The sequence below is a fragment of the Candoia aspera genome, chromosome 2 (genome assembly GCF_035149785.1).
Source record: "Candoia aspera isolate rCanAsp1 chromosome 2, rCanAsp1.hap2, whole genome shotgun sequence".
Lineage (NCBI taxonomy): Eukaryota > Metazoa > Chordata > Lepidosauria > Squamata > Boidae > Candoia > Candoia aspera.
Window position 1 is genome coordinate 127,405,230 of NC_086154.1, and position 288,358 is coordinate 127,693,587.

The 288,358-nt window shown below is 41.1% G+C and overlaps 1 protein-coding gene across 1 annotated transcript; it reads right to left on the reverse strand.

Moving 5' to 3' along the window:
* Window positions 1–30,303: 30,303 nt before the first annotated feature.
* On the reverse strand, window positions 30,304–152,058 carry ANKFN1 (ankyrin repeat and fibronectin type III domain containing 1). Its single transcript, XM_063296556.1, has 17 exons — window positions 151,873–152,058; window positions 142,029–142,239; window positions 131,071–131,265; window positions 129,770–129,883; window positions 116,411–116,508; window positions 113,089–113,179; window positions 96,306–96,413; window positions 77,157–77,256; window positions 73,010–73,142; window positions 70,014–70,130; window positions 65,043–65,258; window positions 62,320–62,486; window positions 60,080–60,227; window positions 51,328–51,496; window positions 46,001–46,167; window positions 37,873–38,092; window positions 30,304–31,118 (listed from the first exon to the last, which is right to left on the reverse strand). Exons 1-17 carry the CDS (start codon window positions 152,056–152,058, stop codon window positions 30,337–30,339), a joined length of 3,222 nt encoding a protein of 1,073 aa, XP_063152626.1. The 3' UTR covers window positions 30,304–30,336.
* Window positions 152,059–288,358: the final 136,300 nt, after the last annotated feature.

The window sequence follows — 288,358 nt, forward strand, 5'->3', positions numbered from 1 at the left end:
AATATCCCAGCAGCTGACTCAGGAAAAAAAACATACTTTTAAATTCCTTTTATATATGGTAATTGGTTTGGTTCTCCACCCCTATCCCACCTAAATCTCTTTGAAAAGATGGGTGTTTGCCCACTTCATTTCAGTAGAGAGGCTGATGTGAGGGATGGTGTCTCATATATAATTTATGTTGGAAGATCAGCAATTAAATAAATTGCTTCAAGATGGGTATCAGCCAGATTTGGCAATACGTTTATTTTCAGTTTGTCAATAAGGACTGGACTATTATCTCTCACCACCTTGATTCAGCAGAGGTCAGATGAATCTCTGCCCTACATCTTTGGCAGTGAAGATGCAGAGAATTTACTTAGCTTATCTGTAAACTCATTTATATTCTCTGGTTCTCCTCTACTTATCATCCACTCTCCTTCCAATCTAGTTAAAGAATTTTGCATTTCCTAGATACACATTTCTAAACAGGCTGCCCTTTTGATGTGACACAAGAAGTCATTTCATTGAGCTGCAGAAACTACAGCTTTTCTTTTTGTAGGCAAGTAGGAAACCTGGCTTGGTTGTTAGGGATGAAGAGAGGAGGTGCTTATGGTGTTGTGTGTGTGTCACAGTCTGCAAGATGGCAGGCACCATGTCGTGATCCAAGCTGACAAATAATGGAGAGGCATCCACCCTAATTAGACCCTCACACAGGGACAACATGTATCCACACTCCCTGACTGGTCCCCATGGAGACGGTATCTGCCTCTGTGCTAACATACATGCACACACGGGCAACAATTATCCGCTCTCCCTGCCTGGTACCTGAGTAGACAGGATACACGCACAAACATACACACGCGTGCATCACAGGTCCGCATTCCCTGATTAGTTCCTGAGGGCAAAGTATACAGACACACACATATACACATTAGCAACTTATATCCACATTCCCTGGCCCCTGAGGAGAAAATATGCACACACACATTGTTAATTTGTTACCCAGAAGAAAATGCAGATGCCTCCTGTGGCCACTAGCGGTTAAGGGGTTGAAAGAATTGGAGAAGCCAGGCTCTGCCTGCTTTTCTAAAAAAAAAAAAGAAAATAGAACGAAATTCACTAAGAGGATGCTGTAAGAGCTCCAGTGTTAGTAAGTAAATGGGTTGCTGGATTTACAGTAATGCAGCTTTCACATGGAAATTAATCAGGACTTCTATGGAATGAATTAATGAAGCAACATTTAATCAATGGAAATGACTTATCATGCCACGTTTCTAAGGTCCATCGAATTCAATAAGTATATTTTGACCTCTATATCTCATGTATAATTTTGTCTCTACTTTGAATACAGGTAGTAAAACGGAGTAGTATATGTTTAATGAATACAGTCCTCATTTAGCGACCACACTTGGGACCAGCAACTTAGTTGTTAAGCAAAATGGTAGTTAAGTGAAAAATCACATGACTGCAACTGTGTTTATGATTTTACTTCAGCTTTTCTTTGCTTTACAGCGTCAAAAGGATACGACCCCAAACATCTGGGTGAGCCCAAACGGAGGGGACGATTTCCAGAACTCAGCTCATGAGGAAGCCAGGTAAAAAGGCAAATCTTGCAGCCCTTTTCCCCCACTCCCCCGCCCTATGGAATGCTCACCCCAGTGCTGGGATGATTAGCAAGAAAAGAATTGATGTTTGTATTTACATTCATTGGAGGGGAAGGGATTACAAGAGAGTAAGCAGGCACACAATGGGGAACACACCTCAAAAGGAATGCACTCGCACTGGCTGTTTCCCTAGCAGCTCCTGGCTGGGAGCCACCCACAGCATAGGAGGCAAACAAAAGCCTTTAGTGTGAAACTGATTGGGGTCTTGTCAATTGCAGGCAGCAACTGGGGCTCAACTGATTAAGGCCACAGAGCTGAGCTTGTTAACTTGCCCTTAGCAGTTTTGAGGGACACAGGAGAAAAGCAGCTCAGGAAGAGATAGTGTCAGCCTTGCATGATAGTCCAGACAGGAAGCACCTCCCAGATGATCTAATTCTACTTTATTGTAAGGTTACATTAACAGAATCTTGCAAGTCAAAGTACATTTCTCCCCTGTTGCCTTTACAGCCCAAGAAACTAGGGAGGGATATAGATAGATAGACAGACAGACAGAAGAACGTATATAAAGGAAAGTTAAGAAAAAGATAAAAGAAAAAGTGTGAGAAATTATGATGGATTTCGAGGCTGCCGCTGGTTCTCAGGAAGGAGAGAGCACATTCCAGGAAGATAAGAGGACTCACGGTCCGGAGAGGATTGGTGGGAAAACAAAGAGGTTCAGGATAGCCCCATTTTGGAAAGTCTTGGCAGAGAGACAAAGAAAGGTAGAGTAGCCCCACCCTCGAGTCTCTTAGGTTATTTTCCCCGTAGGTCAGTTAGGATAGCTTTAGTCTGGCAAGATTCTGTCTATTCGGTGAGAACAATAAAGAACTAGAGCTGGAATACATTGACTCAGTGTTGTTTCTTGGTCCGGTCCTGACAGAAATAATACAAATAAAGAAGAAAAGAAAAAGATAATTAAAGAAGTGACTTCCGATCTTCTTTACAGCAGTTACAAACCAAGTTATTATCTGTTCTCCCTCTCTAGGTTTATATCACATAGGTCCCTCCCCTTCCATATTCAACCCTTTTAATCAACAAATCCAGAAATCACCATGTTATTTTTTTCCTTTTTGAGCAAAAAGTCCATAAAAGGTTTCCAGTCTTTTATAAAAGTACTTGTTTTATCCCTGATCAAACATGTCAGTTTTGCCATTTCTGCAAATTCTGCCATCTTCACAATCCATTCCTCTGTTGCGGGTATTTCAGTATTTCTCCAAGGTTGTGAATATAATAAAGTGCAGGAGAGTCCCTTCTGAGATGTTTACCATGTCCACATTCCTGCTGCGGTCTAAGCTGCCTCATATCCGACTGTTCCCCTGGCTGTGGCTCTTCCTCCTGTCTCCCAAAGTCATTCCCACATACCATTACAGGTAACTTGTTTAGGCAGTCTCTCTGCTCTGCGAGGAGGGGGAAAAAAAGGGTCAGGCACAGGACAATATGTACTAACTGACTGTAATGGCAAACACATGACTGAAAGGGAGACACTGCAAAGGTTGTAAATGTGAGCATTGGTTGCAAAGCTACTGTTTCATCACTCTCATAACTGTGAAGAGTCGCTGTCCGAGGCAGTTGCTAAATGAGGATTAGTAAAGGTAAAGGTTTCCCTTGACATAAAGTCCAGTCGAATCCGACTCTAGGGGGCGGTGCTCATCTCCGTTTCTAAGCCATGGAGCCGGCGTTGTCATAGACACTTCCGGGTCATGTGGCCAGCATGACGACTCGGAACGCCGTTACCTTCCCGCCGAAGCGGTACCTATTGATCTACTCACATTTGCATGTTTTCGAACTGCTAGGTGAGCAGGAGCTGGGACGAGCAACGGGAGCTCACCCCGCCGCGCGGTTTCGAACCGCCGACCTTCCGATCGACAGCTCAGCGGTTTAACCCGCAGCGCCACCTGTATTTTAATGGAATATATTAGCTCATCAGGTCCTCAGATTTGGGGGTGGGCCTGATATGCTGATGATACTTGCCATTAGTTCTTCCCATCTGTCATTTAGATTCAGGTGAGGCGACACAGATGTTGGGCTGATATCTGGATGTGGGATGGGCTGGATGCCAGCCAACATGCTGACACCGATACCCAACCAGATGGAGGTGGCAGTTCCTAGAGTGGCAGTTCCTGGGTCTGGGAACCCAGACAGTCTCTCCCTTGGGATGGGGGTGCCGTTCCCCTGAGGAGCAGGCCTGCAGGAATGTTGGTGTAATCCTGGGCTCTGCATCTCTGTCCCTGGAGGCCCAGGAGCTTTCAGTAGCTGGAGTGCATTGAGCCTCATACATCTTTTGCTCCTGGCTGAGACCTTTCCAGGACAGGTGGGCCTGGCCACGTAGCCCTTATTCTGGCCATCCCCCTGCAACCCGCTTGATGTGGGTCTGAAGCTACTTGGAAAGGGCAGCAAGTGGAGCTCCCATTGGAAGACCTGCCCTGGATGCCTAAGCCTGACTGGCTAGGTGCAGCAGGGCTGGCACTGAGCTGCCAGTCCCTTAACCATTTAGGGCAGGGTTTCCCAAACGGTGAGGGGTCCCTCCCTTGGGGAGGTGCAAACAGAGTCCAGGGGAGGTTTGAAGAACCTTTAAATTGTAAAGCAAATCCCCCTTTCCCAATGTTCCATTGTATTGTGTACATTGTTCATTTGTGTTCATGCTGGTGTTTGGATTTTTAGGGGAGATGTATACCCTAAGATTACACTAAAGGGAGGTGTGATGGCAAAAAGTTTGGGACCCCCTGGTTTAAGGCTCCCAGGCTTGATGGTGTGCCTCTCCCCGCATGTATCTGATTGATCCATACGATCCATGGCCAGGGGAGGGAGCAGGGGGCTCCCATAATTGGGAGAGGTGCATTATATCAGGATGTGAGATGGGGCCTTTGTGCTTGTGGTACTGTCATGTTCCCCGTTGCAATGTGCATGGTACATCGTAACGTTTCACATGTCAACTTGCTGATGCGTGTTTCGGTTGGAGGGGAGGAGGTTTCTTCTCCTGGGTTTGTTATCTGTATTCAGCTGTATGGAATGTGTTTGGGTTATTTTGTGTGTTCAAGGTTTTCTTCCCAGGACATCAGCAGAAATGGTCAACAGCACCTGAGATGGGGAATTTGAAATGGTTGGGAGAGGGGAGGGATTACGTTTGCACCGAGGGTTTTTAGTTTGTATTTGGCGTGCTTTTGCTGATTCTCAGCTTTCTCTGTATTTGCATACTATTCTTTAATAAATCAGATATCATGAAGTTCCTGCTTGTGAGTCTGAGTCTATTAGAGTAGGCAATCATTACATAAAGCTGAGAATCTAAAAGTTTACTGTTAGCCCCTTTCCAGATTTATCTTGTGAGGGAGTAGTGCTAGCGATGACTGAACCAAAACCCCAAACCGGTGGAAGCAAGGACACGAGCGATGGGGAACCCGATTCCATGGTGAGGAGAACGGAGAGGGTCCCTATGTGAGAACTATCTGAAGTACAGGAGATTTCGAGTTCCAGCCTGGAGGAAGAGGAGGTTGGAGAGCAAAGAGCACCTGAACCCACTGGAGAGTCGCCAGGTGAGCTGATCACTTGGGATGAAGCACAGGGACCCCTACCAGGGACGTCCAAGCACCCTGGATGTCCCCAATCGTGGTGAGGCAGGACAGGGGAAGGAAAGAGGATTCCCAAACCCCTGAAAGGATAAGACTATTGGAGGCCAAATTTGAGTCGATGGAATATATGCTAAAGAAACTGTCAATGGGCTGGGGGCCCCGGGAGAGGAGTAGAGGAGAATCAAGCACCAGGTATTTGTCCCCTTCTCCCCCCCCGCCTCCTCAGTGGAAAGAGGCAGGAGACGGCACAGGGCTGAGCCAAAATCTCACAGCGTGAGAATTTCAAGGTCCCCTCCTCGAGAGCGAAGATACCCAATAACCAAAAGGAAGACCGGCCGCCCAGATGTGGCGAGGGGCCCACCTGGAGCGGGGGTTAAAGACTTTGCAGTCAAATTTGACGGGGATCCAACTAAGCTGTCATTCTTCCTTACAAATGCAAGGAGTTATATGGACGAATTCGGACCGTATTTCTGTTCCGAAAGGGCCAAGATAAATGCCATTGCCAACAAACTCAAGGGGCGGGCTGCTGACTGGTATGTCCAGTTAAACGAGGCGGATGCTCCTGAGCTTGGGGATTTCAACGAATTCCTATGGGCATTGCACTTTGTAGACCCATTAGCCAAAGAAAGGGTGAAGAGGGCTCTAAAAGAACTCAGCCAGGGGCAACGGTCCATAGCAGACTATGCCCTGGAATTTAAGGCTTTGGCTGAGAAGGTTGATGACTGGTCCCAGTCTACCTTAATAGAGCAATTTAAGGAGGGTCTGAACATGGAGGTCCTGCGGTGGCCATTGGGCAGGGATGACCCAGATACCTTGTATGAATGGATACAGTTGGCAGGGAAGGCTGAACATGCCCATGAGACTTTCACACACAGTAAGAAGGCGTTGAGACACGCGGCGCTCAGCAAGGGATCCCGATCCACTGCCACGATTGGGAAACCTGGGCAATGTGCCTGGGAGGAGGAGAGGGAGCGCCGTTATGCCAAAGGGCAGTGCCTCCGCTGTGGGAAAGAGGGCCACATGGCGGCTGCTTGCCCAAAACCCAGGGCAGAAGATCGGTCGGGAAAAGCAGCGGGCAAATCGCCCTCACTGCCCAGGAAAATGAAGGCAGCCAAGGCGGAAACCGAAGTGGAGGTGGTTCCTTACTTCGGGGGAGAGGAGGAAAGCCATCTTAAAGAGCTGGCGGGAAACACCAGCCACCTGCTCTGAAAAGCGCCTGTGGGCAGGTGGTGGAAGACGGGCGCGAAGATGTTTTGGTGAGTGCAAATTGTCCCACGCTGAATGTGAAAGTGAAGTTAGGCTCCCGCACTAAGACTGTTGAGGTTTGGGCGTTAATCGACTCGGGGTGTTCGCGATGCTTAATGCACCCTGACGTGGTGGCTGCTTTGGACTTACCCAGCTTTCACCTGCAGAGGCCCATGATTTTCACCCAGCTGGATGGGTCAACTGCGGGAGGGAGACCGGTGACTCATTTCACGGGAACGGTGGCATTGCAATTGGGCAGCCACCGTGAGGGGTTACAGTTTGTGGTAGCACCTGTGGGTCATCCCCTAGTCATCTTGGGGATTCCCTGGCTGGTCCAACAAAACCCCTACATAACTTGGGAACACAGGACTTTGACCTTTTCTGATGGCTTTTACCAAGCCCCTGCAGTGGAACAAGTTCCTTGTGCGGCAACCCCGCATTTCAATGTGACACCACTGGAGTGCTTGCCGGAAAAATACCAGGAGTTTGTGGATGTGTTCGGGGAGATGGAAGCGGACCAACTTCCTCCTCATCGAAAAACTGACTGTGTGATAGAGTTGGTCCCCAACGCTCAACTGCCCAAGCCGAAGATTTATGCAATGACTCAAAAAGAGCTTGAGGCACTGAGGGATTTTGTTGATAAAAACTTGGCCAGGGGGTTTATCGAGCCAGTGAGCTCTCCAGTCGGAGCCCCCGTGCTGTTCTGTGACAAGAAGGATGGCACGTTAAGACTTTGTACAGACTACAGGGGATTAAATGCCATCTCGATATCAAACAAATATCCTTTGCCAATAATAAAAGACATGTTAGCACATCTGTCAAAGGGGAAAATCTTCTCAAAGCTGGATTTGTGGGAAGCCTATTTCCGCATCCGCATCCGAGAGGGGGATGAGTGGAAGACTGCTTTTAATTGTCCATTGGGTTCTTTCCAGTATAAGGTCTTACCTTTTGGGTTGGCGGGAGCACCCGGGGTGTTTATGCAACTGATAAATGAAGTGTTACATGACCATTTGTTTAAAGGTGTACTGGTGTATCTAGATGATGTTTTGATTTACACAGAGACTGAGGAGGAGCATGAACGCCTAATTAGGCAGGTGCTTAGCAAGCTTAGGAGTGCCAAACTGTATGCCAAACTGTCAAAATGTGAGTTTCACAAAACTTGACTTGACTATCTGGGGTATAGGATATCTGACCAGGGAATTGAGATGGACCCTGGAAAAATTCAAGCGATATTGGGGTGGGAACGCCCACGTACCAGGAGGCAACTCCAAAGTTTCCTCGGATTTAGCAACTATTATCGCCAGTTCATCCAGGGGTTTGCTGAAATTGCCTTGCCCCTTACTGATTTACTATGTACCAAGGGGTTGGGGGACACATGCAAGGTAAAAAACCCGGGGGCGGTACTCAATTGGACTCCAGAATGCCAAGCAGCTTTTGAAAAACTTAAAAGCCTTTTCACTGCTGAACCCATCTTGCAGCACCCTGATCCCATGCGACCCTTTGTGGTTCAGGTGGATGCTTCTGATTTTTCAATTGGGGTGCTCTTGCTGCAAAAAGATTCTGACAATCGTTTAAAGCCTTGTGCTTATCTGTCCAGGAAGTTTTCTGAAACTGAACGGAGGTGGCATGTTTGGGAAAAAGAGGCTTTTGCAGTCAAGGCAGCTTTGGAAGCATGTTGCCACCTCTTAGAGGGAGCTAAATGCCCTTTTGAAGTTTGGACTGACCATAAGAATTTAGAGGCGCTCCACACACCCCGAAAACTCAGTCCTAAACAGATTCGATGGGCTCAAATTTTTAGTCGTTTTGATTTTCAGTTGAAGTTTATTCCAGGCAAGAAAAACTTCCTGGCTGATGCTCTTTCTCGCTTACCCCAAGTTTCGGTCCAAGCGACTGAAATAGTGGGTACTGTGTGGACGGAGCCCCAGCTGGGTCTCCAAGCTGTCACTTGCAGCCAAACCCGTGCGCAGCTGCCTCCAGCCTCGCTCTCGCCAGCTGGAAGGAGGGCGTCAATTCCCTCTCAATTGCAACAGCAATTTCTCCAGGAACTGAAATCCGATACTTGGTTGCAGGCAAACAGAGACAATGTAACTTTTGACAGTGACAGTGGGTTAGCTTGGAAGCAAGACCGCCTCTATGTGCCTGAGAAGTTGCGAGGGGAAATTTTAAACTGTTCTCATGATGATAAAGTGGCTGGGCATTTTGGGTTTGTCAAGACGTTGCACTTGGTGTGGTGCCAGTTTTGGTGGCCCAGTCTCAGGCATGATGTAAAGGAATATGTTGCTTCCTGTCCTGTGTGTGCAATCTCAAAACGGAAAAGGGGTAAGCTGCAGGGGCTCCTGCAGCCAGTTGTGAGCCCATCCTGCCCTTGGGAGGAGATTTCTATGGATTTCATTGTGGACCTACCTCCTAGTCAGAAGAAGACTGTGATTTGGGTAGTCAAGGATTATTTTTCCAAGCAAGCCCATTTCATTCCATGTGCTTCTATTCCTTCCGCCCCACAATTGGCCCACCTTTTTCTAATCCACATCTACCGGATCCACGGTAGCTCCTCCCGTTTGGTCACAGACTGCGGGACACAGTTTACTTCCCAATTTTGGAAATCATTTTTGAAATTAATTGGCACCAAGCAGGCATTGTCCACTGCTTCGCATCCTGAGACTGACGGATCTACGGAGGTTTTAAATTCGACCCTTGAACAATTTTTAAGGGCATTTATAAACTACCAGCAGGACAATTGGGTTGACTTGCTCCCTTTTGCTGAAGTGGCTTACAAAAATGCTGTCCATCAGAGCACAGGGCACACCCCTTTTCGTGTTGTTTCTGGGAGGGATTTTGTGCCCATTCTGGAGTTGCCGCAACCTCCCACCCAACCTTGTTCTCCTTCTGATTGGGCTGCTCAACTGGCTGATTCATGGCCGGTGATTCAGCAAGCGTTAGCTGATGCCCAGTCAGCTTACAAATTGCATGCAGACAAACGAAGAGCCCTTCAACCTGATTTTAAAGTTGGGGATGAGGTGTATCTGTCCACCAAGTTTATAAAATCCCCACAGCCATCCTGGAAATTGGCCCCAAAGTTTGTGGGTCCTTTCCCCATTGTTGGGGTTGTCAATCCTGTCACCTTTAAATTGGATTTACCTCACAAACTGAAACGTTTGCATCCTGTTTTTCATTGCAGCCTGCTCAAGCCTGTCAGCCATTCTTCCCATTGGCAGCTGCAGCCTCCCCCTCCTGCTCCGATCATGATTGACAGGCAGCAATATTTTGAGGTGAAGGAGGTCCTTGATTCTCACAGGCTTTGTGGAGCCCTTCAGTACCTGGTTCGCTGGAAGCATTTCCCCCACCCTGAGTGGGTGTCTGCTCGTGATGTTACTGCTCCTGTTCTAGTTAGACGCTTTCATTTGGCTTACCCTTTGAAACCTGCTCCCTAATGTCTCAGGGTTTTTTGGGGGGGGGCGGTATGTCATGTTCCCCATTTCAATGTGCATGGTACATCGTAACGTTTCACATGTCAACTTGCTGATGCGTGTTTCGGTTGGGAGGGGAGGAGGATTCTTCTCCTGGGTTTGTTATCTGTATTCGGCTGAATGGAATGTTGACAGTTTGGGTTATTTCAGGTGTTCAAGGTTTTCTTCCCAGGACATCAGCAGAAATTGTTAACAGCACCTGCGGTGGGGAATTTGAAACAGTTGGGTGAGGGGAGGGATTACGTTTGCACCGAGGGTTTTTAGTTTGTATTTGGCGTGCTTTTGCTCATTCTCAGCTTTCTCTGTATTTGCATACTATTCTTTAATAAATCAGATATCATGAAGTTCCTGCTTGTGAGTCTGAGTCTATTAGAGTAGGCAATCATTACAGGTACCTTGGCTTTGGACAACTCTCCCCCTGGAAGCCAGCCTGCCCCCCTAACATACTCTGCCTTTCACGAATCCCTAGCTTCTCACTCTCACATTTCAAACTTGGCATCCATGCCCTCCCTGTGTTTTCTGTATCTCTTAAGAACCCCTATGTCAGGAACACCTTTTTCTGTGTATGTATTTTAAATCAGTTTATTGGTTCTTTACTTGGCCTGAATGTCTTACATTGTATCTCTGGATTGTAACACACCACACGATCCCTTGAATAGTGGGTAGGCTATAAATAAATAAATACATAATAAAATCTATAATGCCCATGGAAGCTGTGTTACCATTAATATAGATTGAATTCCATTTCTTTAGACCCAGATCCTCCCAATATGTGAAAGTAATGTTGACTCCATGTGCACCTAAGTGTCATGTTCATCGTTCCAATGTTCTGAATACATCGTAACGTTTCGCATGTCACTTTCTTGATACGTGTTTGCAGAGTGGAGATTTCCAGCCGTGCCAGGCTGTAATCTCATTACTGTAACTGTGGAATGTATGTTTGGGTTATGGAATGTCTTCAAGGTTACTTTCTCAGGGCGATGTGGGCAACCGTTGCTAACACCTGGGAGGGGGTGGCTGCTAAGCGGGAGCGAGGGCGGAACCAGGTTTGAAGCGAGGGTTTTTAGTTTGTATTTGGCATGCTTTTGCTCATTCTCAGCTTTCTTTGTATTTGCATACTATTCTTTCAATAAATCAGTTTTCATTAAGAACCTGCTTGTGAAGCTGAGTATGTCAGAATAGGCAATCATTACATAAAGCTGAGAATCTAAAACTCTTACCACTAACCTCCTTCCAGTGTTACTGTGAGGAAATAAAGTTAGTGATGACTGAACCTACTTCTCGCTCGGGAGAGAGTGAGGATTCCAGCGTGGGGGAATCGGATTCCATGAGGCAAAGAAGGGAAAGGACCCTCACGCCAGAGTTGGAGGAGCTGTCGGAGACCTCAGACGCCAGCTCAGCTACTGTGAAAGCGGTAAAGTCCAAGGTGGTCAGAAAGGATGAGGTAGCCCGGTCCGGAACGCCCCAGGCACCTGGGAAGCCAAAGTATCCGCTGTCCCCAGATGTGGCCATAAGGGTGAGGAGTGGGTCGGATGTCTCCGAGGCCAGTGAGAAATCACAGAGATTGGAAGCCAGGGTAAAGTCTCTAGAAGACAGGATGGCAAGGATGTCATTTGCGAGGGGCAGCCAGGATAGAGGAAGAAGGGAATATTGTTACAGACGGTCGTCTCCATCTGTTTCTCCCTCCCCCCCCCTGAGTGTGAGGAGGAAAGACCGGAGGAGGTACTGGGGGGGATCACCACTGCGCAGTCCCCGGCGGGCATCCCCGTCGCCCCCGCGGTGGGCCGAGGATGCAGGGAGGGGATGAAGCAGAGATTGGAAGAAAAGTCCCAAAGTCGGAGCTGCGAGTCCCCTCCCCCCTCGGGAGAAGAGGTCTCCAGAGCCCAGGAGGAGGGCTGGGAGGAAGGAGAGGAAGAGCAGCCCACAAAGAGCCAGGTATAGGGATTTCAATGTCAAGTTTGATGGGGATCCCACAAAACTGTCCTTCTTCCTGACTAATGCAAAAAGTTATATGGAGGAGTTTGGGAGGCTGTTCCCTTCGGAGAGGGCAAAGATAAATGCTGTAGCTACCCAACTGGAGGGGAGGGCAGCTGACTGGTTCGTCCAATTAACCGAGATGGACGCCATGGAGTTGGATGATTTCAGAGACTTTCTGTGGGCGCTAAAAATGCATTTTGCTGACCCGTTAGCAAAAGAAAAGGCTAAGGTGGCTTTGAGGGAACTGATCCAAGGATCAAAGTCCGTGGCAGATTATGCCCTAGAATTCCAAGCCCTAGCAGCCAAGGTGGATGATTGGTCGCCAACCACACTAATAGAAATGTTCAAAGACGGAATGAGACCCGACTTACTGAGATGGGCGTTAGGAAGGGCAGATCCACTCACCCTATATGACTGGATTCAACTAGCGGCAAATGTCGAGCAAGCCCAGGCTAGGTTTGCACAGACCAGGAGAGGTCCCAAGCAAACAGCCATGGCGAGGACAGCTAAACCACTGGCCACCACTGGCAGAGCGGGACGTACGGCCTGGCAGGAGGAGAGGGAGAGCCGTCTTGCGAAAGGGCAATGCCTGCGATGTGGGAAGGAGGGGCACCAAGCAGCAGCATGCCCACAAAGGAAGACCGAGGAGCGTCGGGAAAAGCAGTCAGGGAAATCCCCCTCCGTGCCCAGGAAGATGAAGGCAGCGATGGCTGAAACCGAGGCTGAGAACATTCCTTTCTATGGGGATGAAGGGGAGCTTGAGCCGTCTCAGCCAGCGGGAAACGCCAGCCACCTGCCCTAAGAGGCGCCACTGGGCAGGTGGTAGAGGAGGGGCGCGACCACGCTTCGGTGAGTGGAAACTTCCCTACCCTGACCATGAAGGTAAAATTGGGGTCACGGACACGGACTGTGGAAGTGTGGGCAATGGTTGATTCGGGGTGCTCACGGTGTTTAATGCACCCTGACGTGGTAGCTGCATTAGAGTTACCCACGTTCCCTTTGAAACGGCCCATGATCTTCACCCAATTAGATGGATCTATGGCGGGGGGGGGAAACCAGTGACTCACTCCACAGGGATGGTGGGATTGCAAATGGGTAGCCACTGGGAGAAGCTGCCTTTTGTGGTAGCACCTGTGGGGGGGCCATTTGTCATTTTGGGGATGCCTTGGTTTGTTCAGCAAAACCCACACATAAATTGAGTGCACAGGACTGTGACTTTTGCAGATGGATTTTACAAAGCCCCTGAGGGGGATGAATTGGACAACGGCGAGGTGGGGACGGCGGCAGCAACAACTCCACATCTCCTTACTGGTCCGCTGGACGGACTGCCGGAGCAATACCAAGACTTTGCAGATGTGTTTGGCGAAAAGGAGGCGGATCAGCTACCACCGCACCGCAAAACCGACTGTGCCATAGACTTTATCCCTAATGCAAAGTTGCCTAAGCCAAAAATTTATGCTATGACCCAGAAGGAACTGGCAATGCTAAGAGAGTTTATCAATAAAAACCTAGCCAGGGGTTTTATCGAACCAGCCAGTTCCCCAGTGGGTGCTCCTGTTCTATTCAGACCCAAGAAAGATGGGACTTTGAGATTATGTACGGATTTCCATGGATTGAATGCAGTGTCAATATTAAACAAATATCCCATCCTGTTAATCAAGGACATGTTATCACATCTGGCGAAGGGGAAAATATTCTCTAAGTTGGACCCGAGGGAGGCATATTTCCGCATTCGTATACGAGAGGGGGATGAATGGAAAACTGCTTTCAATTGTCCTCTGGGCTCTTTCCAGTATAAAGTGTTACCTTTTGGGCTGGCGGGAGCGCCGGGGTTTTTTATGCAACTGGTCAATGACGTCTTGCATGACCATTTATTCAAAGGAGTCTTGGTATATTTGGATGATGTGTTAATCTATACTGAAACAATGGAGGAACATATAGAACTGGTCAAACAGGTGCTCAGCAAGCTTAGGAAGGCTGAACTGTATGCTAAATTGTCCAAATGTGCTTTCCATAAATCTCAAATTGACTATTTGGGCTACAGAATTTCAGACAAGGGTATTGAAATGGATCCAGCCAAGACTGAAGCCATTCTGGCATGGGAGGCACCACGCACACGGAGGCAGCTCCAAAGTTTCCTCGGTTTTGGGAACTATTATCGGTCATTTATCGAGGGGTTCGCGGAGATAGCGCTGCCCCTCACTGATTTGCTTAAAACTAAGGGGCAAGGGGATACACGGAGATAAAAAAATCCGGGGGCATTACTGAAATGGACGCCTGCATGCCAGGTGGCTTTTGACAAGCTTAAGAAACTATTTACAGCAGGACCCATTTTGCAGCATCCAGATCCTAACAAACCATTTGTGGTGCAAGTGGATGCCTCTGATTTCTCCATTGGAGCACTCCTGCTACAGGCAGATGACTCGGGGTGTTTGAAGCCTTGTGCTTATCTCTCCCGTAAATTCTCTGAGACTGAAAGGCGGTGGCACGTTTGGGAGAAAGAGGCTTTTGCTGTTAAAGCTGCTTTAGACACTTGGCACCATTTGTTGGAGGGGGCTACCCACCCTTTCAAGGTTTGGACTGACCACAAAAACCTCGAAGCACTCAGTGCACCTCGTAAGCTCAACCCAAAGCAAATCAGATGGGCTCAATTCTTCAGCCGTTTTGATTTCAAGCTAAAATTTATCCTGGGGAAAAGAAACTTTCTGGTTGATGCACTTTCCCGCAGACCCCAAGATTCCAGCACTGTACCTGATATTGTAGGTACACTGTGGACAGACCCACAGTTGAGTCTGGCAGCGGTGACCTGCAGCCAGACTCGCGCGCAACAGCCAAACGCTTCAATTTCACCCCGGCTGGGACGTTTGCCAGTTCCCTCAGACTTGCAATAACAGTTTCTTTCCCAATTGAAATCTGACACTTGGTTGCAAGCAAATTTACACACTGTTACTTTTGACCGTGATTTTGCTTCAAAGAACGATCGTCTCTATGTGCCGGATGCTTTGCGCAAAGACATTTTACTCCGTTGCCATGATGACAAACTGGCTGGACATTTTGGGTTTGTAAAAACACTCCACTTGGTTAGACACCAATTCTGGTGGCCAACACTAAGGCGAGATGTTAAGGAGTATATCGCTTCCTGCCCTGTATGTGCTGGCTCCAAACGAAAGGTTGGCAAGCCCCAAGGGTTGCTCCAACCAGTAGCCAGTCCCTCTCACCCCTGGGAGGAGATCTCTATGGATTTTATCGTGGATTTACCTCCAAGCCAGAGGAAAACTGTGATTTGGGTTGTGAAGGACTTTTTCTCGAAACAAGCCCATTTCATCCCATGCGCTTCCATTCCCTCAGCCCAGCAACTTGCCCGCCTCTTCTTTGTACATGTGTACAGGATCCACGGGAGCCCCTCCCATTTGGTGACTGACAGAGGCACACAATTTACTTCCCAGTTTTGGCGGGCTTTTATGAAATTGGTGGGCACCAAGCAAGCGCGCTCCACTGCGTCGCATCCTGAGACTGACGGATCTACAGAGGCGCTTAATTCCACACTGGAGCAATATCTGCGTGCTTTTGTGAACTATCAACAAGATAATTGGGTCGATCTCCTGCCATTTGCTGAAGTCGCCTACAACAATGCAGTGCATCAGAGCACTGGTCAGGTGCCATTTCGCACTGTCTTTGGTTGGGATTTCTTGCCCATCCCTGAGCTGCCGCAACCAACATCACCTCCTTCTTCCCCTGCAGACTGGGCAGCACATCTGGGAGCTCCTGGCCTAAAATCAAACAAGCTCTCGCCGATGCCCAGGCTGCTTACAAACGCCATGCTGACACCAAACGGGCACCTCAGCCACCCTTCAAAGTTGGGGATAAAGTTTACCTCTCCACAAGGTTTATTAAATCACCCCAACCATCTAAGAAGTTGGCACCAAAATTCGTGGGCCCCTTCCCTATTGTGGCTCAAATTAATCCTGTTACTTTTAAATTAGATTTGCCTCATAATCTTAAACGTTTGCATCCCGTTTTTCATTGCAGCTTACTCGAACCCTTCCACCAGTCGGATTGCTGGCACCTGCAACCCTCGCCACCTCCCCCCATTATGATTGATGGCCAGCAACACTTCGAAGTCCAGGAGATTCTGGATTCTCGTCGCCTTCGTTCTACTTTGCAATACCTGATCCGGTGGAAACATTTCCCTCATCCTGAGTGGGTTGCTGCCCGCGATGTTCACTCCCCTCTTCTAGTTACCCATTTTCATACTGCCTATCCTGCTAAGCCTGCTCCTTAATTTCGCATTTTTTTTAAGGGGGGCGGTATGTCATGTTCATCGTTCCAATGTTCTGAATACATTGTAACGTTTCGCATGTCACTTTCCTGATACGTGTTTGCAGAGTGGAGATTTCCAGCCGTGCCAGGCTGTAATCTCATTACTGTAACTGTGGAATGTATGTTTGGGTTATGGAATGTCTTCAAGGTTACTTTCTCAGGGCGATGTGGGCAACCGTTGCTAACACCTGGGAGGGGGTAGTTGCTAAGCGGGAGCGAGGGCGGAACCGGGTTTGAAGCGAGGGTTTTTAGTTTGTATTTGGCGCGCTTTTGCTCATTCTCAGCTTTCTTTGTATTTGCACACTATTCTTTCAATAAATCAGTTTTCATTAAGAACCTGCTTGTGAGGCTGAGTATGTCAGAATAGGCAATCATTACACTAAGTTCTCTGAAAGGTAAGAACTCACCAAATATCCTTTCCTTGTAGGCCTGCATTTCAAGGTCCATCAGACATTTAGGCAGAAGAAGGAGGACTTTTCTGGGGATGGCATCATATATATGGAACACCCTCCCACAGCATATATTTGTTTACTTCAAAATAGAACTTAAAGGCACATGTTTGCTGTTGTCATCACCATCATGATTAAAGATGACAGATTAGATTTTAAGTTATTGCTATTTTCTGTTAAGTTATGGGAAATGCTTTAATTTCTGTTCTGCTGAGCTGAACAAGGGTGTTTTAAATGCTGCTTTAATTTAAAATGCAATTTCTTTTTATTCCTTTGAAGTATTGCTGTGATATTGATTATGCGCTGCCTTGAGAGGGCTGGGTTTTTGCTTTTGTTTTCCTTTGCAAGGTGGCATTAAAAAAACAACAGAGGAATTAAATGAATATCTGTAGTGACTATGCTCAGGAACATAATCCCATGTCACTGTAAAGTTGTTTAAAAAGTTTATTTAAGCTTCCAGGTGTTTGAGGGTTCTGGATTTCTTCCAAGCCCTCTCTTCTATCCATTCAAGAGCATAACAAGCTTGCCAGATGTTCTTTATCATTAATTGCTACCTTTTATTTCTTGCCTTCTTTCAGAATAGCAATTGTAAAACTGAATAGCTTTCATGAAAATCTATCAGATGTCCATCCAGGCTAATATTCCCAGGGCTTTCCTATTCCTTACTGTTTTTTTCCTGCCAATATGTAGTCAGAGGAAAAAGTGCTGAATATGCTTTAGGGCCCTGTTTCTCAACCTTAGCAATTTTAAGAGGTGTGGACTTCAACTCCCGGAATTCCCTAGCCAGCTTCTGGGAATTGAAGTCCACCCATCTTAACGTTGCCAAGCTTGAGAAACACTGCTTTAGGCATGTCTTAGGCTTGTAGATCAGTGTTTCTCAACCTTGGTAATGTTAAGATGGATGGACTTCAATTCCCAGAATTCCCCAGCCAGACAAAATTTGTCTCCTGGGCCTTCTACTATTCAATATTTTTATTAGCAACTTGGGTGAACAGCTGGAGGGAACACTTATCAGATCTGAAGGAACAGGAGAGGAGAGGAGATTGGGAATGGAGTATAGTAGTATTTTTCAAAAACCTAAAGGACATGACACAGAGGACAGGCAGCACCTCCTTTTAGATAGAGGTATTTGTTCTTACATTTGACAAATTATGCTATATCTGCATTAGCCTCATCTGTGATTGCACCAGTCCATAGAAATCAATGTATGTTGTTTAAAATGACATCACATATGTGAGCATGATTGTTTCAGGTAACTGAATTGCTTGAGTATATTAGTCACAAGAGCACTGCCCAGTAAGCAGAAGGTCTCCACTCTTGCACTAGACATGCATGTGACATGCTGTTGACAAACCAGTATATCTATCTATATGTACCTACCTACCTACCTACCTACCTATCATCCATCCATCCATCCATCCATCCATCATCTATCTATTTATCATCTATCTATCTACCTACCTATCTATCTATATCATCTATTTATCATCTAATCTACAATTTGGTCAATTTAAGGCAGTGAACATATCTAATACTCCTGTCTCCTGTTTTCCCCATGACAGCAACTCTGTGAGGTGGGTTGGGCTGAGAGTGAGTGACTGGCCCAAGGTCACCCAGCCTAGCTCTCATATGCATATATATAGATATAGATATCTGAGAATAATCCTGTATTCCCAAATATCAGATAATGATCACAATATGGTCAGTCCAGGAAGTGCTGTGATGGAGAAAAAGCTACTGAAAAGGCCTTTCCTCTGCTGGGCATTTTTATGTTACAAGAAAGAAAAATTCAGAATCCTGGGCATCTTGTATTTTTTTTGAGCAGTAAGTACCACCCATTACTGCTCCTAAAAGGTCCACTGATTTTATGTTTGGACATTTGAATACAAATCTAGGCATATGCATGGAAACTGCAAAATAAAACAGATCAGATTTAGACCGATCTGCATTCCCACACTGATAGTTGAATTCTTGAAGTTTGCACAGGCCTCAACTGGACCAAAAGTTCAGGCCCGATTCCTCTTTTCTGTTACAGAAAGGTAAATATGTGCAGAATGTGCAGAAGAATATGTGGTAATTAGGAGTGAACAGTGACAGACTTTATCTTCGTTTTCTTCATAGTCTTTACAGGATACAGACTTTTATGCGCACCCTCTATGAGTGATTGCGAAAACCTTCCTATGGATCATGCATGAAAAGTCTGAGAATATTCCAATCAGTTTTTCTCTTAGGTATTAGGCAAGCCAATTTTACAGATTAGGAGTTAAATGGAGAGATTAAATACATGCAGTAAAAGCTTCATCTTTTCCCTAAATTTCACTTTATTAGCAGGACAAGGGAGGGGGAGTGAGGGGGAAAGCACATTTCCATGACTTCGTTAAAATGTTCAGAAATTGACATGCCTAGCTATGGCAGGAGCCGAGCACCCATCAAAAGGAATGCCTGTTGTCTAATATATGAATGAGATTCACTTAGACATACTGCATTTCCTTCTCCCATTACAGTTATGGCCATGATAATTGATTTGTTTTGTGTGATTTCTTTCTGTAGCTAAGGAGAACAAGTTTCTCCAATAAAGGTTACAATCCCAAAATTATTGGAGGGGGTGGAGTTCAATGCGGACAGCATCGTTGATGTGAAGCTATAACCTCTTCCTTAATCACGGTGAACTGATACATCTCGCTTACTTTGGGGGGACACCAACATGCATGTTTGGCTCAGCTAGAGAAGCCTTCATTCAACTGATTAAACTAGATCCTAGGACTTGGTTTAAATGATAAATAACCACATAAATAAATAGTTTCAAGGTAAAATGATTTCCTAACAGAGGAATACAAAGTGGTCCAACTGCTGGAGCTCTGAATGCTGTAAGAATGAACGCAGACTGTTTTTATCCTCTTCCATGTTTCTTTTAAAATAACTTTTCCATTGCAAGCCATGGGAGTTTACGATACCTGCATTTCTTCAGTTTATGGCACGGTGGACAGAGGAAGGGGCACTTCTGATCATTTGGATCCTCAGCCCCTTTCTATCCTGCCCAGCACCCAGTATGACTTTGGGGGGGCTTTCCAAAATCAGTGACAGGATTTCCCTCCCTTAATAAGCCAGTATTGGAAGCTTCAATTTCAGTTTATACCCCACCCCTTTGAAGGTCAGAGCCCTGTCTGTGTGTGGGATGGAGGGGAGGGGGAAAGAACTGAATTGTCCCATGGTTCCTGGGATTAGGTTTTAAACTGCAAACTGCCTTGTCCTGGCAACCTTAAATAAAGTTGTTTTCCCTTGGAAAAAGGCTAGGGAAAATGACATTATCCTTTCATCCGTGCTCCACTTCGAAAGTGCAAGTGAATAGCCGCCCCATCATAAAAGTTTTGTGAACTTCCACTGATCCATTCTAAAAACCATAGCAGTGCACAGCAGATTCTCTCTTCACAACCAATACAGCATTCACAGCTTTGTACACTACATATCCCACGGAACTGCGGTTTTGTTGTGTTTCCCAGAAATACTGGGACCACTGTACCCTTTCCATCTTTTCATTTAGCCTAGGGCAGAAGGGAGTCTCTGGTTGCCAGCATGTGCCAATGGCTTTGAGCCAAAGGTGTCCAGAATGGGGTTAAGCTATCCGTGCAGCGAATCATAATACATTTCTGATTCATTGCAGTACACCCCCCACTCCCATTAAAATAGCTCAGTTGGTTGTAACATCCAATGAGGTATTCTTTTAAATAAGTGATACAGATCTGATTCTGGGGAAGGCAGCACCCAGCTGACCTTGGCTTACTTTTAAAAGCAAAGCAGGGCTGGGCCTGTTTACTGCTTGGATGGAAGACCACTAGGAAATATTAGGAAGCCTAAAAAATCTCCTGGAAGAAGCAGTGGCAAATCATTTTCATACTGCTCCCGAAAAGCGATAGGACTGTGGCCATGAAGTCACCAGGAATCAGGTTCTACTTGAAGGAGACCTTATATAGATGTCGCTTTCCCAAATGCTAAAATTCAGCATGGACTGGACAAGGGTCACCTATTCTATTAGCCAAACACTGAGTGTCCAGTAATGGAACCAACCATTGCTGGTTCAGTATTAAAATCTATATGGTAGACTCCAGCAATTGGTACCACACTTGAGTATGTTTTCTCAGTATTTCTAAATACCGTTCAGTTAAAACTCACATTATCTTTCAAATCATCTGCTGACAAGTAGTTTTTTCAGCCAAACATGTTTCGTCTGCCACTTATTCATCAGTGCCCCTTTGGACAAGCACTGTCAGGAAGGGTCTAATGGCCCTGCCAGCTCTCTTTGCAGGATCAGGACTGGCTAAAGACTTCTGGAGAGGGAGCCTGTCTGTCTGGAGATGGCATCATCTGTTCCCAGGCATCAAGGAATGGGTGACCTGTCAAAAGGATCAATGCATCTTGGTTATGTGCCAAGAGGGGAGAGCTAGGACTCGAATGGGGGAGGCGTTGCACATGTTCCTTGCCTTAATACATTGGGGCTTGGTGTCATTAGATGGGGACCATGGGGAATGGAGCATGGCCTGGGAGCAGGAAAGAGTACAGTGGAAAGCTGCCACGTGGCCCCTATTGGGAAAGGAGGACAGGCTGGTGGTAGGTCCCTTGCTTTCAGGCCAGTGACACCTGCAGGGGACTCAGAAAAGTCAAGATGGTGGTGGTAGCAGTGAATTACTGAATTACAAGATCCTCAGGAAGCAAGACAAAATACAAACCAAGTGTTATTTAAACAATTTGAAGCTCCTTTTGATGTTTTAATTGTATTCTTTTATTTGAAGACAAAATTAAAAGTAAAGTGAGGTTTATTAAGGAAAAGCGACATTTTACTTGGGAAAGGACAACACATCTGAATAAGAAAACAGAAAAAGTTCAAACTGTTGCTGCTGCTGCTGCTATCAGAAGAGCAAGTCACAAACATGCTGTTAGAAGCTGGTCCATTTCACAGCTGCTTTTTTCTCTAGTTGGTTTTAAAACATTTCAGTGTACAACACGAGAGGCAGTTAGAAAACGACACAGTCCTTCCTTTACAACAAGGCATGACTATCTGGAAAGCGTTTTACAGAAACTGTAAGTGCTCACCTGGATTCTCTCTTGTGCAAAGAAGAGCTCGTAAGCTCTGGTAAGCATAGACAACCAGCCAAGCAAATCCCAGGGAATGCATCATGGTCCATGCAGAAATGCACCAGTCCCAGTAAAGACACATGCACACATACCAGGTTTTGTTTTAGCGGCATGGCTTTGGGGTGACGATGCAAGGTAGGTCACCGTGATGTGACCATTGAGCATTTAATGATTTATTTACTTGTTTACTTAGGCTGGTACATGCAACAAAACTGTCATCTTTGGAAATTGAAAGCTCAAGGAAGGACACACGATGGTAGCACACTTTTGACGTTTGTCTGAGACTCCTCGGCTGCCTTTTTGTACAACCCTTTCTATTGTGTCAAAGCAGACTCACGAATTTAAAATGCTCCTGGTGATGGTTTGAAGCCTGCAGAGTACATTTCTTTTGTCTTGCAGTGCTGCACAGTGACTTCAGTAGGAAAACATGTTACCATATATACTGACATGCAAACCCCCAAATCTGAAAGGAGGAGGAAGCAGCATTATGTAGATGGGCCAATTTCATTTCATGGCTCATTATTCCTCCAGATCGTTCCTTGGAATCTCCAACTTTGTGATGGAGGACTGTTGATGGCGCCCAATCAGTACTCCACTGATCACGAGTAATATAACTACTGTAGCAGTTCTCTGTGGAGACTACATACACACACTTCCATCGTACTGCTTCCTTTCAGGGCTAGCAACATTGTGAAACTCACAGAAAAGGAGTAAAAACTAGTAACCAAACCAATTAAAGGCAGGTGATAAGAAATCCAGCTACACAACTTTATGCCAATGACATGCACCCTCTCTCTCCATATTTTTCTATCTTTGCTTTCACCACTGCATACCCTGCCTTTTGTTCTTTAAATTTTTCACCTCTCAATATGAGGATCTCATCACCTCTACCCAACTATGATTTGTTCAGTCTTTCCCATCCTCTCAACCCCATTGCTCTTTTTTCAAGCAACTCCACAGAGATTTCCTTTTTCCCTAAAGAACTTGGTGGGACACAAGGTGCTATATTCTTACATTAAATATTTGAACCAGATGAGGTTGAGATACAGAGATTGATCTAAAATCACCTATAGGCTTCATAACTGAGTGAGATTTTTGACCCTAGTATGTTCAACCCAACGGTCTATCAGCTGCACCACACTGCTGCTTGGATAAGCATCAAGACAGAGATTGAGGAAGGTGTCCAGAAATATATTGTCAGCAATGGGTGTGGTAAACAGCTAATTTATGCCAGTGTCTCATGTGGGATAATGCTGAGTGTGTTTTCTGAGCAGCTGCAATGACAGACATCCATGATGAAAGTAGGACACGTTGATACCAATCATCAAACAACTTGTAAAATGAGAATGCAGCCGAAAATTGGTGTAGCCCAGCTGAAATCCATAATCCACTGGAAAAACTAATGCTTTGCAAGTCCCAAATCCCAGGTTCAATCATTTGAACTACCAGATAAGAGAACCCGCAGAGCCAATGCAAGAAGAGGTTATTGAGAGATCCATTCACTGTTCTAGGGCAGCTTCCTACAATGATAGAATTGGGACCACAGAGGCCTTTATGGCATTTTGTAGAATGGCCCATAAAATTCTATGGCCTATAAAATTCTATGCCATCACCTGCTCCCTGAAACTTTTGATTCTCCTGCAAATGGGGAGACCCCATAACCCATTGGCAGAGCAAAAGCAACTAATAAATGCTCAGCTTCCTTCGAGACCACACCAATTACCTTTCCTTGGCTTTGTGTAAAAATGTTTTGGAATAGGTTGATTTGCAAAGAATTCTAGAGATGTTTGTAATGGAGAAGGGCAGCTGGTTTATAATCAGTACCTGTATATATGGTAACACTTAACATCAATTCCAAAAGCAGGAAACCAAAAGCAAATCATATGGAAATGAACAAGTGACCTGAATCTAATATTGGAGAGCAAAATAAACTAAAAATGCAATTCAAACAAACAAATAATACCTTTATGTTTTTTAAATTTCAAAAGGACACCTTGTCCATGATACCTTATTAGACACAAAATCATATTCCAATTAAAAATAAAATCTTACGGTTGTATGGTTGTGAATACCATTCACTCCAATAGATTTAGTATTTCTTATGCTGATCAAATTTTCCATTAAAAGAGTATTTCATACATTTGAAGTTATCAAAAATATATGTTGAAAATTAGATTCCTTTAATATTCTGTGTAAGAGCCAGGCCTCTTTCCAAAACACCCATGTGGAGAGGCACGCAAAATACAGCAGTATTTTAAAACATTTTTTAAAGAGACGTATACATGAAAATACTATTTGGGAGGCAAAATTCCCCGAGGACAATTAGCACACAGTACTTACAGTATTGTGCATCCGTGTATGTACAGAAATTTAAAGCACACAAAATTGTGCATTTAATGTACCCAACTTGAAACTTTTAACATACACTTAGTTGCATGGACAGCAACAAATTACAATAAGAATCAGAACAAGGACAACCAATCAACAGCCAAATTGCTTTATATAGACAAAGCTAGATGGTATTCCACAGGATTGGCTGAAAACATGTTGCCTCCCAAGCTGCTACACACACACACACACACACACAATCAAAAGTTGTGCCCCAGCATCCTCTGCTTGGGGCATTGCAAAGGATTGGGGGTGCCCTTTTGGATCCCATGCTGGTTTAGTGGCAATCTTCAAAATATTGCCATTGCATGTAGCCATTTTGGCTCTTTTTGTGATCAGGCTGATCCTGGTATTAAACACATCTCAAGAATCTCATTTACAACTCTTTTTCTAAGATGCTTTTTTTCCCTAAGGGAGAAGAGTAGGCATAATTCTGTCTAGTGGCTAAACTTTCAGACAAGAGAGTGAAGATTGGGAAATGCTACCTGGTCCCTTCCCTTAGATAGCACCTTTGCCACCCAAACACATTGTCTTTCATGACATTCATGTTCCAAGTTCCCCATGTACCATAAAGTTCTCAAAGGCATGGGAGAAGTTACTATAATACAACATGTCCTCTGCTTGCACACCGTGGTCTTTTAATGTCTGAAGCACGTGTCTCCAATCACCATCCACCCCACAAACTCTTTAACCCTTGAATAGGGCTGCTTTGTCTTTGGATCCATAAAAGAAGTTGCCAGTTTCCAGCTATCTAAATCACAGTTCTGGAAGATGGTCAGCACTGCACCATTCCCCGTTTTCACACTGACAAACTGTAGGGCCAAAAACTGTCATTGCAAGAAGAAAATGCAACCAATTTTTCCAAGGTGGGGAAAACAGAAAGGACCCAGATTACTTCCTTGTGGTGGCTTCAATTGTGTCACTGAGGGCTGTGTCACTGTGTCAGTTTTCTTACTTGCTTGGGCCTAAGGTGGCCTTCCCCTTCCTGAACCAATGGGGGGACATGGGTCAGAATACTAGGCAAGTGGTTTTCATCCAACCTGGAGCAGGCAGAACAAATGCAGTAGGCATCACATTCTTCTGAGGAGGGCTATTCCTCACTTTAACAAGTGTAGTATTTGGTGGTTAAAAAGGGCAAGCTGCAGTGGATGTTTGGGGCTCTGGTGCCAGGTCCAGGCAGGAGAGGACTAAAGGACACAGTCAAACAAATTATGTTTAGGTGTACTGGAGAGGTTCTGCGTAGCAATCTGCATTCTGGACTTTCCAAGTGAGAAAAGCAACAAGGAAATGGTTCAGCGGTCCAGCTCACCAAGCATTTGCCTTAGAAGATGTCCCTGGCTTCGGCAGAACTATTCTGGAATAGCTGGTTTAGCAATTCATCCCAGCTGTCTTCCAGATTTTAAAAAATAGGAAAAACATCCCCCCACCCCGAAATATGGCTTGGTAACCATGCCTGCTTACCCCTTAGTATGTGCAAGATAGATTTTCCTTTTTCAGCCTCAATTATCTCTTCCTCTTGGATTTGAGGAAATTCAAGCAAAAATTATTCCCATCATAATGGAGAGTAAAACTCCAAGGTGGGCCAGAACATAATATTTCCACTGTGTGCATGCTACAGAGCATTTTGCTTTTGTCATCAATGGCACTGAAGAAAACATGGTGATCATATTTCCAGAACTAAGTTTCTGTCTGTTTTACCAATTCAAGGGGTTTTTATCTTTGCAAGAAGGTAACACCAGGAGAGAAGCATCCATTTTCCTGCTACGTGGGGTGAGGATGCAATGGCTGAAGGAAGAAGAAACCAGATCATTTGCCACAGTAACCAGATACAAACACAAAAATGTGTTTGGTGTGTGTGTGTGTGTTGTTCTTGTTGATGGCAAAAGTTAACTCCTCCTGAAGAAGCTCTTGAAAAATTGTGCAACAACTTTTTTCAAATATACCAGAAACCTTTTCATAAGGCAGCATATATCTATATCTATATCTATCTATATCTGTATCTACTGTATACCTGTATCTCATCTATATTTATCTACATCCCATAACAGTCATGAGCCAAGCATTTAAAGAGTTGACCAGCAACTTAATGCATCATTTTGGTCACTGTGTCTGTAACACATAGAATAGAAAGATGCATATATCTTTTTAAAACATTTGGGAATAAAACATCCCCTTACCTGTGTGTGTGTTTGTGTGTGATTGTGTGTGTGTGATTGTGTGTGTGCATGGAACTCCCCTTTCTCTTCACACCATTTCAAATATTCATTGGCTGTATGGAAAAAAAATTTACACTTCAACAATGAATTGGAAATTTATAACTTTCTGCATGGGCACTGTAGTACCTAGGCATTAATGAAGGTGTGGTACCTAGTCCAGCAAAAAACTGAGTGCTGCTGTTGTTTTTGACACCAGTATTTTGGAGGCAGATTTTCTGCAAGTGAGCAGACACCAATGAATGCTAGTTGCAAGTTTTCATAGTTACATAGAAAACCTGGCATTTTTCCTTAAAATTAGTAGCTTGCTGCAAATATTTGCTCTGCACATGCATGAGATGACCAGTCCCTCTGTAGACATCAGTGCATTTAACAACATCTGTAGGTTATTAGTGTATTCAATTGGCTCCAGGATCTGAGTGTCTCCTGATAAGGTCGGGGTCCTGATCATCCAGAGACTTGTAAGCATGCTTGGTTCCTTCTGCCTTCCCTACAGATCAGTGGGCAGAGAACTCTAGAGGTACCCATGTTCTTATGAACAGTGCAGGTAGGTACTTTAAATCCTGTGGAAGCAGACTCTGCAAAAACATTTTGATGGTGGCCACATTTACTTGAGTAAAACCTTCTCCATTTCCTCCATTCTACTATCAGTTAAAGTTACCCACAAGTGGCTTGTACCCAGAACTGCAAAACCACCTAGCAGCACCCTCCCCTTTGCAGGTCCTATAACATATATGGATGCTTCCCATGATATATTCCCAACTAAGAAGTGGCCCAAGGCAGTATGTGTCAAAGGGACATGAATAGCTCCAGGAGTTGAAAGTCACAAACATTTTAAATTTTGAGCAACATTTCTAGTTTAAAAAAAATGAATTCCATTTTGGATATCAAATATCACCTCAGTGGCTTCAAAATGTCATTACTGTGTGGCCCTGCACTCTCATTTCAATATAAACATGTAGTCTTAGACAAAACATTTTGATCTTGATAGCTACTAAATCCAAAATCTCACAAAATATGTACTATTTGTTAGCTATTAACAACTACCCATTATTAGCTTGAACATCACTGAAACCAGATTTTGAGATAATTGAATAGCTTGACTATTCCACAAATATGTGAGCTTATGGAGAAATAAAAGATACTCAACATTTGCAGGTTTTTAAAAAAATAATAAACTTGTTTCAGATCTAGCAGCCCTTGCACTATTGAATGTGTTTCCCCCCACCCTAATAACCTGCCATGAACCGAACATCAAAGTCTACATGGCATCACTTTTTGCTTTGGACTGATGCTGTCTTCACCAACCCCGAAGTCTCACTGAGAGTTGATTGTGAAATTATTGCAGCCCACTGGCATTAGCAAGCTCAGTGGCTTCTGGAACAAATCCAAACCAATAAGCCTGATTAATGGCATTATAGAACTGATGAGGGTAAATTCTAAGAATCAGAAGAAGGTAGAAAACTATCACTGCTTTGAAAATATAACTTATTGGACTAAATTCTGACGTTTCTGTAAGAGGCGTCTAAGTCTGTTGACAGGACAGTATCTATGCAAAAATAGATGAAGCATGAAGGTGAAAAGAAGACGTGCACCATTTATGATTTTTCAGGGAGAAAACTGCTAGAAATATTAACTCTTCATGCTAAGTGTGCTCATCTCACTAACGTCTCTGGCAAAAAGGCTTGGCGTTATTGATATACTACTTTGCCCAGAGATGGCAATGCAATGAAAGCAAGTAGTATCTTTCATAGGGTGGTATCCTTATAGTAGAAGTTTTATGATTGCAGTCTTCTCAAATCTCTCTAAAAATACTGTCAACTTCATGCGAAGCTGAGTCCATAATACTTTTTGTGAGATAAGTGTTTATATTTCTCAAACTAACATGAAAATATTGCATTCACTTAATGCTATAACTACAGCATCAACAAAGTGAGAAAATCAGGAGTAATATGCTTGTGTATGCATTAATTTGTCAAGGACTCAAACCTTTGTAATATGCTTGTGTATGTATTAATTAATTAAAGGAGTCGAACCTTTGTTCTGTTATTATCATAGAGGGTTGGTTTGTAATGCCAAAATGGCCATGACAGCAAATTTACTCCATTTTCAACTTAGGATTCAGTTAATTAATTTCACCTTTCATGTGTCATGATTCAAAATGTCCTATGTAATATGAGTTAATGCCCAGATTTGGGAAACATACTTTTTTGCTTCACAGGTCCAAGCTCCCACCTGGAGCCACCTGGAAGATGAGATCTGATATGAACCTCCATCTGCATACTGAGGAGTTGTATAAATCAAAGGGCGTTCAAGGGAGGGTAATCCAAAAAGTGTACTTACATTCAAAATGTTAAGATCAGTAGATTTTACAAGAAACAAATAAAGGCGAACTGTGAATGGAGGCTTTCATTTTCAAAATAGCTAATTGGTATACAATGATGACAAATGCAACCTGCCATTACGGGACTCTTGAGTGTGCCCACAAAATTATGTTGCTCATTCTGCATTTTTGGTAGGGTGAACTGTCAGGTCCCATTGACAGAACAGCTGAAATGTACGAGAAAGGATAAGGCTGCCTTCTAAATAAGATTGTCAACTCCTGTCTCAGGGGCTGTCTCTAAAAACTGTATCTGTTTATATCACTTATCATGGTTTCCCCCTGAAGAACGTTGGGAATTGTCAACCTATAATGTGCAAAGAAATATTTTTAAGAGTGAAAGTGGACTGATGCAATGCTTTAGGGTAGCTACGTCCTGAAAGAATTCTTCTGTTCAAGTGGTATGGCTAAAAAATGCTGCAGGTGCAAAACTGCTCATGCTGTTAGATATTAAAACTATGACAGAAAAAACAATGGGTGGGCTTTTTTGTCTCCCAGTAAAACTTTGGGATCAGGGAAAAGATCCTTTTTGAGGATTTTTTCCCCCAGAGAGTTACAATGGAGGGAAAAGGATAAAATCAGATGCAGGTGGTCCTTGATTTATGACCATTTGCTTAGTGACTGAAGTTACGACAGTGCTGAAAAAAGTGACTTATAACTGGTCCTCACACTTACGACCATCACATCTTCCCTGCGGTCACATGATCAAAATTTGGGTGCTTAGCAACTGGCATGTATTTATGGCGGTTGCAGAGTCCTGGGGTCACATGATCGCTATTTGTGACCTTCCCAGTTGGCTTCTGGCAAGCAAAACCAATGGGGAACTTTGTGATTCACTTAGTAACTGCCGCAAAAAATATCATAAAATTGGGTGTGGTCACATGCTGCCTCGCTTAATGATCACCCTGCTTAATGGCAAATCTTCCAGTCCCTATTGTGGTCGTAAGTCGAGGACTACCTGTAATTTTTGCGGCCTGCCCCATTTTGAATTTGTCTGCAGAGACCTTGTTGGCTGCACCACTGGCATCTTGTTATTCTTAAAAATCAATGTTCTTTTTCTGAGCAATTGCTATGAATTATTCATATTCATCCTTACGGATGTTGCATTGCCCAGTCTGGTGCAACATGATAAAGTTCCTGTTGCTCAGAGGAAGAATATTGTTTAAAAAAATCAGCTCCCAGGGGCTGTAAATGCTATCCAATAAGCAAAGGACAAAGCTGACTGTTTGGGATGGGAAGATTCTGTCATGAAACATTTTAAGCCTCCTGCAAGCTTCTTTTTCATGTGAAAAAGATAACATTTCTTTCTGGCCTGTTAAAACACCAGATAAGCTTAAAGAGTCAGCAATCAGTCACCTTACTTTAGAAGTGGTAGTGCAAGTAAGCATAGATGCAAAAGTTAAACCTTTCCATGTCTTCTCTTAGAAAACCATACTGAAAGTCTGCTCTCAGTCTGGCAGAGACATGAATTGGGACTTCTGAATGCCAAGTTTGTTCTGAAGAACTGGTCTCCCACTTGTGGTGACTGTGATCGTATTTTGAAGGCAGGCTGGAGGAGCAGTGCTACTGGCAACATGATCTCCTAAAGATCACTACTGAACACTTCGGTGATGTTAGAACAAGACTGATCTTCTGCCATCCTGCCCTGACCCAAAGGGCTGTGCAAATCTGTATGATCTCCACACCGGGTGTTGCTACCTTCACTGGATAATGTGGTCTTATAAGGCTCAACATATATCCTGCGGATGTTTGGCCTCAGTTCTTGGTATTTGTCTTTCCCTTCTTCTGGGAGGCTTGAAGCATGAGGTAAGAAAGTGCTGCGGGGACAATCAATAGAAATGCTGATTTGCTCACCAGGAGTGGGCTCTTGAGAGAAGTCCATGGCTTGTGTGAGATGGGGAGTGTAAAGACCTTCAGAGAGAGAGACAGACTGGGTCTCACTGTGTACACGAAGCCAACGATGGTGTCGGCTGAAATAACTGTAGTGCTGATGTTTCCCGTGTTTCTTCTTCCCTAGGAAACTCAAGGATTGCCTTGAGCTGGAGTTCTTTTCTGTGCTTTTTGGTGAAAGCCTTCCTATTGACAGGCTCTGCATGTTCTCTGTAGACTGATCAACATCTGTCTCTAAGACACTGCTTCCTCTTGGGTTTTGTTTTGGAGTTAGGCAAGGCTTGATATCATGGACATGGAGGACATCTGGGGCACTGCCACTCAGACAACTCACTGCCTGATGGGAGATATCCTGGGAGGATGAATAAACCAAATCCAGCTCCCTCGGACTCAAAGCATCACTAGAATCATAGTCACTGTCGGTTGGGAGGAACACTTCTGAGCAGCCTTCTTCATCAGAATATGGCTGGGAATCTGCAAAAAGAATAGAATTGATTAACCTGGGGCAGACTGCACGTCTTAGCTGCATGCCTATCTTCTATGTCCAAATTAATCTGAAATAGAGGGTTTCTTTGTTACTGAATGCATTTCTACTGTCTCCTGAAGACAGGAGGTTAAGAACTGTTTCTAATGTTGGAGGCATCATGTCTACTGAAGAGCTCCCCTTTGGTGGAGGAATGTATTGCTGAAAATATTGGTGTTGATCAGGATGGGGCTGGTGGGATCATGCTCCTTTGAGGAGATAGCTTTGGACTGCTGACTCAGATGTACCAGGACCCTCATTTATTCTGAGAAGGAAGCCAAGCTAGGACTGTGTAGAATTACTTGGTCATCAAACACAGAAGGGTCCATTGAAGAAACAACAAGATGGGTTTCTTCTGAAAAAATCTACTCAGGAACAGTTATGGATGGCTCATCCTTCTCTTATGAACTACTACTTGCTATAAACATTGACTTGGCTCACATGTTGTCCTAAACCAGAATATAGTTTATTGGCTTAATGGGGTGACTGAATCCAACTGTTGTGGTTTATAAACAATAGTCTGTAGCTTAGTTTTATGGGTGAATCTAGTCAATATGGCTTATTTAACAAACCATGATTAAAAACTACGGCTTAGTGTGATACATGAATTCAGCCAGTATCTTCCAATAGGACTACCATTTCTGGGCTGTGAACATTCAGATAGCCACTAATAGTCATTGTGATTATTTTTCAGCCCAGAATGGTAGCCCTTTTATTCTTGAGTTACCTGTTTAGTGAAACCTTGGCTTTTGTTTCTTGGACCAACTCCTGCATCTGCTTTTGATCTCTGATTTTGTTTGATGCTTCATCTCTTGCTTGAAACTCTGGCATGGAGCTTGGATTGGTTAATAACTTCACCATGAATTATTGGCTTCATGCATTATTGACTTCTTAATTGGTTTGGGTGTTCAGTTGTCCAGCCCCAGGACAAGAGGAGCCCTTATAGTTTTAGGCTTGCTTAAACTATACCTCTCATTTGCATGCTTTGAAACTCTGACAACATGGAGAAAATGAGTCCATTAGAAGAATGTCAAATGAATGGCTGTTGTGCTAGGTGCATTTTCAGAGCAAAAGCAGGTCTTAAGTAGTCCCTAATTCTGCAATGCTTTTAGTCTGAATGGAAATCTGTATAATCTCTACTCTGAAATTTGTTTATGATAACAAACAAAAGGTATCATTAACCACTACTGTTATTCATTTAGATCCTGCATGCTAAATTCCACTAATATTAAGACAAATAGGTTAAAAGAATCTAGCAAAATGCAATTATGTGTTATTTGGAATCTGAATGGTTTGTATATTGTATTCTGCACAGAGTTTTAACTACATTAAATTGGGCTATATCCTGTCCAAGGAATTATTTTATCTTTATTTAATAATGGAGTTTTCTATTTAATTTTATCACAAGACTTGGTTATATTACTGTTGGTTGCATATTTTTTTTGGTAAGTTTGTTAGACTGGACAGAATTAAAACTGCAGTCTTCTGTGCCAGATTTGGGCTCCACAGTACAGCAGACTTGCTTGTCCAATGTGGAAAGGGAGCTGTTAGTATGGAATAAGAGGTTCAAGCACTAACTCCGCTTCTGGGGCCATTCTACAAATATGAACTGTGGGTGCCACTAAAAAGAGAAAAGGAGAATGGACGGATGGATGCCCATAGAGAGGGCTCAGACCTTGATGCGGAAAATTGACTGTTGGAGCCTCTCACTCCTGCTGGCTCTCCAAGGAAGCTGAGGCTGGAACCTGCAACACTGGGAAGCTAAAAGGAATTATGACAAGGTTTGGGAGAGGCTTCTTTGGCCAAGCAGATACAGTCCCTGTTGCCACTCAGAAAGGAATGAACTTTTTTTTTTAAACTAAAGGGGAAAAGCACCAAAAAGCTTGCTGCTGTTTCTTCCTGCATTTTCTGGACTGCCTGACTCTAGACAGTTGGTCTAACCTTTTGGGGTTATTGCCAGCCGCAGGGTCTTGGATTCTTTGGAAAGTCCCAAGGCTGGTACATGATGCCACTCAGCACCGCATCTGTTCCCAACACAAAACAGACTAGACTAGCGCTGAAAAAACCCAAGCCAAACCAAAATAAAAACAAGTCTTCAATCTCAGAAGGCAAACATTAGCCACATGCTCTTCCTGCAGTAGATTTATTCTGATGCTAGACTGTGTGAAAGAGGCTCTGTTTTTATGTGCAGGTCTCAGTTTTCAGAGTGCATGGCATGGGGAATAATTAATATCAACTTGTTACCTGAACTTTGTACTGGGGGGTGGGGTGGGAAAGTGAAGAGCATTATGTATTGATTACGTGCATCTGCATTTGTATGCTGTGAATGGATACAGAGATAGCCTATATTCTGCCATGACAGATTGTGCACAATGGAAGGAGGTAGAAGGGTAGGGATTCTTATAGGCCATTTACTTCAATGGAACATTAACACCCCCATTGTGCTTAGCAGGACAGTGATAACTTACACTTGTGTTCCCCTGCCTGGCCCTCTTCCAGCTAGAAATGAGAGTTGTTATGCAACACATCTGGAGGGCACTCATTGGGGAAGGCTAACATGCACTATCTGCTTTATTATTGTGAAATGGTGATGGAGGGGCCAGGGGTGGGATCTAAAAGATAAAAGGGTTTCATATCTGTCTGTTCACCCTCCACCATATTCCCATTATTCTGCTGAGAGTGTGGGCCCTCTGACAATGTTATATTGACAGGTACATCACAATGCCATTACCCCAGGGTAGCCATCAACCAGTGTGTCCCTGATGCTCACCCAGCACAGATACTCTGGGGGAAATGCATCTTTCAAAATATTTTGTTTTGCTAAACTACTCAACCAAAGGAAAGGATTAAAAAAAAAAGGTAACAGCATGAAAAGATAAGCACAAGCTCAAAACTGTTCAGCCTAGCAATTCAAAACAAGGAAAAAAGAAAGGAAAAAGAAAAAGAATAAGAAATTAAGGGCTGGAAATTACTGTATGTTAGAAACAGAACAAGTCCAAAACACTTTGACCATATTGCTCAAAAGTCTTCCTTGCTCCTTTGTTGAAAAAGACTAATTCAAATGTTGACAGAAAACATATATCTACAATCCATTGCTGCAAGTGTATGTATTATATATTTTGCATTCCACTGTTGTACAATAATTCTTTTAGCCAACTCCCATGCCCACCCCCCCAATCCATAATTCTTGCTATTTTGATAAACTCCAAGTCCCAGGAATATAGACATGAAGAGCATATGCATCTTTACCATACAGTGATTGATCCAGAGTCATGTTAATAATTCTATTGATGTCATCCCCAAATGCAACAGTAATAAAACAAGACTAAACTATGTGGATTAATGTTTTGGCTCCTGAGTTATGCCTCCAATATCAGGAGGATGGTAAGCAACCTTTACTGTACATTCTCTATGGTGCACAGCATACATTACACATTTTTGTTGTTGCTGTTATACTAACCTCATTTTAAGACCATAGGAAATTGATTTCACATTGTTTAATGCTCAGATGGTTGTATCAGAATAGGAGATTCAAGCTCATTATTTCACAGGTCACATTAGCTAATATCAATTTCACCTACTTCTTCCTATTTCCTATAAAGAAGGGATACGGAGCTTAGAAGCCACCGATAATTCTCCCCAGTTTTTTACCACCCAAATAAGAATCCAAATAACAACTGCAAGGTGCATCTTAAAGACGTTCTGCCAAACGTAAAAGCCCCCAAGCAGATGTATTTGGAGAATAACAATGTACGTTTCGAATAGTCAACTCACCATGTACAGCCGAATGTATGTACAGCATTTGCGTGTGGTACCCTATTCTTGTCTGTAAGGTATGGGAGTCAGGTTCTGCAAAACCTGAATGAAACCAGATTGGTGGCACTTCACATTAAAAGAAGGGGCAGAGCTAGTTTTAAACTTATCCCTGAGAAACACGGGAAGTTTGGGGAGAATTGTCCATAGAGTGTACTGAAAAGATACTTTATTGCCCAAATGGGGGTGAGATATGAAGAGATTAAAGCACATAGTAGCATGCAAGAGCTAGTTCTGATGGCTGATTGCTATCCTCAATAACAGAGATACTCCATATCAGTTCCTGGAATGTGGATGGTAACAAGCTGCTGCTTGTGGGTTTGCATCGATACCTTTCCATGGAAACACATGATGGCTAGATGTGCTGTTTGGCTTTCATGCTTTCTGATAACTCTGTATCCCTAACTGGCCTCAAGTGTTGAATGGGTTTGTTTTTTTTTGAAATGTGCAAACTCTTTTGTGGAAAAGGAGATGGAGAATTGTGAGACTCCAAGTATTGTTGGTAATTTTTTCTTTATGTGGAGGTTATTCTGTAAACTATCTCACTACAGCCGACTAGTGTAAAAGCCGGGGTAGTTTTTGGGGGGAAGATCCATGAGAATATCTGTCACAGAGGTTAATATTTGGTATTACGCTGTGCCTACTGTATATAAACCACAAGTTCCATTGACAGAAGCCTATGAAGTCATTTAACTTTAGTAAATATTAGTCAGAGCTAATTGGAATTTCTTGACACAAGAACTCTAAAGAGAAAGCCAATTAATTTGCTTTGCTGTCCTGTTCTCTGAAAACTCACCTCAGATTTGTTGTTTCTACTAGAATAAATCTGGACACGTTCCCTCTTTCTTATATTTGATATCTGGTTGCCAAGGCACTATTCTGTGTTATTCTTACATTTTAAAGTAAGGGGATTATTAGGATTATATGGATAAAAGGATTATTAGAGTGGAGTGTTAATTTACGGTCTTTGTTATAACATAATAAAGAGATTGTCCAGATTCGAGATTCATTTAGGTTGCATTGCCATGTCTTAGGTCATCTGAATGGATTTCCTAGATGCAGCCAAGAAATGACGGGCATTTGAATGCCAAACAGATCCGTATAGCTCACGGGCAATGTTAGTCTGCTTCCCAATAAAATTCAATATAACTGTAAAATCTCAACATCAGACATTTCAAAAATAGCTCTTTAAGATTTGGAGCTAAGGCCAAATAAAATACATGTCCAAAGGCCTGTACTACCTTCTGGCTTCTGCATTTTGTTCTAGCGTTTCATTAATCCATTATTATTTTCCTGGGTCACAAGCATTGCGCAAAGGAATCCGGCAGAAGCAGGTGTAACAGTCAAAGACAGCTGCTGGGCCGGGGGTGACAACATGTGGTCCTACCAGTGCTGTTGGACTACAATTCCCATAATTCCTCAGCATTAGCCATGCTGATAGGACTGATTGGAACTGGGGTTTCACAACACCTGGAAGGCCACAAATTGTCCATGCCAGTGCTCAGAAGATACAATTATGCTGTTTGTTGCCCAGACAATGCCGAAGTTTCACCCAGAAGTACTTTATAAACCTGGAAGCAAATGAAATTAGCTGAGACTGGATGCTCAACTCCGCAAACTGAACACACTATACAATACTGTCCAAGATGAACAAAGAAACAAGTTCAGTCGCAGTTTCTCAAAATGGAGTGAAATCACTAGGATGCTTCCAGATGGAGGATCCCACAGTGCTACCAATCAGAAGACATTGTGCAGCTATTCTGTCTGTCCTTCTCTGTTGATATTCTGCAATAAGAAAAAAGCAGCTGGACAAAACATGAGCATTCTAAGAAAGAGACAGAAAGACTGCACAGTATGTGATCACCCAGGTCTATATTTTCTGGGCTGTTTAATGCTTCTGAGACCTTGCCTGAAGTTTTCAGCAAGCCTCTCTGTCCTTCAGCTGTGCTCCAGATTACATACAACTCCTAGGTTTATGCAGAAGGTACTTCCATTCCCAGTGTTTTCTCTGATCAGAAATAAGTCCCGCCCCTGCACAGACCAAGGTGTGGAACACCTCTTGTTTTCCTTTTGTAGCTAAGCCAGTTAAATTCTGACTCAGCCACGGGACAAGAGAAAACCATACTAGAACAATTTTACAGCAACTAATTCTTGAGTTATGCTGGACTAGTAGAAAGTTTTAACTTGATCTCTGAGCTTGTGAGTTCACCCTCCAACTCTGAAGTCAAGCTGTCTTGCTGACCTGCCATTTCATGGGCTTCATTTAAACTAGTTTGAGCAATGATTATTATGGATGGATGATTATTTTAATGTTCCACTGCTGGTCAGCAAAAGTAGTACTGGTTAGGTCATGGGTGGTGATGGAGAGGAGATTTGGGGCGCAGTGTGAAAATGTTTCTGAGGGTTGAGAAAGATGTGGAAGTATCCCAGTTCTTTCTGTTTTGTAAATTCTGTACTCAGATGAAGAAAATGCAGATTTTTAAAATGTATACATCTACTGTCTCTATCTATATCTATCTATATATACTGTATAGATCAGACTCAGTACTGTGAGATTACATACCCACAGATATTCAAGCAGAACAGTTGCAATACTGATTAGAATACATCACAGGAGTTGTGCTTATTCTACATTGGTCACACTGATGGGGTATACTAGAAGCCAGACTTGGATGATGCCAAGTTAGGGAAGGGAGCACTGGTTAATTTTACTGAATAATATGTCAGGAATGGAGACCTATCATAGACATGCCAAACCCAGGGGCAAACATAACACAGCCAGCTTGAGTTCTCCAGGCAGCTCTAGCTTACAGTTGTGACTATGCTCTACTGAATCAGAAATTGTGGAAATTTTGTGCCTTGATGAAAGAGATGAAAGTATTTTCCCCTTACCACTCACTGCTTTTCTCCTTTGTATCTCCATCTCTGGGGAGGGAGGTGGGGATGGAAGACAGTCGAGATGGGAGGATGTTGAGCTTATTTTCTTCTGCAGGGGTTCCTCTGAGAGATCCAAAATTTTCATGAGTGGCAAGCCAGAAGTTGTTGGTCGATACCGTGCATACTGCAGTGCTTCATTGATCCACCTCATTTCACGCCATATCTCATCGATTTGCTGCATGAGGAAGTAATACAGATATAAGTTAACAAGCAACTTTTGCTTTGCTTGACAAATGGAATTGATTTCTGTTAATTGCAAGAGAAAGATAATACGAGTAGAATTTGACAATGATCTCTAAGATGAACACACACACACAGTAATTTTATTAAAGACTACAATTTTCAACAATAAAAACTAATACAAGCTAAAAGAAAAAGAAAAAAATAGAAGGCGCAGAAAAGAAAAAGAGAAAAAATAGAAAAGAAAGAAAAATAAGAATACAGCAAAGGAAAAGAAAAAAACATATAAAGAAGTGACTTTTCCCTTCATCACAACAAGTATAAACAAGTTTAGTAACTGATCACCTTCTCTCAAAATACAACAAATGATCTCTTCTTCCCATATCCCATCTCTTATCTATAAACAAATCCTTAAAATCTCATCATTTCAGACCTGATGTCAGCAAAAGTCCATTAAGGGTCAACAGAGATAGCAACATATCTGTTTTAACCATGATTCAATAAACCAACTGTATATTACTTCCTTTTACTTCTAACAATCTTGATCTTTAGTCCCTTCAAATAATGTCCTAGTACTTGATTTCTTTTCATTTTTTCTTTGTCCCTTCTCACAAAATTCTTCAAAACTTCAACAAGTCTTTTCTGTAAATTCAATATAGGAAAATTATCCAGGTCACTATAGGAATATTGATATTCACATAGGAATATTGAAGTTCCTATATCAAAATAGAAAAAAATATCCAGGTCACTCTGGAAGAAATGGTGAACTGAATTCTGGCTTTCTGACTGAAAGGTGGCATGAGTAATTCAATAACTTCTAGCATCTAGATTGTATAGCAAGCAGGCCCTTAGTTTGATATTGCCTTTGAAAACTAGTCATAGGCTATTGCTGGTAACTAACACAACAGCCTATCTCCTAAAATATTGCAATGTTAGGACGGAACTCCTAACGAGTGTAGCAAAACAGGAACTCAGAAAAATTTGTCAGAAAAAAGAGAGGTGAGAAAACCCAGATCTTTAATTTCATCCACCCAATGACTCAGCTTTACAGAAAGTAGGTCCTTGCATGAATTCCCCAGAGGACGCATGACATCATCTCTAATTCCAATCTGTCTCACAGGGTTGTTGTGGTGGTACAGAACTGGAGAAGGAAGATCTATGGGCACCAGTTTGAGCAGGACAAACATTTAACAAGCAAACTAATATATAAACAATTCATGTGCTGGACTACTTGGCACATCTCCTTCTCCAAAAATGAAAAAAATCTGAACACCTACAAGTCTTTAGGCTAAGAGCAATTAATAAACACGAGTCTGGCTGCTGTCCCAAAATACACAGCCACTTCTACCATGTCCTTCCTCACAAGATTTGCCTACATATTAGAGTAGGGGAAAAGTTTAAGCCTCACATCCTCAGCATTCTACTTCCATTTCTATCTCTGCAAAGTGGCATCTCATTAAGATTTCTGTTATCTGAATTTACCTGGAACATTGTGCTCTGTTAAGGAGCTTATGAAACTGATTCTCAGATCCTTAATGATTAAAACAGATGAGAATTAAATAAGGGGTTGAAGGGATTTTGAGAAGAGTTAAGAGAGAGGGGAGATGATAGGTTTGTTAATATATATTGAAGAGAAGGTCTGAAGTTATATTTCATAACTTTGTTTTAACTTTGTTTTTAAGGAACTGTTTAAGAACATGGTGGTAGTTGCTAAGAGAAGTAGGATATGGTATGTCAGATGGCAGAGGACATAATTAGTACCTTGAATTACGTTCAGGATCTGAGAATCAATTTATTCTTTTCATTTATTCATTTAAATCTTCAATTTATTGAAGATTTTATATAGAGTAAAAGACAAGTCTAAAGAAAAAGAGAGAAAAGAAGAAAGAGGTGCAAGAAAAGAAAAAAAAAGAAAGAAAACAAGTTATGAAATATAACTAGTTTTTTTCTTTCTCTCTTTTTCTTTTCTTGCACCTCTTTCTTCTTTTCTCTCTTTTTCTTTAGACTTGTCTTTTACTCTATATAAAATCTTCAATAAATTGAAGATTTAAATGAATAAATGAAAAGAATAAATTGATTCTCAGATCCTGAACGTAATTCAAGGTACTAATTATGTCCTCTGCCATCTGACATACCATATCCTACTTCTCTTAGCAACTACCACAATGTTCTTAAACAGTTCCTTAAAAACAAGGAAGACGTACCCATTGTTAACCGTCACCCAGTGTCATGAGTACGTACTAAGCTGTAACCTGAAGACAGAGACACAGCTATTTCATGGGGCATCTCCAGGAGGTGGGGGTGGGGGGTGGGGGTTAGGGGAGTGTTGAAAGCTGTGTGAAATGATATCACCACACCCGTGGGGCAGTGTTCCAGTTTGTTACAGGTAGTGCTATATTCATAACCATTTATTATCTGCTTTTTAAATGTACATTATTGTTTCCTATACATTAAAATGGGGAAATTAATCAAAATGCTCTAAAACCCAAAGTTAGGACCGAATATAAAAAAGCAACAGTCAAATTTGAAAATAAATAATGGAGCATTGCCACCATTTTTTAAAAAGGTTTGAACACTGAACTACTGATTGGCAGAGTGTTCACAACATCTTCCAAGTGTGTTATATGTTATATATATGTTATATATTTCTGGTTGGATTATTTTAAATTTGTCTGGTTATAGGGTTTTTAAATACTGTTTTGTTTGCTGTTTTTTTGCAAACTAGCTGTTTGCCACCGAGAGTTATGGGAAGCCATATAAATTTTCTAAATGAATAAACAAACAAATAAATCTTTACACTCATGTGACATTACCCAGTCTATCCTGATAATAAAACCAAAGTACAGCTGCTTAATTCTGATTATGCCTTTAAGAGTGTCTGACACATAATACTATACATTTAAATTAGGACTTACTTTCAAATTCTGCTTCAGATATTTGTTTTATCTTAGTCAACCTTGAAAAACTTCTTTCCTCACGATTCCATAGCCTGTCTAGGTACAACATACCCATCGCCTACATATAATTTTTACTTTCTAGTTTCTCACTAGTTCCTTTTTCAAGACAGCTTTTATGGGCTCCTTCACTCTTTACAGTGTTTGGTTTGTATAGCGACTGTCTTAGATCTGGGATCATACAAATGCTCTTGTGGTTTTGTGGTTGCCGCTGAAGATTGTGGTATGTGGTGGACTGAATTAGTGTTTCTTTCCCCCCTTCTTCTGCTGCCAGTAGGTGGAATACAGCTGGTTTTCATTTGAGAAGGAACCTGACAGGTCCAATATGCTGTCACAGTAATTTGGTACAAACATGGTGGTTTAAAAAATGGCCACATTTTCATCAATCATAAACAATCATGCAACCCGGGGCGTAAGTTTCTGTCTTCTCTATGAAATGTTTGTCAGGAGCAGAACAGACCTCCCCACTTGTTAGAATCCTTAGTATTTTCTGTTCTTTTAAAAAAAATGTCCTCAAACAATTATACTATGTGAATGAACATAATAATTTATGTCTTCTAACTTTTTTAGCATATGTACAAGGGTTTCATTTTTTTTTAATTTAGCCAACTTTTGACTGCCATTACTTTTTAAAAATACAGAAATAAAAAAAAATGCTGACAATTATGTATACATCTCTCTTAGCCACACTATATTGCTAAAGCACTCAAGAAGTAACAAGTAATAAATGCAATGATTGGGAAAAAAGAAATCACTTTGTGGGAGGGTGAAGCTGCTGGGAAGATGGAGGTTAAAAGTCAGGGAAAAAATAGGTATCCAAAGAAATGACCTATTTGGATGGTGAGAATTAGTGAACAGGTGGATGTGAGTATAATCAGATTAATACAAGTAAATTTAAAAATGGTTAAAAGCCTTGTTTATTAAGTAGTGTGGAAAAGAAGGCCCATCGCGGAGCATTTGCTTCAGAGTTCTAGACTAAGGACTGTTTAATAAGGCTAATGATTTATTTACACAATAGCAATGTCAGAGAAGAGAAATGGATTGCATCCTAGATTAAATTTAAGGTTACTTGCAACTATCAGAAGTGGCTAGAAATATCTTCTAAACAACAGCAGAGTGGGAGCCATCCAGATTTCAGGGGAAACCTTGTTCCAGAGAGCAGACACTGCTACAGAGAAGGTGCCCTTCTGGGGTTATGATTGATGACATTGTTTAACCTTGAATGTTGGCATCTCTACTGTACAGAATTTGACTCTTTCCACCTTTGCTTGATTTCTTGGACTTAATTACTCTATGTCCACTGTCATCCTTTAGCATACCAATTCAAGGCTGGAACTTTTTTCTGACTTCGGAGATCTTTTGGAAGACTTTCCTTGCTTTTCTGTGTCTGTTTCCATCTTCGGTGTCCTTACAGATGTTGTCATGATACTGCTCCTTCTCTCTTTTAACAGCTCTGTGAAATTCTGTGTTAAGTTCCTTCCTGAGATCTTTGGCTTCTCTTCTCTTCTTGGCAATATCCACCTTTTGTTCTGATACCCAGTTACATTTTGTCTGTTTCTTGGTTTTTGGCAGTGTCTTTTCATCCTTAAATAAGTTTCATTCCAAAGTTTCTCTGATTCTCTATCAATGAGATTCTGGGCTTCAAAACAATTCTGGATTTCTACTTGAAAACAGTATTCAGCCAGGATATTGTGGAAACTGGGTGACTTTGTTCTTCTGGTTTGGCTTGACTTAGAACTTGCACATTTGTGATCTGTTTCACAGTCAGTCCCTGGTCACATCTTTGGTGTTACAACTGAGCTTTTCTACCTTCCTGTATCCAATAATATAATCATTTTGATTTCTCTGGACTCTAACTTTGGCATTCCAGTCTCCAATCACAAGCAGCACATTTTGCTTGCATGTTCTGTTGATTTCATATTGAACTTGGCCATAACGTTCATCAACCTCCTCTTCTGCATCAGTGGTTGGAGCATAAACTTGGATAATGTCATATTAAAAGACTGCCCATGAAGTCTAACTGATATTATTTGGCTGCTGATGGCACTGTGATCAAGTATTGTTCTTGCTACATCTTTCCTGACTAAGAAAGCAACATTATTGCTTCTTTGTTTCTTGGGTCCTGAGTAATAATGATTTTTTGGCTGAAAGTGTCCAGTTCCAGTCCATTTCAATTTGATGATGCCTAAGATGTCAATGTGTAGTTGGTTCATTCCATCTTTTACTGGATAGATGTTAATACTTACGTTTCATGTTCCCACTGTAATTCTTCCTTTGCAAATTTGGATTGTTTTTTTCCTGCATGGCAACATCAGCAACAAGCCATCCTGAAGGCTTTAATCTAGCCATTTCATAAACACCATTAGTACTTTGAAACATCCTCAGTTCTTTCTCAACAGCTTATTGATTCCCATCTGACCTGAGGGGCCCATCTTCTGGCACTATATCATCAGTCACTTTATATTGTCTATCCACGTTGTTTCCTTGGCAAAATACAGGAGTGGCTCACCATTGTCTTCTTCCATGCAGTACGAAATGATGCCTTCAGTGTTGTCAATACTATGATTATCTGATTCCAGCATCTTCCTATGTGGCTGCTATAGGTGCCTGTTTCCTTTAGCTGGGTAGCTGGGATAACCTTCATGCCTTGGGTGACACTGTTGAGATTGTACACCCCTGGTGTTCTTTGCTCTTCCCTCCCAGGAACAACCACCTTCCATGAAGAGGCAGCACAACAGGATTTGCAGGAGTGGGGAGGGAGGATATTAAAATTAGGGGTACCATATTGGTCTGCAAAAATCTAGACAACTACTGGATGGTAGCAAACTCTGGATTTTGGTACATCAGATGTAAATGGCTAGACAAATGGAGAGTTAAAAAATAATTCAAAAAATAATTCTTCTAGATTTCATATCCAGCTCCCCAAACCTGGTATACTTCAGCTATAGTGGTCTACTGCTCCCAACATGTTCAAGTAAGGAAATGGAAGAAAGATGAGAGTGGACTTTCTAGAATCCTAAAGCTGGAATGCCCCATTCTTTCATGTTGATTCAGCCCCAGGGTATGTGCAGTTGATTCTCCTTTTTGATTACCTACTTAAGGGCAAAGTTCAGCCATGTGAACCTTTCTGGATTTTAATCCTTTTTCCCCAGCTATCCATAATGAATAGAGATAGAACTGATGCTCAAAATTCTGTGTGGATTCATATGACCAGGTCCCAGGATATAATTTCTTAAATGCTTATTGTGCGGCATCTATAATTACTTGCAGGAAGTAGTCCTCAATGTCCTTCAATTACCTGTACTTATTAGAGAACGAATAGACAGGTATCATGTATTTAGCTTTGCAACAGCTGTTCTAAGACACATACAATAGGGAATGGCTTTTGGAAAGTACAGCATCATCTTTGTAGGAAATCCAAGAGGGAGAAAAGCCATTTTTAGCAAGCAATAAGAAATGGAGGGACAAAGTTCACCTGAGAGTAGCCTGGACTTCTTTATCAGCCCCTCAACCATTTTCTATTTTGGCCTTTGAGGGCCTATGAATCAAAGCCTGGAAGCTGGAGATACATTTGATACTGTATGTGTTTAGTTACTGGACATAATATTCACATATCTGGACAACCTGCAGCTCGTTTTATCTGTAGGAAAGAATTATAAAGGAGATCTAAAATTCATATTACACTGGATGTCTGGTTCTGCAGAATGCAATCTCTCAAGGTAAAGATATTTTATGACTTAGAAAAGCCAACCTTTGCTAAGGGATGCAGACACAATCTCAGGTATTTCTGGGAAGCATACACTGTGTGACAGAAGGCAACCCTGTATGGAATCTAGAAGTTTTTCTATGCAAATGCCCATATTCAAAAGAGAATGGATAATTCTGAAAGTTTTATACAAAAATGTATACTGGGGAGTTTTAAAAAAGTGCATAAAATGGGGAAATTATATGAAAAAAGCATACATCAAGAATATGTATGTTTGAAAATATTGCTTCAGGAACATCTATTTTTAAAAAAGAACATCACGGAAATTTGCTTTAAAAAGATATATTAGAGAAAGCTGACATGACAGCTTTATATACTAGGAAAACTTATGAACTACAATGTGATATTAATATTACGTACAATTTCTTTCTTAAAACATCCATGAAAAAACTATTGGAAACCTTCTTAATGCACCAGTAAAATAGACTATATATTGACCTACATCTCTAGTAGCATTCAACTGTGTTTACTTTTGAGTAGACGGGTATAGACTGTGTTGTAAACAGCCTTGTATTTCAATTAATTAAGGCCGGGAGAGAGCAAACAGGATCAGTCTTTTATGTAAGCCTCATCAAATTGAATAACAGCTCTGCCAGCACACAGCTCCTTTTATTCTAACTGGGTTTATGGAAGAGAATACGCTGGTGGCTTGTCCCCCTCATCTGAACGATTCGTCTCCCACTTAGCCACCTTCAAGGTACCCAAACTTGTCTGCCTAACACTGCTGCTTCATGACAGGATCACCTCTGGCAAAAGAAGTGAGCAATTTGGATAATGTTTTCCATTGCAGACTGACAGCTGGCAGGGGAGGAGGGGAAAGGAAGAAGGGAGAAGCTTCACCTAGGGAAGAAAAAAAAGAAGGGCTCTGATCCAGGCTAAATTGCAGTGTGCAGCTTTTGCCCACATTGGAAGGGGCATGGGATTTACAACCCAAACTGACACGCTTTTCTATAACATTCCAGTACACTTGTCATATGATTTTATCTATGAAATTAGTTCAAAAAGTAAGCAATCCGAAGAAGGAGAGAAGGATACGTTGCATGAAACCTTCATAAAACTCAGGTTGAATTGTGACATTCACCTCTTTATGCCTCGCCTTGCCCAACAATTCTTTGCTTAGGTTCTCATATGCAGCAGCCCCTGCTAGAAATTAACTCTGAGTAGCGAGAGAACAGATGGTTACCTGTATGTAATCTAGGACTTGTTGGTGTCTTTGTTTAGCAGCGTTGACTTCACTGTCTGAAATGGCTTCCCTTAGGGACTGCTGGGTGCTCAGAAAATCTAGCTCTATGACAGCGGAAAGGCGGCAATAGAGACTAATAAATTTTTCCTTGTAACTGCAGAAATGAACTGCGGAGACAACAAAGCACAAAAGCAAGTGTGTTAAACAGGGGACCCTCAAAGCCTTACCTTTTGGAGGGGCTTGATCAAGATCAGTTGTCACAGCTTACATTAGTCCCTAAAAACAAGGATTATGGGAAGAGCTAAAACTGCAGAAGGGCCAGGCCCTACGAGTTTGTTGCAGTGAAAACGCAGTATTGTGTAGGGCCTTAACATCAAACAGATTTATGTGGCTTAAGCTTTTGTGGATCAGAGACTACTACAGGTATTAAATTAGACTAGCAGAGTAGAAAGACAGCAGTAGTATATCTTGCAAGTGGCTATATTTGTTCTTAGTTGGATGTGCTGAAGATCTGCTCTGAAATTTTACAGAGCAATTCTCGTCATTGTTTTATATTTTGTTCTGCTTGGACTACCTGGGTGAGTCTGCATTGCCAATTGCCAGCTAAGAATCTCTGCATCTTATGACATTTAAAAGCTTTTGCCACACATACTCTATCTGTTAAGTCCTTAGGAAAGGTAAAGGTGATTTTTTTTCTATTGGATAGTTTCCTGTTGATGTAAAGAGTATGCAGGCTTCAGATGTACATAGAAATCTCAATCAGGCAGGATGAAAACACAAGCAAGGCTTGCACATAGATGTTCATCAGGGATGGAAATTCAGATAAAGCTTTCTGCTTCAAACACTATACTTTTCTGTATAGGCTATTCATAGACTGAAAAATGACCAAGTACTATTCATGCATTATTTGAGTGAAATCCCCAAAGTTCTGCTGATGTTAGCAGAAACTCGTCAGTGGTCAATGAGCAACTGCTTTGGATCAGTTGGATATCAAATGTGTGTTGATGTGCAAAAGACCAGTAAAATCCATTCTAAACTGTACCTGACTCCTTGGGCTACACATCTACCTCAAGCACAGCATTGCTAGAAAGGCCTCCCATGCTTTATTATGGTTCAAGTAGTCAGAATCCATGGATAACGGAGGTTCTAGTCCACCTGGAGGGCACAACTTCCCAACCTCTTTATACTTACACTGCTTTCGTTTCTGCAGTGAGGTATGGGTTCACATCTATCTATAAGAATTTCCTACAGATGAAGATGCTGTGCCATATGATTTCTCTGCCTCAGTAACACACATGAGGCAGACCTCATCCCACCCAGAATAGCAATTATATAAATGTGTGACGAGGGAATTGGACTTCAGCTGTATGATGGATCAAAAAAGGAGCACTGGACACTGCCGTAGACCAGATCAGACTCTTTGTCCACTTCGCCCACTGTTTTGATATTGCCCATAGCAGGACACAGGTAGAAAGTCCATTCTGTCACCTGGGACCTCAACCCCTGCTGTTTTTGTTTAATGTGGACTGCAAGGGATTGAACCCAAGACCTTCTGCACAGAAAGTATGTTCCCCACCAGTGAACTATGAACCTTCCAATCCAGACCTCATATATTTTAAAACGAATCAGAAAATGCTGATCTACTCACCAAATGTTTCATATTTCTGAAACAGAAGCTGTGGCAACCCCTGCTGTCTATAATATACGTGCTGAAAGTTTGGTGGTACTATATATCTCCTTTTCAGGAGAGATGGGCAGTGATAGAAATTTGATAAATGAATGAATGAATAAATAAATAAACATTTCTGCTGTATTTGCAGCTGGTAACTTCCCCCTCCCATCCACCAGTGCCATACATCCTGATGTGCCATTCAAAGCCTCTGTTCTACTAGCTTTCCTTTAACAGAGCATCACAGATTGTGTTTAGGAAGATACCATGTTTTTCAAAGGACAGCCACCGATCAGTTCAGACAGTGATATAGAATGCCCTTCCCTCTTTGGGGTCATCCAGATGTGTTAGAATAAAACTCCCATAATCCCCAGCAGTACATCTGGAAAGACCAGGTTAATGAAGTATAGATTTGGATAAGGTCTTTGAAGTTACTGAACAATACTATTTATGCATTCTGCCTGATAAGGAGTTCCATGCAATCTGTAAATGCATAAACTTCCATTACATCTACAGATACTGACCCAATAAAAATATCACCTTACCTAGTTGTGTATACCTTTCTGAATATGGATTTTCAATTCTGATTAATCATGGTGCTTCTCTCTTTTTTCCCCCATAAAACTGAAAAAGAAAATACAACAACAACAAAAAGTGAAGGGGTGCAAGTCTGTATTTCTGTTCATGCTGCGTATTTATAAAAAGCACGTTGCCAGATCTATGTCTTGGGTGTGATAATGTATTCACTGGTCACAATGCTGGCCCAGAAGCTCTATCACATGATACACCTGTCTCCACAAGAGAAAGAAGTAAAGCTAAACTTGCTGTTGGGAATGGGGGAAAGAATGACACTTTTTGAATACCCCCTCACCCTTTGATCATTTTCTGTTCTGAACAGTTACTACTGGAAACCATGAAGTACATCCTACAGGCAATTATATGCAACATGATGTTTTATCACAGCTTTCTCAGATAGTAAGCTTTCTCCCTTTTGAGAGAGATGGGCAGTGACGAGAGTCGAAATATAAATAAATAAATAAATAGTATCAGTTCTATGCACATTGGCTTCTTCTTACACAAACCATTACCACTATATGTTAATATTGAAAATTTATCCATGTGGAATGGCAACAAATAATATAAGGAATAGGCTTTTGTAGCATGTTGGATTCAATCTCCAAAAAGGTCCTTGGAGCACGCAAGAGCATGGAGGCAGCACCTCTGTGCAACCTATTAAAGCAGCTGCTTATTTTCTCAGAAACATGCAACTGTCCTTTACAGGTGCTGCATGATCCAGGAAAAGGATAAGGATGCTTTAAGGAGTTTCAGACAGGTGTTATACTCATGCTCTGAGGATGGCTAGGGAAGTTCCTACAAAGGCTTCTCAAGGTCATTGTGATGACAGTTTCTATAAGTTGACCTAAATGTATTATGAGTTTTTAGCAGAGCCATCTTCTCAACAGAGTTCTCCATTGAACAAAGAATTAGCCTCTGATAGACTTGTTTTCTTTCTATTCACTGGGTCACCAACATATTGTACTTACAAACTTCCATGATCAATGCTGCTTGTTCAGGGTCAGCACATATTTTGTATCAAAACATCCCACATTCAATCTTTGGTATCTCCAGGAAGAACTATTAAAGAATCCTGTCTAAATCTTGGCAACCCACTTCCAATCATCAGTGTCAAAAATACAAGGAAAGATGCACTAACAGACTCAGGAGAATTGCAGCAGATTCTGATGAGCCTGCCTCTGACCTAACGTGGGTAGTATGCTAGTGCCAGCAAGTCTTCACAGTGCAAATTAAGTGGGTGTTTTGTTCAGCACTGACTATTTGAAACATCTCATTGATCTTCTTGATAGAATTTTAACTTTCCTCAGTTGTTTTACAGGTTGAGCAGGTTTTCTATTATTCTAAAGGTTTGCAAAGCTATTCCACCTGAAATTAAGATGTGGTGTCATGGGGCTGCAGGTGAACTGTCACAACCTCCTTTTGATTGTTTGAAAAACAGTGGGTTTTTTTTTAGCCTAGATATATTTTTAAGATCTCCCCAAAACCATTATATCTCTCTTTGATCATGCCAGCATTGTTTCAACCATGACTGAAAAAAGAGAGAGACAGTACTGACTTTTTTCATCATCTTCCAACAGGGCTAATTTCTATAGGACTCTGAGAACAGGGCTGCAACGGGGGGGGGGGGGAAGTGGGGCATGTGCCCTGGGCGCCGCAATGGGGGGGGCACCAAAATGAGTGCTGGGGGGTGCCAAAATGGGTGCAGAATCCATCTTTGCCCTGGGTGACACAGACCCGAGTTGCAGGCCTGTCTGAGAATCATGAAGTCTTACGGATTACCCTACACAGGTGGCACTTTAGCAAAACGACACTGCTGTTTTAGCCTCAGAGCTGCATCTTCTTACTGCGGTGTGGTTGAAAACCAGGCCTATAATGTTAGTATAACAAATGTTACTTTAGCAGAGTCATCTGTGGTTTCACAGTTAAAGATCCAGTAGCCACCAACTAATAGGGAGTGGAAGCTTCCAATATTTGGGAGGTGAATCACAGCTATATTATAGGCACTAGGGAAAAATGTGCAATAAATCAGAAAATGGCTCCTGCTCGAGGGCATGAGATCAGTTACTTTTTGTTTGGAAAGTAAAATTGAGCTGTTACTAGAATTCTCCCTGGAGTGCTTACAACTCCCGCATTATAAATTCACTGCATTGAGATGGATGAGCAGGGCAGCCCGTATTCTCATTGTTTACGGCAAACTGCTTTACTACCTGTTGCCTGTGCAGATCTATGGGGGATATGAAATGTGGTTCTAATCCTACTGGAAGCATCATGATTTCTGGGTTTACTTTTTTGTACAGTAGCTGGGGATGCACTTAAATGGCTACCGAGGAGGTGTAGCCATTTTGTGAGTGTGCGAATCACATGCTGGAAACAGTTATAAATGTATCCCTGACCCTGAGGAATCAAAGCCTATCTAGTTTAACTTCCTATCCTTTGTGGTTGTATCTGGGAAGCCCACAAAATCTAGGGAGGAAGCAGCCTCTTCCTGCTGTTGTTCCCCAGCAGCAATTCTTCCAAACAAATAAAATGGTATTATTCCAAAAATGACTGATCTCCTCCAGAATGAACCCAAATTGGCAACATTTGTCACAGAAACTCTTTCTCTCCTAAGTAAAATAACAAATGCATACATAAATGCATGTGTCTGTCTGAGGTCAAACTATTCTGAGTAGGCAAACAGGAGCAATTATGAAGAATGCCTTCTCCACCAGATGTCAACGTCAAACGCATTGCTCAGCCAGTCTGACCCACTTTGCTTTCATCCAGCAGTGCCCGATTTACCCATTTCAGAATGGCTTTATTCTGAACGCCTTTACTACACTCAAGGGCTGTGTGCTGCGTGATATCTGGCTGGCTTCTGTGTGCCAAGAATGATGACTAGCACATGTAATCCGGTAGCTGGGCTCCCTCTATTACTTATCTGGAGTCAGAGGGAAAAAGTGATGTTGCCAAGAAATCACATGATTTATTGACTCTCTGCTGCAGCGGGGGAGGCAAGGACCGAATGGGGAACAGATACAACTTTGTGATTGTATTATAAGGCAACTGGGTTAATATTTCTAGGAGAACCAAGGTAGTATACCGAGTTCAAACATCTGAAGAGGGAGGTTAAGGAATCCTGTGTGTGGGGTGTAAGGGTTATTCTGTCCTGGGGCAGTGCAGACGTCGTCTGAGGCAGGGAGCAGGAGAAGAAAGGACACATTGTGACCCAGTTCCAACACCTCCTGTGTATACAGACGGAACAGCTTAGCCTACAGAGGGACACGCAGAGAGAAGAAAGGGGGGCGGGGGAAGGAAAAAGTTATAACACAGCACTTGCATTATAAATACCCCACCACTGATACAAAACAGTAGAGCAAGTTTTCACAACATCCAGCAGATTGGCATTTTTATAAAACATAGGCAAGTGGATGTGGATGAATGCGTGCCCACGTATGCGCGCACACACACTGATGTGTGCTTGTCTTAATCTTGCTTCAGAAAACTTTTAATGCTCCAACGTTCCACATTAAAACTCACACATACACGTACAACCCCAAGCTCCCCCAGAAAATAACATCCATGTTACTTATTAACCAGAAAACTCACCATGAGCTTTTCAAGATTATGATGGTACTGTTTATGTGGAAACGTGAAAATGAATTCAGTTAAAAACCTTTTAACACTCGGAAATTCATTAAGAAAACTAGGTAGTATTCTGAAAGATGCGTTGCCTGCTTCCCCCACCCCCACCCTTTGTCTCCACCAGCCTGCCACAAATTGGGCCAATGCAAAAAAATTAACATGCCACACTGGAGAAAAACATTAAAGTCAAATGACAGTGTGTTTTTATTAAAAATTCTTTTTACTCCCAACTGAAGTATGGCTTATATCTACCCTGGTGCCCTTTCCCCCCACAAAGCATTGCCCCCTATTACAGGATATGATCCTCGGAGGAAAAGAGAAGAAGCTGCTTATTCCAAAATGGGATGAATGCTGTCCAAATATTTCAGACGTAGATGTCCATATTTATCAATACTGGCTGATGAGAAATTCTAGCTCTTAAATTTGAGATGATGCTGCCTGCAGGATGCATGACACAACACAAGCCTGCCTCATTTTTCAGTTTAGCCTTAGTTATTTTTAAAGGGCTGCAGAATTTGAGAGATGATTCAAAACAGGTTCCACCTCCCCTCAACACAATATGCCCAATGGATGAATCATTCCAACCTAAATGGATGTGTGTTTGGGGGAGCAGAGATCAGGTTGTTCCTTAAAAGAGATGCTAACCATGTGGAAGATAGTGAATTTGAATGCAGCTTGGAGTTCTCTATATCCTTGGCCATCTTTGTGTAGGCATAATCAAATGGGTTTATACAAAGTAGCTTTTCACCAAAAAAAAAAGGAAAAAGAAAAAAAAGACTTGAGGGCTGTTTACGAGACTGTTACTGTTCATATTAAAAAGTGATAGAAAATAATGCACTACTTGCCAACAATTTATTTGTTTGTTTATTCACTTATCATGTTTATATAGCCTCCCAGGTCACATAACAGTGATTCTGAATGAATTTAACATTCACGATGTCATGTGCTGACGGTTATGAGGACAAATTTGCTCCAACCCTGGAAAAAAAGATACTTTATCGACTGGGAAACCAAATTTGGGGAATGTGCAGCAATGGCAAAATTAACAGTATGCAACCAGAACACAAGTTTGACTAAATTTAAATTTAGCAAGAGCACCAGCATTTATTTTAGGAACAATGATAAACAGTGCTGACATCTGTCTAAACATTAATGTTTTATTGTAAACTGCCAAGAGTCCCTTTTGGGAGATGGGCAGTGATAAATTTGATTAATAAAATAAATAAATAAATAAATAAATAAATAAATTTAAGCATCTTACATGTTTAAACACCAGCCACCTGCTATGAAGTGCGCCACAGGGCAGGTGGACGAGGATGGGCGCGAAGATGCTATGGTGAGTGCTGACTGTCCCACTTTAGCAGTAAAGGTGAAATTGGGTTCCCGCACAAAAATTACAAAGGTATGGGCTTTAGTTGACTCTGGGTGTTCCAGGTGTTTAATTCACCCTGATCTGGTTGCTGCTTTGGAACTGCCTAGTTTCCCCCTCCAGCATCCTTTGATCTTCACACAGTTGGATGGTTCAACGGCAGGGGTGGGGGGGGGCCCGGTGACCCATTTCACTGGAACTGTGGCAATGCAAATGGGCAGCCACCGTGAGACTTTGAAATTCGTTGTAGCACCTGTTGACAATCCCTTGGTAATCCTGGGGATCCCATGGTTGACCTATCGAAGCCCATATATAAACTGGGAGCACAGAACTGTGACTTTTACAGATGGATTTTACCAAGCTCGTACAGTGAAGATGATTGCACATGCAGGATTTGGAAGGGCAGCGATCGCCACACCGCGCCCTGACTTACCCCAATTAGAAGGCTTGCCTGCTCAATGCCAAGAATTTGCTGATGTTTTTGGGGAGATAGAAGCAGATCAGTTACCCCCCCACCGGAAAACAGACTGTGCAATAGAGTTAGTCCCTAATGCTCAATTGCCCAAGCCAAACATTTATCCGATGACTCATAAGGAACTTGAGGCATTACGGGACTTCACTGACAAAAATCTCTCAAGAGGATTTATTGAACCTGCTAATTCCTCAGTTGGGGCCCCTGTGTTATTCCGGGAAAAGAAAGATGGCACGCTTCGACTCTGTATGGACTATTGAGGGTTAAATTCCATCTCCATTGTCAACAAGTACCCTCTCCCTCTCATGAAAGACATGTTAGCTCATTTGTCAAAGGGCAAGATTTTCTCCAAGCTCGATCTTCGCGAAGCCTATTTCCACATTCGCATAAGAGCTGGGGATGAGTGGAAAACTGCTTTTAATTGCCCACTAGGATCGTTTCAGTACAAAGTCCTCCCTTTTGGGTTAGCAGGGGCACTGGAGTCTTCATGCAGTTGATTAATGAAGTTTTACATGATCATTTGTTTAAAGGGGTTCTGGTTTACTTAGATGATGTTCTCATTTACACTGAAACCGAGGAGGAACACAAACGCCTCCTCAAACAGGTGTTACGCAAGCTTAGAGATGCCAAACTCTATGCCAAACTTTCCAAATGTGAATTTCACAAAACCCAACTTGACTATCTGGGCTATCGGGTGTCTGACAAGGGTATAGAAATGGACCCTGCAAAAATTCAGGCGATTTTAAGTTGGGAATGTCCCCTCACCTGGAGGCAATTACAAAGTTTCCTAGGGTTCAGTAATTATTATCACCAATTTATCCAGGGGTTCGCTGAGATTGCCTTGCCCCTCACTGATTTACTCCATACCAAGGGCTTGGGGGAGACATGCAAAGTAAAACACCCTGGGGCCATGCTGAATTGGACGCCTGAGTGCCAGGCAGCATTTGAAAAGTTGAAAACCCTTTTCACTGCTGAGCCTATTCTACAGCACCCTGATCCTGAATGCCCCTTTGTGGCCCTAGTTGATGCTTCTGACTCCTCAGTTGGGGCTATTTTGTTACAGAGGGATTCTGAAAATCACTTAAAACCCTGCGCTTATCTGTCCAGGAAATTTTCTGAAACCAAACGCCGTTGGCATGTTTGGGAAAAGGAGGCGTTTGCTGTAAAAGCTGCTTTGGAAACCTGGCATCACCTCCTTGAAAGCGCTAAATGCCCTTTCGAGGTTTGGACCGATCACAGGAATTTGGAAGCCCTCCGCACCCCCCGGCGTCTCAGCCCTAAACAAATTCGCTGGACTCAGTTTTTCAGTTGCTTTAACTTCCAGTTAAAATTTATCCCAGGAAAGAAAAACTTTCTGGTCGATGCTTTGTCATGTTTACCTCAGGACCTTGGCCAGGTGGCAGATGTGGTTGGGACTGTTCTCACTGAACCGCAACTGGGCTTGGTTGCTGTCACTCGGAGCCAGACCTGTGCGCAGGCAACCCCGCCCCCAGCCCCATCTGGGAAGCGGAAAGTGCAAGTTCCTTGTCAGTTACAGAAGGACTTTCTCCAGGCACTGAAATCTGACACTTGGTTGCTAGCTAATAGAGACAATGTTTCTTTTGAAAATGGTCTGGCGTGGGTGGAACATCGCCTTTATGTGCCTGAAATGTTGAGGGCTGCTGTTTTGCAGCATTCCCATGATGATAAACTTGCTGGACACTTTGGTTTTGTAAAAACCTTGCATTTGATTCGCCGCCAATTTTGGTGGCCAACCTTGAGACGTGACATAAAAGATTATGTTGCTTCCTGTCATGTTTGTGCCATGTCAAAACGTAAAGGAGGGAAACCACAGGGGCTTTTACAGCCAGTGGCCAGTCCTTCCTATCCCTGGGATGAGATTTCTATGGATTTTATTGTGGATCTTCCTCCCAGTCAGAAAAAAACTGTAATTTGGGTTGTAAAATACTTTTTTCTCCAAGCAAGCGCATTTCATTCCATGTGCATCCATCCCGTCAGCCCCACAATTGGTGCGCCTATTTCTCCTCCATATCTACCGCCTCCACAGTAGCCCCTCCCATTTGGTCAGTGACCGCGGGACACAGTTTACTTCCCAGTTTTGGAAATCATTTTTAAAATTGATTGGCACCAAACAAGCACTATCCACATCGTCCCATTCCCAGACTGATGGTTCTACTGAGATTTTGAATTCCACTCTTGAACAGTTTCTTAGAGCATACATTAACTACCATCAGGATGATTGGGTGGAGTTATTACCTTTTGCTGAAGTTGCTTACAACAATGCTGTGCATCAAAGTACTGGACAAACCCTTTTTCGTGTGGTTTCTGGTCATGACTTTGCTCCCATTCCTGAACTGCCACAGCCCCCTTCCCAAACATGTTTTGCATCTGACTGGGCTGTTAAACTGTCTGATTCCTGGCCAGTAATTCAACAAGCTTTGGCTGATGCCCAAGCTGCTTACAAGTCTCAAGCTGATGAGCATCGTTCTTTACAATGCGACTTCAAAGTTGGGGATTAGGTGTATCTATCTACTCAATTTATCAAATCACCTCAACCCTCTAAAAAACTTGCTCCCAAATTCATTGGTCCCTTTCCTATTGTTCAGCTTATCAATCCAGTTAATGTTAAATTGGATCTGCCTCACAATTTGAAACGCTTGCATCCTGTTTTTCATTGCAGCTTGCTTAAGCCTATGCACCACTCCTCATGCTGGCACCCTCCACCTCCTCCTCCTGCTCCAATTATGATTGATGGTCAACAACACTTTGAAGTGAAGGACATTGTTGATTCCCGCAAACTTTGAGGCACCCTGCAGTATCTCGTCCGATGGAAACATTTTCCTCATCCTGAATGGGTGTCTGCCCACCATGTTAATGCTCCTGATTTAGTTAACCATTTCCACGTTGCTTATCCTTTAAAGCTTGCTGCTTGATGTAATCTTTATTTGGGGGGGGCAGTATGTCATGTTCACTGATTCCATGTAGTTTATACATCGTAATGTTTCACATGCCATGGCGCTGACACGCGTTTCTGTTTGGGAGGGAGCTGCTGTGAGACCTTGTGCCAAGCTCTGTATATGGAATCAGTACAATGGAATGTGTTTGGGTTATGTTCTCTGTTCAAGGCCTTTTCCCGCAGACCATCAGAAACTGTTAGGAGCACCTGGGATTGTGAACTTGAGAAGACTCTACGGGGGGGGGGTGGGATTTCATTTGCACCGAGGGTTTTTAGTTTGAATTTGGCACGCTTTCATCATTCTCAGCTTTCTCTGTGATCCTGCATACTATTCTTTAATAAATCAGATATCTTTGAATTCCTGCTCATGAGTCTGATAGTGTTTTAGAATAGGCAACCATTACAGCAACCATGTCTTAAGCAACAGTAAATTGAAATGGACTGGAATTGGACACTTTTAGTCAGAAGATCCTACTGTTTATAATTCAGGACCTGAAAAACAAAGAAGGAACAGTATTGCTTTCATAGTCAGGAAGGATATAGCAAGGACAATATTTGGGTACAATGCAATCAATGACTGAATAATATCAATTAGACTTCTCAGACAACCCTGAGATTATCCAAGTTTAATAGGATGATTATCTTAGTTTATTCTCCAACCACTGATGCAGAAGAACAGGAGCTTGATGAACTTGAAGTTCATTCTGAAACTGACAGAACTTGCAAACAAGATGTGCTGCCTGTGTTGAACTGGAATGCCAAAGTTGGAAATATTAAGGAGCAAAATGTAGTTGGGCTGTATGACCTAAGAAACTAAAATGAAGCAGGAGAACAACTTATTAATTTCTGTCAATCCAGTGTTAGTGATTTTTTCTTTGTTAACAGTCTTCCAACAATCAAAATGATGCTTATATACATGGATATCACTGGATAGAGTCCACAGAAATCAGATGACTATATTACTGGTAGAAGGAGGTAGAAGAGATCAGTTTAGTTCAGGAGCTAAAGACATAGCCAAGGGCTGACCTTGGAACAGATCAAGAACTGTTTGTGTATAAGTTCCAAGTCAAGCCAAGCAGAAGAACATGGCCAACCAGTTTCCACAATGTGAACTTGAACATCTAACCCCCCATTTTCAAGAAGAACATCCAGAGTTACTTTGAAGTCCTGAATCTCATTGATAGGGAACCAGATGAACTGTGGAATGAAAGTTGTTAAGGATGAGTGTAAAAACAGACTGCCAGTGACTAAGAAATAAAAGAAGTGAAACTGAATATCAGAACACTGAAACTGCTGAGAAGAGAAGTCAAAGTCCAGAAAGACAGAGATCTCGGGAAGAAACTTAACAAAGTAGTTCAGAAAGTTGTTAGAAGAGAAAAGGAGCAGTATCAGAACAATATCTGAAGATGGAATCAGACATGGAAAACCAAGAAAAGATTTCCAAACTCAGGAGGAGTTTCCCACATCAAATTGATATGCTAAAGGACAGTAATGAAGAGAAAAGTCTTCAGGAATTGATGGTATATCACTGAAATATGGCAAACAACAGTAGAACAATCAGTAGAGGTTCTAACCAAACTAGGTTAGCACAGTTTGGTTAGAACAACCAAACCTAACAACACAGTGGCCAACAGAACTGGAAGAGGTCCATCTGCATAACAATACCAGATTAAAGAAATTTAACAGGGTGTGTAAACTATTGCACAATATCCTTAAAATTCTCATATTAGCAAAATAATGCTTAGGATCATCTAACTCAGATTAGAGCCCTACGTGGAAAGGGAGATGCCAGATGTTCAAGCTGGCTTTAGAAAAGGCTGAGAGCATGAGACTTTATTTCTTATGCATGCTGTCACTATGTACTTCACTGACTATAGAAAGTGCTTTGATTGTATTGACTATGTTGTGGAATGTGCTTAGGAAAATGGGAACCTCATTGTCCTCAAGCAAAACCTAGACCCTGGTCAGAAAGTCACAGTCTGAACGGAAAACAGACTAGCTCCAGGCTGGCAAAGGAGTGAGGCAAGGCCATGTATGCTCATCTTATTTATCTAATGTATATGCTGAATACATTGAGACAGTCTGGATTGGAAGATGATGAACATAGTTATAAAATTGGAGGATACCTTATGCTATGCTGATGATGTTACTCTGATGGCTGAAAATGCAAATGATCTGCAGTCTAATAAGGAAAGTCAAGAAGCACAGTGAAAAAATGGGACTAAGGTTAAATATAAAGAAGACTAATCAATCAAATCATCATCATCATCATCATTTCAGGAGACTGTGTAAACTATAAACAAGTCACCACTGAAGACAGCTGCATTTGGATGTATGCACTCAGCTCTTGTGAGCTGAATCTGGATGCATGGCAAAGGCATCGGGTGACAGCTAGATCATGTAACTGAATATCATTCTGTTTTAACAGAGTACTGCAAGAGATGCACCTGTGGGGAAAGGCTTGGGACTGGGACAGACATAGAAGCAGTCATGCGCTTGCTTCACTATATGCCTGTGCTCATCCAACGTCTCACCCAAATGTTGAAGGTGCGAATCCAATGGTACTGACTCTTCACCACTTCATGACCTACCAGTCAGACAGTCGGCAGGGTGCAGACAGAGAGTTAAAGGTTTCCTCTGTGTTCCCGCTTTGTTTCTCAGTTCACATATTTCTTGCTTAAGAGGTTGCTAGTCTGAGGTCACTTCCTTTTGTCTCTCTTCCCAGAGACACGGCTCCAGAGCACATGCTCTTTGGCACTCCTTCCAGTAGATGTAGCTAGCTAGGTACTAGGCACTGCCTATCCCTATAAGTTATTACCTACAAATAAATCACCTTTCTCTTACAGTCATAAAACCTGCTTCACTAATCCTTGCCCAGGTTAAATTCCTGCTCTCAGGAATGCTCTTTCACATGTACACATATACTGTAGGTCACTTCAACCTCCAACACAAACCATACTTCACACACTTTCAGAGGTATAGAAGAGCAATTTCTATTGCCACTTACAGCTGGCCATTTATTTTATGGCACTGATCGCTATCTTGATTGAAATTAAGTTTTATGTGAGGTTTCATCATGAGCTCACTGTAGGTTAGAGCATCATTTTTGAAAGCTTGCAAAGGCAACAAGGCTATAAACTATAATACACTTTTGTTCATCTGTCTTAAGGCAAGCAAAATGCAACTCCATCTTTCCTTAATTGGTAGCACAATCTAGGCAAATCAAATTTGACACTGAATCAGCTCAAGTTCAGTGTTCCTGATCAGCATACACATGCACACAAATGCACATACATGCATACACACATACACACACATACATACACAGACACATGTGTATTACCAATATTTTCCCATTAATGACTTTAACTACTTGAAATGAGAGGGATGACAAGGGTAACGTTGCATAATACCTGTTGTAGAGGTAGATTGATCTGTTTAAGAAGAGCTTTCATTGCCATTTGGAGCTCAAAAAACAGTCGAGTTGGGCACTCTGCAGAATGATCCATATTTTCCATAGATTCTGAGCCAGAAAGTCTTTGGATCCATTCCCATTCCTCTCTGTATTGGGAGTGAAGTTAAAATTAGAAGTATAACAAAAGTTCATTGCACAAGGAAGAATTTACTGAATGTATGTTTGGGCTTTGTCGAGGTTTTTGTTCTCAGATAGTAAAATGTTCTAAACTTGTAACAGGCCCAATTGCTTGTGGTTAAAAAAAGGGCCAACTTTCTGATTTCATTCTGAGTGTGCATATCAAGCTGAAGACTTCCTTTGATGTGCAGGCTGTTCCATGTTTCTATAATTTTTTAATACACATTCCTAGGGTTCCCATGGTAGTTTTCCAGGGGGGCTCAATTTTCTCATCAGGCATGTTTCAGCATTGGGTGTAGCCAGTAAAAACTGCTGAGTTTTTATTCTTCCTCTGTTCTTAAGATTTTAAGGCATAAAGCTGAAACAAGGAGATTGTTGGAGTATATGTACTTTATTGGGTCTCTCCTGGTTGACAGGTTGTAGTGGTAAACAGGAGCATCCACAGCAGTAGCACAAGTGGGGGTTAAAGTGATGCAAACACCACCCATTTTCTGCATTTGTCACGATGTTGCCTGGACACCCCAAAGGGACAGAGTTTGAGGTATAACTGGGTGATGCTGCCTTGGTCAAGCTGTAGGTGTCATTGGGGAAGGCCTATGTAGGCTTTAGGTAGGCAAAACAAGTAGGCCCAGCCTCTCTGCAAGTCTGGCTTCTCTTGATCTTTGATTCAACTGAAATCAGATGAACTGAATTACAGCGAAAGGGCTAGTTAATCCCTGGGTGATGGCAAGTAGAAACTCTATCCTTGGACCTTACTGTTGATAGCATGTGAAATTGGCTGTTTATTTCTTTGCTTACTTGTCAGGTTGCATTAGTCTGGCTAATAGTATATTTTTTATAAGAACCCTGTATGGGAAAATGTATGTAAACCAGGAAAGCACTGGGGAAATGGTCATAAAAAGCCATGCTGGGGAGATTTAAGATTTTTCCACATATTAATGGAACTTACAAAAGTTCCATGCTATGGAGAAAGTTGCAGATATTTTAAAAAAATTCCAACAGCCTGCCACCTTGCATTTCTAACATAGTCAGTAAAACAGACCAGATTATAATGATCTACACATTCCTAGTGAAAACTTTATTAGGCAATGGCTAAAGTTTATCAGGCAACCAACACTGCATTGGGAGGTCAGGTTGAGTTAAGCAACTGATAGATGCCTTTGTAGCTCTACTGTTCTAATTAATGAAGTTGTAGCTTGTAGCCTACAATAATGTTTTTCTCCTTCAGCAAATTCCAGCAATGCACCTTCCATTATTTCTGTGTTACTCATGTACTCTGCTATCCCCGTATCATTATTGGTCTGTGAGGCAGCCATATCAAACCATTTTTGAGGGGGGTAGGGCAGGAACTGAAGAAAGGAAGAAAAGTAGAGCTTGATCACAATCTAGTTAAGATTTGGCTTTAGCTAAATTACGTTAAAGCAAAAGATCAAAAGGCATGACATAAATCAAGAGAAATGATGCCATTCCCATTTGACTCTAGACACAGAAAACAGGCGGGAATTCAACTGAAACATAACCTTTATTGGAAGTATTTTCTATGTCCCTACATCAGTTGCTCAGTAATAATTTGAGAAAATCTTCTGTAATAATTTCAATGCATCTTATGAAACAATAAAATCTAGGCCTGGTTGGTATATTGATGCGGAATCAACAGGTAATCATTGCTATGATTGTCTCAGACAGAAAGGACATGAATTTGACATGTAACAGATACATGCATGTCTTTACAAAAAGTAAACTGAACAATCATTTCAGGTTTACTAGTTCAGCGTGCCAATACGTTCCTGTAGGCAGAAAACTGGGTATTGGAGCTGCTGAGTTCATCTGCTGCTATTGATCCTTTGTCTGGTACAGGGTCAGCTACAATTTCTCACTTTTAGTTCTTGTCATGTGTGAAATGGAAATTACAACACTGTAGCAGAGCATACAGACCAATCCAGCTTGGAAAGCAAATTAACAGAGTGGCTGAACAATGGGATTGAGACCACATCAACTCAGAAGTAAATTCTGATCAGCACAATGGAACTGACCATGAGGGGGAAAGGTTCCTCCACTTACTTGGACACATTGCAATTGTCTCGGATTTTAACATGACACAGGATGTTGGGCAGCTTTTGCAATACAAGCACTTTTATCTGATCTACAGAACTGCAGAGTTTTAAGTAGCCCAAATAAAGGCCAGGAGCCAGACGCTGTTGGCTCCTTCTGTGATAGGAAAGTGTATCCTGCGGGAGAAAAAGAAAAAGACAACAGTTAAGTTCAAAAGTTTTCCTGACTTTTCTTCCATATAAAAAAGAAAAGGAGGGCTCACCAAGCAGTTGGCAATATTATTTCTATTATTATTATTATTATTATTATTAATAATAATAATAATAATAATAGTAGCAGCAGCAGCAGCAGCAGTACAATTTTGTTTCCTAAGTCCTGTATTTTGTTCCAAAGCAGACATTTAAGGGCCCACTCTCCTTGGAATCTATGCAAGTAATCCTCCCAGCTTTTAATTGGAGCATAGGAAGGGAGTTATACACAGAAGCTACTATGCAGAAAGTGGCTTCAATATGTGGAAGTCAGATATACAATCCCAATTCTCTGTATGTTCCTTTGTAGACTAATATAAATATCTTCACAGACTGTTTTCCAGCAATAATCTGACTGCAACAGCAGAAGGAATCTGCCACAGTATTCAGAAAGAGCTTCTCGCCTCCTAGTCCTACCTGGTTCTAAATGGGTGATGAAAGCATTTTAAATAACACTTGGAAGATCCAGCACCAATTAATCTCCCTCCCACACAGACTGGTTCTACATCAGGAGGCTACCACTGACAGTCCCATAGCAGAACTCATTTAGCTCGCTTGCCAGGGTCAGAAAGTCAGGATTATGGGGTCCCATCTTTTGTGTCATTACTGATATTCTCTATTATGGCTAAACTTTTAAAATGGAAAGAAAAAGAGGGGAAAGCAGGATTGGAATTCAACCATATAAAAAAAAATTCTGGTGTGAATATGGAGAGGTCTGTTGAGACCAAGTATCTGCAGGGAAGAGGTATGTTATTAACAGATAAATGTGTGCAATCTGGAGAAAAGAGGTTCGTGTGATTTTCTACCTATTCCTTTAAAAAAAAAAGATTATAGCATTTTACTATTTCAGAATTTAACCTAAAAGTGAATTTGGCAGAATCTGTCAAGGAATTTCAAAAGACAGAGTGGGGGGTGGGGGGGGGAAATTAAAGGTGTCAGTAGCTGTCAGAATAAGCTTCCGGTTGCTAAGCTTGAAATGCTACTGGTGTGGCTGTGCCTCCTGAAGCTGACATTTGACTCTTTTCAGCAGAAAGGGCTACAGAGACTCCCCTGCTCAGGCTCTATAAACCAAAGATTATTATTAGCATTTTTTTTCTAGATTAAATTCTCAGTATTCCTTAAATGCTGGTAAATGCGTCAGAGGTGTACTTCCAGGGGCATTGAATCTTCAATGCCTCATGACTGATTGACCACAAGGGGGCAGTGGGGTGTGGATAGCAAGTTAGGAAGGTAACCTGCTTTCGCTCTGTCTAGCTCTGCCCACTTCTTGTTTAACAAACTGCTAATCTGAGGTCACTTCCTTCTGCTTTTCTTCCTAGGCACGCATGCATGGAGCACATGCTTCCCAACTCTCCTCCCAGTAGGATTCAGTCATCCGGGTGCTAGGCTTTGTCTATCCTATCATTTACTTCCTGGGAATAAATTTCCTTTCAATGATGGTTCTAAAACCTGCTTCACCAATCCTTGTGTGGGTCAGGTGCCATCTCTCAGCAACGTGGGCACACAGAGGGAACACTTCAACCGCAAACAGTTTCTGACACTATTTTAAAACTAAATTTTGAGGGTCTTCCTGAGCTTGAGATGGAGTATATATAAAATAGATTATGTTAAGGCTGACAAAATTTGTCAAGGGCATTGTTCAACTTTGTGGGCAAGATGTCCTACACATTTTGGCACCCCAGGTGAAAAGCAGATGCCATCTTCTCCACAGTTGCTGGGCCCTCGAAGACCGATGGATGGGGAATACCTTAATTTTCAAAGCAGGACTATTTTTGTTTAGTTTGCTGACATTGGTTGTCTTTTGAGTGACCTTAACTTTAACGTTGTCCTAATTACTGCTTTGTTGTATTTTTTAAAATCATTTTTAATTTCTTGTAAAATATCATAAACCTTTTAAACAGACTTCTGAGTCACTTAAATTGGTTTGTTTACTACATTTAGATCCTTCTTTCTCACAGCAGCATATACAGTGCTTATTTTTCCCAGCAAGACCCTGTGAAGGTAGGCTGGGCTGGGAGAGAGAGTGTCTGGCCCCAAATCCCCTTGTGAGCTTTTATGGGTGAGGGTGGACTTGAACTGATGTTTCCTACTTCTAGTCAATACCTAATCATTATACCAGCCTGGCTCTCTCACAAGGATTTCATTTAATGATTTTAATTTTAGTGGGAACTATGTTTGATTAACTTGGTTTGGATGCAGGATGGGGACACAGTCTTTTGGGGTGGGAGGCCATAATCAATCCATTAGTCAATCAAATAAATAAATAAATAAATATATAAATAGTTTAGTTAATTCTTCATTTTTAACTGAAATGACTTACAGTATTCATACTTCCTGACTAAGGGACAGATTGGAACAATCCAACAGATACGAATATGTAATATACGCTGGCTGGCAAGCTGCATTTGAGTCCCAAAAAGCCTATGAGAAGGAATTTTTGGTTACTTGTGAAATTTAACAAGTATGGAAAAAAAAACAGAGTACCTGGATTGTGATAAGCAAAATGTCTAATGCTGTTGGCTCCTCAGGTGTTGAAAGGGATTTTCTCTGGCTTTGTAGCTTAGATATCTGCATCCATTTGCCATTAAAAAAGGAATAGAGACTCTCCACTTCTCTTATTGTAATTATGATAACATTGCCATGACGGTCTTTGATTGGTTCATAATAGACTTGGCCCAAGTTGTGTGTACCTAACAGGTTCTGTGGTTGGAGAGGGAACAGTTGACTCATTTTCACAGGTCATAATGCATATTTTCAACTATCAGAAAAACAGAAGAGCTTTCAACAGTTGTTCACAGAAATAAAAACAGTGTAATAACCAAGCCCTTTAAATGATCGTTATTTTAATATTGAGCCTTTCTTACTTCAACAGGATGGTAAATCCCAAGTAAGAGTAGCAATTATCACAATGAGGGAGACCCAACAGTTGTGTTTGTCTCATATTGATGTCTATCCCATCTTTACGTAAACAGAATTAAGAATGTATTAACAGAACAGAACATGTTGGACGGAGCACTCATTATTCACACTACTACCTTGTACTGAGTCTAGCCACTGCTCCATTTAGCTCAGCATTACCTGCTCTGATAGGTAGCAGCAGCGTCTGGGGCAGATTCCCAATGCTACCACTATCTGAGGTGTTTTTAACTGGAGACTGGGACCTTCTGCAAGACGGCATGTGCTTCTGCCACTGAGATGTGCCCCTTCCTATGGCATTAAATAGAAAATGATGGAAACCTTCTGTACAGCTCTACTACTGCCAATCAGTTGGCAAAAGGAAGGATTTTTACCAAATGGCATGCATAAGACTATAAAATCACACCCCACTGCAATCAGTGACCATGTTCCCAGGGAGTTTTAATGGAATTGGACCATATCCATAGGGTTACAGTAGATCTCTTCTCACAGTTGGGAGCTTTAGCATTTTCTTCAAAGCAGAGAATTAATCCAGCGTGAGGATTATTTGAAATGCCCTCTGTGTCCCTTAGCAGGATGTAGGAAACTTTCTGTTAGGACAGCTGGATAGAATATGGATGGACGGTTTACAGCAATATTCCCCACCCTGGTGACCTCCAGATGCGATGGAAATTCCCAAAATTCCCATGCTGGTCACATATTATGAGAGCTGCTGTTCTAGCATACTTGGAGGACTCTAGACTTGGGAAGGCTGCATGTCTTAAGCTTGGTTCACCTGTTAGCCTCTGAATTAGTCCCCATAGATACAGTATCCTCTCTTGACAATGCTGGACTTCAGATCACACAAACTGATGGAGCTGTTTATCTGCATCTCTATTTTTTAAAAAAATCCAATCTTTAATTTGAAGGGCATAAACAGTATGGGTAACTTTGAAAGCTACTCTTTGCTGGGAGTTGACTGGTACCAAGCATTATATCAGTTACATATGTGTATGAGAGAGAGATATCAGTATTTCAGAAAACAACTAGACTATGTATAATTTCTAGAACAAAATTCCTGCAGTGGTCATGGGCTTGACAACAGAAGGGTGAAAACTTATTAAAAGGCAATGAGACAGGATCATCCTGGAGGGAAAATAAGTGGGGAAATCTGCAAGCTCCCACTCATGTATTGTTGCTTTTCCTGTTGTCAATACATTAAATTGTAGACCTTAAATGACAAATAATTGACAATAACACAAATATCTATGAAAGAAGCCCAATCCCCCCCCCCAATTGGTACACTTTCTGACTATTGTTTGACATACCCAAAGCAGTCTTTCTGGAGCATATATGATTTTTGTTTGTTTTGACACAAACATTTTTGTGTTTGTGTTTGACACAAACATTTGACCCAAACATTTTTTGCAGCAGTTACCATGTTTAAGATTACCCCGGCATCTCTATAAAACACGACCATTGCATTTCATGGAGGCTTGTGCAGGACAATTTCACATCAGAGCATTTGGGCAGTCTCCTGAAGGCATATGACTGCCCCCAGCACTGGGATCAAGATGTTTTCCTGGATGAACTCTTGATTTGATCCAGTTTAGCTTTTTCATACCCTTCAGTAAGCCACCTAAGGCTGAGGACCAGCATTTGGCTCCTGAAGAGATGCCCAGGTGTCTCAAAGAAAAATCCCCAGCATTCTAAACGTGCTCATGACTCTGGAAGTTTTCAAAAGATCTACAGTACCAAAGTAATGGGGGGCAGGAGTGGTTTAAAAGGAAAAACTGAATTGACAATGTGGCACATTGTTCATTATGAAAGCAGAGGGGCTGTACATTAACCTTAATGACATTCTCATTTGATAGATAAAGCCACCCTGAGCTGACTCTATCTGCACTTAGCAGACACTATTTACTTCTGAGCAGCATTATTAAGATTGTTTATAACCAAAGCACTCAGAACAGCCAGCACAGTGACTGCCATTTAGAAGTGGCTTTAAGTAGCTATTTTAGCTTTAGGCATCCCCATCCAAGGCACACAGTAGGTGTTCTGTATCCTTATGGGCCCTCTGCTCTTTTGCTGCCTGTACAGATTTGCTCAGAGTCAGCTAGGCTCATTTTATTTATTTATTTATTTATTCGTTTTAATCATCCAGGAATTGCAAGGACTTGCTTATTACTCTCTCTGTCCATGACGGCAAGAATGCAAAACACAAGGCTTGTAAGTCAGACCTGTTATGCAGCTAGACAGGTCCACATGTGTTTTATTTATTTATTTATTTGTCATATTTACATAGCAGCCATCTTATAATCAAGTGACTCTGGGCAGCGTTATCAAGAAGCATGTGAAATTTAGAGTTGGGTTCCTATGGAGTTTATTTTTCACACAATGGAGAGCACATTGGGATGCAGTATTTAGCTTTCTAATCTACCTGGCAGGTTAGGGTGCATGTGTACGTATAAATCTGCAAGCACAGCTTAGCATTAAGAATTATACTGCACTAGGAGAAAAAATGGAATCATTACTAAAAATGTCATATAGTACTACATTCTCCTGCTTCTGGGCAACGTGGTCAAACCCACTGTATGCTTCCCCCCATTGACTGCTCTTTGGCAGCTACTACTGGAGGCAAGAAAAATGAACAAATCCCTAAGCTGTGCAGGAATAAGTGATTAAACTATCACCAGCACAGCTTCTCTGTGGTTAAGTAGGTAGACAAGGCAATGAGGAGGCAGGGCAAAAGTAATGGGGACGTGTCACCACTTACACATTAATAAACCATGCTCGCTGTTTAAATCAATGAGCAAGTGGAAGTGGTTTTGTGTGTTTTATAGGAAATAGAAATGGCAGTCTTTGGCTTACTATTGTTCATTTCAGGTCTAACTGATTTCATAATACTGCCGTTCTTTTATTTGGGCAGGCCAAAGTTGTGAAGGCTGAACCCTTGCCTGACCAGTCCCAGGCTGAGGTTCAGGATACAACTAACCTGTTTCCTGGGTACCACTTGTGGCTGATCAGTTCCATGACCCCAGTATGCCCTGCATTAGGCAAGTTAATAAATTCATACAATAGTATTAGACTGGAAAGGAGGACAGAGTAAAAGAAAACCATCCAACCATACTCCAATGGTCAGACCACACCTAGAATATTGCATTCAGTTCTGGGCACTGCATTTTAGGAAAGTTATTAAATAACTGGACTAAGTCCAAAGGGCAGCAACCAAGGTATAAGGGGCATGCAAGGAAAAAACGTATGTGAAATGGTTAGAGATGCTGGATATGATTCACTTTAAGAGGAGAAGAGCTGGGAAGACATGATAGCTGTCTTCAAGAATCTGAAAGGCTGCCATGGAGAAATCAGGGCAGAATTGTTCAGAATTGTTCCAGAAGAGAGGATAAAAACAGCTGCGTTAAATTAGAAGGAAGCAGATTTTGGATAGCAGGACAAGTTTCAAGAATGGAGCTGATTCCCTTGGGACATGGTGGGACTTTCTGTCCCTGGAGGTGTTTAAAGAAAGTGAGCTGGCGGTCTGTTGGGGATACTGTAGCAGACTGTATCATCCAAAGTCTGTTCCAACCTTTACATTCTATGGTACTTTGATTCTCATATGGAGGAAGAATCGGAACAGCAACAGTCTGCCAAACACTGCATTTATTTTTATGGACTGTTGTGCTTTGGGAAAGGAAACAATTTCCCCCAAACTACTGCTTATCCTATCTAACACTGGCTTTCATCATGCCAAGATGTCCACTATCAAATAGAACAAGTATTTTTACTCCCATCCACCCACCTTCAAAACACTTAGGAGGTACTGGAATAGGGTTTTCTTCTGAGTTTGGTGAACACAAGTCAGTCTTTTCCAATCTGTTGCCCCCAGGTAAGTTGAAGCTGAAGTTGCAATTTCCAAATTTCCTTTTAGCTGTACTGGTAAGTAATTTCAGGGGTTGCAATTTCAAAAAATTTGGAGAGCAGCACATTGGAGAAGGCTGTTGTAGTTAATGGTGAATTTCCACAAAGATCCTTGAGGCTCAACTCTGAGTTTTGTCAAAGTGCTTGGAGGCATATTGGGCTAGAGAAGATATCCTGTCTGAAATCGCACTAGAAGATGGCCGTCAAAGGAAAAAATGAGCAGATGCCCCAGGGATCATTATCCTGCCACCTAATTAATTATCTGCAACGATCTCTTGTTTGATGCTGGCCTGGCTTTGCTGCCTAGAACTCTGCCCCGCAATGGCAAGTGTCTCCACCAGCTATGTGACTGAGCAGGTGACTTGCTTTCTCAGATTATCCTCCTGGGCAAGCTATTTATTCACTGTGTCACATTTAATTCCACTCTCACCGATTTCTTCCTATTTTGCAGGTTTATTGATGACCTGTTAGCTCTGGCTGGGCTATCGGACTGTGCTGCCGCTTGCCTGCTTCACAGCGGATAATTCTCCCCTGGAGGACACACCAGAAAGAAGTGCTGAAGCAGGGGACAGCTGACAGGTCTTTTCCCTGGAGGCCATACCCTCGCTGAAATCTGCTCGGAAAGGGTGCGGTACCACTAACCTGTAACTGGGCTGCTGCAGAGAGCATTTTCTGCCTGGCTTGAAGCGCTGTGGAGGAGGACATGGAGACAGACATGTTCTGCCTCAGCCATCTGATATCATCCCACATACAAGACAGCTGCAAAATATATAGCACAATTGGCATGGGGTGAGTGGGGGGTGGGGAGAGAAAGGAAGGAAGGATGAATGAATGAATTCATGAATGAACGAATGTTATCTTCCCAAAAAGTAGCTGTTGTTCATTCCATGATTCTGTGGGTGGCAGTGTGTTGACAGCAGTTATTAAATGAGCAGAGACGTGTTGCATCTAATCAGCATAAACACCATTTATCTCTCCTAATACATCTGTGTGCCACACTACACAAATAATCAGTTTGGGCTCAAAGGCAATATGGGGTGAGAGGAGGAGGTACGTCTGCATCGGCCTCCTCTGACTTTTATTAAACATCCTGGCCATTCTTAAGGATCTTCCCTTCCAATCTGACTAAGACACTTCTGTTAATTCCAGTTGGTATTTTAAGTACTCCAAGACCCATTTTGTACCCTTAAAAATTAGTAGTAGGAAGAAAGGGACTTCCCTGAATTTATTTAAATCCTGGATCAATTAAAACTGGTTTATAAGGGCAACAAATAAAACAAGATTTGGTATGATCTGGGATGAATTTGAGCCGGTGATTCCTGAGGAAGTGGATAGGGTCCTCTGTGCTATTAGCTCAGCTACCTGTTTATTGGATCTAGGCCCTTCCTGTCTCACAAAAGCAGCCAAAGAGCTGATCTGCAGTTGGACCCATGCTGTGGTGTTGGCCTCTTTGACAGAGGGGATGGTACCTCTGCCTTGAAAGAGGTGGTGGTGCACCCCTTCTCAACAGGCTGTTCTTTGACCCCACAGTTTTTTATAACTATTGTTCAGTCTCCGACCTTCCCATTCTCTCCCCCACCCACCCAGGATTTGGGGATATTCTACCTCTGACCTTGGATGGGGTTGCACTTCTACGTTCAAGAGTGGTGCACAATTTGGGGGTCTCCCTGGATTCACAGTTACCAATCAATGAGCAGGTGCTAGCTGTGGCCAGGAAGGCCTTTGCACAGCTTCATCTGGCATGTTGGTTGTGCCCTTTCTTAGGTCAGACGGCTCTTCAGAGAGTCATTCATGCCCTGGTCACCTCATGGCCTGAGTACTGCAACATGCTGTATGTGGGGCTGTCCTGGAAGACCACCCAGAAGCTTCAACTGGTCCAGAATGTGTACTATGGGCAGTGCTGGGCATGCCTCAGTATGCCCATGTAACACCTCTGGTTTGTAAGCTGCACTAGTTGCCCCTTTGCTTCCAAGTGCAATTCATGGACCTGGTTGTTACCTATAAAGTGCTTCATGGCATAGGGCCTGGTTACTTGAGGGACATGTACCTCCCATAGTATCTTCCTGGCCAATTCAGTCTGGCAGGGTTGGTGTGCTCTGGGTTCTTTCAGTTAAACAATGCCATCAGTCGGGACCTCTGAAGCCCATCTTCCCTGTAGCAGCACCTGCCCTCTTGAATGAGGTCACCCCCAGGATCTGAATGGCCCCCACCCTGCTGGTGTTTCTAAGAGCCTTGAAGACTTGGCTCTTTGCCCAGGCCTTTGGCGAGGGGGAGTGAACCCCCCTTGAATTGTGTGGGTTTGTTTCTTTTTTGTTCCTATCTGGTTCTTGTCATCTTTCTTTTATTTTTGTCTCTTATTGTATATTTAAAAATGTTTTTACTTGTGAGCCTCCCAGAATATCATTGGGAGCCAGGCAGAATAATAGTAATAGTAATAGTAATAATAATATCTAGAACTAATTATAGGAAAGTAGTGCTGATACAAACAAGAGTCCATTGCTGATACATTAGGAAACCCTTGTGGAAATTGTTCCTAGCCAGACACTGTACATATGTTATAGAGAATGGGTTTGTTTCCTACCTGTCCTTATTTTAGCCTCCAGCTAGAAACAGGATTTGCAGCACTCACCCTTTCCTGACAGACAGGTATATCAGTTACCCTTGGAAACATCCTCAGTGGTTTATGTCTCCCTCTGCTACTCAGCACAGAACCCCCAAATTCTCCTCCTTTGCACTGTAACTTTTTTTCTTGCATGCCCTTAGGACTAAATGAGATGCAACACCACTAGATTCACAAATTTAAAGGCAGAACAGCTTTGATTGCACAAAAAAAGGAGGAATTTAAGACTATGCTGGGGTGAGCACATCCTTGCAATCTACTACCTGAATTGTATTTTTTGCAAACAGGCTGCAATGTGAAATACACCTCAGATGAGAGAAAGGTGCCTAGAATGCAGGACTGCAAAGAGTTACGTTCTGCATAGGGGGAAGGATTCACTCCCTCCACTTTACCTACGTGTTTTCTTTGCTCTATAAAGTGGATGTTACTGCATGCTTTCTATTCAATTGTACACATTCAGATTTTAAAACGTGGGTCTGTCTCTCTGATATCTACTGTGATCTGTAGCCATATACCATATAAGCCTTCTAATCCTTCATCATTCTTTGGCCTTTGCCCATCTAGAGTTATTGAGTACTCGGTTTAGCTGGCTACCAGATTTCATCTTAAAATGCAGTCATGGAAAACTGACTTACTGTCTCTTCCCAGACAAGCCTGCTGGATAGCCTCTTTGCTGCCTCTGCCCCGCACCCCCAGATTCCCTAGACATCCTTTGGCCGTCCAGATCTTGTACAGTGATTGCTCGACATGTGGTCCTACATGACTGCTGGTCATGATGATTGGGGCTGATTGGATCTGGAGTCTACCACCTGGAGGGTCACAGGTTCCTTACCTCTGCCCTACATCCGGCAGGGCTCACAACAATGTTTCGTCACACAACGCAGGCATGCATGTGGCTAAGAAGGGGACCAACCAGCTGTTTGTGTATAAAGAGAAACAGAGTGCAAGGATCAGCCCAGAAATACCCTCCTGTGTTGGGGAGTTCAATCAAGTGAGAAAATGGCAGGTTGCTACTTACCTTTGTGAACCAGAGAAAATCTTGCATAATAGAACTGGCGTGAGAATCATCAATTTCCACTATTGGTATGTGATCTTCATTGGTTACTAATATGTTGTCTTTGTAATAAAATATCACAGCTAAATAAAGCCCTCTGAATTCAGAAATGAGAAAAACGGAAAAGAGAATGATTAGGTGCCTGTTTCAGAGTGGCCAGTGATGTGTGTGCTGCAGAGCAAGAAGTCATTATGTTCCTATAAAGGGGCCTAGCACTTGATGGAAACAACAGAATTCGCTTCATTGCTCCCAAGAAGGAGAATTCCCCAGAAATGTTATGGTGTTAAACTCTAGCAAATACTGCAGAATAACTCCACAAATGTCTGAACTAATATGGGCTTCCTTGCATATGCAAAACAACACACAATGTCATTGTCATTGGAATTCTGTTTGGACAAGTAGTAGCAAAGTATTTGGATTTGGAAATGACAAATCAACACAGAGCATCAGTATCTGACAACTAGCTAGCCTAGTTTGGACTTGGAAGGGTCAGGTCTGGGTAGATTTGGATGGGAGACTTTTAGAGAATTCCAAGTCTGTAGACTAATCTGGGAAGTTGAAAAAACAAGAGCAAACCACTTGCTTTGCTGCCAGGGAAACTACATGGATGTAGCCATGAAGTCACCAGGAGTTAAGTTCAACTTGGAGATTTTACTTTTGACAAAAGGCTGTTGTTTTTTTAATAGTCAAATGTGGAAAAGAACAACAACCCAAATACTGTATCTTCTTATGCTAGTCATTTTCTTAAGTAAAATATTCCCTTAATATACAAAATTAAATATGAGCCAATTATTAAATTAATTATCTTTGCCCACATTAGTGTGAATACCTTTTCTTTTTCCACTTTTTCCACTTGTTTTTGCCAGAATGGCAACAGCGCTGCTTTTCCAGCTGCTGTTTAGCACCTATAATTTTGTTTCTCCAGAGAATCCTGGCTGTTGCTTTGCTCCAGATTCTCTTAGAAAACATGACTGCCATCACAAATACAGTACTCTCAAGGATGTCCAAACAAGTTATTGTGAGAAAATAATACAGTGATTATAGGAAGCGGCTACCTAAAATCAAGTCCACTGCTCTCAAAAAAAGAAAAAAAAAGAATCACAGGGTTGCAAATAATTGAGAAAGAATGGAATCATGGAAATGACATAAGCCATTCATTCCTTGCATTATTCGTTTTGAAATAAATGAAAGTTGAGCTAAACAGACGCTGCTGGGTTCAATTTTCTTTATTATAACTCTCTCTTCTTATTTTTCAAACTCCTGCTTCCAGGTAGCACTTCCCATAAATGTATTTGTTTAATAAAAATGGAGGCTCCAGGGGTCTAATATGGGAAGTTCTGCATTGCAGAAGATTCTAGGATATATTTTAGGGTTTACAATCTCAATTCACCTCAGGTGCTACCCACTCTATTAGGCCTTGCCATTGAACTACTTCTATTCAGTGTATGTCCACACCCAAGATGTCCTACGCTGTTTTTAAGGAATACTTGTCTCTCATTTCTGATTTTTCCATTGTGGAACCTGACATTGAGGACCCTGACATGCCCTTCCATGGTTTATCTGAAACATCAGTGTAAAAACTATAAACGCTATTGCTATTTGCTATTTACTATCACTATTTATTAGTGATATGTAATTTTATAATGCATTTTAATATATTTATTGTTTTAGTGATCATTTTGTTGTAAATTGCCCAGAGTCCCTCTGGTGGGAGGAGGTGGGTGGTGACAAATTTGATAAATAAATAAAAATAAATAAATTTATAGCAAGATGATCCAGAATTACAACCACCTGAATCACTGGGGTTATTTTGGATTTTGCCCAATGTAACAGCCCATCATTGTTGTACCCCTTGGCTACACAAATCCATTCCTTTAAAATATTTATACCTGCAAATAGTTAAATACATTAATCAGCAGATTTAGTGAACTGAATGATCACCAGAGCCTCTCTTTGGAAAGAAATACAAAATACAAAGAAGAAAAAGAAGAAAAAAAAATCAAACTGAACACTGCCAGAGATGGAAGAAGATATCATCCAGGACCAAAGTTTTGAGATTCAGAGGGTTAGATAAGTTACACTGGGATAGAGGATAGTCCAGATTATGAAAGTATCTCAGCGTCAGATCTGCTAAAGAAGTTATTTAAAAGGTTTACTAATGCCATCTTTAAAGCCAATTTGGATTTGGATTTATGAAATCAGTAATCTGCTTGCACACAATGTGACTTAGTGATAACAGACTTAACTGATCGGGCGGAGGGGGGAACCAGATATATTATGGAAACTCCCTAATTCATACAAGTGATCCATTTAACAAACTTCCCCCTCATATAATGAACTTGTTTATTAGACAGATAGTTAACTCTCCTCACTTCGGAGACTAAGACAATATTCTGGAGAGAGCCCACAAAATAGGCGTCACTGGAAACTCCTCTCTCTGCCTCTTCTGTAATTTTCACTCCGCCCCATGTCCACACAGGAGAGTGAAAAAGGGGCAGAAATGAGTGGAGAGATGGTCCCAACTGTCCCCCCTCCCTGTCCTGGGGGAAAAAAGCAGACATACAATTCATCATTTATTAGAGGGCAAAGGGTTAAGTCAGCCTTGCCTAATCTGGGGCTCTCCAAATACTAGAACAATTCCCATAAACCCCCTCCCCAGCCAGCATGGGAGTTGACATCCAGCATATCCAGGAGACATCAGCTGAGGGAGATTATTGTAATTGTCTGCCAGCCAAACACCTATTGGCCCAAGCCATATGGAATAGGGACCAATTGGCTTCACAGTGAGAAATTAGATGGCAGAGTATTGCCTGCATATATTTTTCTTCTTCTACATAACTAGATTCAGTACTTATGCAGTACAATCCTATACAGAACAACTTCCCCTGTATTCAAAGGTACGTATTCCTGGTAAGCATGCCTATGATTGGTCTTAGCCGGTGGCTGGCTTTGTCTGATCTCAGAAGCTCAGCAGGGTAGGCCTACTTAGTACTTGGATGGGAGGTTACCAGGACTGTTGCTTGGATTGGGAAGTTTAAAAAGCATCCTGGAAGGAGGCCATCGCAAACCACTCCCACACTGTTAGCATGGATGTGTCCAAGTAGCCACCAAGTGTTAAGCTAGACTCAAGGTCATCTTTACCTTTTTATGCAAGTGGTTTCAGCCTGACTCAAAAGCTTTCTGAATTTGTCAAGGAGGCAAATTACTACCTGTGAAATGAGAGGATTTCATGCTGCTGGTAAGGATAAAGAAGCTGTTGAAACAAAGGATTGGACAAGAGGAGCAAACCCCTGTGAAGACGGTTGCTGAAAAGCATAACTGCTTTTGAAGATTACTCTGAAGATCAGCTGCTGTTTAGAAGGGGCTGCTTGCCTGCTAGATTTAATCCTTTTTGGCACACCCAAACAGCCTTCCCTGCCCTGCCACCCCTTTCTCTTGTCTCCTCTTCCTCCAGTTCTCCCTTTCATTTCCTTCCCTTTACAGGGACTTACTAAAGTTGTGCAAAGATCTAGATCTAAGAGCAAGATAATGTCATGGAGCACATGTGGGTGTACACTTGGCACTTTTAGGGAACACTTTAAAGCATCATCAACTTCTCCTGGCCCTGCTGTATTTTGGAATCTGGCTTTTGGGAGATACACATACCCAGCCATCCATAACCCATACATATATACAAGTGTCCCAAGTACATATTAATTGGGGTGGAAGAGGTATCTTCAAGAGTGGTTTCAGCTAGAATTGGTAACCCTAAGTTGACAAGGTGGGAAGCTGGGCATTGGCCAGGATTTTAGTCTATCTTTATGCATTTTTGGTCTTGTTTATCCTTTGTTTTGGGGGAGGATTGTACTGAGCTGAATTCTGGATCATCTTTTCAGGTGAGTGATTTTTTTCTGAATAGACTTGAACTGCAATAGAAACGGAAGCTGAAATTTGAGTGAAGAATTCTAATATATCTCAGCACATTCTTTCAGACCCTGCTGTGGTTAGTGTCTCAGCCCACAGTGTTTTCCAAAGTACTAAACAATTTCAGAGTACAGAATGCAGATTATGCAAGGAAGAGACCTTTGGGAGTTTCAGATATAGAGCTGTGATTTCATTAAATCAAACAAACCTTTTCAAAGTCTTCACAAACTTGTTTGAAGAATGGAACAGATGCTTCAGGCTTCTGGAGACAGACTGCTTGCGACCGGCATTCTGCAATTTAAAACTATCTAGAGTGGAGATTTAAGGGAAGAAAAACAAGAGAAAGAGAAAGCGGATGGAGTGGGAAAGAGGTGTACCTCTGCATGACAGGGTATATCTTTGTTGAGGTGATAGTGGCAACTATAAAGTTATACATTTCCTGCCTCATGTCCTTTTATTCTAAAGTATGGCCTTTACAGTAAGGAAAAGAAGGAAACTGACGGCAAGCAAAAAGGGTCATCCAGAAAGGGGACAATTTCCCGCAACATAGCTTGGAGGGGAGATTTTGATTGAGGAAAATAATGGGAGCAAATCCCAACCCATTTCCTGTTTCTTACTATACACACCTGCATACTACAGCTTTACTAAAATCTGAACCCACTGTTGCAAAACTGCTATCAAGTAGAAATAAAAATACAAAGATATGCAGGCTACAGTTTATGATTCCCAGAAAACATGTTCTTTAAAACCTTTGTCTATTGAAAAAGCAGTATGAAATGTGGTGCAAGAATCTTTTAAACTCCTGGAAGAGAGAGGACATGGAAAGACTTAAGCAGATCAGAGCCATTTTTCCTCAAAAGTCATTGATGCCAAGCTCCAGAGCAATGGAAATTTATAGCCATCTCACTCTAACAGAAATCATTCATGATTAACCCCAGTTTAAATGACAGAGAATCCCCTGTATCCCTGCAGTTCTTGCTTGTTGCTGCTCTCCTTTGTCAAGAAAAAAATAATTAGAGACAATTAGAGAAAAAACAATTTGATTTACTCCAACAGCTGTTTCGACTGGCAAAATAAAGTCTGCATAAATATACTAATTAAATTTGAGATGGTTGCCAGGCTTACTCTCATTGCTACTGTGAGGAATATAAAAATCTAACATGCTGCCAACTTTTCAATATTCTTAAAAGAGGAACTCTCTCCTAAATTTGTCATACTAAAAAAAAAAATCATTTGACTGCATATTCTTAACTACATTTGAACATATTTATTCATATTGCTAAGCGTTTGGCATATATTCAAGAAGATAGATAGATTTACACTGTGATTTGCAATTGATGGAAATGAAATAACATTAGCACATTTATCTTATACAATGAAAAGGGAAGAGACTTTGAAATGAAAATTAGGTTTTTCACACACACACACACACACACACACACACACACACACTTTATATTTTAGAAAGGAAAGAAAATAGAAGATGCATGGATGAGTCTCTGATCTACGTATACATTTTTTCAGTGTTTTCCATAAATGAGACACAGCCCTAGAGGGTATGAAACCTTGGCTGTTTTCATCCTAAGGAAGGGATATCTGTTGTGGGGGATTGATTGCACCTATTCCAAATTGCAAATGATCTTCTGAGGCAGGGGTTTTCAAATGTGTTCTGCTGAACCCTTGAGTTCCACAAGAATGTGATGGGGTTCCATGGCAGACTAAGGACAAAACAAAACAAAAAATCATTTGAATGCAGCCAATTTTCTATCATGAGAGATCAGAACTTCTAGATCTTTTTTTAAACTAAGAGGTTCTGCAGCCTGAAAACTTTTATAAATCCCTGCTCTAAAGCATCTACTGATGTCCAGTTTAGAAGTGTCTGGGTCATAATGAAAGAGGTCTGCCATATTCTTCAGGCATACAATTCAACTGCATATCTAGATCTCCATTATCTGCCAGGGTTCCCCAACCATTAAAAGAACAAAAGCATTTAATGAAAGTATCTACCGACCTGCATGGCAATGTCCTCTCAAGTGCATTTGCGGGGGGGGGGGGGGGGGTTATCAGTTTGTACAGGGGATGCTACACTTGGATGAAGATTTTAAAAGGTGAGGGGTCTCAAGGAATTCAAGGAATTGTGGAGATATAGAATGCCTCTCTCAGATGTTAGGAAGGAATTAGGGAACGAGGAACACATCAGGTTCATACGAAGCCTGAATCCTAAACTGAAGCTGATTTGGACAGATTCAGAAGGTGTTCAAATTAATACAGAACCTGTGCATGTTGGAGCTATGCAGCATTTTAATTTTGAAGGGAAAAAAGGGTGCTTCAGAGCATATAGGTGTACTCATGCAATTGCTCTCAGTGCGCCTCCTCTTTTTCTGGGGATCACAGGCCTGATTCCAGAAAGAACTGTTTGGTCTTTTGATGACCAAATGCAGAAATTTCGCAGTGTGAAGTGGGGTGGGCTTTTTTTCCTACAAATTTTTAAATGAAAAGCAAATTAAATGCCTGTTGTATTAAGACATGTATTTTACATTTTTAATAAACAAACACATAAACAAACCCTCTTCTGTCCACCAAAGATTCCCAATATTTCTGCCTGCCATTTGCAGTTGTTATTCTGACACCGAATACTCCTTGAAGAGCTCAGAGGCCAGAGTTTTTCCCCTCATGGAAACTAAATATATGAAAAGGAGATTAGACCATGCCCCAATACCCCTGCTGCCAAATATCTGTCTATTATGGGATATCTGAAAAGGGCATTCCTATGAATATGCACCTGTACGCATTTAAGCAACCTGTGAAGTCTGGGTCCCTGCACAATCAGTGGTCTGATTAGCGCTGGCACTTGTAAGCATTGGGCACCTGTGCAGATGTGGCCCTTTTCAGATGTCTCTAACGGCCTGGATAGCAAAGCAAGGCAGCGATGTTCAAAACAAGAGCTGGGAGTGTGCTTAAGCATGTACGGTTGAACTGAATGGAGCACAGTATAGTAACCAGCACAATGAGCCCAGGTAGATTAGGGCAGGCTTGAATTTTGAAAACTGGATCACTGGGGCAGGATTGTCATTTAGCTTTGAGTAATATCAGTTGATGGTCTCCCTCCAATTTTCTCAGGATTTCTTTCCAGTAAGTGAAGAAATTCAAGAACATCTGGTGTGGGACAAGGAGAGGGCAAATTGATTTTCAGGTGATTATCTGGTAACAAAATGATCTGAAAGCTCTTTATACATATTCTTCCTATTTGTAAAATGTAGTTAGAAGGGACAGCCACTACTGTTATAGTATATGGGAAGGTCTCAAATACCCCAACATGAATATGATGTATCATTTTTCCTAGTGATATATTATGAGTCCTTTGGGTCTAGCCATCTTTTTTTCTGTACAATGTCCTTGAAAATAATACTATACTGTTGCTTACCTTCATCTCTAGGATCAGTAAAGCCCCCTTTAAAATTTGTAGGAACGGAGTCCCTAGTCATTACAAGCAGCTTTTATCTTTAAAATACAGAGGACCTGTAAATAACTAAAATAGCATTTCGATCTCCCTGCATTATCGTAATGTTCCTAATCTACCTTACTCAATCATAATTCCTTAAGATTTTAAGGATGAATTTTGCTCTCTGGTTCCCCATGTTCAACCTAGTCAGTTAGGCCTGACTCTGAGTTCATTTCTTGAATACACTCCATTACTTTCTGAATGGAAAGTGAGTGGTTATTGTACAGGAAAAAATACAATGCTTACACTTGGGGACACAACTGGCCTCCACTTAAGAACAATCTGGCCCCCTAGCTCCCTTCTGAGGTGACAGAGCAAGATGCTGCAGAACAAGACCAAGATTCCCTAGAGGCCAGGATCTGGAATATGTTAAGATCTAAAGTGGTGCCAAGGAATGCTGGAGGGGCCTGTCCTCAGTTTAAATGCATATCCATTCGCTCAAAAGTCTGAACAGTGAAAGCTCATAGGCTTATCCTGTGTTTTGTGGTGGGAGATCAGGATAAAAATGGGTGTCCTGGCAGGTTCTTCATGCTTATTTTCAGCTGGGAGATAAGTGACGGTTGAGTCTATTAACTTCAGGACATCTAGGAAAGACTTACGAGCAAGCCTCCAATCAGGAATCTCCTTCTTTCAGACTTCTGGGGGAGGTATGGCAAACTGAAGACGGCTCTGCAAAAGCAGAGCCAGGGACCATGACAAAGGCCAAGGAACTGGTGAGTAAACTGGAGAGCCAGTTTGGTCTAGTGGTTAAGGCAATAGGCTAGAAACCAGGAGCCTGAGAGTTCTAGTCCCGCCTTAGGCGTGAAAGCTGGCTGGATGACCTTGGGCCAGTCATTCTCTCTCAGCCCAACCCACCTCACAGGGTTGTTGTTGTGGAGAAAATAGGAGGAAGAAGGAATATTGGGTATGTTCGCCGCCTTGAGTTATTTATAAAAATAATAAAGGCGGGATAGAAAACAAACAAACAAACAAACTTCTCCAGATAGGAAGAAGATGGGAGATCACCCACATATTCTCTGGAAGAGAGCTTCTCACAAGGTGACCAAAGGATAGCAGTTTTCTGTGGGTTTGAGCGCCAGCAGACAACAGGATCAGCCATCTTGCTTGCAACCACATCGGAGAGTTTTAAAGGACTCTAAGTTTGCAAAACTCTCTTTCTAATCACTTTAGGAAATTGCTCATTAACTACTTCTAAGCTATTAGAGACCTTCGGACTGACACATCTGAATAGGCTGGCTGAGTCTGCCTTCAATCCTGAATTAAAGAAAATTTCAGTCATCAGCTTAAGAATTTAAAGAATCTAAAATAAACAGCAAAAAGCTAAATAAGATTTTGATCTTAGAAAGTTATAAATGGGCTGAGGTTCCAGATAAAACTGGAATATTGAAACTTTTATAATAAGATTTTGAAATTGATTATAAAGAACAAACAGCTTCTTGTGGGAAATAGATTCTGTTTTGGTTTTTACAAGACAAAACAAAGATAAGCAATTTCATGATTTCAAAAACTGGACGCTAGAGGAGACTAAAGTTTTTAGGTAGAGGAAAGATGTACAAACCTGCAAAATGTTGCAAAACATTTTAACAGTGAAAATAGTGAAGGAGACTTTTGAAGAATGGAATCAGAAAATAGTAACCACAATATCAACAATGTCAGTAATGATGTCTCCTTCTATGAATAGACTATGTCCAGAAGATGTTACGAAAAAGTGACAGATGCAGAACAAATTCTAGCTGACAAGATAGAGATTGTATCAAAAGTGGATTTAAAACTGACAGGCCAAGAGAATGACTTAGAAAAGGATGTTTCAGAAGATCTACAAAAGAAATTGGCTGAGGCTTTACAATTTAAAAGGAAAATATAAATGACAAACCAAGAGATTGACCTGGATAATTTTTTTCTTACTTGATTTACAAAAGAGGCTTGTTAAAGTCTTGAAGAATTCTGTGCAATGGGACAAAGAAGAAATGAAGAGAAATCCAATCCTACGATAATATTTGAATGAACTAAAGATTTATTTATTTTTATTTATTTATTAAATTTTGCCACTGCCCATCTCCCCCCAAAGTGGGGACTCTGTGGTTTACAATAAAGATTAAGACTGTTAGAAGTAAAAGGAAGGACTATAAAGTTGGTTTATTTAATCGAGGTTAAAACAAGATATGTTGTTACCTCTGGCAACCCTTTGTGGACTTTCTGCTGACACCAGGACTAAAAAGAGGATGCTTTATGGACTTGTTTATAATAAAAGATGGGATATGGGATGAAGGAATACATGTTTGTAATCTTAGAGTGGGTGGAGAGTCACTAAATTTGTTTATACTTGTGATGCAGGTTGGAAGTCACTTCTTTATATATTTCTTTTCTCTTTATCATATCTCTACTTTTCTCTTTCTTCTCTTTCTCTTTTTTCTTGCACTTTTCCCTCCTTCTTTCTATTCTCTTTTCTTTCTTTAAGTTTATTTTGTATTAGATTTTACTACTATAATAAAAATTCCTAATAAAAATACATCAAACTCCCTTCCTTCCTTCCTTCCTTCCTTCCTTCCTTCCTTCCTTCCTTCCTTCCTTCCTTCCTTCCTTCCTTCCTTCCTTCCTTCCTTCCTTTTCCTTCCTTTTTTTCTAATGTGTTACAGCAAAAAACACAACGCAATTATAACAATATTTATTTTATTTATATAATTGCTTTGTGTTTTTTGCTGTAACACAGGGCACATTTACAGTGGGGAAGTACACCACCTGTCTAGTCAAATGGTTCGGCTTCATTCCATGAGCACCTTAATGGCCACTACTAAAAAACCAAAACACTAGCACTGCCACAGCTATTCCCACCCTGGTGATAGGCTTTGTTTTTATAATCTTGAATAAACAGGGACCAGAAATACTCGAGTGGGATTAAAAAATAATTTGGGATCCACAGGAAGAAACATTGAAAAGCCTGCCATTTAATTAGCTAATAAATAACATAGTGTGGTACTAATTGTATGACAGCAAAGCTATATTCAGAAGCGAAGCTGCATCAATAAATGATAAGGCGGGTGAGCTATAAAGCCATAAAATGAGAAACTTCCTGCAAATACTTAACATAAGACAATACAAAGAGTTCTGTCAGATCAAACAAAATCATTCTATATCTTGTGGGATTCTCAAAGCTCATAAGATTTCAGTGATCACCCCCTCCCAATGGATTTTAAGTTCTCATGTAAGATTTCAGGTGAGAATGCGACAATCTTATTAATTTCAATCAGTTTTTAATTAGAGTCTAGGAGTTTTGTGGACATCCTGTAACTTGCAGGCACCGCGTTACTGACTCTTGATCAGTGCAAAGCCTATCAATAAAACTTGAGTTCAATAGCATGTTCTGGCATATGTTCCTTTCTATAGATATGAGACCCTTTCCCACAGCTACTCTGAAGCACGCTCCACCCATTCTAGAGTTGGCAGGAAACTATGTCAACATGAAACTTGCTGTCCCCATTGCCATTCCCTCTTTTGCCTTTATTTCTTCTGTTCCCAGTCGATTTCCCTCCAGGATGATGGGTGACAGAGCCTAAAAAGTGTATGCCTCATGAGACTGCCTGGTATAGCTGAGGATGACCTAATGCTGTCTCACTCAAGGGCTGGAGATGAGATAAAAGCAACACTATAGGGACATGGCAGAAAAAAGATGTTGCCAGAACATATTTATATTTATATTTAATAAATAAATAAATAAAATCTTTATATTGTGGTTAGGTGTAAATGGAAAAAGGCTAATTGAGAAGCATACTCTTTCTGATACTAATATATCGCCGTCCAACAGTATTATCTTAAACTGTTGTCCTCCAAGAGTAAAGATTGATGATTAGGCAACAGCCAGGGCTTAAAATTTTTATGGGAAGACCCAAGGCATAAATCTGTTCTATGCTAAGTAGTTAAAAGGTTTGGCAGATGACATCAAAATGAATCCTTATTATCTCACTAAATAAATGCAAATATAACTCACATAGGGAAATATAACTCACATAGGGAGGAGAGGAGAGGAGAGGAGAGGAGAGGAGAGGAGAGGAAAAATTATGAAGAATTTCTGGTGGATAAAGAGATTATTTGAATGCCTGCCCTATGAGTTTGATGTATCTCTCATTGATAGCAAATCTGCAGAAGATGGGGCAAACACAATTGCAGCAAATCTACAAAGAGCAGATGGCATGCACTTAACTTTAATTATTAGTGTGCCCTTATTTAGAAACCCTGGTCCTCTGTGGAGCCATCTGGGGACACACCCAAGTATTCTTGCCTCATGGCATCGTAGTATTTGGGAAATGCAAATCGCAACAAATAAATTTCTGGTTAATAGTCAATGCATTTCTTTACTATTTTTTAAAAACATTTTAACAACCTATAAAAAATCAATAGAGCCAGTGTGGTGTAGTGGTTAAGGCACCAAGCTAGAAACCAAGTGACTGTGAATTCTGTTCCTACCTTACGCACAAAGCCAGCAGGATGACCTTGGGCCAGCCACTCTCTCTCACCCCTAGGAAGGAGGCAATGGCAAACCACTACTGAAACATCTTACCAAGAAAACTGCAGGGACTAGTCCAGGCAGTCGCCAGGAGGCAAGACTGACTTGAAGACACCAAAAAATAATAATAAAAAAATCCATACCAGTTTTGTTTACCATTTTTCTTAACATATGAATTTGGATGGGGGAGGACAAGAGAGCTTATGTAATGAGAAGGTGAGAAGATGGAAAAGGCTAAACACAGGTGGTTAACGGATGTATGTGAGGGTGGGAGAGGCCAAGGATGTGAAGAGGATGGGAGAGGAGAAGCAGGGTGCAAGAGTAGTGTTCTCCAAGACAATTTTGTGTATTATGTGCACAAGTTTTTAAGCAAAGAAGGAGAGAAACTGGGGGGTTGACTCCATGGTGGAGACCATTCTGTTGGAATCTGCAAATCTGGAAGTGCCAGAATTTCCATTGCTAAGCGGCACAGTCACATGATGTTGTGCTTTATGACCACATCACTTAGTGACAGAAATTCTAGTCCCAATTACTGTAGTTAAGTGAGGAGTACCTGTAATGATTTACAAACAGATATTTGAAGTGCATGCATGCATAACAAAGAATCAGGCTTCTAAAACTCACTGTCTTTGTATCTTTAAAGAGAGCCAGTTGGTGTAGTGGTTAAGGCATCAGGCTAGAAACCAGAAGACCATGAGTTCTAGTTTCACCTTAGGCATGAAGCCAGCTGGGTGACCTTGGACCCATCACTAGCCCTAGGAAGCAGACAATGGCAAGCCATTTCTGACACCTTGCCAAGAAAACTGAAAGACTTGTCCAGGCAGTTGCCAGGAGTCAACACTGACTCGAAGGCACACAAACAAACAAACAAGTAAATATTTAAAGCTGTATGTACATCGATGAAAGTTTTTCATAGTTTATGGCTGGGAAACAAGCAGATACACTACACTTAGAACAACTTAAAGCAACCCAGGTATTTCTCTTGTTCTTATCCTGGAAAAGCAAAGAACATTCAGCCAGAGAACTGAATGACATGATTTTGTCAGATTTTGTATAGCATAATCAACATACAGAATGGAGGTTTCTAGAAGAATTGGTATACTGCTTTATGTTTAAATATAGGAGATAATGGGTAAGTTTATAACTTATAGTCAAGAGCAAAAATCCCTCATCATTGGCTACTTCTAAGCAAACAGAGAAGTGATTCAAAATTATGTTCAAATACATAAGAGAACTTGGCTGTCATGGAAACTCTCCCTGGCATTTATCTCAGCATTTGTAGAATTTCTCAGTTAGGCATAGCATCAGAACAATTTCTGTCCACAGGGCCACATCTTAAGGTAGACATCTGCAGTAAGGCATTTTAAGAGTGGACTTTATAGTACAAAGTGTGAACCCGATAGATGGATGCATGCATCGCATAGGTCCAGGTAATGGGAAGCTGCAACTGGCCACAATTCCTTGCTCTTGGTAGCAAATCTGGGACTGATTATGAAATGAACCACCAGCATAATTGAGGATTAAAAGTATATTGGGAATAAAAGTGTTCATGCCTTCCACTTTCAGATTCATTGAAGTTCCCTGCTTCTCTGAGTTGGCACTGAGTAATCTTTGGGAGATCAAAAATCTGCACTTCCACATGGGAAAGTGGTTGGGCTTGCATGCTGCCCATGGAGCAAGGCCAAAACCCAGAATGGGCAAGTCCAAAGGAAGAACTGAGTGGCAATGCCCCTTTCTTTTTCTTTCTCTTCCACTTATTTAATCCTTAAGCTCTCTTCCATTCACTCTCTCTGGCATATACAAGCATGCACATCCATTCCCACACAGCCTCTCTCACATCTACCCACAACCCAATGATCCTGATGCAGCCAAGAAGCAGCAGGGAAGGAACCATTCTGACTGGATCACCCTCACTGGGAAAGGTAAAGCATATGCAGCAATATCATTTATAATGGTTGTTTTCCTTTTGCCATTAGTAGAATGGAAGGAGTGAACTTAGTTGCATGGGATGACTAGAGGTGTGGGGAAGAGCAAAGTTTCTCCAGGAACCCCAGTGCAAGGTACGGCCTCCATATAACAATAGCTGTAGGAGATCATAACTTCTCCTCTACTGCCCAGCTGATTAGGGGAAGCAGGAAAAAGCGGGCAAGTTTCTGCAAGCCACATGCAGCCTGCAGGTTAGAGGTTGCCCAGCTTAAGTCCTCTACTGTGGATAGTGTGAGTGAGCCAGGATCAGTGAATTGGATTGAAAGGGTATTGAGAACCAAACCTGCTTCTACCTTTGAATACTGTACTCTGTGTAACAATGAACACTCTTCCAATATACTTAACAGGTAAGAAACATGTTGATGTTCCACACAATATAATCCCACAATACAATAAGCAACTGCATTGCATTGGCATTGATATTGCTAACTCAGCATTCAGTAACATAATTAAAAGTTAACATGCATATTGAATAGGGCCTGGGGCTATCACGCCAGGGGAAGGTCAAGAGAATAGGCCCCAGAATTTGTGCTTATTAGACGTACTTCTTGCCTTGAAGGAGGCTGTTGTCCAAAGAGTTGTTGGGAGTCGGATGGCATATAAATTTAAGAAACTATTATAAGTTTAAAATATTATATTATTATTATACATTAATATAAATTATTAAATTTACAATAAATTACTAATTTTGTTGTTGTTATTGAGCACCTCTGTCTTTTGCAGAATAAGTACGAAGAGCTGGTTCCACTGCTCACATTACTATTCAAATATTTTTATGGACTAACTTTGGAATTGAAAGGTGAAAGTCCCCTGTGCAAGCACCGAGTCATGTCTGACCCTTTGGGGGGACGCTGCTTTCGCAACATTTTCTTGGCAGACTATAGCGGGGTGGTTTGTCATTGCCTTAGCCATTCAGTATCTTACTGGATAAGAAAAGCATTACATTTCTCTCTCTCTCTGGTTTCCTTAGATCGTCACACTGATCTGTTCAACTACAAAAACTTATTTGAAATGAAGAATCGTAAAAGGGGAAGAGGGGAAATAAAAAATTTCCAAGGTTTTAAATCCCCAAGCAATGCCAAGTGATCTGCAGTTGCTGAAACCTGCTTATACCAGTTCTGAAGTCAAAGGGATGAATTTGTTGCTTGCAATCATTTATAGGTTGATCTGTGTGGATGAGTGTCTGCCAGAAGATTAAACCTAGAAAACCAAAGATCTCTCCCCAAGGATACTAATGTACTGTAGAGCAAGTTCAGAAGGAACAGATGAACTATTTACAAGCCCTTTTGAAAATGCTGATATCCCAGTACAGTTGTCAAGATTTTCTTTTCCCAGATTGTTTTTTAAATCAATATCTAACTGGGCCATCTTTATATCCAATATATTGCTATGACTTTCTGCCCATATCTTAGAAATTATAGGTCGGTGAAGAGGTGCCTATTTCTCTAGGAGTGATTTCCAGCTCCTCATAGTCTGTAGTGTAGGTAAGACCTACAGTTCCTATATAAGGGACTTTTTTTGCAGAGAACAATGCTTAGAGATCTACAGAGCCACTCTGTTGTCCTTCTAGCTTCGTTAATGGCAGAACTGTATAAGAAAAAACGTACTTCTTTTCCAGCTTTATCTGTCTATCCATCCACCTCTCCACCTCTCCATTTATTTATTTTAAATACATTTAAAATTTATTTACTAAATTTTACTAAAATTAAATAAGTCTGCCCATAAAAATTGACAAAGAACTACACAGTTTGTATCTAAGTTATTTTAAGGCAGGAGATGAAAGGACGTTTGCTGAAGAAAAGTGATTGGAGAGAGATGTGCTTAAACCTTCTGTCATCAACTGATTCTCTCTTGCAAATATGTTGAGGTTATTTTAAAACATTTTTTTCCTACAGCTTGGCTTGGAGGCCACGATAGAATCTCACAGGAGGAGAGAGGATGTGTATTCACAGAAAACTGAAAGCCTCTCAATTAAGCACCTCTTTTTGTTTGCCAATTTTCTCCTATATATCCTCTCCAGCCACAAACCTGCATTATTTGACCAGAGGTGTGTATCTTTGAATGGTATACTGAGAATCACACACACCAAAAACATACACGAAATTGGAGGAGCCAAGACAAGAAGCAGACAAGGCCAGGATAAAAACTAAATTTGATTTAAAATTAATTAAAATCAGAGCATATGATATTTATGGTTTGGAGGGGTCCTTTAGGAGGGCTGGTAGGGCTGCCCCCATTGTTTGGTCAACCCACAGGTATCAAGGTACACAGGGAGTCCTACTCTATGCCTGTGAAGGAGCATAGTGAAAATGGTTTTCACTTCTGTCTTGAACACATACTACTCTGGGAAGGAAAGGGTTAAGTGGCCTTTTAAAAATAGTTTGCCATAGACTACAAAATCTTTAAAGCTTCCTTTAGGCCATTCATGCATTATTCTTTTCAAGTGGCACCTCATGGTTACAGTGCCTCTGGTACTGGAAAGAAAAACTACGTAAGTAGTCCTCGGGTTATGACAGCGATTGGGACTGGGATTGCCATTGTTAATTAATGCAGTTGTAAAGTGCAACATCATGTGACTGCATCACTTAGCAATGATAATCCTGGCAGTCCTGGTTGCTGTCGTAACCCCAAGATGCAGGGGTCGTTAAGGGGGAAACGGTGGGAGTCCCAGGTAAGGAGTGTGGGGGTGCTATGGGGGGGGGGAGGCTGGAAGAGGTCCTGGTAGGGCTGGTGCAGGCTCCACATAAGTTGGGAGAATCTGGGGGAGGGCTTGGGAAGCCTAGTGCAGGCTGTGTGTGAGTGCAGGAAGGCCAAGGGGACTTACCAGAGCAACTTGCAACCTTCCCTGCCAGCTTCCCCACTGACTTTGTGGGAAGCTGGCAGGGAAGGTCATAAATGACAATCACATGACCGCAGGGCACTTTTGTTGGTATATTGTTTTCTGCTACAGAAATTAATGTTACCATGGTAATTGAGTACTTCCTTAAGTATTGGCAGGGTGAAGAGGTTGAACTTAATTGTCCTCAATTTGGGTGTTAAAAGCTGCATTGCCTCGGGGAGGAACCTTGCCTGGACTTGTTTTAGTTTCAGTTTCCTTCTTTCTACACAGCCTCTCTTCCCAGTGCTCTCTGAGCGCGTGTGAAAGCACAGCTTGTAAAATATGTTTTTGTGCTTTCTGTAAATAAATTTGTTTTTATAGAAATGCCTGGTGTGTGATTTTTCTGATCTCTTGGGCCAAAAGCTTTCCAGCACACTCTGCCACAACTTTGAGGACTGGTTATAAGTACCACTTGTTTAGCACTGTCACAACTTTGAATGGTCACTGAACAAGTGGTTGGTAAGCGAGGACTACCTGTATTGGGAATTACCCCCCAAAAGCACTGCTGTTCTTTGTGAAGTGTATATATATGGTGTGTGTGTGTGTGTGTGTGTGTGAAAGAGAGGCAACTTTTTCAAGGTATTAAATTTTGTTCCAGAAATCAGGCTCTGTCTCTATATAATCCCACACATACAGTATCCACCACGAGGAGCTACTGTTCCACATTCAAAACGCATTGTCCAGAACATTTTCTTCTTGTTATTTAATATTTAGTCCATTTATATTCCACTTTTCTTCTAAGACACCAAAAATAATTCTGTTTATTGATGACGGTATGATGATGGTAAGAACCCACTTATTCATGCAATGTCGCCAATCCTCTCCAAAAGGCACGTTTTTCTTGCATGGATGTTGCCATAGTTACAAAAAAGGGAACATCAGACTTTGGATAGTCAGAACTGTTGCATAGCAGCACACAAAAGAATCAACGCTTCACCCTGTGACCTTAGCCAAGAAACTCATTTTGCCCTTACAGTACTTCAATAAACTCCAATAATTCTGATCCAACCTCAGAGTACGATGGTGCAAACATTCATGCTGAGATTGCTCAATTTCCAATCTGCAATAATCCAGTAGGATCTAGGTGTTTCACTGACTGTTGATCTCTGTCAGAGAAATCAGTGTAGACCTTGGTAGAAGAGAAGAGTAGCACAGTGCAATGGCTTGAACTTGCTACTGGAATTACCAGTCCCTTTCAGGAGGTCAAGAGATCAATATTCCTATGGCTGGAACTTTTATAAAGCACTATGTAATTTGCTGCCCCCTTGAAGAACAGAAGTGGCCATTCCGGCAGCTGGCCTTCCTGGTTGGAGTGGGCAGGGTGTGGGGGGGTGAGGGGTGCAGTTTCAGTCAGCATCTTGATTTACCAGGGAGCTGAGAGTGAAGAAGCAGACAGGTAGAGGTCTCAGTGGAAATGGAAGCACTCTCAGGACAAATCAGACTGAACAGAATGGGGTCTACTGTCAGGCCCATTTGAAATTCTTCTCCACTGTAGTGGGTGCAGCGAAGAGGGTCAGCAACATCTTTCTGTATGGCATGTCACCTTCTCCCCCATCAAGATGTTGTCGGAGGGGAGGAAGTCGAAACAGTTGGAAGCTCACTGGGAGCAATTTTAATTGTTCTTTGAAGACCAGATTCACCTTGGCGTAGATTCTATGTCAGCCAGTGTCACAGGGAGGTAACATTGGCAACCACTTCTCAGATTCATATGATTTTTTTTTTCAGTTTGTGGACCTTGAGGATGTGGGCAGGGCATGTGGAGAGATGAGACCACCTCTTGCTAGCTTGCCCCTTGCGTCCGATGGAATTGGCCAGACTGGAACTGGCACCATGGTTAGGTGTAGAGAATCAGAAAGATGGCCCGGACAGAAACACACAAGGACCATTACATAAGCAAAGAGGTTCCTTAAGGCTCCTCTGTCATGTTCCCCATTGCAAGGCACCCATGCATCACAACGGGGAACATGCCTTTCAGGAAGGGGGAAGGAAGGAGGAAGGAATAATCCTAATCCCTTAAACACTTTAACACTAAAGCAATCACAAGGACAAAGGAGGCACATCTTTGCCCGGACCAGAGGAGCCATCAACATATCGCCCGAACATCTCCACATTACCCCGGGGGACACACCTGCACCGGACATGGGAAGGAGACAGAGGAAACCAGCGATGATCCTCATGATCGCCCATCAACAGACCGGTATCGCTTCCAGATCGCCCATCAAGGGTCTGGATCCAGCTTGTGGGACAATGGGGGGTAGTGGACGGCAAGGTCCGTACCGCGGGTATATATGGGGTACCCCGCAACCACACCCGCATGCCCGTATTTTTTGCGTGTATGCACTCTGTACCCAATAAACGGAAATCCTTAGCCCCATCTAAGTGAGTCCGTGCCTTATTGGGGAACGAGGCAACCATTACATCCTCCCTGATTTATCTGGGATAAAAGAGGGAGGGGAGGAAAAGCACAAGGAGGCTTGCAAAATTCTGCTCTTGGAGCCTATCCTTTGTTGTTGTTTATTCGCTTAGTTGCTTCCGACTTTTCGTGAAGTCGGAAGTTGAATAGGTAGGGTGAGAGTATATAGCCCTGCCGTACTCCTTTCCCAATCTTAAACCAGTCCGTTGTTCCGTGGTCTGTTCTTACTGTTGCTACTTGGTTGTTATACAGATTCTTCAGGAGGCATACAAGATGACTTGGTATCCCCATACCGCTAAGAACTTGCCATAATTTGTTATGGTCCACACAGTCAAAGGCTTTAGAATAGTCAATAAAACAGAAATATATGTTTTTCTGAAACTCCCTGGCTTTTTCCATTATCCAGTGGATATTGGCAATTTGGTCCCTAGTTCCTCTGCCTTTTCTAAACCCAGCTTGTACATCTGGCAATTCTCGCTCCATGAATTGCTGAAGTCTACCTTGCAGGATCTTGAGCATTACCTTACTGGCATGTGAAATGAGTGCCACTGTTCGATAGTTTGAACATTCTTTAGTGTTCCCCTTTTTTGGTATGGGGATATAAGTTGATTTTTTCCAATCTGATGGCCATTCTTGTGTTTTCCAAATTTGCTGGCATATAGCATGCATTACCTTGACAGCATCATCTTGCAAGATTTTGAACAGTTCAGCTGAGATACCATTGTCTCCTGCTGCCTTGTTATTAGCAATGCTTCTTAAGGCCCATTCAACCTCACTCTTCAGGATGTCTGGCTCTAGCTCACTGACCACACCGTCAAAGGTATCCCCGATATTGTTATCCTTCCTATATAGGTCTTCTGTATATTCTTGCCACCTTTTCTTGATCTCTTCTTCTTCTGTTAGGTCCTTGCCATCTTTGTTTTTGATCATACCCATTTTGGCCTGGAATTTACCTCCAATGTTTCTAATTTTCTGGAAGAGGTCTCTTGTCTTTCCTGTTCTATTGTCTTCTTCCACTTCTGCACATTGCTTTTTTAAAAATAATTCCTTATCTCTTCTGGCTAACCTCTGGAATTTTGCATTTAATTAGGCATATCTCCCCCTATCACTGTTGCCTTTTGCTTTCCTTCTTTCTTGGGCTACTTCTAGTGTCTCAGCAGACAGTCATTTTGCCTTCTTGGTTTTCTCTTTCTTTGGGATGTATTTTGTTGCCGCCTCCTGAACAATGTTGCGAACTTCTGTCCAGAGTTCTTCTGGGATCCTATCTACTAAGTCCAGTCCCTTAAATCTATTCTTCACCTCCACTGTATATTCCTTAGGAATATTAGTGAGCTCATATCTAGCTGATCTGTGGGTCTTCCGTAATCTCTTTAGTCTGATCCTAAATTGTGCAGTAAGAAGTTCGTGATCTGAACTACAGTCAGCTCCAGGTCTTGTTTTTACTGACTGTATAGATGTCTGCCACCTTTTGTTGCAAAGAATGTAGTCAATCTGATTTTGCTGTTGTCCATCTGGTGAAGTCCATGTATAAAGCCGTCTCTTAGGTTGTTGGAAGAGAGTGTTTGTTATGCAGAGTGAGTTGTCTTGGCAAAATTCTATCAGCCTATGTCCTGCTTCGTTTTGTTCTCCCAGGCCATGCTTACCTGTAATTCCAGGTGTCATTTGACTGCCCACCTTAGCATTCCAGTCTCCCGTGATGAAAATAACATCTCTTTTAGGCGTGCTGTCCAGTAGGTGCTGCAGATCCTCACAGAACTGCTGTACTTCAGCTTCTTCAGCATCTGTGGTTGGGGTGTATATTTGGATCACTATGATGTTAGATGGCTTGCCCTGAATTCAAATTGAGATCATTCTATCATTTTTTGGATTGTATCCAAGCACTGCTTTAGCCAGTTTAATATTAATTAAGAAGGCTACTCCATTTCTTCTGTGGTCCTCTTGTCCACAGTAGTAGATCTGGTGGTCATTTGATGTGAAGTGGCCCATTCCAGTCCATTTCAGTTCACTGACGCCCAAAATGTCTATCTTTAATCTTGACATCTCACCAATAACCACATCCAATTTGCCCTGGCTCATAGATCTTACATTCCAGGTTCCAATGGGGTGTTGATCCTTAGAACATCGGGTTCGCCGTTCACCACCAGCACCGTCGGCTGCTAGCCGTCCTTTCGGCTTTGAGCTAGCTGCGTCATCACGTCTGGGGCTAGTTGAACTCATCCTCTGTTCCTCCCCAGTAGCATTTTGACCATCTTCCGACCTGGGGGTCTCATCTTCCGATGGTATACCGACATATCTCTGGTTGTACTGATCCATTGAGTTTTCACGGCAAGAATACTGGGGTGGGTTGCCATTACCTTCCCCAGGGATTGCATTTAGTCTGACCTCTCTGTCATGACCTTCCTGTCTTGGGTGGCCTTTCACGGTTTAGCTCATGGCATCGTTGAGGTGCTCAAGCTCCAGCACCATGATAAGGTAATGATCCTTTGCTGAAGGGAGCCTATCCTAGTAAGATATAATTCAATTATACCAGTGAAGTCTCTTTCCTGATCTGGTTGACCCTAAAGGGCTGACATCAATCTTGCAAGCTGCACTGTGCTGATTCTATACAGGTAATTCTTGGTTAACAACTGCCTTCTTTAGCGACCATTCAAAGTTACAATGACGGTGCTAATACTTTACGACCTTGCATTTATGACCGTTGCAGGGTCCCAATGGTCACATGATTGAGATTTATCTCACCAAAAATTGTGGGGTGACTGCAAGAGGGCTGAAGCTTTATTTAACCTTTATAAGCCGAGCACATAGAGCAGCAATACTGTGTGGTCATGTGGTCAACTCCAGGAAGAGCTGGAGAAGTGAAGAAGCTTCTTTGCAAAAGGCCTACAGCTGCTATAAACATGATAGGCTTTTAAAAGTTTCAACCTATCTGGAAGAGGTCCCTTTGTCATCTCATAATTTTTTTGAAAGTTAGCATAATCCCTATCTATTCCTTTCCTGAAAATTGCCCTAGCAATGTAGCTATTTGAATGAATAGGATTTTTGAGGATCTGCACAGCCCTATCATAGAAGTCCCCTAAGTATTTTGTCCCACTGATCCCTGCTAGCTAGTATGTGTAGACTATGAACTTTGGTGTCTATTAACTAGCAAGAATACAGGCAATCCTCGCTTAACAACCACCGATTTAGCAATGGTTCAGACTTATGGCAGCACTGAAGAAAACAACTTATGACCAGTCCTTGCACTTACGACCATCACTGTGTCCCCGCAGTCACGTGATCATCATTTTCAAACTTTCCAGCTGGCTTCTGGCAAGTAAAATCAATGGGGAACTGCTTGATTCATTTAACAGTCATGTGGGGTGCTTAACAACCATGTGATTCACTTAACGGCCACCACATAAAAGGTTGTGAAATTGGATTCGGATTCGCTTAATGGCCGCATTGCTTAATAAGTGAAATTCCGGTCCCAGTTGTGGTCATTAAGCAAGGACCACTGTGTACAGGATAAATGTCATACTCATCAGAAGGGCTGATTGAAATTAAAGCCATGACCCTGGAAGCTTCTTTTGACTATTGTGAGGGGAAGGCCTGGAATATGCAGCAACAAGGAAAATCAGTTTTTATGTGATCCAGGAGGCTGCCTTTTCTTACATATTGTAGGAGTTCAGAAAAACCCCTGATATCCATTTGTCCAAGAGATGGCTAGAGCAAGGCATCAGCTCCAACACTGTCTGTTACCCATTTTTGCGAACAAGCAAGCAAGGCTTTGAACGCTTTAAATGGTTTTCATTTACAAGACTGGGAGAGAGAGAAAGAAAAAGAGGGTGCAGTGGGGGGGGGGGTTCAGGGAAGAAGGGAGAGGAGTACTTTGGTGGAGGCTTGCTTTCAAATGTTTGCTATATTGCCAATTTGGAGAAGCCAGAGTGAGATAGTCTGCTAAAGTGATTCCAGATGGGCCAATATTAATATCTCTCTTCCTGATGAATAGGAAGGTATGACCCAGATAGAAGGCTGCTAAAATTACAGGCGCCACGGAGGCTTCGCCTGGTGCCCTACCGGTGGACACTTTACCCTTACCTCGGCAACTGTAGCTCGGACGAGACACTCTAACCTGCTGCAGCAAACGTTCCAGGGCTTCAATCTGTCCCCTGTGCCTGGGCTCTCTGCCATCGCAGTCTTTCCAGTCTGGTGAACAAAAGAAACAAACAGAGTGAAAGTGGAGCAAAGGGAAGAACGGCGGCCTTGCTCCCGCGTCTGCTGACCGCTGAGAGAACGGGCCCCGTGTGTCTGTTTTCAATGTCCGCCCTTGATCAGAACACTGGGTGCAAAATGCCATTTCCTTTGCAAACGGCTACCAGCCAGCTTGCTTCACTATCCCTTTCTGGGTTGAAAGGAAAGTTCCTTCTCTCTGTAAGGAATAGAGCATTTGGAATTACATTTTTGTGGCATTCTTACAGCATGAGCTGAGAATGGGGAAATTCTACCCAGCCATGAACGGAGTGGGTTACTTTAGATTAGGGTTTCTCAACCTTGGCAACTTTCAGATGTGTGGACTTCAGCTCCCAGAATTCCCCAGCCAGCTTCTTTCTCTGCCACAGTCAGAAGACAAGCATGAGCTGCCAAGGATATGGCCCATCTGGGTGTTGGACTAGAACTGGGGAGACCTGGTTCAAGTTCACACATTTAGCCCTGGAAGCCTTCAGAGTGACTTTGAACCAACCTCCATGTTAAGAGGTGAGCAATCCACAGCCTGTGATTTACATGCCATCCCACCTCATTGGTGGCCTCTGAATCACCCCAAGGGTACACTGTTGGGGTTCAGCAAGAAAATGGCCCATTTTAGTAGTGCAATTTCCACTTCGATCTGAGGTTTGGGGGAGGTTTTAGGAGTGGGAGAAGGAGTAGAAGTCTCTGCGAGAAACATTTCCATTCCCATACCAACACCCTGGTACCCCCCACCCCAAACAGATGAAAATAGACCCAATTTTTTCAGCCCTTCCCTTTCTGATGACATCACTGTGTTGCTGCTGGGCTTTTCTGGCCAATCAACAGGTCAGGAGGCCAAGTGGCAGCTCTTAATTTAGAAAAAAAACTGTTTATCCCAATCTTAGCCAAAACAACCATGGGTGTTTTTAGGATGAAACTGTTGGAGCGAGTGTTAAGTAGGCTGAATTGAACTCCTGGTGAAAAGGTGACATAGGAATCTAAGAAACATACAAAATAATAAAAAGAACAATCTTTTTATAGGCTTGTTACTCAGGTAATGTATTCGGAGAAATTGGGAAACAACCTATAAATACCATGTGGGTGGGGAACTACAATCCGTTGGCGAAATTTTAACTAGTCCAATCATCTGGATTCCATCAAAATGTTCCTCTTCAGAACAAGCTACATATATACCTGATCTCTGAGTCGCCTGTTGAGCATTCTCACATGTCCCACTAGACCAGGATTCCCCAAAGTGGCCAATATTGATCCCCAAGGTTGATGGGACTATCCAAGGGGCCAATGTTGTTGTTATTGTTGCTGTTATTTTTTGTAGTACTATTAAAGTAGTATTTATTAAATTATTTTCATATAATAATTGTTGGTGGGTCAATGAACAATCTGAAACTTTATGAAGGGGTCAATGAGCTGAAGAGTTTGGGGCCCTTTGTACTAGACCAAACTAAGTTTGATTTCATTAAATCTAAAATTAAATCAACTTAATATGTTTATTCCCCATTCCTTTAACATTTTACCCCTTTTCCCACATTAAAATTTAAATATTTTTGTCGACTTTTCCAGGAGCTAGGAAGGTTGCATATGATCCTAGACTTTAAACTGAACATCACTGCTTTAGAGATCCAATTTGGCTCTATAAACTGAGTTGGAGAGCAAGGTACATTTCTAACAACCATTATGCAACCCATGTCCAACACCACACTGATATCATCCATTAAAACGTCTAGAGAATTCTGAAATTGCAGTACTAACAGGCCTGGAAGGCAGCAAGTTGGGGAGCATGTATTAGGCAATAGTCCATCCAATATAAATGGGGCTACATCCATAGTTCCAAATCATATTATTGATTCCATAGACTAATCTCCCTCTCTCCCTCTCCCTCTCTCTCTCTATTGTTACACACACAGCCCCTCTTTAGTATGCCAGTTCCCAAATACTAAATGGCAGGAGTCCTGATAGCTTGATGTGTAGGCTCAGTCTGGACCTTTGATTTACCATCCAAACTAGTAACCAGGATAACATAACAATTTCAATTGGGAGTTCAGTCAGAACTATTTGACGTCAAATCTCCTCTCTATTGCAAGGATTCAGTAATGAATTTGGCCATTCTGAACTCATAGGTAGGAATCCAAAAACTTGCCAGAATCATATCACCAACATTCAGTTTATTTAATTAATTAATTTATTTATTTATTCAATCTATATGGCCAACCTTCTCACCTTGGTGCCTCTGGGCGTGTAATAGCAACCAAGATAAAAACAAATTTGCCACAAGTCAGTAACCTCATGGGCTCCAATTAACATCCAAACCCCCATGTCCAGGAACACATCTAGGTCTTCGAGGCTTTGAGAAAAGCTGCCAGGTTTGAGGCCAATCCAATCTTGGGGGAATAGGGAATTGGCAGGCCCAGCAACAGAAAAGGCACTTTCTAGGTCTAGAAAATGACAGTCCTTAAACTGATGGGAGCCACAGCATGCCTCTCCTGACAGACTGAATGGAATGGGGTAAAGACAATTAGGGAGAGGCTGTCCCTTAAGTAACCCAGCCCCATGCCTGGAAGGGCTTTATATGTGACCACTAGCACCTTGAATTGCACCCGAAGCACACTAGCAGCAAATGCAGCTTGGTATAATACAAGTGCTTGGAGGTGTGCTCCTAACTGCCTGCATCGCCACATTCTGAACCAGCCACAGCTTCCAGATGTTATTCAAGGGAAGCTCTACATACAATGCACTGTACTAATCCATTGCAAAGGTGACCAAGGCATGAGTGACTATGAGTGCTGCCCCTAGGTCCAGGAAAGGGCACAATTGGTGAACTAAACAAAGTTGTGCAAAATTCCTCCAGGCCACAGTTGCCAACTGCTACTTGAACAGGAGCCATGAATCTAAGAGGACCCCCAAATTGTGTACTGGCTCTGTTGGGGAAGTGAAACTTAATCCAGAACAAGACATGGGAAATCCCCAGACATAGGTGGCCCAGCTTACAGTTCCAAGAATCCTGTTTACTTTATCAGGACTAGCAGGATCAAATTCATCCTAGATAACCGAATCATACTAAGTCTCAGTTACCTCTGTGTGACCTGTCTCAAGGCCACCTTGGAGGTAATCGGAATGACTTTGTCTGACAAATGCTTAGAATATTTGTCACAGTGACCCTACAGTGAACCTCTGGCTCCATCTTCTCCAGGAGGGCCTGGATCATCCTAAACAGGGCTGCTGGGTAGGCATCTCTGGACACATTAAGGGCAGAAAAATCATTGCTGTTTTGCTGCCCTTACCACCAAGAGGTAGGCCTTAATAGAGGCTCTAGCTGTACTTGATCAAGTCCAGTCCTCACTGTCCTCCGGTGTTTCTTCTCCTGTAACATCTCCCTCAGCTCCTCTGTGAACTAGGGAGAGCCCCAAGATCCATGAGAAGGGAAATGCTGCATAGGCTTGATCTGATCCAAAGCTCTAGCTGCCTATCATTCCAGGTGGCAACCTAAGCTTCAGTTGGACTGTGTACAGACCTTCAGGAACAACCCCAAGCTCCCCCTGGAATTCAGTAGGTCCTTTGGGTGCCTTGGGCAGACCAATCAAGAAACTCCAGGCAGATCATAATAGGGGAGTGGTGATCTCCCCCATCTGCCACTGCCTCAACACGAAGACCAGATTCAGCATATGACCACCATTATGTGTCAGGCCCTCAATGACCTGGGTCAGGTCCATGGCTCTCATGGTGGCAATGAACTCCTGACATACTTCAGACTCTGCTCATACAAAGGCAGGTTGAAGTCCCCAAGACCATAAGCCTGGGGAACTCCACTGCCAGTCTGGCCACAGGGTTCAGATGCTCAGGCAGGGAGGTTGCTGTGCAGCAGGGAGGCTGGAACAGAACCAACAACCCCAACTGATCCCTAGAGAGCCAATTGAACAAACAGGATCTCCCATCCAGTTATCTCTGAGGCAGCACCTCTGAATGCCATCAGAGTATCCCAGATGATCATAGCTACTCTACCACCCCTACCCTGGCCTCTCAGCTGATGCCACCCCTCAAACACAGGTGGGTACATCTCCAAGAGTGAACTCCCCATTCCATGTCCAGCCAGGTCTTGGCAATATATACTAGGTTAGCCCTTTCATCTGTGATTATCTCACAGATGAGGGGCCTCTATTACAGACTTACCTGATGTTCAGCAGCAGCAGCTGAAAGCTGGGGCCTCTGATACCTGGGTCTCTTACAGTTGCAAATTACCAAACATCAGAGGTTCAATATGCTACTGAATTCAAGAGGAAATTATTTGGTGGCCTAAGCCCTTGAAAAGGGTTCGCACACCTTGAACTGCAAACTTCCATCAAATCATGGCTGCTTTGAAAAATACCCCTAAATGGCCCAAGAGAATATTCAAAGATGTATAGTTCCCACCTATTTAAAAATTACCCAACCTTCTTTAGTCTGTCATGTCCTGCAAAGTTGTCTTGGAGTTAATATGGAAAGAAACAAATAGGCCACTTTTCTTAGCACAAAACGATTGATAAAAAGTCATCTTCACATGTTGTAAGTCTGCAGTGTCTCCAAGATGGTAGGTACAGCAGTACAATCCAAGCTCCCCCTGTTTTGTACATGCAGTATATTACAAATAAGATGGGGCTTGGACTGAAATACTGTGCCTGCTATCTGGCAGATTTTGACATCCCCCTGCAACCCCCACCCATGTCTTTGTCCTGAATGCAACACAATAAAGTCAAAGGCGGATATACCATTCTGAGTGCCTTGGCTACATGCAGTTATAAAACTGTTAATCTGCTAATAACTGCTCAGTTATTAAAATTCCAGTAAGTTGAGTTTTCTTGCTGAGCAAGAATCTGAATCTAGGCCACTCTAGCTAATATCTGACATGCTGATGCCATAATTAACAAGTGGGATTTTTCTGCCAAACAGGTCCTATTCCTTGGATAATTATCTGGCACCTTTTTATTGGCTATCAGCTAATATCCAAGCAAAATTCATCTCTCCCCACTCTACCCCAACGTTCAGTCACCAGTAAGAGGGAAATTCACCCAGAGTCACAGCACTCATGACCTCAGTAAGCTTTGATACTGTTTTTCGTATGCTTTCAATTTACAAGAATGAAGCTAATAACCATCTGCAGTAATGTAAATGAAAAAAAAATACAGTGTTACTGTTTGCAGATTGGCTCTGCTTAGCTGGGTGAGTGCATTCAGTGCTATTGCCTGGCTGTCTGCTCGTAGAGGAGCTGGCAGCAGTAGCTGACATGGCAAACTCACAAGCCAGCATTTCATTGGAGGGACCTGCTGCTGTTCCAAGAAAAGAAAGCATCCCTTCCCCCAAATATTTCTCCTCTTGCTACTGGGGGATTCTGGGGTTGACAGCATGACTATTTCATCTTTTCATAAAATCACCACTTCTGAATTACATACAACACGGTGACGCTCTGGAACCACCCCTGATAAAATAATATGTAATTACGAGCATTGGAAGCTATTTCAGAATTAAGAGGCCTGAAAACAAAAGGCAGCTCTTCTGAATGGCAGACAGATGAAAAAAAGATGTTTGTAGAAATGTAAGCTCCTCAGCATGTGTGTGTGTGTGTGTGTGCATGCGCACCTTGGAGTCAGTGTTGACTCCTGGTGAGTGCCTAGACTAGTCCCTGCCAGATTTTTGGAAGAGGTTGGCCATTGTGTCAGCCCTTCGAGGTAGAGCAGACTAGGAAACCAAAGTAATAAATGCTACTACTACTATTATTATTATTACTGTTACAAGGTTACAGTGAATACACTCCCCCTGCCTTTATCTTCATGAGAACCAGGGAGGGTCAAGTTTGACCTGCTTTCTCAAATTACATTTCTGCCTTGGACTCCAGTTTCTTTGACCTGACCATTATCTTGGTTGCAGCTCTTCCACCTGTTCCTCGAGGTTATTCCTACTGCTGATTACATGTTGCCTGCTTCTTACGGCTGAGAGAGAGTGACTGGCCCAAGACAACCCAGCTGGCTTCAAGCCTAAGGTAGGACTGGAGCTCTTGGTTTCTGGCCTGGTGCTTCAACCCCTACATCAAACCGGCTCTCCCTCAGCCTGAGCTACAGCTTTTTATGACAAAACAAAGCTGCAATCCTATACACTTGGCAGGGCAACCCAAATGTGCCATTTCTGACTCTACAAAAAGTTATGCCTCTCTATCTTGCCATTCTGAGGCAGGAAGCACAAATACTGCATGGGAAAACCCAGAGCAGATTTAACACACTTAAAAACAGGAAACTTTCTCTAGAGAGGGGTTCTTGAAAAAGTTATCTCTTGGAGAAGATATTAGCTGGTGCCTTCACATTTTAATTTCTTCCCTACAAGGATAAAAAGATGGCATCAAAATCAATCAAGTGATTTTTAAAGACAATACTTCAAGAATGTAATCTGTATCTTCTATCCATCCATCCATCCATCCATCCATCCATCCCTATTTTTCATTTTTTTAATTATGACCGGTGATTAATCTGGTTGGACATGGTGGGCTTAGATCTCAGTAAACATGGACAGGATTGCTGGATAACTGTGAAGGATCAGCATGTTTAAAATCTGTACAAGCTGCTGAATATCACCAACACAGAAGCAGGACCTTGAAATACTTCTTTTGGGAATCTGATGAAACAAATATAATGATTGCTATTCTTTTTCTACTTCTAGTACTGGGAAACCAATACTTTTCCCACTTCTTCAGGAAGCTAGAGCTACAGATGAATGAATCTGTTTTGGTTTTCTTACTTTTCCAAACATATGTATGATTTTGTGCATACATTTGGTGAAAGTTTTGTTTAAAGTATGCATAGAAATGTGTCTACATTTTGTTTCTTTTCACGCATATTTCTCTGAATCTATGTGCACTTAATCTATGTTCCTGTAATTAATGAACTTATTTTCACTGCTATATGCAGTTTCACACTCTTCCCCATAGTATGTAGATTCTTATATTTTTGATAGGAGAATATTAAACTGTGAAGAACTACAACGGTTGAAGGAAGGGATAGACCAATCAGCTTGTATCAGGCCATGTCACTAGCTCCATTCTGTCAACTTCAACATTGGTCTGAGCATTTCTAAATCACACTAGATTTCAGTTCATATTTATGTTGGCTTATAGTTTTTCATCAAGTATTCATTTTTGTATGAAACTTTCCAATATATACAATTTTGCTCAAAACTTCAGGCATTGTAAAATTCTAAGAAGCATCCATTCCAAACAAAATTGCATGAAATAGGTTAGGGAGTACAAGTAATTCAATTTTCTTACAAATGTCCTCTAAGAAAAAATATCTGTATAGCTGTGTGTGTTCTTTTTACTGTGATCGTTAATATGTCATGGTGTATATTGATTTTACTGCTTTATAGTAATTTTAACTGTTGTTTAATTTTACTTGTTAATTTTGGTTGGTCTAACATATTTGTTTGTTTGGTGCTTATAAAGCCTAGTTAGGTCATAGCAGCTAACCAAAGGTGGATGAGCTAGAAAGTTAAGAAAGATTGAGTCTAATTAATGTTTGTAATAGTGGATTATCTGAGGTGTCCAGAGCTGTAGGCTAGGCTGGGCATCTGAATAAACTTCCTAGAAAAGGCAAATCAGTGTTGTATCGTGCCAAAATATGCCACAGATGTATCTATGCAAGTCACCAGTAGTCAAGCTCAACTCAAAGACAACCTTGTATACTTCAGCAGGTGGCAACATCTGGTTGACCTTGCCTAAACTTGGAAGCTAAGCAGACTTGGGCCTGATTAGTACTTGGGTGGAAGACTGCCAAGGAATACCTGTATTGTAGGCTAGGCTGGGATGCAAAAAACCAAAATCAAAATCCCAGAAGAAGACAATGGCAAACCACTTCCATACTGTTCCCAAGAATTCATGAAGTCACCAGGAACTAAGCCTGACTCAAAGGAGACTTTACCTTTCTTCCTTACCAAACAATAAATACTATATAGGGTTTTTGTGTGTGCGTGTGCGCATGCATGCGTATACAGTACTGGTTTGAGAAATGCAAATTAAATAGATTTCTCATCAGAAGCTGAACATTTCTCTCTTATTCCTGTGGGTTGCTTAAATTCAGCCATTGCCAATCATTTGCCAAGCACTGATTCCAGAGGGCTGCATCCCTAGATGCTTTCTGCTTCATGTATATGAGTTAGAGCATAGCCAGCCAGGAGTCTTGAAGGAGGCTTTCAAAATATTCATACCATGAAATATGTTTGGATGCAAATGAATTTCATCATGACAGGATACAATATTTTGAACATATGCCCATGTTCAAAACCCTCTTCTTAAGGAAAAGATTGTTATGGAATATCTCCCTCTCTTGTTTGCTGAAACAAATAGCTAAAAAAAATTGTTCAAATATGGACTGATCACAATCAGGCATATTTACTAATAGCTGCCTTCTAAGGGTCCTTCCCATAATTTCCAATTATTATTATTATTTGATTTTTATCTCACCTTTATATTTGGTCAACACAATGCAGTGAACATAAATAATAATAATTATGGAAATTAAACTAGTAAAAGTATTATTATTATATAATCAATATGGACTTTTCATAGAATTACAGAATAAAAAAGAAGGCAAAAGCCTTTACTACAATAAGTTTATAATTTAAAATTTGAAACGGCAGACAATAGAGGAAGATGGAGACAAGAATATACAAGAGAAGAATAAATAATAATAATAATAATAATAATAATAATAATAATAATAATAATACAGACTTTCTGATCAGTATTTGCAATATCAACCAACTTTCTTCCTTAAATGCTACATTATAGAGAAGATGCCAAAGATATTATTTGGCTAATGCTTCGAAGCCAGAGATCAGCAAACTTTTTTTTTTGTAGAGAGACCATACTAAATAAATATATTCTAAATAATTGAGAATAGAAACAAACAAGCAAACATTCACCCATAAATTTATGTCATGCCAGTGAGATAATGCAGGCTACATCCTGTAGCTTCAATGCAAATTATCAGTCCTTGCAACCTGGCACCTTCTAGATTTATTGGGAATACAGCTCTCAGAACTGCCACCCAGCCTGCAGTGTAACTAGGAGTTATGGCCCCAAAGATCTAGAGAATACCAGGCTGGGGTAGTATCCAATAAAATGTTATGAAGCTCTCGTTGCAAATTAGTGATTCCTCATAGCTCAGTTGCTTTACTTTGGAGATCTGGGTTCTGAGTGGTCTTTTGAAGGGCTTTGGGGCCAACATTAGATTTAGGCTTGAATGCCAGATATTTAATTCTACAAACTTTCCTGAAACCATGATTATTATGGTACATTTGTACATGTACCAAAACTTCTAAATTTAGATGATAGCTTTAAGCCAAAATCAGCTCTGTTGTAAAAAGGATGGATTCCCCAACATTAATGGCTGAATTTAAGAGCAGAATCCATCATCCTTTGACAAACACAACTATTTCCAAGCTCCAGTCCCAGAACGGTTCATCTAACAGGCCAGACATATTCAGTCTAATCACCTTTCTGTAATATAATAGCCACATACACACCAACAACTAAGGCCAAATAAAACCTTTCAAATCAGTGGAAAAAATTAAATATAACAACTCTTACAAGCAATAATTTACAAACCAAGCAGACCCATTTTCTTTCAGTTGGATTGAGTTAATAAGTTTTATTTGGCCTCGCTTGTGCATTTGTATCAGAATATTTATAAGAGGGTATAAAATCATTAGAGAATTTGTAAATATTACTAGATCAAGCTTAGTGCAGTAAGATAAGTAAGTGTTCACAAGAGATATTAATTAACATAGCACTACCAAGATATTTGCTTTCTCATCAACACTGCTTTATGAATAGTTGTGGCATTCATAGATTATATGCTTAAAGTCTTTTTTTTTTATTCACTGCCTCTTGACCTCAATGTTAACATTTTTTCTCTGCACCTGTTTGAATGGTATGTACCCTGCCAACTACAGTTAACACATCATGCTCTTTACTCCAATTGTGTAATCTTCCCAGTCCAGAAAAGCTTATATGGTTACTAGCAGTGCGTAGTACATTTTTTATTCATCCGAAGCCTGAGTTTGCTTGCTTGCATATCCATCCACTCATCCATCCATCCATCCATCCATCCATCCAACTTATATAGCCTCCCATCTCACTGCCATGACTCAACCCTCAAAACAGAGGGTTAAAACCCAAACTAGCAACATAATATAAAAGATAATACTCAAACTCAAGTAACTTCTGAGATACTTGGAAATTCTGAGACCAAAACTAAACAAATCAACCAATAGGGCTCACTTAACCTCCTGGCCCCAAAGCCTGGGGGAGCAGCCAGATCTTTAATGCTTTGCAGAAGGCCAACAGCATCAGTGCCATCTGGATCTCTGGGGAGATGCCATTCCATAGGGCAGAAGTTGTGACAGAAAAGACACAACTCCTAGGTCCAAGAAAATGACACTGCCTAATAGAAGGGACCCGAAGCATGCCAATCCTGCCATTACTGGTGGCATAAACAGAGACAATCAAAGAGAGTAGTCTCACAAATAATCTTTGGGCAGATTCCCTGAATATTGTGGCAAATGCTCCCCAGATGTTCTTCAGTTATCTACATGCAGATAAAGGTACTCCTCGTTTAACAATGTTAATTGGAACCAGAAATGTACATGGTTGTAAGTAAAAAAACCCACATGATTGTGCCACTTAGCAACAGTAGTTCTGGCAGTCCCAGTTGCCATCATTAAACAAAGTGTGTGGGTTGTTACGTGAGGACCTCATGTGACTGTGACTTTGGACTTCCTGCCTGCTTCCCCATTGACTTTGCTTGTGGGATGCCAGCAGGGAAGGTCACAAATTGTGATCACATGGCTGCCGGGATGCGTGACAGCCGTAAGTACAAAGTCTGGTTGTAACCACCACTTGTTCTGTGCTGTTCTAATCATAATTTAACTACCTGTATAACAAGGAGGGAGTGCTTTTACAGTAAACTCTCTTAAGTACAAATATGCCATGGGTTTACACACGTAATACAACACCATGCAGAAACAGGTGATTACAGAAAGAAAGTAACATTTTCATCAACTGCTTACCTTTCTAGCTGCACTCTGAAGTCCATATTGGCATGGAATTAGATTTAATCTTAAGACTTAGAATTTAAAAACAGGTATGTGGTATCGAACAGTCACTCATACCCTTGTTATCTCTCAGATAGACTATTGCAATGCGCTCTACATTGGGCTACCCTTGAAAAGTATCCGGAAGCTCCAGCTGGTCCAGAATGCAGCTGCGCGAGCTGTTTTTGGTGCCCCTAGAAGGGCACATGTAACACCACTGCTGCGCGAGCTGCACTGGGTACCAGTTTGCTTCCGGGTCCAATTCAAGGTGTTGGTTATTACCTTTAAAGCCCTACATGGCATGGGGCCAGGTTACCTGAGGGACCGCCTCTTCCCCATTACATCAACCTGTCCCACCCAATCGTGCAGAGAGGGCATGCTGCGGACCCTGTCTGTAAGAGAATTTCATCTGGCGGGGTCCAGGAAGCGGGCCTTCTCTGCAGTAGCTCCTGCCCTGTGGAACATGCTGCCCCCGGAGGTGAGATTGGCCCCATTGCTCCTGGCCTTTCGGCGGAGTCTGAAGACCTGGTTCTGCCACCTCGCTTGGGGTGGAGAGGGGAATAGATCTACATGGGGATGGTTGCTATAGACCACTCCTCCCACACTTGGACTGTTTTAGATTCTTCACCACTTGGATTCTTTATTTTTACTTCTATTTATATTATTTTTTACTGTATTTTATTCTGTGTATTTATGGTTATGGTTTTTAATCGATTGTTGTAAACCGCCCAGAGTCCCCCGACGGGAGGAGATGGGTGGGGATAAATTAGATAAATAAATAAATAGACCAAAGCTTGCTAATTGCTATCTAGTGCACTGTTTCCTTATTTTACTTTTTTGAAGTATTTTTTTGTCAAGTTCTCACTAAAAAAGAAGTAAAATACTTTCTGCACTCTAATGAACTTCGTCTCATGGCTTTTTCTCTGTGTGGACATTAACTATCCCATACACTGAAGCAAGTAGAAACTAAAGTCCATCAGATTCCACAGTAGACTTCTACCCTGATGGTCTGCTGTGTGACTTACCCATGGGATACCCTGGTCCTCAGTAATCATTTCAAGTGGGAACTGAGAAGAGGTGTATTGTTAGATCTTAACTTGACATCAACTGCAATCAGCTACAGACAAAGGAACAGAACCACTGAAACACCATGCCTCCCATTCCCAGTCCCCTGGGTTGGTCCAGAAGAACACCATGATTGATGACATTGAAAGCCATTGAGAGATCAAGCTGGGCCAGGATGGATGCACTAGAACTAGCCCCATTCTGAGCATAAGAGAAGTCACCAACAATCATAGTCAAAGCTATAACCGGGTCTGAATCCTGACTGAAAGGAGTCCAGATAATCCACTTCCTCCAGAGCCCTTTGGAGCTGCAAGCTGACCACCTTCTCAACAACTTTCTCTAAAAAGGGAAGGTTGGAGATTGGACAAAAATTGTACAGTTCCATTGGGTTGAGTGATGGTTTCTTGAGAAGAGGGCAGATAACTGCCTCTCCAGAGCAGACAAAGTCCCTCCTCCTGCAAGGAAACTTTGAACAGATTGACCCAACTATATGTCTTGACCAGTGAGGAGGGACATGGTTCTAAGACACAGGTGGCCAGCCTCACAGCTTCAAGGACCCTGTCCATTTCATCAGGACTAACAGGTTCAAACTCTGTCTGAATCACACTGACTCAGCTTGATCTGTAAGATGTCTGAATGAAAGCAAACTTCCCTGAAGAAGACAAAATCTGAATCTGAATCCTTCTTAAGCTTTGTTAGTTTTTAAAAAAGATTTGTAGAGATATCAGTGTTGCAGTATTTCTACAAAAAGTGTCAGATGTTATAATCATCAGGCTTTGTGATTACAGTACATCCCAGATTATCCTACTCCAGTCATATGTTTTGAACTGTCCATGAAATTTTGTTTTTAAGCAGTGAATACCACTGATGAAACAGCAGCATCTCAATGCATTATATTACATGCGATGGTCTCTGCCGCCATGAGGCAATGCCTGGCTGCCTTGTCCTACCTCCCAGCTCTCGGTATCCCAATGCGGTCAATGAATATCAGAACAGGGGAAAGGGGCCCTAACACAGTATAGCTGTCATGACAACTGCATAAGTAAATTGGAAGGGAGGGGTGCCAGCAAGATGAACATAAAAAGGTCAGCAGTGTAATCTTTTAATTGTTTTCACTTTAAAAAAAAACAAAAAACAAAGGGATTTGTGTTTCAGTGGTAAGCAAGGGGTTAGTTGAGTCATTCATCCCCAGCCAATGAGCCCTGACTGGATGCTAATAAGTTTCCATGCTGAGTTACTGGTACACTGGTTCTCTGCAAAGGCTACAGAGTTTTAGACATGTAAAGATGCCCATTTCTGTCGCATCCTCCTATCTTTACAAATCAAAATACCCTCCTACATTTTACTGTAGAATCAGAAAACTTGGGTAATGGAAAAGCTGGTCAATCCTGAAATCTTAGGCTGTTTCTCCGATCACAAAGCTTCAAGGTGAGAGTTGCTGAATGATGGTCTATGCTAGAGTTCAGCAGATTTTGCTAACTTTCTATTTTGCTGGAATTTTTAAAATCTGGACAATTACAGTACAGTGCTCATAAAATGCAAGAAGGTGTTCAGGTCCTTTTATCTTAGCTACTGGATTCTCTGGATTCCCCTGTTTTTGCACAATGTGATTCTGATGCCAGTTAAACAACAACAATAAACCTTAAACTCTCTCTCTCTCTCTCTCTCTCTGTGTGTGTAGATCCTTAGCCCCTGCATCTATCCTTCTGTAATTCTGTATGTACACTGTATTTATACAAATTGTCAAAAAAACCAATCAACCAACCAAGAGGAAGGGAAATAAATCATCCTTCCCAAAGTTTCTCTAAGAATCATGCTTGCTATTCTTCTGAAAATGTGTAGCTTCCAACATGCAAGATGCTCACAACTTTTATCTCAGCAATAAGATGCACTGCTTCCATAATTTCTCTCCTTCTATTGCTCTTCTTTGTGCAATGTGACTTTCATGTCAACTGAGCAAAAACCAAAAATGAAAAAACAAATCAGCCTTGAACTGCAGGGAAGAATCAGTGGGCACATTGAAACTACTGGATGCCACACAGGGGACCAAGAAGTAACTAAAGCAGGGCTTTCCTTGATAAATGATACATGTGAAAAATGCATTATATGATCTACCAACCATGTGAAACCAGAACCACAATTTGATAAATGGAGAAAACCACTTCAGGATTCTACTCCAGAGAGTCCTGGACCAAAATAGTTGCAGATGAACTGGAACTGTGAGCAGGAATGCCTGGGATAATATTCATGAAAAGAAAAACTGTGATCATGTATCAGCAGTTCCTAACTACAATCTTATCAGACATTCAGGCATATGGAATTATTCTAATGCCTGAATAAAAGCTGGTCTGAACAAAGGAAGTCAGCATGGGCACAATCTGTTTAAGTAGTGAATCATGTTTTATGGAAGGAAGGAACGAAGGAAGGAAGGAAGGAAGGAAGGAAGGAAGGAAGGAGGGAGGGACATATTGCACAAAAATAAGTCTCCAGGTGTTTTTGTAATAGTCTGATTTTTTTTTTCAAATGACAGTTGGAACATAACTAATTATTGTTTAAAGAATGGATTGGAAATACGTAAGATTCACCAGAGCATGTAGTGTTTTTCTGTGTATTGTAGGATCAGATTAAAACTCCACATCTTAAGCTAACTTTGTATATCAGATTGCTTCCAATGCTATGCCAGATTAATCAACTGAGTGAAAGCCTTCTCCTCTGTCATGCAATCCCTTTGCACCACCCATTGCATGAGCCATAATGAAATGAGGAAAATCTTCCATTACCCATACATACATACATACATACATACATATTTGTTTTCTCTCAACTACCAAATATGATCACTGGTTTCTGAAGAATTCAGGATATTAATTGAAAGTTCTGAGTTGGTTCAAAATTTCAGTTTATTTTGAAATTGGTAATTATTCTTCCAGGTTCAGCTAATAGGAAATTGTAGTTTATACTACAAAAAAGAGAGCCAGTTTGGTCTGTTGGTTAAGGCAACGGGCTAGAAACCAGGAGTCTGTGAGTTCTAGTCCTGCCTGAGGCATGACAGCTGGCTGGGTGACCTTGGGCCAGTCCCTCTCAGCCCAACCCACCTCACAGGGTGGCTGTTGTGGGGAAAAGAGGAGGAGGAAGGAGTATTTGGTAGGTTCACTGCCTTGAGTTATTTATAAAAGTAATAAAGGCGAGATTTTGGATTGTATTTGGATTTGGATTGTATCCAAGCACCGCTTAAGCACTTTACTATTAATTATGAAGGCTACTCCATTGTGGCAACCAGCTTGATTGATAACTGGCAAATAGAGGGAGAAAATGTAGAAGCAGTGAAAGACTTCGTATTTCTAGGTGCGAAGATTACTGCAGATGCTGACTGCAATCAGGAACTCAGAAGATGCTTAATCCTTGGGAGAAGAGCAATGACAAATCTCGATAAAATAGCTAAGAGCAGAGACATCACACTGACAACAAAGGCCCGCATAGTTAAAGCAATGGTGTTCCCCGTAGTAACATATGGCTGCGAGAGCTGGACCATAAGGAAGGCTGAGCGAAGGAAGATCGATGCTTTTGAACTGTGGTGTTGGAGGAAAATTCTGAGAGTGCCTTGGACTGCACGAAGATCAAACCAGTCCATCCTCCAGGAAATAAAGCCAGACTGCTCACTGGAGGGAATGATATTAAAGGCAAAACTGAAATACTTTGGCCACATAATGAGAAGACAGGACACCCTGGAGAAGATGCTGATGCTAGGGAGAGTGGAAGGCAAAAGGAAGAGGGGCCGACCAAGGGCAAGATGGATGGATGATATTCTAGAGGTGACGGACTCGTCCCTGGGGGAGCTGGGGGTGTTGACGACCGACAGGAAGCTCTGGCGTGGGCTGGTCCATGAAGTCACGAAGAGTCGGAAGCGACTAAACAAATTAACAACAACAACAATAAAGGCGGGATAGAAAATAAATAAATATACTGGAGGTTTCCTGCTTGAGATGGTTGCTCACTGCAAATGGAGGAGTGAAGGGGCTGCCCAGGAAGGTAAACAGGTTTTTCATATCTGGCCTAGGTGAGCCAAAACATAGTAATCCAAATTGGCTAAGAGCATAAGCCGTTTTTGTCAAAACTAACCCTTTTCAGAATGCCTTTTGTTTAACCCTTCCCGCCCCCACCAGGGAAATCAGTGTTCACATGCTTATTCATTCATTTCCCTTCCCTCTTGCTTTTCTGTCTAACTTCCTCCCTTAATCTGGGAGAGAGGGAAGGGGAAAGAAAGAGAGAGAGAGAGAGGATTAATTAACAGCATTTAGTCAGACATTGAATAAGCTATTGTGTACATGTAGCCACTTTTAAACATTTTGTTTTTTGCTAACAACATTGTTTTACTAATTTTTTTACAGGTGGGACAGATGCAGAGAGAAAACAAATGCTGGTTACATAAGAGTCACATCGACATTGAAAGCTCTTAACCTACTAGAAGGAGAAGCACAGCAAGGTGTAGAAGTCTGAGGCTGTCCCCAGCCTTTCAGGTTATAAGCGTAAACTCTGACATAATACCTTTGCCCCTGTAAACGAAAAATAAAAGACAAAACTTCATGTTGATATACATGGCCAAGGCATATTTTCCGAAGTCATGTAGCTATGCGGTGGCAAAGGTGAATGTAGTGAAGAAAACATTTCTTTTCAGTTGTTTGTGTTAGGCCTATGATGACTGTGTGCCAACTCTGACAGAGCTTCAGCTCGTATTATTCAGCAGAACAAACAGCAGTTTGAGGGATCTTGCTGTTGTCATCTGTGACAATTTCATGCCAGACATTAGTGCCCTGACATCATTAAAATACTCATGGGTCTCCACCCCCAATGAGGATTACATAGCCAGATGGCAAATGAGGCTGAGGACAGTGAGGAGGAGGAGGAGGAGCTTGATGCAAGGATCAAAACCTGAGAAAAGGCAGAGTGAACCCTTTCCTTCTCTGCTCTCACTGGCCTCAGCCTCCTTTGCTCCTTGCCAGAGCAATTCAGAAACACCTGAGTTCTAAGCAGTGATGGAGAGGACATTTAACCCTTTCCTTATCTGCTGTGTTAATGAGGAAAATAAGGAAGATAGTACAGTATTTGTTTTGGGGGAAATTAATCTGCTGGCATCTTCTAAAGCAAATATCATTTTCAAAAGAGAGATTAGCCTGAAAACCACAGTAGCAGATTCAAATCTCACTTCTATGTGCTCTGATTCTGTTAAGTATTAGCTTCTCATCTCCAGACACATTAAATGCAAAATGCATTTCATATAATGTACTTTGGGCCAGAACAGAATCTGTCCCTGAAAATCACCCACCCCAATTTTAATGTTCATTTTTGCACCTTCCTTTTCATAAGTTTGTTTCAGTATGTTTCTTTAAATAGTTTGCAAACTCAGCAAAAAAAGTTTGTACTTTCAGATTTTTTATATACTTGCCCTTATACAAGGTGCACACATTTGCAAGTAATTTCCTGTAATATATATAATTTTCCCTTAAATATGCTTATTTTAGTGTGCACTTGTCCTTAATGGATGCATTTTGGGAGTTGTGACATACATCACAAAATTTTGAAAAAGTTTGTTTCTCAGTATGCAGGGATTAATAATTTTGGGGAAGTGCAAATTGAAGAACCTTATATTAAAAAAGCAAAGCAATTATTTTAAAAAAGCAAAGCAATTCCTTCCATTCCTATTCCATTTAAAATGTACAGGTTTGGTAGTGAGTTGGAGTATACCCCCTCCCACCACAAACGTCTCACTTTTTTTCTAGTCAGTCTAGAAAAAAATTGGAATTTGCCCACCCCACCCTTTGTCCCTGCCAACATTTCTTTCATCCTCAAAACAACCCCTCCCATCAGCCATTCCTTTCCCTTTTTAAATACTTAACTGCTGGGCATTGTGAGCATCAGTAGATCAGCTGAAGAGCGAAAATATTTTGGAAATTCTGAGAAGTAGAAGGGAAACTTGAAATTTTCTCCTGGTTCATATTTTGATCTGAGCCAAGAGGATAATTAGGGGATGCGATTGTTTTTTGTTTTTTCTTATTAAAGGGTAGCTTCATAAATCCCCAAGGCTCATATCCAAACTAGGGATGTATAATTGGGAGTAAATCCAATCTTCTTTACACAGGACCAATTCCTGCTCTGGCTGCTTTAAATAAATAAATGAATGAATCAACCAATCCAAGGTCCCTTTGGAGACAGGGAAATATTGGACTTACTTCTGAAAATGTACAGAATGGCTGGGGCTTTGTGCTTTCTCTTTCTTTTAACAACAAAAAAGTCAGTCCAGGAAGTCCTGCAAAGGAGAGGCAGCCTCTGTGAAAAACTCCAGACTGCTATGACAAGATGGGGTGTTTCTGCTGCTAAAAGAAAAATAAAGGCCTAGATCCCTAACCACCTTGTAAATTTTCAAAAGAAAAATAGACATTTCTTAGAGGGAACGACGAACACCTGTCAAACTTTGTTTCAACTAGCCTTTCCTCCAGGGCAGAATTCTTGTCTGTCCCTAATCAGCAACAAGATATGATGAGATACACTGGCATCTCTGCTTGCCAGAAAGGGACCATCAGAGATCTGGAGCCAAAAGGGGTGTTTCGAAGCTCAGCTGCTAATGCACCTCGATCTGGAGATATAAATGACTGAACCTTCAAAGACTTAACATCCATCTTGGATACTGCTGCTCTATAGTCCTCTCACAAACATTCATGTTATCTCCAAGGTGTAAGGAAAAAGGTCAATGATTTGATTGGGTTCCTAAAGATATAATTTCATAAGACTATTTGTAGAGGACAGTACTGCAGCTGCCCACCGTTTGTCTGAAGCTGAAAGTTTTTCTTTCGGAAATGGCCCTAAGTTATTACTCTATTAAATGTTGGCCCCAGAGCATAAATGCAAGCCTAACTTTGCACAAATTAAATGTCTGAAAACATTTTAAAAATAAGAGATTCAAACTTGGAATTTTAAACTCAGATTAAAATTCAGTACAGGTAGCAATATAATCTAAATCTTTAGTTTTGAGAGCAGTTTTAAAATCAATAATATTCATATCCTGATTCTGACTCCCTGGGATTTGCCATTGTATAAATCTGTTTTAGATTAAATATAATCATGATTGTAAACAGCACAGGCTAGGAGATTATAAATATTTTTTTTAGTTAGCCATTTTGTGAATGGAGAATGTACTTGATTTTTTGGGGGGTGGGGTTAAATTCATTTCAGTTGCTGATATTGATGCTGTTATATTTGCTTTCTTTTACTACTGACAAAACCCACACTCAGCAGTTTATGAAGGACCAACAGAACATGGAGGTAAATGTGTTTGCTCTCCCAAGATTGTCTGTGGGAAGAACATTGCCCATCCACCCACTTTTAATCTCTATAAAAACATACTTCTCTCCTTTTAAGTTAGTCCATCCAGTGACTTTTGTTTCCCCAATGAAGCAGTGAAGACAGAATTGTTATTTTAGCCATCAGACATGGAGTCAGGATTGAATCTCTCAAAGCCTTTGATCTGCCCTAAGATTAGCCCCTGATCCATGGCATGGCGGCTTTCAATCCACTCTTTCTGATCTCTCCGCACTAATATAGCAACTCACACAAAAAACTGTGCCACTTTCCTATTCTTTGGTGATTTTTGAATGCTGGATGGCAAGCAGGATGTGTTTAATGACTGGCAACTCTTGCCAAAGAAATGGCACTCAGCTGCTTCTCTCCAGCAGAGAGTTCTGCTAGCATTTGAAAAAAAAGGCAATCTGAATTAACAACTTTTCATTTACCATTGTGAGGCCAGTAATAGTGCACCTCAAAGACTGAAGGTTTTCCATTATGATTTCTCCAGCCAAAGGAGAAAAGTCTTCTGAACAGCTCCATTCCACTAGAAAACAAATCAAAGAGGGAAAAGGTAAGATTGGCATGAGTTGTTTCAGGAGGAAGTCTGAAAATACTAAAGAATTTCAAGACAATTTCTGCCCTCCAATTTTCTTAGTGAGCTTTTATTATTTTTAATTTTAAAATTACACAGTCCTAAGCAACCTTAGATGGCCTGGGAGCAAGCCTAATTGCAGTCGGTGGAATTTATATCTGAGATATGTGTGAGATTACACTATGAACCAACAAGTAAAAACTGGGATAAAAACTGCAGCCAATAGATAAACACATTAAATAAACACCTAACAATTAAAATATGGGAGAACAGATTCTACTTGTTGGCTTCCAGTTCTTTTCATTATAGTTACTATTTCAGCTAGCAATACTGGGAACTGGGAAAGGATGGAAGTAGTATCCAAGACATTTAAAGAATAGCTGATTGGGAAATGTTTGCTTGATACCTAATGTAGGGCTATCAGATCTGGGCTGCAAAAATTCAGATAACCACTAGATAACAGCAAAGAGTAAAAGTTTTCTCTGCCACCATCTAGTGGCCTCCAAATTTTGGCAGCCCAGATCTGGTAGCCTTGTCTAAAGAAAAAACACAAGTTAAATGTGAACATGAATAAGAAAGGAATTCCACAAGAAATCACTACTGAGAAGGTATCTTTCTTGAGAGCTCTTTCACGTTGAGTAAGTTCTACTTTCTCCTGTATGGCTGGCCAAGAGCAGGGATATGTTTCTTCTACATTATGCTTCCTGTATGTTTTTGGATCTAAGTCCCTCTTCTAAGAATTGGCCCTATTCAGACCTACTATTGTGAGAAGCAATACATCTAAGTTAAATAAATGTTAGCTTTTTTCTGTTAACCTTGTATTCCTGGAGGCTTTAACAACGTAAGTACCAGAAATTTACTAAGAGCCATAGCACTATCTCCAGCCGCCACTATAAAAATTTAGAGGCTGTTAATAGAACATCTTGTAGGGGTTCTCTATTTCCTATGTATAGCTGCCATTCATTATAACATGCCTGTAAGTGTCATTATATTTGATGGCCTTTCACATTTTCCATTGTAAACCACAATTTTTCTGGGCTTTATAACATTGGCTGCATTAAATCACCTAGAAGCAAAGCTGGATATACAAACTGCCAAAACAGACAGGTTCTATTACAGTGCCAGCATAAATTGGAGAAGACCATCCTAGTTGTTTAATGTCAAACAAAAGGAATGTGCAGTCTTGTCAGAAGACCTGTACTTGGAAAAAAAAAAGCCTACAATTTGAGGCCATTCTTTGTAATTCATTGCAGATAATAGAAATCTGCAGTATAGGTAACTGATGGAAAGGAAAGGAAGTAGTACATCAAGAATAATCAAGAATCAGAACTAGATGTATTTTAGTGAGTTTTGGCCAACTGTCTAGAAATCAAAACATTGGAGAGAGGAGGAAAAGAGGAAGTAGAAGAATATAAAATGTTATAATTTTTAAGAAGTTAGTTACTATAATCTTAAAGAATGATTGTGATGTGTCCTATGAGTTTCACGATCCATCCTAAGCCAAATTTCATCAAAAAAGGTGATGGGCCAATATTAGTAGGCTTTAATTAACGTGATGTTAATACAATGGTTTGAGTGGGATATGCATTACAGGCTAAGAATATCAAAGAAGCCTCTTTGAAGTGTGATTTTAAAAGAATGGGCTGATGAATTTTGAAAAGGAAAGATACATCTACCTTAAAGCTAAAAATAATGTGTTCAGAATAAAGAAAGTCTATTGCCTGTATGTAGCATGCCCAGTATTTTTTTTCCCACAAAATCTTCTTGGGATTCGAGATGCCAGTAGGATTGTCTGTCAGATATACAGTATTTCTATTTAAACTGTATGAATTATCTCTAGATTTTATGAAAACTGTATCCTCTTTTACCACTTTTTTGATGACTGATAGGTAGCCCTCCTCAAAGGGATGACCTCACTATGTCAGCTCCTCTTCCTTATCAGCAGCAGAAAAGAAAATCAATATGGTTTATTTGGAGCTTGATTCTGCTCAGACCAAAGCAGCAACATTCTCCTCCCATACAGCGCCAGCTGCCTTGAGAACCAGGTCTTTGTTGCTACTGAACATTTCAACACTAGCTCAGTTCATTAGTACCGGCCAGATAGAAAACAGAGTTTCTGGACAATGACTTTTATCACATGAACAGCATGAGCTGTTTCACAACAAGTGAATGGCCACTTGGTGCTAAGATTGCTCCAGGAAAGGTCAGAGCAAATAATCTGTTCACACAGCTCTAGTCCACGTTCCATTTTGTCCTGGGTGTCTGATGGGATAATCCAGACAGATTATAATGAGCAAAACAACAGTCAAAGAATGCAAATTTGTCTCTGAAGAATTAATATGTGATCACCAGAGTCAACTACTGCACATCGCAGCTTATTCTTAAACAACGGTTTGTGTATTTTTTCATCCTGCCATGACTTTTTAAAATTACTTATTTCATGGAGAGAAATTAAATATTGTAAGCAATCCTCAGAAAGCATTATTAAAAAGTAGCTGTCTTTATAGTAGCTCTTGAAAAATGCTTGGAGAAATAGTTCTAATTTTGTCCGTAAGAGTAGCCCTGTTGGGTCCAAATAAGAACCAATCTGATACCTCTGGGAGCCCAGACATAGGAAGAACCAGGCTGGCTGATGAGTAGAAAAGCTAGCTAGCTGGCTACAGATAAACACTTCTGTCAGTTCCACTTCCCCACACTGGACTTTTAAAATATTGTTTATGATGAAATGTGTGAATTATAGTGTGTGCGTGCGTGCGCATGTGCATTTCTTACCTATCTGTATAGCCACATTTAGTAAGTACAGATAAGCCTGGAAAGAACCAAGTTATATCTGTTGGAAACTATACAGTAATTTAGTACAACTTTTATTATCTGAATGCGCATGAACTGAAACCCAGAGCATTCCAAGCTCTTGGTCTAGGTGGATGAATCTGTCCATTTTGCCTTCTTCTTCTGTGGTATGGTATGGTATTCTACTCTACTCTACTTCACATGTTGCCCATTACATCTTAAGAAGAAATTGGTTTAATTAAGGCTTCCACCCTTATACAAAAGGAAGTGGGGCTAGTCTCTGATAAAAGGCCAGTGTGGTGCCATATTAGGATTAGGCACAGGGAGACTCAGGAGTTAATCTACTCTCAATCATGGACACTCACTGAGTGACTTTGGAGTAGCTGTGCTTTCTTAGCCCAACCTATCTCACAGGGTTGTTACAGGGGGAATTCAGAGGGAGTGCTATGTTTTGATGTGTACTTTGAATTTCAGAGGTCCAAGATGCACATCTCCTGAAACTCCACATACCATGCTGCAAAAACCCTGTATTTAGTTCCCCAGTCAGGGAACCCACCTATCTACCACTGGTAAGTGCTAGAAGAAATCTGAGCTTTCCCCCACACATGAAAAAGGACAAATCTGTCAGGAGCACTGACTGATTTTATGCCTTCATAGAGTATCGTAAGATACACTATTTGGTTCTCCAGCTAAAATAGGAGCTCAGGCTTCAGGTTTTCTTGTTCATACACAGAGCATCCTATTAATAATCCAAAAAGGTAGTAATTGCCCTCATTTTCCCCCTCTGTCACTAAGCTCTAGCCATGTTGCTGCTGAGATCTTTATGTTTAGATTAGCCATCTATTATGCTCTATTTCAGCACTGAGCTTCTATTTTAAACCTATCTATGTCTATGACCTTGATTCAGAGGTAGAGAACAGTACAGGAATTTTGATGAAGACATACCTTAAAGAGGCCTTCTCCACTCTAACCTTCTTCAATAACCTCCAATATTTATATTAATACTATGTCTCCCTTTACCCATAACCAGCATGGCAAAGCCAGATTGATGGGGGGAAAGGTAGGGTTTAATGCCATTTATTCCCTGTTGTGTTCTTTTCTGTTCCACTTTCTGAGAAAGAACAAAACAGGGAATAAATGGCATTAAACCCTACATGAAAGTCAAGACTTATCTAGCTCCATCTAGCTTTGTATTGTTCACATTGACTGCTTGTGACATTTTCTGCATGCAGGCACCAAGTCTGTGTATAAATGTGATCGATCGATCGATCGATAGATAGATAGATGGATGGATGGATGGATAGAGATAGATGATAGACAGATTGAGAAGGGGAATGTCAAGAGATGGACTAACATGCACAACCCCACTTCCCCCCAAACAGAGCTCTGAAGGGAGGGAGGACATAGCTGAACTAGGGAAAGTAGCTTTGCACGTACAAAGATTCAATCCAACACATCTCCAGATAGCATACAACAGGAAAAAACTGCCAGTCAAGGTAAATGACACTAGGCTAAAGAGAGACACAGCATAATTCTCAGTAAAGTGGCTTCCTATGTTTTCTTTTTAAAAACATTTTAGTTATAAATGACACAGAACAAAAAAGGCATGGCATAGGATACAGGTAGTCTTCACTTAATGACTGCAATTGAGACTGGGAACTCCATCATTAAGTGAAGTGGTTGTTAAATGAAACATGTGACTGCACCAGAATTACAACACCTGTTCTGCTGTGGTTGTTAAGCAAATCACCGTCGGTTGTTAAGCATAACATCACGTGACCACACCTTACAACTTACTGCCAGCTTCTCCATTGACTTTGCTTGTTGAAAGCTGGCTGTGAAGCTCACAAATGGCAATCATGTGACCGCGGGACACTGTGACCATCGTAAACTCCCACTGGTTGCAAAGAGCCTGAATGGCGATCACGTGACAACAGGGATGCTGCGACAGTTATAAGTTTGAGGGCCGGTTGTAAAGCTACTTTTTCAGCACCATTGTAAGTTTGAACAGTCGCTAAAAAGGGCAGTCACTAACCGAGGACTACCTGTAAACATGAGTACAGTAGACTCTCAGTTAACCGGCACCCATGGGGATCGGTAGATGCCGGATAAATGTAGTTTCTGGTTGCTTGAGAGTTATTATTAAGCCCTAATGCCCACTAGATGGCAGCAGAAAGATACAGGTTTTTTTGCCAGTTACCTGAGAGTGCCTTTTTTTCTGGTTGCTTGCAAGTGCCGTTTTTTTTCCAGTTCAATTTTTGTGCTGGTTGCTTGAGTTCCGGTTAACTGAGAGTCTACTGTAATAGCAAAACTGAAAATAAGGGCAGCCCTCAGTCTTTGAGTGACCATCTGCCAAGGGCCAAGATGGGTAGAAGTGAAGCAAAAAGTACACTGAATTGAGATTTAAGTTAATGTCACATAACCAGTATAATTGAAAATTTCCCCCTTTCTGGCACATTAAAAATTACAAAGGGTGATTCAGAAAGGGGGTCCTGCGGGACTGTATCCCAAAGTTTGATGGGCAGGAAACCATTCTTGGGCCATTGGTTGTAAACCAGAGCATCGAAATAAACAAGAAGCAAAATCTATAGTGATAATTGGAAAGCCATTGTCATACATGTCAATCAAACAACTTCTGGACTAATAATAAAGCATGGCCAAATGGACACTTTTGAGGATGATAATGAACTATAATGCTAAGTCCAGGAAGAAAAATAACAAGGCCTTAATATATACTTTTTTTCATATGCACTCCTGAGAAAACATACACCTCTGGCACACTCAATGGATGGACCTCATAAATGCAAACAAGACTCTGGGTTAGTTCTGCCATGTTACTTCGGTGCACTATGAATCTTGTCAGCAGTAAGAAAAACCTATGCTTTGCCAAATCATTGAAAATTTTCTGGAGAAAGGCTTGCAGGAGGAATTCCATTCTGTTAGCTAACTCTAGCTTCCTTGCCAACAGAAAATAAGCAACAAGTGTGGGTATTGGCTTGACTTATCACCTCACTATGTCACAATGCAAAAAAAAAAAGGCTGAATTTTAAAAAGACATGGCCCAAGTGATACAGCCAGTGAGGCTTAATAGGTTAAGACAAACAGTTCTGTACAATTTCACCCACCTTCCCATCACATTTGGAAAAAATCGCTCATACGTTTATACCTACTCCAGGCTTCAAATCTAATTTTAAGAATTAGGTTGGGGAGTGCTACACTATCTAAAGAAAATTTTGAATAACAGCTCTTTTAATGAAAGAGCTCCATTAGTCTCCCAGAATGTATGCCAAAATTGTACGTTCCACTTCCATTTCCCAGCTGCAACATCCGTACTCATCAAGTACTATTACTGTCTCTCTGTCAGAACGCATTGCCCAGATCGTGCCAAATTTGCAGATCTTGTGAATGGCTTCTTAAGGCACTGTGCATTATTATGAGATGAGATACCAATCAAGCCAAGGTACCAGAATCATTTCAGCTGTAAATCTGGATACACCTAATAAATATTGGAGCATATAGAAACCCTGAGACTAAATTGGGCCTGAGTTATTTTTCTTTAAGGAATCTGTACAAAAGCTGAAGATTGTATAAAGCATCTGAGATAATCTTTTCCTTCTTCTGAGAGACTGACTGACTTTCCATGCAAAGAAAAATGGGTTTATTTCTTCTTCTCCATTACATTTAAGACCAAGGAGGCATATATCAAACCGACAACATATTTCAAATCTTTTATAAACTCCAGAAATATATTAAGTTAGCAACCCACCATGTATTATCCATACATACTGCATATTACTACAGATCTAGCAAATGAATGCCGTTCTACTTAGCTTGTATACAGATGCTCACTGTTTATTCATTAGAGCTCCAATCAAAAACAGGAGACTCACATCAATTCTAGAATCTAATTCCCAGGCAGAATCTTCTTGGAGTTATGATTAAACATGCCTGGGGGGCATAAACTCAAGAAAGGCTGATGCAGACTTTGCCACCTCATTTTCTTTAGTCCTATGCTACGTTTACCAGGAGACCTTCACCGTCTCCAGAGGAGCTTCAAAGCAACATATTGGCCTGCGGGGCTAGCTTCACTTCCTCTGAATGTTTCTGCAGCACATGGGGTCCAGACAGATTCACAGAAGTAAAGATGATAGGCAGCTGAGGTGTTCTTTTCATTTTGATGCATTTCTGGCCACTTGAAAAATAAAGTAAATAAAATAACTCCTGAGACTAGCAAATGGAGCTGTTAGTGGGGATAGCTGTGTTAGTAAGCACCATACAACCTGCTGCATAATACTAATAACAGTTCACACATAGACTAGGTGGATGAACAGCACCTCAAAGACCAACATAGCAACTGCAATATTTTGCCTAAGATTTCCACATTCATACGATTTAGAGAACTTTCTGTATGTATATACGTAAAACTCTTCTGTCTATCCCCCTCTGCAAAGTGAGAATATTTACTTTTCCAAATCTCCTTCTCTACCAAATAACAGCTCAGATATAAACTTCTCATCAGTGAAACATTTTTATCTTTTTCAGAATTCTAATACTACAAATGACATGCTCCAAAATGGAGGCCTTTCTTGAGAAGAATACACTACTTCTGCTGTTTTTTCTGCCTGACAAAATCCTTGCATTCTTGTTAAAACACAGCTAGATGGTGCTTGGGGATCAAAGAAATTCTCTCCTCAGCATGGGGCCTTTTAAGCTGTGAAATCTTACTTTCCCTGACAAAGCACTGACTTTGAGGTGAAGAATGAAAATCAGAAGCCTCAGAGACTGGAGAAAGAGGTCAGGGTGGCAAAGGCAAGCATAAACACCAACGTAAGCCTTTTAATGACAATTATTGTTATATAATGGCATAAGGGAGCAATTTTAGAATTGCTCAGAATCAGGCCACTCTTTTATGGCATTATCTATCTGAATAGGTAGAATAACACAGGGAATGTGCAGATCAGTCTAAAGCCATTCAATATTTGGATGCTATAATTAACCAATACACAGGTTAAAAAAAACCTCAGTAGTTGTTTAGTGTGGCTGTGTGTGTGTGTGTGTGTGTACACACACACACACACACACACAAACATACATACATACACGCCCTACATGGCATGGGTCCAGGTTACCTAAGGGACCGTCTCACCCCCATTACATTGACCTGTCCCACCCATTCAGGCAGAGAGGGCATGTTACGGACCCTGTCCACGAGAGACTGTTGCCTGGCAGGGCCCAGGAGGAGAGCCTTCTCTGCCGTGGCCCCCGCCCTGTGGAACACTCTTCCTCCAGAGGTGAGGCAGGCCCCCACTTTCCTGGCCTTCCAGAAAGGGGTTGTCCTGACTCCCAGGAAACACTCTGAGACAGGGAACTGGTCTCTAATGTTTTATTGCTAATACATAACAGTAATCCTAACAAACTGAACAAGCATGGGAAAAACCCAGCCATATAAACCCCGCAGGTTAAGGTGGTCCCAATCTGTGCCTCTTGGAATGGCTCACCAATTCCTCAGTGCTACGCATGCGCTTAACAGTCTGGATGGGAGCCCCCTGCTCGCCATCCTTACTCATGACAGGGGTGAAGACCTGCCTCTGCCATCTCACTTGGGGCGGGAGGAGGGATAATCAATCCTGGGGGTGGTTAGCGCCCTGAAGAAGCCCCCATGAATTAAATGTATTTAAATTAAGAACTTTTTAACATCTCTATTTTGGATTTTATATTTATATTTAAGAATATTGTTTTTATTGTATTTTAATCTGCATTTCTCCTAGTTTTGTTGTAAACCACCCAGAGTTGCTCTTTGAGTGAGATAGGCGGTGATGAAATTAGAAATATAAATAAATATAAATAAAATAAATATTTTATCTGGATATTTGTCTATTACACACTTGCTTGTATTCATGGTTCTTTAATAGATGCATATTTGTTTTCAGCTACCCCAAATATGTATATGTATACATGCAGGGGGAGAGGTGGGTGGGTGTGTATGATAACGAACGAACTTTTATAAATGAATATACAGTACACCACTTTTGGACTAGGAATTATTTCAAAGTGAATGCTAGCAGATTTCACACACTGCATGCTCATCTGTGTAGTGAAAGATGCTGTATTGGTGGATCAGAGGGTGTCACCTAGAAACAAATGCATGACAGATTTATTCTGCAGTCCAGTTCTAATGGTAGCTCCTCTCTAGCAGTTCACCTTTGGCCTACAAAATCAGCAGAATCGGGTCGGTCAGCTGGATTGTATGAATGGAAGGAAGTGAAGAAGAGTCATGACTGGGCTGTTTTGGCTTTAAGGGTGGCAACTAGGCACCCTAAATAGTGATGCCTTTGCATATCTTTCTTGTGGGTAGCTTAGAAGAGCCTTCCCTAACCTGTCACCCTCTGAATGATTTAAATCTCAGGATTCCTTAATCAGCACGGCATAGAGGATCAGACTTGGAAAATAATAGATACTACCACTCTAAGTGAATTAAAATAAGATTCATGGTTTTATCTTGGTTTTAAGTTATATTGTGCAAACACAAGCATGCCTTAGAGCAGTGGTTCTCAACCAGTGTGCCACAGCATACAGGTGCGCCACAGGCTTGTTTCTAGTGTGCCACAAGATTTTTGTCTTATGTTCTTTTTTCAATATTTCTTGGTATTATGTATATTCTGTATAATCCGTATATTCAATACAGTGCAGATATTTTTTTAAAAATTGTATAACTTCCTCATGAACCATGTCTTACACATTTAAAAATATGTATATATGATTAATAATTTTCTGGTGTGCCACAGAACTACTGCTATATTCAATACTGTGCTAAGGATTCAAAAGGGTTGAGAACCATTGGCTTAGAGAATGACCAAAACATTGTTATCCCATTTCCTAAATGTACACAAATGATCCTGTGTACATTTGCAAAGCTGAGTCTACTGAAATTTCAGAAAACCATTTTCACAGCTAATAAGAAGACAAAGACATTCCAAAGAAATTGCTTTTAAAATCGGAGTGTAATTGCTATTTCCATGTGGTTTTTTAATGCGTGCTTAATATGTATACATTTGAAGTAGGACTCATTAATACACTCGCATTGTTTTAGACTTAAATGTCACATTCCCTTGTGGTAGAACACTGTAACAAAGCCCTGATGGTTGTTCTCCATTGCTAAGTACCTGAAACAAAATGCTTTGAAGCAGAGGAATAGAGGGGGACTTTAAAACAGTTGTACATTTAATACTGTGAATAAAGTGTTCAAAGTAGATTCTAGAAACAGATAAAACTGTAAAAAAATAAAAATACATCTTTTAAAAGTCAATTTCTCTCAATTTACCACATGTCATTATAAGCCCTTAAGTTTTCTCGACTCATATTTGTAAAGTTAAATTCATGTTCTCAACTTGAATTTGTATAAAATTGTATAAAATCAGCTGGCTTGTATAAAATCAGCTGGGAAAAGAAATCAGGGCTGTGCACAAAATTTTTCAAGTAGAAAATGATGTTTTGTCTTGAGTTTCTAGGGAAATGTTTTGAGTTTACTATGGTCTGATGGAACAAAACATGAATTGATTTGAGTGTTCAGCCATAGGGAAAACTGGAACTCAAAACAAACACCTTACTAATTTTTTTTTCCACTCCATGGCTAAGAGAATAGGTGGAACGATGATATATGCTGCCAGCCAGCAGCCAACTGGCAGAGTACCGTAATTGGACAAAACATTTTTAAAAAAATGAAAACAGATACTCACAGGACACAGTTCCACTCTCACCCCTAGAAAATCCATGAGTTAAGTTTAGAAACTATTATCAGATTCTTCTCCCTTCTTCCTCCTCAAATCCTGAGACTTTGAGCCAACATCTTGACAAGATAAAACAGCTAATCTTTTTAATTTTCCAATCCGGCGGTACCATTACTGCCTGCAGATAAACAAGCCTGGCCAGAAAGGCAGAAATTTGTACGTCATTCCATTCCAATGAAATTTTCTTAATGTTTTTTCTTTTTAAAATCGTCTTGGCCAATTTTTCTGCAGGCACTACCCCTCCACTTATTTAACGAGGTTAAGCTACAGCTTTAGCATGCTTCCTTTTTGCAATCAATCTGCCAGGCACACACTCAGTAAAAGCAACTGATGGCCATGGTGCTTCTGAATTACATGAATGACATTAATATTGAAGCTACAAGACCCAAGAGCATGCACACAGGGCATGCACCAAATGTGAATAATGCAATTTCTTTGGAATTTTAAATGCATCTGGAAGCTCAACATCAATAGGTCACAAAAGTATGTACAGCATGTGCACACACACACACACACCAGTGCACAAGAAGTCTTTGCATTTTGCAATCTCAGTAGCATACTAGAACTTCATATGAAATACAGTGGCAGATGTTTGCATAGACACCTGCACCCCTTTTCTCCACCTACATCCCAGGTAGTACTTTCCAGGTAAACTCTAAGTTGCCCCTTTTTGAAACTAGCAGTCTTCCCAAGCATGCCTGCATGCATGCAGCTGGATGCAGCCTTCTGTTTCTGCTTCACCACGAGCTTCACTGTTGCCTTCCTCTCAAGATTTCGCTCCTACGTTACCCCATCCAATTTAAACTAACAGAACCAGGGATTTGATTACCCCTTGCTGCTGATGAAAATTTGAAAAACAAGCATCCTAATCACAACCCCTAAAATAACAGCCCAACTGCAGAGCTTGGGAATAATCAGAACAGTCGAAAGAACTAAATTTTGTCCTGAGGTTGAAACAAAACAGCTTATTTTGTTCTGACCTCAAAACAAAGACCTTGGAATTCACATATTATGTTTCAGGCTTAGAACACTTCAAGCAGCCAGTGTGAGGTTGGACTGCTTAAGCTTTACTAGTTTTCTATAAGAAAAATTCCTATGGAAAGCAACAGTTGGGAGACAGCTTACCTCTTTCTTGTGCTATTTCCAGTGGCTCTCTCCTGAGTGCATCTTCCCAAGGAAGGAGAGGTTTGCAATCTATACCAGTTTTTTCAACCTTGGCAACTTTAAGATGTGTGGACTTCAACTCACAGAGTTGCTGGCTGGGGAATTCTGGGAGTCGAAGTCCACACATCTTAAAGTTACCAAAGCTGAGAAACATTGATCTATACACTTGCTGTATCAGGGTGTAGTTTTTTTTTTCCTAAGTTTGAGCTAGACATAAAATGAATGCATAAATAGAATAACAGCTGTAGAAAGATTTGTGACAGCCACATCCAAGCTAGTGGATGCCCTCCACTTATAGTCAGACTCCAGATTCCATAGTCCTCAATCACTCTGGTCAGCAGTCATGCTACCTGAGAGAGAATGGCAGGTGTTCCATCCAACACATCTGAAAGACACTAGGTTGGGGAAAATTGGTTTGGGCACACAATGAAATAATGTAGCAAACTCTACCTTTAGGTCAGGGGATCTCTCACGGTCACAACTGTATGTATGGCTCCAGAACCTGAAAAATCTGCATCTCGGTAAAATGGGGCTGTAATCTCAAATGCCACCAGGAAGTAGCAGATAAGAGATTACGGGACTGCTGTGATAAACCTTAGTTACTGCTGAAACAAATAGTCTTGCTCTTATTTATTATTTATCAATTTGTCTCCTGCCTTTCATTCAGGAGCTCAAGGCAATACTGTATATACAGTACATGGCCCTCCCTCCTCCTGTTTTTCCCCACAGCAACACCTTGTGCCATCATTAAAGAATGTGCCCTACTTTCCAGCTTTCTTTCATGCTTTGTCATTTGGGATAGTATCAATTGTTAGGTGAATTAATAGGAGCCAATCTTTAAGGACTTGTGAACAATAAAGGAAATTGTGGCAGGAGCAAAATGAAGACAAGCTGTACTCAGTCAAAACATTATTTTCCCCAAATGCTGATGAAAAGTAAAAAAATTGTGGGCCATAGAAGCTGATACAAAGGAGAAAAAGGTGAATTCAGTGTTACAAATGTTCAGTGGTGAATCCCAGAAAAACCCCCCGAGGAGTCAGTGTCTCAGTTCTCCATTGCAATATCATAGGATATTGAGATGTTCCGCCTGGAGTATATGTGGCTGGTGGTAACGTTTAAGATTTGTTGAGAAACTGAGGGCTCTGATTTTCTTTTCTTTTCCCCCCCTACAGGTTTGGGCAGGGAGGGTTCTGTGGCTTTTCTGGCTTTTTTAATTACTATCAGGTCTGTGTTAGGGCTTAAACATGCTATCATTTGAGAGAGACACAGAAGGGGAAGGAAGGGAGGGAGGGAGGGACACATGGGGCTCTGAGGCCTCAGATTGTCCTCCCATTACTAAAATAAACCAAATATAGTTCAAATCTAATCCATGTTAAATCGGGGAACTACTTTCAACTGCAAAAAAGTTATTAAGCCCATATTTCATTTAACATGCATTAATGAAAGTCATGAAATTGATCCAGATCCATTACCTTTGTATTTTGTCACCACTGCTGAATTGATGCTATGAGGTTCTTGGAAAGTGACAGTGAGTGATGTGCTGCTTGTTACCGTAAGGCAGATGTTGGTTGGTGCCTCAGGGACTCCTGCAAACAGAGGAAAAACACTGTGTTTCATGCGGAACAAATATCTTTCAAACAATTTCTTCATTGAAGAAATTAGTCAAAACCATGCATCAAGGGTGAGCTTTGCACTGAAGATGCTTGTGTTTGTAATGAAAACAAGGCATCTATGCTAATGAGATGGTTGGACACCATTATTTTCTCTTGTGTTCTTTATCTATTTTGGATGATATAGTGTAAGTATTTTTACTGGCATGTACTTATTTATAAGTGCAGTACAAGATTTAGAATACCACCATCAGACATTTCCTCAATCAGGCATGCTCTATTGGAGCTTGCCAAGGGGATAGATCAGTAATGGAAGAGCTAATACATTAATATTCATATTTGCAATTATTTCGACACAGATTATACAACTGGGCTCCATGGCGAGATATTCTACAGGGGGAAATTCCATAGAATATATATGAATTCATAAAATTCATAGAATCTGTATAGGATTTTGACAAAATTATTTCTTAACAAATAAGGGCATTAAAAACAATTTTAGTTGATAGATGACACACAAACATAACATACATGTATAATATGTGTGTGTGTGGGCATATATGTGTGTGAAGTACCACAACTTCAAAATAAGTGTTTGGTTTAGATACTGAAAGACATGAGATAATTTAGAATTTGATAAAAACTACTGGTCACTGTTACAAGAAAATGAATTCGGGGGATTAAGCTGCCCGTATGCAAGTTTATGATTTGTCAGACTGGCCTAGCATTTAAGACCTCCTGTGTGCCAAACACAAGCTATTTGTTAAAGATCTAATATTTGCTGACACCAGCACTGCCAGTGATGAACGTGGCCACACCGGATATGAAATATGTTATTATACCTCAAAGCAAGATGTCCTCCTACTGCTTTTAGCAGGTTCCTTAAGAGATCTAATAACCTTCTTTACCATAAATGTCCATCTCCATGAATAGACCACTGAGTAATTCTGTAACCAATTATTCTGTATTCCTACACTTGCCTTATTTTAGGAACACGCAGGTTGCTTGTTCTATCTGTACCAATTTTTCAAGCTGTAAAATTCAGGGTTAGTTGCTCAACTGAAGCGCTAATGATGAACCACTGGAAACACAGCCTGGGTTATAAGTTATTTCTGTCCAAAACTGAGCCTATCTCATCCGCACATTTCACCCACGGCTCTTACTGGAATGTTCGAAGCCAGCCTTCATGCGTTTGTAAAGCCGGTATCTCCACTCCCAGGCTTTCAGCTGCTTCTCTTTCTCAGAGCTGTCTGTGCCAAGACTTTCACTCACGACTTGTGCAGACAGGCCATTCACCCATTGCTGAGCTTCTTGGACTAAGTTGCTTAGATGGATGGATCTGGTCTCCACACTGACAACTGCTAGGAGAAGGAAGTGTGTTAGGTTCTGGGACTTTTCAAAGGAAAATTCTGAGTTAATAAGCCTTGGGGACAAGTGGAAGGACAATTGGAATATTCACCAAGACAAAATCAGCTGTAGCTAACACAAGCAGTTGCGAGTTGCGATCCAAGGGATTACCATATATACTTGTGTATAAGCCCATCCATGGATAAACCGACCCTTGGATTTTTATCCAAAACACCATGAAGAATGTGCCACCCGTGGATAAGCCAACTCACAGTATTCAGCATATTTTGGCTAAAAATTCGAGGGTCTGCTTATCTGCGAATGGACTTATGGTGAAATACGTGTACTTTTAAAATGTATTACCATACATATTCGTGGATAAGCCCATCCGTAGATAAGACAAACCAGATTTTGGGGATGTATTTTGGAACCTACAATTCTTGGCTTATCCATGAGTCTAGAATCTTTGGTAAATATGAACAACCTGTGTATGAGAGCTGGAGCAGGCAAGGACAGACAAAAAGCGATGGAGATCAGACTGGTCTGTTACAATAATATGTAAAGGTGTCAACAACTTCCTCCACAGAGAATCAAGTGGCTCTCAGTCTATTATAATACAGGTAGTCCTCGCTTAACAACCACAATTGGGACTGGCAACTCTGTTGCTAAGCAATGCAGTAGTTAAGTAAGACATCGCGTGACTGCGACAGATTTATGACCTCACTTCTGCCACAGTTGTTAAGCGAATCATCCACGGTTGTTAACTGAGACATCACATGACCACAACTTGTGATTTTACTGCCAGCTTCTTCATTGACACTGCTTGTTGGAAGCTGGCAGTGAAGCGTGCAAATGGCGATCATGTGACCATGGGATGCTGTGACAGTTGTAAATGCCTGCCAGTTGTGAAGGGCCTGAATATCAATCACATGACTGTGGGGATGCTGTGATGGTCGAAAGTGCAAGGACCTGCTGTAAAGTTACTTTTTCAGCACTGTCGTAACTTCAAACAGTCAGTAAACAGGGCAGTTGTCAAGTGAGGACCATCTGTATAAGGGTGGGAGAAGGACTTATAACATTTGAATCCTTCTCTGGTTCTAGTATTAGTCAGGGTGAATCCTGATGCTGTGACCAACAAAGCCAAATGCTAGGAAGAAGTGCTGATAACCACTATTTTAGATTGAATCAGAAAGTGGTTCAATACATTCATGGAGAATAAATTAATATGAGTGACTAGTAATTGGAACATCCTTCCCCCAGAGGTGAGACAAGCCCCCTCGCTCCTGGACTTCCGCAAAAGATTAAAGACCTGGTTTTGTAGACAGGCTTGGAATGGGAGGGCAAATAATTACATCTGGGGATGGCTAGAGCCATGAAGTGATCTGGAGGGACCTACCACACTGAAGGTCTGATTAAGATCTCTTCGCCATATAGATTTTATTATATTTATATTTTTATTGTATTTTTTAATTGTAATGGTTTTATATTTTAATCTTGTTTTATTGTAAGCCGCCCAGAGTCCCCCCGTTGGGGAGAGATGGGCAGTGAATAAATTTATAAAATAAATAAATAAAATAAAATTATGAAACTTTTATGCAACTTCCATGTTCAGAAGCAATATGCTGCTGAACATCTGCTACAGGACATCAGTAACCGAACATGATTCTGTTTGTGCCCTTTCCAGAAAGAGCTGGTTGGCCATTGCCATAAACATGACATTGGATTAGGAGGACACCAGCCCTGTTGAAGCAAGCTTTCTCTTAAGTTGTTAACCCATAAACGAAGTTTGGTGGCTAATCAGAAAGTGACTGAATTTACCTATAATTATTGCATGTTGCTTTATAAAACAAGCGTTCAGCAGATATGACCTAATCCTCAAGGATATGATTCTGTAGTAAATCTGTGTAGAGGAATTTTGAGATGAAAGGTATGAAAGAACTGTTAAGGAGGGGCTTGAAGAAGTGATTATATAGTCTAGAAGCAAATGTGAGAAAGCAACTCAAAATAACTGTGCCTTGATTGTTTTTTAGAATAGATGGGACAGAGAGGAACTTGGACAGACTTTCAAGATTCTGTTATTATGCGTTACAACAATAACGAAGTGTTCCTGGAATCCCTGTGGTGTTTGTTTCTTGACTTGGCCTCCTTTGAAGGGCTGACAGTTTGCTATACTAACGTGTTGTGCAGTTCTAACCCATAGGACAACTGCAATGTTGTTGCTGCACCCTAAACAGCTAACTGCCACCCCATGAGCTTGGCTGCTTTCAGCATCGCACCAAAAACGCAACCATGTGGCCAGTTTAGCAAAAGCCCAAGCTATTTTAGCTTTCTGGATCAGATGATGTTTTAAAAACCGGTCAGATCTGTTTTAAAGAAGATATTAAAACATAGTTGAGTTCATGTGCAAGAAGATTACAGAACATAAATGCGATATGGAGATTATTCCAAGTGTATTCTTAAATCACATATTTGACCAAATCAAATCAAATCAAATCGCCACATGATGGGTTAGCTCACTGCATCTAGCTGATTCCAATTTGAAAAACCTAAGCAGGGCTATTTGCATCCCATCTCAGCTACCAGCTTAGGAAGAAGGATCCCATTTGCAGTGTTCTATTTATAAAATTCCCCCCTTCAGGTTTCCAATGGATGGAGATAGCAAATGCAGATGGTGATCAGTGCATTACTTAACCATGGAAATGAAATGGCTATAGGTGCCTAGCCTGCGTTCAAGGCATGTTTGCATTAAACACAGGAAATGAATACTCATTTACGATTGCCCCTACATGCCATCAGTCTGCATTTATTCACAGACGAAGTCAATGAAAAATCAGCTTAGTCTTTTCTTAACTGCTGCTTAGAACACTCAAGGCTGTGTTTTCCTGTGGATTTGTCATGCCTAATGAATGTTACTTTAGCCGTCAATCACGTGCTCCAATCCCTGTCACCCTGTTCTTTTTTTTCCCCTCCAGTCACGAACCATGACAGAAAAATAAACAAATAAATATTAAATGACACAACTCTTTTCACTGAACAGTTAAAGTACCCAAGGAGAGAGAGAAAAAATCTCCCAGGATGGTTAGAGGAGGTCAGTTTAAATGATAATATAAGTGCTGTGGACACGGCAAAGCCATAAAAGCACACCGATTCTGCAGACCTGGTGAAAACAGAGAGGGGGGTGGAATACACAGGCATAGCACAGTGGAAAAAAATGCGAGGATTAGTAGCCTCAACATACGATTTCCTGGAGCTTGGAGATTGGCAGATCCATACTAAATGTTGTTAAACAGCAGAATCTGCTAAATTGACCCCCTGAAAACAGTTTCATTATGGGACTTGCTGGGAAAGGTCTAAATATAGGCACTGACAGATTCAAGCAAAATCCATCAGCCTCAGAATATTTTTAGCCACAGGTAAGGTGTCAGAATTTGAGTCACAGTTTAAAATATGATTAATTGACTCAACAAATCACTTGCTTTTCCCTTGCAAGCCAGCAAACAAGAGAAAGAACATAGTGGGACAGTTCCCTGAGAGAAGACAAAGGGCAGTTTCATAAAGCATATGAGGTGTTCCTCAGGTATGCAGTGAACCTTGTTCTGGACAAGGGGCGACAGGAGACCACTCCCCGCAGCACAGACGTTGCAAGGATTCCTGTGGCTGCTGGCCATCCGGTTTCCATCTTCCAGCCAGAGCCCAGGGGTCTTCTCTTGGTGTTTGTTAGGGTCTGACAAGACCAAAACTGTCTCTGGGCTCTGGATTCTCTGCTTACTTACCTGTCGTTGCTTAGTTTCTTGTGAGGGTTGGTGCTCTTAAAAATAAATGTATCCTATGGAAGGTCATTTCACATGCTAGCAAGGTTATGCTCAAAATTGTACAAGCTAGGCTTCAGCAGTATGTGAACCGAGAACTACCAGAAGTACAAGCTGGGTTTCAAAGAGGCAGAGGAACTAGAGATCAAATTGCCAACATTTGCTGGATCATGGAGAAAGCAAGAGAGTTCCAGAAAAACATCTCCTTCTGCTTCATTGAGTATGCTAAAGCCTTTGACTGTGTGGATCACAACAAACTGTGGCAAATTGTTAAAGAGATGGGAGTACCAGACCACCTCACCTGTCTCCAGAGAAACCTGTATGCGGGTCAGGAAGCAACATTAGAACCGGACATGGAACAACTGATTGGTTCAAAATTGGGAAAGGAGTACGACAAGGCAGTATTTTGTCACCCTGCTTATTTAACTTATATGCAGAGTACATCATGAGAAATGCTGGGCTGGGTGAATCACAAGCTGGAACTAAGATTGCCGGGAGGAATATCAACAACCTCAGATATGCAGACAATACCACCCTAATGGCAGAAAGTGAAGAGGAACTAAAGAGCCTCTTGATGAGAGTGAAAGAGGAGAGTGCAAAAGCTGGCTTGAAACTCAACATTAAAAAAAAAAAAAGATCATGGCATCTGGTCCCATCACTTCCTGGCAAATAGAAGGGGAAGAAATGGAAGCAGTGACAGATTTTATTTTCTTGGACTCCAAGATCACCGCAGACGGTGACTGCAGCCATGAAATTAAAAGACGCTTGCTCCTTGAGAGGAGAGCTATGGCAAACCTAGACAGCATATTAAAAAGCAGAGACATCACCTTGCCAACAAGGTCCGTATAATCAAAGCTATGGTTTTCCCAGTAGTAATGTTTGGCTGTGAGAGTTGGACCATAAGGAAGGCTGAGAGCTGAAGAATTGATGCTTCTGAACTGTGGTGCTGAAGAAGACTCTTGAGAGTCCCTGGGACTGCAAGGAGGTCAAATCAGTCAATCCTACAGGAAATCAACCCTGACTGCTCATTGGAAGGGCAGATACTGAAGCTGAAGCTCAAATACTTTGGCCACCTAATGCGAAGAGAGGACTCACTGGAAAAGACCCTGATGCTGGGAAAGACCGAAGGCCTAAGGAGAAGGGGACGGCAGAGGATGAGATGGTTAGATAGCATCACCGATGCAATGAACATGAATCTGAGTAAACTCCGGGAGACAGTGGAGGACAGGAAGGCCTGGCGTGCTATGAGCCATGGGGTCACGAAGAGTCGGACACGACTTAACAACTGAACAACAACAACAACAACAACAACAACAACATGGAAGGTTGAGCTTCCTGGGGACTGTTCCAGAAGCCAATGAATTCTCATCTCCAAACAGTGGTGGGGCATCAATGGGGAGCTCCTTCTAACGTTTCTGAACTGCGGGTCTCAACCAGCAGGGCCAATTAGAAGCAATGTGAGGAGCTCTAGTTAGTCCCATTGAGAGCACCCCAGATCCCTTATCTCTGAATTAACCTAACACATCATCATTGTGGTTATTACACACACACATACACACACCCTGCACACACATACACACACACATATATATACACCCATACACACACACCCATAAATACATATATACACCCCCCCACACATATATACACCCACACACCCATACACCCACACACACAGTCATATACCTGTACATACATACACACACATAAATACATATATACACCAATACACACAAACATATATAAACCCATACACCCATATACACGCCTATGTACACACACACACACACACCCAATATTTTCTAAGTGCTAGTTCTAGCTGGAAGCACCTAGACAACCTTGGGTAATCTTAAAAGCTAAGCAGGGCCAGATCTGGATAGGAGGCCACCGGAAAATCCCAGAGCTATAAGCTAAACTGGGAAGTTGAAAAAATAGCTTGGAAGAATGCAGTGACAAACAACTTTCATACTATGGCTGCAAAAACTATATGGACATATCTTTATAATTACCAGAATTCAAACTTCATTTGAAGGAAATTTACTCTTATTGCCAAACTATAGGATGTTGCTGGTACTAATAGGTAGCCCAAAACTTTACTGCAAAATGTCAAAATTATGTGTTTTGGAGCTACATAGCATTAAAAATACAGGTAGTTGTAAAAAGGAAGCAATAATTTTATATTGTACTCTGAAAGCAATTTAAAAGAGGAGTTTTCAGTTAGTATATCTCACCCAAGCAAAATTATGTGTAGAGCTGGCAGGGATTTTTGCCTAATCTTTGAATTTGTATGTGTAAACAGAATTCAGTATTTTTCAAATGGTGAAAGGTGAAAGGTCCCCTGTGCCAGCACCGAGTCACGTCTGACCCTTTGAGGGGATGCCACTTTCGTAACATTTTCTTGGCAGACTAGAGCGGGCTGGTTTGCCATTGCCTTCCCCAGTCGTCACCTTTCCCAGCAAGCCGGTTACTTGTTTTACCAACCTGAGCCGGCTACCCGAGAGAGAGTCCAGCTTCCACTGGGATCGAACTCAGGGGGTCGTGGGGAGAGTTTTCGGTTGCAAAGCTGCCGCCTGCCCCTCTGCGCCACCCGAGGCTCTACAGTATTTGATATGGTATAGTACAGTACACAGTACTATACATATACTGTACTACTGTACTATACATATACATATAGTACACTATACTATCCTGTATTTGAAATACAGCATTTCAAAAACCGTCTTTGCAAAGTTTGTGTATCTCTATGATTTATTCATTTGTATGATACTAAAACTTACACATTAACACAAGAGTTCATGTCCCATCAAAATTTTGCGACCAACATGCCTTGGTACAATCAGGTGCCCGATGAGAACCTGACTTGTGATACAAACTGCTATTTGAGAAGGCACATTCGTGATGGTTCACTTGTTTGTTTTTACCGCAGCGGTGGTTTAAAATAACTTGCTTCATTAAATACTTTTCTCCAGTCGGATACATACATGAAGGTATTTTGTCTGAAGAGCAGTGTAAATTAAAATTCTACAGGTGAAGTATTTTAAATAGCCGAAATATATAGAAAAATCCTGCTTTATACCACCCCACAACACCACTCCCTTCAAAACATCAAGCCCAGATTCAAATTTTGTTTTGGATGAATGTTCTTAAGATATCCAGGGGACAAAAAACTGTATTGAGCTTGAAATCCAAATGAAATCAAAACTTTCCAGGGCACATCCACAGGGGCTTTATTGCCTAGTCATAGGGGAACAAAGGCATGGTTTCCATATTTGTTACTGTCTTGTTCCATTCTGGCCTCCTGCCACCCAGATGGCTGGCTGGGACCACAAGAGCAGGATTAGTATGCTTTCTTCTTACGGAATTGAGATTGTCTTGGGGACAAGTTATTTATGAATAGCACTGTTCCATTCATATCTGTTCAAAACTAAATTCTACTGGCCGGATTCATAAATTACATTAGGCTATAGTTGGTCTTAACTCTGGTTTACCAGGATTTACATGCTACCATGGCATGTATGCATTATGCTCAATTATTATATGGCTTGTAGGGCTGTACAAGGCTTTTGGATTTGAAAGCAAAAAACAGGTTGGAGTACAGTGGACAGGGATATAATAGCCCCTGTCTACAACTCCTTAAACTAAAAGTATCTTTTCCTTCCACTGTGCTATACTGTAGCTGCAATGAGTGGCTGTATGATCCCTGGCAAAGACATGGCTATTTTAAAAAGTTGCAAAGAAGTGTTATATAAAGTTATGTGAAGTGCTGCACAGCCTTAATGATTTCTTTAGTTTCAGCTTAGCGCATGAAAGCAAGCCCAGAATTGCAGCCTAAGTATTAAAACCCATCTGTGAAATTAACTCTCAAAGTCTCCTATTTTGAATTCCCAAACATAGACAGGACTGCTATAGTTTTAAAAATATAAGCAAATTACGAATTGTTGTTTATTCGTTCAGTCGCTTCTGACTCTTTGTGACTTCATGGACTAGCCCACGCCAGAGCTTCCTGTCGGTCGTCAACACCCCCAGCTCCCCCAGGGACGAATCCGTCACCTCTAGAATATCATCCATCCACCTTGCCCTTGGTCGGCCCCTCTTCCTTTTGCCTTCCACTCTCCCTAGCATCAGCATCTTCTCCAGGGTGTCCTGTCTTATTATGTGGCCAAAGTATTTCAGTTTTGCCTTTAATATCATTCCCTCAAGTGAGCAGTCTGGCTTTATTTCCTGGAGGATGGACTGGTTTGATCTTCTGGCAGTCCAAGGCACTCTCAGAATTTTCCTCCAGCACCACAGTTCAAAAGCATCGATCTTCCTTCTCTCAGCCTTCCTTATGGTCCAGCTCTCGCAGCCATATGTTACTACGGGGAACACCATTGCTTTAACTATGCAGACCTTTGTTGTCAGTGTGATGTCTCTGCTCTTAGCTATTTTATCGAGATTTGTCATTACTCTTCTCCCAAGGATTAAGCGTCTTCTGATTTCCTGACTGCAGTCAGCATCTGCAGTAATCTTCGCACCTAGAAATACGAAGTCTTTCACTGCTTCTACATTTTCTCCCTCTATTTGCCAGTTATCAATCAAGCTGGTTGCCATAATCTTGGTTTTTTTGAGGTTTAGCTGCAAGCCAGCTTTTGTACTTTCTTCTTTCACCTTCATCATAAGGCTCCTCAGTTCCTCTTCGCTTTCAGCCATCAAAGTGGTATCATCTGCATATCTGAGATTGTTAATGTTTCTTCCAGCGATTTTAACTCCAGCCTTGGATTCCTCAAGCCCAGCATGTCGCATGATGTGTTCTGCATACAAGTTGAATAGGTAGGGTGAGAGGATACAGCCCTGCCGTACTCCTTTCCCAATCTTAAACCAGTCTGTTGTTCCGTGGTCTGTTCTTACTGTTGCTACTTGGTCATTATACAGATTCTTCAGGAGGCAGACAAGATGACTTGGTATTCCCATACCGCTAAGAACTTGCCACAATTTGTTATGATCCACACAGTCAAAGGCTTTAGAATAGTCAATAAAACAGAAATAGATGTTTTTCTGAAACTCCCTGGCTTTTCCCATTATCCAGTGGGTATTGGCAATTTGGTCCCTAGTTCCTCTGCCTTTTCTAAACCCAGCTTGTACATCTGGCAATTCTCGCTCCATGAATTGCTGAAGTCTACCTTGCAGGATCTTGAGCATTACCTTACTGGCATGTAAAATGAGTGCCACTGTTCGATAGTTTGAGCATTCTTTACTGTTTCCCTTTTTTGGTATGGGGATATAAGTTGATTTTTTCCAGTCTGACGGCCATTCTTGTGTTTTCCAAATTTGCTGGCATATAGCATGCATTACCTTGACAGCATCATCTTGCAAGATTTTGAACAGTTCAGCTGGGATGCTGTCGTCTCCTGCTGCCTTGTTATCAGCAATGCTTCTTAAGGCCCATTCAACCTCACTCGTCAGGATGTCTGGCTCTAGCTCACTGACCACACCATCAAAGCTATCCCTGATATTGTTATCCTTCCTATACAGGTCTTCTGTATATTCTTGCCACCTTTTCTTGATCTCTTCTTCTTCTGTTAGGCCATCTTTGTTTTTGATCATACCCATTTTTGCCTGGAATTTACCTCCGATGTTTCTAATTTTCTGGAAGAGGTCTCTTGTCCTTCCTATTCTATTGTCTTCTTCCACTTCCGCGCATTGCTTGTTTAAAAATAATTCCTTAAAAACGAATTAGCATTACCTTAAAAACAGCAACATTTTAAACATTTTAATTTTTTTAAATGAAGAAATATCAAGTTCATTCACATTCAAGCTTTAATAAGCCGAATGCAAATTCTGATTTTTTTTGCAAGTGTACTATTATGGTGTGTTTGTGTGTGTGTGTCTATACACATACAGGCACGCACAGACACACACAGACACATACACTAACCTTGGTATGTTTTTAACACCCAGATTTCATCAGGGGAACTTGTCATTTTTGTACAACTAACACCTTCATTAATTTTAGTCCTTTATAGTATTTTAATAAGGGACGCGGTGGCACTGCGGGTTAAACCGCTGAGCTGCCGATCGGAAGGTCGGCGGTTCGAAACCGCGCGGCGGGGTGAGCTCCCGTTGCTCGTCCCAGCTCCTGCTCACCTAACAGTTCGAAAACATGCAAATGTGAGTAGATCAATAGGTACCGCTTCGGCGCGAAGGTAACGGCGTTCCGTGAGTCATGCTGGCCACATGACCCGGAAGTGTCCTATGGACAACGCCAGCTCTAAGGCTTAGAAACGGAGATGAGCACCGCCCCCTAGAGTCGGACACGACTGGACTTTACGTCAAGGGAAACCTTTACCTTTACTTATAGTATTTTAATAATGTGATAGACACATAGTAACTTAAACTTCCTAAAGTTTAAGAAACTCAAACTTCCTAAAGAATTTGCCCCTTACTACCATTGCCACAATCTCTGTCCCTGCAAGGTTTCATAGTACTGTTACTACTACTCTTGTTATTACTATCATTCTTATTTAGATTGAACATCCAACAAGGATGCTTTTCATCCAACAAGGATGCTCTAAAGAGTGATTAAGAAAACAGTAGATCCAGTTTTTAAAAAGCACAGTTCAAAAGATAGTTCAATAAAGAAGTCAATAATGGAATCATCACTGAAAATAGTTCCAAAGACAGAATTAAAGGGAAGGATCTTGACCCCCAAACATAAAATAGAAAGAGTGGGACAAGCTCGTGGAAATCCTGGGGAACTACATTTAATAATCATAGTTTGGGAAGAACACTTTAGTCTTTGTGTAGGCAACTATGGAGCCATCTACCAGCACTCTATGATCCAGACAGGATCTGATATTTCTCCTTGCTGACTTGGTCATATACAAGCACACATACGGGTGGCGTTAAAGAACTATATGCCAGTTCCCATTTGATTTATTTGACCTTTTTAGTATGATTCAGCTCTGTTTGCATTCTGCCATACTCACAGTGTGGACTTTCCTTTGCCCCAACTTTCATGAGGATCTTGGCAATGGGCACATTATTTGTCAGGATGGCGATGTCCAGAGCGGTCAATCCCTCACTATTAGGCGTGTTGAGATCCAGCTCCTCAGGTGTGTATTGATAGAGAAGAACCTGGACAGCATCCAGGTCCTGTTGCTCCACAGCCTCCAGCATGGCTTCACAGCACTGGAAGTTCTGTTGATGAAATAACTGGATGGTTCTTATGGACTTTTACATCAATTAAAAAAAAGTTACACTAAAAACTAAAATAATACACATTGTGCAGAGGATACTTGCCATGCTTATGCACACTTCAGTAACCATGAGGGAGTTGACAACTAAATTAGGGGTGATCTTGAAATGTGTTAGAACAAGATGCTGCAGCTCCTTTTCTGATGGATTTGGTGTGTGTGTGTGTGTGTAATAACAAGTCCAGCTATTGCATTGGATAACTGTTGTCTCAGGCCTTATTCACAATTTTGGCTGTTTATTTATTTAATCAGATTTGTCACTGCCCATCTCCTCCCACCACAGGGACTCTTAAACTTGATACCGATGAAACTGATATGCGCTCTTCTCTCTCTCTCTCTCTCTCTCTCTGTCACTCACTCACTCACTCACTTTCCCTCCCCTTCCCATCATTTTATAAAGCCACAGTAAGTGTCAATTACAGCCATAGTTTATTTCAGAGAGTTCATCTGACATTACTGTATGTTTGGTCAACCGCATCCCAACTGTGAGAGGGTGACATTTAAAGTTCCCACAATGCCTAGAGTAGCATTCATTGGAAGTGTCCTCCAGAGGTCCACTGACATGGAAAACAGCCCCTTTCACTGAGGGCTCTTCAGACTTGAAGCCAGCCCTAAATGCCCTCCTTCAAAGTGCTTCAATACGACTCCCTTTATTTTCAAGTGACTTTTAGTAGCAATGGGAGTTTTGTTACTATGTTCTGGTTGCTGAATTATCAGCTGTAAATTTTCACCATTTGTCATGCTTTTTACATATTACCAAGATTCTAACTTTGATTAGTTTTGCAAAAAATAATGAGGCTGGAAAATAGCTGTAAATAAGTATTTCAAACAAATGAAAATGTGCATAATGTATCTACTCCTGTCAATGATAGTTAATGCTGAGGAACAGGGCTACACTCAGTAATGGCTTAAATAAATCACTATTTATTTATTTATTTATCTATCACCATATCCCAACAGCTGTAGGAACCTTTGTCTGAATGGCCTCAATAAGCAGAAGGAATCACACAGCACGAGTGTTCTTTCAGGTACACTAGGTTTTACAAAATTGTAATGGCTGGCTTCACCTAATGGACTAAGCTAAACAGAAGAAATCATATTATGGCTTACTGTAATGTGTGAACCAGCTTGTCACAATGAAAAGCTCAGAAGCATTTGCAGGATCCAGCACTTCATCAAAATGATGAAAGCTGGGTGGTCAGATAAGCTCTCTCTCTCTACATGAGCTCTAATTTCAGTGAAGGAGAATTTAGGACTGAGATTCTGATTCTGAGAGCTTTTCTGTTAAAACAAATAATAATGATGCTTTATTTTTAATTAAGAGGTTTTGTTGTGGACTGGACTTCAACTAAAGGAAAGAATGGAGGAAGGAAGTTAAGATCCAACTCCATGTGACTCTACCCACCACTTTGCATTTAAGATGCAGAGGTGTTTGCTTTGCTTTTGAAATGCAAATTGCCTGAGCTCAGGGGATTTATGCTAAAGCAAATATGAGCTTCAGAAGAGGGTTGCCCTCTGGGTTTCCAACCCGAGCTAATCCCATGAAATTGGTGGCATAAATTATCAGCTCCCCTAAAGGATGTAATTCACACTGGAGGAGAAGAGAGAAAAGGAAATGAAATTAATATAACATTCATTAAACAATAGACTTCAGAAAAGTTGGGCTTATAATCAACAATGGTGAATAAGAAATATTTGCTAATAGGTTTCTCCTAATGCCCTACAGTATAGTTGGCCAATTTTTTTTAAAAAAGAATGACATTAGTCATTATAGCTAAAAAAAAACACACCAGAATTGTGATAATCCTGAGAAAGAAAATCAGGTACAGAAATGCCCCATCATTATCTGATACTTCTTTATGAGAATTAAGTCCATATATCCTTGGACAGATCCATTGCAATAGAAGTTCACACTCTAATGACTAATAAATAAATGCATTTCATGATATTCCTTGCCAGAAAATCTCACACCTACCTATGCAGAAGTAAGCTCCATATCACTGGTCCAAGCATGTTATCACCCACCATATTCTTTATGCGACAGCAATCTTCCCTGTGATCTGGTATTTCCAGAACATCCAGAACATGACTATATGTAGAAGAAGGAAGGATTGACACTGCCCAATGTCACACAGCTGCACAGCTTGCTATTCAAGCCCAGAAAAAAACCATTAGACCTCCCTTTTAAAGGCAGCTTGTTCAGGTGGAAAAGAACAACCACAGGAAACAAATCAACACATCCTCTTATAAATTGTACTTGAAAGAAGCAGGTGCAGAACCATAATATGACCCATAGGGTTTCGCTTACAAAGACATCCATCTCAGCAGCCCTGCTCTGTGGCAGTGACTTGGCAGGTCCTACAAAATCCCTTTTTCAGTATCTCTTTGGGATAATTAGCCAGTGGCATTCTTCTTATAAAGAAAAAAATGGGCAGAATACTGTTTTTCAAACAGCAAGATTTGGGTGAGCATGTTGGGGGCTCTGTAGAAGGTTGCAACAATATTGTGAGTTGTTTAGCCAAACAAGCCGGATTATTTCTGTGCATATGCTGTTGCTGCACAATTAAGAACAGTGGCACTATTCTCCTGCCTTTAAAGACCACACAAAAACTTAAGCTGGACAAAATGCAGCGTCCCATGTGCTAACTGGCACCATCCATTGTGAGCAAGTCTCAGCTGCTCATTCTGGATGCAGTCTGAAGTCCTGGTTTTGCCTGATAAAGCCCTATATGGCTTGGCACTGAGATACTTGCAGGACTGCCTTCTCCAACCAGAATTGGTTTGTCTGATGCATGCATACCGCAAGAAACTGCTGGTGGTCCCTTACTTCTGTGAGATTCCAGAAACTGGAACTAGGAGACAATGTTTTTTTGTTACAGCCTTGGTGCTCTGGAACAGCCTTATCTTGGAGGTTAGACTTGTCCTGGCATTGACTATCTTCTGGAAGGTCCTTCAGCAACAGAGCTATCAAGTATCCCCTGATTTCATTAGTGTTATATTGAGCATTAATTGTATAACTTAAGAAATTTTCTTTGTCCACTTACTGATAAATAAATAAATGGGGGGAAAACAGTATCCTCTAATTTCAGAAAGCCAGTTTGGTGTGGTGATTAAACATCAGTCTAGGAACCAGAAGACCGTGAGTTCTAGTCCTGCCTTCGGCACAAAGCCAGCTGGGTGATCCTGGGCCAGTCATTCTCTCTCAGCCCTGGGAAGCAGGCAAGGGCAAACCATTTTCAAAATCCCTTGCCAAGAAAACTTCAAGGATTTGTCCAGGCACTTGCCAGGAGTCAAGACTGACTTGAAGGGACCAAAAAAAAAAAAAAGAATTCAATAGGTACATTTAAAGAGCTTTGCCATTGAAGATTTGTGAATATTCTTTGTGCCAATTCATTCTTTAATCAATTCATTCTTTAACCAATAGTCCCTCACGCTATGAAATAAAAGGCTAAAGTAGTTGATAGAATCTAGGATGGAAGGTCATATATGAATTGTGGCTACCAATTTACTATTCCTGGGCTAAAAGATTGTACCATCCACAGATGAAGCACAGAGCCAGATGGAGTCTATTGTTTTACCCAGTGCTATGTTTACTGGGGCTACGTATCATCATTAAAAAAAAAAAAACTCTTAAAAGAGCAGTAATCTGCCTTTACACATGCTCATTTACATGCAGCTAGCCAACCTTAGTTGTTCTCAAAAAGTTAAGCAGAGCTGGAGCTGATAGATCCTTGGATGGGAGACCACCAGAAAATCACAGGTCTGTAGGCTAGACCAGGAAGTCTGAAAAATATCTGAGGAGATGGCAGTGACAAACCATTTCAATACTGATGCCAAGAAAACTTCATGGGCATGTCCATGAAGTGAAGTGTTGAGCTTGACTCAAAAGGGACTAAATTTCTAGGTATGAATCTAGAAACGATGGCTACAATTTAAACGGAAATCTACCACATTACAACTCAAAAGGGAAGACTTGGAAAAGGTGACCAGTGTGTCTGCTCATCTGTTCCAGACCATGGGAGTTTCAAGGCCTTCTATTTTGACAGTTCTTCATCCCTAAACAAAATGTAGCCCCAGTAGACTGGACAGCAGTTCAAACAGGATGCCTTATATTGGAGGACTGTTCTCTATAGGTAGGACACACAGCCACTTGGTGACTTGCTCAGTGATCATCCCTGCTATTCAAGGTACAACTGTAAATATACTTTTATGCATTTCATTATAATAAAGAAATTAAGATATAGAACAGCAACGTGAGAGATCCATGAGATTAGCAAGCCTCCATGTAAGAAATCTAGTACAACAATGCCTTAAATATATACAGGATATAAAAGGGCACCTGCCAGAAACGATTTTTTCACTTTCATGGCAAATTGTTTCTTTTTTCTTTCACTTAGTATAAATAGGCACATTTACATTGTGCCTTTCAACAGTCTGTCAAGAGAGCCTTGCATAAAATTCACACTTTTTCCATTCATCCAGAAAAACTAAACCATAACACTGAGTCCTGAAATGTACTTTTCCACCCAGCAGCATTCAATCAGGATAGAACATCAATCCCTATTCACAGTAAGGATCTTCAAGAAATGTCTTGTTGCATACAGAGTGCAGAGATACCCCTGCATTTGTATGCAACCCAGAAATGAAAAGTTTTGGCCCATCTCTACCTTCCTTGGCATTGTCTTAGTGCTTTTCATTAGAAATTCACTAGAAATTCTAATCCAGGGTAAACTGCCACAAGCAAGCACCAATCTCTAGCATCCTCTTTATCATGAGTGTGCAAGCCCCTGGAGGCACTATTTTCTGAGAGTCTTCTGGCTCAAAACTGTGACTGTCCCTTTACTCAGCCCAAAGAATAAACATCATGGCTTTCTGTCTCCAGCCTTTTATACGAAGACCAAACGGCTTCTGGCAAGGAGAAGCTGAGGAACACCCCTGGCCACAAGACCCAGCAACTGCAATTTTGTTTGTTATACACCACCCAGAGTCACTTCTTGTGAGATGGGCTGCCATATAAATCTGATACATACATACATACATACATACATACATACATACATTCCCTTGCAGCCCTTTTCCCATCTACTGCACTGGATCCTGAGTATTGGAGCAACCTCTGGAAAAGGCAGGCAGGGCAGTGGGGTGGAAGAGAGAGAAGGTTAAAGAAAATCCCCATTGCACAAGCAGAAGCAAGCTTGTTTCCTGTTGGATTTAGACCCTGTATCCCCACAGCAGTTTTTCCCTTTGGGAACTGGGGTTGGTTCATTAAAGAAGGGAGGAAAACAAAGGCTTCGCTCCCTGCAGTGGCTTTCCTTGTTTCGTGCCCTGCATGTGTTAGGCTGAGAGTGACCAAAAGCCATTACTTATAGCTGATGGGTTTTACTGGATGGAAGGAAATGGTGTGGTTTGGTCTCTGTTCTGTGGTGAGAACTGTACCGCATGATACGTTCTTACAGAACCTTGGCAGAGAGCAATTATTTCACAAATACATACAGTATACTCTCCCATGATGCTCCAAAGAGCTGCCTTGAGAAGTGTGACGAAGAGCCACGTTTGAACCTCCCTGCTGGATGGGTCTGTGAAGCTCGTAGAACATACATCCCTGGAGAACTTAACTAACACAAAAGCAGCTATTTAAGTGGGGAGGGAACCGCCAGCTTGAGACAAGGCAGATAAAAGCCTAACTGACCTAGTTAGAGGCTGCAGACAAGGACTCCAGTAAATCCCCTTCCTCCCTCTCCCCACGGCCAGCATGAACTACATGCCATAGAGAATTCTAATCTAGCCTTCTGCTTCCTGTGAATCCCTCACCTGCCATCTTAAATGGTACAACCTGGGAACAATTTTATCACTATCTACAGGAGGTGTGAATGGCTCCAAAAAAATTAATTTGTAAGAAATCTCTCTAAAAAAGAAGGCAACCATACAGTATGCTCTCCCTATTAATTCCTTTTGTGCCTCCCCTCACAGAGCTTACTTTGATAAATTTTCAGATTGTTTTTATTGTTGGGATTCAGAAGAGGCACAAAACATCCCAAGCACCTTATAAAATCACAGGAAAAGAAATGGGCACTTAGCCAGCAAACACTTGTCTGCACATTGAAACTAGATAGCACCATGTTCTCTTTTAATTAACTTTGGCTGAATCCAAATCAATGTGGGCATTGACTAGTTTATCTTATAAACCATTATAAGCCATGTATGGATGGATGGATGTTACTCTCTTTAGAAGTAGATGGAGTTAATTGGAAATGATAGAAATATTGTCCTGGAATAGCAGTTTGCAAAATAACTTGGAACTCTCTTATCACAAGGGAAAAGGGGAATTTTGATTTAAAAATAGGCATAGGAAAGAATCAAATGGAGCCAATCCCTTTGCAGTAACTGAGTGGGGAAAAAAGCACTTTGCATTACTCCCACATGTTAGTTAAAGCGCAAATGCTGTTGCATGATGGGCATTGAATGTTTCATGTAATATTGTCCATAATTGCACCAATGTTGTCTGCATTGGATGCATCCTTTGTCTTACGATAAGGCTGATTGAGTAGCTACAAGAAAATGCGTAAGAGCTGCATCCAATCCCTACTGCCTCCTGGGCCACTCAGACTGTGTTTCAAGAGCATCAGATGCTACTGTCAACTCTGCTGGAAGTTCTGTTGGAACAGCCCCCTCCCCCCGCCCTGGCCATTCCTGTCCCCATTTACTACCACGGCCTGTTCCATGTGGGTTCCCGATTGCACAGGAATCTTTCAAGCACATTGAACCAAGCGCCTTTCAGGTCTTTGCCAGGATATTCAGGTTGGAGCAGATGGGAACCGGAGCCCAGGAATGCTGGATAGAGCACTGTTACTGTGCTCCCACACTCCATCCCCACTTTTGGTCTTCATTTAAGGATTCTTTCTCTCTCCCAAGGCTCTGCTATCACCTTGAAAAAAGACATGGTTTTATCCATGTAATTGATTAACAGAAACTGCTGAGACATTACTTTGTTGATCTGACTAGAATTCAGCGCAATCAGTGGGATCATTTCCTTCAGATTCTTACTATACTGACAGTATGAGTTACTTTCTCTAAGCAAACACTATAAAAATCAAACAAATATCACTATGTCTACATATATCTTTTAATTGCATTTAATATGTTGATGGTCAAGCTGGAATTCTTGACCACAAAATGCACAGATACATACAATGCCATTGACTGATTATGTGCCATCAAATCATTTTTGATTCCTAGCTACCACAAAGATAGATTTTCTCCATGACCATCTATCCCTAATTTGGTCTTTCGGGTCTTTCAGTAGTAACAGTGCCATAATCATGCTTCTGTGCATGACAGAACAGGATGAAATATCCATACCCCTAGTGAGCCAATTTTTTTCACCTTCCAAGTTGGTTTCTCATCTGAAATGTATTATGAATATAATACTATCTTGAAAAAGTGAATCTTCATACAGTTACTGCAATAGTTTATAAAGGAACATTCCCGTCATAAAAGACCACTGAATACATGTTTAATAACCAGTCAATTGGATTTCCAGAAGACTGTTATACCAGTTTATTCCTGAGTAGCATTTTGCAAAGTGCAGGGCAGGCATTACATGGTCAGATGCCTCTGTGGAAACCAAGGATCCAGTTCCCTTTGCAGCCCAAGCCAAAAGGGCCACAGAGGGAAGTGCCTAGTGACCAGAGGAGAGGGGCATGCCTGCAGCAGACTCAACTAAACTGGCCAGCAGATGCTCAGCAGATATCAGTCCCTGACCACATAATTATCAAAATCATGAATAAGGCATTATACATCATTTGTGCACCAAGATTTATTGGCCAGGGGCGGGGCGGGGGGGGGATAGAAAACACTACTTGAAACTGAAATAGCTAATTTAGGCTGCTTCCACAGGGGGCTGTGATGGAGAGAAAGGCTATATCGTAAGGGGGAGTGGGGTATTTCAGAGTCACACTCAGTGTGTCACTCAGAAGAGCCATAACCTTACGAAAAGGCACTAGCAAGGGATATAAACAGAGAAATCCTATATTGTGCTTTATACTGGCTATGAAGATATAGCGTTAGGCAGAAGCCATGTGATATAACGTATGGCAAAGTTATGCAAGCGATGTGATTTAAATAGAATGGATGTGGCAGGCCAGGGACAATTGCCCCATCATGTCCTGCATTCAAGCCTGCTGCTGTAGTGGTCATTCCCTTCTTTGCATCCCCTCCCTCACCCAAAAAAATTCAAGGTCTCTTGGGGGATCTTGAAGCTTTTTCTCAGGAGGGCCATACATAATCTCTGCTAGCGTCTTCCCTAGGGAACAAGATGAACACTGGTATTAGGAATCGCCTTCCTCTCCTTGTGTGACGAGCTCCAAAATGGTATTTTGTGAGAAAGAGATGTCAGTTCAAAGCCTTACCTGAAGGGAGGCCTCTGGGGTGGAAGGTGAGGCTTGACTGCTGGTGATTCTCCTGTGACTGATGCAAGGCAGCTGGCATGTATAACCATTTGCGCATGGCATGTGCTGTGAGATGGGAACTGTGCTGAGTGTATCATCACTGAATGAAGTATTGCAATTCAAATGTGGGGGCAGGTGGCTGTCTTTGCCACTACACTCTGGCATGTGGATTTGGGGGATATTTCCAAAGACATAGGTCCATTTGCTATATTGTGTTACTTGGGGATTTTCTGAGCTGGGCCAAGCATGTGTAGGAAGAGCAGGCAACCTGTGAGCTGTTTTGGGGATGGCAGAATCTAGTTATTTATTAATTTATGGTCCCAGAACAATAATAGCAGAGTCTATTAGCTTATGCCAAAGAAATTCAGTGGTACATATTTTTGATAGGTTGTTTGCTTTTATCAAGATAGGAAATGAAGTACATTTGGTAGACTAATGGCAAACTACTTCCAAAAATATTGCCAAGAAAACTGCAGGGTCTTCTCTAGACAGTCACCAGGAGTCAACACTGACTCATAGGTACACCCACCCACCCACACACACACACACACAAATAATGTTATATTGGCTACTCTACCCACCTAGTAATGGTGTACCTCATCCATAGAAGCTGAATTATAGAATATTTGTGTAAATGAGATTAACCCTTAACAATATAATCTTCCCTCATATTTTTACTGGAATGGTCTGTAATTGTCATCATTTCTGCCCTCCAACATCTTCCTGATTTAACAATCAAAGAATTACACAGGGCAAAATTTAGTGAAGGTAGTTGGCATCACCTGGGGACAGGAATGTAAGAACTACTGGAATGAACTGAGAAGAGGTGTGTGGTGGATTTCGGCAGTGCTGCTGGTTCTCAGGAGGGAGGAAGCACATTCCAAGAAGGGGGAAACGATAAGAGGAAACATAGTTGTAGGAAAACTAAGAGGTTCAGAATAGTCCCGCCCTTTATTTCCCCTTAGGTTAGGTAGAGTAGCTTTAGTCTGGCAAGATTCTGTCTGCACGGTGTGAGCAAATAAAGAACTGGAGTTTGGCTGACTGATTCTTGGTTCTTCTTGGGCTGGGCCCGACAAGATGTGACATTCAATTGCGTTAACGTACGAACACAGGAAGCACCAAAGACTTACCACTGAAGACTTCCGGAGACTGAGACGGTCTGTCCGGGCTCTGAAATACACTTCGTCAAAAGACGAGTGGCTCCCCTTCAGCTTCTCGGAGAGGTTCCGATAGAGTCGCTTGGCGGCATTTGGAGAAGATGGAGGGTTGCTCCTTTTTGTCTGGGAAAGCTGTAAGCTGTGCATTTGCTGGGTCATTTTTCACCGGGCAGTTCCTACGGAAGACGCAGGGACAGCTTTGCTATTAGAACAAGGGCGCTCTTGAACCTGGCAAGCGAGTACATCAGGAATATGGATTAAGATTCTATGTGAAAACAGCCATGTTTGCAAACAAAAGGAGAAATTATGCCAGTGGTGCATATGCAGCCTGTTTTCAACTTGCCTTCCCAGTCCCAAATCAAATTACTTTTGTTCAACTTCTCTGGAACAGACTTGAGGAAAAGTTTGAAATTCCTCATCATGACTGATGCGCTTGCCCTTATTAATGCTGATCGGGGCTTTTTTAAAGCCCTGGAGTAGGATGTTCATCTGAGTACCCCCACCCCACCCCACCCATTCAGCTTTTTGCTCTCTCTGTCACTGTAATTGTTTTCTCCATTAAAGTCAATAGCCCAATTTTGAGAGTGGGCAGAGAAACCTGAAATACCAAAATAACTCTTGGCACTGTGTTTTAATTGATTCGCACTGGGGCCTTGAATGAAACATACTGATCTGATCATTTTGTATGCTGAATTATACTACAAATGCAACTGCCCCCATTTTTTTTAAAAAAAAAATCCCTGGCTCTGTTGTCCCAGGAAACTTTGCAAAAGAGGAACAGGAACCGGATGCTGGTGGACAGGTAAACCACGATTCCTCAGAACATCTCGGGAACTCTGTAGCTCAGAGTGATAGGATGTGTATTTGCCTGGCCTAAGAAAGGCTCAACTTGGTACCTCCATTTGAAAACACCAAACAGCTGAGTGGGAAAACTTTGGCCAAACACCCAAGACAGTTGCTGTCCATCACAGTTAAGTAATATCAGGCTAGAGGGAGCAATTGCCCAGCCTTATGTTAGGGCATTTTCATTGTTTCTTTCATGACCATTTCAAAGAGTGCCCTGCTTCTTTCTGTTCTTGACATGGCCTGTCTCCTGCTTTGATCTGATGGTGCTTCTTTGAAAAGGTAGGGGCAGTCCACCACAAATGATTCTTCAGAAAAAGTAAGCCAGGTTTTTCACATTTAAAATAAACACGTGCATTTCCCTCATTGCTTGTGCACATTTGGCTTGCACTCTAGGGATAGGCAACATTTTGGGGCTCTAGGTACACTTTTGAAAAGTTGAGAGCATGTGGGCAGTCTCATAACATGATGCCAGGATTGGCAGTGGTGGGGCTCATAAAATAAGGATTTGAAAACAACCATTCAGACTATAGCTCCCCCATATATCTTTTATTAGTCCAGATTGTGGTTACCTTTTTTGTCGGCCAGTGGGCACACTTCTGGTCAGCTCTTCAGGGGAGGCCAGGTCAAGAAACTGACTTCTCAACTACTACTGCAACTATACCTTACCAATATAGACCAGTCATCATGGCTGGCTGGGGAATTCTGGGAGTTGAAGTCCACACATCTTACAGTTGCCAAGATTGAGAAACACTGATATAGACTATAATAATAAAATATTGAAAGCCTGGTTGCATTTTCCCTCCTTCCCTCTTATATTCCAGAGAGTTAAGGCAGAGCTAATTTGAATTTCATCCTATTTTCTTCCTATTCTAGACTTAAGTCATGTTTGGCCAACTGCTATTGCAGTTTTTCCAAACACATATCTGTGGCTCTAAAGAAAGCACTGTGCCATACTATCCACTGATTTGATTTATAAGCAGTGTGTTAAGAATCACTCAGATTTCAACATTCACCTTATAACTGGAAAGTGAAAAAGTGTATTTTGTGTAACCAAATTCAGGAATCCAACAATGGGATGTGCAGGATGAAGTGCTTGCTTGGAGAAATGCTTGTCACTCCTTCCTTAGATCCAGTCCATAAGGAAGTCCCCAGCCTTGCTTTGATAACCAGGCATCAGAAGCATTTCTACCTTTCTTCCCACTGAACACTTCTCAGTAATTGGTCATACAATTCAATGGAGGCACAGCCACTGGGATCGCCAACTCCCCTCAACTTTCTATCTGCTAAAAGTGGTGGCAGCAGATGTATGAAACCTGAATTGGCTTAAATCACAAATAGCCTTGCATGCTTCCTAGGCTAATGAACTATTGTAAACAGATGAATTCTCTAAATGGCTAACATATGCCAGGAGACAGGCTAATAATTGGCATGTTCAGTGAGGAAAGTGCTTCATTAAACTCAAGTGACAGTTTCTATAAATGGAAAAGAAACCCAAGAAGTGTTTCCCAGCACATGGAAAAGATAGAAGGAGTTGGGAACAAAAAGGTAGGTGGGAGTTTATCTTGACTGAGAGAGAGAGAGAGAGAGAGAGGGAGAGGGAGAGGGAGAGGGGGAGAGATGTTAGAGATAAAGGTAGAAATTCCCATCTTTCCATGTTTGATAATGGATGTTAATTTTCATAATGTTGATTTCTGTGCTCTTCAGTCCTCATCAAGTTCAGGAGTGGAGAAGGGTATTATTCACTCTATTTTGTTTTAATCTCCCAGGCTTTCCCCTGCTATACTATATAGCCCTAAAGCAGGGCTCCCTTTGGAGATGGCATCTTATGGGCATTCCCATAAGGTAGCCCTATCCAGCTAAAACAACACACCCATTTACTAGAAGGCAAGGTTGCTCCTCACTAACCCCTCTAGCCTCCCAGTATACTGTCTGTCACCTCACCTTATCTCTGTATTTTTTTTTTGCTAAGCAGATGCACATACTTCCAAAGGAAGCCTGGCTTGCCACCATCCACCATTTTTATTTTTTAAGGAGACTTTGGGGATCTCTGGAAGAGCATCTGTTTTAAGTGAGAGGAACCTGGTTGAGCACCTTTGGTGAAGGAAAACTAAGGGAAAGTGAGCTGTAGAATGAGAACTAAAAGAGAGGAAATGCTACGTCAGGCTTACTGAAATGAAGACAGGGCTCCCAGACTTGTATAGATTCCAGAACTAGAGTGATTTTGAAACTAGCCTGGATGTTGGATCCAAGACTATGGTATGGGCAGCTTATGAGGCAGAGTGGGAACCAATCAGAAGTGAAAGTCTACTTGATGTTATGTACCTGGAGGTAGATTCCACTTGATAGAGAAGAGTCCATCTGCAATATTGATCTAGGTTAGATTATGAAATCTTCTGTTCTCCAGCCTTAGCATGCTTCAGCGTTTGGCAGGTCTACCCACTCTGACTGGGTTGACCTCCAGCTTTAGCAATAGCTATGGGATAGGCAAATAATTCTTCAGCAAAGGATCGTTACCTTGTCGTGGTGCTGGAGCTTGAGCACCTCAATGATGCCATGAGCTAAACCGTGAAGGGCCACCCAAGACGGGAAGGTCATGACAGAGAGGTCAGACTAAATGCGATCCCTGGGGAAGGTAATGGCAACCCACCTCAGTATTCTTGCCGTGAAAACTCAATGGATCAGTACAACCAGAGATATGTCGGTATACCATCGGAAGATGAGACCCCCAGGTCGGAAGATGGTCAAAATGCTACTGGGGAGGAACAGAGGATGAGCTCAACTAGCCCCAGACGTGATGACGCAGCTAGCTCAAAGCCGAAAGGACGGCTAGCGGCCGACGGTGCTGGTGGTGAATGGCGAATCCGATGTTCTAAGGATCAACACACCATTGGAACCTGGAATGTAAGATCTATGAGCCAGGGCAAATTGGATGTGGTTATTGGTGAGATGTCAAGATTAAAGATAGACATCCTGGGCGTCAGTGAACTGAAATGGACTGGAATGGGCCACTTCACATCAAATGACCACCAGATCTACTACTGTGGACAAGAGGACCACAGAAGAAATGGAGTAGCCTTCATAATTAATAGTAAAGTGGCTAAAGCAGTGCTTGGATACAACCCAAAAAACGACAGAATGATCTCAATTCGAATTCAGGGCAAGCCATCTAACATCACAGTGATCCAAATATACGCCCCAACCACAAATGCTGAAGAAGCTGAAGTAGAGCAGTTCTATGAGGATCTGCAGCACTTACTGGACAACACGCCTAAAAGAGATGTTATTTTCATCACAGGAGACTGGAATGCTAAGGTGGGCAGTCAAATGACACCTCGAATTACAGGTAAGTATGGCCTGGGAGAACAAAATGAAGCAGGACATAGGCTGATAGAATTTTGCCAAGACAATTCGCTCTGCATAACAAACACTCTCTTCCAACAACCTAAGAGACGGCTTTATACATGGACTTCACCAGATGGACAACACCGAAATCAGATTGATTACATCCTTTGCAGCCAAAGGTGGTGGACATCTGTACAGTCGGTAAAAACAAGGCCTGGAGCTGACTGTAGTTCAGATCACGAACTTCTTCTTGCACAATTTAGGATCAGACTAAAGAGATTACGGAAGACCCACAGATCAGCTAGATATGAGCTCACTAATATTCCTAAGGAATATGCAGTGGAGGTGAGGAATCGATTTAAGGGACTGGACTTAGTAGATAGGGTCCCGGAAGAATTATGGACAGAAGTTGGCAGCATTGTTCAGGAGGCGGCAACAAAATACATCCCAAAGAAAGAGAAAACCAAGAAGGCAAAATGGCTGTCTGCTGAGACACTAGAAGTAGCCCAAGAAAGAAGGAAAGCAAAAGGCAACAGTGATAGGGGGAGATATGCCCAATTAAATGCAAAATTCCAGAGGTTAGCCAGAAGAGATAAGGAATTATTTTTAAACAAGCAATGCGCGGAAGTGGAAGAAGACAATAGAATAGGAAGGACAAGAGACCTCTTCCAGAAAATTAGAAACATTGGAGGTAAATTCCAGGCCAAAATGGGTATGATCAAAAACAAAGATGGCAAGGACCTAACAGAAGAAGAAGAGATCAAGAAAAGGTGGCAAGAATATACAGAAGACCTGTATAGGAAGGATAACAATATCGGGGATAGCTTTGACGGTGTGGTCAGTGAGCTAGAGCCAGACATCCTGAAGAGTGAGGTTGAGTGGGCCTTAAGAAGCATTGCTAATAACAAGGCAGCAGGAGATGACGGCATCCCAGCTGAACTGTTCAAAATCTTGCAAGATGATGCTGTCAAGGTAATGCATGCTATATGCCAGCAAATTTGGAAAACACAAGAATGGCCATCAGACTGGAAAAAATCAACTTATATCCCCATACCAAAAAAGGGAAACACTAAAGAATGTTCAAACTATCGAACAGTGGCACTCATTTCACATGCCAGTAAGGTAATGCTCAAGATCCTGCAAGGTAGACTTCAGCAATTCATGGAGCGAGAATTGCCAGATGTACAAGCTGGGTTTAGAAAAGGCAGAGGAACTAGAGACCAAATTGCCAATATCCGCTGGATAATGGAAAAAGCCAGGGAGTTTCAGAAAAACATCTATTTCTGTTTTATTGACTATTCTAAAGCCTTTGACTGTGTGGACCATAACAAATTGTGGCAAGTTCTTAGCGGTATGGGGATACCAAGTCATCTTGTCTGCCTCCTGAAGAATCTGTATAACGACAAGTAGCAACAGTAAGAACAGACCACGGAACAACGGACTGGTTTAAGATTGGGAAAGGAGTACGGCAGGGCTGTATACTCTCACCCTACCTATTCAACTTGTATGCAGAACACATCATGCGACATGCTGGGCTTGAGGAATCCAAGGCTGGAGTTAAAATCTCTGGAAGAAACATTAACAATCTCAAATATGCAGATGATACCACTTTGATGGCTGAAAGCGAAGAGGAACTGAGGAGCCTTATGATGAAGGTGAAAGAAGAAAGTGCAAAAGCTGGCTTGCAGCTAAACCTCAAAAAAACCAAGATTATGGCAACCAGCTTGATTGATAACTGGCAAATAGAGGGAGAAAATGTAGAAGCAGTGAAAGACTTTGTATTCCTAGGTGCAAAGATTACTGCAGATGCTGACTGCAGTCAGGAAATCAGAAGACGCTTAATCCTTGGGAGAAGAGCAATGACAAATCTTGATAAAATAGTTAAGAGCAGAGACATCACACTGACAACAAAGGCCCGCATAGTTAAAGCAATGGTGTTCCCCGTAGTAACATATGGCTGCGAGAGCTGGACCATAAGGAAGGCTGAGAGAAGGAAGATCGATGCTTTTGAACTGTGGTGTTGGAGGAAAATTCTGAGAGTGCCTTGGACTGCAAGAAGATCAAACCAGTCCATCCTCCAGGAAATAAAGCCAGACTGCTCACTTGAGGGAATATTAAAGGCAAAACTGAAATACTTTGGCCACATAATGAGAAGACAGGACACCCTGGAGAAGATGCTGATGCTAGGGAGAGTGGAAGGCAAAAGGAAGAGGGGCCGACCAAGGGCAAGGTGGATGGGTGATATTCTAGAGGTGACAGACTTGTCCCTGGGGGAGCTGGGGGTGTTTACGACCGACAGGAAGCTCTGGCGTGGGCTGGTCCATGAAGTCACGAAGAGTCGGAAGCGACTAAACGAATAAACAACAAGGCAAATAATTAATTTCCTTTTTGTTTTTAACTAGCAATGAATATAAGTTGTAAAACCAGCATTTAACTCAAACTGGTCTGCAAGAAGTCCTCTTCTAGAGAATCCATACTGTGAGTTCTTGTCCTGGGCAGGGGGTGGACTAGATGATCTCCAAGATCTCCAAGGTACCTTCTAATCCTTACATTTCATACTCAACAATTCTATGAACTTAAGGTAATAGGTTCAGTTCCTTTTCTTTCTCTGCCCTCCAAGTCCTTTGTGCGCATCTGTTTTCAAAAGGTATTCCCACAGGAATCTTTCTAGCAATATTCTACCAATATTCTAGGACATCATAGATTCCTATCATGCAGTCTGGCATTCTCTTATAATGCACAATTACATGTCCTATTGAATGCTTAGGGCATCTCCTGAATATGAGAAATTGTTATCTTATCTTAGGTAGCTCTGTCTGGGTACACCTCAAGGCAGTCACCTAAGTTCATTTAGTTCACTAATATAATGAGGAGAAATAAATAATCATTTATCTCACCTCTAATTATAGCTACCCAATTACTACATACTGGGGATGTGATGTTTTTAAAAATGTGATGTGTAATACATGCATCCTTGGAGAGATTCTTTATGAAGAAAAATGTAGCATCCAGAGTAGCAATTTTGATTGATGTGCTCCCTGTGGTTACATTATGTAAAAATATTTTATTAGGAAAGATAATTTATGCAACTTGCCTGTAGATTACCAAAGGAATGGTATTTTTCCAAGATACCAGCCTCAGCTCATGGAATAAGAATCTTGACCCACAACTTATTTACTGAATCACAAGGCATCACATGAGAATCACATGAGAACTACGATGAGATGAATGCTACTTAAAGGTGAGCTGTTTGTGGATAGGGATCTTATTTTTGGGTTTTGTTAGTCTCGGGCTCAAGCTGGATAAGACCCAGAAGTGTTCAAACATGCCCACATGGATGAGTGGGAAACAGTATAACTGAAAAAAGAAAACAGATACATTTTCTTTTGTGTTTACATTCTTACAAAAACACAAAAAGCCTGTTTTATGGTTTTGAGCATTTGGAGCCAGCCTGGAAAGGAAACTTAGAATGCATACATTATGTGAAATTAACAACTGAGTAAATGATTTCCTAAGGGGAATGTTTTCAGAGGTTTGAAAGTTGTAAAGTTATTTACATTTAATGTTATTTTTTAACCTCTATCTAATCCTAATGATATGTAGAGTATGGCAACATATGTATAGGGCTTCCTCACCCAGAACTGATTAGAAGAGGAGCTGTGGCCCAATGGTAGAGCACTTCTTTTCAGGTCCCTCCTGAGTCCTGAAAGTGGCCATGGAGATCACCTGTGGTTGGGTCCATGCTGTGGTGTTGGCCTCTCTGATGGAGGGGGTGGTGCCCCCAGCCTTGAAAGAGGCAGTGGTCCCCCTCCTCAAGAGGCCATCCTTGGGCTCTGTGGTCTTCAATAACTATTGACAGTCTCCAATCTTCCCTTTCTGGGGAATGTTGTTGAGAAGGTGGTCAGTTTGTATCTGATGGGAACCCTGGAGAAAATGGTCACTACCTGTGAAGCCTACATGGCCTAGGGCCTGGTTACTTGAGGGGCCACCTGCTTCTCATGGTATCTGCCCAGCCGGTTCAACTTGGCAGGGGGGTTGGCTTGCTCCAGGTTCCATTGATTAAACAATGCCACCGATCAGGACCCCGGAAGTGGGCCTTCTCTGTAGCTGCACCTGCCCCCTGAAAAGATATTCCCCCCAAGATTTGAATGGCCCCCACCCTACTGAGATTTTGAAGGGCCCTGAAGATGTGGCTGTTCTCCCAGGCCTTTGGTGAGGGTGATTGACATCCCTTTTCTTCTTTTTCTTTGTTCTCATCTGGGTTTGTTTTCTCTGCCATCTTTGTTTCTTTGTTTTCTGTTTCTTGTATTGTTACTTTTTTAACAATTTGTAAACTGCCCAGTGTCATTGGGAGTTGGGTGGCATATAAATCTAATAAATTATTATTATTATTATTTGGGAATTATTTGCAGGTAGGGCTGGAAAGGATTGCTGGGACAGCTGGACACAATGGTCCCACTCAATATAAAACAAACACTTGTGTTCTTCGAGGGAAACCATTAGTACCAAAGAGTCTTAGGGACACTGGCTTTTATAGAGGGTTTCCCACCCTTCCATGTTCTATTAATAAGGTATTTTGTTCTTTTAATATTTTATTCTTTTAAATGTCCACTCCAAAGCTTTAGATTAAGGCATATTAAGACTACTGTATAAGTGATTAATTTATAGAAATAAGGTGAATGAACGAATGAATAATTTGTAAATTAAATGGTTGAAATTCCATCCATACATCCTGAAGCTTGTGGTATTTATGTGCTAAAAATGTTTAGACAAAAATATGCAGTTTGAAGTGTGAAAATTGGGAGGGGTGGATTTGGTGCTTTCTTTGGGTCTGCCGTAGATTTTACACCTAGCTGACTGGGACTAATGCATTCATTTGGTCAACATAGCTGGACTGCTCACATCTGGGATGAATTTAGTCTCATTGGAGAATGAGTCTAGATGGAGTACAGCTGAATCCCCCAACCATTTTGGGCAGGTAGGCCTCCCTTTGAATTCTGAGAGTGTATTATGGGCACTCTCACAAAATGACCTCCATAGTAGGCATATCAATTCACAAAATACCTGAGGACGCTGTACCCCATCATCATCTCTAGTTTCCCTGGCTGCTCAGCTTATTGATGTCCTTTCTCTGGGCAGGTGGACGCACTTCCAAACCACTAGCAAAGTACTGGGGTACAGCCACCATCATTTTTATTTTCTATGAACGCCTTCGGGTCCCAGAAACATTTTTGGAAATAAAGACCGTGTCTGAGGCTTCAGCTGTTTTGCTGTGTGCTAGCTTCAAATCATATTTTTTAAAACTACAAGAATCTCAAACAAAACAAAACAAAACAAAACACCATCCCAAGGGAAGAGGAACCTGGTGTCCATCAGCCTGTTGATCCCAGGATTGAGATCCAGGGGGCATAAACTATCCATTCAGGCTGCTGAAAAGAGAGGAAAAGTAACTTCTGGAAACATGAGGAATATTAGCCAGGTCAAGCATTTTCCTGAATGTGTGAGAATAAATGTATATAGGAATTGGTCAATTCTAGTTTTTCTCACATTCTATTTATTCCCCCAAGATTTGCAAAGGAATTTAGGACCTATTATCTTTTACTGATTCACTAGCTCAGTAGTTTTTATTCTGCATTTCAGGCAGAAACCCTTCAGCAGGAGCCAAAGTTGAACCTGGAACCTAGAACCTTTTGAATATGTGTGTGTACTCATTTTTATACCCAATTTTGTCTAACGTAGACATCCTTATCACAGTGTATTTCTGTGCTTTATTTTCCATTATATATGCTCTCTTTCTTTCTTTTTCTTTTTTGCCCTAATACATTACTTTGAGCATGCTTTTTAAAATTAGTACTGGATTACACAGTACAAATGTAAAAGGAATCTGCATTTTGATTTGCATATTGAAACATTCAGTTTAACAGTGAATCAACCCAATGTCTACAGTCTCTTGTGTTTTGATAGATGGCTGTACTCAAATGTCTCTCAATTCTTCTTTAGAACCCCAATAAGGCAGGATGCCGAATCACATAGGAGGTTGGAAGTTCTTCTGGCTATATTCACTTAGAAACTTTCTTCAGACCTTTGTGCTCCATCTAAAAGAGGAGTCTGCTCATCAAGAGATACGAGGGGTATGTGTGCATAGCTATATGCATTTAGCTTTCCTACATTCAGTCAGACTGAAGAGGATTGTTATAATGCCTTGAATTACATCTTAATCTGCAGGGTTCAGAGAGCACACAAAATCACGTTGAGGACCCACATGCGGTGTACCTATGTAGGGCTTGCTCAGAAAGAGTAACGTCCCGTTTGTAAGAATTGTTCCCCCAGTATTTTGCTTTTTGAAAAATCAGCAGCCACAAGCCTATACTAGGAGGCTGCAAGGCTGTTATCAGACTCACTGGATCTCAACTCTTGAAATAAAAATGGCATGCATATTTCTATAAATAAATAACGTTTAGCACATCAACATCTTCTGCAACTTTTTAGAACAGGTAGGATTTTTAAAAAGGATATTCCACCAGTCAAACAGATGCTGGCTTGGACCCTAATGTAAGTTAGTTTAAAGAACTTCAGAGAAGGAAAGTCTCTCATCCTCTCTACCTCCATGCAGTCAGCTGTGCCTATCTAGGTCCTCCAAGTTTTGTGGTTACCTGTTCTAATAGTAGATGATCCATTATATAGTGAATGGTACTGGGCGCATCTATGCATTTAACTGACTTATTTGGCACCTACTTGACACACAACTGTATAACACTAATCATTGTAAAACCTAATGCAGTTCCAAAATCCAATGATTCCATAGTTGTTTTGACTGTGTAAAACATTCATTAATTGAGGAAGCCAATCATGCTTTCTATTCACTGCTGTGCAAAGCAAGAATTCATCCAACTCCATCTGGTGATGGAACTCATATGTCTAGTATGGATTCCACGCTTCCTTTTTCAGCTAGGTGTAGCCATGGTAGCCAAAGCTCTTAAACCCTAGACATGAAACGGATCTGAACCCAACGTTTTCCCATAATTTTGTAGTGCATTACTTGTTGCCCTATCTCTTTTCCATCAATTGCTCCCCAACCTTCTCTCACATTCCCCTCACTTGCCTTCCTAAAAACATCTTAGTCCTTCTTTTTCTCATGATTTCAGCCAGCAAGAGTGATACTGTTGTTGTTGTCGTCGTTGTTTTTCCCCTTCCATTTCTTAGGCTTGCTAGCTGCCTGAGCGCATACACAGTTTCCTCTCTTCATACTACTCTTTGCTACTGGGAGCACCCAGGAGATTCACGGGGTACACCAGATACAGTTGGGTCACGACCACCTTGTTCCGCAACATACCTTCACCGATACCACTGTTTGCTGGAAAGAAAAACTGGCATGACTTCACTGCAAAAGCTAACCCTAATCAACACTAGATGGTGCAGTGAGCCAATGCACTGGAGGGCTTTCATCTCTGGAGACATCAGCTTTATCGGAAGTGGGTCCCAGGTGAGACCGGACAATCTGGATGGTAGGCACCATCCCAAGCAGTTCCTCATACTTGTGTTCCAGGCTATTCAGTGCTGTAATCAGAGCCAGTGAAATTGTCAGATAGCTGGGACATCTGTGGAACGCAGCAGGGGGACATGCATCCCAATTGCTGATGTGCTAATTGCATTTAGCCACCACTCTTTTGGTGCTTTTCCCTTCTGTTAAGAATTAATGCAGTAAAGGAATGATAGCTGTTGTAAATATTTCAGTAGCTTAACTATTGCAGAAACCTTACACCGCTGAAGTGGGGGGAGGGGGGAACCCTGTCTACATGCTGCATTTCCCATCATTATTACTATAATTAAGCACAAATCAGCAATCTCCCAGCTCTCATGATCCACAGCACAAAGCATATACTGGAACCATCATGCTGATCAGACATCCTTTGGAAGTAAGTATAGGTTTCTTATAATACGTAGATATATGATATGCCAGTATATTCAGATAGGTAGAAGTGTAACCTAACCTTTGGCAAAGTATTCTCTCTCTCTCTCTCTCTCTCTCTCTCTCTCTCTCTCTCTCTCTCTCATGACGAGTAATTTCTATACAGTTTTCTAACTCAGCCTGGAGAGGGAAATTCCGAAATTTTGTGCATGCATCAATCCACAGACTTATGTGCCAAGCCTATGCAACTCAAGAAGGCACATAGTATCACTGCTGGCTTAACAAGGTGTTCTGAAAGACACATGCACAACAGGTAGAAGGACATTATACAATACTACTATAAGGTCCATCAATCTGCAAGATTTCTCCCTTCTCCCCCCCCCCGCCCGCCCAACGGTCCCCCAGCTTTGCTTATTGTAAACGAGAAGACATGCATGACAAAGAATAAAAGATCACTCACCAGTGTTTTATTATGAAGCCGAAGAGGAGTAAATTAACGGTCCACAGGGTTCATTCAATAAGATCACATTGATTTCTCTTGTGTGATTAAGCTTCTGGACAGAGAGACTACGGATCTCTTCCCGACAATGAGTAACTAATTAAAAACAAACAAACAAACATATTTGCTATGAGCAATTGCTGAAGTTGAAGCTTGCCAGTGTGAAAGCTTTTCCAGAACACAAAGCAGGCAAGGAAAAAGAAAAATCCTTTGCAGCAACACAAGCCAATATCCAAATAAACACTATTGGAGTCTTTAACAGCTGGTGCCCTCCTAACACTGTAGTCAAGACCTGCTATCAAAGAGTCTTATTTGTGTTGCCAAGGAAGCCCTAGCTATATGATGCTATAAGGTATTATCCTCTTGCTTTCCTCTCATTCTCTCTTTCACAACTGATCAACCCATCCGGCAAGCAAGTAGGGAAAAAAAGTAATCATTGTCCAGAGTAAAGGAAGGGGGGAAAAAAGGAGAGAGAAAACAGAATTGTAAGCAACTGCCACTCGGACAGATCAAATAGGCATTAGGGTAGCCATTTAAAAACGCTTAGTTTCATGTGAAATCCATAAGAGGGAAACAAATCCAAGTCCTGGAGCTTGGTCGAGCAGTTCATGATCACATCTGATGAAGAGATCTCTCATTTGCCAAGGTTCTGATAAAGCTGGCTGCAATCCAGCCACAAAAACAAGGCACCAGATCCATCGCACCGGGACATCTGCAAGATCATCTGACAGTCAGATCCTCCAGTCAGCATTAATTAGATTAGCTTTTGAAAGGTTATGAAATCAGTACCGGTACATTCACACTGAAGCTGTAGTGCAAACCCCAAGCCATGCCTGTCACATTGTCTTAAAACTATGTAATTAAAAAAAAAAAGCTTGAGTAAAATAAGCAATTGGGGGGGAAAAAGTCATTCTAGATGGAACAGGATTGTAAGAGTGCAGAATGCTAAAAATGCAGCAATGTCTGTCGGTTTTGTTTTTAAAATCTAAAATAAATACGATCAAATACTGTATGCTATATGTTCTTGGTTCATTGCAACCAACCATAAGAGTCCTATTAAGCACCTAGCAACAGAATAAAATTTAGAGCCTTTAGGACATTCATTTCAAATCCTGCCATTTTCAGTTGTCTGCAACATTGTTTATAATGTTCCTGTGTTTTCTGTAGCTCAGTTATGTAAGACATTAAATGCAATGTCAATTTTTGGGAATCATCGGGGACGAGCTGAGATTCTATAAAATGGGGAACAATTCTATCCCTAGAGTTTTCAGTGTTCAGTATTTCCTAAAATGGATTTATTCTGCAATAAAAAGTGTTATATCAGATTCTCAAATCAGGATGCTTAAAGAGATAAGAGACTTCAATTACTCTTTAGGGGTACAGCGTGGATCTTAATCTACAGCAGCAATTGTGAATCTGAAATCTAAGACTGCAGGTGGTGCTTATTCTTATCAACCAACCTCTTTGTGACCAAACAGGCATCTGAAGAATCCCCCCAATTTAATGATCTTTGCATGGGTTGCCCGTGGAAGACTTTACACTGTGCTTTAACAAAATGGGGAAATTAACTGCAGGATACAGGCCACTGAAACACAGAAGCTCTATTTTGCCGTATGTGACAAAATGGATTGATTAGAATCTCAGCATTTTAGTACAAGCAGAGTATTCCTAACTATTATGAGAGAAAAATTAAAACACGGAGATGGGATCTTCCAAATAAGGAGAGGGGAGAGCACTTTAAGAAAATGGTGAGACTAGCCTTGCAAAGCTAAATACAACAAGATTCCTCTGAGTTTCAGAGGTAAAAGATCAACCAGTTAGGCAAAAGAAAGAATAGATGGGGAGAAAGAGGCAAAGGAACTTAGGAGAAGAAGACAAGAAGGGGAATTTGCCAAGTGTGTGCATGGTTGTACTTGGCTTATGACTCTGCAGTAGTGATGTATTCCCATCTGTAGCCTCCAGATTTTTTTGACTGCAATTCCCATCATTCCATAATCATTTCCTGACCTGAGGAGGGCTTCCTTAATCTTAACCCTGTAGCGTAGGGTTGCAAAACTTCCATCATCTTAAGGGTCATAGTAGGCATATCCAAAGCCTGGGTTTCTTCAGAACTGGACGTTATAAGAGATAGAACAGATCCCTTAAGTAACTGCAAAGCCTGAGCACCCCTGTTGCTCCTCGAAACCCACAAGCCCTCCAAACATACTAAGAGTCAAAATATATTGTCCCAACCACTGTGGGGGCCACCAAATGTATGCTAGGCTCTGGGTCACACTTCTGGCATCATTGCCCTAGGCTTTCAGCTCACCTATAGAGAATAGGTGCTTAAAATCAACATTTCATAGCTTTGATAACATTTTCACCCCCATCACTAATATATCTCCATACCAAGTAGCTGGCCCAAGGTTCAGATACTTTGACAAGTATGGACGACCCTTAAGCACTGCAGGGAGGTTTTTTTGCCGCTCCCTATACACTATTTACAAAGTCATCCTGAAGCTCAGCGTAAGACGCTCAGGTGACCTAGCAACCTATCAATTGCAGGAAATAGAGTAAGTGAAGGAGAGGAAAGGAGTAGGAGCTCTTATCAATGGAAAACCAGACTCTGAAGCTCCAGCAGCTGCAGTTGGGGTTGCATTGCAGGCGACCTGAAGGAAAACCACCTTAGCTGCTCAATACTGATAACGGCATGGGATCAAAGGGGCATGACACCAATTTGGGAGTACCACCAAAGTTCCATGAGAAAGTGCCTTGAGATGAAAGGAACATGGAAGTGAAGCTGGCTAATATGCTACAATGGGTGGGACCCAAGGGGCCTACAATGTAAAGCCTGCAGGTTCATTTGAGTATACAAAGCTGTAAGAAGAAAACTTTGAACACGGAATCACAGAACTCGAAAAAGCCATTTAGGGTCACCGACTATAACCCCTTGCTCAGTGCAAAAATCTGAATTAAATCATCCCCAAAAGAGGGCTGCCTAGCCTCCATTTAAACATATCCAATGAAGGAGAAGAAGCACCATCTCGCTGGATGATTGGCTCTACTGTTGAACTGCACATACTGTTAGGATGTTTTTTCCAACATCCAATGAGAATCTGCCTTTAACTTAAAATCATTCTGTATCCTGGGCCTTGGAAGCACAGAGAACAGGTCATGCCATTCTTCTGTGTGACATTATTTCAGGCATTTGAACAGTGCTACTGATCTGTCAGTCGTTTTTTCTCAAGGCCAAGCCTTCCCAGTCTCTTTAATTTCTCATAATAGTTTTTAGTCTCTTGATCATCCACACTGCCCTTATCTGAACCTGTTCCAGTTTTTCTAAACACTTATTAAAGGGTGGCAGCTAGAACTACAGTAGATGCAATACTTAAGGTGAGGTCAGAGCAGCATAGAATAGAGCTGCTATTTCCCATGTTTTAGTCTAACACAGCATTTGTCTTTTTTACACCGCTGACCCACATTCAGATTGTTCCAGGATCTAGTGCCAACTCAGATATTTCCCACTCCATACCTGTGTATTTGATTTATGGTTCCTCAATCATTTTGCCTTTGTCTCATTTAAATTTATTTCTGTTATTTTCAACTGATTTACTTTAATGAATTTTATTTCTGTTCTCTGTTACCCTGTTTTTGGACAACTTGTATATTTGATAAGCATATCCTCTATCTCTTCATTGACTTGGTCAGGACAGGACCCTGTAGCATCCCACGCTATACTTCACTCCAGTTTGATCAGACATCTTTGATATGATATTCAAACTAGCTATGTATCCATTTAATTGTCAGGTCAATACCATCAGAAGTGGAGAACAGACTGCTAAAGAGGACTACGCACAAAAAGAGGCTGGGTGACCAACTGAAACATGGACAGGCCTTAGAGCTCAATGGAAGAGCACTCTGGATGCCACAATTCAAAAGGAAGTAGGAAATGCATGCAAATCATGGTTTCAGGAATCCTTTCCAACCATTTATAAATAGGTCAGCTCTGGGTCACATCACTAGGAAGGAAGGGGGTGGCCTCAATAGGAGGAATTGGTAATCTTCAGATCCACTGTCCAATTGCCTTCCCCATAAGGATGCATTAGAGAAATTTATTCTGGAGATTTTTCTTTTTCTTTTTTTCCTGTAGTCCCTGGCCAGATCTAGCCCATTTTTGAACTCAATCTTCCTTTTGTCTTTCCACATGAAATTTGGTCCAGTTCTGCTTTGTTTTCAGAGTCTGTCTTGTTGACAGACAAATGGATGGACAGAGTTTAGAGTCCCTTTATATTAATTCTTTCCAACATGCTGTTGGATTGGAAAGAAGAAAAAGCCGTGAAGATGGTCTCAAGGACAGAAACTGACTTCAGGTAGAAGCACAATGAATTCAGGAGGGACTTACAGAAAACTGACTATGACTTCCTAGCTGCTTGATTGAATTGTCTAAGTATTACAAATAACATGCTTTGAATGTCACTTAGCAGGATTGGTAATAAAGGTGTCACAAGTGGTGCTTTATCTATGGAAGTGAGAGCACTCTAGGATTAGACCACAGTTTTAGCCAAGTCTATAAAATACCCAATTAAAAGTAGCCTCATTGATTGCTTGATTAGTCTGGTGATCTGATAGTCAGGAAAGCATTCTATTCCTTTTAACCTAATTTAAGTGGAGTTAGCTTGTCAGGCAATGAGACTGAAGTCAATGAAGTCATTTATAGCTAGTGATAATTAGCCAATCATTATGAAATCTGATTGGATTGGATGAGAGTACCATACGTGGACTCTCAGAATTTTGATCACCCTGAAGCCTGTTCAGTTCTGGAGAGTAAAAGCTTGCTTAATAGTGCACCACTGAGCTTGGGATTGAACTAACTGGCTGTATTTTGTCTTCTATCAACCCCTGAGGGAGACAAAATCCTACACAGGTAGTCCTCAGTTAATGACCATTCGTTCAGTGACTGTTCGAAGTTATGATGGCACTGAATGAGACTTATGACCGGTCCTCAAAGTTGCCGCTGTTGTAGCACCCTTGTGGTCACATGATTGCAATTTGGGTGCTCGGCAACTGACTCACAATTGCAGTGGTTGCAGCAGTCTGTGATCACATGATCACCATTTGAGACCTTCACTGCTGGCTTCTGACAAGCAAAGGCAATGGGGAAGCCAGCAGGAGGTCACAAATGGTGATCACATGACATCGTGTTAATGACTGCATAGGTTTTACTTAACAACCACAACTGGAACTGCCATAACTGCTGTTGTAAGTTAATGCAGTCATGTGATGTTGCACTTTATGGCCACATCGCTTAGCAATGGAATTGCCAGTCCCAATTACTGTTGTTAAGTGAGGACTACCTGTATTCCTTCATGAAATAAGGGGACAGATTCTGGTTTAGGGGATCTTAAATATTTGTTTAAGTTCCTGCTGCAGTACCAAATTCTGATTTTACAAGATCCTATGTTTTCCCTCAATTCAAGAAGATAAAGGAGTTTGGGATTGAACTAACTAGCTTGTTCTCATTATTTTCCCATTATATGTTCACTAGAAAGAGAAACTGATTATCTGAACAAGGTTTAGATTCTCTATTTCTTGCCTACCTTTCACTATCATTACCCTAACTCTACCTGCTAATGACCTAATTTTTCTTCTGCAAAGAGTTTCTACACAACCCTCCCAATGCCAGCAAATCCAGATAAATGGGTGCAATAATCTGATTTGCCTCTTCTTACCCAGCAGGTGGTAGCACCTAGCCAACCTTAGCTGTTTCCAAAGAGTACACAGATGAGGAACTATGAACAAATCCCAGAGCTATCAGCTAGACTGTGAAAAACAATCACAGCAGATATTACTAGCAAACCACTTACATACTGCTACCAATAAAGCTATGTGGAGGAGTCAGTGTAGTAACCAGGATCAGAACTCATCATGAGGGAGTCCTTATGTTTACATTACGGTGTAGATGACATGAAGACACAAAGTCCTACTGGAGGCCAAGAAAATGAGGAATGAAGGATATTTTTCTTTCTCAGTGTCAAGCAAAAAAATCATTGCCCTTGAGGAAGGAATTTCTTCCTGACATATGCAGATTATAGAAACAAAACTCTTGGGTGAGGTCTTCCTCTGACATTTCTATCTTCACCTTTAGTGCCTTCCCTTTTTTAATCTCTTGGTCACCATGCAGGCTTGAGATGATTCTCTTACGTGAGACAATTTCTTTATAGGAATCTAATCTATTTACAGTGGTGTTCTTGAAACATACTGAGCAAGAAAAGCTAGTATGACTCCTTTGAACTCCAAACAATCACACACAACTCCTGAATCTATCCCCACACAAAATAGTTCACCTTTTTCATCATTCTGTTTCTTCTTTCTAATCCTCCACTAATTCAGTGCTCCTGATCCTTATTTCCGCAACTCGTTCACATAGATATTGCTGCCCTTTTGTATATTAGATTATTAGATGTTAATATATTTATGCTTGAAGAAAATGAATACTGTAGTGTCCATGGAGGTCAAGGAAAAGAGGAATGAAGTTACTAACTGTCCCTAAATCTGGTTGGATTGATCTGCCAACACCAACATAGTCAAAACCAACTGAGGGGTAGGAACAGCCAATCGATTCTCAAGCTATTCTTCATCACTTCACCTTGAGAAATGAAATAGACAATTCCTGCCTTAGGCATTGTCACACAGCAACACTCTCTCCACCTCACTGGGCACAGGAATCACACTACACTTTCCCTTGTTTCGGGTGGGTCATCTTACACAGAAGCTCAAACCTAGAGACAGTAACTTGGTTACTGTTTCTTGGCAACAGAATTTATTAGAAAGCATTTAGGGTAGGACTGGGGATTAGGGCCTTGGTTCCTATTCATTTAATAATACTAGTTGCATTTTGTAAGTATGGCCTGATGCCTTCAAGATATTTTGTATTTCAGTGCCCATAATCCCAGCTCTTTGACCTTGCTGGCTAGTGCTGATGAGAACTGTAGTAAAAAAAAAGAATCCAGAGGGTTTGCCAGCCACCTGAACTAAGGGGACTTAGGAAGGAAGAGAAGAACTGTTGCTACTAGGTGACTGTGAATAATTTATATATTTTTATATAAATTATTTTTACCTATATCCTGGGATCAACCTGGAAAGGAAAATTACTCTCACACAAGTGACAGTCTCATCCAAGGTGGTGACTATAATAACTATACTCGCATAAAATCTGCACAACTCCTTTGGAAAAAAATTGGCTGTGATTTTTTTAATGGCAGTGGAGCTGTGATGTGTGAGCATGCATGAATGAGTCTGTGGCTCCCACTTATTTTGGCAACACAAGTAGACCACTTGTATAAACAGGTTTTCTCTTTCCCTCAAGTTGGCTGCAAGCACACTACTGAAATCAATCCAGCAGATTTGGAACCAAACTCTGAACTGGCCTGGTTCTGGGTATTCTCTCTGAGGGGGTGGGGTGGGGTTAGGGGGAAAGGAGGGGGGAATCATATTAGAAGCCCGTGCAAGGTTTTAAAATCAACTTAAAATTGCTAAGGAAATAACAAAGGCATCTTATTTACATCACAGGTTAGACTGAACTATTTCCCCTGGCACGATACAAATAGACAATGAAAACTGTTCAAGTTTTTTGTCAAGAGAAGTTTTTTTTTTTCAAACTGAGAGCAGTCTAATCTCAGAGCCTAGCTATTTTCTAGATCCATGTGAAATCACTCCAGCATGTATCATGCTTAATCTTGTTGTACTTCTAGAGTTGGTATTGACATAACTTTCTTTCCCAATTTTCCATGGCATAAAGGATATGTGACAAGGATGTCCTATTGTGAAGGTGTGATTCAGAATGACACATTATCACTTTAATTTCTGTGATCAGGGCTCTCTGGGATCCACAACCATAGATGGCTTGGGTTGGATAGTATGAAAGTTAATTTGCATGTGTGAATACAGCCTTATCTTGAGGAATCTGTAGACAACCATCAACAATTTTATGTACCATTTAGCACAAGGGTGGGGAAAGATTTTCAATCAAGCACTACTACTGGCATGGCTCCCTATATTTTTCGTGGATGACATACATCCATGCACATACACACTTATACAGACATACTTCCTTCTCAACCCAAATCCCTTTCTGATTAATGCAGATCAATCCAAAAGAAGGCATTTCCTTTTCCCAGGGCTGAGGAAGATTCCATTTTTCAGGGGTGATTATCTCTGATCTGCAGGAAAGATCCTTTCCCTGACTTGTACTGGGGTGGAGTATGAGACTAGTGAGGCCTGAGGAAAATGCTAAACAGGCTATGTGAGGAAATTCCACAGACCAGATATTCTAATGAGGGAATAAGATTGAAGGGTCTAGATTAGTTTCCAAATAAATCCAATAAAGCAGTCAGGTGAATGTTGGCAATCATAGAATCATATGATGCAAGGATCATCTAGTCCAGGGCCGCAACTGGTGGTGGTGGGGCAACTGGGGCATGTGCCCTGGGTGCCGCGCTGGTGGGGCGCCAAAATGAGCACTAGTGGGGGTGCCAAAATGAGTGCTGGGGGGGGGCGCCAAAATGGGCACAGAATCCATGTTTGCCCCAGGTGACAGAGACCCTAGTTGCGGCCCTGATCTAGTCCAACCCTCTGCAGTGTGCAGGAAAATGAATTAAACGATCCATGAGAGGTAGCTGTCCAGCCTTTTCTTAAAAGCCTCTAGAGATGGAAAACCCATACTCACCTTAGGTAGACTGTTCCACTGGGAAGCTGTGACTGATACCTGTTATTCCAACTCATGATTTCTTTGGCCACAGAAACTATTGCTTTTTAAAAAAAAGAACTTTGTTATTTTTTTTCAATATATAGATAAAAACTAAAAAGAATGAAACAAAAGAACCTACAAAGAAAAAGAAAAAACTAAAGTTTTTTTAGTGTGGAAGTACAAACAAGACTACTACAAAGTGACCTTTCTACAGCAAAGATATACATAAATCAGTATCAATGTCATGAGTACTGATGGCGAGCAGGAGGGGGCCCCCATCCAGGGTGGAAAACATGTGTAGTACTGAGGAATTAAGCAGCCATTCAAAGAGACACAGATCAGACCCGCCTTAACTATTGGGGTTTATCTGTCTGGGTTTTTCCCATGCTTCTTCAGTTTGTTAGGATTTTCTGTCTAATGTAGCAGCAATAAACACTAGAGACCTACTCCTCGTCTCAGCGTGATTCCTGACTGTTAGGACAATCAATCTCTTATTCCAATTTAAATTATAGTAAACATTATTTCTATAAAACATTTCAATTCCCAATATAGCATTCCCTTCTAAAACAAATTTTCCCTCCCAGTTAAAGAACATGAGAAACCCCTTCAAACATATTTTTTTCATTTATTAAATAAACATTATCCTTCTTCACTATAATTTACTCCTATCTGCCAGCTAAACTAAAAAATAACCTAACTACATCTTATTACTATTATTTATTTATACAAATATTATCCAAAAATAAAAGCATCCATCTCAACCCTTAAAAAAAATAATCCTGATAAACATATTTAAACAATTATCAAGGTAAACCAAAGCATTTAAAATAAAGCAAAGTAACCTGCCAACATCTTATTACTATTATATATTTAGAAAAGTAACTTGATTATTACCTTTTAACCACAGAAAATATTTCTTGACTGTCTTCCTGTAGCTTTATTTTATGTACCTGAACATGGCTACTATATCTCCTGTAAATATTTTCTTCAGACTGAACCCCCAAAGTTCCTTTAAGTCTTCATAGGATATGTCCCCTAGTCCCTGAAACATCTTCATTGCCATTCTCTGAACATGGGTGTTTTCCTTAGATGGAAGTACGAAAGCCCGTTGTGTCTTTCTTCTATTTCAATTCTTTGGGGAAATGTTAAGTTTCAGGAATAAATGGCCTGAATGGGTAAGAGGGGTCCTTGTATTGAATGTGAAGCAAATCTTTCTCAATATGATTGGGAAACTCTGATAATAATTATATTCTTTTTTAATTGGAAATATTATATGGCCTTAAAACTGGATCTTTCTGAAACCTCAGTGATACATAACTGAATTTATAGTTTGTTGCCTAGCTCAGCTAACCAACTGACACAAAAAGTAAAAAGACTTATCAATAATTTTCAGCCTAGAGCTTGATTATATTTGTTCACGTCAGTTGTTCTTTCACTATTGTGTTTTAGCTATCTCAGTCGTTTTTGTAATAATGATCATTTTTAAAAAAGATTGCTGGTGCTTCTACCAGAAACTCCAGCTGACCTTTGGTGAGTAGAATATGGTTTACCGCCAGTGAGAACTTGTGCTCATACATATTTTATTCTTAGTTATCAACCTATCTTTCCATACAAGAGTCAGCTTCCTTGTGAAGCTATATTCAAGGGGCGGCAGAATGGAAAGTGGCACTTTCTGCCCTATTTCAACACTAGTCCCTTCCATGCATCTTTTTTTCCCCAGGAAACTCAGAATTGGGCAGGATCTTGGGCAGATAGGAGAACAAACCAAGTTGCTAGGTTTGCTTCATAGTATAGATGAAAAAAATATGACTGCTTACAAACTACATTTACAGTTTCAAAAGAGACCCCTAATAGTGATTCATAGGAGTTTATTTTATTTATTTATTTTATTTTCTATCCCGCCTTTATTATTTTTATAAATAACTCAAGGCAGGGTACATACCTAATGCTCCTTCCTCCTCCTCTTTTCCCCACAACAACAACCCTGTGAGGTGGGTTGGGCCGAGAGAGAGTGACTGGCCCAAGGTCACCCAGCCGGCTTTCATGCCTAAGGCAGGACTAGAATTCACGGTCTCCTGGTTTCTAGCCTGGCACCTTAACCACTAGACTTCCTTTTGGCACAAGGACTCTGTATTAATAGTTAACCCCAGTCAGAAGTTCTTCCCTCTTAATTTGCTTCCCTGCACCTTGAATTTATCTGTATGGGAAAAATATCTTGATCAGTGACGAATCCCTTTCATTAATATTCTGATTAAAGATAAGCCTTTTTCTGGATTGCACAGTGGGTGATTTCATTTGCTTTGGCAGCCTTAAAGATGCAGGTTGACAGCTGAACAGAAAAAAAGCAAAAAACAAAACTATAGCCTCTTAATTGCTGAGTATAGCTAGTGGTCTTTTATTTTGCATAAATTTTGTATAATGGCATGTGGCCGTCATTGGCCACAAAACATATTATTATAACCATTATAAATAATGATGATGATAATGCATTTGCCAATGCTAATATAATTCAATCAATATCACTAGAAGCGTTCTGTGGCAAAACAGAGCTTTTCTAGCATGAAAGTATGTTGAATGTGTGCCTCCTGTTTTAACCATGGTTCATTTCAAATAAATACTCGTCTTTTAGATTCAGTGTGTCATACATCACTGTTATTCCCAAGTTGGACTAAACCTGCTCATTAGGTAAACCGGGGCCTCTCATGACACTATTACTTTGGATCAACTTGGTTCTGAAGAAGCCATTTTTAATACTACTGCAGAATTTTAAAAAATTAAGTTGATTTACCCCAGGATGCTTCTTGGAGGCATATTCAAATTCAGCATTTGTTATTTGGTTTATTTGACCCAGATGTGATTCTTGCTTCTGAAGCTCAAAACTGGTGAAAGATTCTAGAGGAATTATCTGATGTTCCTATGCCAGTAACCATTCTTATTAGGAATTTGAAAAAAGCTGATGAAACTGATATTAGTTATTTATCTGACCTTGGAGTAATGAGCTTAAATATGGTAAACCAATGGTGGGTTAAATTTAACAACACAAATCAATTTCCTATGATCTTAAAATGAGGTTAAAACAACAACTATTTTGTTTTAGGTGTACTCAGAATCTTTAATAAAAGTTGTTTATGATCACCCTGCTGCTGGAGATATAAATCAGGAGCTGGAACACTAAACCACATGGTTTAGTCTTATTATTGTTGAATTTTGGGCTGATATCTACTGGCTTGTTAGCATGACTCTGGAGCAACTGTTGCATGTTAAAGATGCAGATGTTCTTGACTATATCCCTAGGGTTTGGAAAACTACTAAAAATACCAAGGACTGTGGAATTTGGGGGTACGGGAGTTGGTAAGAAGAATTATTACCACAAAGGCAAAGTTTATACCTGATTTACAGCAATGGATTGTTGATATATGTAGACTGTTTACATTTGAATTAGGGTTTTTGTTGTTGTTACAAAGGGATAAGGGATAAGAACTTGAACAATATAGAATTTTTGGAGTTATTCTCTTTATAATACAATTTTTCTTTCAGTGTACTGTATATGTACATGTGTGTGCATAATGTGTATTCTTATGCATATGTGTAATGTACAGTATATGCTTATCATTTTGAAGTTGTGCTAATCCTTTAATGCTGTTGTATGTATCTGTAGTTTTTGTTTGTTGATTAATTTAGCATGATAACATAAAATATACCCTACATTTTAACATGATTTTTCAGTGCACTCTATGTGAGATCTGATTGTTCCATAAGCTACAGCTACTGCAAAATATTAAAATACAAACTGAAAGTTCTGCACCAGCCACCAGTTTCCTACCAAGCAAAGTTCAAGATCTTAACATGTCATGAAATATCATGACATGCAGAGTCCTTTATAGCTTAGGACCTGCATATGCTTTGTCAATATACAGTACATGTGCCCATGAACTTGATTGATTATGTGCCATGAAGTCAGTGTTGATTTTAGCAACCACATAGATAAATTTTCTCCAGAGGATCTGTCCCTAACCTGGCCCTTCAGGTCTTCCAACAGTGCACCCATTGTCCCATAACTGAGTTCATCTACTTTGCTGCTGGTTAGGATTAGCCGCCTCCTCCTCCTCCTCCTCCTCTTTCCTTGCACCTTTCCCAGAATTGTAGACTTCCCAATGTTGGCAGAATGCTGGGAAAGCCTTTAGCCCAGGAGAGATCAGAAAAGTCACACACCAAGCATTTCTATAAAAATAATTTATTTACAGAAAGCAAAACAAAAGCAAAACATATTTAAAGGACTTAGCTCTCCTGGCTTGCTACATGCCGGCAGAGAGAGAAAAAAGGAAGTAAGAAACAAGTCCGGGCAGGATCCTCCCCCCAGGCGATTTGCATGAAGCACGTGAAAGGAGACAATCAAATACAACCTCTTCACCCGGCCAAAATGATTAGATACAATAGCAGTCTTAATCGTTAGTAGGAAAACATCAACACTCCCCTTTTTACACTATAGATTAAGATGCAAACCAATCTTCTCTGACAACTCTTTGTGTCTTGGTACAGGAAGAGGTTTGGTTAAAATATCAGCAATCATGTCTTTTGATTCACAATATTTTAACATTATTTCTCCTTTGCTTATCATATCTTTGATATATTGATATCTAATATCGATATGTTTTGTTCTATTTCTGCAGGCTTCAGATTTTGCCATAGCAATGCAAGCTTGATTATCCTCATAAACAGTTATAGGCTGGTTCACTTCCATGCCTATGTCTTTTAACAAATGTTTAAACCATGTAACCTCATTACAGGTTTGTGTTAGAGAATAAAACTCTGCTTCTGCAGTGGAAAGAGCAACAAGTGTTTGTTTTCTAGAATGCCAGCCTAAGCTAGATCCAGCAAATTGAATTAAAATCCCAGAAGTGGATTTTCTGTCACTGACATCTGCTCCCCAATCAGAATCGGCAAAAGCCTGCAATTTCTCAGTTCCAGAGGCATTTAGCTTCAGGTAATAATTCTTTGTTCCTTGCAAATACCTCATTAACCTCTTCAATGCTACTTTTCCAGTAGATGTAGGCTTCTCTACCTGTCTACTTAAAATGGCCACAGAATTTGAGATATCTGGGCGAGAATGATTTGCAATGTACAGTAAACTTCCAATTGCAGATCTATAGTTCTCTGCCTCAGTTAATTGAGTTTCTCCTATATCTTTCTGAAAATCTATTATCATCGGAGTAGAGACTGGTTTACAGTCTTGCATATTAAAATCCTCTAGGAGCTTTTGAATTTTACTACGTTGGTTTAACAGAAAGCTACCATCCTTGTCTCTGTGTACTTCCAAACCTAGGTAATTGGTCACAACTCCAAGGCTTTTTAATATGAAATGGCCTTTCATGCAGGCTTCAAAATCAAGCCTTTGTTTTTCTGTTGATGTGAACAGCAGCAAATCATCAACATAAATGCACAGATACATACAGCCTTGTTTGTCCTTCTTCATATATACACAGGGATCTGCTTTTCCTTTTTCAAAACCAAAATTCTGCAGTTTTTCATCTACTTTTTGGTTCCAGGATCTAGCAGCTTGTTTTAACCCATAGATTGACTTCTGCAGTTCACAGACTAGATTCTCCTCTTTTTCAAAGCCAGGGGGTTGCTGCATGTATAATTTGTGATCTAAATCTCCATAGAGAAATGCAGTCTGAATGTCATAGTGGTTAACTGACATTCCTTTTAGTGCAGCAACTTTTAACAGTAATCTAATTGATTCACCTTTAGTAACTGGTGCAAAAGTCTTGTCAAAGTCTAAATCTTTCCTTTGAGTGAACCCTTTTGCAACCAACCTTGCTTTATATTTTTGGATTTTGCCATCAGCATCCCTTTTCAGTTTGAAAACCCACCTACAACCCAGACAGCGTTCATTGGGAGGTAGATTTACCAGTTTCCATGTTTTATTTTCTTTCAAGGATGCTAATTCCTGTTGCATGGCAGAATGCCAATTTTGTGCAATCTCAGGTGGTAAAGCATTCACTTGTTCTAAAGACTCAGGTTCTGTGAATATGTGAAAAGCCTTTACTGTTTCAGCCTGAAAACGTGATGGAGGAATGCCTTTATTACTCCTCTGAGATCTGCGAGGTAATACAGGGCTTAAATTTTGACTCCTATCACTTTCCTGAGAAGCATCTATCTCATCAGACAGATCTTCAGTTTGCTTTTCTGGTTTAATGTCCTCATCAGGCAAAAGGTCACCATCAGCAAGTCCTTGCTGTTCTCTTGTGGTGGTCAGTTCAACTGGAGAGCTAGAATTTAATCTCCCCCAGTTTTGTTCAGCAAAAGAAGCGCTTTTGCTAATTATTAATTTCTCTCCCATTATGAACCTGTAGCTCCTCTGGCTTTGTTCATAGCCAACAAAGATGGCTTTCTTTGTTGTGGGGCCTCCTTTCCTTCTCTGCTGTTTTGGAATATGAACCCAAGCAGTGCTACCAAACACTCTAAGATGGTTTACCTTTGGTTTCACACCATAAAACAAATGGAATGGAGTGTCCTGAATCACAGAGTTATACAACCTGTTCTGTACATAAGTGGCAGTAGATATGGCCTCTCCCCAGTACTTAAAACATAATTGTGAATCTTTTAACATGCATTCCATCGCATTTTGCAAGGTTCTGCCCTTTCTTTCAGCAACACCATTTTGCTGAGGGGTGTAAGGGTTAGAAAGAATTTGTTCTATCCCCTTTTCCACTAGGAACCTTCTGAATTTGTGAGAAAGGTATTCTCCTCCTCTATCACATTGGAGTGCAGACACAGGCCTAGGGAATTTTCCATTTGCCCATGTCACAAAACTTTTAAATTTCTCAAATGCCTCATCTTTATGTTTTAAGATGTAGATAAATGTGTATCTTGAGAAATCATCAATAATGGTCATTGCATACCTTGCTTGTCCAAGACTTGGAGCAAAAGGACCAATAATGTCAGAGTGTACAATTTCCAAAGGTCTAGTTGTAACTCTGTCACTGTGCTTACTCACAGGAGCTTTTAGTGTTTTGCATTCTTTGCAAACTACACAGTCTAAGTATTTATTACAGGGTTTTATCTTTAGGTCAGCACACAGCTGTGGCATTTGTGCTATATACTTGAAATTAGCATGACCAAATCTCCTGTGCATCAGGTGTACACATTGGTCATGATATGGAGTGTTGCCAACTGCAGCCTTGCAGCTTGGCTTCCTTGCATTTTGCACAATGTACAAGGAGTCTTTTAACATACCAGTAGCACACAATTTCCCATTTTTACGTATCTCACAACCATTTTTCTTAAATGTTATGATATACCCTGTTGCAGCCAATTGTGCCACAGATAAAAGGGTTGATTGTAAATTTGGCACATACAACACACCTTTTACAGTTTCTCCTAAGCAGGATAAATACAAGTCACCTTGTCCCATAATTTTGGTCACAGACCCATCAGCCAAAGATACACTTTGTCTTTCAGTTTTAGACAGTGATACAAAAGAGCTTTTACAATTACATAAATGACAACTGGCCCCAGAATCTAACACTCATACATCAGAATTACCCTTCTCGGCAACCTGTGCAATTTGGGTTGTCTGAAGAGCCTTCTTCTGTGTTGCCCTTGTGTTTTTCTTCTCTGTCTTTTTACTCTTGGGTCTCATGGCACAGTCTTTCTGCAAATGTCCAGCTGAACCACAAGTGAAGCATCGCTGGCTTGCTAGCGCTGTGGCCTCAGGTTCCTTTCCCTTCTTTTCCCTCATTTTCTGGTCTTGCAGCTTTCCAGAAGAGATGGGGGGGGGATCTTTCCTCTTTCTTCTCCCATTCAACGAGTAAGCACTGTGTAACATATGATGGGGTGAGGTCTGCTTCAGGCATAGCCTCCAGGGTACAAATCAGCGTGTCCCACATTTCATTTAGTGAGGACAGGAGGATATAGGATTTTGTGAGAGGTGTAAATTCCATTCCTCTCTCCTGCAACTCAACAAACAGCTGCTGAATATAATGCAGGTGCTCAGGAAGGCTATCTCCTTCTGCAAGGTAGGCTCTGTACAGCTTTTTCGTCAGAGTAACTTTATTCCCTGCTGTTGCCTTTACATATAAGTCTCTCAAAGCGTCCCAAAGTTGCTTTGCAGACTGCATGCCTCGCACGTGGACTAGCTGATTGTCCTCAACTCCCAAGATAATGGTGGCTCTAGCCTGCTCATCCTGTCTCAGCCATTCAGCACTGGGATTTGGGGGGTTTTGCTCACCAATTGGCAGCCAAAGATTCTCTCTGCGAAGATACATCTCCATCTTCAGGGCCCAATTCAAATAGTTGGTCTCTGATAGGCGCTCCAGAGGCATCGCTGAGGGCTGGGAGGTAGCCATGGCTTCTTCCTTCTTTTGCAAGTCACCTCAGCTAGCTTCTTTGTCCTGTAGACCGGCAGTTGCTGGAAAACCTCTTCAGGGCCCAATTCAAATAGTTGGTCTCTGATAGGCGCTCCAGAGGCATCGCTGAGGGCTGGGAGGTAGCCATGGCTTCTTCCTTCTTTTGCAAGTCACCTCAGCTAGCTTCTTTGTCCTGTAGACCGGCAGTTGCTGGAAAACCTCCAGGTGGCTCCAAAGAAAATCTTCACAGGTCTTTGCTACCTGCCTTTAAATTGTGCATGAGGTGTGGAGCTGATCTCTCTTTTCTCTCTGGGTTTTACTGGGCTGTTTTACTGGGCCCATAACCTGTTGGCAGAATGCTGGGAAAGCCTTTAGTCCAGGAGAGATCAGAAAAGTCACACACCAAGCATTTCTATAAAAATAATTTATTTACAGAAAGCAAAACAAAAGCAAAACATATTTAAAGGACTTAGCTCTCCTGGCTTGCTACATGCCGGCAGAGAGAGAAAAAAGGAAGTAAGAAACAAGTCCGGGCAGGATCCTCCCCCCAGGCAATTTGCATGAAGCACGTGAAAGGAGACAATCAAATACAACCTCTTCACCCGGCCAAAATGATTAGGTACAATAGCAGTCTTAATCGTTAGTAGGAAAACCTCAACACCCAAGAGAGCTAGGTCTTCACATAATGTGAAGCCTGGTCTTTTGTGCCTTGAGTGAGAACATAGAATTTCTTCTATGAACCATTTGTTTGTTTTCTTGGATACCCCTGGTATTCTCAGGAGTCTTCTCCAATGCAAAAGTTCAAAAGCATCAATGCTGTTTCTATCCTGCTCCTTCAAAGTCCAACTGTTGCTTCCATAGAGTGTCACAGGGAAAAACTGTACAGTTCTGATAGGTATAGACATATCCTGGCATCTGAATATCAAGGCCTTCACTGCTATTCTACCAAGTGCTAGCCTGTGGCATACTTCCTGACTGCTGGTTCCTTTACTGTTGGCGATTGATCCTAAAAGGCAGACGCTGCCCACCACTTCAGCATCTTCATTGTCAGTCATGAGCTTTGGCACAGCTTAAGGCATACGTATTCACTTAGGCTTTTTGTTAGAGAAGTGACACTGTCCCTTTCTAGTCAGGTCTGTTATAATTAATCCATACAGATTTTACATTTCTAAGGATTTTTAATATTAAAAAAATATGTTTTGATGAAGTCTTATTTTAATTTGTTTGTAACCTTTTTGTTTGTTTTTAATGGAGTGTAGCCAATTTTCTAAATAAAAAGAAAAGGGAAAAATCATCCCAATGCCTCCAAAATGCTCGGCCAACTCTCTTTTCACCAGCTGCCTCTGTGTCTGTCCCAATAGCAACAACTATTATTAAGGTTTTTTGTTCTTGTCATCAGCAGTGTAATTCTGCAAAATGAAGCACAGTAGCAAAGTAATCACTATTTTCTAATGAAACTCACACTCCATATTGGCCCCAGTTGCTTTCCTCTTATGGGTGTCCATGTGTCCAAAACTATGCGTTTCACAAAACCAGTCAGATGCAGGATACCATGCCTTGATTAAGTTTCTCAGCTTTTATTTATACAATTTCTGGGCTTTAGAAACATGAGCTATTTCACTTGTCCTGAGAGACTGATCAACAACAACGACAACAACAACAGGTCCACCTCTCCCAGGAGAGCTATTTTCTGTGTTCTAGTCTAGTTGGGAATTCTGAGCACTGTGGTTTCAAGACTTCTAGAGAGCGTTATATAAGGGAGACCGGTCTAAAAGCAAAGCTACAAATGTAAACTACTACAAAATCTGCATAAAGGGATATGAGACAAAACATACTTGTTATGACCATTGACCCGGAATCAGTTCATGTTCATCATCACATGCATGAACTCCCCTTAGATGCCTTCTGAGACCCATGAGAAGAGCAATGAGTCATGGCTTTATGGTCTTTTAAGCCAGAATTATACATGATACCAGTGTTATTAAATACTTGTTTAAAACAAAATGTACATGGTGGAACAAGACTACTAAGATATGAGGCCTTTGGAAAAGAGGTAATAAATATTTGCAAAAGAAGTGAGCAACTTCAGTGGCTTAATTAAAGAAGAACTTGTGTTTCTCTGTTAGGAACTAATTTCCTCCCAGGTCAAAATCTGGTAGGTTTTCAGCTATCACTCAGCAATCTGAACAATTTGCTGTATTTAATACAGTTTTGGAAAATGTATTAAATGTTACTGAAAAAAAATAACGTGAGGTAACCCTCTGTGTACAGAACCACCCACTTTTCCCCTTTACTTTTCTCTGCTTCTCTTCTACCCACAAAAATAGCATGAAGGAACAAAGAAAAAAGAACATACAGTATTACGTATGAGTACGCGCGTGTGCGCACACAATCATCTTGTTTTACAGACTCTTTTACCCAAACTACAGAAAAGGAGAGGCCTGAAAGGTTCAGTTTTTCCTCCTCTGAAAAATGGTATGTATTTCACCAGCAGTGTTTTCATAATAATTGTATATTATTTGCACATGAGAAGTTGAGTAGGTCCTATGTAACCTTTCAAAACCGCAGACAAATCAGAGCAAGATATTTTCAAACATCTCCACTCCAACTGAGAACAGGCAAATATTTTCACTCCTATTCACAAGTTATGTAGACATTTGCAAATACTGGCATCAAAGAATGAAGCAAATGTAATTTTTGCTTGTTTGCACCAATCACATTCAGTGGGTGCAACTGTGTCAGGGGATGTACAAACACATTTTTTAAGTCCAGCCCACTTTATTGTCTGCATTAGGCCAGTGTCCCAATCTATTGGAGATGTTATGATTTTTTTAAAAAAAGGCTAAAAGAAAAATAGCACCTACTTAAACTTTCACCTGCTCAGACCTTATAGAGTCTTTGCATGTCTTTCCTAATCTATTCAGTAAGGTAGTGGAGGACCTTTTTCAGTTTCGCTGATGCAATCAGAAACGGGATGAACGTGGGAAAAGAAATTGCAACTGAATGAAAAATGGAGATGGTCATTGTGAGGTTCATAATTCCAGATAGGAGGTAGGTCTGCCTGTTCTGCATTACACTTTTTTGCAATGTGGGGGTAGCTCTGAACACAAATGTATCTCTGGTTTCCCAGACTGTAGCTACAGCCAGGAACACTTTTAATCAGCTTTGGTAGATATGCCAACTGCAGTTTCTTTCTAAAATAGAATGAGTTTATCACTGGGGTATGCTTGCTTGTAACTGTGAGAGCTGGTTCTCACATATAAGAAGCATTTCCAAAACAATCAATAGTTGCAGAGTGCCCTGTTTTCACAAGAGGCAAGCCTCCTCCACTTCACACTCAAAAAGTGAGAGGTTAACCAGAATCTTGTGACCTAAAATTAACTATATATACAGTTTTAATTTGAAAGTAGAATACTTGCTGGAATTCTTGTGTTGTAACCTTAACCCTCTTTCAGATAAATATTACAAATCAGAGCTCTGAAAAACTTGTTCTTGTATTCAGATGTTGTCCTCAGCCCACCCCTAAGCTGCTGGGAAGATGACCTCAACCTACGTTTTCTTTTTTCTCTTAACAAGTAGCGTTCTTCCTCCTCTGCTGATGCATGTTTATCAGCTTTTAAAAAGACCTTTAATTTGAAGATGATTTTATCTTGATTAACTGCTCATTTTAATTAATTTTGTTCCCGTTTTTATTTTAACAGTTTGTAATGCACTCATTTTTTTTGTAAACTATTAAGAAACTTTAGTGGTTGGTGGTATACTACGCTTGTTAAATAAATAAATCATGGAGTCCTTGGTGCTCTCTGAGCCTTGTTGTTTTCTTGCAGACATTTCATTGCCAGACTAGGCAACACCTTCAGTGCGAACAGGGAGAGGGCCTTGCTCTCTGTTTATATACTGTGGCTTGTCTTGCCTGTGTTGGTGGAGGTGTTGTTCTCTCCCTGGGAGTTCTTTGATTGGGCTGTTGTTTGCTGCTTGGTTGATTGACTGAGTTAATAGTTCTCTGATTAGGGTGTATTGTGCTGTTTGATGGTTCATCTGGTGTTAATCCTAGTGTTGATTTTTGCATATCTGGGTGTTGATTGCTGGCAAGGGAGTGTCCTGGTCTTTTGACTTTTCTATTGTCTCTTTTGAATGGTATGTAAATGTTGTTTACCTCTATGTGTCTCTTGATGGCTGCTTTGTCTGAGTGCCAGGCTTTCAGGAATTCTCTGGCATTTTGGGATTTGGCTTGGTCTAGGATGCTCACAGTTTCCCAGTTGAACGTATGGTTGAGTCTGTCCATGTGTTGTGAGATTAAGGAGTTTTCATCGTGTCCTCTGACTGTTAGTTGGTGTTTGTGGATGCGTTCTGCTGGTCTTCTGCCTGTCTGTCCTACGTAGTGGCTGCTGCAGTCCTTGCACTGTATTTGTAGATAACTCCTGTTTTTTCTTCTTGGGCTACTGGGTCTTTTGGATTACTTAAAATGTTCTGAAGGGTTTGGGTTGGCTTATGTGCTACAATGATGCCATGTGGTTGTAACAGTCTGTTGGTGGTTTCTGAGATGTTTCTGATGTGTGGCAGTGTTATCCTTTTCATAGTTTGTGTTGGTTGTGCTGTACCAGGTTGGGTGGTCAGACACTTTTTGATAAAGTTGAGGGGGTATCCATTTTGCTGGAAGATGCTGTATAGGTGGTCTGTTTCCTTTTTATGGTGTTCAGGGTTGCTGCAGTGTGTTAAGTGCTCATTTGAATAATGTTCTTGCACGGCTCCTCTTGTGGGAGGTTGGGTGGTTACTTTGGTAATGGAGCACTTGGTTAGTGTGGGTTGTTTTTCGATAGACTTGCATTTCTAATTTCTAGTTTCCTCTGCTGAAGAGGATATCCAGGAAGGGTAGTGTGTTGTTTTCTTCTTCCCTTGTGAATTTTATTCCTTTGAAGATGTTGTTGTTTCATGTGTCTTCTCTAGTGTTTCTTGTTTATTATGATGGTGTCATCTACATACTGGATCCATACTTTGGGTTGTTATGTGTGGGCGTGCTCTAGTTTCTAGATGCTGCATTAGTCTCTGCTATGAGTCCTGAGAGTGGTGGTCCCATGGGCGTTCCTCTGACTTGTTGGCATATTTGTCCATCAGACTGAAACCAGGTAGTGAGGCTGAGGTTCATGAGGTCCATGATTCTGGCTGTTTCTACCTTAGTATTTGACTAGGTCAGGCATGTTGCACAGACCTGCTGCCATTGATTCTTCTGCTAGTTCTGGAGGGATGGACGTAAAGAGTGCAGTGGCATCGAATGACAGCATAATTTCATCTTCTTTTTTCGGTCTTTGATTTCTGCAGGCACTGTAGTGGGGAGTTCATAGAATATTCGCTCCCCTCTGTGAGACGTCCAAGCACCTTTGCAAGTTCTTTGGCTATGTTCTAAGTGGGAGTCCCCATCAATCCCCATTCTACGCCAAAGATTTTCATTGAGGAAATGTCTTTAAAGATTAAAAAAAAAATCCTGTTTCTGTTTAACCTATTGAAGAAAAACTGCCTGGTTTTTAAAGGTATTTTATCTCCTATCCTTCTAGGAGATATAGACTGGATCTGAACATTATTGCTGTCGTGGGGCTTAGAAGTCCTTAGGAGAATTTCCCATTTCTTAAACATGCAGTCTATTACAATTTACCTCTAACATTTTTTTAATCCATTCAATTGTGTCCAATTCTCAGAGACTGCCTGGAGAATTCCTTGCAGTTTTCTTGGCAAGGTTTTTCAGAAGTGGCTTGCCATTGCCTCCTTCCTAGGGCTGAGAGAGGGTGACTGGCCCAAGATCACCCAGCTGGCTTTGTGCCTAAGGCAGGACTAGAACTCACCATCTCCTGGTTTCTAGCCTGATGCTGGCTCTCATACCTCAAACATAGGGAGCATCATATCATTTATCAGCTAATGCCACTGACAACAGAAGGAAAGAGAATTCATTATTCACTTAACCAAGGAATTCAAATAAATACATGTCCCATTCTGATTTACGTCAACTTTGTAATGAATCTTGTGCAATGGGAAATTTGCCACAAGTCTCGGAATCCCATCATGCCACCTATGGCAAAAGGAATCGCACAGCAGGCGCACGGGGGTGGGGGTGGGTTATGCCTGGTGAACTGGCGATTATGTAATGAAGTTTTCCTTCAGAAAGCAAAGTGCCTCCAACACAAGGGAAAAGCGTGCTAATATGAACCTGAAATTGTTGATTAATAGTGTCTGCATCAGTTCATGCTCCTGCTATCAACTTATTAGCTGAGTAATTAATACAGGAGTCACAGATCATATTCTTAAAATATTTAAAGCAGGAAGTTCTGCTCAGAAGTTTAGAAAAAGACAATACTGCAGGGACTGCTTGGGAAAGAATATTTTGAAAATTTCTCCCCCCCCCCCACAACATTTCTTTGATTAAAACATGTATAGAAAAAAAAAGTGAAAGGTCCCCTGTCCAAGCACCGAGTCATGTCTGACCCTTTGGGGGGACTCCACTTTTGCGACATTTTCCTGGCAGACTAGAGCAGGCTGGTTTGCCATTGCCTTCCCCAGTCGTCACCTTCCCCAGCAAGCTGGGTGCTCATTTTACCGACCTCGGAAGGATGGAAGTCCGAGTTGACCTGAGCCGGCTACCTGAGGGAGAATCCAGCTTCCACTGGGATTGAACTTGGGTTGTGGGGAGAGTTTCGGTTGCAATACTGCCGCCTACCCCTCTGCGCCACATGAGGCTGTTATGTATAGAAAGACTCATAAAATAACTTAAACACTACAGGAAAGAAATGTTTAAAAATCTGGGATTTTGCAGAAAACAATGTAGCACATCTCAAAACATATTTAATCTCCAAAGTTCAGGTCTACATTCTAGGTGCTTTTTCCTCCAGATGTTGTATAGCCACCCGATGCTGATGATTAATAGGATAATGCAAGTCCTTGAAGACCCACTGAGACCAAGCTGCATTACATTTTACACATAAAATTATTGTACTGTACTGCCTTGGACTTCACATTTCTAACAGAATCTGAGATGAAAGCAACTACAATGCTACAAATTTCTGTTTCAGAATTTTTTTAAGGTTATGCAACCTCAGCCTATGAAGATTCTGCCCATCCTGGTTATTGAAATCTCCCAGAGAACTCTTTTTTTGGGGGAAAAACCTTGATCAACCTTATAAATTAGTATCCAATTATTTAAGTATGAGAAACATACTGGAAGAGGAAGAAAAATGTGTATTTGGTTCAGGTGCAGAGAATGCAACCCTCTTAATTCTCTTTGAATTCTCAGTGGCTTTCAGTACCATAGCATTTTTCTGGAGTTGGGCTCTACAGCAACACTTGTGTAGTTTTTGAAAAGAGCTGTCCCTGAAGATGAGGAACTTTTTATCATCGACTTGGGATGATTCTCAACCTCGACATTGAAATTTTGGGAGGAATCACTGGGCAATTTAGGTTGTGATGTCAGAAATGACATCTAGTTCATTCTGTTTTTCCCCTGCAGGCCTCAGTGAAATCATGGATTGCTTTAAGAAATGTCTGGAGTTGCTTTGCAATCAATGGTGGAGTAGCAGTACTTCAAGACAAAACAGATATATTATGGATATGGATATGGAAGTAGTAAAGGTAAAGGTCTCTGTTTAGTCGTGTCTGACAGTAGGGGGCGGTGCTCATCTCTGTTTCATGGCTGAAGAGCCAGCATTGTCTGAAGACACTTCCGCATCATATGGCCAGCATGACAGTCATGGAACACTGTTACCTTCCCGCCAAAGTGGTACCTATTTATCTACTTGCATTTGCCTGCTTTCGAATTGCTAGGTTGGCAAGAGCTGGGGTGAGTGCAGGAGCTCACTCCATCAGGAGACACTCGGGTCTCGAACTGCTGAACTTGCAACCTTCTGGTCAACAAGCCTGGCATCTTACAAACGGTTCTGGATAAACAACTGAGTTCACTATCTGATTTTTTTTTCCTGGGCTTTGGATTCTTCCCTGAAGCACATGTGGAGACTGGAGTGCCTTCAACCAGCTTAACCAGTTTAGACACTTGTGACCTGAGCTATGCAAGCATATGATCCGGCTATACATACTCTAGTACAGGATTTCTCAACCAAGGTTCCACAAGAGGTCACTAGGGATTCCCCGGGAGGTCACAATTCATTTTAAAAATTATCCACACTCCCGCATATAGATTGACACATCAGCCATGAAAAATGACAGTTGCTGAGGATTCCCGTTAAACTTAACTTGGAGGTCTTGAGGCATGTTCCTCACAGGGGCTTGAGCTCTGGAGTCGGCTCCCAGATCGTCCCAGGTCACTGATGGCCCTCTGCTTCTGCGGCCCCTAGGTGGTGAGGGAGGTAGTCTGGGTGGCGTCGTGGGCCGGTGCCCCCTGCTGCGATCCAGCAAGGTTTTCCTGGGGTTCATGGTCAACTCCTCATCTTGTTGGATCACCAGGTAATCCATTCCCTTTGATATGTGCTGCATCATCTCTTCCATAGCAGACATTCTGGCCTCCAAGCCCCGAACCTTCTGGGGAGTAGCCCCCTTCTCACTTATGGACCCCTGGGAGCTGGGACTCAGGGCCCTCACCTGGGCTTCGATGGGATGGGGTATCCCTACTGTTCCCCCTCCAACTACAATGTAGCTGGTCCCAGCTCTGAGTATGGCCCCTTTGTGTCTGGTGTCTGGGGTTCTTGGACCAGATCCAGAGTGATGAGTGTACTCTCTAGCTTGGCCATGTAGTCTGTTGCAGCCTCTTCACTCTCTTCGGCCTCACCACTCTCAGCATCTTCTATTAGCTCCATCTCCTCCATGGCTTTCGCTTACTGGATGGTTTTGTCAGTGTCTTCTGAAGGTGAGGACTCCTTGGCCCTCGGTCTCAATTTCTGGGACATTTTCCTCAGCTCTCAACTGGGTATTTATATTCCAGGTAGAGTCTCCAGGTAAAGATTCGAAACTTTATGTAATGATCTGAACTCTCGAGCATTCACCGAAAGACAGTCCAGAGACTTTGTGCTCAGTTAACTGTTTAATGAAGCAAAGTGTCCAATACAAGGCAAAGTTGCGAATGGCAGTTCCTGTGCATTCTACAGTTTAAAAATCACAAAAGCCTCCAATTCCCCCCCCCCACTCCCTGCATAGGTATGCACCCCCTCCCTGGTACCAGCAGATGGCTTGAATGGTTTCTGCCTGTTGACCTTGGCAAGGGGCATCTAACCCAAACAATATAATTCACACTCCAATCTGGCTCCCCCTCCCTGCTGGTGACTCGCAGTCTGCTGACACAGGTTTCTGGATTTCTTCAAAATGGAAGTGAGTTCAATCAGATGTTGTGTTAACATTTGGTCGAGGAGTCTGACACCAACACAGAGGGCATGGTGGGGTGCCAGAAGGATAAGAAGACCAAGGCCTAGCAGCTAAGGAAAAGCTAATGGCCATATTGTTTGAGAGAGAGAGAGAAAGAAAAACTTTGCCATCAATCTCTGTAAAGCCCTTTCTTAACTCTAGAATTAGGACAGTCCAAAATAAAAACAAACCCCCCACTCTTTTTGCATTTTAAACAAACATTTTTTCCTGTCTCATCAGCTAAAGCAAGGGAGGAGGAGGAAGAAAAAAGTCACAGTGATATGCAGTGCAATTAGCTATGTTTGAGACTGAAAAATCAATGTGTTTTGCTGTTCTCTTTACTCTGCTTTATCAACAGTAGTTTGAATAAAAGGGGAAAATTGAATCCTTTAAAACTAAAAACCCTACTATTAGCTTTTATAGTTATTTGTTATCAGTAAACCAATTTGATATACAGATGCTAGGACATGAATGGAATAAAGAATTAGAGATTTCTATATTGCCTAAACAATGGAGTATGTTTTAACTTCTATAGCAAGAGTGTCAACGGACCTATACAACAAAAAATAATATTTAGAATTTATTGGACTGCATTACGTTTGTAAAGAAAAGGATTGTCTAAGACAACATGCTGTTGGAGATGTAATAAGGATAATGCTTCTTTAAAACATATGTTCTTACAGTGTCCTATATTTACTAAGTTTGGGACAAGAGCTAAAATTTTCAGAGGACAATATTCTTCTGAATTACATGCCTAGTACATGGAATTTGACAAGACAATGTAAATGGATTCTCCGTACCCTTACTATGGCCAAAAGACTGATATTGCAACATTGAAAACATAAATGTATGGCGCCATTTACTCAGTGGATTGAAGACCTGGTTACACTTTCCACCTATGAGCAGATTGCCTGCAGACGTAGACTTTGTATGGACAAGTGCAATGAAATATGGGACTCATTTATACAAAATACAGTAGTTTAGGGGAAAGCATGATGGTTATATAATTGTATTAGTGTGTGTGTGTGTATATACTTTGTGTGTGTATACTGTGTGTGTGTGTGTATAATATGTGTGTGATGTGTGTGTATGGTATATATAATATTTGCATTAGATAAATATATAGAGAATTGTAATTGTTTAGTGTTGTAATGATATATTATATTTCATATGTTTCTTTTATTTCTTTCTATTATATTTTTTCTATTTTTTAAGTACCTGTTATGTATTTTTATAACATATGCATCTTAGTATCTTTTTTGGTTTTTTCCCTTTTTCTGTCATTATCTTAAAAAGCAATAAATAAATAAATAAATAAATACATAGATAGATGTTTCGTTTTGAAAAGTAGATTTCACTATTCTCTGTTTTCCTTGATTGTACAGAAGTATGACACGGCTACTCTCTTATTTTCTCCCTTAAATCATAGGAAGCAGCAGCAGCAGCAATTTACTAGTCAATAACTTTACAAGGTAGGAAAAGCCGACAGTACATGGCTTCTGGTATTCTTTCTAACCCCCTTACCAACAGCAGCCACAAGAGGCATCTGCATTGTTGTCTGTGTGTAACAAAGTAGTGTTGTGTCTGTGTGCACTTCCTCACTGAGGACTAATTAACAAAGTAATATTTTGCCTCTCTCTCTGTGTGTGTATATGTGTGTGTTTGTACCAATTGACATAATGTCCTCACCCAAACTGTCACCTCCTCAATCCAGAAAACCAGGACAATGACACATTCCGAAAAATCTGTGCAATTCACAAAGACATTTGAGGGAAAATATGATTGTTTATATATCAGTTATCAGGTATATGGTGGAACTGGAACAATCTAAGGCCAGGCAGCTGGATGTTATGGGAACAAAGAACATGTCAGAACTAGAATTTTGAAGTGTACCATCTTTTATTACATGAAATGAATTATCATTGTCTAGATTCCACAGCTACTGAAGGACAAGTTTTTGTGTGTGGAAACCAGTTGAATGGTTTTGAAACCTTTCTATGAAAAAAGACAGACCACTTATGAGATGATTTTAGTAATTAAGTAAAGTTTATTGTTGTAACCACAGGTCATAACATAAAAATACAATAAAATACAATAACAACAATAAAACAATAAAATAATGAATGTATAAAATAAAATGATTTGTGTCAAAGCCAGATAGATTAATAGAACTCCAGGTTGCTTTGTTTATGTTTTTGTCTATTCTTTCTACAGTATGGTCTTTGGTGTTGTAATTTTTGAGAAAGTTATTACATTATTCCATATTTTAAAAGGATATGACAGGATAGAGTTTAATTCCTGCATACCTGAGAAAAATAGAAACTCGCTAAGCCTTAACTGTAAGAAACTGAGAAATAATTTGCTACATTATTTCTTAGAAATCATTGCTTTTAATTATTATGTAGCATTTTGCAGCACAGGATAAGAGCACAATTCCACTGATATAATTGGAAGGGCATGTACTGACTGGGGTGATATGAAAATTAAACTGATAAGTAGTAAAATACAAAAGGCACTGAGGTGTGAAAGCAATTAAAATGAGACGGTTATTCAGTATCAGTTATGCGAGAAATGATACTAACTTATTTTCACTTCTAGTTATAGGGAGAAGCCATCACTTTACTATCCTATGATGACCTATCTGTAATTTTAAAGAGTCTTACTTTTTGAAGAAGAATCCAGGAAAATTTTAAAAAATAAATAACCAAAGGTATCTCAAAAATTAGTGCTTTAAAAAAAAAAAAGCAATAGCATTCATATGCTTTATATTGTTCAGCATCACCTGCTACACCAACCCAAGCCTTGGCAGTGAATCACAGATCTCCTGACACTTAATACTTTGTCAACTTTTCAGTTTGACTTGGCAGAAGACTGACAGACAGTATTAAGCTAGATTAACTTTTTTCAGTAGACAAGGATGAAATCATACAGAAGTGTTGATTGACCACTGCCAGTGAGAAGATGCAAATAACTTTTATAGCCTTGGGATTTAAATTTGTGGCTTCTTCCTCCTGTTCTTCTGCACTAATAGATACATGGTATGATGCTTGGTGGCCTTGAAGTCATCTCTGACCTTGGTATTACTGGTTCCATTTACTATCCTCCTCCTACACCCCCCACCCCACCCCTCATTAAGTATCATGGCTATGAAATATTTTCAGGGGTGGCCTAAGCAAATACAGAAATCAACTAGACTGGTACTTGGACCTTACTCTAGTAATACACACATCTTCCACTGCCCCTAGAGCAGGTGCAGATAACACTGTACACTTTACATTGTCCTCTAACATCCTTTGGTATTCCCCCCCCCCCCCCCATAATCTGCTGCTTCACTTTGTCTTGTAATTGCAAGGCTGGCTCTGAATATTTGGCACTGATAAGTATACTGACAAGGAAGAAAAATATTAGACCCTGATAGACGATTTGGTAGCTGGCTAGTGAGGGATGAGTTGAGCACATATACCAAAATCTCATAAATTTATCTGCCTAGTATGTCTTTTCCATGCAGGTTGAGATTCTGGGCACAATCTCAAGGGAGATCAAAGAAGGCCATTTGGCTTGTCGCAAGCTCAAATCTTTAATTATTTTTAAGCATTCAATGTCTTTCTTCCTTCTGCCTAAAAATGACTGAAATCTATCTGTCTTGTGCTTTGGACATGCCCACCATGGGCCCTTGGGTCTTTACCAGGTGGATATACCCCTGAATTTAGTTCTTGTGATGAGTCAGACAAACAGGAACGACCAGGTAAGGGAAACAAAGGAAGTCTCTTCCCAAGTCTCTATTTCCATGCACTCTCAATTGAGGGGGCCAATTTGTGAGTCAACTCTTACTCCACTGAAAACATAGTCCTTATTCAGAAGTAGCTATAGAACTGGGCTCTTCATTATGGAATACCAGCATGGAGGAGTAAATAATAAATAATGGAACTAAGTAGAGAGACTCAGGATCTAGGAAGACAATGGGACTAGGTTTGGGAAGAATGCCTCTATCACCTGCAGCCTGACAGACCTATGCCGAGTTGAATAACAACCCCCTTAAACTAAAGCTTGCTAATGCTTTATTGTATGTTAATGGATCAGGACAGCAGGGTTTTTCATAAGAAGCAGACCATGCCAGTGCTTCATGATAATAAGACCTATTGTGTTTTACCTTCTGTTAACAACACAGACCTGTTGCATTTTTGTTGAAAGACAGAACATATCCAACTTAACTAGGGGAAATTTCAATAATGCAGACATTTTTTTTTCCCGCAGGACTAAAGTTGAAGGCACATTGTTTTGGGAACTGCTTTATTTCTGATGTTTAACGTGCTCCAAACTGATAAAGAAATAGACAGTGCAGGTAGTCCTTGCTTATTGACCCCCCGTTCAGTGACCATTCGAAGTTACTATGGTGCTGAATAAGGAGACTTATGACCGGTCCTCAAAGTTGCGGCCATCACCCGTGGTCACGTGGTTGCCATTTGCAATCTTCACAGCTGGCTTCCAACAAGCAAAGTCAATGGGGAAGCCTGCAGGAGGTCATAAGTTGCAGTCACTTTACATCACGCTTAACAGCCATGGGTGATTCACTTAACAACCACAGCGGGGAGCTGACAAACTGCCATTGTAAGTTGTGCATGGTCATGTGATTTTTCACTTTACAATCGCATCACTTAGCAGTGGAGTTGTTGGTCCCAATTGCTGTTGGTCAGTGAGGACTACCTGTATAGAAATGATCCCTGCTGATACCATGCTCAGAAACTTCTTTTCATTTCCTCTTTTTTTCCTTTCCCCCCTCCTTTCCTTTTTTGCTCTCATTCTATGCACTTCCTGGTTTCTTCTTTTCTACTCCATTCACATTTGTCTGTTCAGTTTGTTAACGATGCTATATCTGGTTTGAGGATCCAGGCTTTGGGGCTTCAGGGGGAGGGGATGTGTTTTGTTCTGTTAGAAACATTTTGTGGTGGATTTCAGTGCCTCTGCTGGTTATCAGGGAGGAAGGAGTGCATTCCAAGGAGATAAGGGGACTCACAGTCTCACAATTGCAAGATTGATGTCAGGCCCAGCCCAAGAACGATGACGAGTCAGTGCATTCAGAACTCCAGTGCTTTATTTGCTCTCACCGTACAGACAGAACCTTGCCAGACTAAAGCTACCCTAACTGACCTAAGGGGAAATATCTGGGGAGACTCTATGGTGGAGCCATCCTGAACCTCTTTGTTTTCCCATCAATGCTCTCCAGACTGTGAGTCCTCTTATCTCCTTGGAATGCGCTCCCTCCTTCCCAGGAATAGTGGAGGCACCGAAATCTACCACAGATTTTCATGAATTAGAAATAGGTTAGATATATTATGAATTGAATATTTTAGATTACAAGTTCCTTAATTGGCTCTCTTAGAATTCCAAAATTATTGTAAGGATTTAATTAAAAAATTAAGAAGAAAATTATATCATTTATTCATTACATTTTAAAGCTATAGTATGTCACACATCGGCACTGATACTGATGCTTTCTTAACAGACACATTTCCATAGGTCTGAGTAGATAAAAAGCAAGTTTGAAAAAACCAAACAATATATTTTAATGAATAAAATGTATTATTCATACTAAATTACATGTGGAACATCAAATGAGCTATTGAAAACAACAGAAATTCAGTGCTGAGATGCAAGCACACAACAGGGTATTTGTCTGTGAGATGTAATACAAGACAAAACAAAATAATATCACTGCTAAGAGGCATAAAGTAAAATGCACTAATAAATGAGTCTGAAATCGCCGGGCAAACCTTATAACAATTGTCAACAAGAGTCGAAACATAACTCTCAACCTGCTTACACTCCAGATAAATAAAGCAACTTGTTCTGTAATTACTTTATCTTTCTCACTGAGATAAAACCCGTGGTGCTGAAAGAGCAATTAATGAGATACTCCAACTAAAACTGGGAGCAGAATTGCATCCCTCATGTTTCTGTAAGATATGGAATAGAGTACATTTGGTCCTTCACCCATCCATTCTCACAAACAAGTAGCCTGGCTCCCCTCTTTGCCATTTCAGAATGGCCCTCCAAGCACTGCATTTGTCACTGTCTAGTTATTCTGAAATACTTGCGCAGCCTAGTTCAGAGATCTGTTTTAACTCACAATGCAGTCAAGCCAAGACCATTTTCTGGGAAAGGGATCCAAAAGAGCCAGTCAGACTTGTCTTGGCAGCTGTATGAAAACAACTCACAGTTCTTGGACCCCAATTTTTTTTAAAAAAAATTACTCCTCACTGGATCGCAGTGATGGTAATCTTCCCAAGTGGGAGGGTCTCATCAGGAGCCACTGGTTCTCTGAGTCTGCTAGACATGCAGATATCTGCATGTTTTTTGCACTATGCAAAACATTTTTGGCTGCTTCTGAATTTTGCACAGATTAGGATAGCAGCAGCAGATCAGTTAGAACTTTTAAAATAAATTTGTGGAAGGGTAATGATTAGGAGCAGATGACCTTGTACCTCCAGGGCATATTCAGTCATATATTCAGTATCCATTCATTGAGAAATAATTCAAATCTTTAGAAAATCACTGAGTAATTCTATTTCAGCTTTTATCATTTCTTATTTGTTTGGGGGCTTATTTTTGCTTAAAAAAAATCTTGCCAGGCTTGTTGATTCTTGTCCAAGATCTTGGACCATGTACAAGTCTTCCTTAAAAAGTATTGTGTTCTCTATATTTATCTGAGAGAAAAAGGGGGAAAAGTCTAAACACAAAGTAGATGGTACAGAACAATCTCAACAGTTTATATTCTGGCAATGGGAATTTCGTGATTAATCACTGTATGAACATACATGCTCCCAAGACAGGTATTTTGTAACAGCATTTTGAAAACATTAACTCTACCCATGGTGAATTATTGCTTACAGAAATCAAAAGTGCATGATTCAAGCATTTGGATCAAAGTGCAAGCATCTCAGTCAGACTGACAGCTAATGCCAGTGGTGCAAGACACCTCACTACAAAAAACTAGACCATTTAGGTTTTTGGTAAAGATGTCAGACAGTTTTGCTTGGTTTGCATTATTAAACAAAATGCTCTAATCCACACTTCCTGGACTACTAAATTGGTCAGTACAGTTATTGATCCTTCTGTATTCTCTCTCTCTCTCTCTCTCTCTTTTTGCTGTTCAATCATGTCCAATCCTCAGCAACTGCCTGGGCTAATCCCTGCAGTTTTCTTGGCAAGATTTCAGAAGTGGTTTAGCCACTGCCTTCTTCCTAGGGCTGAGAGAGAGGGACTGGCCCAAGATCACCCAGCTGGCTTTCCTGCCTATTCTTAGATCCATGTCCCACCTAGCTGGTGAAGGCAGCTCGGGAGGTGATGTGTGGTTGGGCCCAGTCGATGGTAAATACATCCTTGCAGGAGGGGGTGTTTCCAGCGGCCTTTAAGGAGGCACTGGTATGCCCTCTCCTCAAGAAACAATCACTGGACCCTACTACATGGATAATTTTCATCTAGTCTCCCACCTCCCCTTCATGGGGAAGGTGGTGGCACTGCAGCTCCAGAGGATCCTGGATGAAGCAGATTATCTGGACCCCTTTCAGTCAGGTTTCAGGCCCGGATATGGAACAGAAACAGCATTGGTCACACTTATGGATGATCTCTGGCAGGAGTGGGATGGTGGCAGTACATCCATCCTTGCTCTTCTTGGCCTCTCAGCGGCCTTCGATACCATCAACCATGGTATCCTGTTGGGTTGGCTCAGGGAGTTGGGGGTAAGCAGTATAGTTTTGTGCTCCTTTCTCCAGGGCCGGTCTCAGTTGGTGTTAGTAGGGGAAGAGAGGTCGGGCCCACGACCTCTCCTCTGTGGCATGCTGCAGGATTCAGTACTCTCTCCCCTCCAATTTAACATCTACATGAAACTGCTGGGTGAGATCATCCGTCACCACGGGCTGAGGTATCATCAATATGCTGATGATACTCAGTTATACATCTCCATCCCAGGGGAAGTAAGTGATGCTGTGGCTGCCCTTTCCAGGTGCCTGGGGGCTGTTGGGGTCTGGATGGGGAACAACAGGCTTCAGCTGAACCCTGATAAGACGTAGCGGCTGTGGGTTAACGGCCCCTCAGCTCCTAGGAATTTGCCATCTTTAGTTTTGGATGGGGTTGCACTGCCCCAGACAGACCTGGTGTGTAACTTGGGGGCTGTCTTTGACTCACAACTCCTGCTCAAAAAGCAGGTGGCAGTTGTGGCCAGAAGGGCCTTTGCACAACTTCGTGTCGTGTGCCAGTTACACCCCTTCCTGGAGCAAGAGGCCCTTCGAATGGTCACTCATGCCCTAGTCATCTCCCATATAGACTACTGTAATGTGTTCTACATGGGGCTACCTTGAAGAGTATCCAGAAGCTACAGCTTGTCCAAAATGGAGCCGCGCGGGCGATTTTAGGTGCTTCAAGATCAGCACATATAACTGCTTTGCTCCTCGAGTTGCATTGGTTGCCAGTTTGCTTCCGGGTCCAATTCAAGGTGTTGGTTATCACCTTTAAAGCCCTACATGGCATGGGTCCAGTTACCTATGGGACTGTCTCACCCCTGTTACATCAACCCATCCCACCTGATCATGCAGAGAGAGCATGTTGCAGACCCCGTCTGTAAGAGAATTCCATCTGGCGGGGTCCAGGAGGCGGGCCTTCTCTGCAGTAGCGCCCTTTGGAACATCCTTCCCCCAGAAGTGAGGTTAGCCCCCTCCCTCCTGGACTTCAGAAAACAGCTGAAGACCTGGTTTTGCTGCCTTGCCTGGAGTAGGGAGGGGAAGAGCCATTCTTGGGGCTGGCTGGTTCCCTAGTTCTGCCAGGACTGGTTTTATTCCTTCATGGTTGAATGACATCCGTTGTGGCTTGGACTTCATTGCATTTTATACTGATTGACTATTGGTAGTATTTATGATTTTATCGAATTTTAAATTGTTTTTATTGTGAACCACCCAGGGTCCCCCATGTGGGGGAGATGGGCGGTGATAAAAATCTGATAAATAAATAAATAAATAAACAAACAAACAAATAAATAAATACATACATACAATTCTCATTACATCAAAGACTGAAGGCAAAAGGAGAAGGGGATGGCAGAGGATGAGATGGCTAGATAGCATCACCGATGCAATGAACATGAATTTGAGTAAATCTGGGAGACAATGGAGGACAGGAAGGCCTGGCATGCTATGGTCCATAGGGTCACGAAGGGTTGAACACGACTTAACAACTGAACAACAACAACAAATTATGCTTGTGGAACAGCATCCTCCTGGAGAGGACCCCGATTAATAAGGCTTAATAACCCAATAAGGTTCTGAAGACCTAGCTATATCCCCAAGCGTTCGAGCCAGGAAGTTAGGCCAGCTCTGTCGTGGATGGGATTTTAGGACTGGAATATAGTTTTTACCTCAGTTGTTATGTGTTATTAGCATTAGTATTATATTTACATTATGCATTACTAAAATCTAAAAGAACAATAAAACCACAGCTCACTTAGAATTTAAATGTCTTGTAGAGAACTGTGATAAAACATGGGTGATGTCTATTTCTGAAGAAAGAACATTACACAAGGCTCCACCTCTTACTGTCATGAGTAAGGATGGCGAGCAGGGGGCTCCCATCCAGACTGTCAAGCGCATGCGTAGCACTGAGGAATTGTTCAGCCATTCAAAGAGACACAGATCGGGACCGCCTTAACCCTTGGGGGTTATATGTCTGGGTTTTTCCCACGCTTCTTCAGTTTGTTAGGATTCCTGTTAAGTACTAGCAATAAAGGGACGCGGTGGCGCTGCGGGTTAAACCGCTGAGCTGTCGATCGGAAGGTCGGCGGTTCGAAACCGCGCGGCGGGGTGAGCTCCCGTTGCTCGTCCCAGCTTCTGCACACCAAGCAGTTCGAAAACATGCAAATGTGAGTAGATTAATTGGTACCGCTTCGGCGGGAAGGTAACGGCGTTCCGTGAGTCATGCTGGCCACATGACCCGGAAGTGTCCTATGGACAACGCCGGCTCCAAGGCTTAGAAACGGAGATGAGCACCGCCCCCTAGAGTCGGACACGACTGGACTTTACGTCAAGGGAAACCTTTACCTTTACCTTTACTAGCAATAAATATTAGAGACCAGTTCATTGTCTCAGTGTGTTTCCTGGTTGTTAGGACACTTACTTTGCAAAGCAAAAGAAAACTAAACCAACCCAAACAGAGTAATTGTTAGGCTAATCACTTTTTCAATTAATTTTCACACAGGCACACAGAGAAAATCCATCCAATGGGTAACCCAATACAGACTGATTTGAAGAAGGTTTCTTACAATGAAGAGAAAGCCAATCACAAGCACACCATTGCATCTTCTAAAAGATTATTATCAATAGATATGATAATTTATTTGTTTGTTTGTTTGTTTATTTATTTATATTTCAAAGTCACTGCCCATCTCACTCAAACTCTGGGCAGTTTACAATAAAACAAGAATAATCATTAAAATACAATAAAACAATATTCTTAAATAAAAAATATAGTCCAAGACATAGATGTTAAAAAGTTCTTGCCATTTGACGGCATCTGAAGGACAACAAAGATCCCCTAAGATCACCTAAATTTCCCAGAGGCTTTGGGTGAGGGCAGGATATACTTATTGCAAATACATATCTACCTACCTACATAATAGGGACAGGCATATTTTCTCATGGGATTGCAAGTGAGGTAATGATCTTCCTGGGGAAGCAGGAAAAAAATCATTGTTTTAGTGTTCAGAGCTGGGGGAAATTCACTCAAAATACTGGAGACTCGAAACACCTGTTTGAGGGTTCTCACACATGTATAAATGCACATACAGACAATATTCTGTCAAATTTTGGCTACCTGCCACCAAGGTTTGGCACCACCATGTTGGGAGAGCTTGTGGATTAGTATGTAACCTATAAACCTCATATGGTCTTTAGAAAGGACTTGTCCTCTGCAGAATGTGATTCTAAGGCACAATGTGACTTCAAAGGTTGAAGATACCAACTGCTATTTGTACCAGAAGGTCCTGGTTTGCATACCAAAAGCTTTCTCAGAATGGCAGAATAGCCTTTGACACAGTGAATTTCATTATTCTAACATACCCATTCAACTGTATTTAATTTAATGGGTATTAAGTGTATTTCAGAAAGAAAAATGTGTGTGGGGAGAGGATTCATGAGGCTAATAACTGTGAATACTAAAGCCTAAAACATTCTTTAATATGTGGTAATTTGAATAAAAATTTATGGCAAGCTTTTCAGAAAGGGAGCATTTAGGTAAGAGAATCAATGGTTGAATTTTCCAGCAGTGCAAATAAGGAGTCATTCTACTGTGGCTAAGTATTCAGGTGCATAGATCTAAATCAGATTCTCCTTTAGTATCTGTTCAAAAGAGAAATTGCCCTGGGAATTGGGAGCTCAATCACTGCAAAGCAGTATTCTGAATTTTATTTCTATCTTCAATATTCAACTAGCTATATTTTACAACTCAGAAATGCTCAGAGTTCATACAGGTTGGTATGTTCCTCAACATAAAGCAAAACTTGGACTCACAGCTTCTCCTGGAAGAGCAGGTGGCAGCTGTGGCTAGGAAGCCCTTTGTGCACCTTCGGGTTATGTGCCAGCTGCGCCCATTCCTGGACTGGGAGGCTCTGTTCATAGCCACTCATGCCCTTATGACCTCCCATCTGGATTACTGCAACATGCAATACCTGGGGCTGCCCTTGAAGAGCATTCAGAAGCTTCAACCGGTGCAGAATGCAGCTGCATGTGTAGTAAAGGGTGCCGGCTACTTGGCACATGTAACACCACTGCTTCATGAGCTGCATTGGTTGCCAGTGTGTTTCCAGGTGCAATTCAAGGTGCTGGTTGTCACCTTAAAAGCCACTTATGGCTTGGGGCCAGGTTACCTGAGGGACCGTCTTTTCCCAGCTGTTGCTACCCGTCCAATCTGTTCTGGCACGATGGGCATGCTCCAGGTCCCATCAGCCAAGGAATGTTGGCTGGCAGGGACTAGGAGGTGTGCCTTTTCTGCCATAGCACCTGCCCTCTGGAATATTCTCCCTTCAGAAATCAGGATGTCCCTGACCCTGTTGGCCTTCTATAAGGCCTTGAAGACTTGGCTATGTGCCCAGGCCTGTGGTCCCAAGTGTGTTAAGGGCCCTGATTCCTGGTTATGTTAACATCTATGGATTATAATTTGCTTGGCTGCTGTATATACTTAATCTTCTTTTGTATTGTGTTTGTAATTTGGTTTTAATTGATTTTATGATTATTCACCATCCAGAGTCACTTGTTTGAGATGGGCAGCCATAGAAATTGAATGAATGAATGAATGAATAAATAAATAAATAAATAAAACATTACATGAGTATAAAGATTTCGGGCCTCTGTTTTCTCCATTACCTGCTCCTACAGCTGCTACAGCTTCACTTGTGTGCCTATCACTATCACTTCTCTTCATGCTATCCCTCCAAATTTCTGTTTTTGTCTAGACGGAATGAAGGAGTGAAGATGAAGAGAACAGCTGGGGAGGCAAACAGGAATGGCTTGAGGCAAGCATTACTAACGAGACAAAGACCTATTGAATTAGGAATAGTCTGCCTAATGAACACAATTATGTATGAGGAACATCTATATCATTGGCTGGAAATGTGCACTAAATGTGAAAATATGGCTTTTTTGATCAGCTACTTTGGCCAATTCCATATGGCTTTTTCACCCACCTACCTGTTAATAAATTTAATATTAAAAATTGCAGTGGTCTGAAACAAATAGAAAGCGAGGTTGAGGGACCTTTGTGATGCAACAATCTTTGGAGAAAAGAGGCAGAAAAACATATTTTCCTCACCTTGGTAAAGGAACAGCCTTTTTTTTTTTGTACTGCTGCCTATAAGTGATTTTGCCCAAATATATCTGCTACCCCTGGGCCTTAAAGATTTTTGTTCCTGGCTTGCTGCATCTCGGTCTCCTCCCTTTGAAACTGGTCAAAGAGGTAAATGCCACCCCAGCCCCACATCCACACCATTTCTCTGCAACGGACATGAGCATAGCAGTATTTGTAGGTGGAAACAGAAATCCATTTGTAATTATGATACAGAACGTGGATCTGAGGAGAGGAATTATTTATGAGTTTCAGGCTGTTGCACATAATCCATTGGAGAGAGGAGAGAGAACCTTTCAAGTTCCCAGGACTCCTGACTAAAGAAAGAAACTTCATTTGAAAATGGAGCATTGGCTTCAGTGTTCTAAGGTGAAGCAATAATAGGAGGGTTATAGGACAATTGTGGACAGGACTAAGAAATTATCCCCTTCAAAATATGACACTGTATAGTACTTTTAACGCTAATGCTTCATATTGTGAAACAATAGCAAAAAGAAGTGGGTGGAAAAAATAAGAGAGGGATTTTTTTAATGCAAAGTTCAAAATAAGTTTAGAAGGTAGAAATAGGATTATTAGCACTGTTGTGGTGCTTCTGTCTGCCTCAAGGATGCTGAGTCCCAAAGAGGAAGCAGCAGTTCAGTGAAATTCTAGGATGGGAAGCAATATCAGCAAAGGAGTTTGGAATTTTAATAGCTGTTGCTCCTGGACAATGGGCTTTGTACAATCCACATGGAGAATATGGCCACTCTAATTCTGCTATTTCCAAAATAATCTTTCCATGTTTCACTTTTTGCAGCTCTAGTCTCTAAGGATCATTTTTAATTTATGCTAGGAAGTCTAGTATTCTTTTTTCTTCTGTTAGTATACTATACAGTACTGTTTTATTGTGGGGGGTTTGGTTTGGTTTGGATAGTCTATGTATTTGGGATGAGTAGTACTTCTGTCTTATTGCTTCTGATACCCCTCTGCTTCCTTTACCTCTAAAGAAAATGTATGTGGGATCAGGGCATCAGGGTGGTCAACAACATTAAATGGCGGGCACAACCTGGCAATTGAAATCCTGTCCCTTTGTAATGTCTGTTGCTTGCATTGCACATTCTTAAAAAGATGGGATTAGTCACTCAGCTGTGCCTGCCGTTTTGATGTTAATGACCATTCCTGTTGATACCACTTTTTGTGATCAATTAAAAATTTATTGGAGTATACAAGAAATACCTACTTTAATTATTTCTCTGTTATAAACAGCTTATTTCTTATTAAACTTGCTCAGATGGCTAAATTGACTTACTTGATTAGAAAAAAGACAATATCTATACTGATGGTTGACTGGAAACCCCTTATAGACTTTCTGTATCAAACACACACAAAAAATGCGCTTACGATTTGTGGTTTGGATGACTAGGAAAAAAAACCCCTAGATAATAGAAAAAAGTGAGCGTTTCTTTTTGTAACTATCGAGTAAGAGATAACTTTTCAGAAGCTTCTTCTTTCTATTTCTTTTTATCTTTTTTCCCCCTGTACCTTTGTCTTTTTCCTTTTTCTTTCTTTTCCCTTTTTCTTTCTTTATATTAGTTTTTGTTATTTTTTATCTTCTCTTTAAAACTTTTAATAAAATTTATATTAAAAAAGAGAAATAAGGAAAAGTTGGCTAGAGGAGACAGGCAACTGTCTGAGTAGGAGAGGAGAGGAGAGGAGAGGAGAGGAGACAGGCAACTGACTGAGTAGAAAAGGTGGTGGGGGGAGGAGACAATTAGGAGAAGGAGAAAAGAACAAAGAAAAGATTTTCTGGACTCCATATGAAAGGTCATAGGTCACCTTAAACTGCGTGGCCAGGGTTAGAACTCGATACATCTTGTACAGAGTGAGGTACAGCCACGACACCTTTGTGATTTGATCACCACCTTCCACAGCTTCAGGAATCCAGCTGCATCCAAGCCTCCTTGTGAGCAACGTCAAAGCTCAGAAGCAGGTATCTGAGTACTGTGACAAATGAGTTTGTGTGTTACGCGAGACTGTTTAAACAAACACATGAATGCTTTCAAATACAGCCGGAATACCTAAGATCTTTCCGCCATCCTCCTCCTGCCCCCTCCTGCTTTAAAACAGAAGATTAAGCTTGCCATAAACATGAACTGATGAAAAGAATTCGCACAGAGCTTTGAGTGGTGCCACAAGGAACAGCCACTGGAGAATTACAAATTGCTTCTGGAGACACCAGTCTCCCTTTACAGCACATTAACATAAAAGTACACATATCTTCTTTCTATAAGGCACTAACCTGTAAATTAACCTTTAATGGAATATAAATGATGTCCTGAAAGAACTGCTTATGCAGCAGTATTTATGATCTAGAAAACTGCAAATATTTACACGATCATAGGTGTTAATAGTCTGTCAAAAATGTTTGTATATTGTACATACATTAGACCCAACTCAAAGATCACTCCCTTTCAAGACTAATACTGGATTTCATGTGGATGCCCTATATGCCACACTGTATAATTAGGCGCTATGTACCCCCATGTTAATAGCAAGACAATTTCAGCAAATATACTTTCTCTCCAAAGTTCCCTTATTTTACATTTCAGCACAGTCTGCCTGTGTGAACCGTCTGTCACATGATACTGTCTGGGGGAAAATTAACCTTCCATAAAAGACCTGAGGATTGCTCAGAATTGTCTCATGGTCAGAGAGTAATCTCAATGAAATAGAAAAGGCAAAAGTTCAGGCAGATGCAGGCACACCGGGTGTAATCAGTGATTTAATCTAGTATAGGGATAGGAAACCCACGACCCTGGAAATGGTGGTGAACCATAACCACAGCATCCTTTATGGAAGCCAGTGCTGGATGCTGATGTTGCATAATGTCTGAACAGCCACAGATTTATTCCAAGATAGACTTTGATAAAGAACTCGTTCTGTGAACCACCCTGAAAAAAAAATGCAGAAGGATCATTAGGTCCTTGGGTATTCAGCAATGCACCACGAGGGTTTTCACATGCTTTTTGGGGAATCTTGAGTTCCTCAGTAAGGTCACTAACTGTGGATGAATTCTCCTGGAAGATCTCTGGCCTCCCGTGCTATGCAGGACTTTGTTGCGGAAGTCTTGTGAGAACATTCTTAGAGAGCTCTTTTGCTGCAGACATTCCGTAATTCAGTGAGGTTGGAATCCCATGGATGGATCCGCAGGGAGGGGTAGAGCACATCTGCATAGCTCTATCTTCCATTAAAGTGTGCAAGTAGGAGAATGAGCAGACAAAAATTCTCCTTCCAATCAGGGGCCAAGACTAAACTAATGTCTAAAAGGTCTGATGAATCAAGTTCATATATTTAGCAGAGAAAGGATTCTGTGAAGATTTGAAAACAACTATTAGAATCAGATGAAAGGCTGGTCCAGCCATCATGAGTCCTGTTCACTTTCTTCTCCCATCCCTATTTAGTTGTATAACTTTGTGAGACCTGAAACAAAGCTACTTTTACTGAAGGCCAGTTCTACCATTTAAGAGACAAGAAGTCATCTGGAGGTTCATAAATGGGAAGTAAATGGTTAGTTGTTTAACATTTTTTTTCTTCCTAGCATTTTTCCTGCATGTGTATGGTATTTTATTGATTTAAAACATAGGTACTACTCATCTTGCCTCGAGGGAGGCGCACGTTGCTCTTTCTCAAGTAAAGCCAGTCTGTTAACTTTTGGTAGCTGAAATGGATTCTGCCCTACACTGAACAGTGTCCTCTACTCCTGTCAGCCCTTTGAGGTAGACCAGGTCAAGAATCAGCAGTAGCAGGGATTTCAGGAATGTTTTTTTATTGTTGTAGGATAGAATAACAGTATCTTGAAAGCCTGTCAGAGTTTCTTTCTGCCCATCTTAACAAAATCAAGGCAGGGTTATTTTGATTTTCATTCTTGTGCTTTCCTTTTTCATGGGATTGAGTCAACTTTCCTGAAACTCCTCTTTAACTCCTCATCTTCCCTCTTCCCAAGGCCAGAGTGATGTTCTTTCACAACATCTCCTCTGTCATCAAAATCACTTCTATGTGCAAAGATGGGCCAGGCAACTCAACAAGGGCATGGACACAAAAGTACCCCTCCTCCCTGGTAAGAAGATGGGCCTGGCAGCTCATCAAGGTCAGTCCTCAAGTCTAAATGCTTCCCATCTAGATGGACCTGGAAATGCCCCTTCATCTTTTCCTCATTTCCAGGGCTAGGTCTACATTCCATCACAGCTGCTCCTGAAGGAAGCAGCAGTGGGGGCTTTGGAATTTTTAGGGTCAGAAGATTCATTTTTATAATCTACTGAAAACAAGCTACATCAAATGTCATCATACAAATATCTTGGTGCAGCTGTCTGCCTGGCTAAGGGGGAAAGGCCACCAGTCTGTTCACCCCAAATTTCTTTTATTTATTGGCATGATGCCAAGGGGGGAGGGGCATGTGCCATGGGCAATTGCTTGCTATAGCCACTACTCCAGCTATATCAAGGGTACAGGGTAGACCACTGTTTCTCAGAGTCTGCTGCCTGAGGCAGCCCCCTGCTTTTGAGTAATGATAAGCTCGACTTAACCTCACCACTGTACAAAGCCTTCTGCCAGATTCTCAGTTCATCCCACCATGTTTTAAAAATATCTTCAGGGCAGTTTTTTTATTGTCAACAAATACATCAGGGGGTTTATCAGAGGCTTGGTGGAAACAAAAATAGTGATTTCAAAGCTGTTTCACACTGGACTGTTTTGATTCTTTCCTCAGCAAAACAATATTTTATTAGAAAAGCCCAGAATAGAATTTATTTGAAAAGTTTAACATTTTAATTTCTGGACCAGCTTTCAGTTAAAAAAAGTGGTTCCCATACTTCGTTGGATGGGGTGAGATATGTGCAAAGCTCATTGCTAAACTATCAGTGGAAGAAGTAACTAAAAATTGTAGGGCAAATGGTCTAGTTTAATCCTTCTGCTCAACCTACAAGATCAGCTTTATGAACTTTGATTGCTCTTTGCAAGCACACTAAACCTGCTTTGTAAACATGGGTTTAGTGCTATTTTAAACAAATGGTAGACCTATGCATAAAAAGTCCTATGCCGTGCAGATGGAGTGCTTTAAACTAGGAAAGAATGTGGTTCTGCCAGCTATGTGTTATGCTGGTTTGGTCACAAATGTAACACTGGTTCTGCCATAAGGGGTTTCAGGTTGTTGTAGTTTTGTAACGGGAAGAAGGAATAACCTTGAGGAACAGGAGGAAGAGATGCAACCAAGACAATGGTAAGGTAAAAGGAATCTGAGTCCAGCACAGAAATGTAATTTGAGAAAGCGTCTCAGACTTGACCCTCCCTGGTTCTCACAAAGATAAAGGGAGGGAGGGGGGAAGGTGCATTCAGACTTGGAAGATTCTGTTACTGTGACCTTGTAATAAAAGTACTATTAGCACTCATAACTTTGGTCCCTTAGTCTGGTCTACCTTGAAGGGCTGACACGTTTCTACTGTTTTTAATCTGAGGGGGTGGGTGGAGGGATGATGCCATTTTGCCTACTTCTTTGCCATTTTTCTGTTCTACAAGTTACTTCAGGGTGCCTGCAGCCAAGGACCCTCTCTGCTAGAACCGCCACTCCCTTAAAGCATTAATTAAGGATGAAGGTCTCTCAATTTATCTTTAATTATTAAAGATATTAAAGAGACTGGTGGCTGTTTTTCCCACTAGCAGTCAACACTTGGTGGGAGGGGAAACAAAACTCCAGGAATCCACCAATGACTTCCTTGAATTCTTGACTTCTGCATTTAATTGTAAGGACAGCACCATTCTCAGCAGAACCAGGCTGGGCAATCAAAGCAGCAGATTTTAGGCTGGCATATTTTTCTACCAGTCCAAAGACAGGTGGGCTGCACTTCAGCATGGTCACATGGCTGTTTCCAGAGTAGCACTAATTTATATCAGCAGAGGAGCTGAGCCTACTTATTGAAAAAATTATATTATCAATAAATGAGATCAAAAGCAAGTCATTTCCCAACTTGACAATCACTTTAACACAAGACACACATTAAGTGAACTCCGGTGGCTTAAGCATCAGAATGTACACTGTTTTTTTTACACCAAACAATTGTTAAAAAACCAAATCATGACCTCACTCTTTTCACCCACCCACCCACCCACCCAACAAGTGTACAACACAGAGAAAGCATTCCAGAAGAACAATAAAGGTTTAAGTTTCCTTCCAATCACAAAACACTCCGAAGTGTCTTTGAAATACAAGAAGTATGTGCAGTTATGTCTCAGAATTGAGGTTTTGCTAAGATCCTTAAATGGCATGAAGCAGCTTGATGTAGGCTCCTAAGAAGCAACAAAAATCCCCATGACCACAGCCACTCTGGGCCCCTTTCCTTGAGTCAGCTGGATGGGAAGAACTAGCACCTCTAGCAGAGGGATCTATATTTAGGCAAAAAAGGGGCCAATGTCAAAGCAAAGCATTAGCTGAAGTTTCATTATTGACCCCAGTAAAGAACGATTTGGCCTGGTGTACCTGACCCCCATTACCCAGTCAATAAAGCATCCCCACCCCTCCCCGGCTGTGTCCAAGTCATACAGGGAAACTGGGAACAGCACTGAAATGCTGGAGAATAAGCCCCCCAGGGAAAGTGATATGTGCAGAGCAATTGCCTGTGTAGGCATAGCCATGTTCAACTAGGGTTACCAGATATATGAACAGGCAAAGAAGGACATGGACAATTGGAAAGGAGGTAAATGGAGGATACATTAACTGTTCAACTTTCTTGGCATATGCAACAAAAATTACAATGAAAAACTGGAAAAAAATGTATATGAACTTACTTTTTCCAGCATCAGAAATACACGTTTTTCAGTTGCAATATTTTTCTGACAAATCTTTATTTTGAAGAATATATGTTGGCAATAATATAGAATTGATGACAATGTGCCTTTCAAATTTCACCATAGAAACATATGATGGGTCATGCAATCTACAGACTACAGTGATCGTAGGTTTGAAGAGGATGGATTGAAGCCAGTTGCTGGAACCAGTAAATCAATTACAGGTAGTCCTTGGTTAGCAATCACTGCTTCAGTGATTGTTTGAAGTTATGACAGCACTGAACAAGGAGACTTATGACCAATCCTTGTATTTGCAGCTGTTGCAGCATCCCCGTGGTCACGTGATCATGATTCAGGCACTTGGCAACCGGCTCCCAATTACAACGCTTGCAGCATCCCACGGTCACACGACTGCCATTTGTGACCTTCTTTGCCAGCTTCCTACAAGCAAAGTCAACGGGGAAGCCAGCAGGAGATCGCAAATGGCAATCATGTGATGTCGTGCTTAATGACTGTGCAGGATTTGCTTAATGACAGCAACTGGAACTGCTGCAACTGCGTTTGTAAGTTGGTGCGGTCACATAATATCACTCTTTACAACCACGTCACTTAGTGACAGAGTTGCCAGTCCCAATTACCATCATTTAAGTGAGGGCTACTTATAAATAATGTAAATCTAGGCTGCCAATCTGTTGATGATGAGGGAAAGAAAGAAGCAGACAATTTACAAGGTCACAATACACTAAAGTTTTATTGACTACTGTTGTGAAAACAGATCAAAATAAAATATTTTTTTTTAAAAAGACATTCAAAAAGCCAGACAATATTTGATTTTAAGGCTATGCCTGTCAGAGGGGGACGTGAAGACAATAAGGAGAGCATGACATCCTTTTGCCTGATGTCTGGTAACCCTATGTTCAACAGGAACAGAACGAAGAGAGGGTTCAGATACATGACGAACTGGTGGATTTTAAGGGCCAGTATGGTTTTCTTCCTTCACAGAGGCCCACATGAATAATGAGAAGAAACTCATCAACTGAGTGGCCAGGAGGTATTCCTAATAGGTCAGAGTTTCTCAACCTTGGCAGCTTGAAGATGTGTGGACTTCAACTCCCAGAATTCCTCAGCTTGCTATGCATGCTGGGAAACCGGTTGGGAAGAAGTGCTTTCAACTTTGCACAAGGACAACACTTCTCTGCTCTGAGTTAAAGCAGCCGGATTAATTTTTTCTAGATTTCTTTATCAGCCTGAAAGAAAGGTGTTGCTGCTTTAAGAATAACATTAAGATTACTTAAAGCAGCAGCACTTTGTTTTTTCCCCAGGCTTATGCAGAAGTCTGAAAAATTCAGCCTGCCTTTAAAGAATAGCAGAGAAATGCTGTGCACATGCAAGGCCCAAAGTACTTTTTCCAAAGCATGCACAGCCTGAAAGACCAAGTATATTCATTCACCTTGAGAGGAGGATTCTCACGGACCTTATGAAAAATGTGAACAAGCCCAAACAATGAAATTCTTAATGGCCACACATTATGCGCCAAAATAGAAAGCTGAGGTCTTGCAGGACTCCCCGCGGAAAGTCTGTGTAGGGTTTCCTCAAATCCCCCACTGAGAAGAGGAGTAGAAGCATTTAAGAGAGAGTCTGCCACCCACTATCTCTTTGCTTGTCCCTCTTCTAATTAATGCAGTGGAAAGAGGTATTATTCATTGTGATGCAGAAAAAAGTAGCCTTGCTCACAAAACACACTAAGACAGCCACCATGTTTGGGTTCACACAAGATGCTCCACTATGTTGCATATGTGAATCCAGCGACGAAGGTTAAGAAGACCAGCCCAGTCAAGGGTAGGTTTGAGTCTCAGGACGTGGGATGCTTTCAGGATACTACTTCTCAGCCTAAACCTGCCTCACAGGCTTAGATGAATGCAGGATGGATGTGATGAAACCATACATTTTGCACTGAACTTCCTGGAGGAAGGCGTTACAATGATTAAACAATGATTAATGAATAAACAAAGCTTACAAGGGCACAGTCAGTTTAAGTGGCATATCTTTTTTTACATAAATATTCATTTTAAATATTCCTTTATTAATATTTAATTTATTTAATTAATGTTCCACCACCTGATCAAGTGATCTCCAAGGCAGATGACAACAGGTTAAAACACCTTTAAAAGACCTGCAAATAAAACATACCTGAGAAATGCCACTCCCGGCTCTTTGGTGGCTGGAGAAGGAACAATGTTCAATCACCTTCCAGCCTTGCCATTCCCAAAACTGCTACTGCCATTTCTGCAGGGCCTTGGTGGCCAGGCAAAGAGCATGAAATGTGCTGCCAGGCAGTAAACTGAGATTGGCTCAAGTTCATGCACAGGCCACATTACCATGTTCTAATACATCAGTTTTGAGAAGAATTCTTGCTTCCTCAAAGTGAGCTGCTCTGTTCCTCTTGCCAGCAGGAGAGACAAACTAAAGCACAGCAGATTTTCCTTTGGTTTCCTTGTGTTTACCATAACATGTGAATCATGATCCTTGGCTTCTCTTTCTTGGTCAACCCTAAAGTCTAAATAAACGATGGCTTCTCACTCTGGTTTGTCAGATAGAGAACAAACAAACTCCTGGTTCATGTGCCAAGGATCAACAATGCAGGAGTTTTTTTTTTTTTGGCTTGGATATTCCTTAGGACTGTTCTTAAGGACAAGAACAGCCAAACAGGAGTGATTAAGTACCAGGCTGTAGCAGATTTCCTCCCGGTTCTGTCTTGTGGGTCACAAATGCAGCCATAGAGACCAATCTTTTGGGAACCACTGCAAGGATAGCAATTTTATATACCTACTAGACAATCTGTGACCTGTTAGATCATTGTTTCAGAGATATTTCCTTACCAGATTCCTCAATGCCTTCAGGAACGGGAGAGTTTCTAATGTACTGGAAAAGGTGTTAAGAATTCAGGGAGACATTCAGAGATGTCTCTGCCCTGAAAGTAGCCCATGTTGAACTGTATAGCCCAGTCAGACATCAGGAGCTGACCACAGGAAATGTTTTATGACATTTTGTCTTATAAAATATTTTATAAAATTTGCCAAATTTCTATTCCATAGGAGTCACGGGTGCTGGAATTTGGACGCATTCTGTAAGTTAGCCCATTTGAGGTACCTTGGTTCAAAAACTGTTTCCCCACGACACACTGTTCTGCCCAGTTAAAGGTTACAAAGTATCAAACAGACATGAGAGCTTTAGTAGTATATAGATATATACATCTGTGTTTTGATCCCCAATTCTTCCTCCAAAGATATCCACATGCAAGCAATTTGGGCTATGAACATGAGAGTTAACAGGCCCTAGGATTTGCTGCTATCACATCTAAAGGAATATTCTATAACAAAGAGCATTACCTCACCTTAGAACTCTATTGAACAATCGCTACTCCTTCCAGAATACTAAAATCTTTAATCCATAATAGAATAGCCAGTCACAACTATAGATGATCCTCTGCTTTGGTGAAATTAGGGACATTTTCATCTGTTAAACTTACCATGTGTTTTATGTGTAATGTGATAGTGCAAACTCAAGAATAGATGTTCCTATCTATATATTAAAAAGTCTTCCTCTTTGGCATTAAGAAGTCTGATTGTCCTGTAGACTATCGAAGTTCTCAAAACTTCTTGTGTCTGGTGCCACCATCTGAACCAAATTAGTGTCATGAAACTGAGATTTCAAGGCAAATAAAAATACTATATCATCTTAATAAAAGCATCATGTGGCATGGGAAAATGAAGGCAAGAAAGATATAATTTTATAGGCCTCGCTCCAGCTCCTCTTACTGCAAACTGAAATTTAAAACTACTAAAAGAAGGCACATGTCAGCAGTCACATAATGAATCTGCTACAAATATTGGTGCTGGTTTTTCAGCTCACTTCGGACAAAAGCCTTTGGAAACAATGAGGACACAAATAACCCTCCTGGCTTTGAATGGTGTGTAGCAAGCAATTTCTCTCTCATTCTCTCTCTGGTTGTGTATGTATTTGTGTGTGTGCGTGTGTGCGTGCGCGCACATGCCCTCTATCTCTTTCTCTCTTTGTATATGAGGAATCCCACCTACCCTGCTTTCTTGCATGACTCTCTCTCTCTCGTGTGTGTGTGTGTGTATTCGTGCAAGAAAGCAGGGTGGGTGGAACTCCTCATATACAATTATTTCAAGACAGATGCCAGAAGATGAAAATGGGGTCATAAATGTAACCCTTGGTTTTATAACATCCTTATAAAATGATCACAGGAAGCTGCTCTTTGGACATGATTATGGGGTGCTGCTTGAGAAAAAGGATAAAAAGAAAAAAGGTAAGATCACAGAAATAAATTTAAAAAGGAGAAAATATAGTACTAGATTACTGAGTAGCAGGAAAATGCATACCATTCACTGAATAAGACAAATAGCCTCCCCACCACCACCCTTTTTAAAGCCAAGAGCCAAAGTAGACATTTTATAATTACACGGCTGTTGCAAGATCATTGCCTCTCCCTAGTAAGGGCTATTCAAAGATGCATGATGAGAAAACATTACTGGGGTAAGTTACTCATGCATGCTTGCAAGCAATGAAGTGCAAAAAGGAGATCCTGAGCTCAGCAGGACCATAACATACATCTTTTACTTGTCATTAGCAGGGACGGGAGGAAGGAAACAGCAACAGCCATATCTGTTTCTGTAAAAGCCAGTTATGCACTGAATGGTAATGGCTGGAAATGAGCAGGGATGTTACCAACACTCAGATAAATCTGAATTTCAGCAATGGGTTAGAGGACATCCCAGGCAGGAAGCCAGACAAGAGCTTTATTGCCTGTGTTAAACAAGAATGGATTAGTAGCAGGAAACTCATAACTGGTCCAGTACCACTGAGTAATAAGATAATGATGCTACCTCATAAGGCCTCAGCAAAAGTGTATAATGTCAGTGACCTGCATTGCTATATGAGGTGGAAAAAAACCAGTCACTGACCCAGGAGATAGCCCCATTATCTGCTGTATTCCCTGCTTCACTCAAGGCCTGGCTAGAGGGAGAGAATTCTAACTGAGGCATCTCCCTGGCTTTTTTCGATAGGGAAGGTGCACTGGGGGTGAAGCTTCAAGTAGTCCTTGTGAGCAGGACTTAGTCTCTCTCCCCCCAACTTTCCCATTGTGAAAGTCTGGAAAAGCAAAAACTAAGGAGCTTCTGCTTCCAGGAACTTGGAGCATTAGTCAGTTTCAGCTCTCAGTGAGCCAGCTTTGCTTTCAGACAGGCAGAGCAGGAGACCTCCCTTTCCTGGCCAAGCAAAATCGGACTGTTTCCCACCACAACAAAACAAACCTGCATGTTTGGTATGATTGGATGGTCAAGTTAACAACTGAAATGCAAGTCACACTAACCAATGTATCCATTTTCCTGATATCTATTTTCTACCGTAGAATCAGAGAGAGCTTCCCAATCGTTTCACTGTTGTGTAGACAGGAGGATTTGAAATGATCTAGTTTGTGTGATTATAGAGAATTCAAGGCAGAGAAGTCCAATAGCACAGGTGGTTTTTATCTGCTTGTTGATGGTTGCCATTGCTATAATGATGATCAGCCATGGCACATTTAGGGCTAGACCCAATGAATAAATGAAATGCAGTGGCTGAAGCTCCAAACACCCACTCTTTTCAGCTTTGTTTCTCAGGGTGTTGGGAGTTTGATGAGAAGATTTTAAGGGCAGGCCTAGCAGGAAAGGAAGAAAGACAAGGTGTTGCCTACCTGGCAGGAAAACACCAACAGAACAGAGGATTTAGGTTAAGACAAGAGAGATCCATCCATTCCATTACAAAGCAGCCTGCAAGAAGGGCATAAAGCAGCTTCTTTATAGACTCCTGACACTGTAGAGTGGTTTACACATTCCATGGAATTGTGATTTGCTTAATTATGGTCTGTTAAACAAATACAACTGCTTGAGTTGACACATCACACTATCCCATAAGCATTGTTTATAAATCATAATTGCTGAGCATACCTAGCACGCTAAGTCAAAACCAAAGAAACCATATTATGGCTGAGGGCAATGTGCAAACTCAAGTCACATACACACCATAAAGTTTTCATTACCTTCTTTCAGTGTTTTCTCAACTTTCATGGTGAAAGCTCTTTTTAAAACAAAACAAAACAAAAAAACATAGTTTAACCATATGGCCTTAATTGATAAGTTAATATAATATGTGAAGCCAAAACCAAACAAACCACATTATGTGAAGCCTATCTCTTAGTAAAACTGTTTGAATTAGACCAGTCTGTCTTTCTGGAGCATGGTTAAGTAATACTGGCTGATGGGGACTGTAGGAAATCAGATCTCTTTGTGGAGGAGGCAAGGCTGCTTCCTATCTGAGAAATCTGGTGTCCCAGTCGTGTTAATGCCTTCATGTCAAGGAGCACAGGTAAAAATACAAACAAAAATCATGCCCCTCCCTGGGGCATGGTCTAACCACAATTAAAATGATCAATTAAGCTAAAACAAAACTAAAAGTCACACAAACACTATAAACTCAATAGACATCATTATATATTTACAATCAACATAAAAATAACACTTAGACAAGTATAAAATCCACACCTCTAACCTGAGACTTGGACATATGACCTAACTAGTAAGTTTTTCTACTGGATAGCCCTACTATCTACTTTTACTAACTACCATTCTCAACATCTAGTCATAACTACTTCCAGTAATCAACCTGGATTATTAAACAGAAAAGTTTTCAACGTCTCTTAAATGCACCAAAGATATGGAGTAGAAAAGGAGGAGAATTCCGTAATCATGGACCCAGGTCCTGAAATGTTGGCAGACAGGATGCAGCAACATAGAAAGAGAGAAGAGAAAGATGTTCCTGTCCTGCTGATCATGTTGTGTAAACAAGATAATACCTAGACAGGAGAGGGACAGGTAGTGAGGAATGATTAACATCAGGGCCTTCATGTAAAAGTTTCACTTGTCCTCCAGTCCTAATAGAAAACCAATGGGAGGAAACAGAAAAAATCAGGAAGCTCCACAGCAAGCATGCATTTGTAATGTTTTCCACTTCAGTTTAGGATGGGGATGCCAGTGCTGATAGATACAAACAATTCATTATTGATACAAAAGACTGAACTCTAGACTAACAACAAAAGATCAATATTGTTGCAGCCAGTTTGGCACACAAACACGTATTCAGTAGCTTTGCTCAGAGGAAATGCTGAAAACCTGACGTGTATGAAATTGACAAACACGTTAAGACAGTGCTTTCCAGTCCCCTGATACAATAAACTATGGAGGGGAAAAAGAAACAAACCTTTTTGATGAACTACCACCGCTTCACTTTTATTTAGCTCCACCTCTTGCAATTCACCCCAAACTGTTTAACAAAAAGTACAATTAATTTTCTATGCTGGGCAGCAAAGTTATCTAGCATGTGGTTAGTGCCATTATTTGGGCATATTTCAGCTGACAGTTGAAAGCAGTAATTATTATCTGCCAGCCATTTGTCGACACGAAATTGTGATTTGTAATGCAAATGAATTTCCGAGTGAATTCTGAAACAATGGGCAAAATATAGTGCCAGAACTGAAAAAGTCTAATTCCAGTGTTTAGGATAAGGTAGAAGTCATTCATCTCATCCTATGGAAAATAGCAGGAAAGCCTGAAACAACCAGGGACCCACCTCTTCCTCCCACCCAAGGTATTCAATTTGATTCCTTTAAGTCAGAAGGCAGCAACAGGTTTACTTCTCAGTAGCAAGGTATAGCAGTGCACCAGAAAGATGCTTAATGATGTGTTGGGAGGTACCCTAAGAATACTGAACTGATTACAATTTTTTTAGATTACAAAAACCCAGTGAAAAAGGCATGTCACTTGGGAACAAAGGATGCTAGAATGTTTGAAACATCCTATATTTTTATAGGCACCACTCCCCTTCCAACTCCTGTAGGTCTGAAGAATTACAGTATCAGACCAAGTCATTGCTGAAATGTTCAGATGTCCTTATGGTCCCCGTTTTAACAATGATCTTAGCAGACACTGTACATCTGCCAATTTTTTATTTGGTACTTCAGCCATTCTCCAATATTTCTCCATTAGCTAGATCATCAGCAAATCTCTTCAGTTCCCTGGAGGTTTGAACTCATTCAGACTCAGTGGTATTCCCAACGTACATCTCTCTCAAGCCGGAATCCTGCTCCTTCAATCAGCTCTTCACAATTGTCTGCTGGAATGCATATTTTCTGTCTAGAGAAGAAAGAGCCCAAACTGCAGTTGAGTAGTTGCCTTTTCTTTGTTATCTACAACCCTTTTGCCCTCTTCACTGAGAAGCCAACTCAATGTTCCTTTTGTCATTTAAACGTATGTGAAGTAACCATACTTCCATTGCTAACCATACTTCATTCAGAACTTTAGTTTTCCTCTCTACAAATCCAGGCTAATTGTATGTAATTTTTGTAAGTGACCTATCCCTCTTCATACCCCCTAAATATGTCCTTTTTGATTTTCAGATTTTCACTCAGTTCTTTGTGTAGCGACATTAGCTTCATCTTTTCTTTCATCATTCGGTTATGTTTTAGTAACTTCTTTTTTTTAGGAAATTCCACTAGCTTCTCCTACCAAAGAATCCTATTTATCATTGATCCAGGTCTATTTATATCCACTTTTATGAGGTCCAAAACACATATTTAACTACGCTCAGACAGACCGATGGACAGACAGCTCAATTTCAGTTTCTTGTAAAATCCGGAACTCCAGCTTACACCATCATTCCTTTCAATGTTCCTGCTTTTTCTACTTCATGCTGAAGTCTTCCCTATTGGTTAAGACAAAGATAGTTAATCCTGTTCTGCATTCCTCACCCTCTGAATGAGAAATATGTCAGTAACGCAAGTTCTGAATTTCCAGGAAAGACCAAGGGTGACAGAGTTTGTATCCAAAGAGATGTCAGGGTAATTGAAGTCCTCCATTACTTCTACTTCACACTTCTTTAAATGACCTGGAATTTGCTTTTGAAAAGCATCATCTCCTTGGCTGAGCAGGCAACAATAGACACCAACAACAATATTTGAGGCCAGTACTCTCTATAGTATCCCCAAGTTTCTTAACTTGTGTTAATTTAACTTGGGTTTCTTCCTTGGATTTCTATACAAATGTGCATTTTAAAAAAATTGCAATTCCTCCCTTTCTATTCCTTTTAATCAAGTTGCATTCCTCAGCTGCTGTATTCCAGTCATGAGAACTGTCCCTCCAACTATCCAGCAGTCTAAGGCTAGCAAACTGAATGACTCTCTAACTGGTGGCTTATCTCAGTTATGATGGAATCATTAAAATAAATCCATATCATTAAGCTGATTTTAAATAGTGAATTCACATTTCTTATAGCTGTATTAGTATCCATAGTATATTGTTACACCTGAACAGTTCACACAGAACATATGAATGCTGATCACAACAGACTAATATTTCATTACAGAACAGGAAAAGTGCAACTGGAAATGACTAAGATAATATCATGGAAAAAAGAAATACATGTCTGATTTTCTTTACTTTTTATGTAGAACGTCTGCTAGTATTGTCACCTGGAATTCCCTCTATACCTTAACATTTGCTGGTAAATCAGGAAACAGCGTAGCCATAGCTTCCTATTCCCTGACACTGAGTATCTTTAGTGGCCAATTTAAAGATACAGACAACAGCAACCACTCATGATTTAGCAGCCCTAAGCTCCAGCTGTTGCAATATTCATCAGAACTGAATATTCATATTGCTAGTGCTTAATACCAGAATATTGGAAAAGAGAAGAGAAAAAGTGCTTGAGGATTTGGGAGACTGCCAGAATTGCAAAGGCTATGGGAAGCAGGGCCAATCCAAGATATTTTTCCGTTCCCCTCTTTTGCATTGGACTGCCCTAGGCCATGGCAACCTTCAACTGGCTTCAGTTAGAGCTTTGCGTCCATCTAGAGGCTCATCTGGACATCCTGCTTATCCTGTTGCAAGACAGCTCAATAACTGTGCCCGGGGCAGACAACATCCTCAATCTGCCCCTAGCCTTTTCTTGTCCCACATCCATATCAATGTTTTCTGACTTCTGCTGGCATAAATGGTGTTGTATGATCTGCCTGCTCTATATTTTGTTGAAGGCAAATGCCTCCATTACATTCGGCTGTGTGCACTGTGGCAGGAACACCCTTGCCCTGGGGTCACCGTTCACTATCCTCTATGACTACAGAAATTTGTTCAATCAATCAATCAATCAATCAGTCAATCAATCAATCAATCAATCAATCAATCAAATTTCATCCTAGGCTGCTGGACTGATTGCTTCTTTCTGAAGGGACCTTCCCACAGTGGACTAATGAAAGCGTGGATCCCCCCCACCCCCAGTAATTGTCAAGAGTTCTGCCACTTTCTCTTCAAGTGACAGGAAAAAACATAAAATTGTGGTGTTTTCTCTCCCCCTCCCATCAGTGGAAGCATCACACAGAAAGCGCTGAGTATGAGGATGGCTCATAGGAAAGGTCCATCAGTGGAAACAACACATCCTCAAAGACCTGGCCACAGAAAGGAAAGCAGTTGGTGCTTGCTTTCCTGGCATGAGTGGGAGGAGTAAAGAAGTAGAGGAATTCACCAGTAAGGGCCAGACAGACAATCTGGCTAGTATCATTGCCAGAGTTGAAGAACAGATTTAAATCCAAGCACCAGCTTCTTAAATCGGCATTATTTCCAGCCAGTTTCAGCATAGGAAACTAGCATCTTAAGGCTCTATGACAGGAATGACTAACATGATACCCTCTAGACCTTTCTGGATCAGTCTATGGCTGATGAAAGTTGAAATTTAACAGATTTTTTAAAGTGACATATTTCCTATTTCTGACCCAAGACTCTACAGCAGCTTAAAACTATACACGATACCATTTAATTCTTCATAACTAATATATTAGAGAGGCTGTTAATCTAGAGTCATGTTATTTAATCTAGAATCATGTTATTGTAATCCAAGTGTCTAAGAGGAAAATAAGGGTGATTATAAAGCACAATCACATGGGGTGATTTGTATTTAAACTCCACTAACTTCAGTGAGGCTTACTGTCTTGTGAGTGTGTTTATATAGATAAGATAAAATTCATATATGCATTATTGAATCCTTAGGATATGTAAATTCTCTGATATGAATGAGTGAAAGCATAATTCCCATCAAGGTGTTATTTAACTTGGTTAAAGACATTTGTGAATGTCAGTGGGGATTATGAAAACCAATATCCTCAGTAATACTCATTCATTAACAAAGGAGAGGATGCATTTTTTCTGTGTAGATCGGTGTCAAGAACATTTTGCAAACTTAATGTCTGCAGGTACTAATGGAGAAGATTTACAACAAAGTATCAAAATATCTTTGTTTTCCTTTATGATGGATGTTTGTAAACATACTTTCAACAGAAGAGTCACACAGCCTTAAATTATATGAGAAATCAATACAAACAATTCTTTAAAAATTGTCGGGCCCATGGGATTTCTCTTAACTCTGCCAGAGAACAAAGTCTTTTGTTGAAATGGAAGAAGCTTGCATTGGTAGAATCTCAACCAACCTTCCAACATCTCCCCCAGTGGATTCCAGGATCAAGTTACAAAATCTGGAACTCTGACAAGGGATAACATTGGTTGGGGGAACCAACAGTACAGTAGGTGGCTGATTTATTTAGCTTCAGGATTGCCTTTGTTCAACTGCCTTGTTTTGGCTTGCATATTTGCAGCTTACATGGCAAAGCATGTGGGCTTTTTCACATTACATGCTCATGATGGTTTATTGTATCCTTTCCCAGTTTGCAGTCCAACTGCACTGGGCAAGGCTAATTTATGGCTGATTGTGAAGATGCCCCAAATTACCAGCAGGATCCTCCCTGCCATCCATCAATGCATATTAATAGGTACTGCTGGCTTGTTTTCTTGTTGTCTACTGCCAACCACTACCTGCCTTAAAAAGAGAACAAGCCTTTAAAAAAGCAGCTGGCAAGTCACATAGGGCAGACTATAAGAGGTAGTGAAGATTTCCCCCCCATGTGTTTGCATTTTAAAAAGCTGGAAGTTGTGAAAGTATCAGAGAGTGAGAGATATAGAAATAGACCAAGGATCTGCAGTTTAGTACAGAGGTGTCCCTCTTCCAAATAAAATAAAAAATGTTTAGACAAACATTTAGACAAATCACAAACCATTACATAAAAATACCACTCCGAGGCCTGTAAGAAATCTCATTAGCAATATACAAATACTGTATATCTACACCCACACAAGATTCCTATTAGCACCCTGACCCCAGTGCCAGGGGGATTAGCCAGGTCTTCACAATCATATCTCAACAGGGAGGCTGTTCCACAAGACAGGCATCAAGACAGAGAAGACAAACTTCCTTGGATTCACCAAGTGAAATTGTTTCACCAATGGGATCCAGAGCATGCTCACACTGCTCATTTTGGTGGGATGGGAAGAAACCATTGGGGACAATGTGGTCCCACAATTAACCTAGCTCCATGCTATATTGTGTTTTAAAGGTGACAATCACCATCTTGAATTGCACCTGGAAGTCTACTGGGAGCCAGTGCAGCTCACATACCAGTGATGTTCTGTGGCCTGCCATGGATCACTCAATACTGCATGTGCAGCTGCATTCTGGACCACCTGAAGCATCCAAATGCTCTTCAAAGGCAGCTCCATGTAGAATGCATTGCAAGAGTGCAAATAGGAGGTGAGTAAGGCATGAGTGACTGTGAGCAGAGCTTCCTGTTCTAGGAACAAGCACAACTGGTGCACAAGATACGTTGTTCAAAGGCTCTCCTGGCCACAGCTGCCAACTGCTCCTTAAACAGGAGCTGTGAGTTCAGGAGAACTCCCAAATTGTGCACCAACTCTGCATGGGGGAATGTTAGCCCATTCAGAGTCAATGAGGGAAGATAATTAGACAGGAAACCCTAAAACCCATAGCCACTCAGTGTTGTCAGGGTTGAGCCAAAGCTGGTTCTTCCTCATCCAGATCCCCACAGATGCTGGGAAAGGATCTTGAAGGCGTCACTTGGGTACCCTGGGTCAGAGATGTATAACACAGTATCACCAGCATATTGATGAGACTTGACCCCATGCCAACAGATGACCAGTAGTTTCATGTAAAAAATAGGAGCAGGGCGAGAGTTGTCTAAAATCTTGTTCTTTTATGCATGTCCAAAGAAACGTCTGGAAAATTAATGACATTCTTGTAAAGGAATTTACAGCTTATCTTAGGAATAGGGAAGAAATGAGCGATCTGTTAAGGGAAGGACTTGCAGAAAAGATTACACAGTCCTGGGAAATAGGGAAGTCTGAGAAAGCAACTAAAAATAACCCTACTTTGATTTTGTTTACTACAAGGATGGGACAGCTTTCAAGATTCTGTTATTCTACCTCACTACAGTAAAGAGCATTCCTAAAATCCATGTCATACCTGGCCTATCTTAAAGGGCTGACACTGCCAAAGTCAAATTTTACTATGAAAGAATTATTTAGATAGAAATGAAATTCCCACTCTTTCCCTTGCTCCCTCCCTCCCTCTTTCTCATACTGTCATTCAGAATCCCATCCAGTGTTAGGGTTGCCTTTAATTCTGTAATGTCTATAAAAACTGCATGTTTGAAAGACAGCTGCCAGAATTTGCCCAGAATTTGGTGGGAATAAAATATCCAAATTTGCTCTCACCAGGATTCCAACAAATTTTGTTTTAATTCCTACTTTTGTTTGAGCAATGCAGTTTTCTGTGCCAAAATGCCAATATTTGATGAGAGTTAAGTTGTTTTCATTTCTCACACAGCTGAGGTCTGCTTCCAGATACATAACTCCTAGCCTTACCAATAAAAAAATGTTGTGCAGTAATTCCATCTTCTCTTTTTAAACTGTTTTTGTGTTTTAAAAAATATATGAAAATGTGGTTAGAAAACATAGGAAGGTGGCAAATGGAAGATTATTGCTTTTGCATACTCCCTAAAATAACATGAGCAAGGCAGGGCAATTGCTCAATAGAATTGAACAAAAAGTCCTCTTCTTGAGACACCTAATGTCTAACCTTTGTGGTAGATCATCCAAAGGCAGTTAATCCTTTATATCGCTTCAAACACATTCCTGAACAATGCTAGATGGAGGTTAGAAACTGATTCAAAGACCAGGACCTCATGGACCTGAAATAACGTGGAAAGAAGTTAAAATTATTGTAAAAGAAAAAGCCAGAAAGCACATAAGAAGAGCTAGAAAGAAACAAAGGACACACTAGTTATAAAAGAAATCATAGAAATAGAAATCATTAAGGAAAGAAGATGGGTAAAAGTCAGAGGAGACTATGGGAAAACTGGAGACCTTAATGCAAACTTCCAGCAGCAAGCAAGAGGTAAAATATCTGAACTTGGACAGATGTAACAAAATAACAAAACTGGGATCTACTTAGGAAAATTAGAGAAATCACAGGAATATTCCAATGTCAGTGTCATAAAGAACAGGCATGGAAAGGATTTAATAGTGGAACATAATCTTTTTAAAAAAGATGGAAGGAATACATGGAAAATCTGTGCAAGAAGCCCAACTCAAATTAGACTGTATTCAAGAGGTTAGAGTTTGAAGATGAACTGATGGTGTTTGAAGAGGAAAATAGATGGGCTATTAACCAACTGTCAGATAAGAAAGTCCCAAGGGTGAATGAAAACCTATGCAGTTCTTAAAGAAGGCCAGCTTGGAAACAATAAAGATCAGGACAGTCCTTTGGCAAAAAAGTGGAAAAAAGTAGCATGGCCCAAACTGAAAAAGGTCTACCTATATTCTGATCCCTAAAAAGGGAGATTTAAAGGAATGTTCTAATTACAGGACAATTGCCCTAATACCAAATGCTAGCAAGATGATGCTGAAAATCTTTCAGAAAATACTCAAGTCTCTTAGCCCCAGCAGATAGACCAGACTGGAAAATCAACTCCACAGGAAGACCAGAACTACACTTTATTGAGATAGATTATAATAATAAAATCTGCAACTCTGTGCTATACCTTCTCCCACTTCTTATACTCTAGTGAATTAGGGAAGCATATACCTAAGTCACATTCAAATATTATATTGTTTCCCAGAACTTAAGGAATTCTTCAGCCCCCTTTGCCTTCTTGCATATTTCTGTCAAGGTCAACTCCCTCACTCTCCACAGAGCTTTTATCAAGAAAGAAGTGACAGCTGGACAGGTAGGCTTCAGAAGGAACAGGGGAACACAAGATGATATAGTAATAACAGGTGAGTGGTGGAAAAAACAAGAGAATATTTTTTTTTAAAGTTCTACTTCTGTTTAGTGACTCCTCTAAAAGTTTTGATTGTGTCAATCATTCAAGACTTTGGAAGTCATTCAGTGTAATGGGTATTCCAAACATGGGATTCTTTTGATAAGACAGCTTTACAATAATCAGGTAGCCACAGTGAGAATGAAACTTGGTAACACTGAGTGGCTTAATGTCAGAAAAGGTGCTAGACTGGGCTACATTCTATTGCCAAATCTTTGGTGAAGCTTTGGAAGAACCGGTGTTAAAATTAGTGGAAAGAATATCAATTACCTGAGATATGGGGATAATACTGTCTTGGTTACAAAAACTGAAGAAGATCTAAGAACAAACATTATAAAAGTAAAACAGGAGAGGAAAAGGCCTGGCTTTTTTTGAACAACAAGAAAACAAAAATATTTTCTCCTACAAAACTAAAAGAATTTAAAATAAACATTGAAATAATAGAAATGGTTGATAGTTTCAATTTTCTAGGCTACAGAACTGATAGAGATGGTAGGCATGTGAAAGAGATTCAGAAAAGAATAATGATGGGCAGAAAGGCATGAGGGTGCTGTATAAACTCATGAAAGATTGTGACATTTCAATTAAGGGGTCTCTTCATTAGTCTTCCCTGTTATGATGATGATAACAGGGAAGACTAATGAAGAGACCACTTGATTGAAATGCAAGGGGTGGACTCTGGAACTGTGAGGAAAAAAGATTAACTCCTTTGAACTCTGGAGGAAACTGCTGCACATTCCTTGGGCAGCCTAGAGAGCCAACCATTCGGTACTGGAAGAAATCAAGCCTGAATACTCATTGGAAACAAGGATCACAAAACAAAAACTGTTCAACTTTGGGCATATCATGCAGGCTGATGCATCTGTGGAAACCATGATAATGCTGGACAAAGTACACAGAAGGAGAACAGTGCCTACAACACATGAGGTGGCTAGATGGAGTAGTGGAAGCTACAGAAACAGACCTGCAAGAATTGCATAACTAGCTTTTATCCATAGAGTCACCAGAGTTTGGCTATGACTCATTGGAACATAACAACCTAACAATGCTTTCTGGGTGTTTCAATAACCAGAAAGCTGAATTGTCATAGCCCTTCAAGAATCAGACAGAAGCATTACATAGCCCTGTTCAACATGGAAAGATTTACATTATAGCTCCCCATCTACCCCAATAGGTCTCTCTCTTATGCTCATAAGGTACAATTTCCTGGACAGTAATTTTTATTAGTATATGTACAATCAGAAGCCCCCTACAAAAAGTGTTAAAATATAAAATATCCATCATAAAACTAAGCATTCCTAAATTATGTTCAAATCCAATGGTTTCCCACCAGTATTGCTACAGCACAGAATTTGGCCACTTTTCTGAAGACTTTTAATTAGAGGAGAGGTTACCTCCATCCTCCAAGAATAATAGATGGGGCATTTTAGGAGTAGCTGTGCAACCATCTAAGTCAGGGTATGAATATATGCATAAATACTATTGGTGGGAGCCTGAACAGCAGGCTGGGAACTTCAAAAGGGGAAATCTCTTTATCGACATAAATGATTTCATTCATATGAATGATATTAAAGGAATTATTTCAAAGACATGTAATCCTCAATTGTTAACACATAATTTACATCACAACAGACTTCTACTATTGTTAAGAGTACCTTAGAAAACACACCTGAAATGAGTTCAAGTAATGGCAGTCTGGCTTTGATAAACTTCTGGAAAGAGTTATGTCTGTGTATTCATTAGCACAAGACAAAATAATGAACTTTTGGGATTAATGTCCTAGCCAATATAATTTTATTCCAATTTCATTAGCCCCAAACTGGTAACAAGCAACATTTTTTATAAGTTCCTGATCCGCATGAGGTATTTCCAATTAATATTGATAGAAAAAATAACATTAGTTGATAGCATTATGCTTATACTCCTATTTAGGAATGAAACACTTGCAGCAGAAACCAAAAGTATCTACTTTAATTAAGCAATCCATTTTCTCCACTTAATTTATTATTAGTTTTTTTAATCCCCATGTAGCCAAATGTTAGCAAGAAAGAATTGAAGATTGGATGAATAAAAAATATTTCTCTTTAAGAACTCTCAAGTCTGACAGAAAGTTGCCAGTTGCAGTTTTACTTGCTTCTGGCTCTTACAGAATTCAATCTCTAAAATCACTCTTTTTGTACTCTATGGGCTGATATCTTTTAGATGCAAGAACTGTACCTGACCAGCTGGCAGAAACCAAACTACTTGGCAATAATGTTCAATAATATCTAGGGCAACAGTTGCAAAATATTTTTGCCAAAAGTGCCAAAGATAACCAATTTGGTACCACGTTTGTGGGCATCTGTCCAATAAGGGCAGCAGAGTGGCAGCTGGTCTATTCCCCAATCACTTGAGTTCCCTGCCTGGCCATGCACAAAAGGCTGTGTCGGATTCCCACCTCACAGTGAAAAACATGGATTTAGAAAGCCTCCATAGTTTTCTGTAGGAACTCATTTGAAAGCATCATCAATACAGACTCTGCCCATCAATTTGATTTGTCCCAAATCTCCCCTTTTGAGATCAACTTCCATGCTTGAAAAGGAGCCCATGGAGATAGTCACCCGACAGCAGGACTGGCAGCCAGAAACAGGCAGGCAGCAGGGCCTTTATCATTGGTATAAAGGTTGAGAGTGGTCACAGCAGGGCTCTTAGGAGGCTGTGAACTCTCAGCAGACGATGTCTTTGCTGCCAGTAATGTTGCAGAAAAGACCTGAGGATCTATCCCAACTGATAGTGAATTCAGCCATTCTGTTGAAGAGATGAGGGTGGCCCCTGACAATTTTTGGAGATGGGAGCAGCCTGGAGGAAGACAAAGGAGCTATAATAGCATTGGAGGTTGCTTAAAGCTGGCTCCCAGAAAGCGGCAGAGAAAGTAGAAGAGTGGACGTACTGAGCCTATTTAGTAAGTGCCTGGCAGTGCTTGCAAATATCTATTGTACAACCTTCACCAAGGCAAAAAGGAATTCTTTATGCTTGCCCAAGGGTGGGAGGGGGGATGTTTGCTGCCCTTATGCTGGCACCTCTGAAATGAGGCCTTTAGGGTCATAAAATTGAAGGCCAGGTACCTATAAAGGCAGGGCAGGGTGTCTCGGTGAACAATTCTGTGCAGTTTTGAAGAACATTTGAGAGAAAAATTAAAGAAAAGAAGAGAAAAGAAGGAAAACCAAAGAATTCCAACAAAACAGACGGACAGCCAACTCAAACACAAATGGGCTGGTGGTGTGGTGACAAGGATTCAGTAGGAGCTGCCTCTCATCATAATCAGCTATGATATGGGGTGGGGTTCCCACAAAACATTCTTTATAAACTTTAGATGTTCTGAATGCAGGCCCATTGCCTGTTGTGTAAAAAACTAAATGTTTCCACAATGATCAATACAGAATTAAGCTCTGGATAACTCTCAGACCTGGCTGTACCTGTCCCTATATGCAGTTCCATTTTGGGAGTACCTTTTGAAGTAGCTTTTAGCATCTTCTAGAGTCATCCAACCACTGTTGTGTCAAAGGACAGTTCATTTCCACAATGGCTAGAGCAGCATGGCTGGCTGGGGAATTCTGGGAGTTGAAGTCCCTCCATCTTAAAGTGGCCAAGGTTGAGAAACAATGGGCTAGATGATGCTATGTAAATTGCTAGTAGTCTTAGTGCTGTTTGCTGTTCAGCTTTAGCCATCGTATGTTTCTCCCAAAAGAGAGGTGCAGAGGATAAACAAAGCATCAAGCAGCTGTCAGTATATACAGGAATGCCTTCAGGACCTTTGCTTGGTTTCTCATCTGCCCATATTTTCCCAGAGGGAGCTGCTTGTATCAAATTTTACATGCAGAAAGTAAATCATACAAAAATAAAGTCTTACTAAAACAACCCACAGGATCTTAATTTGATTTTAACATCCCCCAAAATTGTCCAAATCAGCTCAGTTCAGCCTGGAAGTCAATCAGATCTGACACCTCTTACAGAAATTGTGAGGCTAAACTTGCCTACTTCAACATTTACCATTTCTTCACTGCTTATTTTATAACAGAGTAACTATAATTATTATGAGGAGCCTAAAAAAGCCAGTAAGTAGTGCTTGTACAGTCCTAAAGGTATCTAATATGATGTTATATCGTATCTGAAATCATATTAATTCTATATTACATTTTGAACAAAAACACGATGTGTTTGTTCCAAAATCTTTTTCAGCGGTTCCGTTTTCATACACTGATTTATGTACAAGAGAAAAGTCTGCCTCCTTATCTAGCAGTATAGTCTCTTGACCAAGCCAAGAACAATTCAAGCCCTCCTGTTAAAGCCAAAACTTTAACATATCTTTAACTGTCTGGAATCACAAATGTAAGGAATTAGACAGATATATTAAGAGCACTTTGTTATAAGGTAGAGGATTTTATACGTCATGCGGGCTACTGTTCCCTGCTGTTGCTGAATCGTTGCTCTTTCTTTCAAACAATGATGCCCACTGAGGCTTGTTGGAATCACATCTTGGCATTCTTAAGTGTGGCTAAAAAAAAAAAGGAAGGGAATCTGCACTAGTTCATCCTCATGCAGACCCATGTGTTTGACGCAACCTCATGGAAGTTGTAACTAATGAATTGGCATTTACCATGAAGATCCTTTCTCTGATTCCTCTACCGCAATCCTTGCTGGTTGAGAGAAGGGGATCATATAGTAGAACTGCCATGGGCTTGGGCATTAGAATGGAGAGATCAACACAAATCTTATCCCCCACCCCGACACACACATCTGCAAAAATGAGACTGCTCTCCTTTGAGGGCAGGGCCACAACTAGGGTCTGTGTCACCCGGGGCAAACATGGATTCCATGCCCATTTTGGTGCCCCCCCCAGCGCTCATTTTGGCTCCCACCCTGCAGGGTGCCCGGGGCACATGCCCCGCTTGCCCCCCACTAGTTGTGGCCCTGTTTGAGCGATTTTGAACATACGACCCAGAGGTCAGTTTGCTAGAGTTGTATATTTCACAATTCTCCCCTTAGCAAAACTCTTCATTTAGGAAACAATTATTTTAAAATATCCATATGATGTGAAATCTGTTAAATATTTTAAAAGGACAAAAGAATATACCTGGAGCCAACAGCAGTTGATACGCTGTAAATTACCAGATGCTGAGTATCATGTTCTGTTGCTATAAAAGGCCATCTAAATACTAATAGTACAACTACATGCACCATTATCAATACTGAGATGATCAGACACTCTAAATGATGAAACTGGTATGTTATTGACCTGCTTCTCAATTTTATTTCACTTTCAATCTTGAGTTCTGCTGTCAGTGGTTGGCACTAATCCAGCAGTTACTAATACAGAAAGAGAAGTGTTTCTACAGGAAAATAAAATATTTATTTATTTATTTTATATTTCAAATTTCCGTCACTGCCCATCTCCCCCAAAGGGGGACTCCATAATTCAAAAATTAAATATGGGAGGGCAAGAAAGAGAAGACTTTGTGGGGGGGGGGAGACAGGGGCTGTCTTGAAAGTCCATTGTAGTAAATGAAAAAGGTATTAGAGCCCTTCGACTTCATATTAGAACATGATAATATGAATGCATTTTAACATATCATAGAGATGCCCCAGCAAATGTTTCATTTTAATCACACTTTGAAGTGTTACATTCAAATTCAATATCATTAATGAACTGAAATGTTCAGATCTTCTTTTCAATATAATTCAGCGACTGCAATTATCTGACAGGGGCACCAGTCTACTGCGGGTGGATATTGCCTTATTCATGAAGCTGTATCATCAGGGCAGAACACATGTTATTCTCACCTTCCAAGCTGAAAAGAGACCGTGGATGCAATTTTCAATGGGTTCCTGACATTGTCTTCCATCACACTCTTGTAAGTATCCGAAGGCTTTTTTTCCCAATGTAATGCCCTCATTATGAGTTGGAAAAACAGCTCCCACGACTTCCAGCCAGCACCCATTACACTTTTGCTATCGCATTCCTTCTTCCCTAATCTCTACCCAGTTTCTCATTCCTTTATTTCTGCCTTTTCCCAGCTTCAAATGCTATTTTGTATGATTCATAAACAGTTGTGCTGCTTTTGATTGGTTTTTTCATTTTTTTTTAAGTAGAACAAATAGAAGTGAGGAAGCATTAGCCCTCCAGATGCTATTGAACCACAGCAATCGGCAGCATGGATAATGCTGAGGAATATGGGGTGTTGCTATTCAATGATGACTGAAGGTCCCCAAGTCCCCTATTCCAGACCTATAAGATGAACTACTACTTTTAACACTGAAAGCAGTAGCCTCAATTTGAATTTGATTAGAGATACTATAACAACGAGTTGACCCTTGAGTGTTTGCAAGACATATGTAGTTATTTTTCAGAAAAATTAAGGATGAGAAGGAGTGTGATTTCCATGCCACAATAATCTTACCCTTGGCTTCTGATGCCTCTTGAAGGAAGCCTGACATTCTCTGGGTGAAGCATGCCTTGTTTAAGCCACAGGCAGCTGCTTCCCTGAACTGTGGAAAACAAGCCTAAATTTCTGCAGTTTGCAAATGTGCCTAGATCAAATAGCTTCTACATCCACTGGTTTGATTTAAAGGAAAGTGGGGAAGATTTCCTTAAAGCCTAACAACTGATACTCTGTTGCTAGGGGGTAGTGGGGAAAGAGATTCTTGTAATTATAGCAAAGTATATGTCTGTGCTATTCTATGCTGGAAGAAAACTGCAGCAAATTAGTTTTATATTAAATGTATAGCTGCGTTCCTTGCATTCAGCATGGAAAGAGTTGCTTACAGAAACCTCCCAGTGTCTTTTATGTGATTTGCGGGTGTGACCAATTAAGTATATAATCATATGGAGGAATCTGAGAAACAATGGAGAATAAAATGTATTTCTATAAAGAAAGTCATAGGCTCCTACAATGCAGGAGATCCAGCCCTGTGGAGTAGCATTTTATTTCATGCTTCAAGAGCTTAAATGGTTCGTTTTCCACTGAGAAACCTATAATAAATGTATGTGTGACAAGGCGGTGTTTCTAGGGTCCTTTTTTGTACCCTGTGGGAGTTTTTCACAATGTCAAATTGTTGTTACTTATGAAAATCATGATTCTCTTTCTTGGCATCCATTCAAGTTTGTTTCCTGTTGGTTAACATTCTAAGCCTACACCTTATCTCTTGGGGTGCCATTACTGAGCACCCCGCTGTGCACCTCTGTCGATCCCTAGCCTTTGAACATGAGGCATTTCCATGTAAGGTACAAGCAGGGCATCGAATCTGAAACGTCTTTAACGTGTTTCAGGATAATGAGAACCTGAATGCCTCCAGCCCCTCAGCCTTGGAGTAGCAACAGCAGCCAACATCTGTTAAAATGAAGGGTTGGGCTGCACATTATGGTATGCCAGGCAGAGTGGTATTGAAAGAAATGTCTCTGGGACCAACCCTTCCTCTCCTTGTTGTAATCTCTGTGTAGGTCCTGAGCTCCATACAGCAATCTGGGGTTAGCAGCCAACACTTAGGGTTACAGGTATTATGGGCAGCAACCAGGCTGGCTGGAAGCAAAGGGAGAGATGGACCCATCCTCTTTCCTACTGCCAGACCAATCCAACTTACAGGTGAATCTCAGTGAGACTGTGCCACGCCTGAAAGCATCAGGCTAGTTTGGGAGCTGCTAGGCAGACTTCCTACAACCATCAGCTAGTGGGTAGTTACCTTTACACCCGAGGCAACCACTTCCCTTTGTCTTAGGGTAGGGCAGCAAAGTCAAATCTGCTTAGATGATTTCTATGATAAATGATGGTCCAGTGTTGGATATTAACCTGGCCTTAAAGATCCTGCTAAAGAATACAATAAATCCAAAGTGACACTGCTTTATAAATCTTCTGGATTAATGTGAGATAGGAAGTTGCTACTGGACTGCAACGTAAAACCTATATATCATACATAGATCACAATTTACATGCAAGAGGCGGCTTTTGTTTTTAACCCTTTGGTGTTTTTATAAGAGCTTTATACAACAGTCTCTGAGGACAGAGAATCTCCTGATTTTAGGGCATGGCACAGGAGCTGGCACTTGGCAAGGGCAGATGGGGCCTGCAACTCATTTGATCCAGCCCAGGGATGCTGGCAAATCATGCATTCTGTTCTGTATCTTCCCAGAAGAGCAGAAGCACATATTTGCCTGTACTCTTATTGAGGGTCAGAGAGCTGGCTGCACTGCTCCTGCCCCCAGATAGACAAGCAAAATGTTTTATCACAGATGTTCAGATACATGCCTCAACGTTGATGACCCCAGACAAACATTTCAAAGTTCTCATTTTCCCTTCATAAATTCATATCTAGCAATAACAGCCTCACAGAACGCTTTCCTTTCGTTTAGAATCCTACAGTTCAAAGAGTATTCTTAACCAATTTGTGAGCTCCTAGAAATCTACCACTGGAGAGAAGAGATTGTGCAGAGCTGTGTAGACTAATAGATGGATTTAGATTTCCTTCAATTTTCACCATTATGTACCTGAATTTTCAAACAAAACTTTATTTAGGATTATTAATATTCTCACGTTAATAATACCCGCATTTACCAAAATGGTTGGAATCTGCTGCCATATGTCCACTTCGACACATTTCTTGAAAGTGTAAAAAAAAAAAAATCTATTTCTGGAACTCCCATACTCCAATATGCATGTCAATCCCACAGTCTATTTAAACCTGATGAACCCAGTGATTCTTTCTGCAGTATATAAACAGATCACACATATAAAAACTAAGTGAAATGTTTTCTTGATAATAAGTCATTAATTCCAAAGTTTTTCAAACGATCAGAAGGTAGGCATGTAAACTGTGGCATCATCAATCAGTGTTATGCTGGGTTATTTCAGGCATTCCTTGTGCAAGGAAAGAAAGACCCAACTGTCCACCTAACCCAAGTGTGACTGAAACACCTATTGACTGATCTGGATTTATCCTAATAAAAATGCATTCAGACAGAGCAGGACGCTGGACACTGCAATGGCATGGGGTGAGGGGAGGTGGCCCATAGGCCACAACAGGAAATTCCTTCTCCTAGGTATTCCAGCTTTCTGACAAACTGGAATTTTTATTCCTGCAGGTCAGGCCACACACATATCATAAAAACGTGCACAGTGTCAATTAGGCTGACTTAGTATCAGGCTCCCTTGATGACTTCTTGGGATCTACCACTCAGACAGCAGATCCTGTTCTTTCTTCTAATTCAGTCTCAGCATCTCCTGCTTGCCCCGCTCATGATAACTAACATTATAAGTAATTGTGCCAGGTAGAAAATATCCCTCTAGAGACCATCATCTTTTATCACTTACTCCATTGCGTTGTCCTTGTGTGGAAATATATTGAACTGAAGGGCAGAATGGGACACAAGCTTGACTGCCTGATGCCTGCTGTTCTTCATGTGGTCTACCTCCATTTGCCTGTCTTTCTGTTCCATCCATACAGGAGGAATAAACTTGTGTTATTATTTCCTACCTGAACACATTTATTTTCTCTAAACAACAAGTGTAGCAGATGATGTTTTTGTAGTTTGCCATCGAAATGGATAGCCTAATGTCAGGAACCTTTCAGTTGTAGGCATCACCCAGCAAGATCAAGGGGAGGGAGGGAAGTGCAGTTGTTACATGCATCATGGTACAAAAGATGTGACTTCTGTAGCTGTGTCAAGGATCATGATGCCCATACTAAGTTGAGTCCTGTGTGCAATGCCCTCTGGATGCATCGGTCATCATTTTGCAGCTTACTTTAGATGCCATCTCTTTTAGTACTTGTAAAGGAGAACAGATAGCTTCATCACTACAGTATATCATATTTGAGGAACTGAAGGATTTGAAAAATTGCCCTTATCAAAATTCTGTTAACTTCAGAAAGAATTAGAAGAGCCCTGCTGTTGAAAGCCTTATGCTACCAATGCAAAAACAAAAATAAACTCAAGCCCAAAGTAAGCATAGAATAGACACAAACCAAATGCTTAGCTATCTAAGTAATTATGCAATATTCAGATCTGGAAAAGTAGATGGCTTCAAATTCTGGCAGGTCTCTTTTTGGTGGCAGCATAATTGCTTAGAGTGTTATATTCTGGTTTCTTTACCTAAACACACAGTGGCTGGCTCATATACTACGCTAAGCCGCAATATGACTGTGTGACCTTTGAACCCAACCACTGTGGGATTAAAACATGATTTATGGCCTAAAATTATGAGTAAAGCAGGCCATTGAGCTTGTTCTCCAAGCCAGGACTAAAAAAAAATTATAAATCATGGGTTAGTGCACTCCGGAGCTTCAGAGTTCCTATCAGGCCTTGAGGTATTAGAATCAAAGCTTAATTTTAAGGATGAAATATTCTGTTCTTTTATTTACACCTCACATATTTTAGTGGTTACAGGTTTTCTTCAAATTTATATCCATACCATACAAAGTATTTGTATACGTTGTCATTCAAACTTCTTATAATGTATGTATTTTTATTCTTCTGTATTTAAGATACTCAGGTCAACTTTTCTGACAATTTCTGAAGTCTCTCTCTGTGCAACGTTCAAACAGAACTGCCTTATATTAAAGCAGCCCCCGCCTGTCTTTTATTTCCAAGCAACTCTTCAAAGTGGGAATCACCTTCTGTTCAGAGCTGGCAGGAATACTATGCAATGAAAAAAAATCACTTTCTAACTTTAGTTCAAATACTGTTTTACAAAACAGTTGAAAGACTGAAGCAAAATTGATTATCTGAATGGTTGACATCTACTGGATGATCCAAGGAGGAATATTTCATTCTATTTCATTTTGGGTTTTGGCCACTGACTCTGACAGCCAGCAATTTGCCTTTCCCAAATTTCTCACAATCCATTTATAGCCAGCAGCCCCTGCTTTGGAATGGCTTATGAAAATAAAAGTAGGTATAAAAACTTGCCTTAAGTTTGGCTTGTTCTTCTGTTCCCTCAGAAAGCTCTTCAGCCATTTCCAAGAAGGGAACATCTTCCCCACCCCGCTAAAAAGAGATTCCGGTCAGCATTAGTAAGAGTAATTGTAAAGACTAAATGCAGTAAGTTCAACTCACAGTCAGAAAAATCAATTCGACAAATTGTGAAGCTGGAGCATATGATTTGTCATGGGAAAATAAATCCCAATTTCTGGTCAACACATTTAAAGTCTGTCAGATGGTTTATTTGAATGGCAAAATAAATAATTATGCTTCCCCATTAGCAGCTCAAGTTCAATGAAAATCCAAGCAACAAACAATTAAAAACAATACTATTAACAATTCTATTAAAAAAGCTTCAGTCTATCTTTACTCTAAGGTCATTTCTCATATCTTCCAGTGCAGAATTTCAAGCTTTAATACCAGCAAGAGTAGAATACACTGTCCTGAGTATTACTGGAATAGTTTTCTTCTACGGACACATAAGATACAATCTAATCTCCAAGGGAGGTCATTTTCTCCCCACAACCCCAAAGGCCAACCCCAAAGGCCCAGAGAATGAAGGTCCACCCATGAGTGAGAAGATACAACTTTGATGTCTGGGAGCTCCGTCCAAGTACTGTACATAAGTCAAATATTTTCTTGATACATTCCATAAGGATTTTGCAACAGAATAAAGTTAAATAGTTCTGTTTTACTCTCAGAGGAACCAGAGAATAGTTCAGAATACAAAAGCTGGAGTAGGTATGTTTTCATAAGAAAACGTTCTAATCTGCTGATTTAAACCAATGACTTAATGAAGTAAAATCCTTGTACCAACTTGACAACATGTTTTTCACTTCTAACTAATGGAGCTTGAACTGATCTCTGAAGAGACAATATTAGCTACTAATGAAATATTTATACAATCCTATTATTCATGTAATATAATTAACACAGTACAGTTTAAAATCTTGCTGATGGCTCTTCTATACTATCGTAATGTCTACGATATTACATAACCTCATCTAAATTGCAGAGTTTTTTAAATAAAAAACTGTACACATGATTAAAGAAGAGGCGTATACATTCTGCCTGCATCTAACCATTTAGGAAGGGAGTATAATGTAAAAGGATATTGACCCAAAATAATTTATCAAGGATTCATTAGCATTTAAACTTTTTAAAAATATCATGCTATAATCATATCGACAGACACACTGATAGAATGAAGAGATATTCTGTAATTTGCAGTACTAGTGAATCCCTTTCCTAGAAACCAATAATTTCTAGACATATAATGCATGCTATAAGGTCAACATACATTTTCAGAGCAAGGGAAGACCCAAGACAGCCCTAAAATGTTGTCAGACTCTGAAGAATAAACTTCATTTTATGTTGTCCTTATTCTTCTTTTCTTCATTCATGATTCATGGTTCAACTGTTTCCTCTTCACTGCTCTCCTCAGTTCCCACAATCATCTGCCACCCAAAAGATGAAGAGAAATCAAGAGATGGTACACTATGAATGTGTGGCAACCCCCCCCCCCCCAATTGTTCTTAGGTATTGGATTTTTTTCACCAAGCTAAGGTGGCATGAAATTAGGTACAGTATATACTGTACAGTAACTGTCATGGTATAGAGCTAATGTATAAGACTGGTGCCAAGTGCCCTGTTCCTCTGTATATTTACCTCACAGAAAGCAAATATATGCTTAGTATGCAGGCTTGAATTTTTTTTTTTAATCCAAAGCAGTTATGGAAAAAAAAATCAGATTATGAAGCCATTTGTGGGCTGCCATTTATTGCAGATGTACTGTTTTTTGCATGGAAGGTCACAAATTGTAAAACCCAGCACACACGTTCAAAAGTGCCAACTTCTATGCTATAGATTTGTTTTCCTTTATGCAAGCACAAACGTTTATATGGGCAAGATTATTTTCGATATGTTGAAAATCACAGGTTTAGGATTTTTCTTTTAAAGGTCTCCAAATCTGACAAAGCCTATTTTGCTCATTTTCAAAAAAAATGTGGTTAAGAGTAGAAAGAACTGGCTATTGAAATGGCCTATTAAAGGCCAATTCAGTTCTAAATGATTAGTGTTATCCCAATGAAAATCAAAATGAATAGACGACTGTTAGTTCCGAACACAAGAGGGAACAAATATAGTCCTTAAAACCTGAATAAGATTTCCAGGCAGACAGCTGAGACCTGTCAGAGGGAAAGGACAGCTGATGCCTTACCTGTCACACTTTCTGTCTGTTATTCCGTTAAAGTCCCACCTTCTTACTAGCTATCCACCTGTCATCTCTTATATTTAACAATTTAAACCTTGCAACTTTCTATTAGAAATTTAATTCAGAGCTCCTTTGGCCAGCAAATGAGGCTCATAACCTTTATTCTAAACAAATCATGTCAGAGAAAATGTACGAACAATGTTATAACCTAATGTTGTAAACTTATTTTTTCATATAGCTTGTCCATCTTAATTAGTTCGTTTTCCAGAAGCCTGCCACTTCCATTGCCACCCTAATATTTGGAAAAACAAGCAAACACAAAATCATGCAACTAAACTTGGCCATTTTTCTGCCAAATTTCAGGGGGCCAGGAACCACAAATGGGGTATGAGGAGGAGCTTATTTATTTATTTGTTTGTTTATTTATTATGAAATTTATACACTGCCCATCTCACTGTGGAAGTGACTCTGGGTGGCTTACAATGAAAGGTCATAAAAACCCTTTTAAAAATACAAGAAATATAAAGTTAAAAGAGGAAAAACTAAAAGGCGGGGAGAGCATCTTCAAACCATCAACCATGCCCAGGGCTGCCTCCGACTATTGGGTCCCCAAGCTAGTTGGCAGAGCCAGGTCTTAGCGTTCTAACGGTGAGGCACAGCACATTAGGTTTTGAGATGTTGCTTTGGATTCAAGCTCAGGATGACTCTGCTGATTGGAACTGAATTGTTCTCCAAATTGCCAAATCAGGGCACGAATTGGATCTTGTGGTCAATATACACACCTATACCATTACAGCTCAGTACTGTACAACACACCTACTGAGCTGTAATGGTGTGTGGGAATGACCTTGGGAGACAGGAGGAAGAGCTGCATCTCAGAAGGGACCCTCCCTAGTTTTGCGGAGAGTAAAACTGAAGGAAGGGAGGGGTACTTTCAGACTTGCAAGATTCTGTTAATGTAACCTTACAATAAAGATAGAGCTGGTACTCCTGGTTGTGCTTCTTGTCTAGACTACCTGGCAAGGCTAACATCAATCTTGCAAGCCTGAAAGTATCCCTCCCTTCCTTCAATTTTACTTTCCCCAAAACTAGGGAGGGTCCCTTCTGAGACTCTTTCACCACCCCTCCTCCTTCGGACTCAAATTTCATTTGTCCGACTGTTGTCTAAACTACAGTTTTTCCTTCTCTCTCCCAAGGTCATTCCCACATACCATTACATGCGCCCTGGGATATCATCAGAAAATTTGTTCCTTTATCTCGAACCCATATTCATCTACAATTTGTAGCAAATTTACCAGAACAGTCTTCTCTCCAGATAGTGGAACTTCCAGAACATCTAGCCAGCCTATCATATTTTGAGGCAACAGTCTGGGAAGACTGCCAAAAAAAAAAAAGAACTTTTGCACAAGTAGTCAGACAGGATTAGAACTCAGGATTTACAGAACTGGCCAGAATAGATCACTCTCCAGTGTACTAATATTGCCCTCCTGTGGACACTGTAATCTGTTTTAAAATATATTAACTCACAATGCACTCAGATATATATCTAAATCTCACTGTATTCAGTAACTTATTCCTAAGCAGTTGTGCACAGCATCAGGGTTTCCAATTCCTATAATTTCAGCACTGTATCCACATTTCTTTAGTCTTAGCAAGGTGTAATAATCTGATTTCATAGCTGGAGAGATAGCGCAAGATACTGTATTGAATATGTTAATGACTTAGCTGGGATCAGCTAAAAAAGAAGAAACGTCCTTAGTGAATTAAGGTGTTCTAAGAAAAACCTAAACCAAAAGAAACCTTTTAAGCCACACATTGAAGGCAGTTCAAACCATGAATCCACAACTCTTGCAAATCTAGGGAAGGGAAAAAATGAAATAAGTGTCACAACCTTCATACTTTAATTATCATTTTGCACAATATGTGAAGACTATCTGAAGAACTACAGTACACATAAAATCTGAGAAACAAACCTCAAAAGTTATTCAAGCTTTGCAAAGTTTTTTTTTAATCAACCAGTAATTGTTAGGTTGCTCTTTGTTTGTTTTACTGGAAAGGACACAGCTGTCCCCACCTGAAAGAAACAGAGAAAAATATAATGAAGTGTGTATGTGTGTGTTTCTCTTCTTCCTCAGCCACTCAAACCATTCCCACCATCCTATGTCCTCTTTTGGTAAGCAGCTTTATATAAGTGCAGAGAAGGAGTAAGGGATAGGAAGCCAAATAAATTAAAGATGATATGCGTAAGAAAAAAAGAAAAGGAAATTCATGCCATGATAGTCAATGAATGAGTGCATAGATTTTGTTTTCTACAGCATGCCTTTGGTCAATCAAGGCTTTCAAATTATGTGCTTTAATAAATACAAGTTACCTTATCCACCAGCTAGGAGGTGTATGCAGTGCACTGACATTATAAGGAAGTACTGTAAGATTTTAACAGATCACCGAGTCACTGTACTATTTTATTGTGATTATGCAATAATCCATCTAAAATACTATTTCAGATACATTAGTTTGTAGGATTGGGAACTTCTCTCTGAACCCCACCCAACAATATTTAGTTCTCACCTCTCCCAGAGAAGCAGTTTTAAACAACAATATTTTTATGCATGTGCTGTTGTTGTTTATTCGTTTAGTTGCTTCCGACTCTTCGTGACTTCATGGACCAGCCCATGCCAGAGCTTCCTGTCGGTCGTCAACACCCCCAGCTCCCCCAGGGACAAGTCCGTCACCTCTAGAATATCATCCATCCACCTTGCCCTTGGTCGGCCCCTCTTCCTTTTGCCTTCCACTCTCCCCAGCATCAGCATCTTCTCCAGGGTGTCCTGTCTTCTCAGTATGTGGCCAAAGTATTTCAGTTTGGCCTTTAATATCGTTCCCTCAAGTGAGCAGTCTGGCTTTATTTCCTGGAGGATGGACTGGTTTGATCTTCTTGCAGTCCAAGGCACTCTCAGAATTTTCCTCCAACACCACAGTTATGCATGTGCAGTTATGTTAAAATATGCAAATTAATGCCTGTAAAGATCAGCAGTGATTCTAGTAGAGTAAACAATTCATGCTTATTTATATTTGGCAACTGTGCAACTGTTGGCATGAAACATGCATTAATTCCTAACTCTTGAACCTTTATTTGTTCTGTACCCAGATCACGTCTCCATATTATCTTGATCTTTTTCTGAGCCCTTCTGCAAACATCCATCCATCTTGACTGCAGCATGCCTATCATCTTTTCCTCAAGGCTGACATATCTATGTAATATGCAAGAAAAAGATGCCTCAGGTGAGAAACATCAGGGCAGGGTTCCGGTGGCTGAGGAAGGAGAGAAGGCATCACACATCCAACCAGAGAAGAAACCAAACAGCCAGATCAGTTGCACTGGGAAGTACCGTCCATGATCATCTAGAGGTGAATGTGCACAGCCAGCCATTCTTTCTGCCCTCTCCATATTTGACACCCTGCTGACTATACCACAGCTAGCTCTGGTGCCCTTCACTATGGAAAAATCCCTGGGAGATTAGGCCAGCCCCACCGTGAAAGGTTTCCACCATAAATTAAGATCCTGTCTACTGATACAGACCTTCCCTTGACTTCCTTTCTCTGCCCCCTTGCCAACAGCTCCAACAAATGCTTACTTATTGTTTGGCTGCTTTACTCATTTTATATTTTATATATTTACTGTAAACGTTTGTAATGTAAACACCTTTGATATTTCTTTTAATGAATAGTGGACTCTAAATCCCACCAATAGTAAATAATCCATGGCAGCCTGGAGTCTGAGATTCTTGAAAGGAAGGGGGGAAAACCCACTCACAACAGCGGCACCGGGACTGAGTCAGAAAGAGTCTGGTTGCACCTTTTCAGAGAACACATTTTTCGTGAGCTACGGCTCACTTCATCAGATGCACGGGATGACTAAACTGATGTAGGACTTAAACCGGGATGAGGTGGAGGGAGTGGGGGAAAGGAGAGTTAGGCAGATGCAGATTACAGTACCTGATCAATTAGCCATTGTCATGTGTTAAAGACCCACCGCTGAGGTTTGTTGAGATCTTCTGAGGTAGCCTATAAACTTCCTCCCTCTTCCCCTACCCCCCTTCATCCCCATTTAAATCCTGCATCAGTCCATGTACTTCATGGATCTGATGAGTAAGCTATAGCTCATGAAAGCTTCTGCCTTTTAATAAAATTTGTTACTTTGAAAAGGTGCTACCAAACTCTTCCTGCTTTGGGGCTACCACAGATTAACACGGCTCTCTTCCTACACGGCCAGGGTGATTCTCATCATCTCCAGAACGTACATCCTCTACAAACACGGGTCTGCCCACGACTCTGTTCAACAGTGAGTAATGCATGTCCAAACCAGTGCAGCATTCACTGCTTTCTATTGTTCAATATCCCTTTTCCCCAAAAAGCTTTGGAGTTTGACAATGGTCCTCCAATAAAGCTGTTTGGACGCACCCATCAGTCTTTGCAAATCAAAACTGGCTGCAAGCAGAGAGGCGTATGGGGGGAGAGAGGGAGAGAGAGAATGGATTGAGTATGACAGATATTAAGTCATGTCACCCATATGCCCTCCAGGGGACAGCCTGCCTGTTACAATAGTGACAGCAATGCACACTTTGAAGGAGAGTGGAAAAGGCAGGCGGGGGGTTATATGGAGAGAGGACACAGACCTGAGCTGCACTTTTGCACTCTTACAATAGGGAGAACATTGTAGGATAGAACTGAAATTCTTGTTTTAATACATAAATAAACATGCACCCCCAAGCACTGTTGAGCCAAACAATATCCACCATAATTATTTTTATTTTTTATTTATTATTTATCTAATTTGTCCCCGCCCATCTCCTCCCATCAGGGGACTCTTTCCAAGTTAACTGCATTTTACTCATCTCCTGAAGACTCAAGGCTGCTGCTTGAGATTCTGTTCTGAGGTTCACACGTGCTTCCCCTGGATATATGAGCAATAGTACACTTTAAGCAATAGATGGTAGTAGATCCGCTATTGCTACACGCTGGGGAATTGGAGAGGGAAGGAATGCATTGGTGGCATTTTTGTGCTCGTTCTCCCTCAGTCACAGCTGGAAGAGGGATAAAGGAGAGTTTGATGGCCCTTCTGGCATAAATGGGGATGTCTGGGCCAATAACAAGCCAGCCCTTGTGAGGTCAGAAACTGACATTGATAAAAACCAATCACCGTTCTCTGATAGTGGGTACAATCCAGGGCACAACAACCTATCAAGAACTGAGCACATATACCATTTGGGGGCCAGCAATGTTGGTCATCCAATTACAGTAAAGAGGAGGAACCAAGTGTTTTACAAGGGAGCTATGGAAGAGGCTAAGAATAAGGAAACGTGTAGCTTTCTGCATGAGGTTCCTGGTTGCTTTCAGAAGCACTTGGGTTATTTGCTTGTAGCTGGTTTTTTCTCTGTTCTCTGGAGGTACGTGATGGTGGTGGTGGGACTAGTTATATTGCTTAAGTTAAGTTGGTTTAGTAGGGTCTGCAGCTATATCTTCCTATGAATAGATTGACAGCCCTGGGGAACTCCTGGACCAAAGAACAGCAAATGAGCTTTTTGTGGGAATTTAGTTTAGAGGTTAGAGAGAGTGAGGGCCTGTAGAGCTCTACAGGCCCCCACTCTCTCCAACCTCTAAACCCAGCTCAATGACTACTTTGAATTATATACATTTCTAATTATCAGATTGTTCTAGCACTGGATATGAGTTACCTAGGAGCTAGGGGTAAAACTATTCCACTTCAGATGACTGGGAAAATGGCAAACTGATAAAACCCCTGGACTTTTTTAAAAAAAAAGCCAAGGGATAAAATTAGCTACTCAAGATGATGATGATGATGATGATGATGATGATGATGATGATACACCCCAATGTTTTTGCTGGGCTTGAAACTGGCACCCTTCCCTGTGCTAAGCAAAGATTTTAAGCACTGTGCTGTTTCAACAGTGCTGGTAAAACGGAGCATAGAAACTATCAGAGTTCATCATAAGCATTGGCTCTATTGAAGGAGCAGTCCTTCCTCTGTAAAGCTGACCATGAACTGTTGAGGTTAGCCTGCTACACGTTGAAGCACTGTAGCCCAAATGGGGAAGAACACTCAAGGCGATATAAGTTGGGAACACGCATTTTGGAAGCAGAACAGATAAATGTGCCCTGAGGTAGTTTTGACAGTGAATGGGAGATTAATAGAGGGCAACATCGTCCATTTCTGTCCTCCAGAAACAGATGGAGACAGTGGGACACCCAGGCAGTGCAGATAAGACCAAAGTCAAGATATCTCTGAGTACCAGATCCCAGGGATTTTGTTCTATTAATACGTAGGTAATAATGAAGAGCTGTGTTGGATCAGAACTAAGGTCCATCTAATCCAGAACTCCTTTCCCACAGCACCCTCCTGCTTGTGACTTCAGCAACTGATATTTTAAAGGATTGCAGGCTCTGAGGATGCAGGTATTCTCTAAGCTGGCTGGCTTCAGAGAACAAGTTACTGGTTTTGCTATTGCCTTATTCCAGCATGTTGTTGCATCTTGCAGTTTAGTGTAAGGGCACACATTTGGTGGAAGCAACATGGGCTCTGTAAATTGTTGAGTAACCATGATAGGCCAGAAAAGCTCTTCAGCTGTGATTCTGCTCACCTTGAAATATATTCATTCTATCACCTGGAATTTCTGTTGAGGGCTATAGCAATTGATATAGGATATAAGAAACGTCAAACAAAAAGGAAAAATCATAGGAAAAATCCTCAGTTGTAACAAGCAAAGACATTTTTTTCTTTATATGGGTTAATGATTGGGAACATCTACATTCTCTAGAAAGATTTGTGATCATTAAGATGATGACATGTCCCCAAAAGTAAAACTCAGAATTCTCTGGTGAGAATTCTGGTGAGACTCAGAATTCTCTAAAGGCATTTGTATACAGAGGCAAATATAACATAACATTTTATTAATGTCCAAGTGTAGGTATGAGTTTAAAGAGTAGATATAAATTTTTGTAGGCATTGGGTACCATCCATGGAAGAACGCACTGAGCTAAGTCTCTGTTCATGCAAACATGGTCCATCCCTGTTGCTTGTCCCACTTACATTTTTTTATCAAAATATGAAGTTTTTTCTAGGGAACTTCCTTCCACAGTTTTTAATAAAGTTTCTAGTTCTCTCTTTTGGAAACCTTTCTGTGCTGGTCTCTGCTGTCTGCCTGAAGCTCCCTCCATGCCCCACACCCCCGGTTTGGCCTGGCTTCCTGCCTCATTAGTAACAGCTCTACCATGATGGCTTAATTTTTCTAATAGATTTGTCTCAGACTGGAAGCTGATCAGCCACAAAACAAACCATCTGTCATTTCTTAGTTGACAATCTCATCCTGTCTAAAACCTCCGAGCATACCCTTTACAGAACTTTCAGTAATCCAGATGTGTTCATCCCTTGATCAATACAAGATAAAATGTTCTATTTCCTAACTGTTTTTATAGGGCCATCTTGAGTCTTCCAGTGCAAAACTACTGACTCGTGTCCCACACATAGTAACAAGATTAGGACCTTGGTCTATTTAGTTGCAGCACAACCTCCATGTAGCCTCTCAAAATGCAAGCATTATTCTAGTTCAGAGGTACACTAGCTGTAGCCCCTAAAACTGCTAAAAGTCCCCAGAAAGCCTCCAAAAGTTTGAACCTAAATTATAATTTTTAGACAGAGGGGGAATTATCAAATAGATGAGGAGCAACTGTGGCTAGTACATTAACTTTTAATTTATTTAAAAGTATTTCTTGTCCTGGCTTCAGCCCCCTGAATGTTCTGGACCCCTGCTGCAGACAAATAAAATGAGACACTCTTTCAGAGTCTCTAATATTTGGGATAAAGGCTTCCTGCAGTCCTACTGAAACGCAAATCTGCTGCAAATGTGTAACTCTCCCAAGTCAGTTGTTGTGGAACAAGTTCTTGCTCCCATTTTCTTTAAACAAAAAGAAATGAAAGTTCACCTAAGACTCCTCAGCAAAGAGGGAAAAAAGCTGTGTGCATAACAGAAGTCACACTGATTCCATAGACAGGTTCTTACTGTCTCACCATGGTTATGCTTTATCATCATTTAAGGCTCCTGTCCTCTGCTTGTTCCCCCAGGATGGTCCATGTTTTACTCATTTTGAAAGCCCATCATCCATCATCATTTTAAAAGGGCATACCAGAGATCTGAACAGAGTCCCATAATAAAACAGCAGAGACAGAGAGCTAATTGATTCCTATAAATAATGTGTAACTGTAAAGATATGAAAAGTGGTTGGAACTGCAGGCATTAATCTTCCTATTTGCCATCAGAGACTGCAATGGCAGACTGTGGCAAAGTACCCCATACATTTTGTATGGACAATACAATGCAACAGTTATGGCATATACCCCTCTTTCAACCTTAGAGTCTCCAACTGTATGTTTTATCTACAATGAATATAGCATATTTTTAAAAAGCTTCTACTACATGGGTTGAAAAATGGCAGCATTGTTTTTGTTTGTAGCACGAAACTGTTCAATGCCATTGGGGCAGACTGCAGACACTGTACCATGCAGCAGAATAGGAGTTTGTGCCAGCATCATGACAGAATTAGCCCCAGACACCCAAGCAGATAGGCAATTTACAAGCATCACTTCAAAAAGAGGCACAAAGTATTTTGGCATCCAACCTTAAGACACTTTCTCAGAGTTCCGAAACCACTCTGCAGACTCACTGGAGAACAGCTTCATCCGTGAGACTAGCAGCCTACTTGGTCTTTCTTCAGACTGCCTCCTGCTTTCTTCTGCCTGTCTCAGTTTACTGCTGCTTCCACAGTTGCACAGCATGCTCGGAGGACCAAGACCAGCCCACCCAGTGCTCTTAGGAGAGACGGCGTACTACCCTATCAGAGATTAAAGCCAACATCATCAGTATGCTAATAATATCAAATTCCTTCTGCCTATGCTTTTCCAACAAAGCTTTTCCATCAAAGTCTCTTGTGTTACTTTAATGACTAATAAACATCTTATTGCATAAGCTTTCATGGATCGATGTCCACTTCATCAGATAGATGATAGGTTCCTCAAAGTTGCACCTTCTAGATGTGTTGGGACTGCAGCTCCCAGAATTCTCAGCCAAACTTTTTTGGGTTTTGCATGCTAAATGCTGCCAGACTGGGGACACAGGTCTTGTTGCCTGTGATTTGATCTTTATAGGTCTTCTGAGCTGCCATAAACCTATAACATGTTCCTTATATCATGTCAGACTATTCGTCAGTCTTACCTAGAATTTCCTCCCCTAACTGGCAGCATTTTCCCATCACCAGGTGGCTTATTTTTTTTAAGCCAAACTGCCATGGGTATCACATTAGGTCCAGTTCATTAGCCCAAGGCCACAACACTGAATCCTTTTCATATCTCAATACAAATCCCTGCAGTGAGTGAAGGAAATAAAGAGTACTGCAGTATGCCATTAAATATAAACACAAAGCACGTGCTAAACCATTGTGCTTCAGAATAGGCATCAACAACTTATTTTGCACTTCTAAGATGTACTGGAAAGGAATACTGTCTGTGTAAGATGTTCTTGTTCCTAATTTCTTATCCTTTTCTTTTAATAGGCCTGCTGAGAACTACACTCACAATCTGTTAAACAGAAGACATTCCCTGCTATAATGAAAAGAGCTGACTGGCAGAGGCAGTTTATCCACAATATCTGGCTGTTTGCACCCCACATTTTTACAAAAGATAAAACCAGAGCTGTATAACTGTTAAGCAAATGAATGGCTGCCTTGTATGAGAGTGAAAAAGAATTTTCTAAAAGGCAACATCCAGTAAAGTTAGCTGGGTCTTTTCCAATGGTTTTGCAATAGTCCTACGTATAGTTTCCCAGGCATGAAGTGTTGAATGGTTTTTCTTCTGAAATTTGGTAATAAGTTTTAACATTTTCTACAGAAATTCTAAGATGGTTATATAATTTGGTTGCTGTCATACAATGTCAAAATGCTTCTTAGGATGTATACTTTGTGTTTAGTGCATGGGTTCCCTAGACACTGCTTTTCATCCATTTAGGCTGCTTTTAAAAATTTTAAAGCTTTATATAGTTTATGTTGTTCAGGCAGACAGATCAGGTTCAAACTACATAAAATATATTCTGTTTGGTGGCCAGCTTTTGTCTCCTTCTCCTTCTCCATCCCCATGAAATTCACAGCCTCCATTTGGTTCTGTTTCTGTGGAGTCAAAATAGCTGCTAGAGGGTCCTCCAAAACCAAACAACACTTTTTAATAGTGTGGAGATACAGTTGTCAACTTTTTGTGTGGAAGGTCACGCAAGGCATCAGATTTTTTGCCTGTTTTCTGCCAGAAAATGGGCGGCAGTTGCTGGGCAACCTTAAAGAGCTTCCTCAGGGTGAAGACCAGGCCTAGTCTCCAGCACACAGGAAGTAGCAGAAATGGCATTCCCAGGGCCTTCACTGTCATCATTTATACATGCCTAACATTTTCCAGGCAGTCCACAGATTTGCCACATACATAGGCATAGCAGGCTCTGCCTGTGGGTTTACAATTTAACCAACAAAACACAAATGAAAAAAGAATGGGAATGGAGAGAAAAACAAGAAAATGCACATACCATTAGGTAAGCTCTATCAAGACCTTCTGTGACATGTTAACAAACATGGGAAGGTGAGAAAAAAATGGCAAGTCCTGATCGGTCCACAGCCATCCTTGATGACCAAGGCAAACTTTGGCAGCAGCAGGGAGTTGTTGGTATCTAGGTAAGTTCCCTACATGAAGTGGGATCCTGAAGAACCAGGAGTCCATATCAAATCCAAAGTCTCTGTACAGAAAGAAAGTCTTCCCCTGCAGAACTATGAACTCAGCATATAGGGGTGATAAGGAGAATGATGGAGGGAACAGTAGGGTGTCTGTGGTAGGGTCTCTCCACTTGGGCTCACTGAAGGTAATGACAGAAGAGCTTGGAGCCTCTCTGAGTCCTGGCTCCCCTACAGCCAGCTTTGGCTGCCCCACACATCTGTGCATCTGGAGCACCTGCAAGTGCTGGCTCTTTCTGGCTTCAGCTGTAAGGAAAGAAGGAAGTTGACCCAGCATCAGTAGCTCCCAGTACCTACTTTCCCGCCCCTTTGTCAGACAGGAGAGGGCAAGGAAGTCAAAATAAAGCTAACATTTATGGACACCCTCAAATTGGACAACCTGGAAGCACCAGCTTCTAAGGTGGGGGAATGCAAGTGATGAGGCTCTGGGGAAGAGGCTTGCTTGCGGAATATAGCCTGATGGTCTAGTCTGGTGGGCTCGAGATTCCTTGTTTCTGAAATAGAGGACCTTGTCCATTAGAGGACAGACCCTTATAAAGAAGGGTAAATGGATGCTCTGACTTTTTCGTAGCTCTTGGTTCTTAGCTCACTGCTTGTCACTTTCTTTCTGTACCCTTGGCTGGAATATAGGGTGGCCAGATGACAAAGAGGATGGCTTCAGAAGCCTCTGCATCTGATTCATGTGGATTGGCTATTCAGCACATTTGATGCTGTAGCCTTGCTCACTCTACCCAGCTGCTGTATTAATATCCCTGTGGGGCTGTCATAATATATACTGTAAGCTATGAAGCCATTTCAGTAATGCAGTGATTGGTATGGGCCATAATAAATATTTATGCAATGAACAAGAACCACAGATTTGTGTGATATGTATATCATGAATGGGAATTCAGTTTGTATTTCAATATGAACATACCTCATTCATGCTTTTCAAACTAGCATTCAAACCAAATTGCAATTAAATCCTATATAATTGGAAGATGTCCCTGAATTCAAGATGACCCTCCCGATATGGAAGAACAGAGAGAGAATAAAATTAGGAATACAGAGAAAAATCTTGTGGCAATGCCCATATTCAGTTGCCAACTTCAACCCTGAAATCACTCTTGGAGATAATTCCCCTGCCCTCAATAAATGGGTACATACAACATACTTGTACACATGTTTGTATATGTGTCTGTCTGTATGTGTGTGTATGTGTGTGTGTGTGTGTGTATATATATATATATATATATATATAGAGAGAGAGAGAGAGAGAGAGAATGTACCTTCCAGAAGCCACACTCCAAAAATAGGCCAACGCAAGGACAAAAAATAAAACTAAATGTATTAATAACTGCAAATGAAAATTAATTAGCTTCAATAATAAGATACTCAGTTCACAAAATTAATTTATCTCTGTTTGCATATACCAACTTTTTCTTTTCTGACATACAAGTCACTCTCACATGGAAAAACACATAAGTATGCACATACACATGCACATACACATTCCCTTCCCTTCTTAGTAAAGGAAGAGGGAGATGGGATAAGAGAAAAGAATAGGGGCCAAGGGAACAGAAGGGAAGGGAAGGGAGAGAGAGGAATAAAACTGGATGATGAGGCTAAGGGATGAGGCCGATTGATATGGAGGAAGAGAAGACAGGTTTGAGGAAGTAGTATTCAGGAACTTCTACTCCATTACATGTGTGATGCTGCAGTGCTTGATCTTCTCCTCCATGCTATTTAACATCTTTATGAGGCTCTTGGACCTATTTTTCCATCCTTGTTAGTTATGTAAGCTCCCTGACTGGTTCTTGCCTAAAGTAGATTGTGGATTGGATGAGGAGCAACAGATTAGAATTGAATCCAGGCAAGTCTGATGGTTTGGTGGTACAGGGATCAGTCAATTTGAGGGAGCCTTTCTCATCCCAGAGCAGATATTCTTCCCCTGCAAGATCAAAGCTGGAGTTTGGGTGTGATTCAAGACCCTGTTTTGCCCCAGCACTGTGTCTAAGAGCTGTGGATAATTTATCAGCTATGCCTTTCTGATGAGGACTGATCTAGCTAGTATGGTCTATCTCCCCAATTAAAAATGGAGAAAAGTATGTAGTTCTCTTTCAAACCACATATACAGGGAAGAGTAGAAAGGTAATGCAAATGGTTATGGAGAAGTTGTTTACCACTGCAAGAAGCCAAACTCATGTGTTGTGTTGAACCAATTGCTCACCTTGGATTGAAATTGAATTCAAGTACAGTATCACATTTATTTACATTGATCAGTGAGGATAAATAAATGTAATAGTGCTATTCTGGAGAAATTCAAGTCCTCATTTTTCATTTTTCTTTCTAAATAAATATATGCTGTCATTTCAAACTGGAAAGCAAATAACTGTGTTCCAAAATGTATGACATTTGTTGACTAGTCAGTAAGCCCCATTTGCACAATATGAAATCTGCACTTGCCTTATTCTCAGCAGTTTTGTGTCAGGCTGACAATCCTACATCTTTTAAAATACGCATTTCTTTAAGAAAATACACCTAAGTCCCAGACAGATAGTACTGCGTAACAATAGAGAGTAAAATACTCATCACAGTGAATGCCTAATTCAGAAATAACTATGTTTCAGATATATACAATTACCTCTCTTGTAATGTGAATTTAGCCAGCTTGTTATATACAGTATAGTGGATTCATGAAGCAAGTGGCTAGCTACTGTTGTCTTCAGCCCTAACTAAAATCAAACCAAAATCTGTCCTTCCCTCTGCTCCTTTTGCCCTCCCACTGACAACAGAATTGGAATCAGAAGAAACTAACACACAAGATCCTGATTCTGAAATTAAACTCACTTTTTAAAATTAATGTGTGCACTGATCCCTCTGTACTCATGTCAAGTATCCTGTCTGTTCTATGGCTATAGAACCATCAGAACAAAGGGATGGTGACTCACCACAAAGAGTAACTTCTCTGAAACAGAAGCATATACAGCCCTTGGCCAAAAGAAGGTTCACACCACCTCTGGAACAATAGAAGAAGCCTCTTCCTTAAAGCTCCACTGCACCAAGCCTCACCTACCATTCCTATGCAGTGACTTCTGGGGAATCCAATCAATGTATCTGAAATTACCAAATTGCGGTATAGCATGAACTGTGACAGAATTAGCATTGAAAAAATATGATAAGGTTGCCCCAACGTACAGGGCTTTTCCAGTGGAATCAGTTCACACATGAAGCTGAGAATCAGTGACTATAGAGAATTCATGCTCAGAGAAATCAGTTACTCAGGCAGGCAAACTCATTTAGAAGGCAGCAGTTTTGAAAATGCAAGGCAGCCCCAGAGGTGTGGAGAGCCTGGCATCGTGATGTGTTCAGAAGGTGGTGCAGCAGGGCAGTATGTGGTCGATGGCATTATCATCTGTCACAGACAATTATATTTGGGGTGATGTGCATCATTGCCTCAAAAGCCAGTTTGGTGTAGTGGTTAAGACACCAGGCTAGAAATCGGGAGATCATGAATTGTAGTCCGGGCTTAGGCAGGAAGCCAGCTGATTGACTTTGGGCAAGTCACTCTGTCTCAGTCCTAGGAAGAAAGCAATGGAAAACCACTTCCAAAAAAGTTGCCAGGAAAATGGCATGTCTAGGGAAACCCCAGGAATCAAGACAGCTGTCTCAAAGGTGTGTAAGAGATAGATACTGTAGGTAGATAGACTCAGTTTTGTTGTGGCACCAGGGAGGATAGTCATAACCTCTTCTAGTGTTTCACATGCTGCAATCTTACGCATATTTACCTGGGACTGAATCTTAACAGACTTCAGACTAAGCAAAGTTTACAAAAGATTGCTGATATGGAGCCCAAGCATCCAGGTCCAACCAGAACTTTTGTGATTGGTTCCATCTAAGGCAAGATGGGGAAGTGACCTGCGACAGGACTGCCCTTTGAATTTAAAACACTCCCCCAAAGAAACTTTCCTTTACTGAGCTGTTGGTTCTCTTTTCAGGGCCAAATACTGAAAAGGCTTTTTGTGTCTTTCAGTTTTTTGCTGCTCTGCTTTAGCATTTACACATTTTTTGTTATTTTATCATAGATAAATAGCTTTAAGGTCTCAGTTGTTATGTAAGCTGTTTTGAAGGACTTTTGTCAGACAAGGGATCTGTAAAAAAACCTCAGTAAACAAATACTTAGACAACTGTGATATGTGAATTAGTACATCACCTTCTTTTCTGCTCCTGCTGGAACAGAAGCCCTGGATTGCAGCTGTTCCCCTTCCTTTTCAGACAAGGCCTGACTCCAGGGGTCTTTTCATATCCTACATTTCTTCAGCAAGCACACAGCTGACTTGCCTTTTTCCCCGCTTCACATTCCAGAAGTCTTAGCTCCTGAGCACAAACCAAGGGTAGGTACTTGACTCTCAAATACCTTGCTCGGTCTGAATGGCAAATAAAGACTCTCCAAGATCCAAGCAGCAGTTGCCATATCAAGACCAGTGAATTTCTGGCCAGTGCCTAATCTGACCAATGTATGTTCCTATTCAAGCTGCAAATAGTTTAGAATGTCCTTGGCTTCTCTCCTGAGACCCTGCCCTTAGTCTCTGACCTTCATCTCTTTCCCCCAATGCAAAGTATACATAAAGTCTTCCCTCTGGTCAATAGGGATCGGAGGGATGAGAACTCTGTTATCCCTGCAAGACTCACTGTGTTCAATGCAGACTACTTTTAAAGGTTATTCCTGCATGGAAAGTGGGATTTTTGAAGAGGATCGCTGGTGCAATTGCCATTAAGAAAAATCATCATCACGGTTCCGCAGTGACACTTTGAAATACCCGCTGATTTTAAAGTCTCCTTTGTTGTTTTAGAGTGATGACCGGCTTATTTTTTTCCTGGCTCCCTTACTGAGTGATCACCAACTGAAATTACATTCCAGTCTATGCTATCTGGGAGTAAGATCTCTTAAACCTAATAGGAGTCCCAAGTGTATAAAGTTGAATAACGGAATAGAGTTCTCTAAACATTCTTTGTGAGGTCCTCCTCACCTTTGTCCTGAATTTCATCCCGTGTTTATCTGATAAAAACAAATACAATTCCCTGACTTCTTAGCAAAACAGAACAGATTTTCTTCATAGCAAGCACACTATCCTACAGCACTGGCATTAACTCACCAGTTTATACAGAAAAAAATGGTTCCTGACTGAGCAGCACCTCTTCGCCCTCCAACTAGAAAAGAGATTGCTACTGCATCATAATTGCCTTTGATGAGACCCAAACATTTGCCTGATTCTTTCTGTAGCCGTTGTCCCATAATTATATGTTCCACTGTAAGTCCTTCTGGGAAAACCATGTATATTTTCAAAAGATAAATTCATTCTAGATAGTTACTTATTTCATCTTTAAGACCTCTCAGCAATGACAACACTATCATGCACTAGTGATAAAAGCCAGAAAACAGGCCTGTAAACCATTATCTTTCCTTCTAGGAAAGCTGCAAATTCTCCAATTCTTTGGCTTTCAGCCACCTACACAAATATCATTTCTGTCAGTCAGAGACAGAATTTGTTTCATCTGATGTTGGAAGGGCAGAGCAGGGGGTAACTTCTTCAAAATCTCAGCTAACCTAAAATGTTTTCTAGTCCATAGACTCATTTAAAATAAAAAGAATGTTCAGTAAGACCCATGAATTTCCAATCTCCAGATCAGACAAACTCATAATTATAAGGACAAAGGCATTCTTCAAAGCCATTCATCTTCAATATTCTTTAAATTTGTTCTACAAGAAACAAGTGGCAAATCTCAGATGAGGGACTTCTAGTTCATAAACCATCATTTAAGATTGTTTTTAAACTGAGAACTAGCATAATCCCCTCATCATTTATTCCTCTTTTCAGGTACTGGCTTTAGCGTTTCAGCCCTAACTATTTTAAACTACGGTATCTTTTTTCATTCAAAATGGTGAGTGTTGTGTTAATATTGGTTTGCTAACTAGGCTCTTCTACCACAATTTGATCCTGGTTTAAGCTTCTACTTAGTAAACTGGCATTAAATCACAAATCATGGTTCCCTTTCATACATAAGTGTAATGGTAGGTCCACATCCTGTTAAATCAAGAACAGGTGGAAAACTCTGACAGAGATCTATATAATTGTTTGGGAAATGGGCATCCAGTCTGCTGGATTGTAGAAGGATATTAGGAAGAGATTGGAGAAGACTCTGTTCTAGTCAGCTGAAAGACAAATTAGACTCTAAAATGTTGTTGAAGCTTCTGTAACCTAACCTCTTTTCTTCTTCATAAAGCTTGTCAAAGACGACTTTGTCAGAATCTTGGTAAAGCTGGCTGCCAAGAATTGGATAATAACAGAAAATTCTTTACCAAGAATTTATGATGCAGCCCTGGTCTCTCTAAACTATAGTTCCCCATTTGGGTAAAACCTAAATTTAACAAACTGTTGAGGGTCAAAGGGGGTCTGGGTCAGTTATTGCTGAATAGCCATTAAGTCTTAAAGTACTTCAACTCTGATGATGTATCTAATTTAAGTCATGATGTCATTATGCAAATAGCAAAAATGCATAATTTGTATCAGTTTGTCATTTGTATAACAAAGTCATCATACTACTGATATGTGTCCTTTATGTGATTATATCATTGTACAATGATGTCCAGATTACCTTAGATGCAACAGCCTTGTCCATTATTTTAGGGAGATATTTAGATGGAAATTTTGTCTGTAACATCCGAAGTCCACTAACAGGGCATTCTTTATTTATATATATATTTATTTATTTATCATATTTCTTCCCCACCCATCTCATATTACAATGACTCCATTAAATTAATGTTTTACTATATAGCCAAATAGATGAATGTGAGTTAAAGAGATCGGAATCCATTATTATTAGCTTTTGATAATTAGTTTCAAAGAAAAAGTTAAATTAAAAGAGAGACCAGGACTTGGATCCTTGAGGCTCGCACATGAGATGAGCTTTCAAATTGTGATTTATAATCTCATGAATGCTATGCTAAAACTGGGTTAGATAGTCCAAGCTGATCTTTTTTACTTTCTTCAAAATACTAGTGTTCTCTCAAAGACTTGGGTTCAGGGCAAAACTAAGCTACTTGCTGCCTGCCTCTTTTTTGTGACTCTTGAAGCTCCCCAGGATTATGTTGCCAAAATTCAACAGATAATAATAGCAGTGTATTTCTGGGTGGGAAATATATTGTACAACCAAGGAAACATTATACATCATTATCTTACATTTCTGCTCACTACTGAACCATTGTTACTGCATTCAGCTCCCAACTTTTCATAATACAAGCCTATATCTATTTTCTGTATCAATAAAGGTACAATAAAATTCCTTTTCAGATTTATATATTTCTCAATGACTTTCTGAAGAGCAAAAATCTGGCCTGCAACTCACCCATCCAACATAAAGCTGCAATGAACTTCCCAAATTTTGCTTATTGTCACCTTAGGAAGAAGTCTTCCTAACATGTTGCTCAGCACCCGTAGCAAGCTAATCCCCCTATCGCTTTTTTCACTCTTTATACCTTTCCCTTTGTGTAGGAAAACAATCATGACATTCTTGCAATTGTCAGGCACAAATGATGCCTTCACACAAATGTTTAAGTAAGCTTTAGAGCTACTCCATAAGCAATCTATGTCTATTAACATTCCTTCCATTAGTCTTACCTTCTACCCTGCAGATGTAAAGATAGTCAGCAAGTTGTAAACAGGAGGGGGGAATAGCACACTACATAGTAACAGAGGCAGATAATATAAAGCTAACATACTTTTCATTATGAATCAAAGATACACAGTATAATGAGAATTAACAGAAATTAATGCATGGGCAGACAGTATTTCAAATAACGTTCAGTCATCATGTACAGATGTAGCGTTCACTTACACACATTAAGCAGGTCCCATATCCTCTCCAGAAGCAAACTATATCCATATTTTGACGTTTCTCCAGTCACACCGACTATACTAATGGCCTTAACTTTTTGAAACATTCTTGTAGTATTTATAGCATTCATTTCAATTTAATTCCTTAACTTGTCACTATCATTCCCATACAAATCCCTAAAACACCACTTCCAGCATTCCCCCAAATAATTTCATTACTTTTATTTTTTATTTCTATTCAATCTTCTGGAATCTCCTCATTGAGCTCTTTTCATCCACTTCTAAAACAACTTTCTATTGCCGTTGAAGTTACTCTGTTTCTTTTAAACTTAATAGTTCGCTGCTCTCGTGACTCTTTTATTTGTACTTATCTCTCCCTCTCTCTCCCTCTCTCTGTATATATACACACACATTATACAGTATCTTTCCTTCATCCTCATGTTCTTTGCCATTCCTCTATAGGCATTTTTCTCTTCCAGAGCCTCTTTTCACTTCATTGTCCTAACGAGCATTCTTTTTCATACTTCCCATTAATGGAATTCCACATACTTCTCTGGCACTCTGTAATATATATTTTTTTCACTTTGTTTCAAGCAGCTTCCACATCTTTTTTCCTCATGTTCACTTTCCAATCATTCTGTTAATTTATCTTCTAACACTTCTCCATTCAGGATATGTACTTTCTCTTCCTGCAACCATTCTACTTTCACTCTTTTTTCACTTTTCCTTTGCTTCCATGACATTTGTGCCAAGACACATTGTCAATGCTACAAAAATGATCTGCCCCACATTCAGGATTTCGCATTACCCGTATATCTTTCATACAATCTTTCACCTTAAACGATCAAATACTTCTAGATTTATGTTCAATCACTTTCCATGTTTATATATGAAAAGACTTAAATCACATATTCAGAACATATAGACCTTTTTTAAGCAGATAACCACCAAACAGTTGTTAATCCTCATTCATTTAAGGCTCTTTAAATGGCCTAATCACTTTTTCTGTATTCTTTTGTCTAATTCTCACCCATCCATTCATGTCAGTAATTGAATATTTTTTTCCTGCTAAACCACATGCATTCAGAAAGTTGCTGGCTTTTTTTTTCAGCTTCATTATGTAAATCCTTTGCAACAGCCAATGGAATAAAATATGGGTATATCCAGTGGAGTACAGTCTCTCTAGAGAGCCAGTTTGTTGTAGTGGTTAAAGCACCAAGCTGGAAACTGGGAGACTGTCAGTTCTAGTCCTGCTGTAGGTGCAAAGCCAGCTGGATGAAACTGCAAGGAATTGTCCAGGCAGTCACCAGGAGTCCAAAACAAAAACAAAACAACAACAACAAAACAACCCTGACTTGAAGGGGCAAAAAAAAATGAGTCTCTCTAAAACTACTGTATTTTCAACTCTTAAGAGTTGTTTGTCTTTAGTTCAAAGAAATGAAAAGGAACAGTTGAAATTAACCAAAGACAGGGAGGCCTCTGTTAAAGAACCAAAGAATCTAAAAGATTATACAGCTAACTTGTTGAATCTGCAAATGATTTCTTAGGTTAGATACTTATACTAAATAATATGCAAGACTTAAAATAATAAGTCTTGCATATTATTTCTATTCAGGGCTGAACCCCTAATTAAATAATAAAAACCTTGACTTTAAAATAACATTTGTTTCTGACAGGTTGCCACTCCAGCCCAAGCATTTTGCACACACACTAACTGTTCAACAAAGGGGTCATCACAATTCCAAACTCTTTCCAATGGCAGAACGATATATCTAGGTTTGTATGGCAAGGGAAAAAGCCAAGGGTTAAATATAAAATCCTCCAAGATGCAAAGGAACAAGGAGGATTGGGACTGCCTGATTTGAAATTGTATTTTGCAGCCTGTTGCTTGGTTTGGATGAAAGAATGGGCACCGCTGAGAAATATAATAATTTAAGAATTAGAAGAGCCCCACCTGAGGTTTGGATGGCATGGCTTTCTATGGTATGATAAAGTTAAGGTTAATGTAGCTTTTAAAAATAACTATATTAGAAGTGTCATATTGAGAATATGGAATAGATGTAAACCCTGCTTGTGCTTGAAAATGCCTTTATGGGTCTCAGCACAGGAAGCATTTTATAGAAAAGAAACAGCAGGCAAAGATGGTTAACCTATGGAGAGCTGTTACAACAAGAGCATGGAGAATATAAGATGAAATCAGGAGATCAACTGAGTGCAGGGGGATTTAGTTTTCAATGGTTTTTGTATGCACAGTTGACACGGGACTGAAATTTACATTATGTTATAATTTAAAAGAGAACTTTTTAAAAATTATGTACCATGGGTACATGACCCCAGAAAAAATATCTAGAATGTATAAAGTTATTTCAATTTATGTTGGAAAGGTGGAAAACATGAAGGGTCTTTTTATCATGCCTGGTGGACTTGCAGAAAAGCCAGAAAATTTTGGGTTCAAATACATACAGTGATAAAATTCTAATTTAAAGATTAATATTCAGTTGAAATCAGAGCTCTTTTTGTTGGAACTAATGGATAGACAATTAGAAAAGAGTTATGGAAGATTGTTTTTATATATAACTGCTGCAAGATTATTATATGCACAAAAATGGAAAGACTGAAATACCCACAACAGAGGAATGGCTGGTGAAGATGACAGAATTAGCAGAGATGGCAAAATTAACTGGTTTGATTAGAGAAAGGACAATAACTACATTTATTACTGAATGGAAGCCCCTTATGGACTTTTTGCTGAAAAAAGAAAAAAAAATGAACTTGTGATTTATGGGTTTGATGATTAGAAAGGGTAGACTATGGAAAGAAGGAAATTTTGTTGGAATCTTAGAGAGAGAGGGTAAAGTATAAATGTACTTGTCACTGCTGTTAAGAAGACCGGAGGCCGCTTCTTTATAACTTTTCCTTCCTTTCTCTTTTCTATTTATTCTTTGCACTTTTTTTCACTTATTACTTTTCTTTACTTTCCTTTTCTCTTTCAAAATCTGTATTGTTTTTATTCTTTTAAAAATTTCTTCAATAAAAAATTACACACACACACACAGAAACTATTTCCCCAAATCTTAACTATCCCCTGCATTAATGCTATAGATCAGTTTAGCTCTACACATCATTTAATTAACCAGAGATCTGTTGTATTACCTTACTCTCTTCTCCTAAGATAAGCAATGAGATAGAAATCCAGTAATAATGAAATAGGAATTGATAAGGGTCTGGTAAATACAAGATTTATACTGTGTTTGATTAAGCGTGATGAATTCTAAAAATATATAAAAAGTGCATGACTGCACAACTCTTTCTCTTCCCACATTTTAAAATCAATTATTCTGAGCTGTAACATTGCATGCATATTTCCAACTTTTCCATGCTGTAATAGATCTACATCCCCGGATATGTTGACAATGCATTAATTTGCATGTTAAAGGTAAAGGTAAAGGTTTCCCTTGACGTAAAGTCCAGTCGTGTCCGACTCTAGGGGGCGGTGCTCATCTCCGTTTCAAAGCCTTGGAGCCGGCGTTGTCCATAGGACACTTCCGGGTCATGTGGCCAGCATGACTCACGGAACGCCGTTACCTTCCCGCCGAAGCGGTACCAATTAATCTACTCACATTTGCATGTTTTCGAACTGCTTGGTGTGCAGAAGCTGGGACGAGCAACGGGAGCTCACCCCGCCGCGCGGTTTCGAACCGCCGACCTTCCGATCGACAGCTCAGCGATTTACTTGGAAGTAAATCTCACTACATTGCTAGGGCTTATTTCTTGGTAAGTATGCACAGGATTGCAGCATGAGTGAATTTAAATGGTATAAAATGATACATAACAAACCTGGCTCTTTAGTTCATGGTACCGATTTTACAGATGATGCAGCTGAAGTTCCAGTTTAAAAAGCTGCTGGTTTGCTAAGGCTGATCAGGCTCAGCCAGATGTACATCAGATCTCATAACTGCTTCTGCACTTCAAAGCCACAAACTTTTCAACAGAGATATGGTGACACCATAACTCCATTTGTTCCAACACTAAGTTACTTAATCTTTCAGAGAGAAAGAGAGAGAAATCTGAACTGCGCTGGCACCAACTTTTTCATTCCTGCATTTGGAAGCTCATCTTACTCACCAACCACTACCACTGTTTTCTTTCCATTTTGAATGTAGAACACCTGACTTTTCAAGCTGTTGTTGTTGCTGTTACTGATTTTTGAAAGGCATACTATAGTTTAAAGCCTAGGTATCTACAACGAGATGTGACTGCGCCAAAGATGCTAAGTCGAAAGGGAATGGGCATAGGGAGAAGAGGACTTTCTGAGAACTTTCATCTGGTTCCCATTGCTAGGGAACCACTCCCTTGGTCTGCTAGGTTAAGCCTCACTGTCAAGTCTGATTCTCCAGTACTGCAAACAGCAACCGCAGAGTGAGAAGGGAAAGGAGGCAACAGTGTGGTGTTCAAGGAAGAAATCATGATGATGATTTTTAAAAAATGAGTTTTGGGGGGGAAAAGTAATCTTTAATCAGGCTTCCAGAGGGACTGTGGTTTCAGATGTATCAGTTGGATGTTCTCTGGAGAGTGCCCTTAACATCTGAGGCTGGCTTTGCTAGAGGAATGACCGTGGGCACTTCTTTGCTTTGTTGAGGTGAAAAAAGAGCATAAGGGTGAAAATTAGGGTGGCAAAGCAGCTCTAACTTGTGTGGTGTTGTTCTGGTTCACCAAGCAAAACCATCCACATTGTTGTAGGATCATTTTAAAAAGGCCCTTGGGCAAGAATGCTAGGTCCATACTATCTACTCTGCCATTAATGCTAGTAAACCATGGTTTAGGACTTAGCATGCCGCATGAAGGCTGCATGTGGTTTATAAATCATGGCTAACCTTTTAGTTACACACACAGGCAGGCCTAAGGGTTGGATGTTGTAGTCCAAGACTAGTCCAAGCCCAAGTCCCATCTCCTGGGATCCATGGATCAATTAGAAAAACACATGGAAGGTCCAGTCACCACAGTTTTGGCCCTTGAAACTAACCTAGATTCTCCAGAGTACTGTGAATATTGGCCACTCCTGCGTTCAAATCCTCAGCAGGAAAACAATGCAGAGCAACCTTCCCACATCTGCACTATACCTTGGTTTATAGTTCCCATAAGTCCCACTCTCATGGCTACTGTGAGTCATAGTCCCTCTGGAAAACATATGTCAGTTCTGATAGTCTCAGAGTGAGAAACCAAAAACAATGTCTAAATACATATCCCACAACTAGTCAGCCTGTGGGTAGGCTAGCCCAGTGTTTTTCAACCTCAGCAATTTCAGGGAATTCTGGGAGTTGAAGTTCACATAGCTTAAAAGTTGCTGAGATTGGGAAACACTGGGCTACAGGAAAGAAATCCAACTTTTATTCTGAGCCCTCCCTCCTTTGAGACAAGGAATCACATTTCTCTAGCTTCCTCTCAATGCTGCATATTTTTCATTGGATAATGTAAAGCTCTGGGCACAGCCAACAGCCATGTCTAGAACCAGTTTAGTTACTTGAACTGAGAGCACATATTAATGGCAAAGGAGAGCTCTCCTATCTTCAGTCCTTTTTGCAAGAATTTCACTATTTAAAAAAAAAGGGTTTGGCTTGTCAATTCCCCATCCCCCGAGTGGACTGCTAGCAAGCTCTGTTTGCCCCTGTCCTTTCTACCCATTCACCACCTATGGAGGGTAGGGAGATTTGATTCTAGGACCTGTGCTAGCTGTAAGAACATGTAAACAATACTCCTCTTTATACGAATTAAAGGCTGCTTCCCACAGGCAGTTAACATCAATGAGACTGTAGTGTGCGCATTTACCCCACCCCACCCCACAGCTCTGTCCTCTCTAGATCAGTTATACAGTCATGTCTTAGTTTCTTAAATTTTTCACCAGGAGACATATATTTATTTTTAATGTCTTTGTCCTGAATAATAAACAGCAGACAGACATCTGTAGTGAAAATGTTGACTGACAGGTCCCCCCCAAGCAGCAATTTAACATGATTTTCCATAGCCTCATTCTAGAGACTCTGCTGCTTGTTTATTAAAGTAAATAAATAAACTCCACTCACACAGTGTTGGGTGATTTCTAGCCGTGTGTGGGCATGGGTGTGAGAAGAAACTAGCATTAATAATGTCATAGCCCTACGCGAGGCTCTTCTGAAGGCTTGTGAGTTTGACATTCCTATGCTAATGCTTCATGATACCTCAGCCCAGCCACTGCTTAATGTTTTTCTTTAACAGACGTGTGGAGAAGCCTGGCTTTCAGGCTAAGTGGGGTTTTATGGCAGCTTCACTCAATCTGGAGGTGAAGGAGCAGGCATTTAGTAGGACAAATTGTTCTGAACAGTGACAGGTGCAGCCAGTTGGCTTTGTTGCAGGAAAAAAAGGGTCTCCATCCTTTCATTTGTGAAGCACAGCATCATTTCAGTGTCATGAAATATTATGGAGAAACAGTGGTTCCCTTGAGATGTACAGCTCTTTCTCACTTGACTTGTACCCCTGAAAAATAAAATGCGAAAGGAAAATCCTGACAGATGCAATGTGTGATATAAAGTACCACAAAGTAGTCTTTTTTCCAGGAAGCCAAAAGCAGTATACAGGATCCACTCACCTCTTTTACTTTCACAATAATCCTATGATATAGGTTAGCTGGAAAGTGTGTGCCTGTCTCAAAGTTACCCAGTAAGCCTCCCAGTTGTGTAAGGATTAAAAGCAGATCTAGTCAAACCTGGTCAGGGAATAGCGTTATATCACACTGATTATGACTATTCAGTCTTAATTTTAAACCTACATACTAATCAGACCAGTAAACAATCCCTTAACAGATTGATTAACCCAAACGCCTTCCTACTCACTCCCCCCAAATTAGAGTAACAGTACTGGTGATGGGAGGGCTGATCCATACAGACATCAGTTTAATATACAAGCTTAAATTAATTCATTATTGCTTTTCAATCCAGAATCCTGAGAATGTTTATAGCAGTTTAACCAAAATCTTCCGCACCTTCCTTGAAGGATTTCGCCACATCCACCACTGGAATAGCCTTCCCCAGACCTCCACAATCAATATCTAAGGAATATGGATGAGAATAAATTTGCCAGAGGAAGCATGTTGATTGTGACAAATGTCTACAGGTTATTACTCAGAATAAGAGGATATACAGCTTCAATAATTCAGGGCTGGCCATCACAGGAAACGATCATATATACTGATTAATCTGTGAGGTTGAGAATTGTTTAATGCTCTATCCTTTGTAAGGCAAAAACATTTTAGTGGCTTCATCTTACGTTCTGATTTTCTCTTTACCTTGCTGCTTTTGAAATGGCCCATCCACTGTATGGTTAAAAAACCTTTTTCTTCAGAAAAGCCTACAGGCAGTGAATAATTGCCTTGTGGATTAATAGCGTTAAATTACAAACAGCTGCCTGCTTTTTAAACAGGTTACTTTAAAAATTATCCTGCTATTAGTGTTTATTGTAATGGTAAAATTGCCTTTGCGGGTAGAAGATATTTTCAGAGCTTGGGGAAAATATATTCTTCAAAGATCAAATCACTGCTGGACATAATTCCTTCATGTTGGAATTTTTCTTACCTTAATATGAAGTGAAGATGGAGACAGCCATCTTTTTCACCAAAAAATAATGTAACCTTGTTTACAACAATGCTGCTGGACTCATGCAAGTCAGAAACCCACTTACTCAGTGACAACAAGGATTTTACCCTTAGCAAGTACAAAGTAACTTCTCCATAATAGAAATGACTGCATAAAAGCAGTAGCATTATTCATTCAGTTTTTTAAAAAAGGTTATGATTCCCACATGAGAGGAACTCTTTTGGACCCACCCAAGTAGCCTTCTGGGACTGCTGCAGGCACTGTGCCCTCCATCATATGCCCACCTGATTAAGAAGCAACTAGATATGAAGTCTGCAATTAGACCTCACATAGTCCAGCTTCTCAAGAATTTCAGTGGCACACATGAGGGAAAGGATGATGAATCTAGTGGCAGCCAGGGTGCTGGGGAGGAATGATTTGTAAGTGACAGGTTGCCCTCTAAAGGGTAAATTATTCTGATTCATTCTGTCCTGCTCTTTTAGGTTATTGTGAGTCTCAGTCTATGTGTTTGTGCATGAAAATATGTGTATCTTTGTGTGTGCCCACATATGCATACATGTACATAAAAGGAAAGGCACATATGCGGGCTATAAGAGATTCAGAGTCCCACTTTTGGAAGCAATAATTTATGTGCATAAGTGTGAGAAAGGTCTCTGACAATTGCTACCCACCCACACAATTTTTGATGTACCCGTCATTTCCTTAGGATTTTGTTTGGTACCCCAAAATGTACCCCTAATGCAGTCTTGAGGCTTGAAGCTAATGTGCCAAGTATTAAGGCCCAGGCCTAATCTCAGGACTCAGAACCATGTTGGACCCTACAGGCCTGATGCCTCTGCTGTTGTCAGACAGCTACCAGTCTCATTGGCACCGACCTGTATAGAAGAATTTTGCAGTCTTCACCTCTCTGCTGAGTATTTAGGCCAATTAACCCTTGACAAGGCCAAATCAATAGTAAAAGAAAGAATTAGGGACCTTGATTGCCAAAAATTGTATTTTCTTCCCCCTTCAGTGATAGATGAAACTTGTATTCAAACTGGTCCATTCTGTATTTGTAGGTATTCATTTATCTTCAGATTGGACAGACTATCTGCCACACAGAAATACCACTTCAAAGAAGAAATGAGAATACCAGTGATTGGCAGGCTTTTCCAGAGCTTGGTATTTAAATAGTTAGACTGAGCAATAATTGGCTGAAATAACTCCCTGCAAGGTCAAGACCCATGTCACATGTGTGTAAGATCCAGAGATCGTGAGGATGAAGTGCAAGAAGCATGGACTGTTTTTAAAGCATACTGGGGATGATTTGCAAATGGAAGAGTTGATGATTTGGCAGGGCAATGTAGCTAGATTCTTTCCTGATATTTTTCCAAGAGATTTAAGTTAATTGAAAGAACTTAGTTCTTTAGCTAAATTCATACTGTGTCACATTGCCCGTACCAGGACTTGGCTTTATATTACAGACCTTAACAAGGCTGAAACTTGGCTAAATTACCTGAAACACTCAAAACAGTGGTTCTTGATAAGAATCTTTATTGCAAACTAGAAAGAAACCATAAGTTGATTGCCCTCTGTTAGTATGAGAACTCAACCCTCCCTTATCTCTTTGGTTGTTTAAACCTGTAGCTTTTCCTGTCTGCCTTTCATACCTTCCCATGGATTCTTTTTCTTTAATGCTTCATGGATATGGCCTACTGTGGACCCATGCCTTACATACTGTATCCTGGGTTTAAAAAAAAGCCATGGCTGAGGTTAAACAGAGAGCATGTGACTCAGATTTACAGAATGATAGAGCTAGGGCATCATTTTACCACTGTAACACCCTTATCAAGGCTTCTTATGTTATTCCCAAATATCTCTATAACGCTGTCTCAGTCCCACACAGAAGGGCATTTATTTTGGCAGGAGTGGATGCCCCAAGCTCGAAGGAGATGGAGGGGAGATTTCACATCACCCCTTATCAACACCACCTCTGCATATGTTCAGATGCAGAGACTGAGTCCATCACATATTCTTTGGATATGCCCCCTGTATCGCATCTGGCACCTTGTGTTAAACTCCCCAGTGTTCAGCCAATGCTTGGGCTGGCCCCAGTCAGAAAGTGTGCTTTTCCTACTAAGCAGCCAGTCTAGAGAAGTACCTATCAAAGTTGTGAAAATCTGTGCCATCATAACCACAGTTAGGAGATACTGGGTCTGATTACTTGGGCCCACAGTTCCCACACTGACTTATGAAGCTCTGTAGACCTCTTGTTATTTTTTACTATTATTATTGCTAATGTTGTTATTGCTATTTTACTTCCTTCCCTCTTTGCTTTTTATATTCACCTTCCAACCTACTGCTATGTGTTGTACCTAATTTCTTATTGTGCTTTTGGTCTATGACTGTAAATAAAGCCTTGAAGCGGAGTTCTTGACATAACTGACATGTCTGCTTTGAGGACCTTTGGCTCTTGGTTTAACTCTCATATGTTGCCAGAATTTGGGGGGGAGGGGGGGTTCCTGAAATGGCATATAGTAACACTCTCAAGTTTCTTTCAGTTCACTTACTGTACTATAAGAATCAAGAATTTTGGGTCTTGTCCAAATCTCCCCACTGAAGAGAAATTAGCTCTGGGAACTGATTAAGCAAATCAGTTTAGCAGAAAGCAGTGGTATAGATACTTTTGTGTGCAGATGATGCCATGTTGCTGGCTAAGAACTTGAATAGTTTGCAGCAAAGTTTAGATAGGAGTATGGATCTGAAAATTAATGTATCAGAACCAAGGTAACTGCATTTGGCACAGAAAATGGAATAGACAATTTCAAATTACACATACATTGAAAAAAAAACTAAAGGAGATGCATTTGTGTGCCTTAGTAGAATGTTTACTAAACATGGGGAAATGGAGAAATTTTAAGAAGTGTAAATGCTTATAGAAAAGTAATGGGTAATATGTGGAATCTCTTGTCAGCAACGATTGTTTATGGAAAGAAACAAAAATGGTTATACTTTTGCCCACCATATTATAGTGAGAATTGGGTATTTTGGGAGGAGTCCAAAGTAATTGGAATGCGATGGCAATGGGGGACTTAAGTGTGCATAATAAAACATGAAGAAATAGGGTCAGGAATGAGTGCTGTTCTGTTCTGTTCTGTTCTGTTCTTTATTTATTTATTTTCTATCCCGCCTTTATTATTTTTATAAGTAACTCAAGGGGGCGAACATACCTCATGCTCCTTCCTCCTCGTATTTTCCCCACAACAACCACCCTGTGAGGTGGGCTGGGCTGAGAGAGAGTGACTGGCCCAAGGTCACCCAGCCGGCTGTCATGCCTAAGGCAGGACTGGAACTCACAGACTCCTGGTTTCTAGCCTGGTGCCTTAACCACTAGACCAAAATGGGTGCTGAATAAATGTAGATTGCATGCAAAGTAAGTGACCAATGCAGAAGTGTGTTGAAGTATATGAGGTCATATAGACAGAATGAATGATGGAAGGAAAAACAGTTCAGAAAGATACGGAGAGGCATAGTGAATGGTGTTGGTGGAAATTAGATTTAGCTGTATTTCCTTTTCTTATCTCTTGCCTTTTTGTTTGATTGGTTGGTTTTAATTCTTACTCTTTGTGCTTTACAAAATGCTGCTATCCTCAAAAGGAAATGGTGTGATGGGTATTTAAGTAAGTGATTTAGCCATTGATGGATTATATCAATGGCCCAGAGTCCCTCTTTTGGGGGGAGATGGGTGGTGATGAAATTTGATACATAAATAAATAAATAAAATGATAATTATTAGTCATTACCTATTGTCATATATTCACCCTTGCCGATTTCTTTTAAAAATTCTTCTATAAAGGACCATTAAATTTAGATGAGTATCTTCCTGGTGCCCACAAAGAATAACAATGTTGGAATCCTAATCAAACAAGAAGATTAGATTGATAATCTGTCTGTTAGTATCCTTCAGCTGTCTACTTTTTCAGGGAAACTGGACTTGCTTTAGGGATCCAGTTAATAATGGTAATTGCTTTGAAAGAATGTCATTTGGTTGCCTTCCTAGAAATAACACTTGCTTTTCGAGTGCTGCTGGGCAACCACTAGCCTCTCTCAACCACAGCACACGGATTAAGAAGCCCTTAGGAGTTTGAATTAGGAAAATACTGCTTTTGACAGCAATGTCTTGTAAGGCATTCAAAGAATAATCTTAATTTGTTTATCATCACATACATTTTTACTTAAGGTAAATAGCAAAGACCATGGGGCAGATGTATATTTCTTAAAAGTCTGCAATTCTACCTAGTTTATCTGGAAAGCACAAATCTGCATCTTTATTGAATATCATTATTAGTTCTACACAATTGTATGCAGCAGTGCACAGTGGGCCTACAGTGGCAACTCTTTCCTCCTAACAGCTTTGAATGGGTCCTTCCATGGTTTGGTTACTGTGATAGAGGATCCAGAGACAAGCCAGGCTCAGGAGCTCATGAAAAACATGTTGGCAGTGTGAATTCAGTGCCACTAAGTCTTTAGCATGAAATTGTTGGAAGTCCTGGGAAATCTAGCATGCCTCATTAACATGCAAATTGAGTTGTCCCACAATGCAACTCTGAGGAAGTTGTTTGTTGCCACTCCCACTTCCTCTTTCTCTCTTCTACCAGAAGCAAGCACACAAGTGTGTGCTGCTGTCTTCCATTCTGGGCACCATGTGGTGGGCCTGGAATTCCCCCTTCTTCCACGTAGCTCTTTGTAGCTGTAGGGCTGAGAGTTTAGGGCAAAACCAAGTAATTAGAAAGGAAAGAAGAACAAAGGAACTTCATCTTTTCCACCAAGATGGATGTAACACAAGCAACAATAAAGTCAGTAAGAAATTCTTTTGCTTTTTAACCTAGTCTGTCTAAGCGTGTGATTCTTTATGCTTGGGAGGGCTGAGTGTGTAAGATCAATAACCTGTGTTTCTCTGGCATGCTCACTGAAGCTATCTAAGATAATTTGCTTTTTCTGTGCCAGCTTCTCAGCTGCATTATAAGCTCTGCTCCATTTCAGTGGTTCTAGCAGGCCACTAAATTGGCTTCAGAAATGACCACCCAGGGTGGGGGGGGGAGGAATAATAGTTAGGGGCATAGTGTCCCCTCTTTGTCCCTCTGCCTGGTCCTTATCTAGGAGATTGCTGATCTCCCTTCCTTCAGCCTTCCTTGCCAGATTCACATGTACAGAGTGCAAGCTCTCTGACTCTTCTCCTGGTAGGACGTAATTAAGAAGGTGGTAGGCTTTGCCTTTCCCGGTAACTTTTTTCCTGTAATTAACTCTTTCTCTTATAACTACAAAACTTGTTTCAGTACTACTTGCTCAGGTTAGATTTCCTTAGAGCTCTAAGGGAGTGCTCCTACATACACACAGAGTTCTTTCACCTTCAGTGCAATGAATAAACCATGGATGCTTCCATATGAGTTTGTTAATCAAATCCACGGAACTGATCAGAGCATAGTACTGGTCTCTGGTATTCCTGAAAGATCCTGGCTTACTATTAACAGAATAGTAATTCTGTTAATAGTAAGAGTTGTGGAACTTAGCCTCTCTGGCACTGGGTTTCTCTAGACCATTCCTGACTCTACACTCGTACCTGCCCCACTGAACGTTGACAAATTTAATTCCTGATAGTTTTCCTGCCCTGGGAAGCCAGTCCTGTGTCCATACTGTATGCAATTTATGAGTCAATGCTAGGGTGGTTATGTGCGCTTTGGAAATTGAAATTTTATGAACTTTGAAATCTGCTCCTGGACTTACCTCTATCTGTGACTGATTCTTCTAAGCATTCTCTGGGAATGCTTCTGGCTTTTCTCTGGGAAAAGACTGAGGCACAGTTGTCAGAAGTGAGTCAGGAGCAGGAAACCAGCAGTCCAGAGCTGAGCCAGAGTTGAGGAACCAAACTAGGGAGTCTCAAAGACTTAACAACAAATTACGGAGCATACAAGCACGTCTTTCATTCCCCCCAAATGTATAGTGTTTGCTTCTCTCATTTTTTAAAAAAAAATCATTGAGTAATATCATATTCAGCAGTTCCCTACTCCATGAGTGGCATTCACTGGAGTCAGGGCAGACAAATGTTTGATGAGATGTGACACTCCCCTACATACATGCTTAGGCATGAATATGATCAGCACATTTTTCCCTCTAACAATAATCTGTTTTCTGATGGAATGATTTTATAAATGCTGGGTGCATTGCTTTAGAGGCAGGATCATAAATCTTTTATTTCTGCATGTATTCATTCAGCCTTCCATTAAGGGATGCCAGTCAGGTTTTAGGGGATATTTTTTAAAACAAAAATAGAATACTTTGCAGGGTGGGGGATGATGGTGGTGGTTCTAAGTCTAAAGGTACTCTTTGCTCAGACTTTCAAGCAAGTTCATGTCCCAAGTGAGACTTTGGGCGCAATTATTCTTGTCAGATTCCAAAACTCATAATTCACTTATTAACCTCCAACACGTAATGCAGTTAAAGTACATAAAAGCCTGTGTTGTTACTTAACAGAATAACAGTTGCCCCCTTTTTCTTAAACCACGGGTTCTTAAATTATGGCTCAAGGACCACCAGAGGACTTTAAATTATTTTCAGAATTAGAAGGTAAATGCTAAATGGGCTGTACTGCATGTGTGTGTGTGTGTAAATGTGTGAATGTGTTTGTGCATTCTACCACCTGTTAGGTTGGTGCCCCCTGATCTGTTGAAACATCATGAAAATTGAGAAGGCAATTTGCCTCTTCTACTTTAGAGGTGAGAGTGGAAATTTCAAAGAAGCATCTTATCTCATGAAAAGCATGGGGTGGGGGGCGGAAATCATGCCCTCCAATTTTGAGGTGCAATGAATAGTATCTAGGACAGGGCCTTCTCAGAAAGCTCTCTCCAGTATGGTGCAGTTGGCATCAACTTTATTATTATTATTATTTATTACATTTATATCACCTCCCATTTCTCCCAATGGGGGACTCTGGGCGGTTTACAATAAAATAACACTAACAAGATAACCACCTAAAATTAGCATTAAAATATATATAAAAACAAATGTAACATCCAAGTGGAGATGTAACATGATCACTAAAAGGTGCTATGGTGCCAGCCATCCACAGGTGGAGCTATCTCTCTCCCCCTCCCAAGCAAGGCGGCAGAACCAGGTCTTCAGTTTCTTCCGGAAGTCTGAGAGTGAGGAAACCCATCTCAACTCCAGGGGCAAGAAGTTCCAAAGGGCGGGCACCACTGCAGAGAAGGCTCGCCTCCTGGACCCCGCTAGATGAAATTCCTTTACTGATGGGGTCCGTAGCATGCCCTCCCTGCCTGACCGGGTGGGACGGGTCGATGTTATGGGGACAAGATGGTCCCTCAGGTACCCTGGTCCCATGCCATGTAGTGCTTTAAAGGTGATAACCAACACCTTGAATTGGACCTGGAAGCAAACTGGTACCCAGTGCAGCTCGTGTAACAGTTGTGTCACATGGGCTGATTTTACAGCCCTAATAACTGTCCACGCAGCCGCATTCTGGACCAGCTGAAGCTTCCGAATGCTTTTCAAGGGTAGCCCCATGTAGAGCGCATTGCAACAGTCTATATGGGAGATGACAAGGGCATGAGTGACTGTTCGGAGGGCATCTTGGTCCAGGAATGGGCGTAGCTGATGCACCACCTGGAGACGTGCAAAGGCCCTCCTGGCCGTGACTGCCACCTGCTCTTTGAGTAGGAGTCGCGAGTCCAGGAGGACTCCCAGGTTCTGCACTGGCTCCGAATGGGGCAGTGCCACCCATCCAGAACCAAAGAAGACAACTTCCTGGAACCTGAGGGGCCATCAATCCACAGCCACTCTGTCTTACCAGGGTTCAGCTGAAGCCTGTTGTTCCCCATCCAGGCCCCCACAGCCCCCAGGCACCTGGAAATGGTGGAGACCACATCACTTACTTCACCTGGGATGGAGATATATAACTGGGTATCATCAGCATATTGATGATACCTCATCCCATGGTGACGGATGATCTCACCCAGCGGTTTCATGTAGATGTTAAATAGGATGTTAAATGTTAAACTTTATTGCCTTACTGATACCATGCAAGGATATTTTAATGCTCCCAAACATGCTTATACATCAGTGTGCTAATTTGAAGCATATGCACAGCCTGAAAACATTTAGCTGCTGTTTTTTGTTATTGCTTTGTTGTTTATATTGTGTGCTTTCATTACTGTATTTTATCGTGAATTTAATTACTGCCTGATTTTTTTTTAATTTTATGATTTTAGGGTGTTATAAACCTCCCTGAGAAAAACTGTTTCGAAGAATGCTATGTTATACTGTTTCGAAGAAGGGAATGTTCTGCTGGAATTGGGGAGGCTGGGGACATTTTGTGGGGAATGGGACAATCTTTCTCAGGTGGAATGGGTTTGAAATTCTAAGACCTTTGGGAGATGTTACCTTTAAACATGAAGTAGCCAAGGATTTTCCCCTCTTTCTTGTTCTTTCTGTTACTGCTTCTGCTACTAATAAAACCTTGCAACTTCCAAAAATAGACTTGCTGGGCTGGGGCAGGGGGACATAATTGGAATTTGCAGAGCGTGGAGACTGTCTCCCAGAATGGCAGCAAAGAGGGGAGATTTGCCCACTGCCTTTGAGGATGGGTGTGCCCAAGCTAGTACCCCTCACTGATCAGAAGCAAACGAGAGGGTGCTCCCTGCCACTTCCTGTAGCCCCTCAGGATGGCCCTGACCTCCCCAAGGCCACCCCCATGTTTTATTTAAGAGGCCTATGGGCGACCCTGAGGCACTCTGGTAAATAAAGATGATGCCCTGTGTTTTATAGCATGCCAGCTTCTCTCTTGTTTAATTAAAAGACTCTTAATGGCAAGTGAAGCCTGCTGGAGGCTACTGCTACTTAAAATAATTTGGCTAACAGTAGCAGTCAAGCCCTCTGTTCAGGGAAGATAGAACCAGCATTTCCAAGAATGGCCCTCAGAGCAATATTATATCATGGCTTAGCATTGTTCTTAAGGCTTTCTCAAGAATGCTGCTGCAACAGCAATCTGCTATTTCAAGGGAGAGCAAGCCAACTTTTCCTTTTAAACCAAAAGGGGCAGGCGAGCCATCTAATACCCCTCTGCTAAAAATGGCTAAGAACCGCATTTTTTAGAAACCTCCAAATACTCTCCCCATTTTCACAGGGATCAAAAGGTCCCCTGTGGGAATATGGGAATAGTTGGCACATTTTTTCCAAACAGCAGAAAATTGCTACCCCAGGACAGGTGTCAATTCTCTCTTTCTGAAGAAAGGAAGTTCTTTCTGAAGACTATCTTTTTTTCAGTTCCTAAACTGTAACAACTGTCAGTACATCAGCCACGCAGTAAATTTTGTTCTCTTTCTATACACACCACTAGACTTATTCCTCTTGTTTACACTTATGTGAAACACATTTATACTCAGTGTGGTACAGCTTTTAAGAGGTGGAAAGCTGCTACTTTGTTTTATCATGGAATTAGACTAATTGGCTTCTCACACAATCTGGCACATTTTAAAAGCAAAATGCTTGCTATACATGCGCAGAAAGCATTTCTTTCTCTCATAACTCTGTTCGGTTGTCTTGTTCTCTATATTTGACTCTTCATGATCCATTTGTTTAAAATAAAATTAAAAGGAACACTTTTGCCATCAACAGTCACTTTGTACAGCTCTGTTGTACTAATTTCTATAAAGGAACAAGAGATATCATATAGCAACAGCATCCGTCCACACAAATGCATGTGAATAGATATATCGTCAGACTGCTATTGTCTACGTATTTACTTAGGAATGAGCACCACTGGGCTAGATGAAGATGCTTTAATAAACATATATAGGATTGCAGCTTTAGAATTAAGACATTTACAGTATTATTTAGCTGGCAAGTAATGTTGCTGCTAGTCCACTGAGTAGTGTGCAAAATCAGAGCTAAGGGCTAAGTGACAGGTGGAGATGAAACTTCCATCTAAGATGACTGGAACCTGTTGTTGTTGTTGTTGCAAAGAGAGAAGTAGGAAGCTTGGAAAGAAAAATAGTAATTGAAAGAATTCCTGCTGAGTTTTGAACCAGCAACTTTTGAGTTGAGATACAAGGGTTACTTTCACTGTACAATTGCAACCATCATGTTAAGGATGGGTCAAAAAGCCTTTAGAAACAAATACAGTACAGGTAGTCCTCGGTTAACAACCATTTGTTCAGCAACCGTTTGAAGTTATGATGGCACTGAATGACACTTACGGCTGGTCCTTGAAGTTGTGGCTGTTGCAGCGTCCCCATGGTCACGTGATTTGATTTGGGTGCTTGGCAACAAGCTCATGGTTACAACGTTGCAGCATCTCATGGTCATGTGATTGCCATTTGCAGTCTTCACTGCCAGGGAAGCTGGCAGGAGGTGCAAATGGTGATCATGTGATATTGCACTTAATGACCATGTGGGATTAACTTGACCACAACTGGAAATGCCAGAACCACTGTCATAAGTTGGCATGGTCCCATGACTTCACGCTTTACAACCATGTTGCTTAGAGTTCCTGGTCCCAATTACTGTTGTTAACCGAGTACTACCTGTAGTAAGAGAGGATTTTGTTGTTGTGTATGTGTATTTTGATGCTTTATTTATTTATATGATTTATATGACCACCCATCTCACCCATTTCACAACAGCCACAATGCCAGAGGTCAAAACAATAAACCCAACTCATAAAAGCAGCATTTTCAGCAGAGCAAACCTAACCTCCTGGCCCGAACAGCTGGGGGAACAGCCAGTGCCTTACAAAAGATTAACAAGGTCAGAGTCATCCAGATTTCCAGAGGGATGCTGCTCCACATTGCAGGCACTGCTACAGAGAAGTCACAACTTCTGGGTCCAACAAGATGACACTATGATTGAAGGGACCTGACCCCTCCTTGCCAAAGCTGATGGGCCAAACAGAAAAAATGGGAGATAGGCAGCACTCAAATAGCCTGGCACTATGTTGTGTAGGGCTTTATAGGTGATAACCAGCACCTGGAAGCCTACAGGGAGTTACTGCAGCTTGTGGAACAGCAGTGTTATGTGGGTATGAGAAGAAACACCAAAAACTGACTGGGCTGCTGCATTCTGGATTAGCTGCAGCTTCCAAATGCTCTTCAAAGGCAGCCCCAAGTACAGCATATTAGGGTAAAGGTTTCCCTTGACATTAAGTCCAGTCGTGTCCGACTCTAGGGGGCGGTGCTCATCTCCGTTTCAAAGCCGAAGAGCCAGCGTTTGTCTGTAGACACTTCCGTGGTCAAGTGGCCGGCATGACTAAACGGAACGCTGTTACCTGCCCGCCGAAGCGGTACCTATAGCATATTACAGTAGTTCAAATAGGGGGTGATTAATGCATGAGTCACTTGAGTGAGGCCTGCCAGTCCAGGAATGGGCATGGTTGGTGCACATGACAAACCTGTGCAAAGGTTCACCAAACCACAGGACCTGGGGGTCCTCTTTTGAGCAGGAGCTGTGTGTCCAGGAGGACCCCCAAACTATGCACCAACTTTGATGGGGAAGCATACCCCCAGGCAGCGTTAAAGATGGAACATCTCCAGAGCCAGGGTACATAAATCCCACAACCACTCAGTCTTGCTAGGGTTGAACCAGAGCCTGTTCTCTCCCATCCAGACCCACATGGCATCCAGGCTCCTTGGCAGCTGCACCTGGTCAGCCCAGGACAGAGATGTACAACTGTGTAACATCAGCGTACTGATGATACCACACACCATGTTGACAAATGAGCTCACTCAATGGATTCATGTAGATGTTAAATAGGAACAGGGAGGGGACAGAGCCCTGAGGCACCCCATAAAGCAGGGGACTTGGGCTCAGCTTCTTCTCATCTATCAATACCAACTAGAACTGGCCCCAGAGAAAGGAGGAGGACCACTGTAGTACTGTGCTTTAAACTGTGTATGTATACATTTATCTCTCTCTCTACACACACACACACACACACACACACACACACACACACGGAGAACCACCTACAGGAAAGACAGCGATTGGAAGTGAAAGATAGGAGGGCACAGAAACAGGGGAATTGCCCAGTGGGAGAACGTGGTGGTCTACAGTCTGGGATCAGTACTTTACAAACTGTTGCCAAAGTGTCTCAATCCAGACAGGATTAAAAAAAAACTGGCTTACAGTCAAGCTGGCATGAGCACAGGGCAGGAACAGCTTAAGCAGTAAATACTGATGCGCCCTATCTCTTACTGCTTGCTGGATTTAATGTTTGCTTAGGGTTCTTATTCTACCATTCAGTGCTGCTAGTGCTTTGCATAAACTCTTCTATGACTTGTTATTAAAAATGATACAGATAAAATATAAAGGAAGGAATTAGTTGCTCATAAAACATTAGAACTGTTTTATGTACATGCTTTTTTTAAAAGGGAAAATACACTGGCCCTTCAGGTCCAGAACTTCAGGGTATGCTGTAAAACTTCCCCCTTTTTTCCTATTTTTCCCCATGCAATAATGCCTAGAAATATTTATAAAAAGAAGATTATTGTGACTTTAAAATAAAGCCTACTGTAATTTAAAAGAAAAATCAACTAACTGGGTAATCTGTCGTTCAACTTCAACAGTTGGCAACTATTTCTGGCATTGTCATCAGTTCTTCGTGCGACACATAGAGAAGGGAGAAGTCTGAGGAACAGCAACAACAAAATCAGATTGGCTAAATCTGATCCAGGGTGCCGGCTGAATCACTTGCAAGGAAAAGTTTGCTGGACTCATTTTTTTGGCCAAGTCTCTTAGCGGATCGAGGCAGTTCAAGACAGCCACTCCAGAAACTCTTGGCTTCGTAATAGCACACCAGCCTGAAACCACAAGCTGCCATCTGATCATTGTTCCATTACGTCCCTTCAGAGTGCAATCCCTTTAAAATGCCGCCTTGATGGGCATTAAATGAAACAGAAGGACAGCACAAAGGGTTTCCATGTACAGCATCTGAAACACTCACATCCATTATTATGGGGTGAGGATAGCAGGAGGGAAAGATCCTGTCATTTCAGATAACTGGCATAGCCCCTCCTTTTTAATATTTATTATCTACGATATAACCATCAAAATGGATAGGCCTGCAAGATTGGCCATTTTTTCCGTTTTACATCACTCTGATCCCCTAATAAAAATGTAAATGGCCCCCTTTACTGCAGCTCTCAGAGAATCATGCCAGCTGGTTGTCATCTCGACACGTAATTGCGTGGCCAAATCCACACATTTCAACAGTCACTTAATACAGCAAGCCACAAGCCTGGCCTTAGTGTGCCCAGGACTGTCTGCCAGGAAGCTACCATGGTACTTCAGCTGCCTCTTCCAACTCAGGACACGATTCATTATGAATGCTTGCATTGCTGCTCTAATTAGGCCTGGGAGAGGTTGAACAACCCGGCTACAGTCTTGCTGAGGACCAATATAAAAATAAAGCCTTGTTCGAATTAGCAAGGTGAAGGGAGAAGGCCCAGCAGCACTAACCGTCTGACCAGTGGTGGAACAGTCCTAATCCACAGTGAGGTTATTTTGCTTCATAAACTGTGAGTATGTTACCTGCAGGAGGTCTCCCTGTAAAATGAATTATAGAAAGGTATATGTGATAATTAACCGTGCATTAGCAAATACCTTGAAATAGGGGGGCTTCTGTTTTCTCTATATTTTGACTAATAAAAGCATGAATTTGTTGAACAAATGATCATTTAGGCTGTGGAATGCCAGGCGTATTGGAAGAACACAGTAAGCAACAGAATATTACAGGAGAACTCGGAATTTCCTTGCACAAACAGGCCGTTTAATAGGCTGGCTCCATACTATGCCATTCACTGCACTAAGAAACCACAGTGTCGGGGAGACAAATACAATATACATTTAAAATAATATCAACCTTGTATTCTTATTTGCCTTTCAAATGCTTTACATGTGACAATAAAAAAAAAAATCTGGAAAAGTGTGCAATATATATGTATGTATGTATGTATGTATGTATGTGTATATATATATATATATATATATATATATTTCTAAAGGCAAGGGAATGGTAGAAATCCAGAATAAACATCGCTGAAATATAAACAGAGTAATTTCCATCTTCTTCATTGTGAGCCGTAGTTAACCAGAGTGGTTTTATAATTATCAGCATAAGAGTAATAGGGACCAAGGCTAAGGGTGACCTTATGAAAAAGAGCACTATCACATGATCATGAATAGTTGATTCATATTAGAAACATGCAAGAGCTTAGCCCAGTGCACTTTGTCAGCCTCATTTGCCTTCTACAGGACACATGGCCTGCAGACCAAATGGTCTTTCTGCTGATGCTATGCCAGACTGGCAGAGATGTATTAACCAGGTGACAGACAAAGGTCACAGTGGCTACCATCTGCTCTGTGGTCCTTCACAGGGCACAGATGCCATACTTACATACTAAAACCAGGCTCTTTTAGGTGACTGGTTGTAAAAAAAATGGCAGTGAACTATCCCAAGGAAGACAGATTTCTGGGAAGCGAAGACAGGATTGGCCTCTGATAAAATCAAGAGAAATTACCTGCCTAAGGAGCAGAAGAATAGGACTCTCCTCTATTTGAAAGCATCCTTTGTTTAAAGACTATTGCATCCATACCTCATTTAAAGATAAAGGACTATGAGAAGGGAGAATAGAGGGTCAGCATTTGCCCATCAGCTAGCCATGTCCTCCCTAATGTGATGTACAGTATTACTCTTTACTCTAGTTATGTGTACATTTGCAGCTGTATGTGCAAATGTTTGTAATCCTTGGTATGCTAAGTTTAGCCCTCTTTTGTGGTACTGAGTTTTCCCTAGCAGGGATTAATACTTTCCAAAGCTGGTCCCTTAGGAGTATCACCATTTGTGCCCCTTCAGGTAGCAAAAGTCTTCAACCAGCACTACAGGTAAAAGGGAATTTACAGATCTATTGTTAATCTAAGGCAGTGTTTCTCAACCTCAACAACTGTAAGCTGTGTGGACTTCCACTCCCAGAATGCCTCAGCCAGCCATCCTTCAGCCAGGCCATTCAGCACATTCTTTAATATATGCAGTTTCTCCATCCCAAGTACATATACAGTTGGGATTGAAATCCTGTTGGATGAGGAGATATTGTGCCTTGAAGGTTTCTGTAGGGGCCTTATTTAGATAAAACACTTACGTATCTATTATTCTAAACCTGTCTTTCCCAACCAGGAGGTTGGTGGTTTGAAGGCTCAGCATGATAGGATTTGCAGTCCAATACATACAGAGGGGACTGGCTTTGCAAAGGTTTCTCAGGTACATAACACTGGGAATTAGTGTCAGCTGTGGTGCTCTCAAAATATCCTATCAGGCACTAATGCCTGCAGAAAGGGAAATTATTTTAGATTTGAGCTTCAAGGGAAATTCAGACTGTCTCTTTGAATTTTCTTTTGGCTGTCAAATGATAGCAATCTCAAACTGGTGTTATTTCACAGTCCTAAAGAGAAAAACAAATCCTAGGAGAAAGGTCAACATTTGTTCCATGTTTACTTTGATTATAACAATTATAACACCATTCATGAAGATTATAGTATATATCTCTAGCCGTGTATGATGTATAATTGCCACAGGTAATATATGACTAAAAGAACAGGCAATGTGAAGATGGCTGGGAGTGACAGGATTTATAGCTGGACACATTCCAAGGACACCACATTTCTTTATACATGTGGTTCTCATAGATAAGTGGATCTCAAGCAGAGGATCTCAAGCGGGGGTCAAATGATGAAATCAGGGCTACGTCCTTGTGATTCAAGCTCCACCCTTTTTGTACATGTCATCATATACATGTATGAAAGGAGCAGAGCTTACATTGTGATGGCATAATATTGCTTGTGATGAAATTTATTTATGTATTAAAATAATTTATAGGCCCATCCATCTTAAATACTTCACTCTGGGCAGCTAAATCATCAGATCCTGCAGATTCCTCTATGCTGATACAGTATATCCCATATTTCTTCCAGGGATGCAAAGTAGCATAGATGACTTTGTGCTTTTCTCATTTTATCCTCCTCACCACCTTGTGAAGTACACAGTATTAGCCTGAGAGATAGCAGTCAGCCCAGTGAGCCTCGGGGTTGAGAAAGCTTTAGTCCCGATGCTCTCAAATCTTGGTGCAGCACATTAGAACAAAATATCACTGCTCTACATTACTCCACATATCCATCAAGTCCCTATGTCAGATAATGCTTTCAAGGATTCAAGAGATCAGCAGCAGATGCATTTGCCCTACAGAGACAGATATTAGTACTTTCATCAAATACTGCAGAAAATGATCTACAGCAGTTCTAATATTTCTTTGCTCTTCACCTCCCACTACAATTAATTCAGCTTTATCTAGGAAGCAAAACACGTAAATAGAGGGTTTTTTTTTCTCTTGTCAAAGAGAAATAAAGGTACCTCCCAATACACACTCATGCCCCAATAACCAGCTCACACACTGTGTTTTGTTCTGACAGGTTTTGGTCATGTGCCCATACGGTGTATAAACACAGTGTATGAAAAATGATGACCTACTGCAATTTCCATGACCACAACATCACAGACTCTAGAAATTATCATTAGAGAAATGGTTTCTGGCCATATCTGCAGTCAGATGTTTAAATTTTGTATGTCAACAAGTAACCCCAGGATCCAAGCAGATTGTCCTGTTAGAAAGAGAGCATTTAGCTATAAGCCTGACCAAAGTAAGCAGTGAGTGATTAATAGCCTAATCACACCTGGAAGATTTACCTGCTAAGGAGCTGTGAGGTTTGGAAGATAGCCTTGCTGTTCCACCGAGATGTGAGAAATGCTGCAGCTATGACAAAGAAGCTACGAGGGAGGCACCACAGATGTCCTAGAATACATTACCAGAAGAATCTTTCCACCAGCGATGCTACATTATCAGAACAACATAAACACAACACAGTATAGATGAGATAGAAGTTCAGGGAAGAACATCTGTGGCCTCCTGATCCAGGAAGGGGCACAGCTGGTGCACCGAATGAAGCTGTACAAAGGCCTTCTTGCCCACAGCTGCCACCTGCTCAGTGAGCAGAAGCAGTAAGTCCAAGATGACCACCAGGTTGTGACCACCTTGAATGGGGAAGTGCAACCCTATCCAAGGTTAAAGATGGAATCTCCCCAGATCTAATTTCCACAGCTGTCAGTCTTGGTAGAATTGAGTTGAAGACCATTCTTCCCCATCCAGGCCCACTGGGGCAGGACTTTGAAAGCCTCAGCATATAGTCAAAGATATATTTTTCACCAGCATATTTTTGATACTGAACCACCAACCTGGGGGATGACCTCACCCAGCGGTTTCAGGTAGACATTGAATAAACAAACAATCTCCTGCTATGACTAGTTGGCCCAACACTCTATGGATAAAATGGTTCATATCTGCTCCTATCTTGACACCATTGTTGGAAAGAATTCTGTAGTCCAGGGTTTCTCAACCTTGGCAACTTTAAGATGTGTGGACTTCAACTCCCAGAATTCCCTAGCCAGCCATGCTGGCTGAGGAATTCTGGGAGTTGAAGTCACACATCATAAAGTTGCCATGGTTGAGAAACACTGCTGTAGAGGCTCAAGAGCAAGAGAGCAGTCCACAGCAGCAGGTCCTGCCTGCTTATATAGGAACAGTTTCAGCTTCTGTGGATTGAGGATACAGTATATGTATGTGAGTTGGAGGGGACAGGGCAACTATCCAAGTACTTATGACTTCTTGCCCATCTCATAATTCATTTGACAATATTGATCTTGGAAACACACAGGCTTACTGAAGAAGGCAGTTGTGTGATGATTATAATCTCACGTCTCAGGATTTTGTAATAATTATTCCACAGTAACAAATAATCCAGGGGGAGGGGCTGCACAGAAGAGGTTAAATTTCAACTCCTGTGACTCTTAGATACCAAAGATGATCCAGATGCATTCTATAGGGTTTCAGTTCTGATTCTGGGTATACCTTTGATCACCCTGGTGGATGCCCACTGCCAGAAAAGAAATCAAAGATTGCTCCCCGTTTGCAGAATCAGTTCTAGATTGCGGCTTTCACAGGTGTATTGCTTGGCTCTAAGGCACTTCTGTTATGGATACCTGCAGGCTTTCATTCCCTCCCCCTCTTCCACTTTTTCAAAATCTCTATGAAGCCACTGATTATGCAAAAAAGCACATACAAATGCATCTACTGGTCCCACATCCTGACAAGGGGATCATATCAGGCTCCATGTGAGGAGAAATTCCATCCCATCTTCTAAGGCTCACCTCTCAGTCTATCCCCTTTCCATCTGCAGGAAGAGGCATAGAACTATCAGGGCCAGTTTGTCTCGGCACAGAAAATTGCTGCCTTTATTTTCTGCAGAAGAGGGAAAGGAAGCCTCACACCCTACTTGGTCCTCTGAAGCAAGATTATTTCTGAGCAGTGAGCTTCTCGTCTGTGCTGCTGAGCTTCAGTACTCTGTGGGTGCAATTTGCAGGAAGGATGAATAAATGGTCTCAGGTGGGGAGGCGTGGAAAGAGGGGGAAGGAGTTATGGACTGGATGAGGAATATCTACTAGGTCTATTGGCCGAAAATTTCTTGTGTCTGATATACAAGATGCAATATTAGGAGAAATGCATATAAAAATGTGTACAAGTATTCATATGAAGTTTGAGAACAAGTCTGGTGTAGTGGTTAAGGCACAGGGCTAGAAACCAGGAGACACTGAATTCTAGTCCCACCTGAGGCACAAAGCCAGCTGGGTGACCTTGGGCCAGTCCCTCTCTCTCAACCCTAGGAAGCAAGCAAGGGCAAACCACTTCTGAAAAATCTTGCCAAGAAAACTGCAGGGACTTGTCCAGGTAGTCTCTAAGAATCAGACCCGATTGAATGGATAAAAAAATAAATTCATTTACAATAATCCTTTAGACTGATGCAAAAAAGAAGACTGAGAAATCCAAACAGACAGATCCGTTCATCCCTACACACTTGTCATCAGCATAAAGCAAGCCTGTGAAGATGTTGAAGTGATGTCTAGATGTGGAAACGGGCTGGAAGAAGGCAAAAAGCTGAAACTGAATCCTGGAATGTGACAATGCTTAGATGAGTTTCAGCTCTGGGTAATTGTTGTTTTGGGTCATATGAACCTTGAATGAGTAGGTGTATTGGTAGATCAAACTTTGTCATGAGATGCTCGGATGGCCTTGATTATACTAAGTGTCTTCCAAGAACTTCAGCTGTGGCTGACCATGCTTTAGGAATCTCTCAGCTAGCTTAGCTTACCATAAGACATTGTATGTGGAGTGCCCTTGAAGATGGATTAGTCACTTCAACTGAAGCAGGCCATGCTCACCAAATTATCATTAGATTTTAATCCCTTTTTTAAAATACATATATTCCCCACCCACAACAATCACCCTGTGAGGTAGATTGGGCCAAGAAAGCGACTGGCCCAAAGTCACCAAGCCAACTTTCATGCCTAAGGGAGGCCTAGAACTCACAGTCTCCTGGTTTCTAGGCCAGCACCTTAACCAGTACATCAAACTGGCTCTCTCAAATCTGACTGATATGGCCCTGGTTTGTGTGCTTTAACCCAACTATGAGTGATTTTCACTGGACCTGTCCTAACTTAGAGCGAAGACAGTGAGTTGGTCTCTAGTGTTTACTGAATGCTCTAGAAGATAGAATCCTGCCAAATTGAAAGAGCGTGGGAAACCCAGACAGATAAACCCCAAAACTCAAGGTGGGTCTGCTCTGAGTTTCTTTGAAGGAAAGTTCAAAGCCTCTAAACTATGCATGAGTTTCCCCCCCTGGATAGGGGCCCCCTCCTGCTCACCATCAGTACTCATGACAGGCCCTTGTTTCCTTCCTGATTTAAAGCAAGAGACAGTAATTAACTTTAAAGCCATAAATGGCTTTGGACTCAAATACCTGAAGAAGATGGTTTCCAACATTCTTGCTTTAAGAACTGAGATTCTTATTCTACTGGATCCTGTATCAGACACACTCCCTTTAACAACAAAAGAAAATAAATGAAATCTCTGGTTCCAATGTCATTGATGATAGTACTTTACCTCAATCCATGATCTGGCCCAGGAAATGTCCCTCCCAACTAACTTCAAGGAGAGAGGAAAAGGTTGTCTTTTTATCCTTACCTAGACAACCAGTGCCATTTCAGAGTAACAACAGAAATCAAAACCCAATCACAGCATTCTACCATGTTTAGAAATCCTAACTCAAAGATAAGCTTTTAGGTTCCATGATGAGCATACTATATCCCGTGTCTTCCCAATTCAGCTATCAGTTGGGTGGATAGCAGTCTTACTATCTCCCATAGGTAAATTTTTTCATTTCAAATTCAGTGAGATTGTGCTATTAGGATTTTAGTAGTTTGGGCTTGAGCAGAAAAATCTTGGTCAAAATACTGATCTATATTTGATTGATTGTATTTTCTACTATCTTATATTTAAGAAAACAATCCTTTGGCTCTGATTAAAATCTTGAACAATGCTGAGACTGCACATCTACTACACCATTATTAGACTGTGCAAAGCTTTAGAATAGCTTCAGATATGGCACAGATGAGGTAGCAGAAAAAAAAATCACACAGATCAGAATTATGATTGAAACTTAGCGTGAATATTGATGAACTTCCTAGCACTAAGATAATGATAAAAGACAATATATTTGCTAATGTTTTCAAAACAGTATTTTTTATGCATTCATGGTGTATTAAAATTATATGTTATCTCAAAATTCTACTTAAACTGCTGAAATGGTATTGCATCATTCAGCAAAAGGTAAAACCTGGTAGATGGGTAAGTGCCAGATTGCACATTAATTTAACAGGTGCAGATCAGATCATTTCACAGAGGAATTTGCAACTAACAAATTCCACTAAGCAGGCTGGAGAAATTGTCTGCATTTTTCACTGGACTGATCTAATTCACATTTTTTAACCTAATGCATAAAGGGAATTGTTCCCTTTGCTAAATATCTAAAAACACATACATCTCTACACCCCGATAATAAAACCCCATTTGAAGTGTACTGTGATTTTATTCAATTTTGGTTGAGGCAAAAATCTTATCTCTGTCATAGAAAGAATGGGGGAAGTACATTGGAATAAAATATCCATTCCCTGATATATTGAGTACTGATGGAATGAAATAATAGGTGATTCTTTATGTTTAGTAATGTGAGCAGCTGGAATGATAAGCAAAGACATCTTTTATCACTGAGCTGTGACAGTGTGGAGACCTGAGGTTGTCTGGTAGGTTCTGCCAGAGGACCAAGCCAATGCATATTATTAACAGCTGCATGAAAAAATGCATGGCATGGTATGCATTGATTTTGTAAGAACATCCAACTTTTCAAGACAGAGATGCTCCCCCCACTTTTGTTTCTTTAATAAGACCAGAGAGCATAATGATAAAAAGATATATCCATCCACCTTTGCTTGTCATTTTGGAAATGGAATCAAATATTTCCATTTCTGCCTTCTCTGCCTGACCACATTAGCTATGATATGTTTCTAACTCTCATTTTCCAGCTTGAAATTCTATTTAATGTTGGGATGTTTCTTTTTACTTTCCTCTTTTTGTTACTAATTGTTTTGTTGTTGTTATTTGGACCAATCCTGTTTGTACTATTTTGTTTTAATCCAAGTGTTCTTTTTTTAATCTACATCTTTTATTCCCAACACCCCTTTTCATTTAATGCTGGGGAAAAAGCAATACTGCTGCATTATAATTTATTGGAGAGAGAGAATCTATCTTTCTCAAAATAAGTACATAATACTTGGAAAGGCTGGGGTTGACCTTGTTTGTGACTTATGTAATATGCTGTAATTAATTGCAAATGAAGGAAGAGAAGTTGGGTGTATTCTATAGAAGATGGGAGGTGGGGTAGAATCAGAAGACTTCCACTGTGGATGTTAAGGATCACAGTCACAAAAGGAAGCATAAGGAAGTGATTGCTGCCTGAATTTGTGAGACCAGGACTATGGTTTCATCTTTCAGAATCAAATGATTTGGTTAGATTTCACATGTCAATCGTTTATTTGATAGAACTCTTCTCTACTTATCCTCTACATATTGGTGTCTGCTAGAACAATTAATACATTCTTCCTGGGTTATAATTTTGAAAAGAAAAAAAAGTAAGCTGAACAATGTAATAGGGATAGAAGCTATCTGATTTAGCGTATATATAAAATGTATTGCAGAGTAGAAATTCACTATTGCCTGGCAGAGAGCAACAGTGCCCCCTTTTGGAACTTTAGATCCCTGGGAAAAGGATATTCTCTTAATGCTTCTCAAGCTCTTTGTCCCATCCATGGATCAGTGGCATTTCTGCAGGACTGCCTGTCCCTAAGGACTTCTACCCATCCTACCAGATCAGATAGGGTGGGCACGCTCCTAGTCCCTTCCCTTAAACATTGCCATCTTATGGGATCTAGGAAGCGTGCCTTTTCCCTGGCAGGCCCTGCCCTATGGAACACCCTTCCCCCTGAAGTTCAGCAAGCCCCCACCCTCCTAGCCTTCCGAAAGGCACTTAAGACCTGGCTTTTCCCCCAAGCGCCGGGACAGGGTGAGCTTGATGAGAGGACTTAGTGATGGACTGCCTGTGACACTTTAACTTTGCTGCCAGGTTTTAGTGTTTGTGGTTTTAATAGATACAGTATATGTATATATTAATGGTATATTGATGTTGTTTTAACTGTTGGTTGGGAGCCACCCAGAGTTCAATATAAGATGGGGAGCTGTATAAATGTTTTAAATAAATAAATAAAATTCCTTCTATAATATTGTACTGTGATTTTTTTTTTGCATTCTTTAATAAAGGAACAGGCACAGAAGGATCAACCAATCTTGCCAGCCACCACAGACCTCTATAAGCAAGTTAAAAAGTAAGT

Coding starts and splice junctions, on each gene's coding strand:
- ANKFN1 (XM_063296556.1), bottom strand. CDS start 152,058: ATGACCCAGCAAATGCACAGCTTACAGCTTTCCCAGACAAAAAGGAGC. Junction 131,266..142,028: donor GGCAAAGGAAAGTCCACACT/GTGAGTATGGCA, acceptor TTCTCCTAGCAG/TTGTCAGTGTGGAGACCAGA. Junction 73,143..77,156: donor TTTGTGAAGACTTTGAAAAG/GTTTGTTTGATT, acceptor TTCTGAATTCAG/AGGGCTTTATTTAGCTGTGA.